Below are 288358 nucleotides of genomic sequence, written 5' to 3'. Positions count from 1 at the left end.
TAGCACGCAAAATCTTCTGCTTTGTTGATTTTCCCGCATAACGTTCTCCCGCAGCTTCTCCATGAGATTCAGTGAGGATATTGTTTCTTTAAAAGTCGAGGACATAGCGCCGAAGTATTTCGTTCGATCCCATCTTATACAAATAGTCTACAATAATTCAAAAGTTTGTCATGCTCACCACCAATGCTTTCTTCTATTGACTCATGTATTCCTCTGGAGCCGTCCCTATGGTCAGAAAGTGGATACTATCTGCAAAGGGATTGTCTGCTACGCGCACTGTGAAGAGCTACGCATCAGGCAGCCCTTCCTCCAAATTGGTAGGGTCATCCCCCATTTCCATGTGTGACAGATGGTCTGGCATTGCATTCAACCTTCCTCACTTCACAATCACATCGAAATCATGCTCCTGAAACAACAGAAACCATCTACATATTCCCCCCCCCAACACAGGCTTATTGAATAGGTATTTCAATGTAGAATGGTCTTTTTACATCTTGAAATGTTTGCCTAACAGGTAATTTCTAAAATTCTAGAGTGTGTACACCATAACCAATCAATTGCGCTATGTCATCGAGTAATTCTTTTCAGCCTTAGACAACTTCCTTCTTGCAAACACTATAGGGTGATACAATTCTCCCTCGCCAAACTGTGTCACCACTACTCCTAGTGTAATACATGAGGCATCTACATGCACATGGAACTCCTTCTTCCAATCCAGGAAGACTAGGATCGACGCGGTGACCATTTTCTCCTTCAGTACATCCAAGCTACACGTATGTTCTTCATCCCAATAGAATGTGGTGTCCTTCTTCAGTAGCTTTTCCATATGCGTAGTAATTTGAGCATAGCTTTTGATGCACTTTCGATAATCTCCAATATGGCCCAGCATAGCATGCAACTGTTTAACACTCCTTGGGGCTTCCAAATTGATTATTACTGCAATCTTAGTAGGGTCCACTAATCTGAAAATGGGGCCTAAAGGCATCTTGACAAACTTACAAGAACCTCTCCCACTTCCAAAGCTTATATATTCACAAGACCTTATGATTAACCAATTGCGGAATTAATAATGTCCTTGAACATAGGTGTATGCTTATGTTTAGCTTTGACTATTTATGTGCTTTAAAATTCTGTTATTTATGTTGAAATAACATGCATATAACAGCAAAATATTGCAGGAAATAACAAACACATAAGATAGCAAGTTTAATATGGAGTTCACCAAAAACTCTTGGGCTACATCTCCTTGATCTCTAGTCAACTCGACTAGGCTCTCTGCGATTATGGCATCAGTTCTTTTACAAGTTCCACACTCAACTCCACTATTTTACACAGAAACAATGGGCCTAGAAGACCATCTCATCCCTAGCTCTGAAGCTCTTGGCTTTTTGGCTTTGCGCTCTGGCTTTCGCTCTAGGCTCTAGCTTTGGCTATGGGCTCTAGCTCTGGCTCTCGGCTCTGGCTTTGTCTCTTTGCTCTAGCTTCTCTGAGCTCTCTCTCTCGGCCTCCGTGTGTAAAAATGGTTCACTAGACATCCCAGTGACCTTTAGCAACCTTCCAGCGACCTTTTACAGTTTTTCTGCCTGTCAATCGTGCTCTCTCGCTTTTCGCTCTTTCAGCTAACAACTCTCCTTCAGCAACCTTTAGCTCTCGCGAACCACCCTGTCAATTGGGCCTTCTAGATCCTTTTGAGGCATTTTCTCAGCTCTATGGCTTCTCTACTCCTTGTCCATTGAAATCCCCTCTCAGCGTTAAACAATCATTGTCAAAACGCCTTTGGGAACACGTTTCCCCTTTTACACCGAGAAATACACTAAAAACACGCAAAAACTCTTTCTATTGAACTTCAAAAATCATCGAATCAGCCCTATAATCCTTTCGGATCCGCCTTTGGTCGCTATCACCAGCCCATCGTTGATTTGGGTGATCTCTAATTCAACGGTCGATATTCATTTCGGGCGGCTTATGCACACGGAGGTTACCCGCACGAAAAGGCGGTTTTCTCTCTCCAGCGCCAAGCCCCGTGTCGTTCCAGTGTATGGGATCGGGCAAACCCGTCCAATACCACTTACTGCCTGATGCTCGCCCAAAATCCCGCTCATTACGAAACTCAAATAATATAAAGCTGCATGTATAAACCTTTCGGGTCCGTTTTATCGCTTTGGGCATATTTCCTTTGTATTTCATTTATTTAACGAAAATGTGAAAATACATAGAAAACCCCTTTTTACCAGAACTCAAAATATATATATTCGCATCCATAAACCCTTTCAGGTCCAGCTTAAGTCGAATATTGAATCACATAGTGCAATGGCCAAAACCCCAAATACAAAGGAATATATAGAAAATCCGAAAATAAAGATCTCAAAATTTATGCAATCAGGTCCATAATCCCTATCGGGTCCGGGTCCTGATCGCTAATCGCAATAACAATAGCCCGGGGGTCTGCCCTTTAGGTATCCCAATCCGCCAACACCGACATCGGCGATCACATGTCGCATTGGCCCGGGGGTCCTTCCCTTTTTGGTGTGCCAATCACCGATCCGCCAATTGCAATCACTCCATCGCATAGCCTGAGGTCCTGATATCGCATGCGGGCCTGTCTCTGATACAATAAGTCAGAGGTTGCAGTCAGGGATCCCTTCTGCCTCCGCTTTAAGTCCTTCCCTTTGGCTATTTGCGATGCGATTTCATTTATAAGGCCTTTTATGCCATTTTTAGGGGAAATGCCTCCTTTTTCAAAGGACAAAGGCAATCTTCTTTCTGCAATAACTTCTGCATCCGAGGTCTATTTTATCCCATTCAAATTGTAGTAGATTCAGAATGAAAAGATCTACGCAATGGGACTATTTCCAAGAGCATCCCTAGACTTTCATTTTCCTCTGTGAGTGTGATGTAGGTAATGTTCCCTCTACAGACAGAGGCAACCCCTCTAGCCCTAGAGTGGGTCTAGTCATAGCAAGACAAAACAACAGCTAATTTCTTTAAACAGTGATTATTGAAAGAGTCTACCTCAAACCGTTGTTCGATGGAGCTTTCATTGTCCTGCTTCAGCTATCGCTTCCTTTTCCTCAATGAGTGATTCACCTGAAACAACACAAGAGAACAACATAACACATAACAAAATACAACAATGAACTATTCACTTATAGAGTCAAGGAACCATAAGCTACCAAATATATTTTACACATGACATAGGAAATCACCATTGATTGTATTAAAATGAGCAAAAGCAAAGCTTACAACCAAGCCTTAACGTCGCAAGCTTCCTCGAAGGGTCCAGTTAGGATATTTTTTCAAGCATTCACTCTCAAAAGGTCTCCCAAAAGGCTGAGAACTATCTCTTTCACCCAAAAGCACTAGTATAAGGCTAAGGCAATCCACAACCAATTGCTATACTATCAGCAATTCATACTGCAAACTATCAATCTCACACCAAAACTAGCTAATTTGCTCAATACCAAAAAAATAGTTGATCTTAGCAATGGGGAATGCTTTTATAAGAGGAGGAGCCTCCATAAATGAGGGAGAGGGAGCTTATCTCCAAGGGAGGTTTCCAAAAAGGTGGAACCACCATCCCAGAGGAGGAAAGGCAAACTTCCTTAACCCAGCAACGAGTTCTAGAATCACTCAGAAGCATTATGTTTGAACTAATTCGCCATATTTGGGTTGTCGCGAGTCAAACATTAGGACTCAGAGATGACGTCAATGGGAAACAGATTATTCAGAGCTATCATCGCAAGAAGGATATTGAGGACTTGCGACGAGCCCTAAAAACCAACCGTCACAAAGAACAGATGTACCCTTGCAACAATGTCGCGACGTTCTAGTTCATTACAGGAAATCATCACAGGCAGAATGAGGTTTACTTGCGATGATCTTGAAACATGGGTAAAAAAGGGTCAATCTTCAGGATTAAAGAGCATTTTTTAATCTTCTTGAATGCTTGGGAAGATGTGGACACATTTTTTTCAGGTATGACATAGAGAAGATGTCACTCAGGGACTAACTTTATCTGAGATCAGGGGGATATGGGACCAGCGAAAAATTACCGTGTAACAGATGCCCCCTAAAGCATGAAGGCCAAGAGAGTGGGAGGGGTGAATTGCTTTACGAAACCACAACCGAACCGGAACACCATCGTTTTGAACCTGCAGGCGCAAGTACAACTGATATCTCTAATAGTGAAAGAAATACATGTAGTCTAAGCATGGGCACAGCCATCCAAAAGATAGATAGAATTGGTCTGTGGTATGGATGTAGCCATCCAGTCGATAAGACCATATAAAAATAGAGGTATGGTCACAGCCATCTAGAAAGACTCAGGTATAGTTGTAGCCATCCAATCAAAGAGTCATGTATGCAATCACAAACCAATCCATGCAACCCGAACTTATGTAATCTTAGTTCGGGGTCTTGAATCCCAGTCGGTCATAGTACAATTTCTAATATGTGAATATATGTGTTGAAGTCGAGCATACTAGAAAATTTCTTGATTACTGGCCAATGATGTAAACCATTAACAAACGCGAGAGAGAACACCAGTAATGACAATGGTTCTCAAGGTACTTTCAGTACAATCCACAAGGTTGGAAGAATGATCTAGATTCGAACACTTGTGGAATGACCTGATCGAAGACCAATAATGCAAGCCTATCATCGAGTGCGAAGAACTTGCAATTGAGGAATGCAAGCTGTAAGGGTGCAAACTGCAGAAGGATTAAACTCTTGATCATATCGGCGACATGACTCTGGAATGCGGCAGCATTTTGGTACCAAGGGATCGAAGTTTTGGCAGAGACGACAAGGATCAAATGGAATGAGACAAAATTACAAAACCGAGCCCCGTAAATCCAATGATGATGCGAGGATATCCCAAACCCGGCGAGAGGCAAAAGTGTCGATGTTCAAGAGTGACTAGCTGTCGTAGGTAACGAATGGAATATTTCCAAATTTTTCCCCCATAGTTGCTAGCGAGTACCCCAATTATTTTTGAAAAACAAGCTTGAAGGGGATAGCATAGGCTTGTGATATAAGTTCGTCCTTCGGACAAATCCAACCTAGTGAAAATTTAACAAGCCTTAGGGAGGAGAAGCTCAGGTCTCATCATGGCAATGAGTCCAATGTCGTTAGGGTTTAATGAGTCCGACATAGGTAAAACTCAGATCTTTTTCATGTTTAGAGATTTTGAAAAAGACACGGAAAAGAAAACTCCATGTGAGCCCTTTTACGTAAGTTTGTGTCTCTCAAGCCCAAAAAGGTAGAAAATGATACTGGAGAGAACTGTTCGACCATTTCGATCAAGGAGTATTTTTCGTAAATAGTGTTTCCAGTCCAAAAAAATAGAAAACTTACTGGAGACATGACATTTCGTAACCAAAAATGAGCTCGAAACGACAAGGGCTCGGCCATATTTTCGTTTTTAAATGGTCAGAAAAGCGCTGAAAGTGAACCCCCCATTTTATTTATTTTTTGAGTCAAAAAGGGAAAAATACTCGGAAATCTTTTCATTTTTTACAAGTCAGAAAAGAGCTTAAAGGAGACTCGTCCTGGAGGAACAAGTGGTATAAAGGGTAGCAACTAGTTCTGGCAATGGTGGAACTACTCAAAACATGTAATCATCAAGAGGCTGGCTAATAAAACCACTCATCATTGCAGTCCCTCAGGAAAGGACAAGCAACCATGTGAAAGAATACAATCAGCCAAAGAGATGGTGGTAATGGAATGAAACAACCAAGGCTCATCTAGCAGAAATTAGCAGATAAAAAAGGTAATCACGAGATGTAAATCGGGTATGGGTTCATTTTTACGCAAGCTTGAACCATGGAGAACTCTGCTTGGATTCGGTTTCATGTTTGTAGAAGCTTGAAATGAAAAACTATGCATGAATAAGTTTCGCACACCCCCACCATAATGATTCAATCGAGGTACATACCCCCCAAGCTTCATTGCATTCAACTAGGTGGATGTAATGAAGGTTCACTCTCGAGATCCAAGAAAGTCTCGAGTGGGGTTTTACGAGATCTCAATCAAAGACTCAATTGGGAAAAGGGAGTTGTTTCATGTTTTAATGAGGTTGACATAGTGAAAGAACTATCCTCAAGACATTTGTTTCATTTTTTAACGAGGTTGACACAAGATCAAGAACTCTCCTCAAGACGCCTTGATTCATTTTTTAATGAGCTTGACACAACACAAGGAACTATGCTCCATACTCCTTGTTTCATTTTTTGATGAGGTTGACATAGGAACAAACTATCCTCAGACCCTTGTGCCATTTTTTAACGAGGTTGACACAAGAAACGAACCGTCTTCAGGAAAATCCTTGTTCATGGGTCATACGAGAACATGACTCCCAAGATATCTTCACTGGAAGGAAGAAACGTGCTTTGGGAGGAATACATCTCATTGGGCACCAACAACAGATCGGGTTCCAATGCCCCCAGTACATGATGTATGAGACCATCTGCATGATCATCAACAGATGCGGAGACAGAATGAGTAGCCACATAATTGACCTATGGTAGGGAAGGTACTGCTTGCAGACAAGAGCTGGTAGGGGATGATGGCTGCACAGGAGGTACTTGGTGACCAAAGAATGACAATTGACCTATAGTCACAATTCTTCCATCATGCGGAAAACAAGCCACACGGAAAAGTGAAGAAACAAGAGCCCCTATGGCATAAATATAGTCATGGCCAAGGAGAAGACTGAAATCCAAAGCACCTTGGACGATCATCACGTCTATATAGATGGTTTTGCCTCCCAAAGTAACTAAGAACTTTGGAAGGATTCAAAAGGTTGACTAGTTCCTCCGTCGAAAGCCAACAGATTCTGAGTGACAGGCACAAGCAGTGGGGAGCCCAAAGCTTGCCAAGTAGTAGAAAGCATGACGCTAACAGATGCACCTTCATCCAAGAGAGTGCCAGGTACTGCCTTGTTATAGGCGTGTACTGTAATCTGGAAAGGCACATAGGATGGGAGGCAAAAAGTAGTCAAGTGACTCCAATCGAAGGAAACAACCGAACTACTTGGTGGGGGTATCGTATGATTGACCCCATGCTCTATAGGGATTGAAGAGGAACTCTCTTGATCAGCTGGCATAGGAGGGTCATTCTTTGACTCAGGAGAATCTAATGATACGAGAAGAACATGAGTAGTATGGTCAAAATGCTCTTCTGGGACAGAGTGAACAACTGGTGGTGAAACTGGGTCAACACTCTTTTCGACCAATGGTTGGTCGAAAACAGACACAACATAGCCAGGCTCGGGAAGAGCAAGATGGAAAAGAGATGAATCCAAGTCAATCTCTTTGTCAACCTGGAGAGGGTTCGAAGAGAGCCTCTGGTAACCAACTGGGAGTTGAGGTGAAGGAGTTGTAAGACTTTCCAAAATGGCGGAAGCTTTATCCATGAGTGGACAAAGGTGAAGGAGATGGTTGCCTTCACATAACCTATAGGGGAATCTAATCTTCCCTTTCTTCTTACCACTGCCAGTTGAGGGTGAAGGATCGACATGAGCATCAAAGGGAAATGAGGGATGAGCCAGATCGTGAGACCATACTTCTAAGATCCTAGGAATACCAAGACAATCATGGAGAAGATGGTCACCCTTGCTTAATTTACAAGGAAATTTAACCTTCCGCGAAGGATCAGAAGGTTTTCCGACTGGAGATGTACTAGGAGCAATAGTTGCATGGGTGGCCTCTCGCTTATCTAACTTCTTCTTCTTCGTCTTCCTCTTCTTCTTCTTAGCCTCCTGGTTACTAGATTTAGAACTTTCACCAGGCAAAGTAGGAGAGGAGGATGAAGAAACATGGGAAGAAGGCGAAGGCTCAACCCTGGGATCATCATGTCATGATTCAAATGAAGGAGATGGCAGAACAGGAGTCATGACGCTCGGGACCACTAAGCTTGAAAACAACCAAATGGGAAAACCGATGGGTAACCCAAGAAAGGACAATGTTGCCATATACGGAGCACCAACATTTCCAAAATAAGGAAAAGTACCAGGATTCCCATCTAGGGGGAGACCTTAACTGGTGGACTCTAGAAAGGTTGCCATTGGGATTGACCTTGAAAGGAACTCTAACTATAACCAGGAATATTTCGTGGGCAGTAAATTTTATGACATTGAAACGAAACTTGACCTTTTCATATTTAAAGAGACGAGAAAAAGGACAAAAGATGACTCTATTCGCCTTCGAATGTTTAATGAGCCTGAAAGGACAAGTGCTTAGATGATCCTTTTACTTTTAAGGAGTCAAAAAGGAATGAAAGTGACTGCTCTGGAGTACTAGACAAGAGGTTTACCAGACAAATCACAAAACTACATATACACCTTGGTGATCAAATGAAAGAGAAATGACCAAGGACTTTCCATACGGCAGTCAATATTCCTGAATGTTGTGTTCAGTGCATTACGATTCGTAAGGCGGCAGACTCGACTTCCTATGGATAATAGGATGATAACCTAGTGGGGTCTCCCAATATATACTCGATGGTACGAGGAGCACAAATCCGTACTAGTACCTATTGGATCACGAAAGGAGGAATCACCCAACCTTAGTGAACATAATAGTAACTAGGTTTAACGGCGTCGGAGCACGTCTCTAGCCTAGACCTTTAGATAAGTGTGTGTTAAGTTCCAATGCGTTTTTAGGTTCATTCAATAAATTTTAAGAGTTAATCTTGAATTAAGTTTCGATTTTAAGGCCCTACCGAATGTATTTCAACAATTCCTAGGATGCAACTACAATGAGTAAAACACCATTCCTTTTAATGAACAACTACCTAAATGAGGGTAAGGAGTTCATTTCCAAGCGAGCGAAAACAATAACAAGCAAGTGCAAGAACTGCAGTGCATGCAAGCAATCCAATCACTAGGAAACACAATGCATCAATGCACTTATCTCGCAACTACTAATGAAAGATTTGAACTTTGCTTTCTAATTTCTCAATCATGAAAAAATTCACTAATGCAAATGCGCTTTCACTTTTGTATGCTGTATGAATGCAATATTTTTTATTTTTGGAATTTTAATGACAAACAAGCAAGTGCAAGCCTGACTAATCCAAACAAATGTAGTCTATGTTTGATAGTGTGGAAATCAAATCAATATGAGAAACTAGTTCAATAACCAAACACTAGAGATGAATCAAAAAGAAGACAAGCAGTAGAACAACCTCAAACAAATCAATCAAAATTGTTGTGGAAAAATCTTGGACGAACTAGTAACCCAAAGAAATGACTTCTTGATGAAACCTTGAAAATTTTTAGGTCACACAGTCTGAAAACAAAAGACTCAGATAAATGAAACCAAGGAGAAAGTGTCTTAACCAATACAGTCAACACAAGTGTGATAAGAGACAAGAGACATTAGGGGGCAAGCAGTGCTGGCTAATACAGGAGGTAAGGCTATGAAAAACAACCTTACAGGAATCGTCGCAGGGGTTGAGCTAGCAACCTCAGACGAAAATCAAGTCATCGCAAGCACAAAGCTAGCAACTAAATGAGGTCATCACAAGTGTACACATGTCTTCGGTGATGGTACGATTTTAGGAATCGTCGCAGCTGTATGATAGGTTATCCATGATGTACAACTTGACCAAAGAGGACGGGCATGACTCATCGCAGCTGTTAAGCTATAAACAGTGGCGATCTCAATTAAGAGAAAAAACAAAAAAAAAAACCTGAAGGACACTAGATTTATCTCTCAGAAAGTGAGAGGGACTACTAGATTGATTCAAGTAACCCAGAACACTGATGGCTCAGCCCCAAGACCAAAAGACATTATGTAATTCAATCAAAAACAAATCAAGAGCAAAACAAGAGACAACACACAAAGGACTCCCCAACGAAGTTGCCAACTTGTGATGTAGGTTATGTTCCCTCTGCGGATAGAGGCAACCCCTCTAGCCCTGGAGTAGGTCTAGTCACAGCAAGACAAAACAATAGCTAATTTCCTTAAATAGTCATTGTTGAAAGAGCCTACCAAACCGGTGTTCAATGGAGCTTTCATTGCCCTACTTCAGCTATCATTTCCTTTTCCTCGAAGAGAAATTCACCTGAAACAACACAAGAGAACAACAGAAAACATAACAGAGTACAATAATGAACTATTCACTTACAGAGTCAAGGAACCATAAGCTATCAAATATATTTTACACATGACATAGGAAATCACCATTGATTGTATTAAAATGAGAAAAAGCAAAGCTTACAACTAAGCCTTTATGTCGCAAGCTTCCTCGAAGGGTCCAGTCAGTATATTTCTTCAAGCATTCACTCTCAAAAGGTCTCCCAAAAGGTTGACAACTCTCTCTTTCACCCAAAAGCACTAGTATAAGGCTAAGGCAATCCACAACCAATTGCTATACTATCAACAATTCACACTGCAAACTATCAATCTCACACCAAAACTAGCTAATTTTCTCAATACCAAAAAACTAGCTGATCATAGCAATGGGGAATGCTTTTATAAGAGGAGGAGCCTCCATAAATGAGGGAGAGGGAGCTTATCTCCAAGGGAGGTTTCTCAAAAGGTAGAACCACCATCCCAGAGGAGGAAAGGTGAACTTCCTTGACCCAACAACCAGTTCTAGAACCACCCAGAAGCATTTTGTTTGAACTAATTCGCCATATCTGGGTCGTCATGAGTCAAACACTAGGACTCAGAGACGACGTCACGGGGCAACAGTGTATTCAGAGCTATCATCGCAAGAAGGATATTGAGGACTTGCGACAAGCCCTAAAAACTTACTATCGCAAAGAACAGATGTACCCCTGCAACGACATCGCGACGTTCTAGTTCATTATATGAAATCGTCATAGGCATAATAAGGTTTACATGTGACAATCATGAAACATGGGTAAAAAATGGTTAATCTTCAGGATTAAAGAGAATTTGTTAATCTTCTTGAATGACTGGGAATATGTGGACACGTTTGTTTGAGGTATGACAAAGAGAAGATGTCGCTCAGGGACTGGCTTTATCCGAGATCAAAGGATATGGGGCCAGTAACAAATTACCATGTAACAGTGAGGAACACTTAGACTTAGAAGTCTATCCAAAATCCATTTTGGATCACGCCTTCCCACTAAAGAACTTTTGGTCTCCAAAAGACTGATATTCTAATCTGAACAGTAAATGAGAGTAACAGAACCCTCTTCTTTCAGCCTCCACACACTTGCCTTGCATAGTGCCTTTGAACCCAAGCCTTTGACCACTTTCCTTCCTGGATGTGCTGGTCCTCCTGGGAAGAACTGCCTTCCTGCATAACTCCTGCTGATATGGTCATAGAAGGTAGTTTGAAATTCGCTACCTTGATCATTAATCCAAGGTGGCTCAAACAAATGTGAAGTACATCTGCTTCACAAAAACTTTCATTTTTTCTTGTTTGAAAAGTTGTCAACAACAACTATTAACAACAATAGAAGAAAAGACAACAACTGGATGGACTAAACTCCTGCTTCACAAAAGAAAAATATTTCACATCTTGTGAACACCCCCATGTCTTACATCTGCATACAAATTATGGACTAGATAACAAGCCCACAAAACATGCCTTTAAAACAAATGACCCTTCAAGTCAAGCATGTAGAAAAATACCATTAGGAATCCTTTTAAAAAGATGAAACGCTTCATCATTATCTCCATCTTGGAGACCAAATAAACTTTTCTCAAGTCAATATTACATGCATGTCTAAAGCAATCATCACTCCAAGTTAATTACACATACATGTTCAAATACAAGGAAAATATCAACATCTCTGTGGTTATGCATCTCATGCTCATGCATGCATTTCATCCTTCAACTTTCACTTAAGCACAATGTACTTTCGAAGTTGAAATGAAATATAATGTTGCAGCAACAAAGTGAGCTTCCTACTCAACTTTTCCATTCACCTTCTTGGTAGAAACCTGCAACTTGCACTCCATTAACAAAGAAATGCAAATAGATGTATCAATAGACATGAAATCTTAATTGGATAAGAACTCTTGCCATTTATTGCCAATCAAACAGATGCATCAATAGACATGCAATCTTAATTGGATAAGAACTCTAGCCATTTCTTACCAATCCATTTCAAAGGTATTCCCTTTCTCTGCACATCAGCATCAACATGTGAATCATCCTGAGACACATCATTCATGGAAACTTCCTTTCCATTTCTGCCATCTTCTCTTTCCACTTTCTTCAGCTTTTGTGGAAGCATTGCTGGATTCAGAGTCCAACACTTTTCAGCAAGATGTCCTTGCTTATGGCAGTAAGTGCAACACATGTGCATCCTCTTGACAGCATGATTTTCCTTGTCCAATGGACCTTTGGCTTCTTACTTCTTTTCCTTGAAAAGATTCTTGTATGTGGCCATTCTCTTCCAACATCTAGAAACATGATGGTTATCCAAACCACAAAACGAACATGCAATTATTTTCCCATATATATGTGGAAATTTACCATGCTTTGCAAAATCAAAAGGAAGATGATTAGAACCATATTTATGCCTTTATCTTTCACCTTTATTGCCTTCATGAGGAGGTGAAGAAAATGAAGAAGTTGCTCCCTCTGGGACACCATCAATCTCTTCAAGGCTGTCAGAGTTTTCACAACTCTCTGGTTCAAGTGTGTGCTTCTAAACACCTGCATCTTGCAAATGATGTTTCAAGCCATTGCATTCCTCCTGAATGCAATCGTCACACTCTTGAGGTAGAAGACCTACAATGCAAATCCTTCTTAGAGTTGTTTCAATGGCCTTCATGCCAGATTTGGAACTTTCTCCATAAGACTCTCCATAACCAAGACCCAAATACTTAGGCCTTTCCTCAACTATTATTGGCTCAATAATACCTTGTGCATGTTTACCCAAGTCCTTTCCTTCATAGCCCATCTTGGACATTAGCTTCGAGCCTATGCCTCTAGTATGTTTTCAAAGGAACCAATATAAGAATTCTTAGAATAATTTGAAGACAAACTGCAATGGTTTACCTCTTCTTCAAGCTGATACTTGACTAAGGCTTCTTTGGCAACAAAGAGCTGTGACTCCAACTCATGCATCCTTTTCAGGTTCATATTTGCAATATGAAGTTGCCTCTCCATTTCTTGCAATTTGTCAGAAAGCATTTGCTTCTCTTCCTCCACGGAATTCAATTGCTCTCTAAGTATGTTGCTCTTCCTTCCATCCTCATACATTTCCCTCACCATATCCATCATGGTGAGCAAGTCTTACTTCATGTCTTCATCAAAGGAACTTGTGATGAAGGGGGAATTTGTGGACTCACTTGTAGAAGTTGTCATTATGAAAATGAACAAAGAACTTCAAACAAGATTAATAAAGAGCTTATTCAACAACCTTTTGCAACAAACCTCTTGTGCTTCAAGGATTGCCTTGAGGTCCTTTGGGATAGAAGAATGCCTTCAGCCCTTATTCCTTCTTGTCCTTCCTGGACTGAGCTATCAATAGCTTTCCCTTCACCTCTGCAAACTCAAACAATAGTCAGTCTGCAAACAAGCATACAATCAACCTCTGGTTGTTTAAACACCTTTCAGACAAGCAATATTTTCTCTTTCAATCAAGAATTTTGATCTGATACCACTTGCTTTGGTATAATCTGCTTTGATATTACCTTCTTGAAGGTGTGGTTAATCAATCTTAGCTCCGATAACACCTGATCTGAAAATGGGGCCTAAAGGCTTCTTTTCAAACTTACAAGAACCTCTCCCACTTCCAAAGATTATATATTCCCAAGACCTTATGATTAACCAATTCCGGAATTAATAATGTACTTGAACATAGGTGTATGCTTATGTTTAGCTTTGACTATTTATGTGCTTTAAAATTTTGTTGTTTATGCTGAAATAACATGCATATAACAGTAAAATATTGTAGCAAATAACAAACACATAAGGCAGCAAGTTTAATATGGAATTCACCCAAAACTCTTGGGCTACATCTCCGTGAGCTCTAGTCAACTCAACTAGGCTCTCTGGGATTATGGCATCAGTTTTTTTACAAGCTCCACACTCAACTCCACTGTTTTATACAGAAGAAATGGGCTTAGAACACCATCTCATCCCTGGCTCTAAAGCTCTTGGCTTTCTGGCTCTGTGCTCTCACTCTGGCTCTCGCCTTTGGCTCTAGCTCTCAGCTCTAGCTTTGGCTCTAGGCTCTGGCTCTAGCTCTGGCTCTTCGCTCTAGCTTCTTTGAGCTCTCTCTCTCGGCCTCTGCGTGCAACTATGGTTCGGTAGACCTCCTAACGACCTTTAGCAACCTTCCAGCGACCTTTTGCAGCTTTTCTGCCTGTCAATCGTGCTCTTTGGCTTTTTGCTCTTTTAGCTAACAGTTCTCCTTCATCGACCTTCAGCTCTCGCCAACCACCCTATCAATTATGCCTTATGGCTCATTTTGAGGCATTTTCCCAGCTCTGTGGCTTCTCTACTCCTTATCTGTTGAAATCCCCTCTGAGCGTTAAACAGTCATTGTCAAAACTCCTTCAGGCATGGTGGCCACCTATTTTTTAAACGGAAAGGACCACTAGTGCTGTTAAAATACCCAGGAACACGTTTCCCTATTTACACCAAGAAATACACTAAAAACAAGCAAAAACTCTTTCTATCAGACTTCAAAAATCATCGAATCCGCCTTATAATCCTTTCAGATCCGCCTTTGGTCGCTATCGCCAGCCCACCATTGATCTGGGTGATCTCTAATCCAACGGTTGATATTCATTTTGGGTAGCTTATGCGAATGGAGGTTACCTGCCCGAAAAGGCGGTTTTCTCTCTCTGGCGTCAAGCCACGTGTCAGCTAGTGTATGGCATCAGATGGAGCCCGTCCAATACCACTTACTGCCTGAGGCCCGCTCGAAATCCTACTCATTACGAAACTCAAATAATATAAAGATGCATGCATAAACCTTTCGGGTCCGTTTTATTACTCCAAACGTATTTCCTTTGTATTTCGTTTATTTAACGAAAATATGAAAATACATAGAGAAATCCTTTTTACCGAAACTCAAAATATATATATTCGCATCAATAAACCATTTCGGTTCCAGCTTAAGTTGCATATCGCATCGCATAGCGCAATGGCCAAAACCCCAAATACAAAGGAATATATAGAAAATCTGAAAATACAGATCTCAAAATTTATGCAATCGGGTCCATAATCCCTATCAGGTCTGGGTCATGATCGCTAATTGCAATCACAATGGCCCGGGGGTCTGGCCTTTGGGTATTCCGATCCGCCGACGCCAATATCGGTGATCACATGTAACATTGGCCCGAGGGTCCTTCCCTTTTGGGTGTGCCAATCGCCGATCTGCCGATCCGTCAATCACAATTGCTCCGTCGCATAACCCGGGGTGTCGATATCGCAAGCGGGCCTATCTCTGATGTGATAAGTCAGAGGTCACAGTCAGGGATCCCTTCTGCCTCCGCTTTAAGTCCTTCCCTTTGGCTATTTACGATGCAATTTCCTTTATAAGGCCTTTTATGCAATTTTTAGGGGAAATGCCTCCTTTTTCAAAGGAAAAAAGTGTTGGGTCGTTAATATGTCATTATTATTATCATTTTTGAACGCTTATTCCACCTATTTCTACCATTCTTTATCACGTCATTTATCATAATTTATCATATAATTTTATTTTATAATTATTTATGCTCTTATGGATGAACAATATTTCTTCTTTATTTTTAATAAATTGATGATTATGCATGATTTTACCAATGATTGTTTATTAATAAATTGGTTTTAACATTCCTCACCATTTTTAGCCTCCAAAGATATTTTCCAGATTGAAGATTTGATCATTAAATGTGCCAACTCATAAATTCGTTGGAATAAGAAATGATGATTTTGTATTGAACGATTCGGGCAAATGGAGAAGAATCTGGAAAATCCGAAACATGGATTTTGTTCAGAACAGATCAAATTAGTTTTGTAATAATCAGTTTTTCCAAATTCAACCCGTACTAAGATAAACAGAAGGTTCTCTGAAGATGTTTTTTCTTAGATTCGTTGTGTGGCCGTTTTCCAAATTATCTCAGCTGCAATGCCAAATTCAACCTGTTCCTATTGAATGATTGATGGAAGGATATTTCAGATATGATCTTGCTTATCAATTTTTTGAGAAAAATCCAATTTTGTAATAAAAATCATGTTGTAATCATCTCTGTTGTAATTGCTCCTTTCCCTCTCTTTATTTAAATGAAAACAGAGATCAGAGAAGGGGATTCAAGATTCAGAATTAATGATTGATTATTCATGATGGAATAGATTATGAGAGATTAAATCAGGGATTATTAGAGATAGGATAAGATAGGATAGGAGGAAAGGGGGATTGTTGCATTGCCATTGTAATTCTCGAGGCTTTTGCTGTTGTAATGATTTCACAGTTTGATGATTAATAAGTAAAATTGTTGTTATTCATTCGCTTTATCTAAAGTAGCCCAGCAACATTCGCTGGCGGCTAAGGGCCCAGCCTCTGGTGGATTAAGCTATTGCTCTATATTATATCTTTACAGTTCCAATCGTGTGATGGTTTGATTTAATTCTTATTTCTTTGAATCATATTGCTTTACAGTTTCATGTTTTTACAACATGTTGTTCTAATATTTTATGAAATTATTTTATTGCATAAGCTGTGATTGAATCGCGTGGTCATTCCTTTCCATCATAACAGAGATTATTATCCTTTTCAACTTATATTGTTATGTTGTTCATTTCAAATATAAAGTTGCACTGTTCATATTTAGACTTTGATGTTCACTACATATTGCGGTTCATTTCTATTGAAATAGCTTTGTTGTTCATTCCTACTAAATAAGCTTTGTTGTTCATTTCTTTCCTGCAAGTATTTGGTTTTGCTTTTAAGTATTATTGCAGTGAGCATGTTTATTCCATTTCTGTTAGTAGCATTATTGATTTATCATTTCCAGTTAATTGCTTTAGTGTGGATTGAAAGATCAACAACTATAAAGAACATTGGCTATAGCTATCTAAGTTCTCAGATTGGAGATCTTGCCTATGATTGATTTTCATTTGCATCAGTTTACAGGGGAGAGAGTTATCATTACTAAGTCCTTGACTGATGGTTGTTTGAGTGAATGATTTAGTTCATAACATTTCAGTTTCTTGCCATTACAATTAGATTTTATTTCAAGCATTCATTTACTTTTGCATTTTAAAGCACTATACTACAAAACATTACTATTGAGCAAGTGACTGCCTCACACTAAGTACACTCTTGAGATAAAAAATCGTCCCTGGCTTGACAATTAATGTGAAGATAATTAGGAGTTAAAAGGACACCTTTTATCGCTCAACATTTTGGCGCCATTGCTGAGGAGAGTGTAGCCATTTCTAAAGAGTAGTGTGCATCTGATGAGTTCCTGTTATGAGAGAATTGGGTATTAAAAATGGAAGGTAAGAACCTACGTACAGAGCATGTAAAAGCCCTGTTCCCCCACCCTCTTTCCAGCAAGATTGTTAAAGAGCTTAGGGTAGAAATAAATGTTTAAATTTTTGTGTGAATGCCTAAAAAAGAAATTAGAAATTTTGAAAAAAAAATCTCATGATTTCACTTAAGTGGTGATGTAAGCACCACCCATTTCACTAACCAATTGACAGGAAAATTTGAAGGAGAAGCCTCAAAGAAACACATGAAGAATATCTTCTGTTATAGTAAGAAATGGCTCACATTGAAATTTTTGAATTTCCTATCAAAGATCTAGAAGGAGTGACACAAATGTACATAATTCCCCCATCTTCTCTACCAAATTTTCATGGCTTGACAAATGAAGATCCATATACATTCTTATTTGAGTTTGAAATACTTTGTAGAGGATATGATTATTTTATTTATGATCAAAGGTTAAAAGTGTTTCCTCTTACTGTAAAAGGAGCAGCTTTTCGATGGTTCATGAGCCTAGGTGGGAACTGCATCCAAACATGGGAGGACATGAAGAACATATTCTTGAAGAAGTACCAAGACTACTGCAAATCCAATGAAGATATTTTTGATATGATACAAGGGTAAGATTAAAGATTGGAGGACTATGTGGAGCAATTTCAATATAACCTTCAAAAATCAAAGCATAAGTATTTGGAAAAAGAGATCTTAAAAACACTCTTTCTTAAAGGAATCAAAGATGAATTTTTAGAACTCTTAAATCTGATAGGAAAAGGTGATGTTTTTGAGTTGTCATATGATTATGTCTATGAATTGTGCATAAGGTATTCAAGAGGAATCTCCAAGGCTGGTAAGAATTTTAGAGACGGTTGTTCTTTCTTTTCCAAATCTGCTACAAGAACAAGAGACATAAGAGCTGAAATTAATGATTTATTTGAACATTTTAAAATTGATTTTATTAGCTCTCTAAATTCACAATTGAATGTTTTGCAGGTTCAAAAAAATCAAGAAATTGAAGAAGTGCTTTTCCCTCATTGCCAAAAGGAGCATCTCATAGATACTCACTCTTCCTTATCTAGGATGGAAGTAGCATATCAAAGAGATGAGGAAGCTACAACAAGGTCAAAACCATGGAAATCATGGCCTACAGGTATGGTTCAAAACACTTCTTCTCCATTCTCTTACTTGCATAATCCATTATGGAATACTAATGTGTTAGGGCAGCCATGTCAATCTCAATATAACCACCACCAATCTTGTCTACAAGTTTGGCATGGTTCACCTTATGATTGCATGACTACTCTCTCTCATCCTGTAGCACAAACACATTCCCTATATTCTTCACCAGCTCTTCCACAACATCTTGTTTGCCTATCAAAATCATCCACTCAACCCAATCAACTACATCATCAAAATGCTCCATTCTGTACACAATTTGCTGCTCAGCTAATTCCACACCGTCACCACAATAAACCAGTACAACATGCTTACAATGTTGAATTGCAAAATTTACCCACCGTTCCCACCCATTCTATCTCACATGCACCATTGGAGGAAAGTTATATTGAGATTCAAAATGTTTGAAATTAAAAAATTGTAGAAGTTATTGAAGAAAATGAGGTTTCTTCTAGTATGCATCAACAAGTCATTTTAAAAGCTCAAGAACTTCATGATATGATGGCTATGGAAAATAAATAAAGTAAAGGATATATTGAAGATTGGTTTCACTCCATCATTTGTTTACAACATCACTCCATACTTTAACAATTTTTGACACCATCTTTTTAAGGGAAGTTGGCTTCTCATACCCTAATATTCATTAATATGCATTTTTCAAATTTGGGTATGTGCATACATGAAGCCCTATTTCGAAAATGGTTCCATTTGAAGTACTCATATATGTAATCATATTCGTTTTTCAAATCATAATAGGTTAGTGTAGAAAATAAAATAAATAAGGGAATAAATAAATACATTTTGTTTTAATGTAAAAATAGTTGTTTTGTTGCAACACGTTGTGGAAATCAACATTGGTGATAATTTTTTTAAATCATTTGTATATGTGGATGAATTATAATGGAAATAATAATTCTACAAACACTCATTTTCATTTTTATCACAAATTTGAAAAAAATGCTTTAATATCATATTTTTTGGCTTGTGGGCCTGATGAAATTTCTGGAAACATAGTCGGTACATTCATGTTTTGAGGGACCAAAAGGGAGTATTTTTAAAACTTGTTTCTATCCTAATTATCCCTTTCTATCTAATTTCCAACCCAATTTGAATCACTCAATTTGGATTTGAAACGAAAAAGTTAGAACCAAATCATTGACAAGGTGACCAGTAGGCAGCTCAAGAACACAGATGGGACAGTCAGTTTTTGGAGGCCTAAACGATAATATTTTTTTTAAAAAAATCTATATTAAGTATCCCTTGATGTCTACTTTCCAACCCATTTTGAATAAATCAATTCGGATTTGAAACGAAAAAGTTAGAACCAAAACATTGACAAGGTGTCTAGCAGGCAGCTCAGGAACAGAGTTGGGACAGTCGGTTTTGGAGGCCTAAATAACCATATTTTTAAAACTTGTTTCTATGGTATATTCCCCTATGAATTTAGTTTACAAGGTAATTTTAATCACTCATTTTTGATACCGTATGAGGAAGTTATGATCAAAATACTGACTGTCTATCGTAAATCAGCACTCTTAAAACTCTGTCTTTCCAATTGTTCCTTAGAGTATTTTACCTATCAATTCTTCTTGTCTTTAAAAATTGTTTCTATTGGATATAAATAAATGAATATAATTTAATTTCCAATTTTAATCATTCGAATCTGACATCAAAAGAAAAATCTATGCTTAAAATATCCACTATTGTTCTAAGTGGGTTAATCGAAAATGACTCTGTTATGCAGGTTGTTCTAAGTAAAATTGACATATCATATCATTGAATGTTTAAAACATGTTTCTATTAGAGATATACCTTTGAATTAGCTCTTATCTGGCTTTGTAATCACTCAATTTGGACAAAAAACAAAGAAGTTGTGATTAAAACACTGCAGGTTAGCATGATTGGCCACTGCTCTCCCGCAAGTGACAAATAAATTTTACTTTGTTATTTTCTCCATGGATTTGTTATACAGAGTAACTAATTGTTGTTTTTTTGCATAATTCTTGAATTAGGGGAGCCCGATCACCTCTCTTTCTCCATGATTTAATGTTTTATTGCAGGTAGACACTCATTTTTTTTGCAAGTCCTAGGAGAATAAAGAAGGTCAATTTATGGACGAGTGATTGTTGAAAGAAATTTTAATGAAACAAGGGAATTTCATCCAACTCATTACCCAACGGATTCATAATAGAAGAAATGAAGAATTGATTTCCATTTGAAGATTCATGTCTTATCACTGCTGCCAAAACATTTTTCAAAGAGATCATTTTTTTAATAACATCATAGCTGTTGTAACTTAATTTATTTATTTACATACTATTTTTATATAAAATGTTGTTTCTTTTGTGATTTCTCTTATATTTTGTGTTTCAGGTGTTGCTTCCTTCAAATTATAACATATCCTTAGCATCAATGCAGTGAACAACTAATTCATTTTTTGCGTGCCTGCATTTTATGATTGTGCATTTTTGCTGTTCTTTTCCGAATGAACAACACTTATGCATTTTTGTTGTTCCTTTCCAAAGAAGCAACACTTCTGCACTTCTGCATTTTTGATGTTCCTTTCCGAAGGAACAGCACTTCTGCACTTTTGTTATTCTTTTTCGAAGGAACAACACTTCTGCATTTTTGTTGTTCCTTTCCGAAGGAACAACACTTCTGCATTTTTGTTGTTCCTTTCCGAAGGAACAGCACTTCTGCACTTTCGCATTTTTGTTGTTCCTTTCCAAAGGAACAACACTTCTGCATTTTTGTTGTTCCTTTCCGAAGGAACAACATTTTCGCATTTTTGTTGTTCCTTTCAAAGGAACAGCATTTTCGCATTTTTGTTGTTCCTTTCAAAGGAACAACACTTTCGCATTTCTATTGTTCCTTTCAAAAAAACAACATTTTCACATTTTTTGTTGTTCCTCTTAAGGAACAACACTTTTCGCATGTTTTTTTTATTGTTCCTTTTAAGGAACAACACTTTTTTTTGGTGTATTTTTTTGTTGTTCCCTACAGGGAACAACACTTTTTCACGTGCATTTTTTTGTTGTTCCCTATAGGGAACAACACCTTTTCGTGTGTATTTTTTCTTTTTGGTGTGCATTTCCTTTGCTGTTCCCTACAAGGAACAACACCTTTTTGAGTGTTTTTGTTGTTCCTTCAAAGTAACAACACTTTGAGAGTATTTTCAAGAACAACCTTTGCTTCCTCTTGTAGGATTATTCCTAGTTCATCTCAACCACATTTTAATGATTCCCTTTCATGGTATGAAGTACACTACTTTTATGAGGATAAGAATTATGGATTCTATTGAAGCGAGTTAATATCATTCACGTTATGATCCTTAATAGGACAACTTCTTGATGATAGATTATTTTCAAAAGGGATGCAATTATTTATATACTACTTTACTGCATCGTTTTCTGTTGTACATGATATTGATTGATCATCTTAATACCATGTTGGTTCCACCCTTCCTGGTTATAATCTTCTCTGTCTGTACTAAATGAGATTATGGGCATATTTTTTTCTATTGACATGTTCAACTTCTTCCACCATCCCTATCTTAAGGAGTACTGAGTCTCCCTCTTTTTATCATAAAAATGTGTAATAACAACAAAATTTTGTTTGCCAATGGAGGATAGGAGGTCTCATTATGAGCCAGCCTACCATGTTCATAAGGCTGTAAGAAAGTGACATTCCCATTATGGCCGCCACAATAGGGTTATGATTCATTAGATAGCCAAATTATCCTTGGAACAAGAGGTCTCATCACGAGTCGGCCTGATCACTTTTGCTACATCCCAGTGAATGGAAGTGTGGTTATCTAGTTACCACGCCAGCACACTGATCTGTTCTGTAGAACAGCATTAGAACTCTCCATTTCTAAATTGTCGATCCTGGCTCATACGGATTAAAAAGCAACCCTGCCGAAGCTATGGATGCCTACTGGTAGCAGAAGCTCTCCTTATGGTATTCAAGTTATATCTTATTGTCAATTATTACTATAATACCCTTTTCTTATTCTCTATTTTTATCAGAGAAGTTATTTCCTTAATTTTCCCTGTTTTGAAACTTTACGCATGAGAAATTGTTTTCCAATCAATCGCATTATTTTCAGCTAGAATACTGTCAGCAAAGCATCTTTTTGGCATATTGTTGTCCCTTTTCTTTTTCGCATATATTATCATCAATCAAAAGCATCCTATCTCTTATTCATAACTATCTTTACACACTCTGCTCTCATTATAACCATAACTCTTGTTGTCCTATCATTGATATGTGTACTCTGCCTCATTCACTATCGTATTCTTCAATCCCTTGCCTTATCATCAGCATAACACCTTTCATAGGCTTTATGGTCATGGAATCCCTTTTCCAATTGGAGGGGGAATGTATGCATTATGGGATAGCATGCGATATGATTACTGCACTCTGCCATAACTTGTTGATTTGACAAAATATTAGTATTGCATCTATACAAAAGTTTTTTCTGATTGAAACTTTTGCATGCATCTTATATGTTGCTATTCAAAACTAACACTATGGATTCAAGAACATTGTATGCAAAATAGTGATTTGTTTATAGGAGAACAACAAGTATGGGGGGGAACTCTATTCGCAGCATGACCACACTATTCCAACTAATAGAAGAGGCTCAAGCAACTCGTGAACATGCACAATTGTTCATAATGATGCGCTTGCCTGGATTCCACCTTTGCATCACTTTCAGCATCAACTCTCCCTACATCAGTTTCAACAAATGCCAGTCCATACATGTCATTCTACATTTTTTTCGGAGGTAAAATACCATAATTTTCTGATTTATTACCAATTTAGGTTTATTTCATGAAAATCCATTTTGAGCATTATTTATCATCATTCATTCCACATCTTTACCACTTCCCATTTTTCAGAGACATATCATCTTTCAGTTTTGGGGAGTGTTGCCTTCATTCCTTTCTTTCTTATCACCATGTCATTTATATTCTTTATCATCCATTGATATTCTTATTCATTCTCAACACCTCCCTTATTCCATGTTGTGTTACACCAAGCATAGAATTCAACAGATGGTAGCGACCACCTCAATTTGTTTTCTAACATTGCATGAGGGCATGCTAATTCTTCAGTTTAGAGGAGGAATTTCTATGCATGATAGATGTTTTCTACTTTCCTTCTCATTTAAGGCATACAATTTCATTTTTATACAGTGCAAAAATTGATTTCCACATATTTTTAAAACTATGAACTCAATTCTTGTGATTTTTTGACAATACAGACATATCATTAAAATACACAAACCCAGATAAATTCATGTTAAATTAGTTCATAAAATTTTGGAAATTATGCCCTGTCACCTAAAGCCATTTTGTTTATATCTCATGATCCGTGCATAGAAACGATCTGATTTTTGGATCACAGAAGCATTAATATAGTAGAAATTTACTTGCAAAATTTCAACAAAATATGGCTTGTAGTTTTTGAGAAAATAGTTAATGGAGTTTGTTGTTACCTATATCATATTTTGCTGCAACTTCATATACGTATAGTTGAATGTCAATGTACAAATTGTTACTCCTTCATCAACATTGCTAAAATTGAATATTTATTATTTGAGGAAGAATTCATTTGTTCTATCCATTTCATGAGTTGGGACGAACAATTGTTTATCGCTTGGTTAACACAGAGTCTTTGGGTTGCATGAAGACATGCAATATGTTCAGTTTTTGTTGCATGAGGACATGCAATATATTCAGTTTGGGGGTGTGTTGGGCCGTTAATATGTCATTATTATTATCACTTTTGAACGTTCATTCCACCTATTTCTACCATTCTTTATCACGTCATTTATCATAATTTATCATATAATTCTATTTTATAATTATTTATGCTCTTATGGATGAGCATTATTTCTTCTCCTTTATTTTTAATAAATTGATGACTATGAATGATTTTACCAATGATGGTTTATTAATAAATTGGTTGTCACATTACTCACCAGTTTTAGCCTCCAAAGATATTTTTCAGATTGAGGATTTGATCATTAAATGTGCCAACTCAGAAATTCGCTGGAATAAGACGTGATGATTTTGTATTGAACGATTCGGGCAAATCGAAACGAATCTGGAAAATTTGAAACATGGGTTTTGTTCAGAACGGACCAAATTAGTTTTACAATGAGTAGTTTTCCCAAATTCGACCCGTACTAAGAGAAATAGAAGGTTCTCTGAAGACGTTTTTCTCAGATTCGCTGTGTGGCCGTTTTCCAAATTATCTCAGCTGCAATGCCAAATTTGATGTGTTCTTGTTGAATGATTGATGGAAGGATATTTCAGATATGATCTTGCTTATCAGTTTGTTGAGAAAATTCTAATTTTGTAATAGAAATCATGTTGTAATTATCTCTGTTGTAATTGCTCTCAGCTCTCTCTATTTAAATGAAAACAGGAATCAGAGAAGGGGATTCAAGATTCAGAATTAATGATTGATTATTCATGATCGAATAAATTATGAAAGATTAAGTCAGGGATTATTGAGATCAGAGAAGGGGATTCAAGATTCAAAATTAATGATTGATTATTCATGATGGAATAGATTATGAGAGATTAAGTCAGGGATTATTAGAGATAGGATAGGATATGATAGGAGGAAAGGGGGATTGTTGCATTACCATTGTAATTCTCAAGGCTTTTGCTGTTGTAATGATTTCACAGTTTGATGATTAATAAGTAAAAGGGTTGTTGTTCATTCGTCTTATCTGAAGTAGCCCAGCAGCATTCGCTGGCGGCTAAGGGCCCAGCCTCTGGTGGATTAAGCTACTGCTCTGTATTATATCTTTATAGTTCCAGTCATGTGATGGTTTGATTTAATTCTTATTTCTTTAAATCGTATTGCTTTACAGTTTCATGTTTTTACAACATGTTGTTCTAATATTTTATGAAATTGTTTTATTGCATAAGCTGTGATTGAATCGTGTGGTCATTCCTTTCCTTCATAATGGAGATTATTATCCTTTTCAACTTATATTGTTATGCTGTTCATTTCAAATATAAAGCTGCGTTGTTCATATTCAGACTTTGATGTTCACTACATATTGCGGTTCATTTCTATTGAAATAGCTTTTTTTTCATTCCTAGTAAATAATCTTTGTTGTTCATTTCTTTCCTGTAAGTATTTGGTTTTGATTTTAAGTATTATTGCAGTGAGTGTATCTATTCCATTTCTATTGGCAACATTATTGATTTATCATTTCCAGTTAATTGCTTTAGTGTGGATTGAAATATCAACAACTATAAAGAACATTGGCTATAGTTGTCTAAGTTCTCAGTTTGGAGATCTTGCCTATGATTGATTTTCATTTGCATCAGTTTACAAGGGAGAGAGTTATCATTACTGAGTCCTCGATTGATGGTTGTTTGAGTGAATGATTTAGTTCAAAACTTTGAGTTTCTTGCCATTACAATTAGATTTTATTTCAAGCATTCATTTACTTTTGCATTTTAAAGCACTATACTTCAAAACATTACTCTTGATCAAGTGACTGCCTCAGACTGAGTACACTCTTGAGATAAAAAATCGTCCCTGGTTTGACAATTAATGTGAATATAATTAGGAGTTAAAAAGACAACTTTTATCGCTCAACAAAAGGCAATCTTCTTTTTGCAATAACTTCTGCATCTGAGGTCCGTTTTATCCCATTCAAATTACTGTAGATTCAGAATGAAAAGATATACGCAATGGGACTATTTCCAAGAACATCCTTAGACTTTCATTTTCCTTTGTGAGGAACACTTAGACTTAGAAGTCTATCCAAAATCCATTTTGGATCATCCACCATAAGCCCTTGCTTGCATACCACATGACCTAGCAAGATCCCAAAAGGGATGCAAAACAAGCATTTCTTTAGGTTTACCACGATTTGATACCTTTAGCATGTATCCAACATTAAGCGCAGACTATCTACATGGCGTTTAACTAGCCCAAACACTATCCGGTCATCAAAATAGACCTCTAATAATTTGTGAATGAACTCTTTGAACGTCGTGATGACCACATGTGAGAAGATCATCGACGCATTCTTAAGTCTGTAAGGGATTATTGTATACTAGAAACATCCACACTCTATCGCAAAGGTGCTCTTACTCCTATCTTCTGGCATGATATTTATCTGATGTTATCCAGAGAACCCACCTCTGAATGAATAGTCCTCCTACCCGCCAACATTATCCAGTACTTCATCTGTGAACGAAGTCGGAAAAGGATCATGAACGCAAGCATCATTGAGCTTCCTAAGATCTACGTAAATCCTTATTTCATCCTTCTTCTTCTTTTCCTAAACTACCATTGGACTCACCCAATCAAATTCCTCCACTAGTTCAATAATAACCACTGCAAGCATCTTTTCCAACTCGAAGAAGACCTTTTCCTTGTATTTGGTATTAAGGCGATATGGCTTCTACTTAACAGGTTTCACGTCTGGTTTCAACGTTATTTTCCTCACTCCAAAATTGCCTATGATACCTTTTAAGTCTGAAAATTTTGTTGGAAATAAATCTTGATATTCACGGAGAAACTCAGCTACTTTATCAACTGTAGCATCATGCCAGTAATCCCCAATCTTTGCAAACTTCAGTTCTGCTTCTATACCAATGTTTACCTACTTATTTTTCAGTGGCGCAGTGATGGTGGGGTTTGATATCTGCAGTCCCTGTACTTCGCGGTGGCCTTTTTTTCTAGGGATGTTAGTATTCCTTGGATCCTCATCCTCTCCTTTAGCAATCAGATTATAGCATTCCAGTGCATGGCACAGCTGGGTGCTCCAATCCGATTGAATCAATTCCAAGGGATCCTGCAGAATTCTGAAGATTGTTGCCTTAACCACCCGCAGCACTTCATCAAATCTCTTGAATCCGTGTTCAAAGTTGAACATCCTCACAAAACCCTCTCTTAAGATATCCCATTCAATGGTGTTGCAGTGGAGCTCTGTTTCCAAATACCAGTTCCTAGGGATGATGTCCAAAGTGTGACAAAAAATATGCACCCACTATGGCTGCAGCTCCGTTCCATAAACCTTAGTCCACTTTGCCAAATGATCGCATAGATCAGTTCTCCCATCATACTTCTCCATCAACCGTAACTTGGGGTGACCAAATTGCATCCTCATAATCTTCCTATAGTTGTTCCATTCTTTAAAACTATCTTTATGTATTCCCCACCACCATGCAGGTGTAGCGCGCAACACCAAATCTAGCGCTTGAAAGTGATGCTTCTCAGGTACTTCCCTTTCAAATGCATCCAAAAATTTATCTACATCAGTTAGACCATCATAATAAGGAAAAATTCTTGCCTCAGATGATACACAACGCAATGATTTAGTCGTCATATTACATCATAGCGTAGATACTTCGTGTAACCTATTCTGCTAGTGCTCCAATTTGACATCTAAATCTGATGTACAAGAGCTTTTGCGGTCCCACGTAATTCATCCATCAGCTATCGGATTAACCCAATCTTTGTCTCGCGTTGTTATCTTATAGATCTGGTCCAAATCATCGTCGCTTTCCTCATAGTCGTGGACCATTTCAGTATAGCGCGGTCCTTCTACAGGGTCCATTGGTACTATCACAAAAAGCATTTTCCTTTCAAACGACGTTGTCTGCTTCTTCAAATTAATGACCCCATTCATGTCGATAGCCCAATCAATTCCAAGGAGTGCGGAATATGGATTGTTGTCATCAACAATCTCTATTACTTCAAATTCAGCGAACGTGACCGCACCTTCTATATCTACAGTTATGCCATCCAATCCCTCGATAGGGATAATCTTCTGTGTATTTTCCATTCTTAATTTAATTAGAGACCACTACAGTGCAGGCCTCCCCATTTTTTCCCATGTCTCTTTAGGAAAAAAATTCGCATCCAATCCCAGATCCATAATAACTTGATCCATCTCATATTTTCCTATTTGCACGGTGAACCTCATCTTATGTCCCATTCTCGTCTTATGTCTGCCGATCTTTCTGACTGCGCAATGCCCATCATAAGCATTATCCCTACCAGTACATTTATTTATCAACTCCTGTAATCCTTTCACAACCCTGCTATCACACAACAATTTCATGCAAGTCTCCAAGAAAGTAGTAATCATGGAGGGGTCAACTTCTTCAGATATCCTATATTGACTTCCTGAGGTAGAGGCTTCAGCGAAGCTTTTCTTTTCTTCCATGAACGTTTCCTTTGTGGGCTCCAGATCAAACCTAACTTATTTTTCTGGAGCCTTGTATACCCATCCACCTTCTTCAGGTTGTTTTCCCTATCCTCACCAGTCCTCATACCACTTTGCAGCACGATATTGACATTAGGATCCTCTTCGCAAGGCTCTACCTTCATCATCTACAGGTTCTAGGTAGGTTGTTGAGGTTGCACCTTCTTGTCCTGCATTTTAGCTATCAATATAGGGCATTATTCTATCGCATGGTCAAACTGAGTACAATACCAGCATGAAGGGTGCGTCTGGCTTGTACACCCCCACGCGTAGTGTCCTGGAACTCCGAAATTATAGCAAATAACTTGCCCTCGACCTTTACCAAGTCCTCCTCCTCCTCGGCCTCGTCTACGACCCTGATATCCTCTACGCACTCCTGCAACTCCTTGATCTAGAGGCCAAGTTTCTGTTTGCACCTATTATGTGGGAATTCTATCCATCATGGATCCATAGCTACAACAGTTACACTCATCATGGCCTACCGATTTACATAATTTGCAGAATAACTGTTGCGGCGTCTATACAAATTTTTGCAATAAGTGGAAATTTTCTGTTACATGTTTTCCTATTACTTAACAAATAGCGCACCACAGCATGGTCCCTGTACTTGATCCTGTTGGGGCTTCCTACCTCAGAGGCATGGGCCCTCCTCCTACCACATAATTCTTGAAAAGAGGGCAATGATCCTTATCATACCCCTAGTTCTTACACTTGAGGCACCAAACTTCCTCGTGCACCTCTGGTCGAGCTACTTTCTCCTTTTTCAAGCTCTAAATCTCCAAGCATAGGTTCTGCAACTCAGTATGAATTTCTTGAACTCCCAACATCACATCCTAGATAGGTGTCTCATGTAATCTCATTGCGATCTCTAGCACTTCCACCTACGTTCCTATCTTTTTTTGTGATAGAGAAATCCTTAAGTGAGGCAGAAGCACGACTATAAACCAGTCGCGGTGCTGACTATCTGTGAGATTCATATTGGATTCGCAAATTCCGCACTTTAGTCTCTGAGCCAACTCCCAGGGTGTTTTACCGATCCTCATTGTGATTTCCTTGAACCCCACTACCGACTGTGTTTCACACTTAAGCCTATCGAATTCCTTGTTCAGAGAAGTCTGAGTTTCCGCTAATGGTGCCACTCAGTTATCAGTGTAGTACTTAATGTACCACGTCAACACATGATCTTGTAGAGAAGTAAACAATTGTGCTTTCTTCATATGATCATCTGTAATATTATTTATTGTCCACAGGGCCTTCGCAACAAACCAAAACTGGTCTGGGTCCTCATTTCCCAAGCCCTTGAAAACAGGAAATTTCATCGTATTCGACATATTCAATGGTGGCGGAGGTGCTGGTGATGTGGGCGAAGGTGTATGTTATGGAGGTGAAGGTGGAGGTGGTGTGGACGGATGACGTATTCGTGGAAACCTTTGCCTTATTAACTGGAGAGCGCTCTGCGGTGAAGCCTGTTCTTCTCCCTCATCATCACTCAAAGGAGGTTCGATCAATGGGCTATATTGAGGGCATGTTTCTCTATCCCTAAATAAATTTCCACTTCGCATAGCCCCAAACATCAAGGTAATGACATAACCTACTTTTCACAAAAGATAATTTTAATCCAATTATTAAAATATCTCAAATACTTACCTCGCAGCCCCTTGAAAAAGCATCGCTTTGCTTCGTTGTAACTAACCAAGGTATCGAGCGTGAATTTTTTCACGAATCCTCCTATGACTCGATCAAGCCAGTGATCGACAACGCGCATGAGCTTATTCTCAGAAGCTTCCAACCTCCGTACTAGCTCCAAGGTCCACACTATTGGACCGTCAAGCTTCCACCTTCCTTGACCTTTGCCAATTTAGTGATCCACTCGTATAGTTCAATCAATAAGGTGAAGAATAAGATCTTGTGTATCTCTATGTATAGGTATCTGTCCAACCACTATTCTTTCGTCAGGCGTGGATTTCTGTTTTCTTGCGCCACAAATTTGTGGATCTTTCTATCCATCCACTTCTCAATTTCTTTCTTTGTTGGATTCCAGTGATGCGACATCACACATCTCTTTATGGATATCCCAGTCCTTGAAACATAACCATTTGTTGGCTTAGTGGATCCTGACGCGGGTTCAAAGTTAGTTTCACCAAACAAATCCCTATGCTACTGGTCCTTTTGGCATCAATCCGCGGTCCGTGGACTGAAGTATCACCCGGAGCAGTACAGGTGGATAGTGGAACCAAGTTTTCGCACCCAAAGATGAGCGTGATGTCATTTTATGCCCTAAATATTCGTTCACACAGATCGATAATCCTTTAACACTTATCGATGTAACTACATTTAATCAGTCTCTAGACCTCCGTGAAGGTCTACGACTATCTTTCGCAGACCATGAATTGGTGGATCCACTACTTACGCACATCAAAGATTACTTATAACCCAATAATTACTCAAATCAGCTTAAGTGTTCGAACATACAACAAGATAATCTTCACGTAAACAGTAATTGTGTTCATATAACAGTATAAGTCATGTAAAGTCACACATCAATACATCATTATTTCATAAACCCATTATAACATAAGGCACATTCATATAAATAGAAGTAAAGAGATAAACACAAGTATTTCTGCAACAATCTTCTTTATTAATACTCATTTCCGCTTACAGACTAAAGACTTCCCTGCGTACTCAGTTGCAGGGGTCTACGCACTCAGCGGCGGACTCTACTCTAGGCCTCTGTGCACAAAGCTACAGAGCATTTCTTCCTACTCATCTGCGCTAACTCTTTATACTTCTCCTATAGACCAAAATTCATTACTTATTCATGACCATGCCTTAGACTCTCTAAGACACACCTATTTATACAATCCCATGGTCCGAGGACCATGGGTAGATCTTCAAAAGCCAAGTCAACTTACATAAAAGAAGGGTAAAACCTTTTATGACTCTTTATTTATCTACACTCTCCACGACCACAACTTGCGAAGACTTTACATCTTTATACAACAAAACTTGGGCTTTTTCCCCAAAATTAACCCTAGGGTACCCCATCCCAACAGTTAGCCAAGCTTCTGATAGGACTATATTAGAGAGACCTTGGATAGTATTGTAATGAGCCTTGGCTTCTCCATTGCACAGAGCTAGTACATCTCTTTAGAGGAACAGGTGGTTGTGGCTGTAACGTTTCGTTGTCAGAACTAGTGGTTGGACATCAGATGTATTGTATGACTGGAACTTACACTTCTTAATATAACAGGAGCCAACATATTTCATGCATATGTTGCATTGTATTCTATGATATCTGGTTTACTCTAAATGATATATGTATATGTTTTCTTACGCATGCATATATAGCTTTCTGTGTATGTATGGATGAACATTTTTGAAATGTGTTGTTGGTTTAACCATCACTTTTGATTGCTAGCTAACTTCCCTTCCATGTTGTGATGCATATTCTCTCATGTGTTTCCTTCTTAACTCCATGCTACCACGGTTTTCCAAAGGGCGCACTCATCTCAACCCCCATGTGTTAGAACCTCTCATGCACATTCCTTGGCTCACTGCATATGTCACACCCTTGCTACCAACAAAGTTATCTTACTTCCCTCTATGCGAAATCATGGTCAAGACATTACTATACGACCCACTGCTAGGACTCCTACACCAAACGGTCTAAGGTCTAATTGGGACTTCTTACCGGGGAGATCCCTTGACATGTTGGCTGGTCCAGCACTGTCAGCATTTCTAGTGCTAGAACGAGGGCCAGATGACAATATGTGTCCTCTCATCCTTTTTTGAACCTTTACATATCTTTCATGGATTCTTGCACTGTTCTCCCTCCGCGATCTTTTTCGAATCATGAATCTGTTACCCTCACAAGGGAGTTTTTCAATCTCTGGTCCAGTTACATGTATGATGGTGAAGAAAAAGTGGCCTGGCCTAAGTTCTTACATGACTTTATCTCCATGCTTCATGAGGAAGATGGATGTTCTGACAAACAGGCCAGTTTCCTACTTGCATACACACTTCGCGAATCTCCACATCGATGGTTGTGCAGCCTACTGGCTGATAGCGTGCACTCACTTGAGCACTTCTATGATCTCATTGAAGACACTTTCTATCATTTTGATCCAGACCATCTTGACCAAAATCTGTTACAACAACGAAAGGCTCCACATGAATCGACTATGGATTTTTGGCAACACTTCCGTGATTTCTAGTTTCAGGCTCCAAAGAGCCAGATCAAATTTTTCTATCTTTGGGACCGAAATGAGTACTATGTTAAAAATTACCTCATCCCGAGAAGAATTTTGAAATCAAGCCTCGCTCAGTATTCTTCAGTGATGGAGTTGAGCAATCACAGATGGAGGTGGTCACTGTCACAAGTGACTGCCTATCATCCCCTCATCAAACAGCTCCACTAGTGCATAGTGATGTGGGAGATCATGCTCGCACATCTGTTTAGCTGTCACATTCTCCCAACATCACTTCACTTAATTTTCGCGTAGATTTGGTTGTGAGTCTATCGAGTTGTCATATGATTTTTTTTCCAAAACCTCCATCTTTGTACTTGGCTAATCCTCCGGATGACACTCTCTTGTGTTCTTCCATTCCGGACTCTACACTTGTGAACAAGGATCAAGCCACTGACGGGGTTGGTGTTGCACAACCAACATGTAATGTCATTCATGAAGAATATAACTAGGAACTTGATCGTCAAAACTTGACTAAGGATGACTCCTTTCTGTCCGAGCCTCCTCCGTTCTTTCCTAACATATTTGGTGAACCTTCCATCCATGTTCGCATGTGTATCTTCATCCATGGATGCACCCATTATTGATCACTCGCAATACACAGCGGATGTCAATCCATCATTCGACAACGTAGAGGATAAGTTATTCATTGAAAATCCACTTGATGTTTCACTACCTTTTCCATAAACATAGAGGATGAATTTGTTTGCTTCTCATATACCCCTCTGTTTGATTCATCAAATCATGAGGATGCCTATGAAATCATTGAATTTTCCGATCGTGGCTGTCGTGATCCATTTACTCCCACATTTGATCATGATCATGATTCTATCATAATTGATTTTTCGAAGCCACCGGTTTATGATGATCTATCTGACGATGAAGTCAAAACACCAAAGGTTGTGGAGGCACTTCAACGCGAGCTGATGGTTATGTCAGGCCCTCACTCTCTTGGGATTAGTTTCATTTCTGATAAGGAAATTGTTCAATCTCCCAAGGCTCCTAATCACACATCTGTATGCATTGAAGATCAAGCTCACACACAAATCATGCTTCCTCCACTCGAACTGCATGATCCCATCGCTCATGCATTGGAGGAATCTAACATTGCAAGCACATGTGTAGGACATAAGTTGTCTTTGCTTCTTTCATTTGCTTAGATGTCATAGTCAAGAATGCGTTTTTTATTCATATCTACACACAGTGATGCACAAAATCGTGAGAAGTCCACAGACCACATGTCATGCACTTGCACTCACTTATGTCCCGTGGACACTTTTAAACATCAATTGTGTTTGTCTTCATTGTGATGTCTTTCTTTCTTGCCGATCTACACAACTGGGTTGCTTGCAGACCAAACCTTCAGCAACATGGGTCAACTAATGCGTCGCTGGCTACATTGGAAATATTGCTTCACGTGATCAGACCCATGCACTCTTAACTTAGGAGTAGGAGTAGTGTTTTCTTTCACTTGGTTTGCGTGCATGCTTGTATGCTTACTTGTTTTGTTTTGTTTGATTGTCTTCTTTGTTGTTTTCTTTTTTTTTTCCTTGAAAGAAAAATCATAATTTCATTAAGGTGAAATTACATGCTGTAGATGCCTATGGGCATATGTTGTATCGTGTCCATCAATCCACTGTCATAATTTTGAATAATTACAATAAGACCCCGAGGGGTGTACTGTGTTGGTCCGTGACCAAAAAGGAGATCAAATTGTCACCCCTGAAGGTGATGACTGTAGTATCTATAATATTTACATCAGTTCAAAATAAAAACTATATATGGACAAAAATATAAGCAAAATTTCTGAAGATTAGGGGTTGTTCCCCCTCTGTAGATCCTTGTCAATGTATGGCCTGTGGAAGTAGCGAAATGTTCCTTCTGGTGTGTGTTCTATGATCATCCACTCTCCTAGAGGACGATGCGTCGCTTCTTTCGAAAGCTTGTCTACGCTTTCATTTCGCTCCCTGTAGATGTGAGAGCAAGAAATCTGATCAAAATATGTTTTAAAAAAAAACAATTTCATCCATTATAGATCTCAGAGAGTATGCATTACAAGAAGCTGTGTTGTTAAACCAATCAATCACAATCTTTGAGTCCCCAAATATTTGTATTTTCCTACAGTGATGAAGGATGGCAAAGTAAATCAGGTGACGGAGTGATATCAGTTCAGCATGATTATTTGTACCATGGCCTAATCCCATACTAATCTGAAAAAAGTGTGTTTCTGTGAGGTGAAAGATGATGCCACCCCCACAACCATGCGGCTGAGCAACACCATCAAAATAGGCCCAAGGGGTTGATTTGTCTATCTGCTCTTGTCTAATATTCCTGGGTCTATTGTAATTTTTCTCTGATGGTAGTTCTTCAAAAGCTAAGCAGATTTTCGGAGGGACCAAGATCCAATTCACCAGCTTGTCTTAAAATATTATGAGGTTTCGCTTGAGCCAGATATGAGGTTTCACTTTGCTTTCACTTTTTTTGCTACTTCCACTTTGCTTTGTTGCTTGTTTTCTTGCTTTCTTTTTAGGTTAGTTTCACATGAAACCATGTCTGACTCTTGAGACAAGCTGGGTAAAGTACAAAAGGCCTTTTATTTCTATCACTACTTATTTATCTATCATCCTACCTCTGTATGAAAAACTTGTTATCTTTAGTCCATGATACGTCAAAGGAAAATATATAATGTTTGACGAGAACCTTACTGAAAACACAACGCCAGAACACTAACTAGTGTCACCTACCCTAGTCGGTTTTTTTTGGGTTAAGCCTTGTCATCTCAGTCAAGTACAGTAAGGTGAGGGGGAAAACCTTAACAAGTACATCAGAGGTATATAATAAATTACTTCTCTAAAGGAACAACCTCTTCTTCTCTCAATAAGTCAGGATCCCTCTTCTACCTCTTAAATGAATAAGTGTTATGCATAGTTGTGAAAATGAAAAAATGAAAAGTGAAAATGAAAGAATGAAAAATGAATAGGATGAAAGAAGAGAAAGGCTTCGTGCAGAGAGGTGATGCAAGTAACTCCGTCGGGGTACTAACCAAGCTCGCTGGCAGTGGAGTGATGCTTGTGTTCCTGTGTGACTCTACTGGGGTACTTTCCAGGCCTGTTGGCAACAGAGCAACACCAAAGATGAAACTAAGACTCTAACAACTACATTGCTTGTGCACCATTATACCCATCAACCCCAATCAAAACAACTATGTTGCCTTGGCTTGGAATATGTGTCAATCGACCAAGAGTTTGCCAGATGCTACATCTTACAATTAGGCTAGTGTGAAACCAAGATGAACTAAGAACTGAACAATACTTACAAAGGTGTTAGACTTTTTTTTCATGAACAAGGTCCATTTAGGGAGCTGGAGTTCTACCAGTGTGTCGCCAAGTGTTGTAGCAGCTACAACCACCCTCCAAATTTTTTCGTTAGCTTCGTTTTGGAGCCTCCCTACCAACCTTTCACAGCAACATCTCTTGCTTCATCAAGTACACAAGATTCAGTGTTTTTCTTGCAAAAAAGATTTTATACAGGAAAGTCAACTCCTCATCAGCTTAGAGGAGAAAGACATTATGACTGAAGGACTGACCAAGTTCACAGACCCAGTTGTCAAGCTAACTTTGTCTAAACACTAGCAACCTTCTTTATAAAGCTTCATAGCAAGGATAGGGGTGCGTTAGTGCCCAAAGTAACTCTTTCTATTACCTTGGGAAGAGCATTAGTGAACCCTAATGAGTTTCTATGGGTGAATATAATGCATTGACTGAGAAATATCACAAGATTCTCTCCTATGTCAGCTCACAAAAGTAGGGAAACATCAAAACTCGGTCTGTTTGGGGGAATTACTAATTCCTAATGGAGTATGCAAATGGGAAAGAGTACAAAGGCATGGAAACATCACTGCTTTTGCCTAATGGAACTCATGAGGGACGTGGAAACCTTATCCTCACATGCTATATATACAAGGCTAGGGCCATTGTGAAAGAGGTCGAACCATTTGAAAGGATTACCTATTTGAATATCGAGCAGAGTCTCAAACTAAGGCATCAGAAGAGGTTAAGAAGGGAGAGAGAGAGAGGAACTAGAGGAGAAAGGGAAGGTTGATACAGCTGATGGTTGTAATCATTCCTTCTACATCAGTATAGAACTGCAATTGTGTTGTCCACTCCGAGATGTTGGTAGTATAACTTGTTTATATGTTTATTCAATATCGTTAGCATGAGTGGCTTAGATATATGCAACTAGATATCCTTATATGTTCATGCATTGTTTATCAAGGTTTTATGTTGTGATATTACGCTTGTTTTTTATATGTGCAGGATTTGATATGGAGTTGGCTCAGGGGTCTTTCGCCTAGCTACATTGTGCTCTCCAACAACACCACACTAAGACTCGAGGTAATAATTCCTCCTCTCTTTGATATCCATTTGTTAAGCATAGATATGCATGCATCTTTGTGAAATTTGTAGCTAATCTAACTGTCTGCCAAGGATGTCGGGAAGATCCTTGAGGGTTTCTAAATCACCAAACACCCATGTAGAATTGGCGACTCCACTGGGGACTACACTTAGTTCCCTTTTTTCCAAGAAAGTTCCTAGATCTCTTTTTCTTCGAGGCCTTCCTGTACTTCTTCATTCCCTTTTCAACCACTCAAGACTATACAACACCCTTCTCTCAGTGCTCAGCCCTAGATATGATCCCCACAACCTATTTTTTGAGCCTTTTTCCTCACTAACATTGTCTACCAGTGTAAACAGTTATTTACAAGTCATTTCGTCCTCACAAAAAATGCATTAGTGCTGAAACTAACTCTCTATAGCCTTTAGTATAGAGCATTAGCAAACCATTTCTTGATAAACAACTTGCTCTGTGACCTCATGGGTCGGGAAATCTGCCTGTAGACTTCTCAGGGATCTGTAACTGCACTTGTTTGACTAATCTGTGTCCTAAACAATCTTTTTTTTAAGAAAATAGCTTTACTTCTTAAATTTTTTGTCTTCATTAAAGAAAAATATAAAATTTTATTGTTTTCTACTTAGCTAGTTAGATCTGCATTATTTGGTTTAAAAATTTGTTATTGAGCACTGAAGTTTTGTTAGTTATGCTAGTATTTTACTAAATAAGATGCATGGTATATATATTGATGTATGAATGACTCTCCCTTTGTAGAACCAACTTATTCATCGAAAGTGAAAATTTACAAGCATTGTTTTTGCATGATTTGAGTCAGAGCCCCGTATAACTTCATACGTCAACACCCCTATCGAAGACTCTAACGAAGTAAATTTGAAATCTACCTGTTAGCCTCCTATTGCAATAGGTTTTATATTTCACGATTGACTATTTTACAGGCCAAATATGTCATCTTGTCATCCTGCAAGGTTCCATATTTCCAAGAAGTTTCATTTTTGAAGAATCATACCATTTTTGAAGAGTTTTATAGATAAGGGAAAGCCAAACAGCTTAATCTTGGCTTCCCTAGGTTTAAATTGCTTGTTTTACAAGATAGAGGATGAATATCTGTCCAAACAGTTTAAGCTTGGCAGATCATTAGTTAGGTAGAGAAATGAAGGAGCCCAACTACTTAATCTGGGCCCTTGGAAGAGATAAGGGTTGATTTTAGATAGGAGGGTAGTTAAAAGAAAAGAAGACAATCAAGGTCTGCAAGTCTAAGTGCACCCATGCAAAAAGAAGAAAAAATGCTAGGTAAGTAGGTTGGGTAAGTAGTTTTGTGGTTGCAGAATCAAGCTATGTGATCCATTTCATGTTTTCAAGTGTTATATCTATTCAGATCACAGTTATGAGGCAGTTTTTCATTTGGAGGAGCTCAAGTGAGGCATGTCTAACTCCCCCTTCTTCTTATTCCCCAAATCATTCACTAACTTCCCTAAAGAGGTCAAGATCTGCTTGATATCTCTTAAGTTTCATCATTTGTCATATCATTGGCCTAAGTAAAGGTTTTCTTTGCTTAGGAGTACTCTTATTAACTCTATAAGTCATTTTTCCCTTTTAAGTGGCCTAATATCTCTAAACTTAGCGCTTTCTTGTCATTTTCATATTAACTTCTAACATTATTATGTAAATCCCTATCTATTTCCCCTTTCCCCTTACTAAAAAGCACTAAATAACACCCCTATGTACATACCCCCATCCCCTAGCACTATATCCCTATAACATCAGTTTGAAATGTTGAGTTCATTTGGGGCTTAGCATTAGCCTTCTGTGTCCTAACCCTGGGATCAACTTAACATTTGGTTAAGTTAATAACCTCTTTCCTCACCCCTTTACCCATAACATTTCATCATTTTTACCCTCTCGCGCTCATCGTTTAAAGTTTAGTGTTAAAATGTTTGAATAAACATTAAACACCACCAGCGCATAACCCACAAACCCAAAGTTTTTGAACCCCCCGCTCATAAATAAATCAATCTAATATTCAGTGGACCCCGCGCACAAACCTACCGTCAGCTCCGCACTTCGTCAGCCCTCCGATCCGCCCTCCCAGATCCGACAACTCTCCGTGATTTTCGGAGCCGCCCCGATGTCCAACGCTTAGCCTCCGATAGGCTAACGGTTTTCCCCACCATACAAAAGACGCCTGTCTCCACGCGATTGTATTGGAGCCCCTCTGACAGTTACCGCCCTCATACAGAAGGCGGTCCGATAAAACCACAAACCGCCTTCTGTCTCTCTGCCCCCTGACGTCAGCACCACATAAGCACTACGTGACCTCTACATCAAACCGCCACTGCTACGTGTCACTGCCACTGCATCTGCCTCCGTCCCCACTCCGCCACCGTGTCCTGTGCCACGTCACCCTGCCGTACTGCAACGTCACCCTGCCACGTCACCCTGCCGTACGGGGACCCACCGCTGACATCATGCTGACGTCATCACCGAAAAAGGCGCGAAGGGCGAAAATCGCAGCAAAGGATGCCCGAAATGAGAAACTGAGGCAGTTTTCGCATCGCTAAGAAAAAATGCTCAAAATGGAAGGCTTCTCATGGCTTAGCTACCTGCAAACCCAAAAATTCGCAGGAGGCAACAGGATTTTTTCATGTATGTTTATATTCAGTCAGCGAGCACCGATATCATTCCAGAGGCCACGAAAAACATTTGCAGAAGTTATTTTTGCCTTGAAAGGGCAAAAAGGGGGTGACTTGACAGTTTCAAGAGTATCAGAGGAAAGATAAAGCCCAGATTAAATTGAAGAGTATCAGTGAAGCGGCAAAGAGTATCAGATCGGAAATATCAAAGCAGGTGAACATTAAAGACATCCATCAAAGTCAAAGAAGCAGTAAAGGCCATTCAAAGCTCATCAGATCGGGATTAGTGCACATTAAAGCCACCTAAAAGCAGTATAACTGCCTTAGAGGTGCAGATAAAAGACAAGGTACAGTTATTGCATAAACACTGCACCAAGCCACCAGGGACACCATATTAACTCATTTTGATGTAGCTGCCTCCAGCGTAGCTCAAATAAATATCTTCTTGCATTAATTTCAGGACAATATTAGGTTAAAGAACTCATTTCCCTCAGATCTGTTTAAGATCTGCTGTAATAGATATTTTTGGATATTTTCTCTATATAAACCACCCTAATTCATTATTTAGAGGGTTGGTTGGTTGATAATCCTCTTTCGAGACTTGCGCTGTATACTTTGAGAGCTCTATAATCAAAGACTGCTGGAATGCTTTGGATGAAGAACTGATTGTTGTGTTATTTAATGGCCAAAGAGTGACTGTGGAATTCCTGTGCTACTACATGGCTCAATAAGTGTTTTCCTACCTCTGTTTACAGTTTACAAATGTTTATGCACCATTGCATTACCATCTAAATAGCAAGAAAGAAGAATAGCTTAGGTTTTGCTTAACTGCACCCTATGCTCAGTTCTTGTTATTTCTATATGTTTTCTTCAGAAATGGTTATGAATATGCATACTCAAATGATCATGTTTACCCTGTTTCTTTCACATATGATTGTTATTTAGGAATTCTTGACTGCTCCTAGACAAACTTCCATTCACCTTCCCTCTCTGTTAGCTAATGAAAGTTTCTTAGTTTCCTTTCATCCCTGACCTTCATTCCATCTTTATTCCAGCCTGATATTGTTCTATGTGTAGCTATCCTACTCTCTATTCCTCTTGTGACCAAGAAAACGCAACAGCAATCCCTAATCCATGACTCCATGCCCAATGGTTTGAACTTCTCACTCTGTGCATCCCAACTCTGCTTGAAAACATCATCCTTCCCACCAAAATCAAAACAAAACCCATGTACACCATAACTAGCCTAAAATCAATCCAAAACAAAGTTAAATCATAAAGAGAGAGCCCTCTCTAACTGCAGGTAGGCTAGGAACTACAGCCCAAAGATTGGTTTGTGGTTACCTCGGCTGTATCCCTTAAGGAGCCAAGGGAAAACCTGAGTGATAACATCATTGGCGACTCCACTGGGGACTTATTTAGAAAATTCGAAAAAACAAGTTAGAAGTTGTCTCCCAAGAAGAAAACACATAATACTAGGTCAAATCTAGACCCAAATCCACCAGTTTTTTTTGAAAATCCCAATTTAATCTCTAGAAACCTTAGCAAACAAAAACAAGAAGAGTTTGTTGATTCTAGTCCTGAAACAGTTCAGCCAAGCTGTTTTCCAACCCCTATTAAAGTTTTGTTTCGTTCAACCCCTACTTCCCCTTGTTCATCATCCACCTCTCCAAGCACCTTTTCCACACCTCCATTCACTACGCATACTACCACTACCACCACTGTTATTACAGCTCTTCCAGCTGTTCCAATCATTCCACTTATCCCTATAAATATGGCTAACAGATATTCACCTTTACAGTTACCTGCAAATCCAGGGGCTATGCCTCAGGATTATCAAACTAAAATCACATACTTTGATGCTACTGGTTCTGGCATAGCCCTGCAACATACCAAGAAAATGCAGGACTATTTTGAGAGTTATGAAATAGATGATGATAGTGTAAGAATTAAGATTTTTGTCCAAAGTTTAACAGGAGATGTAAGGCCTTGGTTTAGAGCACTTGCTGCAAATTCCATAGCCAATCCAGATGCCCTTTACCAAAAATTTATTAACAGATGGGAGAAAAAGAAGGACCCTCTGCACATATTATCCGAGTATGACACTATCAAAAGAGGCCCTCAAGAATCTGTCTTAGACTATTGTGCCAGGTTTAACAATGTTTACAATGCTATTCCACAAAACTTTAGACCTCCACCTGATCTTGCTTTATATAAATTCCCTGAGGGATTTGATTCAAACATGGCTTATCAGTTAAGGGAAAGATCCCCTCAAACCTTAGCAGACATGCAGAATGTAGCTGTTACTGTGGAGGCAAATCTGATTTCCAAGCGAAATAGAGCAAGAGCTGAGAGAGGAACCACTTTTAAAGATGAACCTTCAGCCTTTGAGCAAAAATTGGACACAATCATCAAAGGCATGGATAGCTTTTAAAATAGAATGGGAACTATTGAAAGAAAAGCCTCATGGGAAGGACAGCAAAATAATCCTATCAGAAATCCAAACTTTAGAAAAAATCAGAACCCAAACGTTGGAAGGGCAAGTCCTGACCAGGATATAAGACCTCCTTTTCATGAAAACTATGTTGAAGCATCCACATCTAATGCGCAGATAGAGGACACTCACATAAACTTGATGGGTTTGAGGAGTGAACAACAAGTATTCCTAACCCAGGAAGACCAAGATGACCAGGATACAAATCCATTTCAGACCAAGTCTGGACAGTCATTTGACTTCAAACAAGGCTATGATTCAGCTGTCTACGAAGTCCATAAACAATAGAAATTGAGAACAAGAACCATTGATGTGTCCAATCCCATCAATACAAAGGATGCCAAGCAGCCTAGGAAAGTAAAAGACAAGGCCGCTATCACAGAACTTGCTGATAAAATAGACCCAAAATTAAAAGAAGTCACCATAGAGGATGTATCTGACATGCAACCCTCTAATAACCAGCCTTTTGTATCATTTCCCTCAAAAGACAATGTAAATAGCACTCCTTAAAGCCTTCCCAAAACAGAACAATCGCAAGAAGTCACTCATAACCAAGAGAAGATCACTGAAGATACAATTGAAAAGGGAAAATCTGCCAGTCACAGTACTAAAACACAGTCAGAAAAACCTTTTGATTTAGAAGCAGAAATTGGTAAATTAAAGATATATATTCCTCTCTCTGAGCTTGCCAAACATGATGTGTACAAACAGCAAATCAAAAGATCACTACAAATGCCAGAGAACAGGGATGATGTTAATGTCTTAGATAATCAACCTGAATTACTTTTTAGTCCTGAAGTCAATGGTAAATCAGGACATGGAGCTTTTCTATCCTTTTATGTCAGTTTGCACATTCATGATAAAGTGTTGCACAATGCTATGTTTGATTCAGGTGCTTCACACAATCTAATGCCCAAAGCTATAATGAAGAAGCTAAACCTTGATGTCACTAGACCCTACAAAGACTTATTCTCATTTGATTCTAGTCAGGTCGAGTGTTTAGGCTTAATCAAAGACCTTTGTGTGTCTTTAGTCCAATTTCCCAACAAAACGATCCTAATGGACGTGGTGGTTGCTGACATTCCACTGGCATGCTCTTATCAAGATCTTGGGGAGCAAAACTCCAAGGATCTCTCCAGATAGACCTCTCCTATGCCATTATTTCAGTCTTTGGGCAACCAAAGAGACTGTATAGAGAAACACTGATGAAGTATGTGGTAAGTAGTGAGGAAAAACCCCAAAACTTTCCCATTTACTTAGTCCATTCTGATATGGATTCCTTTATATTGTTCAATGATGACAGTTGCCCTCCCACTAATGAGAAGCCTTTGCCTTTAGAACAAGAAACATGCATCAATTAAGAGTCGGTTTCCCATACTCGTGAAAATGTTAAAACAATTAGTGCAACCAGCATACTAGAAGAACCACATGAAGCACAAAATCTAGGTCTGCCTAATCCTAAAATGAATGAAACTCTTAATACTAACCACAAGCAAGAAATCACATGGTATTTAGAGTTTGATGGTTCTGTTAATAAGCTAGGAGCAGGGGCAGGAATATGGATTCACAATACACATAACAGCCATGCAGAGGGTCATGCTTACAGACTAAACTTCAAATGTACCAATAACATGGCAGAGTATGAGGCTCTCTTTTTAGGCCTTAAACTGCTCAAAGCTCTAGGAGCTGCAAAAGTGTCCATTCTAGGTGACTCTGATTTGATCATTCAACAGATGAAAGGTAATTTTGTTACTAATGACAATAGGCTAAGAGCTTATAGGTCTGCTGCCACAGAAATACTCAATTCCCTCACTGAATCCAAGCTTGCTAAGATTTCTAGAAACCATAACATGCATGCTCGTAGTCTAGCTACTTTTGCTAGCACTTGCAAGCTGTCCTTTGAGCCCAATTACCACTTTATTGTTGAGATAAAGCACAGGCCTGCTGTCCCTAACAATATCAAAGATTGGCAAGTGTTTTAGGATGATGCTCAAATCAAAAAATTTCTTACCTTACAGCAAGAATTCTCAAGCTCAAACATTGATGAAGATGCCATGGATGACCCACAACAACAAATGAGCCAAAATGAGCAAACTATAACAGCTGAAGCAGCAAATCAAATGTTGCACCCAACCATTTTTTATGAGAAAAACATGCAAGAGCTGAAGCAAATGCATTTAGATGAAATAGCTGAAGCAGAGGCCGAAGTGATTGATTTAAAAGACAACTTTCTACCTGGTGGCCTCACTCCATTAGAAGACATATTTGATTCAAACGATGTCCCCAAAAAGCCAAAGATGCAGCCCTTAAACGCTGTTGTGGAAGACTGTAATATTGGGACAGCAAAGAAGCCCAAAATGATTAAACTATCTAAATCTTTACCTCCCGATCAAAAACCAAAGTATGTTGATTTATTTAAAGAGTTTCAAGATGTATTTGCCTGGAGTTATGAGGACCTTAAGTCCTATGACACCTCCGTTATTCAACAAACCATTCCCTTAAAGCCAAACCAAAAGCCCTTCAAACAGAAACTAAGGAGAATCAATCTTGGGCTTCTCCCTTTGATTGAGAAAGAAGTGAAAAGAATGTGTGAGGCTGGTATCATAGCACCCATTAGATTTTCAGAATGGGTATCCAATCTTGTTCCCACAGGGAAGAAAACAGGGGAGATTAGACTATGGGTGGACTTAAGAAATCTGAACCAAGTCTCCCTTAAAGATCACTACCCACTGCCAAAGATGGACCACATTCTACAGAGAGTAGTGGGGTCTTCAAGAATTTCTTTGCTAGATGGTTTTTCAGGTTTTAATCAAATACTTGTTCACCTGGATGACCAAGACAAGACAACCTTTACAACACCGTGGGGAACCTTTAAATATGTGAAAATGCCTTTTGGACTAAAGAATGCAGGTGCCACCTTTCAAAGGTCCATGGACATTGCATTTGCCAAGGAAATCCATGATTTACTAGTGGTTTACCTTGATGACCTTATTCCTTTCTCAAAATATGATCAAGAGCACCTTAAACACCTAAGGCAAGTGTTCCTAACCTGTAGGAAATATGGCCTTTCCTTAAATCCTAAGAAATATCTCTTTGGCCTAGAAGAAGGAAAATTGCTAGGCCATATCATTTCAAAATATGGGATTAGAATTGATCCTGAAAGAATTCAAGCCATCCTTCAAATCCCTTATCCAAGAAACATCAAAGAGTTGCAAGCATTCCTAGGAAAGATCAATTTCCTAAGGAGATTTATCCCAAACTTGGCCGAGCTGATACAAATGCTAAATAAAATGTTAAAGAAGGATTCCAAGGTAAAATGGACTTTAGAGGCCAAGCAAGCCTTTGAGGGCATAAAATCCGCCTTAACCCAAGCCCCAGTCCTCACAAGTCCTCAATTTGATAAAGATTTCATCATTTTTTCATTTGCATCTGAACACACCATTGTTGTTGTCCTTTTGTAGAAAGATGATCAGGGAAATGAAAAGCCAATTGCATTTTTCAGCTGAGCCCTTAGAGATGCACCCTTGAAGTACCAAATCATGGAGAAGTAAGCATATGCCCTTGTTAAAGCAATCAAAGATTTCAGAATTTACACTTTATATTCACATGTGATTGCTTATGTACCAAATGCTGTTGTAAAAGACATATTAACTCAAGAGGGCATAGAAGGTAAAAGAGGCAAATGGATCGCCAATATCCTTGAGTATGACATTGAGATAAAACCCACCAAGCTGATAAAGGGACAAGGTTTATCCAAACTGATGTCCGAAACCAATTTTCAAGCCTTAGACATTAATCAACTGGACAATGAATAGGAGTTGGCGACTCCACAGATCAGTCAAGCTTTTTTGCAATCCCCATGGTATGCTGATATATGTTTTATATTGTTAAACATGTGTGCTCCTCCAGGGTTGTCCAGAACCAAAGAAATATTTTTAAAGATGAAAGCATCAAAGTTTTGTGTCTTAGATAGTGCCCTGTTTTGGAAAAATCATGAAGGAATATTGTTGAATTGTCTAACTATGAATGAAACTAACAGTGTCATGAAAGAATTCCATGTAGGGGACTGTGGAGGGAACTTTGGAAGTCCACTGCTGATAAGATACTAAGGGTTGGTTTCTATTGGCCCTCTTTGTTTGCTGATGTGAGAAAGTTTGTTATTTCATGCCACATATGCAAAATCTTTAAAGGTAGAAGAAAGCTTCTGCCCTTACCCCTTAAGCCCATTTCAACTGAGAAGCCTTTTCAACAATGGGGTCTTGACTTCATTGGAGAAAACCATCCATCCTCTTCTGGCCAGCATAAGTGGATTCTAATAGCCACAGATTACTTTACCAAGTGGATTGAAGCCATCCCATGTAGGCAAGCCAATGACTCCACCATCATCCAATTCCTTGAAACCAACATTTTGTCCAGATTTGGCTGTCCTGAGAAGATCATTACAGATAACGTTGCTGCCTTCAAATCCAAGAAAATGATCAGTTTTTGCCACAAATTCCACATTACCTTAGGTCACTCCACAACCTATTACCCTCAAGGTAATGGCTTGGCCGAATCATCCAACAAGAGTCTGATTAACATCATTAAGAAAGTCTTGGAGGAGAACAAGAAGAACTGGCACAAAAAGCTTGTAAATGCCCTATGGGCAGACAGATTTTCAACCAAGAGATCCATTGGGATGAGATCATATGAGTTAGTCTATGGCATGGAGGCCAAGTTCCCCTCTTCTTTGGGAATCCCTGTTATCAAATTGTTGCAAGAGATTCAGGCAGAGCCAAATGATATCCAAAGAAAAATAAACCAAACCATCCATTTGCAGCAAACAAGAGAGCAAGTGTACAATAGAGCTCAGATTTTACAAGAGAAACTCAAGAAAATGTTTGACAAAAGAACCAAGGCTGAAGATTTCTACATAGGCAACAAAGTCTTAAGATGGGATTCAAGAAGAGAGGACAAAGGAAAGCATGGCAAGTTTGATTTCCTGTGGAAAGGCCCTTTTGTTATTTCTTCTATTCAAGGCAACAACACATATTTTTTGAAGAGTTTGGATGGCAGCACAGCTGAAGAAGGTTTTGTCAATGGCCGAATGCTAAAGCACTATCATGATCCCTTTTGTTGAATGCAACACAGCTCTATATACTATCTGTACATTAATATTTGTATTTTCAACACTTTTTCTTATAACAGGCCAATAAGAGGGAACAACGTAGCAAATATTGAAGGAAAGATAAAAGAAATCTCTATTTCAGATCTCTGTTTTTGAAATAATTCCAAAGAAGAGCTCAAGCAGATTTCAATATGTTTACAAGCACCCAAAAGGCAAGAAGCAGAGATGTAATTTTGTCTGCAATTCATCTCAAAAGGATACTGCATATCAGCTTATAAGAATTCAGTCAAAGGCATTGAGAAGAAGGAGAATTTCAGTGTACAGCAACAATTGAAGATCAAGGCATTCTGACCTACTGTTCTTGGCTTTTCATCCTGAAAAACCATCCCCAAGTGGAGCCATTGTTAGCCTCCTATTGCAATAGGTTTCATATTTCATGATTGACTATTCTACAGACCAAATATGTCATTTTGTCATCCTGCAAGGTTCCATATTTCCAAGAAGTTTCATTTTTGAAGAATCATACCATTTTTGAAGAGTTTTACAGATAAGGGAAAGCCAAACAACTTAATCTTGGCTTCCCTAGGTTTAAATTGTTGTTTTAGAATATAGAGAATGAATATCTGTCCAAACAATTTAAGCTTGGCAGATCAGTAGTTAGGTAGAGAAATGAAGGAACCCAACTGCTTAATCTGGGCCCTTGGAAGAGATAAGGGTTGATTTTAGATAGGAGGGCAGTTAAAAGAAAAGAAGACAATCAGGGTCTACAAGTTTAAGTGCACCCATGCAAAAAGAAGAAAAAATGCTAGGTAAGTAGGTTGGGTAAGTAGTTTTGTGGTTGCAGAATCAAGCTATGTGATCCATTTCATGTTTTCAAGTGTTATATCTATTCAGATCACAGTTATGAGGCAGTTTTTCATTTGGAGGAGCTCAAGTGAGGCATGTCTAACTCCCCCTTCTACTTATTCCTCAAATCATTCACTAATTTCCCTAAAGAGGTCAAGATATGCTTGATATCTCTTAAGTTTCATCATTTGTCATATCATTGGCCTAAGTAAAGGTTTGCTTTGCTTAGGAGTACTCTTATTAACTCTATAAGTCATTTTTCCCTTTTAAGTGGCCTAAGATCTCTAAACTTAGCAATTTCTTGTAATTTTCATATTAACTTCTAATATTATTATGTAAATCCCTATCTATTTCCCCTTTCCCCTTACTAAAAAGCACTAAATAACTCCCCTATGTACATACCCCCATCCCCTGGCACTATAGCCCTATAACATCAATTTGGGGAAATGCTGAGTTCATTTGGGGCTTAGAATTAGCCTTCCGCATCCTAACCTTGGGATCAACTTAACATTTGGTTAAGTTAATAACCTCTTTCCTCACCCCTTTACCCATAACATTTCATCATTTTTACCCTCTCGCGCTCATCGTTTAGAGTTTAGTGTTAAAATGTTTGAATAAACATTAAACACCACCAGCGCATAACCCACAAACCCAAAGTTTTTGAACCCCCCGCGCATAAATAAATCAATCTAATATTCAGTGGGCCCCATGCACAAACCTGCCGTCAGCTCCACACTTCGTCAGCCCTCCGATCCGCCCTCCCAGATCCGACGGCTCTCAGCAATTTCGAAGCCTCCCCGACGTCCGACGCTTAGCCTCCGATAGGCTAGCGGTTTTCCCCACCGTACATAAGGCGGTCTGATAAAACCACAAACCACCTTCTGTCTCTCCGCCCCCTGACGTCAGCACCACATCAGCGCTATGTCACCTCTGCGTCAACCCGCCACTGCTACGTGTCACTGCCACCGCATCTGCCTCCGTCCCTACTCCGCCACCGTGTCCTATGCCACGTCACCCTGCCATACTGCCACGTCACCCTGCCATACCGGGACCCACCGCTGACATCATGCTGATGTCATCACCGAAAAAGGCGCGAAGGGCGAAAATCACAGCAAAGGATGCCCGGAATGAGAAACTGAGGCAGTTTTTGATACGCTAAGAAAAAATGCTCAAAATGGAGGGCTTCTCATGGCTCAGCTACCTGCAAACCCAAAAATTCACAGGAGGCAACAGGATTTCTTCATGTATGTTCATATTCAGTCGGCCAGTGCCGATATCATTCCAGAGGCCACGAAAAACATTTGCGGAAGTTATTTTTGCCTTGAAACGGAAAAAAGGGGGCGACTTGACAGTTTCAAGAGTATCAGAGGAAAGATAAAGCCCAGATTAAATTGAAGAGTATCAGTGAAGCGGCAAAGAGTATCAGATCAGCAATATCAAAGCAGGTGAACATTAAAGGCCTCCATCAAAGTCAAAGAAGCAGTAAAGGCCATTCAAAGCTCATCAGATCGGGATTAGTGCACATTAAAGCCACCTAAAAGCAACATAACCGCCTTAGAGGTGTAGATAAAAGACAAGGCACAGTTATTGCAGAAACACTGCACCAAGCCACGAGGGACACCATATTAACTCATTTTGATGCAGCTGCCTCTAGCGCAACTCAAATAAATATCTTCTTGCATTAATTTCAGGACAAGATTAGGTTAAAGAACTCATTTCCCTCAGATCTGTTTAAGATCTGCTGTAATAGATATTTTTGGATATTTTCTCTATATAAACCACCCTAATTCATTTTTTATAGGGTTGGTTGGTTGATAATCCGCATTCGAGACTTGCGTCGTATACTTTGAGAGCTCTATAATCAAATACTGTTGGAATGCTTTGGATGAAGAACTGACTGTTGTGTTATTTAATGGCCAAAGAGTGACTGTGGAATTCTTGTGCTACTACATGGCTCAATAAGTGTTTTCCTACCTCTGTTTATAGTTTACAAATGTTTATGCACCATTGTGTTACCATCTAAATAGCAAGAAAGAAGAATAGCTTAGGTTTTGCTTAACTGCACCCTATGCTCAGTTCTTGTTATTTCTATATGTTTTCTTCAGAAATGGTTATGAATATGCATACTTAAATGATCATGTTTACCCTGTTTCTTTCACATATGAATGTTATTTAGGAATTCTGGACTGCTCCTAGAAAAACTTTCATTCACCTTCCCTCTCTGTTAGCTAATGAAAGATTCTTAGTTTCCTTTCATCCCTGACCTTCATTCCTTCTTTATTCCAGCCTGATATTGTTCTATGTGTAGCTATCCTGCTCTCTATTCCTCTTGTGACCAAGAAAACGCAACAGCAAGCCCTAATCCATGACTCCATGCCCAATGGTTTGAACTTCTCACTCTGTGCATCCCAACTCTGCTTGAAAACATCATCCTTCCCACCAAAATCAAAACAAAACCCATGTACACCATAACTAGCCTAAAATCAACCCAAAACAAAGTTAAATCATAAAGAGAGAGCCCTCTCTGACTGCAGGTAGGCTAGGACCTACAGCCCAAAGATTGGTTTGTGGTTACCTCGGCCGTATCCCTTAAGGAGCCAAGGGACAACCTGAGTGATAACACTATAAAATCAATCAAGAACTCCTTTTAGACTAAACACACAATAGTTTAGTCTAGGATCTTGGGATAGGCAGTGTGAGTTAACTGCCCAAGATCATGCACCAAAACTAGTGTCATTAAAGAGAGAAATCCCTCTGCACTCATACTATCCAAGACCACTCCAATAAAAGCAGAGTTAAATACAAGACAACATCAAACTATAAGTGAAGGTAGCCCGCCTTAGCTTACATCTCCTTTGGGTATTCTGTGTATTGGGGATCCCTTCGGGGATATCGGAGCTAAGTCAGGGACTCAGGTATACTGTCCACACAGTGTACTATCTGCGGTTATGTCCCCCCCAGGGACGAACACAAGGTGACTGGGGCGGGCTGCCTTTAGATCCTTAGTGGCCATACTTTTAGGGATGAACACAAGGTGACTGGGGTGGGCTGCCTTGGTACCTAACATAGATGAACCTACTCTGTCTTCGGTTTTTGGGAGGTTGCTCATCTTCACAAGAGTACTTGGCCCCTTAATCTGAGGTTCGGGGCGAAGCTCAAGACTAATCATAACTATGCATTAGGCCAGCTCTCTCTGTTATTCATTGCGATACTGGGTTTCACCTCCAGTGATCGGTGCTTATCAGACAGGGTCATTTCCCTTTGCTTGTTGATTTCTTTCCTTAGTGTATTTTTTATTTTTTAAGTGCCAGATTGTTATCACAAAGACTTTAATAAACATCACTGTAAAATTTACTGATAAATTTATCAGTCACCTTGGCTACATCTGGGTCTCATCATCAATCTAGACAGTTGTTATGTCTTCCCGCACTTATTGTGGAGGATCCGCCAAGCCCCAGTGAACTGGATTCCCCGTCTTCGAGCAATCAGTCTCCGAGATCTAACATAAAATTAGTTTGGACATCCCATGATTCAAGCTTACAGGAAGATTTCTTTACTAAAGGATTCCTTCCTCCATACAATCCTCTAATCACGAATCCATTGAAACCGCTTTTGATTCCCATTGCATATGTACCTCTGTTGTCTTCCATTGGAACATTTCCACCCATCCCATCGAAGACTAATAGGTCATGGGATTTTATGGACACTTTTGGTCCACCACCACCTCCCTAATCGACAGTAAGTACCGCACCTTTGATGGTGAACCCAGCTATCCCATCTGTCCCAAGCTCAAACCCTATCGTGACACCCACCACAAGTGGAACCCAGTACATTCTGGGTTCCACCCCTTTTGTGTTAGCCACTATACCTTCAATAAGTGCTACATATAGTGCTCCTTATAACGCTCAATATAGCATGGTTAATGTTGGCTTGTATGGGCCTAACCCAGGTTCAGAGGTGATTTAGCCAAACAAATCCCGGTACTACTGGCCCTTTCGGCAACAGTCCATGGAGCGCAGACTGAGGTCTCACTCAAAGTAGTATGCGAGGGTGCTAGAACCAGGTTTCCACACCCTAGGGATGTCTGATGAGCTTCTGGCAGTCCGCGGTTTGACCGTGTGCGCACGTCACTACGCGCACCTATTTGTCCTTCGCAACCTATGAGGCAGCCTTCACGCAGCCCTACCTAGGGCATGATCCATATTATATTCAGGTTCCTTTCTATTTAATCTGTTATTACTCAATTACTTAACTAAACGATGTAATATTAATGATAATTAACAATATATCCAGTAATCAAAATAGCATAAATGTAAAGAATGCAATACCCAAGCAGATGCACAGAAACTGGAATCAAATTCTCTTTATTATTTTTTGTTCAAGATTATAGACTCGGCCCTACCCTATACAATCAGATGTAGGGGTCCGCGCACTCAGCTGTGGACTCTACTAGGCCTCTGCGCACTCAGCTGCAGAGCCTCTTCCTACTACTATGACCCAATACACTTAGACTCTTACTCTATTCTCGAACCATTCATATTCTTCTCTCCAATTCGCTATCTTTACAACTTAGAGCCTCAATCTATTTATACAATCCCATGGTCTGTAGACCATGGGTAGGCCAACATGACTTTCCATTACATTAAAATACTTTAGGGCGGACAGCCCTATGACTCAACCTATACTTCGTGCTCCGCGCCCGTAATTCGCGTAGTCTTACAATATATTTGACCAAAACTTGGGCTTTGAGCCCCAAAACATGTCGTGGGGGGATTCCATGCCTAACAGGCCGCCAACACAATCATCGTGACTCGTCCCCAAGTCACTCAGTTGGCGCAGAACTCTTCGCGTGGAGTCCCTCCAACTAGTGTTGTACTGCTAGGAGATCCGTGGTGCACTGTTCTACGATTTTCTGGACCTTCTACATGCGTTCTTCCTATGCTTCTTTATGGGGATCAAATCCACGCCTTAGCACATAAAGTCACTGCATCTGTGCGAGATTTCCCTCAATATCTATCGTAATGGTGAGAGCCTCATCAATCCATGGTTGGATGTGTGCTTTGAGGAGTGCCTCTATCTGTCTGGCGGCATCCACCTGCTCTTTCAGTGCCCTTGCTTGTTGTATCTTCATGAGCCGTTGAGTGAGGATGACTGTCTGCGCCATTCCCCTTACATTGTCGTACTGCTCCTGAAGCTCGCATGCCTTTGTTTCCAGGCATTGTATGTTGGGATCCTCCTGCAAGGATGTGAGGACTCCAAAGGCTTGGTCCAACATACCAGTACAGTCATGCACTTCTTGTCCAATTTATTCCAGTCCTGTTTGAATAGCGCTAACGCACTATACTCTAACTTCCGGAGGAGTGGAAGGTTGCATCTTTAGCCGCAACTCCGCAATATGGAGATTCAGCTCCAGCTGCACTCACATTGTTTCCTCATGCGCGGTTCGGACTCCACTTGCCAAACAGTGGATCTACATTTCTGTTGGTAAGTCTGCGGCGATGGACAACTGTGGGACCCACCGACACGCTTCATCAACTGTTTGTAGTATCTGCCATTTCTGTGACACCAGTTCGTCACGCTACAGGCTGAGCTGTTCGATGTTGATCTTTTTCTCATTCATCACCTGAATCACGCGGCCCTCCCTAGCGTGGAGCTCTGCTGTTATGCCATCCTACAGCTGGTACAGTGTGTCGCATGGAAGAGTAGCCAAATTAAGGCCAAGTCCCTTGATCCTTCCAACCATGGCTCTGTCGGTCTCATTCTCTGCTGCTAGCACCCCTTCCTGGAGCACTATGGTGCTGGCCATCTTTGCACGTAGCAGCTACTCTACTGTTGATGAGCCTGTTGCGCCGTAGGTGGCTATGGTTCCTTCCATTGGGGGCCGCACCTGTAGTTCCTGCAGCTACGCCCTTAGGGCCCCTAACATAGTCTGTTGCTCCGACATGGCTTCTTGGAGCGCTTCCTTGGTGACCTCATGAACCGTGTCACCGATGTCGTAGAGGTCGCCTTCCGTTAACGTGATCAGGTCAAAGGTCAATTTGGAGGCCTTGACCTTTTTCCATGGACCCGATCTCCTTGTGATGCGTGGCCTTTTCAGTTGGGTAGATGTTGTGCTGGGCTCCACGCCTTCTTCTGCAAGGTTTATGTCCTATGCTTCCTATCTCGTAGACAAGTCTTGGCCTTCCTCTTGCTACGTTGTTGTGGCCCCTATTGTTTGCACTATTGCTGCAACTTCGGCGGCCTTTGCCTGCTCTACAACTACCTTTGTTGCGTTGCGGACTGCCCTTACCACTGCTGCCACTTTCTCATTATGCCTCTTTTCGGCCTCATCCTTTCTCCTCTGGGTTGCTGTCCTATACAGCTCCACCAAATCCGGGACGCTGCACTCTAGAGGCCATGATTCTAACACTGAAAAAATCGCATCATCAATGGCGATGAAGGGGAGATTGGTCCACTATTGTGTCGAATCCTTTCGCGCCTTTATGTAGATGTTGTGCATGTCCACCTTGAAGTCTGCAAAGCTCTGCAGACTATTGTAAATTATGGGGGACAGGCGTCGCCTCCTATTAATACACATATAGATGCTCGCCTCCATGAGCACCCAGAAGATCTTTGTCTCATGAATCCGCTTCGTGTCCTTGGTAGTCCAGAGCAACGCAGATTTTGTGGTCTCTGGTAAGTCCCGGTCGATGCTTGGGAACTAACTGTCCTCTTGCAGTTCTCCCACTACCAGATGAATGGACAAGAGCAACCACGTGTAGTGGAAGGTCTTACCCTATTCCTAGGCTTCTTTGCAGTTGGTCAAAAATTTCTCGTAGAGGAACTCAACCTAGTTGAATTGGACCTCCTTTGTGCATTGTTCAGGCAACACAACTACCAGCGCTGGTACTTCATCGCCGCAACATTTTCTCATTACCTTCCCAACCAGGAGTTGGGTGGCTACGCGCACCCCCTTATCTTTGATGTTGTTGATTGCGTAACCCCTCTTTTTCTCGAGCTTGTATTTCTTCTTCATGGCTTCCGCGAGAGCCAAATCACCACTTTTTCCTCCTATCGTCATGGGGTCCTTTCCCTTACAGGGAAGCCGAGAAATTCGGTGGATGAGATCCACCGTGATGGGAATAGGCTCCTCCAGCCATAGGTACCCATCGTGCACCAGGCACAACAACTGCCTGATGACGAAAATAGTGATGGGCGTGCAGTGAAAGTGTGGAATCCACAGCAGATGAAGCAATCTGGCCTTCTCCACACCGCGCAGCCATTTTCATGGTTGTAATGTTGTGACTAGCCCCTTTGTGCTCTGCTTCATGAGGCTCTCCATCTCTAAGTGTGGGAAATTCTCACTGTCCGTGAGGTCCCAATCTTCAAACTTCATTATGGGCACGTGGCCCAAGTGTGAGCCCTCAAACACAATTCCATCAGGGAGGAGTGGGGTCTAGGGTGCACTCTTGGTGGCATCCAAATCCTTTGGTATCTTTGTTTTCCCTTTTCACAGAGGGACATACTTGGGAAATTTCGCTGCAGAGCACACCAGCTGGATGTCCTCTTCCATGTCCTCTACTTCCTCTAACTCATCAATGAGAGCCTGTAGGTCCTCCTCCTCGTCATCTGTCTCAATGGTGACAGCCTTGCCCTTTCCTTCCATTAAGAGCTTACTGAACTATGGATTTCGCAGGGACATGCGGACTAGTCCCGCTGCCTACTTATCTTTTTTCGACCTCAGCATCCGACGTGATTTCTGGATTTCCGACGCATCCCCAACATCTCCAGGAACATCCTGCACCATGGGGTTCTGCGTGGCTTTGTCGGTGGTTCTTTCTACAAAGCCCACACCTCTCCTAGTAGCCACCATCTTGTTTGAACGGTATGTGGTCATTCGCGAACTTCGGGGCTTGAATATCGCTCGGCGCTGGACACTCTGGGCTCTAATCAACTGCTCAAATCTCAAGTGAACAAGGGTTGTCCTGTGGCTAGCCCCTGGAGTTTTATAGCACCTTATGAATTCAAATTCGACCATTCCCCCCAATTCTGGGCCATTAATGCTTTCTTGGAGGTAGATTGTCCCAAATATTGCCCTCAATTCGTGTCTTAAATGCCCACCACCCAACTCCCTTTTACCTTAAATCAGACATCTAGTCATGAACAGCGACACCAATGGTCACTTCCCAACCTACCTGTGCGGCAGTGTAGCCGCCCGTGCGCAAGCACGAACCTTGTGAAATGTTGATTTTGCACACATCTCCCTTATCGCGTAACTCCCAAATAGAATCTTTTATAGTCCCGCGCTCTCTTTCAACTGTCTAGAGTGCTGAGACTGTGCTCCCTACGGCTAGTCAGGTGGTCGCACCACCTGTGCGAGACTTCAATTCGCGTTCCAGTATAGTTTGTGGAAACTCCTCAATTTCCCTCACGACAGTCGGCACCGTGCGTTCTACTGTATGCAGTGCTCTCCCCTGGTTACTATGTTTGGTGAGGTGCGGTCGTAGCTAGGGCAGCAGAGTCATAACTTCTCGGCGACAATCTTCTAATGCCATGGTATGATCATCTATACCTTGCCATGTCATATTTGGTTTATCAACAAGACATGCTTGTGTGATATAGTTTTCTAGCCTCTTGATCTCAGTGTCCATCAAAATGCTTTTCTTCCTCAATTGTAGCTGGTCCTTTTCGAGTTTGCAAAGTCTAAGGTTCCCTCACCAAATGGCTTCCTGAATCCTTATATGTTCGACCTCGCGTAGCTGTGTGATTTCTTCGTCCTGGTCTTTGCGCACTATCACAACTACGGGAGCCATTATGTGTGGATTCCTTTTTGTATTCTCTTCAAAAATTACGGTCTCTACTCTGTTCTGCACCTTTGGAATTGTTTCCACACTCAGGAGTTTGCACATGGTCCTATAGGTCCATCGAACCGCTGGCACGCGCAGGTCGCAATCAGTTTGTCTCGCCTAGTGAACCTTGTTCAGTACTTCGCACACCCTATCGAATGCCTCTTTGTGGATGATTGGTAACATGCGTTGCCTTTCCTACGGCTTCGGATTGTTCCAATTCTCTATTCTGGGAGTGGTGTGCACTTGTGCAATCTGTACAGCATATGTTCGTACCCATCGGAAAAGGTGGGCGCGAAAGTCGTTCCACCCTAGTTGACTGGCTCGCGTTCTGGGCTAGAGCTTCCCAAAGCGTAGGTGCATCACCCTTCTGCATTCACACCAGTCCTCAAAACTTTATTGATGCGTACCCCACCATCGTGTGGGCATTGCGCACAACACCCATTTTAGAGCATCTAATTGCTGCTGTTTTGGTACTGCGCTTTCAAATTTGCTCAGAAATTCATCCTCCGATGTTAATCCATCATATGTCAACAGCTCCCTTGCCTCTATTGTCACGCAATGCAGTGATCTAACCATCATGTTGCAATTAAGTGTTGTTACTTCGTGCAGCCGATTCTACCATCGCTCTACTTCTTCGTCTGAATTTGAAGTGCAAGAGCTTTCGCGCTCCCACGAAATTCTTCCATCTGCAGTCAAATTCACCCAATCCTATTCTCATGTAGTTATCTTGTAAATACAATCAATATTGTCATCACTATCATCGTCATGCACCAGTTCAGTGTATCGCGCTCCTTCTACTGGATCTAGTGATACTACTATGCATAGTGACTTTTTCTCAATGATCATTTTGCACTTCTTCAGATTTATGACTTCCTTCATATCGGTGGCCCAATTTATTCCTAGTAGTGCAGGATCGGAATTACTGTCATCGACAATCTCTATCACTTCAAAATCCGCCTATGCGCTCACACCTTCAATATCTACTTCTACCCCTTGCAATCTTCCCATGGGCAAAATCTTCTATTGGTTCACCATTCGTAACTAGATAGGAGGCCACTGTAGTGTGGGTCTGCCCATGTGTCCCATGTTTGTTTTGGCAGTACATTCACATCCGATCCGAGACCCAAGATTACTTGATCCATTTCATACTTGCCGATTTGTGAAGTCAACCTCATTTCCCTTCCTATGCGTAATGAATTCTTTCCAAGTTTCTGGACCACGCGTGGTTCTCCTCACCCCACACACCTAGTGATAAGTTCCTGTAGTCCTTTGACTGCCTTGCTGTCACGCAGCAGTTTCATGCATGTCTCCAAAAAGGTAGTGAGCATTGAAGGATCCATCCTTCGTTCTAGTTGATCCTTACTACCTGAAGTGGAGGCCTCCATGAAGCTCTTCTTAGCTTCCATGAATGTCTCCTTCGCACATTCTAAATCAAATTCGGGTTCCTTTTGTAGGAGTCTTGCGAAACCCATGCACTTTCTTCTGACTACTTCCCTTTATCATCACCCGTGGTCATACCTCTCCTGAGTATCATGTTTACATTTGGGTCTTCTTCACGCGGCTCGGACCTCATCATATGAAAATTCTGAGTCGGAGGGGTCTGGAGTACCCCTTTTTTCGCGGAACGTCGCTATCAGCGAAGGGCAGTCTTCTGCCTCATGATCAAACTGAGTACAATACAAACATGATGTCCTTGTCCAGTTTGTACAATCGCGGGCATAGTTCCCTCGCCCTCCACAATTTTAACAAATTAGTTGTCTGTGACCCCTTCCTGGTCCCATTCTGCCTCAACCTCGACTGCGCCCCTAAACTCCAATGTGTGCCATCCCTGCATTTGGGTCGAGGGCTAGTGTTTCGGTCAGCACCCTATAGGCAGGAGTCTGATCCATCATTAGTTCGTAGCTTCGGAAGGTGAGTTCGTCATGGCCTACCGACCTGCAGAAATTACAAAACAATTGTTGGGACATATGTGTATACTTTTGCAATAAATGACAATTATCCATAGTGTGTTTTCCTCCTATCTGACAGATCGCACACCATAATGTAGGTGCCACACTCGGTCCTACCTGTGCCTCAAGTCTTAATGGCATCGACCCTCCTCCTGCCAAGTAATTCATGAACACTGGACAATGGTCCTTGTCATGCCCTTGGTCTTTACATTTTATGCACCATACCTCCTCGCACACCTCTGGCCGAGGTGTCCTATCCTATTTCAAACTCTGCATTTCCAAACACAAATTCTGCAATTGCACATGGATTTTTTGGACTCCCAAACCAGGGTCTTATATAGGGGTCTCATGCAATCTCATCGCCATCTCCAAAGCTTTGGCCTAGGTGGAAAGTTTTCGTTGTGACAATGCCATCCTTAGGTGCGGCGTAAGTGACGCTACAAAACATGCACGGTGTTGTCCATCTATCAAATTCATATTGGCTTTGCGAATTGTACTCTTCAGCCTTTGGTCTAGATCCCAGGGGGTCTCACCCAGGAGCATCGATATCTCCTTAAACCTGATGATTGATTGTGTTTCTGACTTTGGCCTACTAAATTCCCTGTTTAGCACGGCTTGGATTTTTGTGATTCATGTGTTTGGATGGTCATTAGAATGCTTGATGTACCATGTTAATGTGCGATCCTGTAGCATGCTCACTAGCGTAGTCTTCTTAATATTGTCATCCACGATGCCTTTTGCTTCCCATACTGCTCTTACCACGAACCAGAATTGGTCTGGATCTTCATTCCCCAGTCCTTTAAATACCGGTAGTTTGATCGCACTCGCCATACTAAACTGTGGTGGTGGCGGAGGTGGGGGGGGTGGAGATGGAGGTGAGGAGGGTGAGATGGGTGGTGGTGTGGCTGGAGGTGGTATACACAGAATGTGCTACCTTATCAGACTAATTGCGCTTCTTGGAGAAACTTTCGCGAGCTCTTCCTCGCTTTCCCGCGAGGGTGAAATTAAGGGACTGGTTTCTAATTCTTCGCTACCTCCGCTTCTGTAGATCTTCCCACTTTGCGTAGCTCCAAACATTAATTTATTCGCATAACCCGCTTTTCACACAATAGCATCTTAATCCAAGTGTTCAAAGATTTAATATACTTACCTCGCGGTCCCTTGAGGAAATGTCGCTCCGCCTCACTGTAGCTAACGATCGTGTCTATTGTGAACTCAGTGATAAATCCCTATAATCCGGTCCAGCCAATGGTCCATAGCTTGCGGGATCTTATCTCCTGACGCTTCTAGTTTGTACACTAATTTCAGAGTCCACACTATTGGTTTGTCGAGCCTACACCTTCCCTGGCTATCTACTAACTTCGCAACCCACTCATATAGCTCAGAAGGAAAGGATGCAAAGTAAATTTTTGTGGATTTCCGTATACAAGTAGCGCTCCAACCACTGTTCCCTAGATACTCACAGATTTCTGTTTTCCTGTGCCGCGAACTCATGAATCTTCCTGTCTAACCACTCTTCAATTTCTTTCTTTGTTGGATTCTAGTGGCACGACATCAGACATCCCTTATGCAGATCCTGGTCCCAGCAACGGAACCATTTGTTGGCTTGTATGGGCCTGACCCAGGTTAAGAGGTGATTTAGCCAAATAAATCTCAGTACTACTAGCCCTTTCGGCAACAATCTGTGGAGCGTGGACTGAGGTCTCACCCAAAGTAGTATGGGAGGGTGCTAAAACCAAGTTTCCGCACCCTGGGGATGTTTGATGAGCTTCTGGCAGTCCGCGGTTTGGCGTTGTGCTCATGTCACTACTGGCACCTATTAGTCTTTCGCAACCTATGAGGCCGCCTTCACGTAGCCCTACCTGGGGCACAATCCGTATTATACTCAGGTTCCTTTCTATTTAATCTATTATTACTCAATTACTTAACTGATCGGTGTAAGATTAATGATAATTAATAATATATCCAGTAATCAAAACAACATAAATGTAAAGAATGCAATACCCAAGTAGATGCACAGAAACTAGAATCAACTTCTCTTTATTATTCTTTGTTCAAGATTACAGACTCAACCCCGCCCTGCGCACTCAGCTGTAGGGGTCTACGCACTCAGCTGTTGCCTCTACTAGCCCTCTGTGCACTCAGCTGCAAAGCCTCTTCCTACTACTACAACCCAATACACTTAGACTCTTACTCTATGCTCGAACCATTTGTATTCTTCTCTCTAATTCACTATCTTTACAACTTAGAGCCTTGCTCTATTTATACAATCCCATGGTCCGCAGACCATGGATAGGCCGACATGACTTTACATTACATTACAATACTTTAGAGCAGACAGCCCTATGACTCAACCTATACTTTGCGCTCCGCGCCCGCAATTCGTGGAGTCTTACAATAAATTTGACCAAAACTTGGGCTTTAAGCCCCAAACATGTTGTGGGGGGGATCCATGCCCAACAGTTAGCACAGGTCCCCTCAACCACCCATATGGTTGGCATCCATTGTTTAGTTCTAACCCCCAAGTTCAAATGTCTGGGAGCACAGTTCCCAATATGCATATACCAGCCTAGAACGTAACAGTTCCCCCTCTATTTTAGGGTCTACAGGGCCAGTCAGTGATTGAAATGAACCCTCCTTATGTCAGTCAAGGACCTATAGTTAGTTATGTGGTAAGTGGGAACCCTCAATAAGGTCCTAATCAATCTATATGAGCACCCTACTCACAACCTCAAATGAGCCAAGGGGGCACTCCTTATCCTAGGGGAACTTCCAACCCCTAGTCGAACAAACCCTATGGAAACCCACAATATAATACTGTACCCCAAGGCACTTACTATACCATGCAACCTGTGTATAATATTGGAAACAACACGATGGGAGGACCACAAGGCTCCTCAAGTCCTATGTCATCACCTTGGTCCTATTCAAGGGAATCAAACACCTTTCCTTTCTTGGAAATTATTGATATCCTTAACTTTTACAAACTCACAAATGACCCCATCTATCACAACTTACTTTGGCCAGCAAACCCGCATAAAATCCTGACAGACATCCCGAAGATCGAAGGCAAACAAGGGGAGGATCTGGGTACACACATCACCACCTATCATTTATGGTGTGTTTCTAACTCCATGGTGTATGATAGTATCCGGCTACGACTCTTTCCCCACACCCTTATTAACGATGCAACCAAGTGGTATATCGAGTTACCATGCACATCAATCAATATCTTTGGCACTTTAGCAATGGAATTCTTAAAGCACTTCCAGCTACCCATCCGCTATGAAACTGGGACAGAACTCCCCACTTCATTACATCAGTACACTGCCACCCACATCTCTAAGCATATACATGAATGGAGACATAGGCAGAGGCTAGTCAAAGCTCCCCTCCCAGACTATATATTAGTGGATTGGTTCTGCAAGTCTCTACTCCCCCAAATTGGTAAAGATGTCGCCTTAGGTGGTGCGGTCATGGAAGACCAATCCATTCGCCGTGCCCAGCAATTAGATTTGATATATTAGCAGTTTGGCACTTTATATGATGTCATTCCTAATGACCCTCGCAACTCCAATGCTCCCACTACTCAGCACCCCGGAACGCACGCCAATGGGATTATCGGCGCTACCTCCGGGGTCACTGTAACAAATCTCATCGATCACATTTCCCAGCTGTCAGTTGACCCCTGTACCAAATTGACTACTCTTCCTACCACTACGATAAACTTTGTGTAGTCTGCGAAAAAACCCGGTGGTAAAAACAAGAAGAATAAAAAAAAAGACTGCTCCTTCTGAAGAGCAGTCAACAAAGTAGTACAACCCAAATTAGAAGGTTGTTGCGCCTTCTGATGATGGAAAGGACAAACCCAGTTGTTTCCCTTGCAAAATCTATGTGGAAGACCACATGACATATCATTGCTCATACCTTCAAGAATGCACAGTTTTCATCGCTAAAAATGACACCGGCAAGACCCATGTAGTCCTAAATAATCCTTTCCATGCTCAGCAGCAGGAACACCTTGTTGCAAACCAACCCAAACCCCTGCAAGGGGGCAATGGCAGCTCACATCATGCTTCAGCTGGTGAAGGACCATCTACTGTTTGACCTTTGAAATGGTAGATCTACAAACCAGAGCCAAATCTTATGGAGCTCCAGTCGGCAATGCTAAGGAAGCCTCCTCGAGTCAAAACCCACTGTTGCCTAACGATCTTCATATCGAAAGGCCAGTTGCTGATCTTGTGATTCGACCCCCAAAAGGGGCACTTCATCACACAATGCATAATACATCTGCATGTGCTGCCCAGAACTACAATATTGTAGAATATTTGGCACAAGAAACATCAGCTATGTCGATGCTCGAAGTATTACAAACATGTCCAGCACAAAGGAAAGCTCTGTTTTCGGCAATTTGTGGTATCGACCCTCAAGATTCCATGCTTGCAATCTTTGACATGGAAAAATTTAAACCTCCCCTTTCACACCAGCCTGCATTTTAGGTGCAAATATTTTTGAAAGGGCAAGGAATACATAGAACTATCATTGATGAAGGCGCTTCAACCTACATCATGTCAGCTTCAAGTTGGCTCGCTTTGGGTTCTCCAACCCTATCCCCGTTGTCGGATTCCCTTAAAGATTTTGACGACCACACTTTAATCCCAAAGGGTTACCTAGCTAACTACCCATCACCTTGAATGGAAAAACGATAACAGTGGAAATTGAAGTTGTAGATAGAAAGCTCGACTATAATCTATTGTTGGGTCGTAGTTGGACTTACGCCATGATTTCCATTGTCTCTATTGTATTTCACATCATCCTATTTCCATTGGATGGAAAGACAGTCACAGTGGACCAGTTGTCCTTTTGTACCCGTGATTATTCCTTGTTACCTAACGACTCTGTACCCTTAGTGGGTGGTGTACCTGACTCTTACGTCAGTATCCATACCGGTCTATTGAAGGGCTCTTCCCTGATGCGTTGTTTCCCTCCTCTGCCACCCGTGGTTCCAAAGACGATCAATATGGTTTCATCCATTCCTCACGAACTGACCGATCCTTGGATCCTCTCAACCCCTTCATACATTGACACTTACAGAAAACAAATGCAGCTATCACCAGCTGAATCGGCCTACCAGGCCGTTCAATCTGCATCTGAATCTCCAGTCACTTTGGTCACAGCCAATGGTACCACCTCTCCTCCCATAAAAACTACTTCTTTCAATCTCCTCAATCAAGTCCTACCTTCAGACGAAGCTATTAGAGAGATCATGTGTTTAGAAGAGCAACCTTGGGAGGACTCTCACCATCGTGTTTTGACATCTAATTTGGACACGATGCCTCTTCAAATCCTATCATTTGACGCACCTAAAATTGTTTCCTCACCTTGTATGACTATCCAAACTTTGGACTCGGAGGGAAACATGGGAAATATTTCAAAGGCATTTCTCATCGATATTTATATCAAGACAAGCATCATAGAAAACATCCAGTTTGGAGCAGATTTCACTCCTGAAAAAATTGTAAACTTCACCTGCCTTTTTAAGGAATTCCACGATGTATTCTCTTGGTCTTATGAGGAAATGCCCGACATAGATCTATCTATTATCGAGCATGAGATCAAGATATACGACAATGCTAAACCTATTCACCAAAGGCTTTGACCAGTCTGCCCCCGCAAAATGACAGCCATCAAGACTGAGGTGGAAACATTATTACGTGTCGGTTTCATCTATCCCATTCCCTTAATGGAATGGGTTTCCAATCTAGTTCCTATCGATAAGAAACAAGGAACCATCCACATATGTGTCGACTATCAGGACTTGAACACTGCGTGTCCAAAGGATAATTATCCGACACCCTTCATCGACCAAATCATCAACGACTGTGCTGGTTGTGAATCATTCTTTTTCATGGATGGTTTCTCAGGTTATAACCAGAATTTCGTAAAACCAAAATACAAACACAAAACCGCCTTCGTTTGCCCATGGGGAATCTTTGCCTATCGAAAAATCCCATTTGGTTTAAATAATTTTAGAGCCACATTTAAAAGGGCCATGGACTATGCATTTCACGATATCAAACATATCATTCAAGCTTACTTGGATGACCTTCCAACCAATTCCAAGAAGAGAGCACAACACCTAGATCATTTAAGAGCTATCTTTCTTAGGTGTCGGTTCTATAACATACATTTGAATCCACATAAATGTGTTTTATTTTTTGAGTTTGGATGCTTACTTGGATTCATTGTCTCCAATTATGGGATTAGTGTTGATCCCAATAAAAGGCAATTACTTAATTGCCCGAACCACAATCCATTCTATAGCTCAAATATTTGCGGGGGAAAGCAAACTTCTTACGACAGTTCATTGTAAATTATGCTGAGTTGACGGAAGGCTTTATGCGCCTACTTAAGAAGGGAGTGTCATATCTATGGGATGATCAAGCTCAACGATCATTTTGATGCCTTAAAAAAGGTGCTTATATTAGACCCACTCCTTAGCACTCCCAACTATGGGCATGACTTTATTCTATACCGGGAAGCCTCTCCGTCCACTCTAGGAATGGTCTTGCTTCAAATTCATGATGACCAGAGTGAGCATGTGATATACTATCTGTCAAAAGGCCTGGCTAGGCCCGAAGTCAGATATTCACATGTTGAAAAGTTGTCCTTGGCGGTTGCCTTTGTTGTCAACTGCTTCCCACATTACATACTACTGTGATAGACTACTGTCCTCACCTTGGAGAATCCCCTAAGACACATTTTGTCTTGTCAAGTCATTGGACGGAAATATTCCAAATGGATAGTGATCCTAGAATAATTTGACTTGGTTTTCACTGCTACCAAGGCGAAAAATTCCTTAGTATTCTTCAAAATTTTGTTAGATCTTCCCATTGTCGATCCTAACGAGAAAACTGACAATCCTCTTCCAGATGAAGTTGTATATCTTATCGACTCTACTGACCCTTGGTATGGTGCCATTCTTGGCTACCTCCAAGTGCAATGTTTTCGCTCTGAACTATTGTCAAGTGTTGGCTTGTAGGGGCCTGACCCAGGTTCGGAAGAGTTATTTAGCCAAACAAATCCCGCAGCTACCGGCCCTTTCGGCAATAGCCCGCAGAGCGCAAACTGAGGTCTCACCCAAGGTAGCAGGGGAGGGTGCTGGAACCAGGTTTCCACACCCTTGGGATGTCTTGATGTGGTCTGGAAGGTTCGCACACCGTTCTGTGGCTTCGCGCCACTCTGCTCCGCGTAGATCTGGACCCAGGAAAATCCTTAATTCTTATTAATGCGTTGTTATAGATTAGATCTACTTTTTATGGTCTTTAAGCAAACATTTAACAGAAATAACCAGTTCGCGCACCCAGAAAGATATAGATTTGCATAAACTCATAACATAAGCATACGCGCATAGATCAAACAGTTATATCAACCATAAATTAGCCAGATCCACAATAATTCAGATTTAACACAGAATTTCAGAATCAACTTATCTTTATTCAATTCTTCCACCAATACATCTAGATCCACCCTGTGCACTCAGCTGCAGGGGTCCACGCACACAACTGCGGACTCTACTAGGCCTCTGTGCACATAGTTGCAGAGCCTCTATCTACCTACCAACACCCTTGACTCAAACTTACAGACGCTTCAAGACTTTGTTCCTCAAAAACCCATTACATTCCAAATCCAAAAGTACATACCAAAAAATTGACATCTATCCATAGAACCTTACTCTATTTCTACATTCCCATGGTCTGTGGACCATGGGCAAGCCAACTCACTTCCTATTATTTTACATTATTTTTGGGCAGACAACCCTTTGACTTGACTCATTTACAATTCACGCTCCACACACTTCGCGAAGTCCTTACCATACCTTTCACAAAATTGTGGGCTTTGAGCCCCAAAACTGTTACGCGAGCCCTCTGCTACCCAACATCAAGTGACCGCCGTCACATCCGCTACCAAGCATGACACTATTTAGTGCTTAACGATATGTTATATCGTCATGATGTTGATACAGTTCTTCGACGTTGCCTCACTCATGAAGAGGTAGAACATGTTTTAAATGACTACCATGATGGGGCATGTGGCAGTCATCTTTCTGGCATATCTACTGCTTAGAAAATTTTGCACGTAGGCTACTACTAGCCAACCTTGCTCAAAGATTGTATGAAGGTTATCTGGTAGTGCCATCCTTGTCAAGTATTTACAAAGAAAATGTGTGCTCCTCCAGCACTACTACACCTAGTTATCTCCGCCGACCCCTTTGCCAAAATGGGGATAGACTTCGTAACTTGCAACCCCACTTCCTCTGCTGGACACAACTATATCATCATAGATGTGGAATATTTCATGAAATGGCTCGAAGCCCTTCCCACCTTCTGAGGCGATGGAGAAACTGTGGCACTATTCTTGTTTAATTAGGTCATTCGTATTTCATTGTGCCCCACATGATCGTTACAAACCATGGGTCTCATTTTCAGAATCACATGATGTCTGAGTTAACATCGTTGCTCAGTTTTCACCAGGATCAATCATCCTCCTACTACCCCCAAGCTAATGGTCAAGTAGAGGTCGTCAATGGCATCTTAAAGACCATGATCTGCAGGTTAGTAGGGAATCATAAAACCCACTGGCATCAAATGTTATATCCTGTGTTGTGGGCATACTGAACTTCAGCAAAAACCACTACAAGCTTCACATCTTTTCAACTAGCGTATGGCCTGGAAGCAATTTCACCAATCGAGTGTCAGATTCCTTCCCTACAAATATCCATTGAAATCTTGCTCGACACCAATGCCTAAGAAGAGTGTCTGCTATAACTAAATCAACTAGATGAGACTCGTCAAGATGTTGAATTAGCACTCGAAGCCCACAAGCATCGGGTCAAAGCCCAGTGCGACAAAAAGGTCAAGCCTCGTTCTTACTGAGAAGGAGATCTTGTTTTACTCTACGATAAAAAAACATGACCTCTTGGGGGCAGGAACAATTCGAACCTTATGGCTTGGTCCATATGTCATCACAAAATCCCTCTCACAAGACGAATATGAACTTCAATACTGGGAAGGAGTCCTGCTCACTGAGCCCTGAAATGGACATTATCTAAAAAAGTATTATGACTAGTACTTCACTAGCCATGTGCTTTGTAATTTTATGTATTTATAAGTTTTTCTTATTTTTGATATGACTAGATTTTTCGGTATTTATTTAAGTATTTGTCTCATAAATACTTCTCATTATGAAAATGTCTTCATTACCCTTAGCATACGTAGGATACGCGGATGGTGCTAGTCATCACACATGGCACCTTACATCAGCTGCCTGGGTCATTTACACACCTGAGTTGGAACTGTTTTGTTCCAGGGGAGTCTTTCTTGGTACTACCACCAATAATATTTCTGTGTACATGTCTGTAATTTCACTTCTCACTGAAGCATCATCAAGGGACATCTACAATCTGGTGGTCATGTTAGACTCTCAGCTTGTTGTTATGCATTTGACAAATCATTATCATGTTCGTGATCCAATCTTGTTACGTCATTATTTAAGGGTACGACTCTTGGAACATCAATTTGAGGTTATCACATATGAATATATTCCTAGAGAATTTAATACATTTGCCGATGCATTGGAAAACTATGTGTTAGATTGGCATCTATCTCATTCATTATAGATACATGTATGAAACTAAAAATTTACACAGTAAAAATTTACAAAAACATTTACATCATAAATTACCAAAATATCTATATATATATATATATATATATATATATATATATATATATATATATATATATCGAATCCAGTCTTTTACATCAGAAAATTTCTGAAAACTTGGGTGTTTTAAGTACAAAATGGATACTAAGCCTAGTTATAAACACCTCTTGGCTATAACAATCGTCTGCTAGTAGAGCCTACTACTCATGAAAAGATAACACTGCTCTAGTTATCCTTCGAAGAGGAACCAAAAACCTCTCAATCACATCGACTATGTGTCGCTGCATATGAGCGGGGATCTCCCTCATAGGAAGGGGAGGCACACCCATGCTCAAGACCTCTAGGTTCCTCAGAACCTCTTGAAGACTCTTAGCATCACCCCCCCCCCTTTAGGTAGTTGGCCTCCTTGCCTCACTTGGCGAGGCTCACCTGTAGGTCGTACCGGTGCCACATCTGTGTCAAGCAAAAAGCTTCATGTCAGTACTTGTTCACCCATAAAATCAACAAAAACATAACATAAACATTCAAAAGCTTAAAAATACTTCAAGTAATCTCAAAATCCTTCTTACCTTGAGGCCCGCAGTTTGTACCAAGCAGCCTGTCTATCAGAGCTTGATGCATTCCCCTCACAGGTTGTTTCTCTAGATCTGGTACAACTGCAGGCTGAGCAGCTCCTTCAAGAAATTGCGCAATTCTGGAGGAAAACTAGCCTTTCCTCTAGAAATTGTGCAATTGAGTCTGACAACCTCTTGGCCTCCTGAATTGCGTAATTCTTCCAGTCATGCTTCATCCAAACAATTGTGCAATTATTCCTAGCAGGGCTACTCAGCTCAGGAATTATGTAATCCTATAGCAAAGGCAACCTATCTATCAGAGCCCCCTAGGAAAGGTAGATTGTCTATTAGACGGGAATGCATCAATCTTTGATAGACAGACTTCCTTTGCTATAAGGGGCCTCAAACTGTCTCACTACTATCGCATGCATGAAACTATTATGCACGAACAGTTGCCGATTTGGTGACCCACTTCACCCACATGCATGTTGTTCCATTTTCTGAATCTTCCATTAACTGCTTGCATGCATGGTCATTTAATTCTTCTTACATTCAATATCGATATGCATTCACTTTCACATTTGCATTTAGTTGCCTGTCGGCGGGTCTGGGCAGCCTTGGCCCGGACTCTGCCTCACCAACACAGTATTGTGTAATCCTCAGAGGGAAGCCTCTACCTTCTCCTCCAGAAATGTGCATTTCTTCCCAGTAGTTTTTCCCCAGTCTTGCTTTGCATAATTCTAAGGGACAGTGGCTGCTGGACCAGAAAATTGCTCAATGCAATCGTTGAGCCTGCAGCCATTGCCAGCTGAAATTGCGCATTGTGCAATTTTAGCAGTCAGCCTGAATTATGCATTTCACAATTCCAGCAACCAGTCATGCCTTCCAGATAGCCTAGAATGATTTTTGTGTAGTTCTTCCAGCCAGTCACTCAGCCCCCCAGAAGAAATTGTGCAATCTTTTCCTATCAATCCCCATGTATGTGTTATGTCATTCCTCCAATTCGTTTTGATTTTCGTTGACAAATTTCCTGCCAAGCATTTCACTTTGTCTCCAGATCTCACAGGTGTTCGTCCACCTCTTGAAAATTCGGGATCAATGGCCTCCAAGAGAGCAGGATCAAAGGACACTAATGGAAGTGCAACTGGAGTAGTAGTTGAGCGAGTGTCTGCAAGTCTACTAGTCTATGAAGATACCAAGCTGATTCCAGACAAGGAAATCAAGCTGAAATGGAAAGAAATCAATGATGCATTTATAGGCACAATTGGGGAATACCTTAAATACCTCCAGGTATACATGAATATTCACAAGTTTGGCTTGTACCGGATTTCATGCAGATACCCCGTGTTCCCATGCACGGACATGATACACTGGATCATCTCGCACACTGAACCCGAGACGATGACCTTGAGAAATGTTAGCGGGATGAATATTGCAACCTTCAGGGCAGAGGATTATGATGAGATGTATCAGATGTCGAAGCCCGTGACTATCATGGGGACTCCCTTCAGCTTACCCAGCAACATTGCCAACTCCAAAGACATTATGAAGAACTGGGTAAAGGAGCCAGTTAGATTTAGGATGACACCTAACTAGATCTACAAGATGAAGATATTGCAGGTGTATCAATACATGGTCATTTTCGCATGTTGACTGTATGGCCAAGAAAGCACAGAAACCTTCCCACAGAGTTGGGTGATCGCACTAGACCAACTAGCCCAAGAGGGAAAACCTTGCAACTAGTCTGGTATGTTGGCTCATCAGCTAAAGGAACAGGTAACAAGGGCTCAACAACTGCCCAAAGGTATGCAAGTAGAAATCTACATGTCCGCCTACATCTTGGATGTAGTCTGTGCCCGAAAAGAGTTCTTGGGCTTGAAGTGTGCATGGTCACCGGTGGAGACTGCTGTGAACACTTATTGTAAGTTGTTGTCCAAATGAAGCTTCAGAGGAGTTATCGCATGGCTGTCCGATCATTTTGTCACCCCAGTTTACAAGATGATATTCGAACAGGATCCACCCTGCATATCGATGGTAGCAATGGAGGCATTGATAGACATATCTGATTGGTATGCCTCAGCATTCGGAACCTTCATACAAATGTACGGTGCGGAGAAGCCTCTACATGTTCTACCAAAGTTTGCCTTGGATGTGCTCCTCATGCAGGAAGTAGCATATCACATCTCGGCAGGATTGACAGCTAGGCTACACCGAAAGAAGAAGGCAGCTTGGCCTAATCTTCCACTATGCATTGGGTTATATGAGATCCGAAGTTTCAATCATAACGATGTCGAAGTAGAGAAGATGAAGAAGTATCCATTCGACCTCCGAAGTTACAATCTGTATGACCCACATTGTCTTGTGAAAGATCACTGCACAAGAGTACAGCTCAACTGGATCCACAGGGAATTTCATTAGGCAGAGGAGGACCGATGGAGATATTTCTACAATTTCTCTAGACCCAATGAATAGGTCAGCTTCACCGTGGGGTGGCTAGGGAAGCAACACGAAGTAGCATCCCGAAGAGCACTAGAATCAGCAACAACAGTAGAGGTGAACATACCAATGCACGAAAAGGGTAAGAGAAATATTGTTGATTGCATGGAGGAAGAGAAAAGTTTCAAGTTCCGAGCAGATCCACTTGTGGAAAAAATGGATATGGCTATAGTGGTTAAGAGGAAACAGCATGATAAGAGAATTGCACAGAGGCAAAGGGAGAAATGAAGGATGAAAGAGATGGAGAAGGAGTTGCATGAGTTGAAGGAGCAACTCTGGAAGGAACAAGAGCTACGTAAACAGGAGAGGAAAGCACAACAACAACAGGTACAACAGGGGGCGCAACATGTGCAGACGGATGAAACAATGCCCGTACAAGTAGTGGACTCATTAGAACAGCTAACATCAAGCAGATAGGGTGAACTATCACAGGAGAAAGACTTCGCTCGTGAGATAGAGCAAGCACTTCAACAGTTGGATATAAATATGGAGTAACAGGAGTTGGAACAAGACATCGACCTCATGCCTTATCACCAAGAGGTCGGCTTACCTGCTTCACCGCATCCAAAAGATGAGCAAGTGTCAAGCAACCAAGGAGGCACTGAGATCCTTGGAGATCAGTCGGAAGGATAGATGCACAACATCTCATTCGACGAGTTTCAACATAGGGTCATGAAGTCTCACAGATTGTTGACTCTGGATGATCATACATCTCCTGTGCAAGTTGAGGAGAAAGTGATCATCTCTGATGTGCACAAACATCCAGCAGCCTTAGCTAATGCCACTAAAGCATATGCCGAAGCCACTAGCTCAAGTGTTCGCTTTCTGATAGTTGAGAATGAACGAATGGCTAAGGAGCTAGATATGACCAAGCAAGGAGGAGAGTCGGTGACAACATCCACCAAAGCTGAACTGAAGAAGGAAATACTAGATGAAGTATTGTCCCTTGACACAGTTATGCGAGTGTTGTATTCCAAGTTTGGTACCGTGCACAAGGAAGTCATCCATCTCAACTGATGGCATTGGTAAACGTGCATGTTGTTGTTGATTACATGCAAACATGGATGATGAGATACAAGGGAGTCCCACTTCACTTTCCTAATATGATGAAACCCAGAGCAGTCAAGCTAAAGGAATGTATCCGGAGTCAGATCTGGAACTATGAAGAGCTCCAGTAGCTCATCACTACTATACAAGATTTCCATCCATGTGTATTCAAGAGTATGGATGTTGTGGTGCGCACAAATATGATCCCATCTATTGGGACTCTCACCCAGGCGAAGACAAAAGAACAGGTTCATCTAGAGCTTGACTCTAACTTTGACGAGTTGATATGCATTGCCACCAGCCCAGACTTGCCCATTAGTGCAAACATCATGCACAAGTATGTTTCTGGCCCAACCGTATTAAAGGAAATGATGTGCATGACTTTAGATGAGTTGGATAGAGGAGCTCAAGCAGTGTGCCCAGATTTTATGGAGGTAAGAGTCAGGTTCCAGAAATATGTCACCTTGTAGCACAAGGACACAATCACGAACTACCGATATCAGCATCAGTTTGCTACTATCAATCACAATGAAGATGTCAAAGATTTGGTATAATTCCAACATTTGTGCGAGTCATAGTGATGTCTAGCAAGGCTTTCTCAATCCATTTTGTCTCACATGGGTACATGTGCATAGTAATGTAACATCTTGTCAAGTGTAAGTTCAAGTGTCGATAGTAGACGTAACAGTCATAGAGTAGATGAAGAGTCTTGAGGGTAGATGAACTGTCACAAAGGGGAATGTCAAGGGTCACCCCACCCTGTGCTATAAATAGCCCCTCATAACTCATTGTAAAGGCTTTTGGTCAGCCAAGCTTGCGATAAGACTATCTCAAAGAGAGCTTGGATAGTATTGTAATGGGCCTTGGCTTGTCCACTGCACAGAGCTAGTACATCGCTTTGGACGAGCAAGCAATTGTGGATGTAACATTCTGCTACCAGAACTAGTGGTTGGACATGGATGTATTGTATGAATGGAACTTACTCTTCTTAATATAACAAGAGCCAACACATTTCATGCATATGTTATATTATATGCTATGCTATCTGGTTTACTCTAAATGATATATGTATCTATTTTCTTATGCATGCATGTATAGAATTTTGTGTATGTATGTATGAACCTTTCCAAAATGTGTTGTTGGTTTAACCATCAGCTAACGTTCCTTCTGTGTTGTGATGCATCTTTGCTCATGTGTTGCCTTCTTAACTCCATGCTATCACAGGTTTCCAAGGGGCGCACTAATCTCAACCCCTGTTTGTTAGAACCTCTCATGCACCTTCCTTGGCTCACTTCATATGTCACACCCTTGCTACCAATATAGTTATCTTGCTTTCCTCTGTTAGAAATCATGGTCAAGGCATTACCTTACGACCCACTTCTGGGACTCCTACACCAAATGGTATGAGTTCTAATTGGGACTTCTTACCGGGGAGATCCCCTACAATGTTGGCAGGTCCAACACCTTCAATAGGTCCCCTGCGTCAAATTTTGTAAATTTTTATCAAAAATTGTAAAGTCTTTGCATTGTGAAGAGAAAAGCACGAGTAGCTCAGGTCGATAGGAGTCAAAGGGGATTTTAGAAATTCAAAACCCCTTAGTTTATTAAGAGTCAAGTTGTTTTGTGACCCGCCCATGGTTCACGGATCATGGTATTGTAATTAGATGCATTTTGTAACTAACTATTGGACCTAGGTTCAGAGTTAGCTGCGCTAACCAACAAAACCCTACACTATCAGCCCTTTCTATAACAACCCGTGTAGCGCAAGATGCAGTCTCACCCAAGCCAATATTAGGGGATGCCTAAACTAGGTTTCTGCTTTCGTAGGAATATGTGATGTGTTTCTGTCAAACTTAAGGCTTTATCTTGACCTTCATGAACCCTAACCCTTAAGACCTGGAAATTATAGTATTTAACAATTAGCAGATTTATGCCCTTCACCAATTACGCTAAACATGCATAACATCATATAAATAAACAGATCTACATTTTTTGAATCTAACAAGTATTTTCCCTAATTAATTGCATTAAATAGATCATAACTATAGTAAATTTAGAGATAAATAGCAATATGCACATACACATATAGTTCTTCAAAACAATCCTTTATTTATGCTACAGATCTTCAAGTACATCCTTTTCAACCCTACGCAAACAATTGCAGGCGCTTGCACACTCAGCTACGGACTTACCAAGGTCTCCACACACATAGATGCAAGAGCCTCCCCCTTTGCCCAAGTACAGAATAGACAAAAACATACTCAAATCATGCCCTTCTATTCTTCGTTATCTCCCTATGACCCTTCTATGACTCCCTTTTATATCCTTATTCATTACAATACCATGGTCCGCGAACCATGGGAAGGTCACAAAACAACTTGAGTCTTAAAAGTTAAAAAACTAAGGGGATTTGACTTTCTAAAATCTCGTTTGACTCCTATTGACCTATGCTACTCACGCTCTGCTCGTCAAAATGCAAAGACTTTACAATTTTTTACAAAACTTTACAAAATTGACCGAGGCGACCCCGTCCCAACGAGAAAAGGGTCAAATGGATGGAGGGCATGATAGAAGTATATTATCAATGGTTGATACAGAAAGTAGAGGATAGGTGGATCCCTTGAATAATAGAAGGCATGACACAAAGGTTTACCAGGCAACATAGACTCATGAACACCAAAGAGTGTTAGGATACAGGGATGTAGGAACATTGAAATATATAAAGTCTAAGATCATAGGATGGTAAGGTTCATCTCAAAGGCTAACAAAAATCTTTGCTGAGGGAGTGCCATGTTCAAGGGATAGACTTCTGCCAAAAAAATACTTCTGAATACATATATTGAGTCATTTTGTTGTCCAATTTTCCCCATCTGATTAATTTTAATGATTCCAAATGGGTAAATGTGGTGGCGTTTTCATATATAGAGAGTCTAAAAAGATATTAAAGAGAAAATACAAGGGGGTCCCTTCATCATGGTTGATAACTGGGTGTGATAAAGGTTTAATAGTATACATGACATAGTTCCTTTTCTGTATGTTAGTCTACTGAGTTCGGATAAAGTGATAAACCTATGCTCAATAGACCTTTGCCTCATTCTTTTACGAGTAAGACAGAAGAGAGTAAAGTCGATATTATTCGTCAAATTTTAATGAGCCACACGAAGAAAAACTCAATAGATCTTCATAAAATTTTAACGAGTTAGATGAATCAAACTTGATATGTCTTTTTCAGTTTAAAGAGCGAGGAAAAAGAGATAAAAGAGTTGCTCAGATCTTCTACGTATATTTTTTACGAGTCTGAAGAAGATAACATGGGGATTTTTTCATTTCAAGAGTGAGAAAAGGTCGCAAAAAATAAAGTGCTTGTATCATCTTCATAGGAGTTTTATGAGCCTGGAGACAGTAACTTGGGGATTTTTTGTTTAAAGAGCGAGAAAAGTTCCCAAAAAACAAAGTACTCATCTAGAATCAAACATGGTCAGTTCTGCATATCAACACTAAAATTTCATCAGAGCATAAGTAAAATTTGAGAATATATCAAAATGGGGCATGTTCAAAATGTAGGAAGGAGAAACTTCAATTTCGATGAAAAGCTAGAGGGATCCATACCTCCAGAATGGCTATAAGAAGTGTTAGAGGCCTTCATTTTCACTATTTCGAGTTCTGTGAGTGTTTTGGAGAGAAAAAGGAGTAGATATTTCCCGAGCGATTTCAAGCAATCCAGACTACCATTCGATGTGCTATCAGTTTGAAATTGATTTCCTAATCCTTATCTTGCACTTTACTACATTTTTTAGTCAAATTTGGGGAGAGCTTTAAGTTTTGGGACAAGCCCTAAGTGGCTTGGCTGCATAACATAGTCGTCCAAGCCTGGGGGAGCATTAAACACCATTCTCATGAAAGGGAGGGGCATTAACACACCCAATGGACTCTAGAGGGCCATGTTAGATGGGCAAGCGCAAGGCAAAACCATATTTCTTGCATTCCAAAGGTTTCTAGCTAGGAAAAGACTGATTTAACGGTGTTTTTGTGCATGATTTGAGCTAGAAAAATGAGTCTATGGAGGGTAAGAGCTCATGATTTCGAGGATCTACAAATGCTAAATTATCGGGCTATCTTAACAACATTTCAAAGACGTGAGTTATTAAGATATGCCAAGATAGACTTGATGAAGGGTCAGGAGGAACTCCTTATCTCGATTATTGAACAGTGGAATGAACATCAAGGTGTGTTCAGGATTGGGGATCATGAGCTCTTGATTGAAAGAGATGATATTTACTTCTTCATATGTTTATCATGCATAGGTGCATGAGTAAACGTGACAGGAGGGAGAGTGGATCCCAGAACCACCGTGGAATTGGTCTGGATACACTATAGATGGGGCAGTGGGCTAGTGAGCAACTGGGTTCCCATTCAATGGATCAAAACTATGCCGATGAGGATCATTATATGGATGATCATACACTTGGTAGGGTCCAAGAGCTAGCATGTAGCTTCAAAGGCTCAGTTTCTACTAGAAATAGACTGCTTACAGCCACAGGTATTCAACTAGTGTGAGGGAGTCCTCTGCCAGGTGAAAGCAAAGTTGACAACTTGTAAGACTCGGGCCCAAAGAGAGTTTGGGTATGGTACTTTGATCATTTCCTTTATCCTTGAGAGATTTCTCGGGATGAGTTCATGCATGAGTCTGGACATAGTTGGTCCTAAGGAGCCGAGACAAGAGCGATGGGATTCCCTAACACCACGTACTACAGGGGGACCGCTTAGAAACTTCTTCGAGGATGACCTCTTCGAGTGGCTTAGTGGCCAGATCCTCGTGATCGATGATTATGCATATGCAAGAATGGATTACACAGGGGATCTGGAACTGATATTACCACCTGGAACTCAGTAGGAGCCACAAGGTAAGAGAATTGATCAAAGTACCACAAAGTATTTTTAAAATTTTGAAGTTTATGTAATGTTTTTTATTATGGGTGAAAAAGTATTGACATTAAGCATTTTCTTGACACAAATGTGAAATTGGTATGTCCTACATGCATGCCCCGCCATGATAGGCAAGGTGATCAACTACTTGGGGTTGGAGCAGTAGTAGGTGCGGTAGCCACCGAAGAGGGAGATGACACACATCGTCTCCATGAGGTTTCTAGGAACCTTGAAGGGTTGAGCATGGGTGTGCCTTCTCTTCCACAGAGTGAGATACCAGTTCTTATCCAGCGACATACAGTGGGTGTGCCACCTCTTCCCATGAGCAAGATACCAGCACATATGCAGCGACACATAGTTCGTGTTCAAGAGAAGTTTTTGGTTCCTATTAGGATGTTTGCTAGAGCTATTATGAGTTATCATGAGTAACAGGCTTAGCAGTAGTGGGGTATAGCCAACGAGTGGCATAGTGAGGCTTAGCAGAGCTATTTTGTACTTAAAACACCCAAGTTTTGGGAATTTTTGATGTAGAAAGACTAAACATTATATATATATATATATATATATATATATATATATATATATATATATATAGATATATATATATATATATATACATACATACATATATTTTTTGGTGATTCATGGTGTAAATGTTTGTTGTGATTTTTTGTAAATTTTTAACTATGAAAAAATTTACATTCATATATGTAACTATAATGAATAAGAAAGATTCCAATCTAATACATAATTTCCAATGAGTTAGCTAATGTATTTAATTCTTTAGTAATGTGTCTATATGTAATAAACTCAAATTGACGTTCTAAGAGTTGTGCCCTTAAATAGTAACGTAACAAAATTGGATTGTGAATGTGATAGTGATTAGTCAATTGCATAACAACTAATTGAGAGTCTAACCTAACCACCAAATTGGAGATGTCCTGAGATGAGGCTTTTGCAATAAGTTCGATTACAAACATATACTCAGCAATATTGTTGGTTGCAGTACCAAGAAAAACTCAACCGGAACTAAGTAGTTCTAACTCAGGTGTGTAAAGGACACAAGCAGCTCATGAAATGTGCCATGTGTGACAACTGACACCATCTGCGTATCCTATGAATGGTAAAGGTGGTGAAGAAATATATGCAACGAGAGATGTGTATGAGAAAAATACACATAAAAAGCCAAAAATATCCAAACACACCAAAAGAAGCAAAACTTATAAATACACAAAATTACAAAGCAAATGCCCATTGTAACACTAGGCATAATCCTTATTCAAATAGAGCCCATTGTGGTGCTCTGAAGGTGGAATTCCATTAAAGTACTGAAGTTCATAGGCACCCTTTGAAAGGACCTTAGTAGCAATGTATGGACCGACCCATAATAGTTGAAGCGTACCTTCCCCCAAGAGGTCATGTTTTTTATTGTAAAGTAAAATGAGGTCACCCTCTTGGTAAGAACAAGGCTTGACATTTTTGTCATATTGGGCTTTGGCTCAACGTTTATGGGCTTTGAGAGCCAGTGCAACCTCTTGATGAGTCTCATCCATCTGATTGAGGGATAGAAAGTTCTCTTCTTCAACTGTGGTTCCGAGCAAGCGTTCAACAACTAATTTTAGGGAAGGAACCTGAAACTCAATAGGAAGAACTACTTCCAAGCCATAAGAAAGTTGAAATGGCGTGAATCCTGTGGCAGTTTTGACTAATGTTCAGTATGCCCAATGAGTAGGATATAACATGCGGTGTTAGTGGGTTTTATGATTGCCTACTAACCTGCGTATCATGGTTTTTAGGATGCCATTGACATCTTCCACTTGGCCATTAGCCTATGGATGGTAGGAGGAAGAATGTTCTTGCCTAAAACCTAGCAAGTATTTTAAGCCATACATAATATGGTTTTGAAAGTGGGAATCACGGTCTGTAGCAATCTCCCGGGGCATGCCAAAATGACAGATTACCTGATTGAATAGGAATAACACTGCAGTTTCTCCATCAGCTTGAAAAGTGGAAATGGCTTCCACCCATTTTGTAAAGTAGTCCACATAGATAAAAAAGAAGTTGTATCCATCATAGGAAGTGGGGTTGTAGGTGACGAATTCAATGCCCCATTTAGAAAAGGTTCCAATGGAGATGACCTGGTGCAGGGGGGTCGGGGGTGCGAACATTTTCTTAGGAAATATTTGGCAAGGATGACACTGCTAGACTGCAGTAATATAATATTTAAATAAGGTTGGCTAGTAGTATCCTACATGCAAAATTTTATGTGCAGTAGCCATGCCAAAAACATGACCTCCACATGCCCCAGCATGGCAGAAATTTAGAATGTGTTCCACCTCAACATGAGTGGCTGTTGTAGCAACTACAACCACCCTCCAAAAGTTTTCCTTAGCTTTGTTTTGGAGCCTGCCTACCAACCATCCTAGTAACGTATCTTGCATTATCAATTAAATAGGCTTCATTGGTTTTTCAGTAGCTTTCCAGCCTATGCATGTTAGTTTTCTTCACCCCCCTCATAGGCTACCACTCCAAACATAATCTAGTTCCTAGCTGAGAAGCTCCCTTAGAAAATTGAGCAATTCTAGAGGGGAACTAGCCTTCCCTCTAGAAATTTCACAAATCTGCTGGGCAGCCTGCTGGGCCCAAAAATTATGCAATGCAGTCAGACTAGCTTTCTTAGGAAAATTGTGTGATCTGGCCCAGCATTGTAGCTCAACCCAGAAATTGCACAATTCTGGGCAGATGTCACCTACTCTTCCAAGAAATTATGCAATCCCTCTAGGACAACCAGCCCATCTCCTCCTAGAAATTGCGCAAATCCATCTCTCAGTCAAGCAGGTTGTTGCATGTGCCTTCAGGTTGACCGGTTCCACCCGGGACCCAACAAAATTTATTTGCATGCATGGGCTTATTTTTCTCAAAATAAAAATAAGCAACATGCAAAAAGCATCCTTAGATTTTTGGGATCTATTTTTAGCAGCTGGAGCTTACATGCAAAGATCATTTTAGAAACTTTCCTCCAAGTGTCGCTTTTTCCTAGATTTGTGGCATGCACATCATGAGCCTCAAAATTATTTATTCGATGCTTCAGAGCTCATTATTCACATCGATATTGGAGCATTGACATCCCATAGCACATCCAAGAGTCTTCAGCACATCCAACTCAACTATTTCCGGGTAAGTCTACTTTACTTGTATTTTGCAACATTTCTGTCGCTTTTTTTGTTTTGAATTATGTGAGTGTTGTCTCCTTGATTTCTCTAAACACATGCTTTCATTTGCATGAATGTTAGCTTGTACAAGCATTGATTTATTTTTCGTTTGCATCTCATTGTTGTCGCATGCATGACATTATTTTGCATGGACAGTCGCTGATTCGGCGAATCGTTTCAAACACATGCATGTTTTTCCATTTTCTGAATATTGCATTCACTATTTGCAAGCATGATCATTCACTCCTTCTTACACTCATTTTCTCCATGCATTCGCATCTTCATATGATTTCAGTCGCCCGTCAGCGGGTCTGGGCAACCTTGGCCCCGACTCTGCCTTGCCCGAACAACATTGTGCCATTCTCAGAGGGAAGGCTCTGCCTTCCTCCCAGAAAATGTGAAAATCTGGCCATACAGTGTCCTCCAAACTTGCTTTCTGTAATTATGAGATTCAGTGTCTACTGGCTCAGAAAAGTGTGCAATGCAGTCCCTGGGCCTGCGTGACTTGCCAACTGGAATTGTGCTTTGTGAAATCTTAGCACCTAGCAGGCCAGTCTCTATTGCGCATTGCACAATTCCAACAATCAACCAACCTCTTGATAGTCCGGAATTATTTTTGTGCAATTTTGACAGTCAATCTCCCGGCCTACCAGTGAAAATTGTGCAATCCTTGCCAACAATCTCCTGGGTATGTTTCATGCCAGTCCTCAAGTTTTCTTTGGTTTTAATTGATAGATTTCTTTCCATTCATGTCGCCATGTCTCTAGATATATTAGGTGTTCATCTATCTCTCAACAATTTAGGATCGATGGCCTCCAAGAGAGAGGGTCAAAGGACACCGACAAAAGTGCAACTGGAGAAGTAGCTGAGCGAGTGTCTATGAGTTTTCTTATTTACGAAGACACCAAGCTCATCATAGACAAAGACATCAAGCTGAAATGGTAGGAGATCAATGAAATATTCTCAGGTACATTTGGGGAAGATATTGAAGAGTGCAAAGTCTATGAGAACATTCACAAGTTCGTCTTGTATCAGATTGCATGCAGGTTGCCCGCATTACCATGCACATACATGATAAGTTGGATCATCTTGCGCATTGATCCCGAGATGACGGTATTGAGCAATGTCAGTGGGAAAAATATTGCTACCTTTAGGGCACAGGATTATCAGCAGATGTACCACTTGCCAAAGCCAATGATCACCATGGAGACACCCTTCTGCATACCAAATAGCAATGCCAACTCTAGGGATATCTTGAAGAACTGGGTAAAGGAGCCAACCAAATTTAGAATGACACCCAACTAGATTTACAAGACTAAGATATCTTGGAAGGTGTATCAGTACTTGGTCATCTTTTCATGCCACTTGTATGGCAAAGAGAGCATAGAGACCTTCCCACAGAGTTGGGTGATTGCGTTGGGCCAACTGGCCAGTGAAGGAAAAGCATGCAACCGGTCTAACATGTTGGCTCACAGGCTGAAGGAACAGGTAACAGGAGCTCGGTAGCCGCCCAAAGGTCAGCAAGCATAAATCTACATGTCCACTTACATCTTGGCTAAAATCTATGCCTGTCAGCAGTTCCCGGTCTTGAAGTGGGCATGGACATCAGCGAAAACCTCTATGAACACTTATTGTAGACTGTTTTCTGAATGTAAATTCCGAGGAGTTATCACACAGTTGTCACACCATTTTTTCATCCCGGTGTACAAGATGATATTTGAGCAGGATCCACCTTGTATGTTGAGGGCGACAATGGAGGCACTGATTAACATAGCGGATTCGTATGCCTCCCCTTTTGGCACCTTCATACGGATGTAATGCGCGGAGAAGCCTCCGCATGTTTTGGTGAAGTTTTCCATGGAAAATCTCGTCATTCAAGAAGTGCCATACCATATATCGGAAGGACAGTCAGCTAGGCTGCACCGGAAGAGGAAGGCACCTTGGCCCACTCTTCCATTGCAGATCAGGTTGTATGAGATACAGAATCTTAAGAATGTGGATGCTGAGATACAATCCGTATGACCCACATTTCTTTGTGAAGGATCATTGTGCGAGAGTGCAATTTCCATGGATCCACGGGCTGTGTCATGGGGCTGAGGAAGACCCATAGAGATATTGTCACAGTGTCTCCAGGCCCAATGAACTGGTCAGCATTGTTGTGGAATGGTTGGTGAAAATGCAGAAAGAAACATCAAGGAGAGCAGCAGCAGCAGAGGTGAACATGCTGGCGCATGACAAAGGCAAGAGGAAGATTGTTGATAGCACATAGGCACAACAAAGTTGCAAGTTCATAGCAGATCCACTTGTGCTTAAATTAGCTTTGGAAATAGAGGCGAAGAGGCAACAACACGACAAGAGGACTGCGCAAAGGTAGAGAGAAAAACAGAGGATGGAGGAAACAATGAAGGAGTTGCAAGAGTTGAAGGAGCAACTCCAGAAGGAAAAGGAACTACGCAGATAGGAGAAGGAACTACAATCAGGACATATACAACAGAGGGCACTACTTGCACAAATAGATGAAACTACTCCCATATAGGTGGTAGATTCATCCGAGTAGCTGACATAAAGCATACAGGGTGAGCAGTCGTAGGAGCAGGACTTCGCTCAAGATATTGAACAAGTACTTGAACAGATGGATATGGAGGTGGAGCAGCCATAGTTAGAGAAAGACATCGAACTCATGCCTTACCACCATGAGGTTGACCCACCGGCTTCATCATATCCAAAAGCAGAGAAAGTCCTGAGTGACCAAGGAGACACTTAGATCCTTGGCGGCAATCCGAAAGAAGAGATGCACAACATATCATTCAATGAGTCGCAACATAGAGTTGTGCAATCTCGTAGAGTGTCTACTCTAGATGTCCACACATATCCTGCATAGTTTGAGGAACAAGTGATCGTATCTGATGTGTGGAAGCATCCACTAGCATTGGCTGATGCTACCAGAGCATATGACGAAGCTAGTAGCTCAAGTGTTCACTTCTTAAGAGCGTAGAATGAGCGAATGGCTAAGGAGTTACAGACGGCCAAGCAGGGAGGAGAATTGATTACATCATCCACCTTAGCAGAGTTGAAGAGGGTGATACTGGATGAAGTATCATCCCTTGAGACAGTCATGTGGCCGTTGTATTCCAAATTTGGTACCGTGCATAAGGCAATTGTCCATCTCAACAGTTAGCATTAGCGTTGTGCTAGGAGAGCACATATCTTGTCTAACTTTCATATTGTTGTCGACCACATGAAAACATGCACAGTGAGATATAAGGGAGCCCCATTACACTTGCCCAAGATGATGAATCCCAGAGTGGTTGAGTTGAAGGCATGCATCTGGAGTCAGAACCGCAATATGAAGAACTCTCGTAGCTCATCACTTGTTTGCAAGCTTCCCATGCACGGGTGTTCAGAATCATGGACGTTGTTGTGCACGCACATGCAATCCCATCTATTGGGACACTCACCGAGGCAAAGACAAAGGGACAAGTCCAACTTAATCTAGACTCGTACTTTGATGAGCTGATGTGCATAACCACCAGCGCAGACTTGGCAGTCAATGTGGACACCATGCATTAGTATGTCATTGGTCTGGCCACAGTCAATACAATCATGTGGATGTTATCAGACAAGTTGGACAGAGGAGCCAAAGTAGTGTACCCAGATGCAACAGAGGCAAGAGTTCGTTTCCAAAAATATGTCACCACAGAGTGTTGGGAATAATATTGATCTTCCTCATTGTCATATTCCTCTGTTGATTTCATTTGTTCTAAATTTCTACATGCTTCATCAATTACAACATCAATGCATTCAACATTTTTTGAAGTCTTCTATTATAACATTTGTATCCTTTACTTCTAGATGAATAACCAAGAAGAATTCCTTCATCTTCTCTGGGTTCAAACTTACCAATTTTTTTCATTAGTCCTTTTGATGAAACATTTGCTTCCAAAAACTCTAAAGTGTTTTACAATATGAGGCTTACCATACCAAAGTTCATATGGAGTTTGATTGCTATTCACCCGAACATTCACTTTGTTGAGAATAGTCACGGCAACAAATGCAGCTTCACCCGAGAAGGTTATAGGAGTTCCAGATTCATCAAGCATCGCTCGAGCCATTTGTTGAAATGTTATGTTCATTCTTTCCACCACGCCATTTTGTTGAGTTCTAGCGACAGAGAATTGCCTTTTTATTCCATGTTGTTCACAAAATTTAAAGAATTCATCTGATATGAATTCTCCCCCTCAATCAGATCTGAGACATTTGATTTTTTGATCTGATTCATTTTCAACTAAAGGTTTGAAGGCTTTAAACTTTTCAAATGCTTATATTTATGCTTTAGTAGACCTATCCAAGACATTCTGGAAAAATCATCAATAAATAAAATAAAGTATTCTTCTCCATGAGGTAACATTTTCCTTGTTGGTCCACATAAATCAGTATGGATGAGTTCAAGAGGCTTACTTGCTGATCCTTCTTTTTCACTGAAATGAACTTTGGTTTTCTTACCGACTTGACATGGTTTTCATATGGTATTTTCTAGGATGCTGATATCTGGAAGATCACAGACCACCTTGAGCCTGCATGCTTTTCTTATTTTAGAAAAGCTTAGATGCCCCAATCTTCTGTGCCATAGCCAGTTTTCATCTGTTTTGCTTAGATAGCATTGTTTTTGTCCTCCTTTGAGTATGTATAAATTGTTTGGAGTTCTTGTACCTTTGATTACGGTCTTTCCTATATCAAGCTCACAAACCACACATCTGTTTGATCGAAACACAACTTCATTTCCTTGATCACACATTTGACTGACACTCAACAAGTTATGCTTTAAACCATCCACTTACATGAAATTTCCAGCTTTAACCTTTTCTTTTAATAAAATAGAACCTTTACCTTTAATGACAGTTGGTGTGTCACTTCCAAATGAGACATTCTTTTCCTTTTCTAAAGCATTATATGAATAAAGTTTCTCTTTGTCACATGACATGTGTTTGGAGGATCCGATGTCGATGTACTACTGATTCTCTTCTCCTTCTGCATATAGATCTATGCCACATCTTTCTGATTTAGATTCCTTCTTTCTCCATATCTTGGAATTTGATGATGTTTTCTCCTTTTGAAGTGTTGGCCAAAATTTGCTCCTGCATTCAAATTCTTCATGACCAAAGTTGTTACAAATCAAACATTTTATTTCATCTACAAAAGCATAAAAGTTATTATAGGAACTTTGCTTGATTCCTGTTACACTCCTTTGATTTCGTGCTTCTCTAGTCATGATGGTTTTGTAAGAAACACATTGAGCAGCCTTATGCCCAAAGTTATGGCATGAAAAACATTGTCCATTAAAGAAGTTTCTATGATCATAGAATCTTTTGGCATTGTTTACCTGTTGGTTGAAGCTTCTACTGATATTCATCCTTGGAGTAAATTTAGCATGATTTACCTGAAGAGTACTTTTAGGCCTTTGCTGATGATTAACATACTATTCACTGATCTTTGTTGCATCAAGATAGCTTCTGGTGGTGGCTGGCGGCTTCTATGATTGAGATGATTCTTTAGTATATCCAAGACTTATCTTTATAAGAGGAGAATGTTGAACTTTAATGATTTCATTTAAAGTTTCTGATCCTTTAGCAAATCTAAGATTAAGAGATTTTGTCTTCTCCAGTTCTTTTCTTAAACCCACAATTTCACATTCTCGATTTTCATTGTGTTTTTCTCTATCAATGAGTTGATGTGTCAATGTATCTATGATCATATTCTTTTCTTCTAAACAGATTTTGAGTTTTGTGATTTCTTCAAGAAATTCTTCCTCTTCTAAGGCATCCAACAAATCATCATTGTCATAAGCCATGAGTAGTCTATAATCTTGTTCAGTTTCATCTTCATCACTATTAGATAAACCATCACTACCTTCATGAGTATAGTAACTCCTTTTATTGACAACATGTTTTCTATTGCCTTTTGCATATTCCTTTCCCTTTTCATATTTATCTCTATGAGGACATTTGGCAGCATAATGGTTGAATCTACCAAAAGAAAATCATTTGAATCGTAGCTTACCTCTGAATCTTTTGGAACCCCGTTGAAGCTTCTTGAAAAAATTTACCTCATCTTCTTTGTCTTAAATGTATCTTGGTTAATTGTGCTCTTCGTTTTCTTTTCCCTTTACTGAAGCTTTAAAAGCAGCTTCTCTCATATCCGATGGACCTCATTTCCTCATTTCAAAGGCAATTAGGATTCCATGGAGTTGAACCACGGTAATAGTTTGAAGATCCTATTTTTCTTTTGTGGCAGATACTTTTGACTCAAATTTAGAAGACAAAGATCTCAAAATTTTCTCAACTAAAGTAGCTTCCTTTATCTCTTCACCCAGATTCTTCATACAATTAACAATCTCATCTACACATAAAAAGTAACTAGCAATACTCTCATCACTATGCATCTTAAGAGTTTCATATTGAATTCTGAGAGTTTGGAGCTTAGCACGTTTTACCTGGGAGTCTCCTTCGTAGCTCTGAATGATTTTGTCCCATATCTCTTTGGTTGTCTTGAGCTACATGAATTTGATGAATTATGATTCTGGAAGACTTCCCAATAACGTATTTACTGCTTTGGCATTGGTTTCATATAACTTCTTACCTGCTGAATCTGTAGGTATTGCTACTAGAAATTGATATCCTCCTTCCACAATTTCCCAAACATCGGCTCCAAGCGACTGAAGATAGGCCCTGGTTCTTATTTTCCAATATACCAAGTTGTTCCCATTGAAGATTGGTGGTCTGATAGATCCCATGCCTTCATGATTGTTCATCATGAAAGATCTTCCTTCAAGTGATCAAGCTTCTTCTGAAGGACCTGCTCTGATACCAATTGTTGGAAATAATACTGGGGGGGTGGGTGGGGGGGGGAGGGGGTGAATCAGTATTTTTAGTTCAATAATTTTTCATTTCCCAAACATATTTATATACGCTACTTCTGTGAAGTGAACTTGCGTGTACATGCTACTGTGATTAGAGAAACTAACGTATACCCAAAGAACTTATGATTTAGTCAATTTATCATGTGTTGATCTTTAATCAATGCATCAGTAACTTGTTAAACAGTGCAATAAAAACATAATAAACCATCACACATAAGCAACACACATGAACACCAAGATTTAAGGTGGAAACCCAATGCAGGAGAAAAACCACCTGCTGTTGTCGTCTTTGTCTTCTTTTAATATTAAGAAAATCTATTTACAATCTTGTATTGCAGACTCATACCAGTACGTAGGCACCCACCTGTAGAAGGGTACAACCTTCTCCCTTTTTCCAGCTTCTACTGGAATGGAGCTACAACCCCCTAACTCTTGTACTAGCCAGTGTGTTTACTAGTACGTAAGGGTTGGCCTACAGAAGGCTACGACCTTCTCTCTTCCTCTAGGGACCACATTTCATAAATTTTCAGACTAGATGCTCCTGGTACACAACAATATAAATGAAGGCCTCGTTTCATCAAATATTCATACCGGACCTATCAAAACTTTCAAACTGCATCAACCAATAATCAGTTAATATGAACAGTTAGATCACTGTCACCAGAACACTGTGCTGAACCCAGAAACCTACATAATTATTCAGAACCAGCTACAACCTAAAAAATCATGCATCAGAATGTATACGCTACTTTAGTGAACCCAACATGCGTGTATATGCTACTTCCTTTAACAAAAACTGTGTATACCTTCAGAACTACTGAACCATAAAACTTCTTAATCAAGTCTGTACCAACCAAAAATATATTGAACATCTATTGTTAATTTACAGAGCTTTAGATAGGTAGTAGCATAGATAACCCTTCAAACTTAAACAATCAATCAATCAAACACAAAAATCCTTATGCATTCAGTTTTACTTTCAGATCTAAGAAGACTTCGTTGACAAACAACAGTAAGAAAATTGAACTGATCAGATAGATTAATCATTTCTGAAGAATAGGCTTTTCCTTTGTATACGCTAATTGGAAGAGTTGAACCTACATGTATACATGCCTTTACCAAGGCGAACCAACATATATATCTACAAATATTAACTCACAAATTTGCTGCTATTTCAGACTTCAGACAAACCCAGATCATGACATTTAAAGAATAAGACAGGTGTACGTAATTAGATCTATCCCAACCAATATCATATCATTCAATGATAAGTCATTTCAGGTCTCATGATCCTTATCCAACATTGAATTCAAGGTGCACAAAATATTTCAGATCAAATCACAACATATCCCCTACAACATAAAATATACTTCAGATAGAATTATTCATGAAAAGCCCTTTTCACTTGCATACCATGGCCTTTTGATCTTCTCGTCCTTATATAGTCTTTTTTGCCTTTCTCAATACCTCAGACCAAAACCACTTAGGACCTGTGGTATTCTTGGATGGGATCAAATATTCATCACTCCACTCAATATTGTGGGCTAATACCATGGTATTGACCCCTGCTATTCTTTACTCTTAAATTTCCTTGATTTTCCAACATGTACGTGCTTTTCCTCTTGTGAAAGTGCGTGTATACGTATACACTTCTTTTGTTCTGTGAACCAACATGTATATGTTGTTTTGACTAAGGGGACCTGCATATACATCTTAAACTACTTTACACGATCCTTTTCCTTCAACTTCTTCATTTTAATCAGTAGATATTAGTTCCATCTTCCTGTTCTTATGTTACACTGTGAGTTGCCTTTTATCAAAACTGAACTGACTTGTGAGTGAGTTGCCATCAAGGACAAGACTTGTATCATAATGCCAACAGAAGCTAATATGGAATCTAAGATGGATGGTTTAGAATCAAAACTGAAAGAAAACATTGAAGATTTGAAGAAAGACATGGAAGGTTTGAAAGGAGGTTTGGCAAAGTTGCTATACAAAATGCTACCTAATGGTGAAAAGGTAGTAGAGGAAACTCATGATGAGAAAAAAAGTAATGTTAATTGTTATCACAAAATCTAACCTTGATAGTCTGTTGATCAGGTAGACTCTGAGTAACTCTTTCAAACCAATATTTTGGTTGAGGCTTAGCCTCCTCAACCTGAGAGGGCTCTCTCACTAGGTTTCGGGTTTTTTATTAATGATTAGATGGCTAACTCTAGGAACAAAATGAACAGAATTATAACTTGTTGACTGGTTGAAACTATGATTAGTAAATATCTATTGGGCTATGGAGTCAAAATGGTCTTCAATAAAACAACATGATCAGCAAAACATGGAAGTCAAGGCACTTAGAGTTTAGGTTTATGAATAGAACAGTAACACAATGAATCAACATAGTTTACAAGCATGTGAAGGAAGTTAGAGCATTTTCCAATGAATTCTAAGTAACACAAGCTTATACCACTGCAAATAAGTAATTGAACAAAGCCATAAGAACATCAAACACATAAACTCTTTGTGAATCTTGAGTAGTCAAACTGATATCTGTATTAAGTATGAAAAACCATAGTTTCTTACAATAACACAATCTTTCCTCTACTAATGAAATTTCCAACCCCTAGGAATTCGATTTTCATGCTTAATATAAAACTTTACATCATTGGATACTATCATCCACCTTTGGAGGAATTCGAATTCCTAACTTAGACACCTATCTATTCAAAAACAAACTAATTTAATTACAACTTGACAGCTAGTTGTCCTTTAAGAGTCCTAATACAAATAGGAGTAAAACTCCTAAAACAAGCCTTCAACACCCTTATCTGAGTCTTTAATACATTCTTTAATCAACTTCCAACCCTGTCCTCGAGTTTGATGATGACCATGATGTTGTTGCAAAACCTGTTATATTATGCCTTAACTGCCCTAAAAATCAGGAGACAGAGTTCCTATTTTTTAGGCCCTTAACCCTTTGTGCTTATCTTCAAATATTTTTCTATTGGTGTATAGGTGTTAAGCATTAATGATTTGTTGAAACATTTTTTTCCACCTTTGCAAAAGGGAAACTTGAGCACGTTGATGAAAACATTACTGTGCTTATGAAAATACTCTGTTTTCGTAGCACAGCCTTCATTTACCTATGGAGTATTCCTCGAAGCTTTGCTACCTGCACCCCTGCCATCTGAGAGTTCACAAAAGAACCTATATCCATTAGAAACTTCAAAATTTGGAATTGATCCAGCATTTCCTCCACAATGCATCTATAAGAGCCAAATGATCATCTTCAGCAATTTCGTAGCGCGCTACGAAACTGCTGTCTGTGTTCTTTTTCAACACGGCCTGTAACAATCATTGGTTTGGGGGCTTTTTCCAAAATTTTGAGAAAACTGATGTATTAACCAAAAATCAAAATCACATCCCTTCCTAGATATTTTTCTTTGCAGTTGTTCTTCCTCTATATGCCAAAATCCTTTTATGTGCCAAAAACTGTTTCAATACATCTCCTTCACTGCCTTCCTTCAACACTTTGTTTCATCATTGTTGTAGACCCCTTTTCCAGAGTGGTTAGTTGTATTTCCAGCTCTTCAATTTTCCTCTTCAATCCCTTGTTTGTAGCGCTGAGCTGAGTATTAATCTTTCTCACAAATTTGGCTTCTTTGATTGCAAGAACAGTCCAGGTAAAGTATTGTTGTTCACTTCTAACTATTTCTAATTTGGGTGCTCTTTCAGCCTCCCAGACAGCCTTCATCCTTTTGAAGTTTGTCTTTTTAGCAGCATGTTCTCTTGCTCTCGCCCTTAGTTTGGCAATCTCATTGTTAGCAGCGTCTAACCTTCTTTCCATGACTTCATAACTGGCGTTTTGCATTTGAGTAGCAGGAACCGTACTTTTGTCTCCTTCAAGTCTTGAAGATGGTAATTCTAACTCTTCTTGAACAACAAAGGCTTCCTCTATTCTCTCCAATTCAATATTGGACTCCTGCATCTTCTTAGATTGCTAGGTTAAGGGTTTTCTGGGTTTGAAAACAAAAGCTGCAACCTCATCCTTAAATTCCAGTTTTTTGGAGGATTTCACCTTCTTCGACTTCCTTTGATCAACTTTTGTTACATTTGCCTACACCAAAGGGGATTCCGTAATGTCAATGGCCCTTAAGATATCACTTAAGTCACCCTTCAAGCTTGAACCTTCTCCTGAAATCATTGTTTTCCCCTTTTCCTTTGCAATCTGGCTCCTAGTAAGTCTCCTTTGAACTGGTTTGCTAGATGACTATTCTGGTGTTTCTCCTTTAAGCTCAGATATCTTTCCCTTGGCAGACTTAGGAGTTTCAAGAATGACTGTTGGACTTTTAGCTGCTGAGGTTTTGCTTGCTTTTTCCTTCACCTGCTTCCTTGGCTTTAATTTAGCAAACCTTTTTGCCCTGGTCATTGCAAACCTACTAGCTTCTGCTGATGAAGTTTCTTTGACCCCAGAGCTAGTACCTTCACCTTGTTTTTCTATTCCAAAGTCACATACAAACAAAAACGAAGACCAATCTTTTTTTACCCTTTTGAGTTCATGTAACACTATCAATTTAATTAGGCCATGATGAAACAGGGAAGTCTCACACCCTTGGGACTTTAGCTGAACTTTATCTGCCATCTTAGCTATACTTCGAAATAGGAAGTAAGGAAAATCTAGAGAAATCATACCAGTAAAATGTAAAAGAAGTTTAAAATGATATGAATAGACCTTCTGGTATCTGCCTTCACAGGTGAAATAACGTTGAATGTTGAAGAGCAGGTTGGTGTAGCTATCCTTGATGTAGTCTTTGGGAACTGCTTTGGTTAAGTCAGTTTCTGGCTTCAGGAACACCTTGCATGGTTCCATGTTGAATCTAAAGTTCTTGAACCAAGCCTCTTGTCCCCTAGGAATTTCAGTCACCAATGCTATAACCTCTGGAGAAACTTGCATATCAAGCATTCCGACCTTTGTCTTTAAACCATCAAAATGAAGTGCAAACTCCTTGGTTACTTGGGTATGCCCTCCTTGCAATTTTTTACAAAACTTCCAGCACCCTACTTTCTTGAAGGCCTCTACAACTGCTTTGTCTCTGCTTAGGACCTCAGTGTTTTCTGGCTCGGTTCTCAAACAATGGCCAGACCTGTGGTGTTTCTTTTCCTCCGTCATCTTTTCTTCTAAGTTCCTATAACAAAACCAGCTTGTTTTGAAATTCAATTGATCAGCCTCGCTTGCCGATGATGATCAACCTCGCCTGAATGATGGATGAAGAAATCCTTGGTGAATGATTCCCAAAGCTTTTTGTCAAACACAATTTTGTTTCAAGGGTTTGCATGCAAACTAAGACGATGAGACTGGCCAGCTTCTTTGAATTTTGAAATTATCATTCATAATGACCCCTAAATTCAAAATGATGAGTTTGGAGCGGTGGCATGCTCATGGACTGACTTGTAACTGACACCTAATCATGAAAATTCTAACGGGTTTTTACCGGATTGATGTTTGACAAGACTGTTTTTACAAATCCGCGCTTTCATAGCGCGCTACGAAAAGAGCAGTGTTTTCATAGCACAACACTGTTTGCACTACGGAATCGTAGTTTCAAAACTAATTTCAAAATTTTCAAATTTGCCTTGAGCTATGAGTTTCTAAACAAGGTTGTGGGACTCATGAAACATAAGAAAGGGATGTTAGACTTTATTTGGACACAAAAGAAAAACTAAACCTTTGAGACTCCTAACCTAACACCTACCCACTAAGCATAAGATGACTTGACACACTCATCTAAGACCATGCAAAAGAAAAAGTAAACTCCTGTTTTGGTGATAACATTAATCATGATTTCATAGAATCTAATGTTGGATTTAAGACTCACCATGTTCTAAAGATTGATATGAGGAAGTTTGATGGCAAGGATCCTGTAACATGGATACTACAGATGGAACAATATTTCGATCTCCATAATGTGAAAAGCACACAAAAGGTATGCAATGAAACTTTATATTTGGAACCCAATCAATTTGTATGGTATCGACGGCTTTTCTCTCATAAACAAATTGTCACTTGGTCAACTTTTATGGAGGAAATGATAGCCATTATGAGGATACAAAAAGTAACACCTTCTTTAGCCAATTGATAAATCTCAAACAAAAGGGTTCAATCGTCGAGCACATTGAGGAATTCCAAAAATTTAATATAAGGGTAAAAGATATTCCACAGGAGCATAGGATTGATCTGTTCATAGTGACTTTAAAGGATAACATCCAACATGAGGTCTGCCTTTGGGAACCTTGTTCATTGGAGAAAGCATTCAGATTGGCAAGAAAAATTGAAAGAAAAATTATGGAAACAAAGAAGCCTACAACTCACAACTATAAAGATGTAAGTGTTGCTGCCCCTAACCTTCGACAACCTACAAGGTTGACACCACAACAATTGGAAGAAAAAAGAGAAAAAGGGCTTTATTACAGTTGTGATAGAAAATACACTAAAGGTCATAAGTCTGCTGAGAAGAAATTATTTTACATAAATTGTGAAGAGGAGGAAGAAAAGGAACAGGCAACGTCAAAAGAAGAGGATATACACCATGAACCAAACCTAGAGAAAGAAGAAATGAATCTGACCATATCTTGTAATGCTTTGGCAAGAATTACCACTCCTCAAACCCTCAAGATAGAAGGATATATCAAGAAGAAAAATATAATACTGTTGATTGATTCGGGTAATACCCATAATTTAATTCATTGTAAGATGGCAAAGGAATTGAATTGCTTCCTATATCCAGCACAAGGGTGTCAAGTGATGGTTGCAAATGGAGGAACCATAAATTGCTCTGGAAAGTGCCATAATATAAAGTTATCCATGGGAGAATATATATTGAATAGTTTAATGCTTTCCATTCCAATGGATGGTGTTGATGTTGTACTATGAGTCCAATGTCTACAATCTTTGGGTATGATAGCTTTTAATTTTCAAGAACGTTTCCTGAAATTTTTTTGGGAAGGAAGGGAATTTGAATTAAGCGGTATCACAGGGAAACCAGGAAATATAAGAAGCTCTAATAGCATGACAAAGCTTCTAAATAAAGAACAACGGGGTGTAATTTCACAATTATGTTCACTAGAGGTTCCCACATCAAAATCATATATTTCTCCAGATCTCTAAAAAAAATTGGACAATCATTCCAAGATATTTGAGACTCCCAAAGGCCTCCCACATATTTGTGATCAAGATCATGCTATTCATTTGATTATAGGAAGTGTTCCTCCAAACATCAGGCCTTACAGATATCCATATGCCCCAAAGAGAAATTGAATGTATGGTTGCAGAAATGTTAGAGCCTGGTATATTTCAACCTAGTAAAATTTCTTTCTCTGCTTCAGTAGTATTGGTGCACAAGAAGGATGGATCATGGCACATGTGTCTGGATTATACGGAGCTCAACAAGCTCACTATTAAAGATAAATTTCCTATTCCCATCATTGATGAATTATTGGAAGAATTACATGGAGCAATTTACTTCACCAAGTTGGATCTTCATTCAGGATATCATCAAATCAGAATAAAGACTGAAGACATTTTGAAAACAACATTTAGAACTCATGAGGGTCATTATGATTTTTTGGTGATGCATTTTGGCCTTACCAATGCACCTTCTACATTTTAAGGTTTGATGAATTCCATTTTCAAACCCTTCCTTAGAAAATTTGTGCTAGTATTTTTTGATCATATACTAATCTACAGTAAGTCTTGGAAGGATCATGTTCAACATGTTGACAGGGTGCTCAAACTATTGGCGGAGAAACAATTATATGCAAAAGCCTCCAAATGTTTCTTTGGAATACAAGAGGTGGAATATCTAGGTCATATTGTATCTCATGAAGGTGTTAAGGTAGACCCCAGAAAAATTAAAGCCATTAAGGAATGGAAAATCCCCACATCCATAAATCATATGCGAGGATTTATCGGGTTGACAGGGTATTATTGCAATTTTGTTAACAATTATCGGAGAATAGCAGCACCTATAATAACATTATTGAAGAAAGATGCATTTTCTTGAACTCCAGAAGCAACGAAGGCCTTTGAATTTCTTAAAGAGGCAATGTGCGAAGCACCGGTCTTAGCTACACCAGAATTCACAAAAACCTTTATTGTGGAATGTGATGCCTCAGGAAATGGAATTGGTGTTGTTTTAATGCAAGAAGGAAGACCCATTGCTTTTGAAAGACGTCCAATCAAAGGAAAGTATTTACACAAAGCTATTTATGAGAAGGAAATGTTGGAAATACTACATGAACTTAAGAAATGGCGACCTTACCTAATGGGAAGACACTTCAAGGTAAAAACGGATCATGATAGTCTTAAATACTTTTGAACAAATATTATCTTCAGAAGAGAAGTAAAAATGGGTCACAAAGCTATTGGGTTATGACTTTGAAATCATCTACAAAAAATGGAAGAAAAATGTTGTTGTATATCCACTCTCAAGAAAGGATGAGGATGTGGAAGCATTTTTTTGTGCCATTTCTATTATCCAACAAGATTGGATAAATCAATAAAGGGATGAATGGAAGAATGAAGAAGAGGTGTCGGAACTCATTCAAAAGTTGCAGCAAGATCCCAGTACATCTGATACATTTAGCTAGAAAAATGATTTGTTATGGTACAAAGATCACTTATACCTCTATAAGAATTCCCAACTCAAACAAAATATTCTTCTAGAATTGCACACCTCTCCCTTAGGAGAACACTCGGGATTTTTAAAAACTTACCACAGGGTTAAGAAGGAATTTTTTTGAGATGGCCTTAAATCTGATATTCACAAGTTTGTGGCAGAATGTTTGGTTTGCCAACAAAATAAAGTTGAGACAATTAAGACCCCGGGTTTGTTACAATCTTTGTCCTTTCCAAGTCAATGTTGGGAGGAGATTTCAATGGATTTTATCACAGGTTTACCCAAGTCTGAAGGAAAGAGTGTCATCATTGTGGTAGTTGATAGACTTACCAAGTATGCACACTTTTGTGCATTATCTCATCCATCTAAATCCAGTAGAGTTGCTACTGCATTTATGGAAACAATTCAAAAGCTACATGGAAACCCAAAGATTATTGTAAGCAGCAGAGATCCCATTTTCACTGGAAATTTTTGGACAGAATTATTTTCTTTTTTGAGTTCTCATTTAGCTCATAGCTCATCTTATCATCCCCAATCTGATGGGAAAAATGAGATAGTGAATAAATGTTTGGAAGTATATCTTCATTGCTTTGTATCTGATAAACAGACACAATGGGTCAAGTGGTTGCCTCTGGCTAAATGGTGGTATAACACTTCCTTCCATACAACAGCAAAAATGACCACATTTGTGGCACTTTATGGATATAATCCACCGTCCATCACATCATATTTAAGAGAAAATTATAAGGTTCAAGCAATGGAAGATCATATCGAGCATCAACAACAAGTTCTCCAACTCTTAAACCATAACCTCACTTTGGTGCACAATAGAATGAAACAACAAGAAAATCAACATCGCATCGAAAGAATTTTTGATGTAGGTGACTCGGTATTACTACAACTACAACCATACAAAAAAATATCCCTCAAGCAAGCTAAGAAGGATAATAAATTATCACCAAAGTATTGTGGTCAGTACAAGGTGTTACAAAAGATTGGTACTATGGCATACAAATTGGAGCTTCCTGAATCTTCACGAGTTCACCTAGTTTTCCATGTGTCATGCTTAAAGAAGGTAATAGGTGACAAGCTCCCAGTTTAAACAATATTTCTAGAACTTGACAAGGAAGAAAAAACCATACTGAAACCTAAAGCAAACATAGAAACAAGGAATTGACAACTATGAAATCGATCAATTTCATAGTATCTCATCAAGTGGAAGAACTTACCCGCTGAAGATTATTTTGTATAGAAGAATCCAGAACTACTGAAGCGTTGAGGACAACACTTTTTTGAAGGAGAGGGGCATGTTAGGTCCCTATACTACTAGTGTAGCCCCTTATTGTTATTAGTGCAACCCCATTATTGTATTGTTGTGCCCATGTAGTCCCCATATTGTTATTATTGTTTCCCATAGAAGCCCACTATTGTTATTGTTGTGCCCTTAGAATATTATAGATATCTCGGCTTTGATTATATTGTGACCCCTTATACTCCTATATATAGAAAGGAGGTCTTATCATTTGTATCATCCAAGAATTGTTCATTTGTGTAATGTAAAGGAGGTTTCCCCCTTGAAGAGGTTGATTTTGAAGTCGTTGATCTATATTTTCTTCTATTTTGTGAGCTGGTTCCATAACACCTAACTCCTTAAACCCTGACCTCATTGGGGACATGCAAAGAAAAATATAGAAAGAGCATACGCTCTAATACCACTGATCTGAACTTATATAGGACCGCAACAAATTACAAATATAACCATAAATACAAAGATGCAGCAAAAATAACACTTCATTTCATTAATATTATAATACTAAAATATGCTTACAAACATAATGGAAATAAACTAGCTCAAGCGATGGTAACTTATCTTTGAGAAGAGATGTGGCAGCTACATGCCTCTGAACTATGTTACAATGAGGCCCAAGGGCCTATTTATTATTGAAAAACAAGGGAAAAACATAAACAACCAAAACCCTAACCTCCAGAGATGAAATGCCAAGGGTTTGTGGGACCTGTTGGGGTTAGTTGGGCAGCCAACTTCCTGGGGTCGTAACTTGGTCATATTATCTTCGTTTGGCGCATATGATACCTTGTTGGAAAGGTATCTCTGATTACTATAGATTTTACAGTAGGCCCTTTCCTATGGCTATAGGCCCACTACGGACCTAAAAAAAACGTTGTTTAGGGGGTCAAAACTGATCTGGAATTTCAAGACCTAAAAAACTGCTAAAAATAGTTAATGCTGAAATAAACAAGGAAACAAATGAAACTGAATGGAGGCATAGGTGGAATAGGTGGGTGGCCACCAGTATCCACCTAGATCACAAAGTTCAAATGCTCCCGGATTAACCAAAAGTAGAGCTTAACCGAGGTAAAACAATGAAAATTTTGATATTTTCTATGTTCAAAGTCCTAATTAAAACCTCTCTTGCAATGTTTTTATTATTTTTCACACCACAATTTCATTATTAATGTGATGGGAGAAAGCATTTAATGTAGCTACATCACCAATTACAAGGAATATCATACAGAGAATCATGTGGAGGCATGATCGCTAAACCAGATGCTAGTCGCGACCCCAAGGAAACTTAAGTTGTTCATCTACTGTGATATTAACCATCATATTGTTTTGGGTGGAGAAAGGGAGGTTAACATGTGGGCGAGTTGAGACCTGAATTGATATCTACAGTTGGATATGTTGTTCGATGACCATTTGATGGTTTCGAATCGAATTAGAGGTGTAATATTACATGCTCATTATGGCTTGAATTAATATTGTTCATCGAATTGATTTCATGTCAATCGTTAGATAGCATTAGGTGGGGAGAGAAGGTATTTGTGGGGTGGTTAGTTTAGCTTTTGATAATACATGAAATTTCCATCAGCACAACTTAATTGCCTAATTTTAAAGGAAATCAGAAAATTATAACATAGTGATTTTGCCTCAAAACAGCCGTTATGTGATTCTTTAATTAATTCATAATTTAAGCACTAAACCATGTTGGGAAAAATACTAAGAGGGGGAGGGTTGAATCAGTATTTTAAAAACTCACTCAAACTTTTCTTTTCTTATTCATATTTATGTACGCTATTATAATTAAGTAAACCTGTGTATGTACACAATTTTTATTCAGACAACTAGTGTATATCGAGTTAACTAACTTTTCAGTTAATTCATCATTTGTTTAACTTGAACCAGTGTATTAGTACTTCATTAGGAATTAATTAAATAGTATCCATGTGCAGCAAGAACATAATAAACCATCACACATAAGCAACACATCAACACACGTGAACACCTGTATTTTTAGGTGGAAACCCAATGTGGGAGAAAATCGTTGTCTTTGTCTTCATATTTTATTATAATGAAAAACTTATTACAATATTATATTGGCACAAACTCATACCGGCACGTAGACACCCACCTGCAGAATGCTACAACATTATCTCGTTCTCCAACACCCATTGGAAAGGAGCTCCAACCCCCTGATCTCATTTATTGACACCCACTGGAAGGGAGCTCCAACCCCTGATTAGATTTACTAGCTACCACTAGAAGGAAGATTCAAGTTCCTCACTGAAGGCTCCAGCCCTCAACACCTTTATGGACCACGTTTCATAATTTTCATACTAGATCCACCTGAACCAAAACATCAAATTTCTAGGCCACGCTTCATCAAATTTTCAAACTGGACCACTACCATCATTTAAGAAAAATATTAAATAACAAACTGAAACTAATCGTTTAATTAGATCACTAAACCAACTTAATCATCAAATTATTGAATAAACCAAGTACTGAATCTCAAACAACCAAAGTAGCTAGATCATATCAATTCATTGTATATTCTTCATCAGAATGTCAGACCACCTACTTTTCATCATAGAAACCAGATCTTGTCACTGCAAACCCTAGCCAACCTTATGTCATGATATATATGTTATTATTATGAGACATACCTATGTATATACACACTTTCTCTTTAGAAATCCCACGTATAAATATCAAAACATTGAACCCTGAAACTAAATCACTGCACTAACGAAATCAGTCACTGAAACACATACTAGCCTTGTAAAAGATCTTTGAACCAAATACAGATCATCTCATAGCAGCATCATTACTATTCAATATTTCATAACATAATGAGTTCTACCTTAACCAGCACTATCAAATACAGATAATCAAAAATACTTTATTGATAGACAACAGTAAACACAACAAGATTGATCATACATCATATACAACAAAACCCTAGCATATGTATGTGACCATTATAAGACACTTCTACGTATGTATGTGCCTTTCAAGCAGCACACCCACGTACATATCTGTCCATACTGCAGAATCAATATGCGACTACACAAAAGTCGATCCGCGTATGTACGCAATCTTTCTGAAGAAAATTTGTGTATATATTTGTAACTACTGAGTAATACCTTCGTTGCACAATAGATCATCAATCAAACCCAAATCACAGAACATATTGTAAAATACACACATCATAATATCATCATCACAAATATATCAACCTGTAAGCAGATTATTAAATGTGTAGTCATTTCATATGTATAAGATCTTATCCATGATCACATTCTTGGGTGCACATTAATTTCAGATCAAACAATTCATCAATAAACCAAAGCATACACCCTTAGAACATTGATCTCCTATTGGGAAAAATACTCCCGGGGGGGGGGGGGGGGGGGGGGGTTGAATCAGTATTTTAAAAACTAACAACAATAATTTTCTTTTCTGAAATGTATACTCGGCTTTGCTGAACCCAACGCGTGTATGTACGCGATTGTTGTAAAAGGAACTAGTGTATGCTTAGTAACCTTGGAAAATATCTAATTCTTTATCTGTTAAACTTGAACTAGAACGTAAGATATTTATCAACCATTTGATAAGCAGTGAAATGGTGCAGTAAGAACAAAATAAAGTATCACACATAAGAAACACACATGAACATTGGGATTTAAGGTGGAAACCCAATGTGGGAGAAAGCCACTGTTATTGTCGTCTCAGTCTTCAAACTTATTAATATCAAAAGCTTCTTACATTCTTGTATTGGTGCGGACTCATGCCAGTACACAGGCACCCACCTGTTGAAGACTGAAACCTTCACCCGTTCTCCAGCTCCTTCTAGAAGGGATCTCCAACCCCCTAATCTGATTAGCAACTACTATTGGCAAGAATCTTTGACTTCCTCACTGAAGGATCCAACCCTTAGCAACATCTGGGGACCACATTTCATAAATTTTCACACTGGATCCACCTACTTTAATACATCACAACTTGTAGATCAACTGAAGTAAACACCAACTTAATTCAAACAGAACAATGAGATCACTATAACCACAACACAGAACTGAACTCATAATACTGCATCAACACACAGAATCAACTGCAACCTAATCATTCATATTCCAACATGTGTATGCTACTTCACTTAATGAAACTCGCATGTATATGCGCTTTTTTGTAGAGCAACCTGCATATAGATCTGATTATTCATATGGCAACATGTATACGGTACTTCACTTAAGGAAACTTGTGTTTATACGTTCTTTTCTGTAAATCAACCTGCATATAGATCTGATCATTCATATTCCAATATGTATATGCTACTTCACTTAAGGCAACCCACATGTATATGTGTTTTTCTGTAGAGAAACCTGTGTATAGATCTCAATATACTAAAAACTTGTAATTATGAATCAGACACAGAGTTGACCAGAGTTATTCTGGAATATTATGTTGGCTTATAGTACCCTCATGCAGTTAGCAACATCAATAATATTTTCAACCAATCAACAAGTAACGAAATTCAACTTCATCATTCAATCAATTCTACTTCAAACAATATCAGTCACCCCAGATCAACATGAGGACATCATTCACAGAAAATAGAGATACAGTAGCACTGATCAGGTTGATCAATCATTTATGAATAGAAACCCTTCCATTATATACATGACTTTGAAGAGACAAACCCGCGTGTATACGAGACCTCACCGAGACCAACCTGCGTATAGATCTGCAAATTTTGACCTAAAATTGCACAACTCTTCAGAACTTCAGAAAGACCCAGGTCATAAAATTCAGAGATAAAAACTTGCATCACTACTTATATCTATTCAATACATGAGAAAATCATACAATGGAAAGTCATTTCAGGTGTCATGATCCTGATCCATCATGGTATTCATCGATGCATAATTATTTTAGATCTATGTGTCTACTATGGCCCTTACAATGCAAATATACTTCAGACTGAAGTATTCATCAAAAACCCTTTCACATGCACACTTAGCACATTGATCTTCACCTCCTTATATAGTTAGAGCCTTAGCTAATACCATGGGTGAAACCCTTGGTTAAGCCAATGGTATTCTTTGATGGGATCAATATCCATTGTCACGCTCATTGCTATGGGCCAATACCATGGTAAAGACCCATGGTATTTAAAATACCATGGTGTAGAAATTGTACGCGACTTTGCTTCACCAAACTTGCATGTGTATGTGCCTTGGCCTTGATGAAATCATGTATAGATCTTAAAATATTCACTCACGAATTTTATTCTTTGTACCTGGGTGTATATGTGACTTGGACTTGACGACCATGTATAGATCTTTAAATATTCACCTTTATCAAACTTATGATTTCTATCTATAAACCTTTGTCCTGTCATTCTAGTATTTTGTTCCATCGCTCTGTGACCTCTGAACTAACCTGTGGATTCATCTAGTTACCATATACTTATTCTGTTACAAGTGAGTTTCCATAAAGGACAACGCATGCATCATAATGCCAACAGTCTCCCCCTTTGGACTTGATGGAAACCATCTTGGTGTTGATCACCTCAACCTATAGAAACATGTTAGATACATCAAATAATTGTTATTCAAACACCAAGATATTCTCCCCCTTTGACATCAAGGACAAAGGATAGACCAAATCATCCCCTTTGGATCTGATTTGCACTATATTGTCCATGCTTTCCCTAAGCACATGCTGAATCTACAAAAAGAAAATGAAGAACATGACTCTATAACTCAATTGAATATGACCTTCCTATCACCAAGGACTCATACTGACATCAATCGCCCAACCAAGTGAGGATACATATTTGACTCAACCACCCAACCAAGTTAGAGTGCATTTTTGACACTACCACCCAACCAAGTGGGATTACATATTTGACATAACCTCAAAAGTCCATACATGATTGAATATGACAATTATTACATCATAGGTCTCCACATGACCTTTACATCAAATGACAGATATGACATTAATAATTTAGACAAAAAGATCTCAATAGTAGCATAATTCAACAACCATATTGCCAACAATGCATTATATCCTACAAGGATAATGCTCCTCGTGAACCTGTGCTACCTGTTCATTGTCAACAACTCATTCATAAAAGCATCTTCATCAATCAGATAAATATCAATGAGAAAAACATAACTCAATACCATATCAACAGATTGTACCCATCAACACCAGACCAAGAAAAATCAAATCATAGCTGTCAGTAGCATGTCAGAGGTTGATCTTGAGTTTGTCCCACTGTTTTTCTATCAGAGAAAAACATACGCGACTGTTTGCAAAGAAACTTGTGTATATACGCAACTATACTTCATGAAACCCGCGTATAGAAAGAAACCTTCTAAATTTTCACTTGTAGATTGCGCAGACTAGATTAACAGAAAAATGAGGTAGAGACAACTCCCAATTTCTGTCTGAGATATTCAAATGCTTCTCTGGGAAGAGGTTTAGTAAATATATCAGCAACTTGTTCTTTGGAGGGAACATACTCCAACTTAACCCTTTTCTCAAACACTTGTTCTTGTAGAAAGTGATACTTAATAGGAATATGCTTGGTCTTGGAGCATATAACAGGATTTTTAGAAATACTAATAGCACTTGTATTATCACAGAGGATGGATATCGATGGAGAACATTTGATTTATATATCTTGTAATGTTTGCATCATCCAGAGAAGTTGTGTGCAAAAATATGCAACAGCCACATATTCTGCTTCCGCTGTAGATAAGGCAACAAAACTTTGTTTCTCACTAAACCAAGGTACCAATTGGGGCCCCATGTAAATTGCACCTCCACTAGTGCTTTTCCAGTCATTAACATTTCCATCCCAATCTGAATCTATTTATGTATGAAGGGTAAGATTTACATCTTTAGGATACCATAGAACAAAGTCTTGGGTTCCTTGGAGATATTTGAATATTCTCTTTATTTCCTAAATGTTATAAACATATTTGGGCACTGCAACCCCAATCACATATGTCAATAAACCAAGGGCTCTCAAACCTCTAAAAGTGTTGTTTCATACCCTAAAGGATCAAGGTCAACTGATTACATCATTTCCTAGTAGTTCTCCCTAAAAAATTGCTCAGAACTAGTCAAAACTGGACCATACATACTGCTCCATGTTGAGGGTGCAATGCATCTCACCTGCTACACATAAAGGGTGCGATGCATACTGAAAATCCCTTCTGTAGGATGTGATGAGCAAGAGCAGACAAATGGCAGAAGCAGTTTGCTAGGTGGAAACTCAAAGAATCTTCTAAAAATTGCTCATATGACACTTGCCTCTCTGAATTCGCCCAGGGATGAGTAAGACATCATGAAATCTCCAAGTGGAACCAAGAACTATCAGTGAAATGACACTCATCAAAATCCCAGAAACTGACTCAATCTCTTACAAACATCTATATATGGATCCCTCATCCTAGAGATCCAGAGGTTGGAATTTTGTAATTTGTAAGGAAGCACTGTTGGTTTCTCTTTGAGACATTGTATTGTTGGGTGATCTTGCTTTTTATGAGGTGAAGAGGGCTTTCATGCTGGGAGGATGGCGATGGATCAGATAGCTTGGTTTTAATCCTCTCTTCTACTACTTCTATCAATAAAGCTATTTGAGTTTTCCTCCATATACTTGTATATCTCTTAATCTTGTATTTGTATATGCATTTGTATGGTTAATGTACATCTGATCCTATGTTGTTTATGGTTATAGATCTCTATGCTTTGATGGTATTTTGCTGCGTTGACTCTACAGGTGTTCTTTGAAGTGGGACAAGTGAGAAAGGAGTGGTGAAAGCTCTATCAAGGGAGAGAGTAAAGAAGGAGACTAGCGAAAGACTGAGGTTGGTACTCTCTGCTTCTCTCCCATCTATCTCCCATAAAGGAAAACACAAGTAACTTTGGTTTGTTTGTTTCTAAAATAGCTACCCATCTTAGTGGGACTAGCAGCTCTGAGTGGACACTAGTTTTCCCAATAAAAAAATGGCGACTCCACTGGGGAGAGAATAGTTTGTTTTTTTGTTACTGTTGTTTGCTTTATAAACTACAGACAGAGCCTGAAGTTAAGCCATCTAGCCTTCGAACTGCTTTTGCTATGCAACTGAAAAGTAGATCAACGCTGCTTCAGTCAATCTCTGGGTTGGTTTATGAACTGAACATCTAACTTGCAAACATCCTAAGTGCCCTGGTGGTAGCTCAAATAATCTCCTTAGATCAGCCCCTATACTTTGTATTTACTGTCTATCATTAGCTCAGCCTAAATCCTTGAACTTAGCTGCAAACTATGAGTGAAAACCAAGCTCAGTCTTGTCCCTGGACCATCGCACTGTCTCTCATTGGAAATCTGGATGCATCGCACCTCCCATTTGTTTCAGGTGAGATGCATCCCTATTTCCCTATGTTACAGGTGTGATGATTGAGTGAGATTGTTTCTGCCTCTAGATTTTGGTTTTTTCTTCATTGTTTTTAGCTCTATTCAGTAATTTTGTTGTCTATGATCAGTATATCACTATTGAAACTCTCTTCCTTTGCATTATTTAGCCTCCATTGATAAATAATTGTGAATGCCTTTTATGTATTTTTCATCATTTACAATTCTCCTTTGCAAATAGTAGCTTAATCGAACGGTCGTCTTTTGATTTGAAAGTGTTGCAACTGTCATTTTCAATCGAGAAAAAGAGTGTTGTAAACTCTTCCTCTTTTAGATAGTTGATTACACTTTTTCCATTGTATTTGATTTTAATTATCAGTATTTCAAGTGTCGAAAACAGTTTTCAGTTTGAAATCGCAAAGTGTCGTCTTAGTCTTCCTTTCATTTTGAAAAGATAAAATTGTTGGTACTGTCGCTTTGAAAGAAAAATAGTTCAAATCTATGCTTAGCATTCTTTTTGTCATTCACACATTAAGAAAGCGGAAAACAAATACATGCATGTGCATTTTCATTTAGACTGCATGAGGAAATTGATTTAGGAAAAGTGCATCTAGTGTGTGCTCTCTGCTTTATGTTGAAAGCTTTTTATTTCTCTTTCCTTAGTAGCTAGGATTTTCATTTTTAAAAGAAAGTAAACGAGTTTTTGTCATCTTAGACCGCATATTTAGGAATTGCATATCTATATCACACGGTGAACCTTAAAGGAAAACTTCTTAAGAAAGATCAATTGTAAAATAAACCTCAATGAACATAAAAATGCTTTGGAACCTAACGCACAACATTTAGAAGTCTAGGCTAGAGACATATTCCAGCGTCGTAAAGCCTGGTAACTATCGTTTTCATTGTAGGTTGGGTGATTCCTCCTCTTTGATACGACAAATGCCAGTATGGACTTGCGCTCCCACGTACCGTCGAGTATATATTGGGAGACCACAATAGGCTATATCCTTTATCCTTAGGAAGCCATTTCTGCCGCCCTATCAATCGCAATGCACTGGACACAGCATTCGGGAAGATTGACTTCCGTACCTTAAAAAGTATTCTACAGTTTTGCGGTTGGTTTGGTAATCCCTCTGTCTAGATTTCTAGAGTATTCACTTCGTTCCTTTTCATACTCCTTAAAAGAAAAGGTCCATCTGAGCACTTGTCACTTTAGCTTTTTCTCAACTCTTAAAAAATTGAAAAATCAAGTTGTGTCAAAGCGTCATAAAATTTATTTTAATCGGAATAACATCACTATTCCCTCCTTTGTCTTAGGTTGAGAAAATGGATTCCACCAATCAAGGATTTCCTCTTGGGGGCAATCCTAGTCCTTTCTCTTCTTGGGGAGATGTTGGTGCTCCGCACATGGCTACATTGTCCCTTCCACGACTCACAAATGGCCTGCCAGTATGGCTTTTCTCGACCTCTTTTGTTCAAAACACTGAAATTCCTAAACAATCAAATAAACAACCAGATGATACTGAAGTTGTTCCCCCACCTTCTACATCGTTTGTTTCTCCCTCTCCTTCTTCCTCTTCACTTGGTGAAACTAGTAACACTAAAACCCAAGTAACTGAGAAGAAGAAGAAAGGGAAGGAGAAGAAGAAGAAGAAGCCAACGGCGAAATGCGGCAACCATGCATCATCTGGAAAAATTCCACACACTACACCTTCCAAACCTAAATCTCCATGTGTCATTTGCAAGGGAGACCACTATAATCGATATTGTCCCTGCATCCCACGAATCCTGAGGGACTGGTCTCCCCGCTTGCACAATCCGGTGTCTTCGACCTCTGACGATCATGTTGAGAGCACACCATCAACTAGTGAAAAAGAAGTCAATGGACAGAAAGGAAAATATAAATTTCCTTGTAGACTGTGTGAAGGCAACCATGCCCTACTATTGTCCTTATCTAGACGAAGCTAATAGAGTCTTGGATAATCGTCCTCCTTCACCGCAATGACTTCCTCCTAGATACAAGAAACTCTTGCTAAGTCCATCACTAGTTGAAAATCTGACTGACACACCTTTTTTGCCGGTCAAAGCACCTATCATTGAAGATAAACCCTCTGAGTCCACACCGGACCAAAGTCAACAAGTTGAGACGGCAGTCGACCCAGTCTTGTCTCAGAAGGTCCACCTTCAGATGATACAATCCCCAAAGAGAATGAGAACGACACTGTTCAAATTCTTTTTGTTAACACAGAGTAAGATGAACATGGGGGCAATCTACCCATTCCTTTACCACAAGAAGGAAGTTCGTCAAAGATTCATCCAGTCGTTTATTCGATCCCTCCTCCAAGCAATCTAGTCGTTTCCTTCGATTGGAATCTACTAGGGAGACCCCGCCTACCATCTAATGTACCATTCTGAATCATAGCACAAGCTTACAGAATGATCATGGTTGGTACTATCATATATAAAGGGGCTTCTGTGAGTATCCTTTCCTCAACTGCTTGGAAAGCGCTTGGTTCACCATCGCTTCTGCCTGAGATTCGAAATCTTTCAGGCTTCAACAAAGGAACCAGTCGACTGTTAGCGATCCTTCCAAATTTGCCTATAACTTTGAGAAGGAAAACCGTTCATCTAAACGTGATGGTAGTCCAAGGGCCGCTAGATTACAATCTACTCCTTAGGCGTGACTACATTTACAGCATAGGAGCTATTGTTTCCTCACTCTTTTGAGTGATGTGTTTTCCGCATGAAGGTAGAATGCTCCAACTAGTTGACCAGCTTTCATTCCCTAGTTCAAACATAGCTACTAGTCAAATGCCATCCCTAAATGGTATTTTTGCACAAGGAATGTCTCATCAACCTCCAGTCTGTCCACTCGATGAGTGTGAGTGATTCGGTGAATGTGACTAAACCCAGGAGGCATGCGCCCTGGTCTGCTTCGGCAAGAAAACCCCAGACATAAGATAGGTTTCCATGTAGGATATATGACCAATCTGACCCCCTATCCGTTTAGGAAAATGGGGTTAGACTGGAAAAGGATTCCTCCGTCAAAGGTTATGTGATTGGAAATTCCCACCATTCACCTTTGTCTATTTCGGACAGAGCCAAGGAAGTGTTTTGTCTGCAAATGTGGACGAAACAATCTTGCTAATGCAAGAACTTCCGTATGGTAACCTGGAAACTTTACTCTTCTTTATACCTGGGGGCATGCAAACCTTTTGTACACAAGTGAAAAGAGACCTTTTATTTTCTTAGTTTGTAGGCTTATTTTCTTAGTTTGTAGGCTCTCAACCCTTTAACCTCATAGGTTGGTCATTCCTAGCTTGCATACAAAAGGCTCTAGAGCAAAGTTTCGCATGGGGCAAGCTCCCTAAAAAATGAACCTACCAATGAGAGACATCCTTATTATACGACTGGCACGAGCAGGTTAATGCAAAGTTCAAGCTCATTAAAAAATAAACCTAGCAATGAGCATATGTTCCCCCAGAGTTCAAGCTCATTAAAAAATGAACCCACCTTCAGTAAATAACCATTGCGATCACATAACTATCAACTTTTGAACCTTGGTCGTGTTCTTACCATCACCTCCACTCTTTTTTAGCTGATCATACGCCTCCATTTGATTGTTTACCCTTTGAAGGAATAGTTGTGAGGAGTGATTCCATTAGCCACCTTCCTTACACTGCCGTGATTGAAAAGTTCCAAACCTTACCTGGAACCAGTTGCTATACAAAAACATTACTCGTTCCTCAAAAAACAAGTCTCCTTTAAGCTCTTTTCATCTGACTCATAAAATATGAAAAGATTGCCGAGCAATTGGCCTCTCCAGCTCGTTAAAGTGATTGGAAGTGCCATCCCTCCTCTATATTTTAATCTTTTTGGACCTAAGGGATCATTACACAAAAAGATCGAGCATTTGTCTTGTTCGGCTCATTAAAACTATCAAAAAGTCATCCCTTTCGTATTATTTATACTTTTTCGGACTTAAGGGATTATATTACAAAAAAGGACTACTGGAGTTTCCTTTTTGTCTCTTTTCCGACTCTCTAAAATTGAAAAGGACGGAGTTATCGTTTTCGTTAAATGCATTAAAACAATAGCGACAAACTTGTCCATGTAGACAAGAGCGAGTTTCACTATCACTAGGCTCGTTAAAACATAGCGACAGGTTTTCCCGAAGGGAAAATTATAGAACAAGCATATGTTATCCTCCTCAAGCTTGACAAAAATAAAGAGGTACTGGTCAACAATGACTGGGGAAAAAGGGAAGAAAACTTGAATAACTTCATTGGTAGAAAGTCGCTCTTAAACATGACACTTTCACTCCATCACCATGATTGAGTCGAGTTGGGTTATTTTGTTCACCGGTCATATCACCATTGGTCCTCCATACCATCTATTTTTGGGGTTAACAATACCAATCCATTTCAGTGTCGCCGATATGTTCAAGAGAAGTCGCTCAGAGAATTCACCAACCCGTTAACGCCTCATCCGCTACAATACCTTCACGCTCCATTTTTTCATGACCACCACCCTAAACCTTGTATCATCAGGCCGTTTTCACCTCCACAAAATCATTTGCTCCGTTCTGTGTCATAGATGTGGGATTCATTAAGGCCCTCCTACAACGGGTCACTTCTTGTCGACATCAGCTCATTATCTAATAAGTTGACTTAGGAACAACCCTTTCAGTACTTTGAAGCTTGAATGCCTCAATGGCAAGTTTCTCACTTCCCGTGACAGGTTTACATCAATGGCCTTCGACTGAAAGATTTTGCGTGTTGTTCAACGTCAAGTCCCATATTCACACCACATGAATTGTACTGCAGTACCTTGAGGGTCATTATCATTATCGATGATTCCTCTCGCACCTGTTAACAACTTACATCATTGGCTGGTAATCAGGCAATGTCTTTCCATGTTTGACCTCAGAACATCTTTTCACATTTATCAACTTGTATTTCGGGTGTAAATTGAACGAGTTTGAAGACCCCGGATCTAGTTTCATCCATCTGGGCTGCGATATGTTTAAGAAAATAAAGACATCAAATGTACATCATAGCTGCATAGATAATCATCCAAGCTAGGGGATGATGGCTCTACCAGAATCATCAGTCTGCCACACAGACGATTGTCTGTCTTATGTACATGAAAATTAATTTATAAAGCTGAGCATGGGAATTCTTGCCTCAGATAGATCATGAAAATATTATGAAGATAATGTATTGTATTGTATCTTATTACAGGTCACCTTCCAATTCGAAAAACCTCGGATCCTCATGATAAAGCATTTCACCCGACATCAGAAGATTTAGGACCTCATGCTTTAGGGGGCAACTATTATAAACATATTTGGGCACTGCAACCCCAATCACATATGTCAATAAACCAAGGTCTCTCAAACCCCTGAAAGTGTTGTTTCATACCCTAAAGGATCAAGGTCAACTGATTACATCATTTCCCAGAAGTTCTCCCTAAAAAACTGCTCAAAACTTGTCAGAACTGGACCATACAGACTACTCCATACTGAGGTTGTCATGCATCTCACCTGCTACACACAAAGGGTGCGACGCATACTGAAAATCCCTTATTTAGGATGCGATGAGCGAGAGCAGACAAATGGCAGAAGCAGTTTGCTAGGTGTAAACTCAAAGAATCTTCTAGAAATTGCTCATATAACACTTGCCTCTCTGAATTCGCCCAGGGATGAGTAAGAGATCATGAAATATATAAGTGGAACCAAGAGCTATCAGTGAAATGACACTAATCAAAATCCCAGAAGCTGACTCATTCTCCTGCAAACATCTATATATGGATCCCTCATCCTAGAGATCCAGAGGTTGCAATTTTGTAATTTGTAAGGAAGTGTTGTTGGTTTCTCTTTGAGACATTGTATTGTTGGGTGATCTTGCTTTTTATGAGGTGAAGAGGGCTTTCATGCTGGGAGGATGGTGTTGGATCAGACAGTTTGGTTGTAATCCTCTCTTTTACTACTTCTATCAATAAAGCTATTTGAGTTTTCCTCCATATACTTGTATATCTCTGAATCTTGTATTTGTATATGCATTTGTATGGTTAATGTACATCTGATCCTATGTTGTTTATTGTTATAGATCTCTATGCTTTGATGGTATTTTGCTGCCTTGACTCTACAAGTGTTCTTTGAAGCGACAAGTGAGAAAGTGGCGAAAGCTCTATCAAGGGAGAGAGGAAACAAGTAAGGAGACTAGCGAAAGACTGAGGTTGGTACTCTCTGCTTCTCTCTCATCTATATCCCATAAAGGAAAACACAAGTAACTTTGGTTTGTTTGTTTCTAAGATAGCTACCCGTCTTAGTGGGACTAGCAGCTCTGAGTGGACACTAGTTTTCCTGATAACACTGAAGATGTGACTCCTTTGGATTGGCTTGGAAACATCCAACAATCCCAACTACATACATGATACCTGGTCTGGTACCTGTTAGATAAAGTAGACTTCCAATCATAGACCTATGCTCTGGTTGACATATTATGGGAGAATCGTCATTAGAACTGAGGCTACATCTTGTCATCATGGGAGTACATACAGGTTTGCAATCTTCCATCCCATACTTCTTAAGAATCTGCTTGAGATATTTTGTTTGTGAGAGAAAGATGTCATATTTTTCTTGTTCCACTTGTAGACCAAGAAAATAGGTTAGTTCCCCAAGTAAAGACATTTCAAATTCTTGTTTCATAACAGAACCAAAGTTTTGACTCATAGATTCTTCATTATTGCCAAATATGATATCATCAACATAAACAACAATAATTAGCATTTTATCCTCCTCAATTTTTGTGTACAAGTTGTTTTATGTGGATCCTTTTGTGAATCCTTGTTGTTGAATATATTCGTTAAGATGATAATGCCATGTCCACAGAGCTTGTTTTAGCCCATATAAATTCTTTTTGAGTTTGCATACAAGGTTTTCATCATTACCCAAAATGAATCCTTCTGTTTGTTCAATATATACTTCTTCTTCTAGATCTCCATTAAGCAAAGTTGATTTTATATCCATTTGATAAATTTTGAAATTTTGAAAACTTGAAAGTGAAAGAAACATTTCTATGGCTTCAAGTCTAGCTATTGGTGCAAATGTTTCTTCAAAGTCTATACCTTATTGTTGAGCATAACACTTACAAACAAGTCTAGCTTTGTTCCTAATGACCTATCCATTTTCATTCACCTTATTTTTGAATATCCATTTTGTCCCAATAACATTTTTATCATGAAGCCCTGGAACCAATTCCCAAGTATCATTCATTTCAATTTGATCAAGTTCTTCTTTCACGAATTTAACCCAACATTCATCTTTACTAGCTTGCTTTACATTTTTTGGTTCGGTGGTGGATAATAAAGCTAGATAACTAGAATATCCTACAAGGGTTCTTCTTGTTTGTACCTTAGATTCCTTTTCTACTAGAATTTGAGTTTCTGGATGATTCTTTTGAACATACCTGAATGAAGCCTTTTCTTTGTATGATGTGTCTTCTTCTGCTACTTCATTAGTTTCTTCTTCTATATCATTTCAATTTGATGTGGGAAAGAATTCATCACCATCATCCTCTTTTGTTGATGTTACCTTTTTGGGATCTGTGCATGCTTCATCAATCACAACATCAATGCATTTAACAATTTTCTGAAGTCTCTTATTGTAACATTTGTATCATTTGCTTCTAGATGAGTAACCAAGAAGTATTCCTTCATCTGCTCTAGCTTCAAACTTACCAAGTTTTTCATCATTATTTTTTATGAAACATTTTCTTCCAAAAACTCTAAAATTCTTTACAGTGGGAGGCTTACCATACCAAAGTTCATATGGAGTTTTATCACTATTCACACAAACATGAGCCTTGTTGAGAATATTTACTGCAGTATGTGCAGCTTCACCCCAGAAGGTGTTGGAATTCTTGGACTCATCAAGAATAGCACAAGCCATTTGTTGAACATTTCTATTCATTCTTTCTACCACGCCATTTTGGTGAGGAGTTTTAGCTACAACAAATTGTATTTTTATCCCATGTTGTTCAGAGAAATAAAAGAATTCATCTTATATGTATTCTCCTCCTCGATTAGATCTGAGAAATTTAATTTTTATGTCTAATTCATTTTATGTTGAAATGTGGCAACAAGAATATTCCAATTTAATTTGTCCTTGAATTAAATTGTGAATTAAAATCGAATTTAGTCTTAACAGCTACTTGGAAATAATTAATTAAGTTACTTTGACTTAATTAGTTCGAGAAATTCAAGTTAGAAGTCTTTCTAAAGTCATGCAAGAGTTACCCTTAAATTAAGGAGATAAGTATTAAATTAAGGAGATAAGATTGAGTTATATTTGAGTTGTAATTAGTTAACTCAATTTATTGAGTTAAGTCCAGTTAAATTAGTTCCAAACTATTTGAGGAACTAATGGTGAGTTAACAGTCAGTTGATGCATGCATGCACTCAACTAGTGTACTCCAGTTAACTGAAGATTCCCTCTTCAAAAACTCATGCATGTATATTCTGAGAAAGACCTAGTTAAGTTAAATGTCAAGGACAATGTACTGTCAGTTGCATGTGTTTACTTATAAAGAAAACTCATGCATGCAGAAGGAATTATTCCTTGAGGATTGTGCAGTTTTGACAGTGTGTGAGAGCATTGTTCCACTTGGTGAGGTGAGAATCATCCACTAGGAACAGCGCAAGGAAATAGGAGCTTGGAGGGTAGAGGAGAAGGCTTGTGAGAAGCCAAGTTTTCCTGTGAGCATATGTGAGGATTGTATTGAGAGATGGATAGTTGTGAGATCTAAGGCTTTGTATAATTCCTATGTATTTCCACCTTGTATGATAATACAGATAGTGGGGTTTTTAGCTGAGGCTTTCCCCAAAGTATTTTCATGTGTATTGTGCATAGATTCTTCTTCTCTTGGTTATATTATTCAGCTCGATCTTTAAGCTTCCGCAAATTGATAGTAGAAGTAAGTTATAGTATTCTTCTTTGATTTATATTGGATTATCGGGTTAACCTACATAGCATATTTTCTACATGGTATCGGAGCCAAGTTTATCGGAGCTGTGAACAGTATATTGAGAAGAGAATTCGAAGTTTGAAGTTCGGGGTTGCAGGTGCAAATCGAATTCATATCATACTTCAAATTGAGATGGGACATTATGTGACTAATTTCCCATCGAAGAAGTCCAAGAAGGGGTCCTCGGAAAGATCGGAAGGTGAGGCATTAGCCTCTCAGTTTAAAATGCACTTTACCCTCATCGCATGCATGGTGTCATCGAAGATGGGTTGTGTCTGGTATATTGACAATGGAGCCTCATCCACATGACCAGTGATAAAAGTTTATTCAATGCCTTGGAGGAGAAAGACCTCAAGATGCGCATAGAGATGGGTGATGACAGAAGGTATAGTGTTTCAGGAGTGGGCATGGTTGCTTTTCAGAGGGAGCATGGAGCTCCTCTCACCTTGACAGATGTGATGTATGTGCCTGGACTGAAGAAGAACTTGCTATTAGTCACGATGTTGGAGGAAAAAGACTACGATGTTGTCTTCAGTAAAGGAAAGGTGTTCCTAAGACACATAGCCACGGGTCAGACCAAGAGGATAGGGATTCGGGTGAAGAATCTCTATAAACTAGAGGTAGATGATTGTGCAGCATTGAGTACAAAAGCAGAATTGGTGCAAAGCCAAGACATTGGCGAGTTGTGGCACAGGCGGTTGGGCCATTTGCATCATGGGGCTTTGAAGATAATGCAACAGATATCTACAGGACTTCCCAAATGTAGCAAGTTGACACATGCAAAGGTTGTACCTTGGGAAAGTACACCAAGTCTTCCTTTCATGATCGATAAAGTTGAACAAAGGCTATCTTAGAGCAATTTCATACTTATGTGTGTGGACCATTCTCGATGGCATCCACTACGAAGCAAAGGTATTTTGTTATTTTCATTGATGACTATTCTCGTAAATGATGGATTTATTTCATGCAGAAGAAGGACCAAACCTTCACAAAGTTTTGTGAGTTCAAAGCTTTAGTCGAGAAAGAGTCAGGGAAGAAGATCAAGGCCTTGAGAAGTGACAATGGTGGAGAATATGTCTCTCAAGAGTTTAAGGACTTATGTGCAGTGGAAGGAATTAAACGAGAGTTGACGGCACCTCATAACCCACAGCAGAATGGGGTGGCCGAGAGGAAGAACATAACTATTGTAGGGGTAGCACAAGCAATGCTGCATGACCAAGGCCTACCACTTCACTTGTGGGCTAAGGTATGCAACACAGCGGTCTATTTTCAAAATAGAAGCTCGCATCACATACTTGGGATGAAGACACCAAAGGAAGCTTTCTCTAGTAAGAGACCAGATGTAGGTCACTTCAGGATCTTTGGCTCATCGGTATATTTCCATGTGACAAAGGATGCATGGAAGAAGCTTGAGCCGATAGCAAAGTTGGGGATACTAGTGGGGTACACTGATACACCTCACAACTATCAGGTGTACTTGCCTACCAGTCGGAGGACAATGGTTCGCAGAGATCTCAAGTTTGATGAGCAGAAGTCCATGCAAGTTTCCCTTGAGAGGGAGCTCCAACTACAGGCTGTGGAGGAACTATTGGTTCCTAAGGAGGAGGAGCCTCAGACTGATGTAGAGCAGCTGCATGCAGAGGATCCAAGAGTGGAGGCATCCATTCAAGCAGAGTCTTTCAAAGATGGACGGAAGGACACAAGAGAAGCTGATAGATTGTTGAAGGATGTAAGAGAGAATGTGGGAGCACCATCTTCTCGGCACAGACAGAGGAGGTCATCTGAGAGGTACACTGGATACATGGCCCTTGCTGGGGAATGTCTTGAGACCGATCCATCTTCCTTTGATGAAGTAGTGTAGCATCCAATTTGGGTTGATGCTATGGTGGAGGAGTATGACTCCCTAGTTCATAACAGTGTTTGGGACGTGGTTCCGAGATCGAAGAATAAGTCAGTTGTGAGTTCCCATTGGCTTTACAAGGTAAAGCAAGCTGCTGAGGATGGGAGGATCATGTTGCTGCAATATATTTCAACAGAGAAGCAAGATGCTAACATTTTTACGAAGGCATTGTCAAAGTCTAAATTTGAGTCCATAGAGATAGGATCGGGGTGGCAGATAATCCCTTTCTTGTTGAGAGGGAGTGTTGAAATGTGGTAACAAGAATATTCTAATTTAATTTGTCCTTGAATTAAATTGTGAATTAAAATCGAATTTAGTCTTAACAGCTACTTGGAAATGATTAATTAAGTTATTTTGACTTAATTAGTTTGAGAAATTCAAGTTAGAAGTCTTTCTGAAGTCATGCAAGAGTTATCTCTTAAATTAAGGAGATAAGTCTTAAATTAAGGAGATAAGATTGAGTTATATTTGAGTTGTAATTAGTTAACTCAGTTTACTGAGTTAAGTCCAGTTAAATTAGTTCCAAACTGATTTAGGAACTAATGGTGAGTTAACAGTCAGTTGATGCATGCATGCACTCAACTAGTGTACTCCAGTTAACTGAAGGTTCCCTCATCAGAAACTCATGCATGTCTATTCTGAGAAAGACCCAGTTTAGTTAAATGTCAAGGACAGTGTACTATCAGTTTCATGTGTTTTCTTATAAAGAAAACGCATGCATGCAGAAGGAATTATTCCTTGAGGATTGTGCAGTTCTGACAGTGTGTGAGAGCAGTGTTCCACTTGGTGAGGTGAGAATCATCCACTAGGAACAACGCAAGGAAATACGAGCTTGGAGGGCAGAGGAGAAGGCTTGTGAGAAGCCAAGTTTTCCTGTGAGCATCTGTGAGGATTGTACTGAGAGCTGGCTAGTTGTGAGAGCTAAGGCTTTGTATAATTCCTATGTATTTCCACCTTGTATGATAATACAGATAATGGGGTTTTTAGCTAAGGCTTTCCCCAAAGTATTTTCATTTGCATTGTGCATTGATTCTTCTTCTTCTGGTTATATTGTTCCTCTCAATCTTTAAGCTTCCACAAATTAATAGTAGAAGTAGGTTATAGTATTCTACTTTGATTTATATTGCATTATCGGGTTAACCTACATAGCAGATTTTCTACATTTTAAACTAATTCTTTTAATACTTTAAATTTATCAAATGATTCATCTTTGTGTTTCAATAAACCGATCCAACACATTCTAGAAAAGTCATCAATGAATAAGGTATAGTATTGTTCTCCACGAGATGAATTTTTCCTTACTGGTCCACACAAATCAGTATGTATAAGTTCAAGAGGCTTACTTGCTAGTCCTTCTTTGGGATTGAATTGAACTCTGGTTTGCTTACCGAATTGACATGACATACATGCGGTACTTTCTGGTATGGTGATGTTGGGTAGATCACAAACAACTTTGAGCCTACTTAATTTTCTTCTTTGAGAGAAGCTTAGATGTCCCAACCTTATGTGTCATAACCAATTTTCCTCTGCCTTAGCTAGGTAACATTTTTCTTGGCCACCTTTCAATATATACAGATTGCTCGGGGTTCTTATTCCTTTTATTATGGTATTTCCTGTTTCAAGCTAACAAACCACATATTCTTTTGATTAGAATACCACTTCATTTCCTTGCTCACACATTTGGCTAACACTCAACAAGTTATCCTTCAATCCATCAACATACATAACATTTTGTCTTTAACCTTTTCTTTTAGAAAAACGGAACCTTTACCCTTAATGGTAGCACGTGAGTCATTTCCAAAAGTGACATTCTTTTCTTTCTCTAAACCATTGTATAAAATAAGTTTATCTTTATCACCTGTCATGTGTTTTGAGCATACACTATCAATGTACCATTTATTTTCTTGTCCTTCTGCAACCAATGCTATGCCACAAATTTCATATTGTAATTCCTTCCTTTTCCATACCTTAGAATTTGTTGATATTTTCTTATTTTGAGATGTTTCCTGTAATTTTGTCTTGCATTCAGATTCTTCATGTCCAAAGTTATTGAAAAATGAGAATTCAATTTCATCATTAAGAGGTGATTATTATAAGTGTTCTTCTTGACTTCTATCTCATTCCTTTGTTTTCTTACTTCTCTAGATCATGATGGTTTTGTATGCAACACATTGAGTATCCTTATGACCAAAATTATGACATGAGAAACATTGTCCATTAAAGAATAATTTGTTGTGATCATAGAATCTTTTGGTGTTGTTTACCTTTTGACTAGTGCTTCTGTTTTTGTTCATTCTTGGATTAGAGTGAACATGATTTACCTTTGGAATGTCTTTATTCTTTTGTTGAGGATTGAATCTTTGCTAACTGGTTTTTGCTACATTTAGATAGCTTCCGTGGTGGTTGAAGACTTTTATGTTTGAGATGTTTCTCCAGTGTATCCAAGAGTTGTCTTCATAAGAGGAGAGTGTTGTACCTTGATAATTTCATCTAAGGTTTCAGATCCTTTAGCAAATCTAAGATTCAAAGTTTTTATTTTCTCAAGTTCCTTTCTTAGACTTACTACTTCACATTATAACTTCTCATTATGCTTTTCATTTTCTATGAGTTGATGCTTCAATGTATCTATGGATACTTTGTTTTCTTCGAAGAAAATTTTGAGTTGAGTAATTTCTTCAAAGAAATATTTTTCCTCTAAAGCATCCATAAATTTATCATTAGACTCATTATTATTTTTCTCAAAATCCATGATTAATTTAAGATCTTGATCAAATTCTCCTTCTTCACTATTTGGCAAGCCATCACTATCTTCATGAGTATAATAACTTATTCTATTGTCAAACTGTCTCCTATTACCTTTTGCAGTATCCTTCCCTTTGTCATGTTTGTCTTTATGAGGACATTTAGCAGCATAATGACCAACTCTACCACAAGAAAAACATTTGAAGGGAAGCTTACCTCTGAACCTTTTGGTGTCGAGTTGAAGCTTCTTTACAAAGTTCACCTCATCTTCTTCTAATATATATCCTGATTCCTTGTGTTCTTCCTTTTCTTTTCCTTTTGCAGATGCTTTAAATGCAGCTTCTCTGACTTTTGAGGGACCTCCTTTCCTCATTTCAAAAGCATTCAAGATCTCATGAAGTTGAACAACAGTAAGAGTCTGCAGATCCTACTTCTCTTCAATGGCACACACTTTTTACTCAAATTTAGGCGTTAGGGATCTTAACATTTTCTCTACTAAAGCAGTGTCCTTTATTTCTTCACCCAGATTTTTCATGCGATTTACAATATCATCTACACATAGAAAGAAACTAGCAATACTTTCATCATTATGCATTCTGAGAGTTTCATATTAAATTCTGAGAGTTTGGAGTTTAGCACTTTTTATCTTGATATCGCCTTTATAGCTTTGAATGATTTTGTCCCATATTTCATTTGTTGTGTTTAACTACATCACTTTGAAAAATTATGATTCTGTTAGACTTCCCAATAATAAATTGACAGCTTTGGCATTGGTTTCATACTTCTTCTTTTCTGTTGCATCTGTGGGAACTGCGGCTGGATATTGGTAACCTCCTTCCAAAAGTTCCCAAACATCTGCTCGAAGGGACTGAAGAGAGGATCTGGTTCTTGTCTTCCAATATATTAAATTATTTCCATTGAAGAGTGGTGTTCTGATAGATGTCGTTCCGTCTTGATTTCTCATCTTGGGAGATCTTCCTTCAAGCGATCAGGCTTCTTCTGAAGGACCAACTCTGATACCAATTGTTGGGAAAACTACTAAGGGGGGGGTTGAATCAGTATTTTAAAAACTCATAATAATAATTTTATTTTCTAAAATGTATACGCGAATTTACTAAACCCAACTCGCATATGTACGCGATTGTTGTAAAAGAAACTAGTGTATGCTTAGTAAACTTGGAAAACAAATAATTCTTTATTTGTTAAACTTGAACCAGAATGTAAGAGATTTATCATGCATCTGATAAGAACTAAATAGATGCAGTAAGAACATAATAAAGTATCACACCTAAGAAACACACATGAACACTATGATTTAACATGGAAATCCAATGCGGTAGAAAACCATTGTCGTTGTCGTCTCAGTCGTCTTCAAACTTATTAATATCAAAAACTTCTTACATTCTTGTATTGGTGTAGACTCATGCCAGTACGTAGGCACCCACCTGCTGAAAGCTACAACCTTCACTCATTCTCTAGCTCCTACTGGAAGGGAGCTCCAACCCCCTGATCTGATTACTAGCTACTACTGGCAGGAAGCTTCGACTTCCTCACTGAAATCTCCGACCCTCAGCAACATCTGTGGACCAAGTTTCATAAATTTTCACACTGGATCCACCTGCATTAATACATCACAACTTGTAGATCAATTGAAGCAAACACCAACTTTATTCAAATAGAACAGTGAGATCATTGTAACCAGAACACAAAACTGAACGCAAAATACTGCATCAACACAGAATCAACTACAACCCCTATCATTCATATGCCAACATGTATACACTACTTCACTTAAGGCAACCCACGTGCATACGCGTTGTTCTGTAGAGCAACCTGTGTACAGATATGATCATTCATATTCCAACATGTATACACTACTTCACTTAAGGCAACCTACGTGTATACATGATTTTCTGTAGAGAAACCTACGTATAGATCTGATCATTCATATCCCAACATGTATATGCTACTTCACTCAAGGAAAACCACATGTATACGTATTTTTTTGTAGAGAAACCTGCGTACATATCTCAATTTACTAAAAACTTGTAATTCTGAATCAGACACAGAGTTGACCAAAGTTATTCTAAAAAATTCTATTAGCTTATTGAACCCTCATGCAGTTAGTAGCATCAATAATCTTTTCAACAAATCAACATGTAACCAAATTCAACTTCATCATTTAATTAGTTCTACTTCAAACATTATCACTCAACCCAGATCAACATGAGGACATCATTGATAGATAACAGAGATATAAAAGCACTGATAAGGTAAATCAATCATTTATGAACAGAAACCCATCCTTTATATACGTGACTTTCAAGAGATAAACCCACATGTATACGCGACTTCACCGAGACCAACCTGTGTATAGATCAGCAAATTTTGACCTACAATTGTGCAACTATTCAGAACTCCAGAAAGACCTAGATAATAATATTCAGATATAAAAACATGTGTCACTTCTTAGATCTAGTCAATCCATGAGAAAATCATATAATGGAAAGTCATTTTAGGTGTCATGATCTTGATCCATCATTGTATTCATCGATGCATAATTATTTTATATCTATGTGTCAACTATGGCCCTTATAATGCAAATATAATTCAGATTGAATTATTCATCAAAAACCCTTTCATATGCACACTTAGCACTTTGATCTTCACCTCCTTATATAGTTATTGCCTTAACCAATACCATGGGTGAAACGCTTAGTTATGCCAATGGTATTCTTTGACGGGATCAATATCCATTATCGCCCTCATTACTATCGGCCAATACCATGGTAAAGACCCCTGGTATTTATAATACTATGGTGCAAAAATTGTACGCGACTTTGCTTCACCAAACCTGTGTGTATATGTGACTTGGCCTTGACAAACTCGCGTATAGATCTTCAAATATTCATCCACGACTTTTCTTCTTTGTACCTACATGTATACACGACTCGGCCTTAACAAACCCGCATATAGATCTTCAAATATTCACCTTTATCAAACTTCTGATTCTGATCTGTGAACCTTTGTCCCATCATTTTGTTCTGTTCCATCACTCTGTAACCTCTGAACTAACATGTGGATTCATCTAGTTACCATATACTTGTTCTATTACAAGTGAGTTTCCATCAAGGACAACAGATGCATCATAATGCCAACATCTCCATCTCCTTATATAGCATAGGCCTTAGCCAATACCTTAGGCCAATTTCGTAGTTATGTCGATGGTATTCTTTGATGGGATCAAATATATGTTGTCGCGCTCATTACTATGGGCCAATACCATGGTAAAGTCCCTTGGTATTGAGAATACTATGTTGCAGAAACTATACACAACTTTTCTTCACCATACATGCTTATGTACACAGCTTCTTTTCACATAACCTACATATACTTCTTCAAACTTCATATTTATCATTCCTCGCTCTCTGAACTGATATTCCTTTGTCCAATATTATTGTCACATCTATATTGGCCTAAATACTCATCCTGCTACCATCATGTTGGCATCTTTATTAAGTAGGTTTCCATCAAGGACAACACATTTTTCATAATGCCAACAAACCATGGAAGTTAAAATTTCATGCCATGGGAAAAATTGAATCCCTTAACTAGATCTATTTCAAAGGAACAATGCATTAAGCTTTAAGACTTCAAACAAACATAGGTGAAGCACCATTTTAGCTACAACACCCTCATTCACCATCAACTTATATGGATCTCTAAATCTCTTACATTGTTGGAAATAAGATCTTAGTTAATTGAATTCATATACATTGATAAAAATATCTCCTTCCATTGTTGATCACCTTATTGAAGAAGTCCAATAGTCTCTTGGATCCTATAATTTCTTAAAGTAGCATAGTATCCCTTAAACCCAACAATGAAGATGAGATAAATGAATAAAACATTTAAGTAAATAAGTAATGTGACAATCATTTTTATTCGAAAAAATTGATTGGGAAAAAGAGTCAATATTGTTAGGTTAATAGTGGTGGTTTGGATTATCTATTATTGATGATCCATGGTATTACATAATAAATATATTTTTAACTGGGGGTTGTGCATTGTGTACCACAAAAAATAATTGTAATGTTTTGTGAACTACAATTATTCACAAAGGGCCAAATGAAATGCATGAATGACCCTCTTGTATATGACATGGTATGTTGACATCAAATTATTGGTTCAATATGGAGAAGCAAACACCATATCCAACATAAATGAAACCAAGCCAGATAGAATATTGGTTGTGATGAAGCAATATGATGAGAGTGCATAATGTGACTAAGTGTGAGGAACTGACGGGACAACAATAAATAAATAAAATTTCTTTAGAAATGGAAATTTGTAAAGTATGTGTAAATGGGCACTCTTGTGAAAATTGGTTAGTACTAGCATGAAGTCTTGACATAGACTTAGGTGATAGAGAGAGGAGCATGTGGATTTTCAATAATCAATTTTAAAAGACAGATTGTTAAATAAACTTGACTTTGTAAAGAATCCATATTGTTAGCTCTTAATGAACGTTTCAATAAATATTAATGACCCATAATTTTAAATCTTCATTATTACATAGTTAAAGCATATATATTAATGACCCATAATTTTAAATCTTCATTATTACATAGTTAAAGCATATATATATATATATTAAAGGTGAGTGGAAAATTCATTTCAGTAAAACAAAAATATAAACCATAACGTATTATTAACTAGTTTCTCTTCCATTAAAATGGTTAAAGTAAATCAAATATATGGTTACTATGTAATATAATTACTTTTAATTATTCTCTTATCACATCACTTTAATCATTAACAATTTTAAACTTTTGCATGTTGGAGACACCTTATCCCATAACCTTTTCATAGTTGTCTTCTTTTCTTTCATTTTTTTCAATTGTTTGGCATCTTTTAATAGCCCCAATTGGAAGCCCATAGAATCAAAGAAAAGAAGACTATTAAAAGATTCGATAAGAAAATTTTGGTTGACATATTACCAAAGCAATCAATATTTAATATGAGTTTGTTAGATGAGTCATGGTATGATTTAAATACATTTTTGTTAATAGCCGCCTTTACTATAACTATGTCACTATCTCCTTGGACCTACCCATTATCCTAATGTTCTCACCCATCAATAATTATAAATGTTTTGGAAATAGTGTATCTCTCATTTGGTAGATTCTTTAAATTTCATCGGAATATTAACACAATAATGAATTTCATCATTATCAAACAAGACATTAATATGTTGACAAATTTTATATTTTTCCAAAATATTAAAGAGGAAATAATGCCAAAAGTATAAAGCATTCCCTTTTGCAGACATTATTTGCATTAGGTGTTGTTTACCAATGTGGTGCCATGAGGATGATGTTGGTTCCTCGACAAGGAGTAACCTAGTAAAAGAAATTGTAAAATGTGCCTTCTCAAGTCTCTACATTTAGTCATTAATTGTGTGTGTTTTTTGCCAGTGTGATGCCTTGCACTCATTAGTTGTGTGTTTCTTTTACTCATATGATGCCACAAGGACGAGGCTGATGCCACAACAAGGACCCTCATAAAAGCAATTTAGGTTTTTCTCATAAATAAATGAAGTGTTATAAGTTTAGCGCTAATGGAAGGACTATATGTGATAAAAATAATATTAATAATTAATTAAAAACACATTCTATTTTAATTTGATATAATGCTTCTTGTCTTTTATGCTAGTCTTATTACGTAGATTAGTTTGTATATTTTCATTACAAACTAGAAACTTATTCAAAAGTTTGTATATAGTTTTTTTTAAGAAAACAATTATGGATTTTCTATTAAATCAACCTAGTTTGAAGGCCATAATCTTTTGGCAAAAAAAAATTCACTACATTTATAAGATTTAAAAATAGACCGAGTCTTTATCCCTCTTTCTACATGCAACAATTCTAAGCTGGATTTTCTTATATAGCCTCCAAAAATCTCCTAATATTGTTATATTTTTACATAACATAATTTACACTAGGAATTGAAGTTAGCCTACAGGGTTCACCCCAGAAGAAAAATCATCCACGTTTCCATGATTTTTAGGCCCTTACTAGGGAGGAACAGAAACCGAGCCTCCATTCACCATATCAAATACCACCACCTGTGGATTTGGAGTCAAATCTTGCTGTAGCATGAGTTCTTCAACCTCTTCATTATTTATTGCATTTTCCACCTCCTCTAACGAAATGTCCAAATTTCCTACCCTAAAATTCAACATATCAATTGCCACCTGCAACCTTTTTAGCTTGGTCTCCATCAAACTAAGTTTTTTGGTTCAGCAAGAACGAAGTGAGCACAAGACTCAGTCAATATCATTTAACCTTGCCTATAAATCAAATCCATGGTAAACTCCACAAAGATTGTCAATTGGGCCAATTTATAGGAGACTTCCTCATTCTCATTGTTGGGTTGATTCTCCATTGAGAAATTCACGCTATGAGCATTCTCTCCTGAAATACGAACTAAGAACCATGCTTGCATTCCTGTATTAGTGAAACGATCCATCCACTTCTTATAAACACACAGACCTTCCTTCCCTTGATTATAAATTTTTGCATCACTTTCATTGCAACATTGATGAAAGTGTGTTTGTTGTGCCATGGATGAGGAGATGTCAATTTTGTGCGTCCTTTATAATTTAATAAAGGGGGGATTCATTTGAATATATGTGCTCACACATTTACAAATATTAATTTATATTAATGATTTTTTTCACTACAGATTTAATGGAAGCCAAGTCTCCCAAGGCAGATATTTAGGGGATATGAAGAGTACAATTGTATTTAATTTCTTTGAATTCTCCATTTAAAAACAAGTACTATACATTAAATTGATGCATAGGTTTCAATTTTATATATATGTATGTATGTATTATATTTCATTTTTATACCCAACAATTCTTAATTAAACCACATAAAAATAGTTTAATCAATGGTTTCAACCAATCAAAAAATTAGAGTTTTCCAATTTCAAATATTTTAAAAACAATTTTACTTTTTATAAAATTAACTTTAATATAATAATTCTAGATAATTTTAGAAGAAATTATAAAAAAAAAAAAAAAGGGTAGGCACGAACTGGAGGGGTAATATTTTTCCTTGACGAAAAATCGGAGATTAAATTTACATAGGGTCTATGGATTTCAACCAATAACCAAGTTGAATCCTTAGACCTATAGAAGGGATTAGAACTAGAAATAACAATGAAAATTTGACATCTAACCATGCTTGGAGATTCAATGTTAATTATTCAACAAGTGTGCAAAATCAAAAAGGATCCTTCATCAATACAGTCTCCCATGCTCCATGGAATAAATCTACAAATTCTCAATTTTGAGGCCATCGAATTTTTCCACATCAAAAGACATCTTAACTTTTTTACAAACTTACTAGCAAATTGTGGAGTCAGTGTTGAATAAGGGGTGATAAAACAGAATGGTTTGAGTTGGGTAATTCAATATATCCCATGAATAAACAAACTCTAATGTCATTCCTAGGGTATTTAAATCTAATACAGAGCATTAAAGGTTTAAAGATTTGGATGGAAACTTGATGACAAATTTTCAGACCTCAAATCGGAATACGATACTCCTAATTTTGATTTGGTAGTCTACAATCAATCTTGATTGATGGGTTCGTGTGCTTGCATTAAGGGATCACTTGTCCAACACTTGCGTTACAGACAAGTGGAAGCAGATATTCAACCCTTTTAAATATGAAGGGATGTGGATAGTTGTTAATCGTATTCTCAGAATCTTGCTACCTCATATTAAGATTTTAGATTTAATGGAGTTGGCATTTTGTTGCAGAAGAAATAATCCACGAAGGGAATGTTTGATGTGGATAATTTACAGGGATAATGGAATCCTTGAAGTTGATGTGCATTGCAAGCATTTAGCAGGGCCAGGATTGCAAGGTTATAAAAATGACTTACACATCATTGTCTCCTCAGGAAATTAGATCTAGGATTTCATACATTTTGAAATAAAACACAATCATTGTGTTGGTTTACGAATGGAACTTCCATCGTGAGCATAAAATGATGTTTACGCTCGGTCTTGGATCTTATGATGGAAACATGGAATTTATCCTTTCTCTTCTCTCTAAAAAAGGGGAAATGGGAAAGTTCAAAGACCAAGCTCATTTTCCCATGTTCCATAAAAAAATTGATCTCTTACAGACCAAGATGGAACGACTATAGGTTTCTTTCAACTATTTGATTCTTAAGATGGACAAATTGATCCCTCAAAGTGAAGCATCATTTTCTGAAGAGAGTAAAGACCTTCTTGTAGAGATTGAGGTGCCTGAGCTCAAGATTCCAAATCAACATGCAATGAGAATTGAAGAATTGTGTGTGGAATTGGCCTCCATTATACTCCTTCCAAGATAGGAAGAAACTAAAAATGTTGGCATTATATTTCTATTGTTGTTGTGACAAACACCCTACAAAATTTTGCTTACACTTGAATTTTAGGGCCTACTAAGGATCTTTCAATCTGGTGTTCAATGGTCACTTCGTGGTCATATAATTTTTGGTAAAGTATCGAATCCAGGTCACTTTCTTATGCATGCTTAGTTTTGAAGAAATTACAAGCACACATCTTTCTATGCAAGCTTAGACAGACATTGCACAACTCTTGAAGGTACAGCTTGCGCAATCACTAGCGACAATGATTGTGCAATACATAAGCACAATGTACTACAAAATATTTATATAAAGTTAGTGTGGACTCTTCATAGATAGTCTTCCTCACTTCAATTGCAATTATACTTCTGTTTCGGTGAGTTTTCTCAATTGTCACTCTGATAAACCTTTATTTTTGCAAGTGTCGCTTTCATATTCAGAACCGTCATTTTTTCTTTCATTCACTCTAATAAGTTTCATTTTCATGTTACCTTTTACTTTTCATGTGTCTCTTTCACTATATTTAAGCCTTTGCAAGTATCGTTTGCACTTATCACCTACTTTCGCAAGTGTCGTCAGTCGGCGTGGGAAGTGTTGCACGTTGTAAAATTAGAGTTACGGTTCATTTTAGGAGGAAAATTTGGTACCAATGGGTCCTAACTATCATGTAGACATGTATTAGACTCATTCCCAAATTTTTATGCACTGTCATACTAGTGTCGTCACTATCATCGCAAAGTGTATCCTAAGTGTTGCACTTGGAGGAGTATGTTATTTTGTTGTTGCAATAAAGGGATCATGTTGTTCCTAAGTGCTGAGTGTTCCATGTTGTGTCATTGATGATTTTTAGTGTTTTATCATGTTTAATTCCTACCTCGGTTTCATCTTTCCCTCACCGGTCCCACACTTAACCAAATTCTGGAAAGTTTTATGCCCAACCAACTTGAGCTCAATCTACCCTCCTTGAACTGTGAATTGCGTAGTGGAAATTCTCAAGCATGCCCCCTTGCCTCCTAGAAATGTGAAATCAACAATTCTTGCCTCCAAGGAATATGCATTATGCAGACATAGTGCTCAATCCTGGCCTCTTGACCTCCACAATATTGAAAAATGCAACAAGAAATTTCAATTTGATTTTCCCATGATTAAATTGAGAAAATTCAAATTTCCACATCAACAGACAACTTGGATGATGTTAACTTGTGTGACATGGCTTGTGTCACCCATTTTTCTCATTAAATTCAAGTTCGAGGAGTTAGATTTCAATTATGCATGTGTGATTGCTAATTTGTAGCAATCAAAGTCAATTATCTCAAGTTGTTTTCAGTTAAACTAGTTCCAACTTTTGGAGGAACTAGTGGAAGCTCAGTTAAGAAGTGGGACTTCAGTCAAACTTAGTGATCATATATTTAACTGATCAATCAACTCAAAATATAGTGTATGCATAGAATTCAAGTTACCCAGTTGAGGTGGAGATTCCAAGGCAGTGTAACACAAACTATTGTATACTAGTCTTGAGTGTACATTTGTTGCATGCAGTCAGATGATCAGCCTAAGGGAATTGCGCAATTCAATTTAGGGAATTCCTAAATAATAGGGCCTAATTTCTCAAGGAATGGTGCAAGGAAATAGGAGCTCAAGCCAAGGGAAAATTTGACTAGGTTTGTGTCAGAGGCCTTTAATAAGAAGAGAGATAGGTTGTGCACTTGCAGGGTGAGCTCAGTTGCGAAAATCAATTGTAATACATCTATATTTAATTTTATTAATGAAATAGGAATTGGGGTATTTATCATATTTATTTCCCCAGATAAAAATATTTTTTTCATGTGTGTTATTTCGTCTTGCATGTCTGACATTTTTGTTCTAAATTATGAAATAATGTCCATAGAGTAGTAGTGTAGATATGTGTCTTGTGATTTTGATTAAAATTTCATGAGAAGTTTCAAATCTACAACATAATTTCTACATGGTATTAGATATGTATTTACATTAGATAGAAGGAAACTCGAAGTTGTATCTCAGAGGTTTGAATTTGAATATCAGTGTAGAAGGATTTCTTCAAAGTTGAGAAGATGGCCTTCAATGGACTAAGGCTAGAGTATGCCTTGGAAGGCACCTCTAATTTTGTTGCATGGAAGGACCAAATGGAGGCAGTATTTGATGAAAATGGGTTGCTAGAATAAATCAAGACAGATGTTGCAAAACCACAAGCATCTAATGCTCAAAACCTTGCTCAGTGGAAGAAAGATGTAGCCAAGGCAAGGAGAATCATCTTGGAGGGAGTACAAGATCATATTGTCTCGAATCTCCATGGAAAATAAACTTTGTTCGTGATGTGGAAAGCACTAAAAAATTGTTCGAGAATAGTAGTGACCACATGAAGCTGTCGCTCAAGGATAAACTTCAAAGTATCAAGATGCATAAGAATGAGACACTTATGTAGTATCTGAGCAAGTTTACACAGTGTCGTGATGAACTTGGTCAGGTCAGTGTTAATTTCCCTGAAGAAGACTTTGTAACCTTATCCCTTCTGGGCCTTCCCAAGAGTTGGCATAGCTATCAAGATTTGGTGAATGGGAGGGACAAAATTACCAAATTGGGATCGTTTATGGCCCTATTTGGTATAGGAGGAAATAAGGTGGAATACGAGAGATGGGAGTTCATCCAAGGGTGAGGATGAAGAAAATTTTTCATTCACTGGAAAGGAAAATAAGGGAAAAGGGAAGAAACTCAATCCAAACTAGAATCCATTCAAGGGGGAAAGAAGACAGATATGTCAAAAATTAAATGCTTCCATTCCTATGAATTCGGGCACTATGCCACAAAGCATCCACACAAGAAGGCAAGCAAGAAGACCTTAGGAGGAGCAACAAGTGAAGCTTTGAATTGATAGTTCGACCTTCAATTTACCCTCATTGCATTCATAGCCAACACAGTGATGAGGAGTGTGTGGTACATGGAATCAGGTGCATTATTCCACATGACGGGAAACAAAGATTTTTTCAGTGACCTAGAAGAAAATATTTACAGATGCACATTGATATGGGGGACAACGTAAGGTATAACGTGACCGATATTGGTACAGTCACCTTTCATAGGGAGTCGAGCTCCCCCCTCAGGCTCAAGGATGTCATGTTCGTTCTAGGCCTAAAGAAAAATCTTGTCTCTGTTGAAATTTTTGAAGACAGTGGTTATGATGTGATCTTCAGCAAAGGAAAGGAATTCCTGAGACAGATAGCCATGGGACAGGTGAAGCAGATCAGGGTTCATGTGAAGAACATGTACAAGCTAGATGTGGAGGATTGTGTTGTATTGAGCAAAAAGAAGAAGAAGGTGTAGAGCCATGATGTTCGTGAACTTTGGCATAGAATACTTGGCCATTTGCATCATGGTGCTTTGAAGATCATGTAGCAGATAATCACAAGCCTCCATGAAGGAGCACTTGAGCATCATGATGTATGTAAAAGATGTACTTTGGGGAAGTACACAAAATCCAAATTCCATGATCGGGACAACAAAGCACATGCATTCCTTGAAAGGATCCACTCTGATGTCTATGTACCTTTCTCAATAGCCTCCACTTCCAGACACAAATATTTTGTAATTTTTATTGATGATTTCTCACAGAAGTGTTGGATCTTCTTCACATCGAAGAAGGATGAGACATTCTCCAAGTTCGTAGAATTCAAGGCACTAGTTGAGAAAGAAACATTAAAGAAGGTGAAGGCTCTCAGGAGCAATAATGGAGGTGAGTACATGTTGAATGAATTTAAAAATTTCTATGCAAAAGAAGGCATTCGACAAGAGTTGATAGCACCCCACAACCCACAACATAATGGGGTGGTTGAGAGGAAGAATCATAGCATAGTGGGAGAAACGAGGGTGATGTTGCATGACAAGGGCCCACCTATGCATTTATGGGTTGAAGCATGCAACACAACAGCCTAATTTCATAACCGAGGTCCTCATCATATTCTTGACATGATTACACTAGAGGAGGCTTTCTTAGGGAGAAATGTGGATGTGTCGCACTTCAATATTTTTGGAGCCTTTGTGTACTGCCATGTCTCCAAAAAGACAAGGAAGAAGCTATAGCCAACAATAGAATTGGGGGTATTTGTGGGTTACACAGAAACTCCCCACAACTACCGTGCATACTTTCCATCCCTTAGAATGACAGTTGTGCGAAGGGATGTAAAATTTGATGAAGACAAATCCATGTGATTCTCTCTTCAGAGAGAATTTTAGATCCCAGTAGAAGAGGATATTTTAGCTCCAAAGGATGAACCTCAAGAAGTTGTGGATAAATCACAAGTTGAGGAGCAAAGAGTAGAAACATCCACTCAAGTATAACCATCTAGAGAAGGTAGAAAAAGGACCAAGGAAGTTGAGAGACTTATGCAGGATGCGAGGGAAAATGTGGGTGCTCCTTCAAATCAATGTAGGCAAAGAAGGTCACCAGATCAAAACATTGGCTACATGGCTCTAATGATTGATCTTGTAGATACTAATCCATCCTCTTTCGAGGAACTAGTAGAGAAACTAGTATGGGTTGATATAATGGTGGATGAATATGAATCCATTATAAAAAAATAATGTTTTGGAAGTGGTCCCAAGACCAGCAGATAAATCAATTATGGGTTCGAGATTGATCTTCAAGGTAAAGCATGCAGCATACGGAAGCATAGAAAAGTACAATGCCATATTTATGGCCAAGGGGTACTCTCAAGTTGGGGGGATTAGCCATGAGGATAACTTTTCTCTTGTAGCAAAGTACTCATCCATCAAATCAATTCTTTCTCTGGCTACACAGATGGGGTGGAATATCCACCAGATGGATGTGAAAACAACATTCCTCAATGGATTTATTAAGGAAGAGGTGTATATCAAGCAACCATAAGGCTTTCAGACTTTTGATCGGGAGTCTGATGTGTGCAGACTCAGGTGATCATTGTACGATCTCAAGAAAGCACCTCGCCTTTGTATAACAAGATCGATAGCTACCTCACTGGTTTGGGCTTCACCAAAAGTGAAGCACATGCAAACCTTTATCATATCTTGGTAGAAAGTGAATTGTTGATTATTGTCTTATATGTTGATGACTTGATTTTAACTGGTCATGAGTTGTTGATCATATATTGTAAGGAGGGCCTTGCAAGAGAGTTTAAAATGAAGGCCATGGGTCTCATGAACTACTTCCTCAGATTTGAAGTATGGCAAGGTGATGGGGAAGTTATTGTCTCTCAAGGAAACTATGCCAACAGATACTTCAGAGATTCCACGTGGATAGTTGCAAACCCATGGAGACACCTTTAGCAACCAACTGGATGAAGGAGGATGCCACTTCAGGTGAGGAAGTGGATACTACTATTTATCAGCAGTTGGTGGGTTCACTAATGTATGTTGTGAAGACACGACCAGATATGTGCTATGTATTCAATCAACTGAGCCAAGCTATGGTTAGGCCAACCAAATTATTTTGGAGGGAAGATAAGCATGTTCTATGGCACCTCAAAGGCATTACCCAATTTGGACTGTGGTACAAACGGATAAAGGGAGTGAAGCTGCAGATGCAGATTGGGTGGGGATTCCATCAAACCGAAATAGTACATCAAGTGGAATTTTTAGTGTTGGGTCCACAATTGTTTCTTGGTACAACAAGAAGCAAAAATATATGGCACTCAGCTCGTTAAAATCATAATACATGGCTGCTAGACAAGCAACATGTGAGGCAATCTGGATGAGAAATATACATGTTGGATTGTTAGGTCAAATGATGGATCCAAATATGATCTACTGTGATAATCATAGTTGCATCAAGCTCTCTAAAAATCTTGTTTCTCATGATCGATCCAAGCATATAGATATCTGGTATGACCATTTATGGGACTGTGGTAGAGGCGGATAATGTTGTTGCCGTACATTCTAACAGAGTAACAAGATGCTAATATTTTAACAAAGGCCTTTCAAACAGGAATTTTGAGTTCCACAGATGTAGGATAGTGGTGGTTGATAATCCCTTTCTTGCTGAGAGGGAGTGTTGAAAAATGAAACAGGAAATTCTCAATTTGATTTTGCCTTGATTAAATTGAGAAAATTTATATTTCCAGATCAGCAGACAACTTGGATGATGTTAACTTATGTGACATGGCTTGTGTCACCATGTTTACTCAGTAAATTTGAGTTGGAGGAGTTAGAGTTTAGTTCTTCATGTGTGATTGCTAATTTGTAGCAGTCAAGATCAGTTATCTCAAGTTGTTTTTAGTTAAACTAGTTCCAACTTTTGGAGGAACTAGTGGAAGGTCAGTTAAGTAGTGGCACTTCAGTCAAACTCAATGATCATCTAGTTAACTGATTAATCATCCCAAAATAGCTAGTCCATGCAAATAATTTGAGTTACCCAGTTGAGGTGGAGATTCCAAGGCAGTGTAACATCAATTGTAGACTAGTCTTAAGTGTACAGGTGTTGCATGTAGTCAGATGATTAGCCTAAAGGAATTGGGAAATTCAATTGAAGGAATTTCCTAAATAATAAGGGCTAATTCCTCAAGAAATATCGCAAGGAAATAGTAGCTCAAGATGACGGAAAATTTGACTAAGTATGGTTCAAAGGCCTTCAGTGAGTAGAGAGACGGGTTGTGCACTTGTAGGGTGAGCTCAGTTGAGAAAACTAGTTGTAATACATCTCTATTTCATTTGATTAATGCAACAGGCATTATGGTTTTTAGCATATTTCTTTCCCTAAATAAAAATACTTGTTGCATGTGAGTTATTCCTTCTTTCATGTATTTTTTTTTTGTTCTAAATTGTGAAATAATGTCTTCACAGTAGTAGTGTAGATCTGTGTCTTATGATTTTGATTAAAACTTCATGAGCAATTGCAAATGTACAACTTAATTTCTACACACAACTGCATAATCAAGCCTCTCTTCCAATCCCTTGTTGTGCATTGCGTAGCCTCGGTCATCAAGTTTCCTCCCTAAGCCCTTGACCTACACAACTTTGTAATCCACTGACCAATCTCCCTCCAGAATTGTGCATTGTGCAGTCTTAAGGCTCAAGATTTCCTCGTTGAGCTCCTCAACTAAGCAGTCGTCTTTCCCATGCCTCCCAAACTACATATTCTGCAGTCTCAAGCTTCATTCCATCACTCCTGACCCCTAGAATTGTGCACTACACAATCCTTGAATCTTCCTCCCTGTCCAGTACCTAGTTCCATCTCAATCATCAGTTTTCATGTGCAATTTAGACTACAAGGTTTTCACACTGATGTCATCTTGTTGTGAGTTTATTTTACTTTCAAGTATTAAATCTTGACATGACATGATGATACTCAGGAATGATGATAAAGAGACTGTGCTAGAAGACACTTAGGACTTTGTGAAGACAAGATGATCATTGAAGAAGAAGAAGAAGGAACACCATATTGCGACAGAAGTTGGAAGATCAAGACCACATGAAATGATATGAAAATGGAGGAGAAATTATCCTCTCAAAAATTTACCATCCTCTGACGCTTTGTAAGTAAACAAACTGGGTCTTTAAATATAAACAAGTTTCACAACCTCTTCACTGATGGTGAGTTTGGTTTTCAAATGAACTTTTAAGAGTAACACATTCACATGTAACTTGTTAGGGTCCTATAATTTATAGGATCTCAAGGTGATTGATTATTTTTCAGAAATTTCATATTTGCCTTTTATCCTAAGTTTCAAGCAAATATTAAAAGGCACAAAGGGATAATGCAAATTCATCAAATTTTTATCCAAATTATTATCTTAAAGCATTATTAAAGAGGTGCATATGGACAAAAATATGTTTTCGTTTATGGTTAAAAGGGGTCGCAGTCAAACACCTCGAGATTCTCTGCTCTTTGAGATCGACGACACCCATTTGTTTTCGGCCCCTACTCTCAATCCTACCTTTATTGGTGGGGGGCTGGGGGGGGAGGGGGGGGGCTGTCCAAAAAAGTAGTATTTCCTATCGGGCTCCATCACCACGTGGCCTCCTCTCAGCATTTTGCAACCCCCCAGCCTATACCATCTACCGCTCCCTACCCCCTCCGAAACCATTTCCCCCTCACTTCTTTAGGTTTGTCCCTACCCGACACCTCCACCACTCCTATTCTTCCACCTAATCACCTTCTCACCAACCATGTACCTCCATGTCATTTCCCGCCTCCACGTCATATGTTTGTTTCATGGCCAAGTAAAGTTATGTTTTTTCCCTATACAATACAATACATTCAAGCATGGTTTACAGACAACTGAAAACGCATTTTGAGAAAATGAAAGAGGTTTTTGTTGCTAACATCCTATTGTACAAAAACCTCTCTTAGTTTTATAACATATATAATGGTTTCAGAGATTCGGATGAATCTTTATAGGTATATTTTCCTGAAATTTCATGTTTTCAGCCAGTGTTTTCAAATGCGGTTTTTGTTGGAATATAATCCTAACATCTACATTTATTTTTTATCCTAAGTATCCTTGACTTAGCCACATGCACTAAAAATCATGTTCACACTTGGTTTTTGGTAAACTAGCTAGGTGGACCAACTTTCCCTTGTTTTTTGCCTTTAAAGGCTTAAAATTATGGAAATATTGGTCCAACCACTCTCCTAAACCATTTAAACATCTAAGTGCATGTTCACACCTAACCACACCTCATCCACTTGAGTTATTTGAGGATTGGCACCCCACATGAAGATTCCCCCTTAAATCAAGGGATTTGATCCCCCGCACCATTTTAGCATGTTTTAAAGTTGCCTTCGTTGGGAAATGCACCCCTCCTCATGCTTTCCTTGTGGCTGATAGTTGGCATAGGTTGTCTTGAGTCACTGTTGCTATTTTAGGCCTCTCTTTAGCTTTTCTTAGCCTTTTCTAGTTTTTTACTAGTTTTTTCCTAGTTTTCTAGATTCGGCAATTTCTATATAACCACCTCCCTTTGGGATTAGAGGTTTGGTTGCTCATGTATTAATATTGTTAATTAATTTAATACATTGATTTTATGGAGAAAATTCTTTCTCTCCTCTCTTGAATATCATCAAATTACTTGTGTTTAATTTAACTAGAATTCTAGATCTATCGGAGTTTCTGCAGGAATTCTATAGTTTCCGAGGAGGTGAAAATGAATTTTCAAAAAATGAAAGAGGTTTTCATGGTAAAAATCATCATTTACAAAAACCTCTCTCATTTGTTTAACATATATTATGGTTTGGGATATACAAAGGTTTTACATGACCCTATTTTTCATAATTTCGGGAGGAAAAAACTCAAAGACAGTTAGTGACTTGGATGCCACCTCATCAAATAAGAGTTGCTATCAAATTCGAATTGCTCTTCTTTGTCGCCAGAAACCCAGAAAGATAGTGCCAAGTAGATTCATTAATTTTTAAAGTCCTATATTTTAGTTATATTTTTGTAATACATTTTGAGATATTTGTAAACAAATCTTGATATTTTTTCAAGATATTTTAGTTTATAATTTGTATAAATACTTCACTATTTGAAGTATTAAGCGTTGATTTCTGAATGTAATTTCCTCTGCATATTGTAATTTTTCAAAGCGCTGGAGCATCAATAATACAGGGACCTTTTCACAGGATTGTGGTGTACCAAATGGTGATGTGTTTCTTCTGTTTGTTTGTTTAAACATTGTTTTTCTCTCTCTATTATTCTAAATATCTCAATTACTTAACAGAAACTATGATGAATAGGATTTTTTATTTAGAGCACCATATTATGGATGTTAGTAATTTTCATGTTTTCTTTTGAAGTCAAATTAAGTAATTCTTCATTTCTCCTTAATTGCTACTAAACCTTACACTTTATTTCTTCCACAATCCATTTAATTTATGAAAAGATCCAAATAGTACAACTTTATTTCTTCCACAATCCATTTAATTTATGAAAAGATCCAAATAGTACAACCTATCTTGCACTGTTAAACTCCTCTAAAATTTGATGCCAAATCCAATTAAATCTTCAGACTCAATAGCCCAATGGAATATTATAAAACTTAAATCAACCAAACCTTTCAAACAAAACAATCAGTACATTCATAACTAGCCTAAAATTCACATAAAACAAAGCTAAATTTTATAGAGAGATCCCTCTCTGAAGCTAGCAAGGCTAGATCCCAGCTTCTAAAGTGGTTTTGGTGTTGTCCTATGTGTTTACTCCCTTAACCTCAAAAATACAGAACGACAACATAGTGGCGACCATACTGGGGACTCTAAACATTTCAGGTTCCTAAGAAAAGCATATCAAGTTCCAGATTTGATTACTGATGGTAGACGATGATTGGACACAAGAAGGTTGTATCATTCACCTGGTGACTCCATGTTTCAAGAATCTGGAGCTCAAAGTTTGCATGGTGACTCCCTTATCAAAGAATCCATAATTGTAAAGCACTTATGGTGACTCCATTCCATTGTTGATTGTTTTTAAAGTGAGTTCAAGAATACAATGCAAGTATGCTCCTATGGACAGATCAAGAATTCCAAGTTTTCCAAATCTCATGCCTAGCAATGATTGGTTAACTTATCTTCCATTGTTTAAAGATCAAAAAGGAGATGATGCTGCTATACATTTATTGAGGTTTCATATGCACATTCGTAAGCTTAAAGTCAAATTTCATGAAGATTGTCTTATGAAAATTTGTATGGAAACTTTGGAGGAAAAGGCTAGATCTTGGTATGAAAATTTGCCTGTTGTTAGTATATGTTCAGTAAAGCATTTTCATATTGTTTTTTGTGAGGAATATACAGAGAGGATTATCCATATTTGTTGCTAATTCAAAACTGATGTGATCATTTTGAAATTTTTATTCAATATCTGGAAGATTACTATGATCATGATCAGTTCACAAACGATGAAATACTAGAGGCTTTAGATGGAAATCCTTTTCAACATTATGAACAAAAAGTAGAAGTCTTGCTTGAATTTTCTTCCCCTTGGGAAGAAACAGATGATGTATGTTATCTATATGTTCACGAAGATTCCCCACAGGAAATAACTCTTGAAACACCACAGCAAACTGATCATCTAGAGCTTAAGGAAGAAATTCAGTAGCCTGAACCCGATCAAGAAGAGGACAGCAGTAAAAATTGGCAGGATATTTCAGATACCATTGATGAACACATCAAAACTGTGGTTGTCTCAATTTCAGAAGATAAAATTGAGGAACAAATTCCTTTTGCTAATCAACAAGTAAAGGTAATTGAGCATATTGTTGAACATTCATTTTTTGAGGTTAAGGAAGAAATTCAGTAGCCTGAACCCGATCAAGAAGAGGACAGCAGTAAAAATTGGCAGGATATTTCAGATACCATTGATGAACACATCAAAACTTTCGTTGTCTCAATTGCAGAAGATCAAATTGAGGAACAAATTCCTTTTGTTAATCAACAAGTAAAGGTAATTGAGCATATTGTTGAACATCCAATTTTTTATTTACAGTAGTCTTGTGATCTGAAAGAAGAATCGACAGATCTTAATTCTCTTGATCCACAAGAATGGTTTCAACAAGTAGTGTTTTCTTCAGTGATTAAAGAACAATCAGATTTAAATGATGAAGATCTTGTCTCCAATTCTCTTTCATGTTATATCTTGTCTCAAGTTACATCCCTTGAAGAAGATAATAAAAGTTCTCAATCATTAGTTTCTTCCTTGGATGTTAATGAAGAAAGGCAAAATATTGATGCAAGTCATATTCCTTCACTTGAAATTAATGAGTGTTTGCAACTACCTTGTAAGCTTTTGTGTGACCAAGCGAATGATAAGGATTTGCCTATTGCATATGATATTGTTGTCATATTTGAGGAGATTCAAGAGCATTCAGAACACTTGACTACAATGGATAATAACAAGGAAAAATAGTTTTCTCCCATTCTATTTGAAGAGAATCAGTTTCAACACATAAGCAAAATAACAGTTTGGAATGAGGTTTGTTTTCCTATTTTAAATCATCCTGAAGATCTTATGTTGCATGTTTTCCATGATCCTTTGGTCAGTTTATTGCAGTCATTGGTGAAGGGAGAATTTTCCAGATTCATCAATGCAACTATTAGATCCAGTGGAAAAGTTGAGTTTCCATTTTCTGAATTTATTTTTCCGCCTAAAGAAGTGGAATGCAAACTTCAGTTAAGTATCCATTTGCTTGAATGGTTGCACTCGATGTTTGTTATCACTTGATATGGAAGCCATTTTATTAGATTAGAGTAGGTAGCAGAGTGCAAATAAGCTTAGTGCCTTTAGCATTTTTGTTTTTCAAAGTATTCTTTCTAGTTTTAGTTTTAGATTGTAGTGTCGCTTTCAGTTCAGTGTATATTTTAGATTGTCTAGTCAATTTAACGTCTTAAATTTCTTGACATAAATTATCAATCTGGGTATCGTAAACTGATGAAGTGTGGTGCACCATATGTGCTTAGTTAACCTTTTTTCTTACTTCGCTGTTTTATAATTTTATCTTGTTTTGGGATTTTGTTCTTGTTGATCTCCTAAAGTGTTTAATGCAAATGGAAATCCTATTCTAAGGTCTTAAGAATACTTTGAAAGGTCAAGTATGGATGTAGATTTCAAGACAAGGTTTATGTCCCTTATGGTAACTTCCAAAACTTAACACTTCAAAAGATCTCAAAACATGTTATTGATAAAATTAACACTTGAACAGGAATGTAAATATGCAGCTACTTAAATCAAACAAAAGATGAAATACTGATCATGAAATCACTATCTCTGCTGCCCATCTAATTACAGAAATAAAATCTAAACTATTGCACTCAAACAAACCAAAAATTGCAGACTAACGAAAGTAAGATCAATTTACTTCACTTATAATTTGATAGCTCGCCAAGTAGCTTTTCCGGGTTAAGCCATGGCTCTAGAGATAATGTCAATAACATGAAGAATTGATATCTAAATTACCTACTTGCAAATGAAAGTAAAATCAAGTCACTTCACTTATAATCCGATAGCTCGCCAGGTAGCTTTTCGGGGTTAAGCCATGGCTCTAGAGATAACGTCAATATCATGAAGAACCTGATATCTAATTGCAGAGATGAAAGTAAAATCAAATCACTTCACTCATAATCCGATAGCTCGCCAAGTAGCTTTTCGGGGTTAAGTCATGGCTCTGGAGATAACGTCAAATGACATGAAGAACCTGATATCTAAATTAACTAACAACATCAAATAAATAAGACTGAAATCAAAGCATAACTAAAATTGAAAAGCTTAAGAAAAAGTTCAGCAAAGAAGCAAATCTCATGTCACTATTTGATGCAAAAACATGTAAAGAAAAACTAATCTACAATCAACCGGTTGAACACACTTACATGAATTAAAATTGCATGAATGGAAAATCTAATCTATCAAACTTGAAAGCAATCAAATGACATAATGAAATCAAAGCAAAATTACAAAATAAAATCTACTCTACCTTACATTCTAATATGCTCCATGACATCTACTTCACATATCCTTCCATGTTGAGAACATCAAAGCTTTATTCAAATTCTTCAAAATTACAAAGTACAACAAAGCTTTCCAAAGCTTTCAAAAGCCATCAAGGAAAAACTATAAACTCCAAGCTAAGCTAAGACTAACAAGCTAACAAGCTTAAGAACTAACAAATGAAGGAGAGAGATCTCCTATTTATACAAAAAGATGAGAAGTAATCTCATTAACGAGAGTCCATGAATCTCTCCCTCTACCTCTAGGGTCCTAATCAAAATAGGAACTGATAAGACACATGTCTTCTTAGAGTTTCAATACAATTAGGAGATGTGACACATATCCCCATGATCCCGTGATTCTTTCCACTCAAATTCGAATTTGGCCTTAGAGTGCCACATAAGGGTCTTCTAGAAGCCTCCTTTGACCTACACATGTCAACAATCTCAACCCACTTGTTAGGTTTAAGCATATGCACATTATTTTCTAATTTTTAACCACAAATTCACTTAAAAAGGCTTAGAATTAATAGTGTTTGGAAAAACATAAATGTGGCCCAATGATAATGAAAGTGGGATGAATGTGGTGACATAGTAGTGAAATGGAGGTGAAATGGAGGTGATATAATGGACATAATAGTGAAAGTGTAATAAAAATGAATGACATTTTCAAGACCCAACATAGATTTCAGTGTGCAGAATGGTTTTGTTATCAGTTTGAGAGTTTTTCAATAGCACATATTTTATGGCAGAACAGGTTGCAAATTTTGGGATCAGCCCAATGGATCAGACTACTATTCTACAGTGTTCTTGGCACCTCACATGGAGAGTGCCATCCCCAGCTGGAGCCACTATTAGGGTCCTACAATTTATAGGATCTCAAGGTGATTGACTATTTTTCAAAAATTCCAAAAAGGGATAATGCAAATTCATAAAAATTTTATCCAAAGTATTATCTTAAAGCATTATTAAAGAGGCACATATGGACAAAAATCTATTTTGTTGTTTATGGTTAAAAGGGGTCGTAGTCAAACACCTCTAGATTCTCCGCTCTTTCGGATCAACGACACTCATTTGTTTTCGGCCCCCCTCTCCATCCTACCTTTATTGGTGGGGAGGGGGGTCCAAAAACGTGGTATTTCCTGTTGGGCCCCATCACCACGTGGCCTCCTCTCAGCATTTCACACCCCCCTAGACTATACCACCTACTACTCCCTACCCCCTTTGAAATCGTTTCCCCCTCACTTCTTTAACACTGTCCCTACCCGACACCTCCGCCACTCCTATTATTCCACCTAATCACCTTCTCGCCAACCATGTACCTCCATGTCACCTCCCGCCTCCATGTCATATGTTTGTTTCATGGCCAAGTAAAGCTATGTTTTTTCCTATACACTACAGTACATTCAAACATGGTTTACAGACAACTGAGAACGCATTTTAAAAAACTGAAAGAGGTTTTTGTTACTAACATATAGTTGTACAAAACCTCTCTTAGTTTTATAATAGAGGTTATTCTTTCAGAGATTCAGATGAATCTTTACAGGTATGTTTTCCCAAATTTTCCTGTTTTCAGTAAGTGTTTTCAAATGCGGTTTCCAAGCATGTGGAAATGAATTTTCAAAAACTGAAATATTTTTTTGTGGCCAACACCATCATGTACAAAAACCTCTCTCGGTTTTCTAACAACTATTATGGTTTGGGATATACAAAGGTATTACAGGACCCTATTTTTCAAAATTTCGAGAGGAAAAAGCTCAAAGACAGTTAGTGACTTGGATACCACTTCATCAAATAAGAGTTGCTATCAAATTCGAATTGCTCTTCTTTGTCACCAACAATCCACAATGATAGTTCCAAGTAGATTCATTCATTTAAAGTCCTATATTTTATTTCTATTTATGTAATACAGTTTGAGATATTTGTAAACAAATCTTGATATTTTTTCAAGATATTTTAGTTTATAATTTGTATAAAGACTTCACCGTTTGAAGTATTAAGGGTTGATTTCTGAATGTAATTTCCTCTGCATATTGTAATTTTTCAAAGTCCTGGAGCATCAATAATACATGGACCTTTTCACAGGATTCATGTGGTGTAGAAAATGGTGATGTGTTTCTTCTGTTCGTTTGTTTAAACATTGTTTTTCTCTCTCAATTATTCTAAATATATCAGTTACTTAACAAAAACTATGATGAATATGATTTGTTATTTAGAGAACCCTATTTTGGTTGTTAACAAATTTCATGTTTTCTTCTAAATTCAAATAAATGAATTCTTAATTTCTCCTTAATTTCTACTAAACCTTACACTTCTGTTCTTCCACATTCCATTTAATTTATGAAAAGATCCAAATAGTACAACCTAGATTTCCTTGTGAAACTCCTCTAAAGTTGATGCCAAATCCAGCTAAATATTCAAACTCCATTTCCCAATGAAATTATAAAACTTAGATCAACCAAACGTTTCAAACAAAACAATCAGTACATTCATAACTAGCCTAAAATTCACATAAAACAAAGCTAAATTTTACAAAGAGATCCCTCTCTAAAGCTGGCAAGGCTAGATCCCAGCTTCCAAAGTGGTTTTGATGTTGTCTTATGTGTTTACTCCCTCAACCTCAAAAATACAGAATGACAACACAACTAAAAATGACAAAACATGAAGAGAAGAAACCAGCATTTGATGACGGAGCTCACCCCTCCTAGGCTACATCTCCGGGCCTACTCCAACAGCTAGACCGCTCTATTGATTTCAGTGGCAAATGAGTACATAAAAATTATTGATTGTAAAGTAGCTTGTCTCTCCTACAAAGAATTCTCACTCCAAAAATATGACTCCCTACAGTAAATCATGAAAATGTCAACATAAAAAAGGACTCACACATCAGGTCCTTGTACTACTCCTGAAATCCAAGCACAAAAACATACAACAATTCCACATTGAAGTACTAAAAATAGCTTCTCTCATGAACACATATTGAGAAAATACTAAAAATAGTTGCACTACAGAAGTAACAGTTGCTACAGATGAAATAAGAAGGTTGGAAAACCTCTTACTAGTCTCTCCCCATGCTCAAAATGCCTTCAAACTACTTCCAAAACATTGATTGTCTCTGGCACTAAAAGACTTGAACCTACAAAAATTCCTTCATTAATTGCTCAAATTAGAAAATTGAGGTTGCCAATGAGTTCTGGACACTCAAAAACCCCCATCTATGCTCTTCTCAGGCTCAAAAAGGTTAAAAATTCATCAAGTTATGCTTCTCCAAGCTAGGCTTTGCTATATGTCCTGCAGTTTCACCAAACCTACTAACTGTGTGACATTTTTTCCCTTTTCACAATTCGGCAATCGACAATTTCACCTGCAAATGCTACATTTTGTTGCCTCATGAAATTGTCCAATAAACCCTATGCGCAAAAACAAGGCCACATGGAGTGCATGGGGCCGAGGGCTAGGGCCAATGGTCTACCCCCACCGACGTTGGCTTCTTCTCCGTTGGGTTGTCATCATGTGGAGGCGACATGGCCGGGGGCCAGGGCCAACCGCCCACCCCTGTCGGGCTAGGTCCCTATCTCTTCACCATTGGTTACAAGCCAAACCATAACATCAAAGGTTGGGGTTGAATCCCTCTTCCATGTTTGTATGCCATCTCTATGAACAGGGGCTAGGGCTGGTCCATGCCCCCTCTCTACTACTACTCCTCCATCGTGGTCATATGGACAATGGACATGACCAGGGGTTGGGGCTCACTGCCCGACCCCTCTCCCCAATGTGAAAACCATGTGACTTCAAATATAACTCGGTTCCATGGTATGTTAAGAACCATGGTCATAGCCCAACGGTAAGGTGTAGAGTTTGTATGTTGACTTACTGGGGCCTGACCCAGGTTCAGAATTAATTTAGCCAAACAAATCTCAGTACTACTGGCCCTTTCGGCAACAGTCCACGGAGCGCGGACTGAGGTCTCACCCGAAGTAGTATGGGAGGGTGCTAGAACCAGGTTTCTGCACCTTGGACATGTCTGATGAGTTCAAGTTGTCCATGGTTTGACCCTGCACGCAGGTTGCTCGCGCACTTTCCCATACCTTGCAGCCTGATATGCTACCTTCGCGTAGCCCTACCCAAGGGCTGAATGTCGCGCTCTGCGTTATTGTCTGAGACCTTACTGTTATTCCAATGTTAGTTAATTATCTTAACCTACTTTCATGCTTAAGTTATACTTAACAATATAAACTGTGATGCAGGAAAGTGTTCCCTCTGCGGACAGAGGCAACCCCTCTAACCCTAGAGTGGGTCTAGTCACAAACAAGGACAAATCAACAATAGCTTTCCTTAAACAGACATAGTTGGAGGCCTAACTCAACCGGTGGTCAATGGAGTTCCGTTGTGCTGCTCCAGCTTCCGCTTCCTAATGAGTAATCAACCTGAAACAATGCAAAGGAAGTACAACAAAGCACATAACCGAAACAACAATGACCTATTTACTCACAAAGTCAAGAAGTCATGAGCTATCAAGTACATTACATACAAGACATAGGAAAACATCATTGATTGCATTAATAATGAAATAAGAGTAAGCTTACAACCAAAGTCTTGACGTCACAAGCCTTCTCAGAGGGATCCAGCCAGCATGTTCCTCAAGCATTCACTCTTTGAAGATGGATCTCCCAACATACAAGTCTCTCTCACTCACAAGTTTTACACAAGATTAAGGGCACTTCACAACCTTCCACAAGCTATCAACAATCCCACACTTGTCACACTCACACCAGCTATCTAGCAAACTCAAAACACTAACAGCACTGCTCCACTAGCCAACTATCAGCAACTATCCCCAAAAAAAACTAGCAGTGCATAGAAATGGTGAGAGTTTAAATAGGAGAAGGAGTCTCCATGAAAGGTGGAAGAGTGAGCTTATCTCAAAGGAAGGTAGCACAAATGACAGAACAGCCATGCCAGAGAAAGGAGGGCGATACAAACTATGCCAACAACCAGGTCTGGAGTCATCTGGAAGGCCGACTGTTGGAACAAATTCGCCCAATCTGGATCATCGCGGGTACATAACTGATCTATAGCACTGACATCGCTATTGAATAACGTAGCTAGTCAGGTCATCGCTAAAGATTACAAGCAACCTCACGCTGGCACATAAAATTGGACCATCATGGGAATCAGGTGTACTTCCGCGATGGCAGTGCTTCTGGACTGTTTAGGAGCGCCCTTCAGCGCGTTTATTTAGCCAACAGACGCGATGAGGCAGATAACTTAGGAAAAGTGGGTCATTTGGCAACATCAGAGAGCATTTGTCTAATATGAGCATGTTTGACTTGAACACATGACACAGTAGGAAGACTGGAGTGAAGACAGTGACAAATTACTGTGTAACATAAACCATTCATACAGTTGCGCACAATATATAAAAAATATACTTACAAATTATATCAATCATTCATTAACCGAAGAACAGATACATAGAATTATAACGAACTTCTCTTTATTAATTCCTTCCTCAGTTACAGACTCGACTTGCCCTACACACTCAGCTGCAGGGGTCTGCGCACTCAGTTGCGGACTACTAGGCCTCTGCGCACTGAGCTGCAAAGCCTTCTCCTACTCTGCGAACCAAAGATACACTTCAACTTGCGACTCAATCACTTAGACTCTTTCTTCTCTCTCTTTTTCTCTACTTAGAGCCTCACTCTATTATGCAATCCCATGGTCCGCAGACCATGGGTAGGTCTATCTAGTAGACATTACATTAAAAAATTAGGGCAGACAACCCTGTGACTTTATTATACTTTCGCACCCCGCGCCCACAATTCACGGAGCTTTACAACAAGATTCGGTCAAAACTTGGGCTTTGAGCTCCAAAACATGCCTTGGGGGGATTCCATGCCCAACACAAACATCGTGACTCGCCCTCGAGTCACTCTGTCGGCGCGGCGATCTTTGTGTGGATTCCCTCCAACTGTTCTCGAATGGCACGGAGGTCAGCAGCACACTGAGCTGCTTCTTGTTGGATCTGTTGCATACGTTGTTCCAAGACCTCTCTGTCTAGAGTGCTTCTCTGTATCAATGTGTGCATCCCCTGTATGTGCGCAAGCTTGCCTTCAATGTCTACCATGATGGTGAAGGCCTCGTCGATCCAAGGCTGGACGCGTGCTTTTAGGACTGCTTCCTTATGTCGTGCCGCATCCACCTGCTCCTTCAATGCTTTAGCCTGCTGCATCTGTGCAAGCCTCTGGGTGAGGACCACTGTCTGCGCAGTTCCTTGGACACTGTCATACTGCTGTTGGAGTTCCTGTGCCTCTGTCTCTAAGATCTAGATGTTGGGGTCCTCCTACAGAGTTGTGAGGACCTCAAGTGATTATTCCAACATGTTGGTGCAGTGTCGCACTGCACCTCCGATTTCCTCCAATCCCGTTGTGATAGTGCTAGTGCGTTGTTCTCTTATTTTTGGGGGAGTGGATGGTTGCGCCTTTAACCGCATTTCGGCAATCTGAAGATTTGACTCCAGCTGAACCTTTGTCATTTCCTCCCTGGCCTCGTGGAACCCTACCGCTAACCTGTGGATCCGCACCTTCGCTGCTATATTTGCTGGGATGGCCAGCTTCGGGATGCTTCAGTAAGCGTCATCTATCACCTACACCGTCTGTTGATTTTGTGACACCAATTCATCATGATACAAGCTTAGTTTTTCCATATTTATCTTCTACTCACTAAGGACTTGGAGCGCAGTGCTCTCCCTAGCTCACATCCTTTTAATTATCCCATCCTGCAACACACATAATGTCTCGCGCGGAAGGGCAACTAGATTAACACCGAGACCTTTCAGCGTGCTAAATGAAGGCCTGTCGGCCTCATTTGATGTCACTAGTGCCCCTTCCGACAGCACTATTGTGTTCGTCATCCGCGCACGCAACATCTGCTCTACTGCCATGGATCCGACCGCCAGGTTGGTTGAAAGGGTACCAACCTGAGGGGGGTGCACCTGTAATTCTTGCAACTACGCTTTGAGGGCCCCCAACACAATCTGGTTCTCCTGCATGAAATCTTGGAGAGCCTCATTGGTGACATCGCGCACCATCTTGCCGATGTCATGCAGATCACCCTTGGTTAGGGTGATCAGGTCAATGGACAATTTCGAGGCCTTGACCTTCTTCTGTGACCCTGCCCACTCTACTGGGTGTTGGCGCTTCAGCTGTGTTGACGCAATTCATGGTTCCATGCCTCCTTCTTCTGTTTCTGCTACCTCTGCTTCCTGCCCCTGTGAAGGCGTTGTTTGGCCCTCGCTCGCCTTCATAGCTGCTTCCCATGCTACTACTACTACTGCGGCATTTTCCTGCTCGGATTCTTTCTGTGTCGCATCCCGCGCTGCCCACACTTCTGTTGCTTCTGTTTCCTTCCTTCATTTTTCGGCCAGCTGTGTGACGCGCAGCTTGGCATCATCTTTCTTCTTTTGTGATGTCGACTTCTCGATTTCTGCAATGTCTGGGGCGTGCCATTCCAGCGGCCATGCCTCCAGGATGTTGAAAATGGTGTTGTCAGTGGCTACAAAGGGTAGCTTTGTCCACTGTTTAGTCAGGTCCTTGCACGCCCTAATATATATGTTATGCATGTCTGCCTTAAATTCTACAAAACTCTGCAAACTGTTGTAAACCGTGGGTGACAACCGCGGCTTATGGTTGATCCACATTCGGATGTTCATCTCCATGAGCACCTAGAAGATCTTGTTGTCGTGTATCCTTTTAGCATCCTTCGTGGCCCAGAGCGAAGCGTACTTCGCGGCCTCTGGTAAATCTCTATCAATTATGGGGAATTGACTGTCCTCCAACAATTTCCTAGCTACGAGCACTATGGACAACAACATCCATGCATAGTGGAATGTTTTTCCCTACTCCTGGGCTTCACAGCAATTCTCTAAAAATTTCGTGTAGAGGAATTCAGACCAGTTAAACTGGACCCCCTCCGTGCACTACTCGGCCAGTGTGACCACCGGTGCAAGTACCTCGTCTGCGCAGCACTTGCGCATAACTTTTCCTGCGAGGATTTGGGTTGCCACGCGTACTGCTTTGTCCTTGATGCTGGAGATGGCATAACCCCTCTTCTTCTTTTCCATCTTGTACTTCTTCTTCATGGCCTCTGCGATGGCCAAATCACTACCCTTTCCTTCCGATATGGCCGCGGGGTCCTCTCCTTTGTATGGAAGCCAGGAGACGTGATGAATCAAGTCCGCCGTGATGGGGATGGGCTCCTCCAGCCATAAACACCCATCATGCACCAGGCAGAGCAGCTGCCTAATGACGAAAATGGTTATTGGGGCACGGTGGAAATGCGGCACCCAGAGTAGGTTCAGCAGCCCAGCCTTTTCCACTCCACGCAACCACTTCTGCAGCTCTAATGTTGTCACCACCCCTGCAGTGTTCTGTTTCATGAGGTTTCTGGTCTCAAGGTGAGGGAACTTCTCATGGTTAGCGAGGTCCCAATCTTCGAATTTCATGCTCGGCACGCAACCCAGGTGCGTGCCTTCAAACATAATGCCATCTGGGAGGAGCGGGGTCTGGAGCAAGCTCTTGGTCTCGTCCAGGTCCTTGGGCACTTTGGCCTTCCCTTTTCACGGAGGGACGTAAGCGGGCAGTTTTTGAGTGCGTATGCTGAGTATCCACCTCCATGCCTTCATCCTCTTCTTCTATGATGGTAAGGTCCTGCAAATCTTCTTCCTCTTCGTCTTTTTCTATAGTGACATCTTTCCCCTTCTCTTCCATCGACAGTTTTTTGCGCAGCGGGTTCCGCGAGGACACACATATGGGATCCATTGCTTGTTTGTCCTTCTTTTGTCTTGGCGTGCACGGTGATTTCTGGATTTCTGCCACAATCCTGAAACCTTCTAGAACATCCCCCACAGTTAGGGCCTACGTGGCCTCCTCGACGGTCCCTTTTGTTATGTTCATAACATCCTGAGCAGTTGCCATCGTACTCATCTGAAAATATAGCACTCGCGAACTCAGGGGCTCAATCCACACTTGACTCACAACACTCAGGGCTTTTCTCAATCGCTCAATTCGCAAATGACCGAGTGTTGTTTGTTGGGCAGCGCTTTGTATTTTATAGTGCTTTTTGAATTTGAATTCGACCATTCCCCCCAAATCTGGTTCATTAATGCTTCCTTGGCGACAGATTTTTCCCATAAATCGCGTCATAAATGCCTATCACTCGCTCCATTTGGCCTCAAGTTGAGCATCCCATCGTGAACTGACCAACCCGCGTGGCAGCGCAGTCCCCCATGCACGGTCACAGACCTTGTGGCTTTTTGTTTCTGCACACAGCTCCATCCTCACACAGCGTCTGGGCATAGTAGTTTATAGTCCCGCGCTTCCTTTCAACTGCTTGTAGCGCTAAGACTATATTTCCTTCGGCTAGTCAGGTGGCCACGCCACCCATGTAGAGGTCCATCCTATCCTCCATCATGGTTCCTAGAGAATCCCCACCTTTTATCGTTACGGTCGGCATCACGCACTTCACCATTTGCAACATGCTACCCTGGTCACTATGCTTAGCCATATGCGGTCCAAGCCAAGGCATTAGACTAATCAATTCACAGTGATAGTTCTCAAACTTATTAGCATGATCATATGCACCTTGCCTTACCATCCTAGTTTTTTCGGCGAGAAAATCTTCCTTTATCTCATCCTCCAGCTTCTTGACTTTCGCGTCCACCAGAGCGCTTTTCTTTCTTAACCATACCCTTTCTTCTTCAAGTTCCTAGAGTCTAAGGTTTCCTTGTTGGATTTCGGCTTCTAAGGTTTTGTGAACCGTTGTACCTCAGTGTCGGATTAGGTTTTTCAAGTACTATAGGGTTTACAGCGTTCGTCTCATATTCCAACCTTGGTGGTGCCTACGCGATCAGGTTCTTACACGTGGTCCTATACGCCCATAGAACCGCTAGTACGCGCAGGTCCCAGTCAATCCATTTCGCATTGTGGACCCTGTTTAGTACTTCGCACACTTTTTCAAAGGCTTCCACGCAGATAAACTTTTATGCACTTGGTCTTATCACACCTCCTGGTCCCAAACGGAGGGGTTGTTCGCACCATTGTCTTGCCCACTCTTGCTTGCCGATCATGTTTCCTACCGTGCGGACGATGTGTCTTCATGCAGGTTACACACCATACGCCTGTACCCATCTAGAAAGGTGGGCGCGTGGGCCATTTCATCCGTCATACTTGGCTTTTATCTGCATCTGAGGCTTCCCAAATCGTAGGCACATCATCCTTCTGCATTCACGCCAGTCCTCAAAATTCTGCTGGTGCATACCCCACCACCTTGCGGGTGTAGTGCACAGTACCCATTTCAAAGCATTGAACTTTTGTTGTTCCGTCACTTCTTTTTCAAATTTATTCAGGAATTCCTCTACCTCACTTAACCCATCATACATAGGCAGGTCTCTTATTTCCGTTGCTATGTAGCACAGTGACCTTATCATCATGTTGCAGTTGAGCATGGTTACCTCATGTAACTGGCTTTGCCATCGTTCTATTTCCTCGTCCTAATCTGAGGTGCAGGAGCTTTCACACTCCAACGAAATCCTGCCATCCGATGTTGGATTCACCCAGTCTTGCTCCCGCGCGGTTATCTTGTAGATATAGTCTAGATCGTCGTCACTATCGTAGTTGCGCACTGGCTCTGTGTAGCGCGATCCTTCCGCAGGGTCTAAAGGTACCACTACGCGCAGTGACTTTTTCTCAAAAATCATCTTGCGCTTCTTTATATTTATCACTCCATTCATGTCAGTGGCCCAATCTATTCCCAGTAGCGCGAGATAGGGATTGTTGTCGTCAACAATCTCTATCACTTCGAAATCTGCAAGCGCGCTCACACCTTCGATATCTACCGTTATTCCCTGTAATATTCCCATAGGTAGGATCTTTTGTTGGTTCACCATTCGTAATTGAATAGGAGACCATTGCAGCGTAGGCCTGCCCATGCACTCCCATGTCTTCTTTGGCAGGACGTTCGCGTCTGATCCTAGATCCAAAATCACTTGATCCATTTCATATTCCCCAATATGCACGATCAATCTCATCTCTCTTCCTGTTCACGTTGTGTGCTTCCCGAGCTTCCGGACTACGCGCGGTTCTCCTGGCGTGGTTCTAGCACATCTAGTGATCTGAAAATGGAATGTACTTGTTTAAGGGTGCAAGGTATCCATTTCCCATAATTTCAAATGTGAGCTATACACTCCAAGTGACCTCTGAAAATGTGAAAACTTCTTATTTCTTATACAGAGATAGACTGTAGGGGCATTCACCGGGCATGTCAGCTCTAAAGAGAGGATAAGTTCTAGAGGCTACCTGGCCCTCTACAGGCTCTGCCTAAAGAAATAACGAAGTAAACACTTAGAAGTCTTTGACATACACATACTTGAAGTTTGATGTCTTGCGGAATAAGACAAATAACTTTTTGCAGTTGAATAGGTGATTATGTGTGTATGCAAGTTATGTATATTTGTTGTTTAACACTTTATATCAGTTTTGTTTAGCATATCATCTTCAGCAAATAAAGACATCAAAATGATGAAGCAGTTCACCCCTTCTGGGCTACATCTGTTGGACCAAGCCTCTCAAACTAGGCTTGTCCTCTTGTATTAAAAATGCTACAAAGGCTAATACAAGAATATGAGTGTCTCTAAAGAGATATCTGACTATAAATACAGAATCAGAAGATAGGAATTAGCTAAACATGCTCTTTCCCAAACACTAAACAGTGAAATTGTACCTTATACAGTACTTTCCCCAATTGGCCCTAGTGGCCCTTTAAACTTGAATGGAGAATTTCGAGGTGAAGATGACCTCAATTGGTTCTGAAACCTCTGCCATTAGACTCAGAAGGTCGAAAATAGTAGACATAGGCTTTTGAATCACCAAAAATGGATGAACATAGCCCCCAAATAGCTCAAGCACTGAAATGGCCCTAGTGGCCCTGAAAGCTTCCCTGAAGCTAAACAGTGAGAAGAATGCCTCAACAGGAAAAACGAGTTGTAGAAATGGATTTAGAATGCTGAAAACCTTCAGGAATGACCTTCGTTCCACATTCAATGGCTGCACAATTCCCAATGCAGCTCCCAAACTGATTTGGCCCTAGTGGCTCCTGGAACTTCCACGAAGCAAAAACACCTGCAAACGACCTCAGATGGCTGTGAAACCTATGCCAATGGCTTCAGAAGGTCGAAGAGACCCAAAATCAAAAAAAAATTCGTCCAAAAAGGACTTTCCTAGCCAAAGTTATGGCTCATTGAAGATTTCCTCCAGTTTGGCCTAGAATCACTCCAGCTAACTGTAGTGGAAGTCCAGATAGGCCCGCCAATTATGGCGGGACCGCCCAAATTTGGCGCTCCGCCAAATTTTCCGCCATCATAACTGGAACGGTTACTGTTTGTCATTGACGCATGTGACTGGGTTTAATTGAACAACAGTTTACCTCGGATTTTGTGCCGCGCTGTGGGTTAACAGGCGGTGAACTCACCGTTCAAACCACATATGTAAACACGTAATGCCATAACCGTTGTTGAGCATTGGCGGTCTCTCACGGATGGTCACATGTATGGGGGCGGGGCCCAAAGCTGGCCCCCTTTGGGCCCCGCCCAAATGAAGTTTAAACTTCATAAAAAAATTCCGCAGCTCTCTTACGAAGTCTTTCCACCGTGCTCTCAAACTTCTTGTGCTTCACGGATTGTCCTAAGGTCCTTGGGGTAAGGAAAATATCTGCTATTCCTTTTTGTCTTCTCTAAGACTTAGCTATTCAGTGGCTATCCCCAATCTTCCTTTCAAGCTATACAATCAAGCTATTGTGATCAAAACTTGCAAGACAGTCAAAATATCCTTGCACAAAAACAATCAAAAGAAAACTACACCAGAGATTGACTGAAAAGAGCGTTTATCTACTTTGCAATTGTATAACAAGAGCATTTCGAAGGCTTGAAGCAAGAATTTTTCATCATGATGAATATGGTGAGAGAAATGTATGAGGATGAAAGGGAAAGCTCTAGACTTCAAGAGCAGTTGAATTCCATGAGGGAAGAGAAGCAGTTGCTTTCTAACCAATTGCAGGAAATGGAAGGCCAACTTCATATTGCAAACATGAATCTGGAAAGGATGCATGAGTTGGAGACACAACTCCTTGTTGCCACAGAAGTCTTAGCCAAGTATCAGCATGAAGAAGAGGTAAATAATTCTAGTTTGTCTTCAAATTCTTATAAGAATGTTTATGTTGGTTCTTTTGAGAAACATACTAGAGGCATAGGGTCCAAGTTGATGTCCAAAATGGGATATGAAGGAAAAGGATTGGGTAAACATGCACAGCGTATAGTTGAGCCAATAATGGTTGAGGTAAGGCCTAATAATTTGGGTCTTGGCTATGGACAATCTTATGGAGAAAGTTCCAAAGTAGCCATGAAGGCAATTGAAACAGTTCCTAGAAGGAGTTTCATTTTAGGTTCTTTATCTCAAGGTTGTAAAGGTTGTATCCTTGAGGAATGCAAGAGTTTGAAACATGCTTTGTAGGAAGAAGGTGTGCATAAGCATGCACTTGAACAAGAAAGTGGTGAAAGCTCTAAAACCATTGAAGGGATTGATAGTGTTCCAAAGGGAGCTTCTTCTTCTTTCGATTCACCTCCTTATGAAGGTAATGAAGGTGAAAGAGAAAGGTATAAATCTGATTTCCATCACACTTCCTTTGATCATTTAAAGCATGGAAAATTTCCACATAAGCATTGGAAAATAATTGCATGTTCTTTTTGTGGTTTGGTTAACCATAGTGTTTCTAGGTGTTGGAAAAGAATGGCAACATACAAGAAAATTTTGAAGAAAAGGAGGCAAGAAGCCAAAGTTCCATTGAACAATGCAAATCATGATGTCAAGAAGATGAACATGTGTTGCACTTATTGCCATAAGCATGGACATACTGCTGAAAGGTGTTGGACTCTGAATCCAACAATGCTTCCACGAAAGTTGAAGAAATTGGAGAAAGAGTATGGCAAGAATGGGAAGGAAGTTTCCATCATTGATGTGTCAAGATGATACGCATGTTGATATCGATGTGCAGTTAAAGAAATCACCTTTGAAATGGATTGGTAAGAAATGGTTAGAATTCTTATCCAATTAAAGTTGCATGTCTTTTGATTGAATGCATTTCTTTGTTAAGGGAATGCAAGTTGCAAGATGGAAAAAGCTGAGTATGAGACTCACTCTATTTCAGCTCTTGTCACCCACATGTGTTTTTATTGGGTTGATGTACCTATTGGTCTTTGCAAAAGAAGAGTTGAAGTTACACCTGTACATAGATGTTGTAGGTGTATTTGTCGAACTGTATATAGTTCATTGTTTTTGATACATACATGTGTTTGTAAATGTATCTTGTTGACAGTCAACTAGTGTCGCTTGTGAGCACACTTTTACATTGTCGATTGTGTCACACATTGATTATCGACTTGTGTCGATTGTGGTGCACATGTTTTGTCGACTTGTGTTGGTTGTGTACACACTTGTTATGTTGATGGTTGAGTCCATTGTTCAGTATATTTCAGGACAAATTGTTGTTGATGATTTTCTTGTTGCACAAGATACCTTTGGTGTCATTTGGTGCAGGGAAAGAATTTGGTGCAAAGTTGTGCACAATTCTATGAGCTGGAAAAGCATGCAAGCAAAGAGGGCTCAAATTTCAGCATGGGTCTCTACTTCTTTTGAGAAGTTTTTGCAGCAAGTATCCCAAGAGTTTGGGATGAGCATTTGCAGTACCTTCAACATGCTACAGCCGGTAAAAGCCTTCTCATTTGGGAGGCAGCTCTTCTTCTGGAGCAGAGGTGCCATGGATGGGCATCATGATAGTTGGCAAGCCCACATGTTCAAAGGAATATTTCAACTCATATATCAGCAAGTTTCATTGCTGGTTCCTGCAATTTCAAATTTGTCTGGCGAAAGAACTTGGTCAGGATTCGACAAGTACTTGGCTTATGCAGCAAAAAGTTGCCATGATGACAATTGGCAAGGCAGGACATTTTGACATTAGTATGCTCTTTTGGCTGAACGAAAGAGGATATTTCTGTTCCTCAAGTGTTGTACAGTTCAGTTCAAAGATTCAGTAAGCTTTTGGGGACCAAAAGCCTTCTCATTTGGGAGGTGTGATCAGGAGCTCAAGACCAAGTGTCGTAAAATGCTCAAAAATGAAAGTGCTTAGAACTAGTTTGAACCTGAATGACCAGATAGAGCTTGTCTTCTTGATTCTGGTGCCGTGAACGGTTCGAAAAACGGTCTCCGTATGAGAAAGTTATGCCAAAAAGAAGAATTGCCCAATAACATTGAAATTTTGAATTTTTTCAAAAAAAAATTTAAAATAAAATATTCTTTGGAATATTTTGTTTTGGGAAACAAATGGAAAACTGCCACGTGGCAGGCCTGGAGGCAACCATGTGGCCAAAGGATGATGTCAGCATATATATGTGCATATGTTAAAATATTTTGGAGGTCCGGCGATTTGAACCCGCGACCTGCCCGGAGTTAAACCGCCAGACCTCCAAAATATTTTAACATATGCACATATATATGATAACGTCATCCCTTGGCCACGTGGTTGCCTCTGGGCCTGCCACGTGGTAGTTTTCCATTCGTTTCCCAAAATAGAATATTCCAACGAATATTTTATTTTAAATTTTTTTTGAAAAAATTCAAAATTTCAATGTTATTGGGCAATTCTTCTTTTTGGCATAACTTTCTCATACGGAGACCGTTTTTCGAACCGTTCACGGTGCCAGAATCAGGAAGACAAGCTCTATCTGGTTGTTTGGGTTCAAACCAGTTCTGAGCACTTTCATTTTTGACCATTTTACGACACTTGGTCTTGAGCTCCTGATCATCTAGTGATGAGTTCTTACAGTCCCTTCACAGCTTTGTTGTCGCATAGCAGCTTCATGCATGTCTCCAAAAATGTAGTGAGCATTGATGGGTCCATTTCCAGTTCCAGTTTGTCTTTACTTCCTGAAGTGGAGGCCTCTGCGAAGCTCTTCTTAGCTTCCATGAATGTCTCCTTAGCGTGCTCCAAATCAAATTTTGGTTCCTTTGTTGGAGCCTTGCGAACCCAGGCACTCTCTTCGGGCTGCTTTCCTTTGTCATCTCCTATCATGATACCACTTCGGAGCACGATATTTACATTTGGGTCTTCCTCGCGTGGCTCAGACCTCATCATTTGCAGGTTCTGAGTCGGGGGAGGTTGGAGTGCTCCTTTATCGCGCAACCTCGCTATTAGCATGGGACAGTCCTCTATCTCATGATCAAACTGGGTACAATATAAGCATGATGGTCTCATCGTATTTGTACAATCACGGGCATAATGCCACGGTCCTACGCAATTGTAGCATATCAGTTGTCTACGACCTCTTCCTGGGCCCATCCCACCTCGACCTCATCCATGCCCCTGAAATCTAGTGCGTGCCATCCCTGCATTTTGATCAAGGAACATGTTTCGATCTGAACTCTATAGGTAGGAGTCTGAACCATCATTAGTTCATAACTTCTACAGGTACGCTCAGCGTGGCCTACTAATATGCATAAATTATAGAACAACTAATAGGAACTCTGTGTATACTTCTGTAATAGATGGCAGTTATCTGTAGCATGCTTCCCTCCTATCTGACAAATCGCACACCATAATGCAGGCACCGCACTTGGTCCTGCTTGTGCCTCTAGTCTCAATGGCATTGGTCCTCCTCTCGCTAGGTAGTTCGCGAATACTGGACAATGGTCCTTGTCATGTCCCTAGCCTTTGCACTTTATGCACCATACCTCCTCATGCGCTTCTGGGTGAGTTGTCCTGTCTTTTTTCAAACTCTGCATCTCAAGGCACAAGCTTTTCAACTGCGCATGGATCTGTTGAACTCCCAGGTTGGGATCTTGTATCGGGGTCTCATGCAGTCTCATTGCGATCTCCAAGGCCTCAGCCTGAGTGGTTAGCTTCTGCTGTGACAACGCGTTCCTTAGATGCGGTGTTAGCGATGCTACAAACCATGCGCGGTGTTGCCCATCTGTCAAGGTCATATTGGCTTCACGAATTGTACACTTCAGTCTCTGATCCAGCTCCCAAGGGGTCTCGCCTAGAAGCATCGCGATTTCCTTAAATCCAATGATCGACTGTGTCTCTAATTTTGGCCTGCTAAATTCCTTGTTTAGTGCAGCTTGGATATCCACGATCCCTGCGTTCGGATTGTCATTGGAATGCTTAATGTACCAAGTCAGTGCGTAATCCTGCAAAGTGCTGACCAGCATTGCTTTCTTTATATTGTCATCCATGACTCCCTGCGCTTCCTATACAGCCCTTACCATGAACCAAAACTGGTATGAATCTTCATTCCCTACCCCTTTGAACACCGGCAACTTTATTGCGCTTTCCATATTGAACTATGGTGGTGGCGGAGGTGGTGTGGGCGAAGACGGAGGTGAAGATGGTGAAACTAGCAGTGGTGTAGGAGGAAGTGGTATGCGCGGAATTCGCTGCTTTATCAAACTTCTCACACTTCTTGGTGAAACTTTCGCGAGCTCTTCCTCACTTTCTCGCAGAGGTGAAATCAAGGGGCTAGTTTCTAGTTCTGCGCTACCTTTGTTTCTGTAGATCCTCCCACTCCACGTAGCCCCAAACATCAATTTATTCGCATAACTCGCTTTTCACACAGTAGCATATTAATCCAAGTGTTCAAAGATTTAACATGCTTACCTCATGGTCTTTTGAGGAAGCGTCGTTCCACCTCGCTATAGCTGACTGAAGTATCTACTGCTAACTTGGTGATAAATCCTCCTATAATCCGATTGAGCCAGTGATCCACAGTGCACGCGATCTCATCTTCCAATGCTTCCATTTTGTGCACCAACTATGGAGTCCACACAATAGGTTGGTCGAGCCTACACCTTCCCTAACTATCTGCTAGCTTCGCAATCCACTCGTACAACTCAGAGGGGAAGGATGCAAAGAAAATTTCGTGGATTTCTGTATATAAGTAGCAATCTAACCACTCTTCCTCTGATAATCTTGGATTCCTATTTTCCTGCGCCGAAAACTTATGAATCTTTTTGTCCAACCACTCTTCAATTTCTTTCTTTGTCAGATTCCAGTGATACAACATCAGACATCTCTTATGCAAATCCCGATCCCGGCAACGGAACCATTTGTTGGCTTATTGGGGCCTGACCCAGGTTCAGAGTTAATTTAGCTAAACAAATCCCGATATTACTGGCCCTTTCGGTAACATTCCGCACAGCGCGGACTGAGGTCTCACCCGAAGTAGTATGGGAGGGTGCTAGAACTAGGTTTCCGCACCCTGGACATGTCTGATGAGTTCTAGTTGTCTGCGGTTTGACCCTGTGCGTAGGTTGCTTGGCGCACTTTCCTGTACCTCGCAGTTTGATATACTGCCTTCGCGCAGCCCTACCTAGGGGCTGAATGTCGCGCTCTGTGTTATTGTCTGAGACCTTACTGGTATTCCAATGTTAGTTAATTATCTTAGCCTACTTTCATACTTAACTTATACTTAACAATATAAACCATTCATACAGGTGTGCGAAGTAAATAAACAGTATCCCTGCAAATTATGTCAATTATTCATTAACCGAAGAACAGATACACAGAATTATAACAAACTTCTCTTTATTAATTCCTTCCTCGGTTACAAACTCAACTCACCCTGCGCACTCAGCTTCAAGGGTCCGCGCAGTCAGCTGCAGACTACTAGGCCTCGACGCACTCAGTTACAGAGCCTTCTCCTACTCTATGACCCAAAGACACACTTCAACTTGCGACTCAATCACTTAGACTCTTTATTCTCTCCATTTTTCTCTACTTAGAGCCTCACTCTATTTATACAATCCAGCCGACATTACATTACAAAATTAGGGCGGACAACTCTGTGACTCTATTATACTTTCGCACCCCGCGCCTGCAATTTGCGGAGCATTACAACAAGATTCGGTCAAAACTTGGGCTTTGAGCCCCAAAAAATGTCTTGGGGGGATCCATGCCCAACATTGTACATGACAGGTCAAGGGGTCAAACCCCGCTAAGGCCTTCGAGCCTATTACCAAAATTTTTGACCAATGTGGAGGCACCACATGGTGACCTTTGATAGGGCCATGTGGCGGCCTCCTATTGGGCCACCTCAAAAACTTCAACTAATAAAATGATGCCAACACACCCTGTATGAAGCGACACATGGAAAGCTCTGATTAGACCTCCGTACGCTAAGTTGGCATGCTAACGTCATCATGACATCAACAGTACAGACTGCCCAGTCAGTAGCCCAGTCAACCCATTAGCATTTTTTTTTTTTTGGTCAAAAAATTCAGAACGTTATAACTTCTTCATATGACATTGGATTGAGGTGATTCAATCATCGTTGGAATCAAGATGATGAACACTACGACTTGACTCCAGTTTCAAGAGATTATGAGAACTTTCATTTTTTAGCCTATTTTTTATCTCCAAATCATACCTCCCCACTAGGAAGTTTTGGACCCCAAAAGTTTATCTTCACCTAGAAAATAAGTGAGGAAAAATCTCATTAACTTTCCCAATCTCAATCCTTTCTATTTTGTTTGACTTGGTGCCTTAAATCTCCAATCAAGGTACTCCACCTTGCCTCTATGTGAAGTCCTTATCTTCCTATCAAGAATTGAGCCACAATTCTTCTAAACATGTAGGAACAAAAACTTTGATGGATGGAATCTGAACATTCTCTCCAAAACCATCTTTCTTTGGCTCAAACAAACTTCACCTTGAAGTCCCTCTTTGTTGAAGATAAACTTGATCTTCCATTTGGAAATAAGAAGTAACTCAACGCTTTCCATGCATTGATTCATACTTTTCTTTAGTGTCCTTAAGATGCACTTGTAATGTGAGTTACATTGTTGCATTTATTCAATGACATACTTGGCTTTGTCCACATAATCATTGTCATCTTCTGCATAATCTTTATCAAATATTAAATTCACAAACAAGCTCCACATTGAAACACTTTTATTAGTGAATGCATGACACAACTATAGACATACTGGACGACATACAAATGCTCATCCCAAAAAGTCCTCAAATAATTGGACTCATCATCAAGCCAAAATAACAAGACATGTCAAAGAAAACACACTTGTTGCAGATAAGTGATTGTACATGACTTCACTTTATGAAGTACCCCAATGGGAATATACAATAAGTATTTACAATTTTACAAATTGTACAAAATAGTCTACCCATCCTTTTCCTATACTAGGTTTATTTGTTCTCTTTCTGCACCCGCTCTGCTTTGAAGGTTGCTTTAGGAAATACATCAGTTTCCTCTTTGCCACATGTCTCTTTCCTTGCCATGGATTGCATGACCTCTTTGTCCTTCTTGGGACGAATTTTCGGATAAAGTTTTCAACACTCTTCAATCTAGTTCCCATTCAAATTGCAATGGGTACAAAGATTCTTTCGCTTTCTCATTGTCAAGGAAGTCTTCAAACTTGAGAGAGGTTCCTCATGCTTTTTCCCAAGGATTTGATCCATCCATTTTACCATTGCCTTATGTTTCTCACAATCGGAAACACAATGGTTAGTTTCATTGAAAAATGTGCAAGGAAGCATGTCCCATAAATAATCAAAATCACCAACATTTCTAAAATCCCCATGACACTTATACTTGTCCTTTGGGTTGTGACTTTGACGATGAGGACTAGACTTTGCATGTCCTTTGAAACATTCATATATCTTTGGAGACAATTTTCCATTATCACTACCATCATGGCATGACATCACATGATGATTTCAGTGCCTCAACAAGTTTAAAGCACTCTCCAATTTTTCCATGGCCATAACCTAATCCTTCATATCATGGTTCCTTCACCTCGATAGGATTAGTGATTCCTTGGCCATTGATTCTAAGGCCTCTTCCTTCATAACCCATTCGAGTTAAAAGCTTCATACCAATACCTTTGGTATGCTTTTTAAAAGCTGCAAAAGTTGTGTTATCAACATTAGCTGAAGGAGTAGAACTAGAGATGCTAATTATCTCCTTTGATTTGTCACCCATCCTCTCTATTTCAAATGTTGATGATGAAGTAGAAGATGACTCAAGCCACCCACTTTTACCAATGAGCACATAGGGAGAATCTATCATATGTTGATAGAACTCACAAGCATCATTCTCAACATAAGGTCCCAATCCTATGTTTGGACCATGCCCACAAATTGGCTTCATCTTGGAGGGATTCTTTGCTGCTTATGGAATGGAACTCTCACCAATTTGTTCCTCTAGTACATGTTGCAATTGTAGGTGCATTTTCCTTTTCTCCTCCTCTGCAATTTCAAGCAACCTCCTCAGCTCAACATTCTCCATTCGAAGAGACAAATTAATCTCCTCCAACTCTTGGAGTCTTTCACGCTTCAACTTCTTTCCCATACTTGCAACTTGGTCAGAACCTGCTCTAATACCACCTGATCTGAAAATGGAGGAGAACTTCTCCTCTCAAAAATTGATTGTCCTCTAACACTTTGCAAGTAAACAAAATGGGTCTTTAAAGATAAACAAGTTTCACAACCTCTTCAAGATGGTGAGTTTGGTTTTCATATTAACTTTTAAGAGTAACACATTCACATGCAACTCAAAATGACAAAACATGAATAGAAGAAACCAACATTTGATGACGAGTTCACCCCTCCTGGGCTACGTCTCTGGGCCTGCTCCAACAGCTAGTCTGCTCTATTGATTTCAATGGAAAATGAGTACATAAAAATTGTTGATTGTAGAGTGGCTTGCTTCTCCTACAAAGGAACATTATCCTCCAAATAATTCTCAATCCAAAAATATGGCTCCCTACAGCAAGTCATGAAAATGTCAACATAAAAAGGAGTCACACATCAGGTCCTTGTACTCCACCTGAAATCCAAGCACAAAAACATACAACAATTCCACATTGAAGTACTTAAAATAGCTTCTCTCATGAACACATATTGAGAAAAGAATAAAAGTAGTTGCACTACAGAAATAACAGATGATGCAGATGAAATAAGAAGATTGGAAAACCTCTGACTGGGCTCTCCCCATGCTCAAAGTGCCTTCAAACTTCTTCCAAAACACTGATTGCCTCTAGCACGAAAAGACTTGAACCTGAAAAAAGTCCTTCATAAAGTGCTCAAATAAAAAAACTGAGGCTTTCAATGAGTTTAGGGCACTAAAAAAACCCCATATAGGCTCTTCTTGAGCTCAAAAAGGTTAAAAATTGAGCAAGTTATGCTTCTATGGGCTAAGCTTTGCTACTGTCCTGCAATTTGGCCAAACCTGCTAATTGTGCAACATTTTCTCCCTTTTCACAGTTTGGTGAGTGACAATTTTGCCTGCAAATGGTGCATTTTGTCACCTCATTAAATTGTCCAATAACCCTATACGCCAAAATAGGGCCACATGGAGCGCATGAGGTCGCAGGCTTGGGCCAACAGTTCGCCCTCGCTGACCTTGGCTCCTTTTCCATCACGCTATGGTCACATGGAGGTGATGTGGGCTGGGGCCAAATTCCCACCCCCATCGGGCTAGCTCTGTATCTCTTTTTCATTGGTTACATGCCGGACCATAAAACTGAGGTTTGGGGCTGAATCCCCTCCTCTCTCTGGTAGCACCTCCACCATGGTCATATGCCATCTTTGTGACCAGTGGCTGGGGTTGTTTCCCACATCCTCTCCGCTACTACTCCTCTACCATGGGCATATGGATGGTGGACATGACCATGGGTCGGGGCTCACCACCTGACCCCTCCCCCCAATGCGAAAACCATGTCACTTCAAATATAACTCGGTCCCATGGTATGTTAAGAACCGTGGTCGTAGCCCAATGGTAAGGCGCAGATTTTGTACATGGTAGGTCAAGGGGTCAAACCCCACCAAGGCCTTCGGGCCTATTACCAAAATTTTTGACCAATGTGGAGGCGCCACATGATAGCCTCCTGTTGGCCCACCTCAATAACTTCGACCAATAAAATGATGCCAACACCCCCTATACAGAGTGACACATGGCGAGCTATGATTGGCCCTCTGTAAGACAAGTTGGCATGCATCATCATTACATCAACAATATGGATTTCCCAGTCAGCAGTCTCGTCAGTCAATTTGCAAAAAAAAATATGTTGGTCAAAAACTTCAGAACGTCATAACTTCTTCATACGATGTCGAATTGAGGCGATTCAAGCATCACTGGAATCAGGACGACGAACACTATGACTTAATGCCAGTTTCAAGAGATTCTTACAACTTTCATTTTTGAGCCTATTTTTTATCTTCGGATCATGAAGACTCCATATCATTCATAGCGTTAAAGGGTGAAGATGAAGAACAAAGAAGATCTTTCATGAAGATGGAGTACTGCATAGACCTCTCATGAATATTAAATATAAAGCAGTAAGAAGAACAACTTGGAATTGCCATCTCACCATAAAGTCCATGTCATCATTGTCAAGTTATGACTTGTACCAGTACATCATAATGTCATGTATGTTCATGTGTCTTGCCACATCATTTGTGGATGTAATGATGTAGTTCTTGAAAGGAAAGAACAAAATGCAAAGTGTGGAAGTCCAAGAGACATATGTGGAATATGAAAAGTCACATAGTCATATATGGACAAAAGAGTCTTTAGGAAAAATTCAAAAGTCATATTGAAGTCCAAAGGTCACATTAGAAGTCCAAGAGACTTGAGGGTAACTCAAGAGTCATAGGGGATATGAAAGGCCATTCCTCTTGTTATAAAAGAAACCTCATAATTCAAGAAAATGGCTTTTGGAGGATTTTCCTTTGGAGAGTTAGACTTGGCTTCTCTAGTTTAGCATAGGAGAGAAGCTCATTCTTTGGAGAAATAAGAGGCGACTTAATATTCCATTATTGGAGCTAGTGGCTCACCGTTGTAACCATGTACTTGGATCTTTCACCTAATAATCAGAAACTCGATGAGCCAACACATTTTCATGCATGTACCCTGAATGTAGTTTGACTATTCTTTATATGTTTGTGGTATGTGTTTTGTTCACATGTAATAAGGAAATTGAACTATTTTGGTGGCTTTGGTACTTATCTTGTCAAATGTGTGTTGTATTTGCTTTAATTATAGTTGTGTTTATATGAACTACTTCGCTAGATAACTAACGGATCCTTTCGTGCTTTCATGTGTCTCTCTTAGGTTAGTACTATTACTTCCTTCCAGAGACTCACTCCTCTCTCTCCCCTCGTGAAAGTCTCCTTTTACACATTGCAATTGGTGTTTCACAGTGTCAACTTTCTTGTTGATTTCAAAGGTTATGTGCATACTCTCTTATGTTATTCATTGCAGTTGAGGAAAACCTTTAAGTTATGGTGGTTGGGCCGATATTCCAAATGAGACTCCTACTCCAAACGTTGTGAGGTCTAATTGAGACTTCACATCCAGGAGACCCCTTTGGTTGACGAATTTCCAACACTGTCAACAAGTTCCTCGGGCAATGGTAGAATATTAGCTTTTTTCTTAGTTTTTATCTATGTTATGTAAATATGTAGCAATATTAGGGATCTTCTGGCATATATATAAGAGTAGCTATATAAGAATAGCCAAATGTAATCAAATTGTTGGAGTTTCAAGGTTATTTTGGTTCTTTTTGAATTTATCATATGAATATTTTGTATCAGATGTAAAATATTCTGGCCTTCAAACTAGATTGATTAAATAGAAATAACCTACCCATTTCACCATAGTAGCATAGTCAAAGAAATTGCAAAACCTTTTTCCCCTCCCCAGTCAATTGCTAACGCTAATGGTTGCTACCCCACCTGTTTATTCCTTCCCTTCCTTCCTCTCCCTTACGGTCGAGCCCTCTCCTTAACAGTCGAGCGTTCGTACCTCACCCTGCCGGGGGCATCCTCATTATTTCGTATTCGTAACAGTGTTCCGTCCCGTTCATTGTTAAGTTGAAGTATTCCCATAGTTCCGTCCCGTTCATTGTTAAGTCAGCCATTTGCTAAAGCTCTTTATTTTGGAACACTATGCTCTAATTAGCGCTCTGCTCTAGCTATAGGTTTATAAGCGGATCCACCATTGTTTATTTGCCCCCGTAGGGTATCATGCTATGAATTCTCAAGGTTCAAAGTGTCTGTCCAGTTTGGGTGAATCGTAAAGAGCAGCAGTCGAAACTCCAGGGAGTTGAGTCAAGAACATAAGGGAGTTGAAAGGAATGCAGTAATGTGTAAAGTGAAACTGGTATAATGCGTATTGACCTGAATGCTCATCTCGTTTCCTATCGGGCTGTTCGAAGTGAAACCAAGTTTAGGGAAACGAAGGCGAGCGACCCCCCCCACCCGCTAATATCAAGGGGGTTTGCGTAGCCAGTAGTTTTCCCACCTGTGCTTAACTAGTATTATCTTACTTTGCTGTAGAACACATTGAGCCATATACGCACACACACACAAATGATATATATATATACGTAGATATATAAATATGACAAAATACCGTAGAAAAAGACAATAGCTACGGCGCCTGGGCGCGTTACTCTTTTGAGGTGAATGGCATAAGAAATCATAAATCATCGGGGATACTCAAATGCATCTTTATTACTAACAATCATATAGAAACGTCACGAAATGTTCAATAAGAAAAACTTCACTTAAAGTGCCCGAATGAGGATTCTGCCTCGGCCCCCTAAAAGAGGAGATTTCAATAGGCATGGCGAATGAGCGGCATCCATCCATTCAATGCCCCTCCCCGTGTGGGCCCTCCTGTTCCGGTGTGTAATGAGGATGCGCAAGCAGGCTCGACCATAAGGGAGAGGTTATTTCGGATATAGGCAACCGGTAATCGAGACCTCCTTCCTGGGACTGATGGCCTTTCGGCTATTGGCACTGACAAGCTGGCTATGATGGGTACTCGGACTAGGGACTATGCTGGACTACCGGCAATGGCAACTGGCTATCTTATCTATCGACTTCATTCAACGACTATCGACTATCAGCACCTTCGGGCATCTCAGATTGTCTATGATGACTGTCAATGAGTACTTGGCACTGACTACTTGGCACCAAGCATAGTTTTATAGCTGCACAAACCATAGCTTCTAGCTGCACTGACTGTATCCAGCCCAGTCGAGATAGCAAACCAAGCCAAGTTGAATAGTAGTGCAGCAGCCGCAGTTGATTAGCCAATCTGATTAGCAAATAGCCAAGCGTTTGAGTATCCAAGTTGAGTATCTGAGTATCCAATCCCAACCGAGTAGCCCCCAGTCTGATCAGCCCAGTCTGATAAGCCCAACCGTGCAGTCCAGCCCCCCCCCCAGGTAGGAGATTCAAATGTTCCGGTAGCGTTAAGTGAGTTAGAGGTCGAGGTAGAGTGTTGGAGGGTGGAGAACGGGTACGACAGATTATCCCTCGCTGGATGGGTAATTAGATATATTCAAGTAGAAAATCAAGCTAAGCATCGAATCAACACTGGGATAAACACCTGAATCGAGTGGGTCAAAACCTGTCAATCATAGGGAAACTATCTGAAAGGGTATAGTGCAGTTAAGATAAAATAGATTTCGTGCTCCGAAATTCTTTGTCCCCGCAAAGCGAGCAATTTGATTAGGAAAGAATGTCAAATGAGTCTGTTTTGTAGAACCGGTAACCAAGTATCCAAGCCAAGTATCCAATCCAAGTAGCCCAGTGGAGTATTATCCCATCCCAGGATCCCATGAGCTCAACCGAGTAGCCGATTCGAGCAGCTGAGTATCCCAGCCCAGCTATTTTCATTCTTTCCTATGCAGCAATGATCTCCTATTTGCAATGAATTTTTCCAGCCCAGCGCATGAGCCCAACCGAGTGTCCCATCCCCTCCCATAAGCCCAAGCCGAGCAACCCAGCCCAGCTATGACCGGCTTCCAATGAATGAATGACTATTGGTGGTAATGACTTACTACTATGACTGTTTGGCACCATCACTGGCTATTGGCGACCACTGGCTGCTGCTATTTGACCCTCTGACAAGTTCCAACCTCCTGTCAATCTGTTGCTTATGGGGCGGATGCTGTAGTAACAAAGGTTCCGTAGGTGAAAGTGAGGTCGAGGTTCGAGGTGGTTCCTTAGCGGTAAGTTTGTAGAGGCCTTCTCTCTATCGGTAGATGTGGGCTTTCTATTTGTCCGTCCGTTGGACTGCCCGCCCATATTGAATATGTGGGCTGTTGTTCTCCACCACTTATATCGAAGATGTTTTCCATCAATCAAGATCTAACTGGGAAAAAAGCGCAACCCACCTCCCTTAGTGGCACAACCTGACTAGCGTGAATGAAACCGTGTGTATAGCACATGATCGATCCTAATATGAAGCAGTTGATTCCTAATAGTAAGTTGATCCAGTCGATGAACCAGCAGCACCAGTAGCGGATCAATATGTAGCTGGAGTCATAGTGGTAATAGCAGTTTCTGACCTAGGAGCTAAGGCGGTTTATGGATATGAAAAGTGGGATGCTCATGGTGGTAATTAAGATGCTCGTGAGCGTGATCGGTATTCAGAGCCGTATGTTCCAGGAGCAGGACCAGATCGAGTAGTTGAAAAGGTTGCTAAGCGCCTAGTGGAGTTTGTAGATGTAGATAAAGCCCCAGGTGCACGCGCATTCCTGTCCGGATCGTTTGTTAGAAAGCCACTACCCTACCTTTCATCTTTGACTCTTTGGAGTGCCATAGCCCGCAGCACTTCAGTAATGAGTGTAGTGAGTGATAGAAGTTTTCCCCCTGTACTTGTTGGACTAGGGTGTGTTTTGGGGTATATAGGTGTTTTACCGGAAGCATCGCAATGTGTGGGACGTATTCAACTAATTGTATCAGGAGTGCTTGCTGTGAGTGGTGGAGTCAATGGTATACAGCGCTCCCATCTCTGTCAAGCTCTCGTCCTAGAGGCAATGGGATACAAAGTCTATGGCAACTTGAAACTCCGGAATGACCTCCCTACGTTATTGTAAGCTGTAGGCGGCGTCCAAAAACACTCTGCGTAGGTGCCATTCTATTGACGATGGATTTCTTCCCTCATCACTCCCAGCTCAGCTATTGTGTTGCTAATTTCCATGGCCAGCTGAGCTAGCTCCTCCTGTCCGATCCGGTTATGTAAGCTACGTAGGCCACATGATTCAACTAGCACCTATTCGTTCTTCTAAAGGTCGGATGTAAGTGCTTCTGCCTTTGCTTTATGAAGTGCTTATTAAAGATCATAGTCAACTGCATAATCGAAATAAAGAGAAGAATCAACGGAATCAACTGCTACTGGTGCTTCTGTAGGTTCTTATGCATCTGGCTTTGGAAAATCTGAATATGGATCTGCTGCATCTTGGTCACGATCGCTTTCAACCCTAATCAAAAGGCTCCTCTACTGGTCACATAATCTGGCCCATTCAAGTTTACCAAGTATTTGAGTTCCGCAGCATTATCTATAATGTGCCTCTCTTACCCGCCCAAAGCAAAGCGCGGTTGAATAACTTACCCCTTCAAACTCTATATTGCCTTGCCCCTAGCGGTAATGACCATAATGACATATATAATAGCAGCATTGTCGAAGATCAGGTTCTCACTTACCAAATCTTTTCTTAACCAAAGGGTGTTAACGCTCACCCCAATCCCTTGGGTGAGGGAGAGGATGCGTAAGCATGACTCGACCAACGGGAGAGGATGCGTAAGCATGACTCGACCAACGGGAGAGGATGCGTAAGCATGACTCGACCAACGGGAGAGGATGCGTAAGCATGACTCGACCAACGGGAGAGGATGCGTAAGCATGACTCGACCAACGGGAGAGGATGCGTAAGCATGACTCGACCAACGGGAGAGGATGCGTAAGCATGACTCGACTGATAAGGAGAGGAAAAACCTTTCCCGAGTGTCACGAGGGGAATGGGGGGGCGTGCAACAACCTGAAACTCCCCACACAAGCACTGCCTGCCATATCGCTTCTTCGAACCGAGCCAATATATCCGATCCTGGGAGGAGCCGTATGAGGCGGAAGCTTCACGTACGGTTCTGAAGCCGAGCCTTTCCAGCCAGCAATGGGGCTTAGGGACCGATATGATGATCGGTTTAGGTAGGGCGGCCTACTACAACCTGTAGGGATACCCGTAGTGAGACCGCGATCCACAAACGAAGCATGGGACCCACCCTTACTCGAGAACGGAGAAGGGAAACATAGCATGTCGCAAGAGCGAGGCGAGGGGGGGATGGCCCTACCTGCCCCCCGACCCGATGGTAGGAGCCTGCCCCAGGACGCCTCGCGAGCCTCCTGATGCTTTTAGAGATGAGGCCTTTCGGTCGGCGAAGCCAAGTCAATTTCGGGCCACCAAACCCTCACCATATGAATAGTGAGCGACTCCGTCCCTTCAACCGGAAAAGCGAACGTACGTTGTAACACTCCCTGCCTTCCAAAGGTGCCTAGATAGAGGACAGGCCAGACGCAACAGAGCGACCGGGAGCGGATTACCCACCTAGGGGGGAAAAGAGTCAAAGCATTTTGATCATGAAACAAAAATAATATTTTTTATTTAAAAGAAATGGCTATTGATTTGAATTTTGTATTAGAGATGTCCCTTCTTATAGATACATTATCTCAATTAGTTTTGTTGTTTTCCCAAACCTATCTATTGCAATAATTAAAAAAAAAAAAACTAATTGTCAGTCTTATGACAGTTGTTCACTGCTACTCGTCTCTATTACGATGGAAATTGCGACGGTTGCTAATGCCAACAATATAGCACATTCATCACAAAAATTCGTCATTGATTGACCTATTGATGCTAACCTTTCTATTGTTCTTCCAACACATATGCCCGTGGGTGTCGGTAGAGCAACACACAATTTCGTCTGTCTTCCAAAGACTAGTTTTGTCGAAGTAAGTATACTTTCGGCGATATAATGGCCGCAGTGATTGTCGATCGTGTGACACCATAAGGGTCCTCTTTCCATTGGTAGAGTGACGTAAAAGGTCGTTGGTTGTCCCATAGCATGTTTCATCGAAGTAACTATACTTTCGATAGTAGACTGACCACAGTGATCGTTGATCTTGCGACACCATAGGAGTCCTCTTTCCATTGGTAGAGCAACGTAAAAGGATGTTGATCATCCCATGATATGTTTCGTCGAATCAACTATACATCCATATGTAGATCGACCGTAGTGATCATCGATTGTGCAACTCCATAAGAGTCGTCTTTCCATCGGTATTCCAACAACATATTAATATTCCTTTCATCCATATTAGGGGGTGGTTAGTCCTATGAAGAATTATTATATTAGGCCAATCTGTACAAATTTTTACATATATATACATCACATATATAACAAACAAAGTTCATCACAAATGCATAACCTAAATTTCTCTACATAGAGACAAAATGCAGAGCCCAACCCAAACACTAGTAGAGTGAAAATATAGAAAGACGAGCCCAAACAACATTGAAATAAACATGGTTAGACACATTGAATTGCATGCAATAGAACAATGTTGAATTACACATACTTGCACATAATTCAAGCAATATCGAAATACAATGAAGTAGAATTTTGTGCAATATCCTACCCTAAATTAGATGAGCATAATATATTGCAAAGGCTATTACAGATATTTTATTAAGTAGTTCTCAGCAAAGCATTAATGTTATGCATGTGAATTGTAGCATTGAAATACAACATTGAGTTGGAAGTGCAAAGATGAGCCCAAATAGTAGAAAAGTAGAAGCAAAAAAAGATAAGTTGCATGATTCTCTCACATTGTCTTTCTCTTGCCACTACAATTGTCTTCAATTTCAAATGTTATTACTTATTGATACAAAGGAGATTCAGTACCATGAATCAAATGAAGGAGATCCCAACATCATTTCTTGCAAAGCAATGAACTAAATCCTCACCTGCCTCATTCATGCTCACTTATGGAATCCAAGGGCAAGATATTTGGTCATTCCCTTTGCAGGTTAAAATTTCCACATCAACAAGGTGCCATGATGGCACACACTAAGTAGTAAGCCTCCCTAACACTAGTTAAGACTAAAATTATCCTCACCATTACAGATATACTAAAACATATCCCCTTAAATGGGACATTTCCTAGTGAATATTGCTCACTTACCTTTTTAAGTTAATGAATGTCTATCATTACTATCTTTATCTACTAGTTGTTCAAACATTCTATTCTTTTTTAATTTTTTCTATCAACTATCACCAGAATTTGTTTACACTATTGTTAGTGAATGTAATTTTCCATTACTCAAAATGCATAAATAGATTAAGCACTTGGAAGATCCCTTAATTCACTTGGATTATATAATTTCAATAACTAATATTAGTTTCAATGGTTTTTCTCAATTTCCAATATTATTGAACACTAACTCTAGAAAATGTGACAAAAAGAAGTTAACAAAAATCAAATGTTTACACTATGTTCTACGGGTAGCTCTCAAACCTTCCTCTCTCACTATTTTTTGTTCTAGATGAATTGGCAATTGGGTTGAGCTCATACTCACATGCTTTTTTGTACAAGATGAATCAACAATTGGGTCGAACTCATATTCCCACCCTGCCCTCCTAGGATGACAACTCCTAGGATGACAATAGGCACTTGACAATGGGGGAATTGAATAAGTCAACATGTGGGAAGACACAGTGGTTGGCACAATAACAGAGGTTATCCCCTCCACCCCGTGTCCAATCCCACTATTAGACATCTTTAACCCCTTGTGATAAAGCTCAAGAAGATATAATAGAAAAATAAAAATGGAACCTTAGTCACTCACATAACTTTATGTATCACAAGCTTGCCAAGTTAACTATCTGACACATACATAACACACAGTGGATTTATACTCAGAGACTTAGACGAAAATAACAAAGAATGATTTCAGAGACAGACAATGGAGAAACAACAAAATTACTTAGTCAGAAACAGCGAAATAGATAAAACAATAACACTCTTGGGCCTTGGCTTGCTTTCCTTGGCCAGAGAAATTACAAATTTATAGAGACAGAAGAAGGATCTAGAATCCTACGTGAATTTGGCTTCACACTTAACAACAACAACTTCCTACCAACCTTATTTAATGCCAATGAACCTATCGATGTGCATGGTCCGGGTATATTACTCAAAACTTTTCCGGGCTACCGTTTTGGACCAATTTTGGGCAGAATCCAGCTCGAAATTTAGAAAATCGTTAAACTGCTCTTACCCATAGGATTCAAATCAGTAACCAAACAAGTACAAAATGTGACCAGTATGTATTATCCATCTCGCAGACTTATAGAAAACGCCATTCTCGCAGAGCGTTCGTAGCTCCTGCAATACCCGAAATAAGCCCTTTTCTCACCAAAAGTCCCGCCGCTGCTCTTGTCCACTTCTTAAAGTGGAGCGCAGGAATGACGTCCTCCCTCATTCCCATTGGGTGGCTGTGCGAGCGTGCGCACAGACTCGAGATTTGGAATGGGATTTCGTTCTCCTGGGCAGAGAGCCCTGCGGGCCTTTTGAGCAACTGGGTGGCTTTTACTTTCCACGAACCAGGCGAGCCTCAGTGCGAAGCACGTGTGTGGATGTCCACGAAAATCCATGTTCAAGCGGTACACAGACAAGAGGATTCGGGAATCGAGATCGACCCTACTGTGGCATCTCCATTAATGCCAGTCTACTATTTATTTTTGGCAATCCTCTGCCTGCCTGCTTTTGATCTCGCTCTGAGACATTTGATTAAAAAACTTTAGGTCTAGGGTTTTTAATTGAACAAAATCTCTGAAGCAGGATTCTATCTTGTACTAAAATTTATGAAATGATGGAACTATATAATACACACCTAAAATTTTATGTCATGGAGCAGTCTAATCCGTTTTCGCTTTTCAAAGGAATCGATTTAAAAAAAATATATTTTTAAGTCTAATCCGTTTTCGCTTTTTTCAATGGATTTAAAAAATTTTGATTTTTTTATTTGATTGTGAATTTTAATGGTTTAAAAGACATTTTAAATGTATGGAGTAAATAAATTTTAGGTGTTTCAATGGTTGTTGATTGAGTTGAATCCATTTCCATTATTAAGAAGATCATTCAAATATTTTCAATGAGAAAATAGACATCTTGTTGAAATGGTCGTTTGTTTAAAAAAGTTTCCTATAAGTAACTTAGTTTAAATAGGTATTGATTTTGCCTCAAAAATTAAGGGTTTTTTTTTTTGCACAATTTTGACTAAATCCAATGGAATTTTTTTAGAGACACAGGTTATAGTAGTCAAGTTTCAGATATTTAGGTGCTCCATGGGATTTTTGAGAGTATTGAATCCATTTCCCTCATTAAAAAACAATTCAAACACTGTCACTTTCATATTTTTTGAAAAAAAATTGTTGGATTCTATTGTTGTGGTGAAATCTTAGTTTGCTTAGACAAATCCTTTCGATTGTCTAAACATAAAACATTTCCACTGAAAAGAATACTTTTCCGGCACTATTTTGATGAAATCCAGTAGAAATTTTTGGGGATTTAGGCTAAAGTGTAAGTTCCATAATTTTAGGTGCTCCAGGGTATTGAGTCAATTTCCACCATTAAAAAAGATTCAAACACTTCTAGTATCAGTTTAAAAATAAAAAAAATACGGTTGCAACTTAGAAAAGTCATTTCAAAATAGGGTAGTTTAAACAGGGAACAATTTCCCCCATAAAAGAACAATTTTTCTAGCACGATTTTGATAAAGTTCCAATGGAAATTTTGGAAACCTAGGTTACAATTGTCAAGATTTAGAAATTTTAGGTGCTCCAAAGATTCATGCGGGTGTTGAATCCATTTCCATGATTAAAAAAATCGTCCTCCAAGCAAAATCGTTGCTAGCTTAGACAAGTCCTTTCAAACAATTTCACATGAAAAAGAATGCAAATAATAATGCCTTTCAAATTAATCACATCATTAGGATTTGGTAGACGTTTAGAACCAACTAATGTGGTTCATTCTTGGGACAAAGGGAAAATAATGGTATTTTTGGCACGATTTTGATGAAATCGCGCAGAAACTTTTGGAAATCCAGGGTACAACAGTAAGTTTCAGAACTTTAAGTGCTCCATGGGTTCTTGAGACTGTTGAACCCATTTCCGCCATTAAAAACATGATGCAAATACTCTGAATTTCAGAATTTTGAAAAAAAAGGTCTAATTCCAACAAAAAAATTGTCGTGAAGACAAAATTGTTGTTTGCTTAGACAAGTCCTTTCGAAATAGCTTAGTCTTTGGCCTAGAAAAGAATGGTTTTTCTGGCATAATTTTGATGAAATCTAGCGGAAATTTTTGGAAATCGAAATTACAACCGTTGAATTTCAGAATTTTAGATGCTCTAGGGGTTCTTGAAGGTGCTAAATCCATTTGCGCTCTTAAAAGAACTATTCAAGACACTCCCTGTTTCAAAAAAAAATTGAAAAAAAAAATTATGCTAGATTCAGACAAAAATTAAACTGTTGCAGAATTTTTAGATGCGCTAGGGGTCTTTAAAGGTGCTGAATCCATTTGCACTATTAAAAAAAACTATTCAAAACACTCCGGATTTCAAAAAAAAATTGAAAAGAAAAATTCCAGATTCCCACGAAAAAAATTGTTGTGAGGCGAAATCGTTGCTTGCTTAGACAAATGTTCTTGAGAGATTGTATCCATCGAAAAACAATTAAAGTCCTCCTGGTTTTGAATGTATCAACGCCACAGCCTCCAACGAAATAACCTCGAAATGAATACAGTCAGCCACTGTACAGCCTCCAACGAAATAACCTCGAGATGAATACAATGAGAGAGCGACAGATAATGTCCGCCATTGTTGTGAGAGGTATATATGATACCAGAGAAACGTACTCCCCTCGTATTCTTGTTCGGTCCGCGCTTCACGAGAACAGATTGCCATCATGACCGGTCGCTCTTCAGAGTTGCAGGTAGCGTTCAGGTCAATGGGTGCCTCGTGGGAGAAGGCGTTTCGTCAGGAATGACTGTGTGTTGGAAATAGTTATGCCGACAGCCTCAGGAATCGTGATAATAATTCATCGCATGCAGTGGCACCGTGACAATTTAAATATATTTGTTTCCTCCTCAAAGCGATAAATATGCGTGAACAACCCACCAATTTCCGAATCCCCACAGCCGCTCGTGTTATTCTTACTTTTCTGTTATTTGCTTTCCGGTCAAAATGACGTCATGCCACTCGTGTATGCCACCAACGTTGCGATTGCTGCAAATTCGCTGTGGTTAGTTAAATTTAATTTATTTATATGTAGCGAAACTTGATCCATGCACTGATGACATAGGGCGTGGGAACTCACCTGCATGAGTTGTGTGGGAATAAGAAGCTTGAATTTAAAATAAGACTGGTCAAAATAGATAACACCAAATTTTTTTACCAAGGAGAATGTTTCATATTTAAAAAATCTTGCTTTATTTAAAAACACTTTTATAGTATTAAAGAGTATTGAAATAATCAATCTAGTGCAATTGAGGTACATTTTGTCTAAGTTCATCTATAATTTTAATCATAAATTTTAATCTATACTTATTTATTCATATTTATTTTTATTCATATTCATATTGTTATCGTTTTGGTTTGTATTTAATTAATGTGTTTGAGTTTTCCTTTTAAAGATAATTGTGTATTTGATTTCATGATTCTTTACCTGGGTTTATTTAATTTCATGATTCTCTATCTATGGTAAGGGTTTATTTTCTAAAAATTATTATGTGATTGGTTTATTATTTTTAATAAAAATAAATAAATTACCGTGATTTGTAAGATTGTAAATTTTTCACCCAGGTCAAATATTTTTGGGTTTTAGGTCGTTTGAGTTATTTTAGAGATAAATTGTATATTTGGTTTTTAGACTCCTTATTTTTTTTGTTTTTTTTAATAAGATACTATTGGTAGATATAAGTTGGTTTACCTTTTTCCTATTTAAAAAAAACTCAATTATCATAAATAACTTAATTATTATAAATAACTTATTGGTAATTTCTAAAAGTATAAATTTTCACTCACATCAAATGCTTTAAGTCTTTGGTTGTGAATCTCTTTGCTTGCATCCAAAAAAAATATAAGTTATTAACTTATAAAAAATAACTCAAAATTTTCATAAACATAAATCATTGATATTTGTTTTATCAAAATTTAATTATTCAATATTATTTGTCTTTTCACCAAAATTTAATAATAATATATATGATGAAATTCTTAACTTTTATTATTTAAAATATATTTTTAAATAAATTAATTAATTCAATTTTTTAAATCAATTTATATAAATTTAACAATTAAATTTTAAGCATTTCAAACATTTTTAATCAAACTTTAAATAACCAAAAAAAAGCAAGTTTAAACTACGCTATTTGTTTGCACCACCTATCAATGATAATTTTCACATAACTATTATGAGAACTAGAGCAAACACGGCCAAAGAAAAAGAGTGATGGGAGTTGTTTATAATGCGATTTTTTGGAGCCGGAATTTGGTGAAAATTTTGATGTGAAATCTTGATTTGTGTTATTTAAACTAGTTTTTTAACTGTATATATGGATTCAGCACCATGAAAAACCCCTAGGGCACTTCTATTGTGCAATATTTACACATCAATTTTATGATTTCAATGAAATCCTGCTGGATTTTAAAGAAATTAGACCGAAAAAATCCACCAAAAAAACTTCCAAAAAATCACGTTAAAAACAACTCCGTTGTAAAATATTTGTATTTTTTCCTATATTAAAAAATCATAAGCAAAATAAATTTGTGTCAATGGTTCGAGACGCGTTTTATTTTCAACATTGATACAATGATGGCATTGCTTTCTTGGTATTTGTCCAGATTTAATTTGTTGTTTATTGGTGTCATGTGCATTGAACGTCGAATTGAATTGTTATTAAAGCTGTTTGTGGACGTGGAACCACGGTGGCTATGCGTAGTTTGTTTAGTACTCGTGTTTAGTGTTTTATTAGGAAGAAAATATGTTTTTAAGGAGATTGTGGACTCTTTCATGGAATATTTTTATTATGGTAGGTACGGGTTTATATTATACAAATAAGAGGGTTTTATATATTAATTTGATATTTAATATGTTTATTTGATATTTCATTAAGTTATGATTATTATGAGTATGCTGATGATTCATATGTTAGATTTATGTCGCATGATATTAATAAACATATATTAAAGGAAATTGAAGGCGAAACTATTTTTAAGATATATTTTTAGAGGACTATGGTTTGCCGTATAACATCTTAAATGACTCTTTGTGTGTATTTGTTTACATATTATTAGGTTGGTAAGTGAGGTTGTGTTGGGGCCATGTATCTGTGCATATATATGTGCTTTGGGCTTGCATGCTTATATTTACATGTTTAGAGGCCAGAGTTCCCATGTGATTAAGGTCGGAGAGGCTATATGCTAGAAGGCTAGTAAACCTAGCAATGTTATATGTAATCACATCCATGTTAATAAAATATATCATTATTGTAAATCAAATCAGATCATAAAATATATAAATCGCAACCCTTTGGAAGGTGAAGGGGGCAATGCACAAGCCAAATGGAAGGAATTTGTAAGCAAAAGTCCCCCAAGGACAAGTGAAGGTGGTTTTATCTTAATCTTCAAGATTGATTTGGATCTAATTGTACCCATTGAACCCATCCAAAAAGGAAAATATTTTTTCCCAGCAAGCACATCAAGGACTTGGTCAGTGAAGGGAAAGGGGAAAAGATCCTTCCTTGTGGCTTTGTTAAGTTCTCTGTAACCAACATAGATTATCCACTTGCCATTTTTCTTAGGAATAATAACCAAAAGAGACACCCATTCACTATCTAATATCGGACAGATGAACCCTGCATCTAATAAATTTTGCAATTGTTCCTTCACAATATCTTTTAATGCAAGAATCATTCACCTTTGAGGTTGGTGAACAAGTTTGTGAGCCTTCTTGACATATATGTGGTGAGTGCACACATAATCATATACTCCTTCCATCCCCTTGTATTCCCATGCAAATGCATGAATATGTTTTTTTAAGACAATGAGCTATTGGTCCTCCTGATCAGCTGAAAGCGAGGAGCTAATTTTCAACATTTTAGAGAGGTTAAACTCTATTATTTTATATTGTTTTGCTCAAAACTAGTAGTCAATAATTCTTCCCATAGACTATCTTGGGAACAACTAGGCTTCCCTAGGGATTGCCCTTCTTTTATCCCATTAATATTCATGGCAGCAGGATATTAGTTTTGCATAAAATTACTAATTAAATCATCTTCATCATCCTACTTGTTGCCAATGATGGTTTCTAATGTACACACAGAGTAGGATGATGAGAGGAAAGAAACCTCTTCTTCTTTTCCTTTATCCATGTAGAGAAGTCATTCTAAAGAAGAGGTTGAGCTAGGGAGTATAATACAAGCTATTTTCAAGATTACCCATTAGTGATGGTCATGTTTCCAACCCTACAATTGATATATGTATTAGCTATTGAAAATAGCAACAACAAGAAATGCTAAATATAGAAGTGCTAAAAATAGCATTTCGGGATACATTCCAATTTTAGTTAGTCCCTAGACTTAAATTGAAAATTAAAATTCGAATTTGATCTTAGCAGCTATTTGAAAAATAATTAATTAATTCATCTTGAGTTAATTAGTTGGAGAAAATCAAACTTGAAGTCTATGTGAAGACATGCAACAATTATCCCTTTGATTGAGGAAGTTATCCCTTAATTAAGGAGATCAGGATGAGTTGTAATTAGTTAGCTCAGTTAACTGAGTTAAGTCCAGTTACATTAGTTCCAACAGTTTGTGGAACTGATTGTGAGTTCGATTAGTTAATGCATGCATGCATGTAACTAGTGTACTTCAGATAACTAAATATTCTCTCATAAATAACTCATGCAAGTCAGTTTAGTCAGAGACCCAGTTGAGGTCAGAGGATGGGACAATGTACTATCAGTTGTAGGAATATTCCCTTGAGGATATCTCTTGCATGCAGAAGGAATTCATTCCTCGAGGATTGCGCAATTATTTCTGAGTTTGGTGAGTTGTGTGAGAAGTGAATTCACACAGGTGGTAGCCAGAGGACCCAGGAGAAACTACACAGGGAAATAGGAGGCTTGGAGGACTGAAGGAAGGCATATGTTGTGCCTATTCAATCTATGAGCAGCATTGAGGGATTGTACTAAGAGCTGGATAGCTTGTGAGCTAAAGCTTTGTGTAATCCAGAGATATTTTCCACTTGTATGATAATACAGATAGCGGTGTTTTTAGCTGAGGCTTTCCCCAGAGTATTCTTCTGTGTTCATGTGTGATTGATTTCTCATTCTCTGTTATATGTGTTCTATTTGATCTTGCTCAAAATCGATTACACTTCCACAAGTTTGTTTGTAGAAGTAGATCAAGTATTTTGATTTAGTATATTGCATTATCAGGTGATCTAAAGTGAGAATTTCTACATGGTATCGGAGCAAAGGTGATCAAAGCGAAGAACAATATACAAAGAAGGGAGAAGGGAGAAGTTTGAATTTCTTTATTATAGAAATTGAATTCTTATCACATCTCAAATTTCACCAATGGCATTCAACGGTTTGAGACTTGAGTAGGCCTTGGATGGCAGCTCGAATTATATAGCCTAGCAGGATCGCATGGAAGCGGTATTAGAGGACAATGGTTTGGAGGACTTCATTGATCAAGAAGTCCCCAAGCCAGTAGCAACTAATGCCCAAGAATTGGCAGAATGGAAGAAATGTGTGGCTAGAGCGAGGAGGATTCCTCTGGAGGGAGTTCGAGACCACATTGTCTCGAGTCTCCATGGGAAGGAGACACCGTTTTCAATGTGGAAAACATTGAATGATCTATATCAGAACATCAACGATCAGAGGAAGCTGGTGTTGAAAGACAAGCTTCGGAAAATCAAGTGTGAAAAGGGCGACATGATCTCTACATATCTGAACAAGCTCACCACCTGCACGGATGAGCTTGGAAGTGTAGGAATCACGATGACATGGTGAGTCTTGCTCTCCTCGGTCTTCCTAAGAGCTGGCATAGCTACCAAGACTTAGTAAATGGAAGAGAGAAACTGCCAGATTGGGAATGACTATGGTCGGATCTGATGCAAGAGGAGATCAGGAGAAGCACCAGAGATGGATCTTCATCAAAGCATGATGATGAAGAAAATCTAGCCTTAGCAAGTAAGGTGAGGAAAGGGAAGGGGAAGACTTCCCATTCCAAATCGAGTTCTTCCCATGGTGAGAAGAAGATTGACAAATCGAAAGTGCGATGCTTTCATTGTCATGAGGTGGGCCATTATGCTATGAATTGTCCACAGAAGAAATCCAAGAAGGAATCATCAAAAGGATCAGATGGTGAGGCACTGGTCTCACAGTTCGAATTGGATTTCACCCTTATCGCATGCATGGTTTCATCGATGGTGGGTTGTGTTTGGTTCCTGGACAAGGGAGCCTCATTCCACATGACCGGCGACAAGAGTTTATTCAATACCTTGGAGGAGAAGGACCTCCAGATGCACATAGAGATGGGCGATGATGGAAAGTATCGTGTTTCAGGTGAAGGTACAGTTGTGTTTCAGAGGGAGCATGGAGTTCCTCTCACCTTGACTTATGTAAATTATGTGCCTGGACTGAAGAAGAACCTGGTGTCCGTCGCAATGTTGGAAGACAAAGGCTATGATGTAGTCTTTAGTAAAGGAAAGGCATTCCTAAGACACATCGGCATTGGACAGACCAAGAGGATTGGGATTCGAGTTAAGAATCTCTACAAGCTGAACGTAGATGAATGTGCTGCATTGAGTTCCAAAGCAGAGTTGGTGCAAAGCCAAGATATTGGCGAGCTATGGCATAGAAGATTGGGCCACTTGCACCATGGGGCCTTGAAGATCATGCAACAGATTTCTACTGGACTTCCCAAGGGTAAACTAGAGCAAGTGGATACATGCAAAGGTTGTACCTTTGGTAAGTATGCAAAATATTCATTTCAGGATCGAGACAATCAAGCTGGAGCAATCCTGGAGTGAGTTCATACAGATGTGTATGGACCATTCTCGACAGCCTCCACAACTAAACAAAGGTACTACGTTATTTTCATTGATGATTTTTCTCGTAGATGTTGGATCTAATTCATGCAGAAGAAGGATCAAACCTTCTCAAGGTTTTGTGAGTTCAAAGCCTTGGTTGAGAAAGAATCTGGAAAGAAATAAGGGCCTTACGAAGTGACAATGGTGGAGAATATGTCTCTCAACAATTTAAGGACTTCTGTGCAGCAGAAGGAATTAAACGGGAGTTGACGACACCCCATAAGCCACAGCAAAATGGGGTGGCCGAAAGGAAGAACAAAACGATTGTGGGAGTAGCTCGGGCGATGCTGCATGACCAAGGCCTACCACTTCATTTGTGGGCTGAGGCATGCAATACAAAAATATACTTGCATAATAGAAGTTCGCATCGTATACTGGGAATGAAGACACCAGAGGAGGCTTTATCTGGGAAGAGACCAGATGTGAGTCACTTTAAGATCTTTAGCTCATCGGTATTTTTCCATGTGACCAAAGATGCCCGGAAGAAGCTAGAGCCAACAGCTAAGTTGGGGATACTTGTGGGGTGCACAGATACACCCCACAAATATCAGGTGTTCTTGCCTACCAGTCAGAGGACAGTGGTACGAAGAGATCTAAAGTTCAATGAGCAGAAGGGCATGCGAGTTTCCCTTGAGAGGGAGCTCAAGTTGCATGCAGAGGAGGAACTTTTGGTTCCTAAGGAGGAGGAGCCTCAGACTAATGCAGAGCAGCCGCATGCAGAGGATCCAGGAGTGGAGACATCCACTCATGCAGAGTCTTCCAGAGATTTGCGGAAACGGTTGAGGGAAGCTGACAGATTGATGATGGATGCGAGAGAGAATGTGGGACAACCATCTTCTCAGAGCAGACAGAGGAGGTCACCTGAGCGGTACACTGGTTACATGGCCCTGGTTGGGGAATGTATAGAGACCGAACCATATTCCTTCAAGGAAGCAGTGCAACAACAACTTTGGGTTGATGTTATGGTCGAGTATGACTCCATAGTTCAAAACAATGTTTGGGATGTTGTTCCAAGACAGAAGGACAAGTCAGTGGTGAGTTCTCGATGGATTTACAAGGTAAAGCAAGCAGCTGATGGGAGTGTGGAGAAACATAAGGCAAGGTTCATTGCCCGTGGTTTCTCACAGGTCGAGGGGATCGACTATGATGAGACTTTTTCTCCTGTAGCAAGGTACTCATCTATCAGATCAATGTTGGCACTATCAGCACAGATGGGTTGGAAGATCCATCAGATGGATGTGAAGACTGCATTCCTCAATGACAAGATTGAGGAAGAGGTGTACATAGAGCAGCCAGAAGGTTTTGAGACCTTTAATCATGAATCACATGTGTGTTGACTCAAGAGAGCTTTGTACAGGCGGAAGCAAGCACCTCGTGCTTGGTACACCAGGATCGACAACTATTTCACCGGGTTGGGCTTCACAAAGAGTGAAGCGGATGCGAACCTTTACCACATCATGGTAGAAGGTAAGCCATTGATCATTATTCTTTATGTTGATGATCTGATATTGACAAGTGATGATCAATTGATCAAGTCTTGCAAGGAGGACCTTGCAAGAGAGTTCGAGATGAAAGACATGGGTCTCATGCACTACTTTCTAGGCATGGAAGTGTGGCAAAAGGATGGGGAAGTGTTTGTGTCTCAAGGCAAGTATGCCAATGAGATACTCAAGAGAATCCACATGGAGAAGTGCAAGCCCATGCAAACTCCTCTAGCAGGTAACTGGAGGAAGGAGGATGCTACTTCAAGTGAGGTAGTAGTTTCTACTGTTTATCGGTAGTTTGTGGGTTCATTGATGTATTTAGTGAACACACGACCAAATTTGTGCTTTGCAGTGAACCAGTTGAGTCAAGCTATGGTTCAGCCTACCAAGTTGTTTTGGAAGGCAACGAAGCATGTGCTAAGATACCTCATAGGCACATCTCAATATGGATTATGGTATAAACAGACAGAGGGAGTGAAGCTTCAAGGTTTCACAGATGCAGATTGGGCATGGATTCCATCAGATCGGAAGAGCATTTTAGGAGGAATTTTCAACCTTGGTTCAGCTGCATTTTCTTGGTACAGTAGGAAATAGAGGTCAGTTGCACTTAGCTCAACAGAGGCTGAATACATGGTTTCCAGTTAGGCAGCATGTGAGGCCATTTGGATGCGGAAAATTCTAGTTGGATTGTTTGATCAGAGGATAGATCCAACTGTGATCTATTGCGATTATGAGAGTTGTATCAAACTCTCCGAGAATCGAGTATTTCATGACAGGTCCAAGCACATCGATATCCGGTATCATCATCTTCGAGACTATGTGGTGAAGAGGATCATGTTGTTGTAGTATGTTTCGACCGAGGAGTAGGATGTAGATATTTTGACTAAGGCATTGTCAAAATACAAATTCGAGTTCCATAGAGATAGGATCAGGGTGACAAATAATCCCTTTCTTGTTGAGAGGGAGTGTTGAAAATAGCAACAAGAAATGCTAAATATAGAAGTGCTAAAAATAGCATTGCTATAAATAGCATTTTGGGATACATTCCAATTTTAGTTAGTCCCTAAACTAAAATTGAGAATTAAAATTTGAATTTGATCTTAGCAGTTATTTGAAAAATAATTAATTAATTCATCTTGAGTTAATTAGTTGGAGAAAATCAAACATGAAATCTATGTGAAGACATGCAACAATTATCCCTTTGATTGAGGAAGTTATCCCTTAATTAAGGAGATCAGGATGAGTTGTAATTAGTTAGCTTAGTTAACTGAGTTAAGTCCAGTTAGATTAGTTCCAACAGTTTGTGGAACTGATTGTGAGTTTAGTTAGTTAATGCATGCATGCATGTAACTAGTGTACTTCAAATAACTGAATATTCTCTCATAAATAACTCATGCATGTCAGTTCATTCAGAGACCCAATTGAGATCAGAGGATGGGACAGTGTACTATCAATTGCAGGAATATTCCCTTGAGGATATCTCTTGCATGTAGAAGGAATTCATTCCTTGATGATTGTGCTGTTATTTCTGAGTTTGGTGAGTTGTGTGAGAAGTGAATTCACATAGGTGGCAACCAGAGGACCCGGGAGAAACTACGCAAGGAAATTGGAGGCTTGGAGGACTGAAGGAAAGCATATGTTGCGTCTATTCAGTCTATGAGCAGCATTGAGGGATTGTACTGAGAGCTGGATAGCTTGTGAGCTAAAGCTTTGTGTAATCCAGAGATATTTTCCACTTATATGATAATATAGATTGCGGGGTTTTTAGCTAAGGCTTTCCCTAGGGTATTCTTTTGTGTTCATGTGTGATTGATTTCTCATTCTCTGTTATATGTGTTCTATTTGATCTTTCTCAAAATCGATTAAGCGTCCACAAGTTTATTTGTAGAAGTAAATCAAGTATTTTGCTTTAGTATATTGCATTATCAGGTGATCTATAGTGAGAATTTCTACATTAGCAGTGGCTAACCATGGTCTCCTTAAGATGAGTGGATAGCCATTAAACTTGGTTTTGGGCTAGAGGAAAAGGAAGTATGTGGGATACTCCCATGAGCTAATAGATATCGTTACAACAATGATAGTTTTTTGGTGCTTTGTGGATGTATGAGCAAGTTGCGACACAATAGTGGTCTTTCTTAGAGATCCTTGGAATTTAAGTTTAAACATGATTTCCTTGGTGATGATATTGATTCCAACTCCCAAATCAATGAGATTGTTTGGAACTGCAATGTCATTTATGTGCACATCTACTACCAGGCTTCCAGGATCTAGATATTTGCGGATGATTACTCTCCCAAGCATTATATCGGCTAGTTTCCCTATGACATTGATAGTAGGGGCATCCCTTCTCTTTCTTCTGGGCCTTCTAAGAGATTCCTCTTTAATGAACATGTTATATATAGGAACATATTTGATGTCTTAGAGGAGAGGAAGTTTGACAGATTCTTCAATTCTCCCAAAAGTTTAGCTTCTTCTAGGGTGTGTGCTTTTTGTGTTGTCAACCTTTCAGGATAGGGAGGTTTATTTTGGGTGACCTGCGATACAAAATCCTCCTCTTCCTTGGGATTTTCAATTGGAAAAGGTGGATATAAATTTAGAAGGACCTTCCCTAACTTAAGGTTGATCGCCTATATTTCTATAGCATAAGTTTGGTAGGCATAGATTGGCTAATCCTACTTATTATTGGGACTTGGATTTAGTTGGGCAGGCATATAGGGCTGATTTGGAGGAATGTTATGGGGTACTTGTTGTTACTAAGGACGGGGCACCAAAGTAGGTGGTTTGGCCACCTAAGGTCTCCATCCTTATGATCGATTATCCCATTGAAAAGGCTAATTAGGCAATAGCTAGAAGGGAGGAACAACAGTTTGAGGACAATATATCCAAGGAGTGGGCATAGGTCAGGGTGAAGGATTAGGAGGGAACCATGGTTTATAGTGAGTATTATAATTAGTATTGAAAGGAGAAGGGAAGTTTGGCATTTCCTTAGAGCTCGTGGCATCATTTGCTTAACAAAGTTGAACTGTTCCATGTTTCCTTCTGCTCCTTGGTACATAGGCTTTAGAGCTAGAAAAGATTGACATTTATTAGTGGAATAGTTTTTCTCGCATAAGAAAATATAAATTTTTATTACAACTTTTTTCAAGATTTTGATTGTGCCTAGAGGAGCTTTATAGTCTAGAGAGGGATATTGTTTTGTAACATTATATTAAAAAAATAGAATGATATTTACATTAAAAATAAAAAAATGTTAATAACAAAAAACACTTTCAATATTAAACATAAATATTAATAATAAAAACCTTTCAATGTCAACCATAATTAGAATACTTCAATGCCCACCATAAATAGCATATTTTTACATTAACTTCATCTATAAAGAGAGAGAAATTAATTAATAATACAATATTTCTAATTTGCTTTCTACTTTTCCGTATGAGGTTTTTCCCATTAACTATTTATAAAATTTACACGTGACACTTAAAATAATATTGGTATTATACTCCTTCCATGCTCAACATAGAGTTTACATGTGATATTAAAAAAATATATTAATAGGAAAATATTTAGTGTTAATCATAAATAAAATATTTCAATTTCCATATAAGTAACATAATTTTATATCAACTTAATATATACATAAATAAAGAAAATGAAGAAACTTTTTTATTTTATTTTACTTTATCCAATATCAACTTTATATATATATATATATATATATATATATATATATATATATATATATATAAAATGATCATAAATAAAATATTACAATACTCACTTTATATAGTATAATTTTATATTTTGTAAAGAGAGAAAAATAATTCAAAGTAAAATTAATGTTGTCATCTAAATTAAACCCATAATAAGCATCAAAACACTTCATCATACATCTCACATTACTAAAATTTTAAAAATAATAATAAAAGTTAATTAAACAATAACTTTATTTTAAATTGTCAACCTAGTTGAGATCAAGGGATAGAGACACATATTGTGTTTTTTGCCATGGCGACTTCAAATCTTCGGAGACATGTTCTACTTGGTGAAAGTTGTGAAAAAAAATTGTATTAATATATACACCAACATAGATACATCTCAACTACTACGGATCTAACATGAGACTTCAAATCTTCGGAGACATGTTCTACTTGGTGAAAGTTGTGAAAAAAAATTGTATTAATATATACACCAACATAGATACATCTCAACTACTACGGATCTAACATGAGGCGAGAGGGATCAAATTTCTTTACGTTCAAACTTCTTTAGAGTGCAAAATACAATGTGTTATTTTTTATTATTTAAAATGTATTTTTGAATGCTAAATAGAGAATATATAGGACCAAATAAACATTTTAACCATAAAAACTTATTTTTTTCATGGTATATACATAATCTTTTTAAATGATATATAATATATACTTAATTTACTTTAAAATATTTTACATTACATGTACATCGAGACACTTTATCATACAAATGAAAATGGTTTTTTATAATTAATATATTTTTAAATATATGTTAATATTAATTCTTAATTTTTTTTTTTATATATAGATATATATATGAAGTTGATATAGACATAAATTAGTTAACATAGATCCTTACACATCTCCCTCATATTGGGTTGTAGAATGAGCCTCTGGGCTCAATTAACTATGGAGATTAACTATGAATACTACTAAGAATATTCTAGAAAATTCAGTGGAGGGTAAATATGCATGGTTCACCCAATAATTGTTTAAGCTGAAAGAGTGTCTATTTTGGAATAATCTTCTACAATTTTAATTTAACTATGAATAATTATTAAGCAGATGGTAGATATTTAACATTTGAGGAATATTTTAGAATATTCACAATAGTATACACAAATCAAAAGCTGAGATTTATCTCCAAAGTAGTTATGCCATTTTTCCCCATTCAATTAAATTGATTAATTTAAAAAAATGTCATATGAAATGAGCTATGGTTTTTTGGGCATGTGGTATTGTTAAACCATGGTATTCGCCTTGTAACAAAACTTATTTATAGATTAAGAATCTCCATGGTAATGTAGTGATAACTTATATATTAATTTTTATTTATTTATTAATAATAATAATTTAAAATTAAGTTATAATTTAGTGAGTTTTTATTGCAAAATTAAATAAAAAAATGCATCTTTCTCATAAACAATTTTAAATGTCTGGTCAATAAAAAATAACAAAAACTTAAAAGTGATATTGGGATGAGTGTAAACATCTAAATGTTGGATCGATTAATAATAAAAGGTTAAAAGTAATAAACAAAATAATAAAATTCAATTTGTTATATTTTGATTTTGTTATTAGCTCGTGAATAGGCTTGGGAAAACTTATATATATAAAGATGTGAAATTTATATAATATAAGTAGTATTATTAAGAACCAGTGTAGATTCATTTTAATAAAAGATCCAAGCTATGAGAGCAAGCAAAGTGGCTAACAATAATAGAGGAAAAATAGTACATGACTCTTTTAAGTTTTTCATTATTGTATTTCTTTGACATGATTGACTGAAAATATAGGCTTCATATTTAACAACCAATTCGGTTTTTCAACTTAGATACTTTCTTAAGCACAATACAATCAGATCAAATTTAAGAGAGAAGGGGTGGGAGAGAGAGGGTGAGAGCCTGACAGATTTGGAGGGCAGAGAGAGAGAAAGAAAGAGAAAGAGTTTGTAATGTGGGAGGGCGGGAGGGTGGGAGAGAGAGGGAGAGACAAGAATGAAGAGAGAGAGGAGGGGAGATAGAGAAGGAGAGAGAGAGATGGAGTTAGATGAGGAGAGAGAGGGAGGAAAGAACAAAGACATAAAGAGATAGAGGTGGAGATAGAGAGGGAGAGACAAGAGAGAGATGGAGACAGAGTGAGGGAGAGAGGAAAGGAGGAAAGAGAGAGGAGAGGAGAGGAGAGAGATAGGGGGAGAAGGGGAAGAGATAGATAGAGAGACATAAAGATGGAGGGGAGAGAGAGAAGGAGAGAGAAAGGGAGATAGTGATAGAGCTGGAGGGAAGAGAGATAGAGTGATTGTTAGGTCCCTATAATACTAGCGATTCACCCATTACTATTGTCATTGTAGCCCTTATTGTTATTGTTGTGCCCCTATTGTCCCCACATTGTTATTATTGTGCCCTATAGAAGTCCACTATTATTATTTTTGTTATGTCGGCTTTGATTATATTGTGAACCCTTATACTTCTATATATAGAAAGAAGGTTTTGTCATTTGTAGCATCCAAGAATTGTTCATTTGTGTAATGTAAAGGAGGTTTCCCCCTCAAAGAGGCTCATTTTGAAGTCGTTGATCTATCTTTTCTATCTTTTTGTGAGCTGGTTTCATAACAGTGATGCGGGGGAGAGATAGAGGAAGGTGGGAGATAAAGGGAGAGAGAGGACTTGAGAGAGAGAGAGATGGAGTTGGAGGGGGAGAGAGAGGTATGGAGGAAGAAAGTGATAGAGGGAGAAATATGGAGAGAGAGGGAGTGACAAGGGGGAGAGAGAGAGAGAGAGAGAGAAGGGGAAGAGAGAGAGGCAGAGGAAGAGAGATAGATAGATAGATATGTAGAGACAATGTGTATGTTTGGGAGGTGAGATACATAGAGGGAATAAGAAAGAGACACATAGATGAAAATATAGATATTAGATAGTATTATATAACTAGCCTAGATCCATCTTAACCCCAAATCTATCAAGTGCCGATAGGATCAAATCTCTCAAGGTGTAAACCTTTCCTCAAGTTTTGAAAAAAAAAGGTTGTTTGCACCTCGAGAGATTTGATCCCTCTCGGTGCTTTATAGATTCGGGGTTAATATGGATAGGTTGGTAAATCTTAATGAATATGTACACACACACTCTCTGTAGTTTGTAATTTTTCATTGTTTAAATTATATTCTTGAATTCTATATAGAGTACATAAACTTGTAAGTACAAAACAAGTTTGTTAAATTTTAGGGAAAATTGACAAAAAAAGATAATACCAATAGTGAGACTACTTCAAACATTTTAACCATAAAGTTTTTTTTTCAATTGTTTTATATGATATATACCTAATTTATTCTTAAATAATATATAATATATACATTGTTGACATTAAAAGATTTTACATAACATATGCATTGACTATATTGTCCACATTAAAATGGTTTCTTTTGTTATTAATATATTTTTAAGTATTTGTCCCCTATGGAGGGTGCACAGAGGGAGAGACTTATTTTATTTCTGATCAAAAGGATGGGGGCGCCGATGATGATATAATTCTAGGGGATCAGGATCCTACTTCTTTGTGCAAATAGGAGTTGGTAAATAAAGATGTATCTTTGGGTATGTTGAAGTGTGTGTATGAATCAACATCTTTTGACACCCACAAGGAACTCCTTTAGTTCTCAACAATACTCTGCAAATTACTTTGGTTGATTTTCCTCCTATAGGTTGGACCAAGGTTGTGAGAAAGAGAGGAAAGAAAAGTAGCTCTAAAGACCCTCCCCAAGTCTAGTGATTATATTGAGCTTGTCAAATACATGGTAGTTTCTTCTTTTTGGTCTATGAAATCCATAGTTTGTCAATGTTCTTAGATGGACAACTACTACAACAATGCAATTCTATTTTTTTGGATAATAGAAAATATTAATTTACAAAAAAATATTTTTAAGTATATGCCAATATTAATTCTGTTTTTCCAAAGAAAATAAACCTTTATTTTCATGAGAATAGAATATACATGTTATTATCCACCAAGTTAGACCCAAAAACCAACATTACATTAGAAAGACGCACAACTTAGCTTTACCACCAAAAAAAACGCACAACTTAGCGTTGTAGCACAAATATTGAGGCATCATCATCTGTGATAAACTCACTACATAACAAAAAGGGGAAGGTAACACGCAGATTACATGCTAATCTACATAGCAAAGCAACTGATGAGGCCACCCTAACATTCACAACCAAAAAGAGAGACCTTTACATGCTAATATACATAGCTAAGTAACCGATGAGACCACCCTAACATTCACAACCAAAAAGAGAGACCTTCCACAGTTTAAGAGAGCCTTGTATAGTCCCTCTAGAAATAGATTGACTTTCCTCCCAACAATGTTATATCAATATTACATAATTTTTTTGTATATTGATTATTCATACTTTAATTTTACTTCTAATTACTTTGTGGAAATCAAAATATTTTATTTATTATTGAGAATTAGTGGAATGTTTTAACTATATTAGGTTGTAATATCAACAACAAATAGAATGATCATAGTGAGGTTGAGATTATTGAGGTTTTATAATACTTTTAATCAAAACTAACTTAAAAACCCATATTCATTTTTGTTTTTTGTTATAGCTAATATTGTTTTTCTATTTAGAAAAAAATAATTTATTTTTTAAAGGTACATGTGTTAACTCTACATTGAGCACAAAGACGGAATCACACATCACCCTCATACTGAATTCTCCGTTCGCACAATCTGTGCTTTCCATGCAATAACTAAAAATGTATATATATAGAAGAAAAAGATCTTATTCCATGGATATATACTTTCTACTTCCCAACAAAAAAATATATATATATATATATATATATATATATATATATATATACTTATACTTTCTACTTCCCAAAAAAACATATATATATATATGTATGTATGACTTGAACATACACACATATGAAACTACATAGATTTAAGTCTAGATCTATTAAACAACAAAGTGGATCAAATTTTTACATATCATTAATGTTTAATTGATAATTTGCTTTGTAAAAATAATAATCTAATTATTTATTTATTTATGCACACTCTTAGTATTATTTGTCTAAACTTTCTATCCCCGAAGATGGGTGAAGTGTTCACCCAAAAAGTGTATCACTTGTCTAAGCCTTTTGTCCCTGAAGATGGGTGAAGTATACAGTGTTCCAAAAACTCTTATCATCCAGTTTTACATTGTAAACAGAATTACATTACATTTTAGATAATTTGATCACTCTCCACTCACAAATCCAAACTTAAACTTAAGATTTTTTCTACAAAGGTTACAAATTTGCTCGGAAAATTATTTTTTACCAGTTATTTTTTTTTTAATGTGATCGTATGAGTGTTTGAATTGTTTTTTAATGATGGAAATAGAAAATTTGGTTGGAAAATTATTTTTTACTCGTTAATTTTTTTTTAATGTGATCGTATGAGTGTTTGAATTGTTTTTTATGATGGAAATAGAATCAGCACCATCAAAAACTTCCTTGGCACCCAAAATCTTGAAGTTTGACAACTATAATCAAAATTTCCCAAAATTTCTACAAAATTTGACAAAAATCATGCCAATTTCTACTAATTTTTAGACAAATTTATGGTCTTACGCTAATCTTAAACTTAATATAAATCTTAAATAAATGTTTTACTCTGTAGAAAAAAACGTTTAAATTACTTCATTGTTATCTGTAAGATTCCGTGTAGCATTCCATTTACAGGCTGGAAACTTATAACATGACAAATAAATTTATTGCAAATTTATCTTCTACCGAAAAGTTTATTGTACTTCCACCACCTTTTCACGTAATCCAATCTCTAAAGACCCAGTATATATTGCAATCAATACAACACTGTTTCGCTGACCGAACTGATTTTACTTGTTTTCCCCTGCGGCACCTTGGATTGCGCCCGGGAAGAGATTACGGACTCGATTCATCGCCACTGGCCGGTTAGTTGGCCGGGGCCCTGTAACTGCGCTGGCGTAGAGAGCACGTCACTGTCACCGACACTGACACACATTCCGTTACACTTTGCAGCTTCTGCAATACCCATTACACATATATGTACTGTCCGTGTGCGCAGACACACAGGATACGCGATCGTCCTTACTGTCGCCTCTTCATTTAATACCGTTACTATTTCAGCAGAAAACCCTACCTTTTCCACTTTCTCTTACATGTATTCTGCTCTCCTTCGCCCCACGCTGTGTAAGAACAGGTGAATGGATAGCCGACCATCATGAGTCATGACTCATGACTGCTGGCTTCACCAACCTCAGGCAGCCTGCACTGCAATGGACGCAAACCTGGAAGATGGTGATTCGTATACTGATGCTAAGCTGACAGGCTTGGAAAACGTGATAATCATTACAGCCATCATCCATTGCCTGATGTCTAAACCGTGGACGGTTTTCCGGTATATTTTGAGGGTTAATTGGTCTATAATCTAGTAGAGTTTTGCTGGAATTATATTGAACTCTTAGTGCGTGGAGCGCAGAATCAATATATAGAATTAAAAGTATATTTTAAATCAGGAGGATTAAGATTTAACCCAAAAAATTAGTCAGTGAAAATTTTTAAAATTTATAATAGTTAAATAATGGGTATTTTATAGGTGGTATTTTAAACCATTAAATTTAAGATTTTGTCAAAATAGTATTGTCTAAACATATTAAGTTTTAGAATCTTTGGTGCTATCTTTTTGGGTTAAATCTTAATTTTTATTTTTTAAAATGGATTTTTGACTATATATGGTTTCAACATCATGCAAAAACCCAATAAGATACTTAGATTGTGAAAAATTTACAAGTCAAACTTGTGATTCTAAAAAATATATACACAAATTAGACAAATTAGATTGGATAATATGTAGAAAAACCCTCTAAAACATCATATATAATAAATTTATAACCTTTCCAAAAATTATACAACAATATTTTGGTAACTTAACATCTCCATCAAAGAAATAAATGACAACTTAACACCTTCATCAAAGAAATAAATAACAAATGAAGTTTTTGAAAATGTCTGATTCAAATCATATTTACCAAATTTAGCCCTATTGCCTCCCAAATATCTGGATATTAGTTAGTTCAATTTTGTTTGTATATTAAATGAGTTATTTTTATTTATTTTTAATAAAATACACATTAAAAAAATTAATTATTTCTATGTTAAAAAGTTATAGAAATCAATAATAAAATTGCAGCTGCACAAAAATTACTAGTTCAGTATTAAAAAATTGAATAGAAAGGTAAGTTTTTTATTTTAAAATTACAAAAGCTTTAAAACACATTTCATTCATTTATGTAACTCTTTTACCCAGTTGGACCCAGTTGGATGATAAAACAAGGATCATTTTTATAGAATTTAATTAGAGGGGTTCATTTTCTATAGTGCACCATATGTTTCTTGTTAAATAAATTTCCATCAAATAGAAATAATGATTCCTGTAAAGATAGTGATTGAGATATAAATTTATTGGTACTTGGAGATTAATTATAACCTATTTTTAATATCCATTACCTCATTTTTTATATTGAACTCCAACATTGAGCTTTTGTTAATCATATTATTAAATTTTAATTTTATAAATTTTTCCAATCTGTAATACTAATAAATTTGGTGCATTTTGTTTCTCATTATTTCTTGATCATATTAACTAGAAATAATGATTAGTGTAGAGATATTGATTGAGACATAAATTTCCTGGTACATGGAAATTAATTAACACTTATTTTTTATGTCTATTATTTCATTCGTTACATTAGTCTCCAACTTTGAGCTTTTGCTACTCATATTATTAAATTTTAATTTTACATATTTTTCCAATTTGTAATACTAATAAATTTGATGCATTTTGTTCTTCATTATTATTTATCATGTTGGAGATATGTAAACATGACTATTCTTACTAGGAAAAGATTTAATGAATTTTCTTTGACATTTTCAATATAATTATCATTTATATCAATTTTTTAAAATTTTGAAAAATAAATATGTAAGTACCTGTAAGATATATATTCTTAAAAAAACATAATGATTTTTTTTGAAAATTTTCAATATAATCATAGTTTATTTCAAAATTTTAAAATTTTGAATAAAACAAAACTATATGAATTTTTGTAAGATATATATTTTCGATTTTTGGGTTTAAGGTAAATTATTTTTGATTGGCTAAGAGCTTAATTGCGCAAGATCCAGAGGTATCTGGCAGGAGTGAAATCGTGCCCCCTTACAGATCACCATTGGATTATTCAAGGTTGGGTGGTTTTCCTTGAATAAGGGTGATGAGTCAACATGCATTCCCTGATAACAACTAGAGATAATTGTCGTCACTGCTGATTCTTTGAATAATGGTGATGAGTCAACATGCATTCCGTGATAACAACTAGAGATAATTGTGGTCACTACTAATTCGATAACTAAATTAAAATAAATAGAAATAAAATTCGATAATTGTAATTCAAACTGAAATTTCAGTGTTACAATTTGAACGTCAATGTTAACAGTACAATTTGAATAATGGGTTGCCAAGATTACAAATTGAAAAATTTCCTTTACCAAAAGGAGCATTTTACCACGTCAGATGATAACGACTTTGAATATGTATTTTATGTTATAGAATCAATTAAGGGCGATGACCAACCTGTACTAATCGTCAGAAAGTGCTGGAATTTGCTGAGTATTTGGCAGGTCGAGATGGCATGCGGGATCTGCTTGTTCTTATAATACAAATAGAATTTGGTATTGCAGGGGAAAAATAATTGAGGTAGAGTCTTAGAAAAGGCTATGTGCACTGTATATCGAATATAATGATTGGTCTTTTAGAGTGAAAGAAATTTAACTCCAACAATGCTCTGTTGTGTGATGGGAATGAATAAAACAAAGCGGATTAATGATGGTCTGTTAGAAATTGAAATAATGTTTGGTTTTTTCAGGAGGGGTCACGGGATGTGGGAGGGTTGTCCGAAGCAACAGTCGCCGATTCCGAAAGTCTCGGGGACGAGGCGTTACAAGTCAGCTTGTACCAAGATTTTCGCAGACTGTCACTCAGATTTTGAGAATAAGAATCGAGCGCCCGTAATAATGATCTTTTGTTATCAATTCATGAATTGAGTTAGGGTTCTCTGACCACGCCAGACCAACAGTAAGAGTAGGACCCATCTCTTCCCAAAGGGAAAAACCGTTAAATGCTCCCATATGTAAAACACCAACAAATTGATCAGAAGACTCAGATTTGTGAACGGCTCCCTCAGAGGGAGACCGTATATGCATCAGCGGAGCTGCTTAACTCAGATTCTTCAGATTCCATTCCAGGCTCCACCTGATCATGGGGTTAGCACTGCAACTTTTGAAAATTTTCTGGATATATTTTTCGATCAAATTTGTTTAGAATTTTGTGAAAATTTATTGAACTCATAAATTTTATCGATCAATTTTAAACGATTTTCATACTTTAAATTTTTTTTGAAAACTGATTTCATTTATCTATTAAAAATAAATTTTAAACCACAACCAAAAAAAATACAACTCAACAAAATTGGAGTTGTCTTTAAAAGATTTTTTGGAAGTTTTTTCCGCGGGTTTTTCCGGTCAAAATCCGGCAGCAATTTATTGAAATCGCAAGTTTGATAGCTAATTTCTGCACAATCAAAGCTTCCCAGGGGTTTTTCAGGGTGCTGAATCCAAATATGCAGTTAAAAAACCATTTTAAATAATAAAAATCAAGATTAACCTCAATTTTTTCCGCCAAATTCCTCAGCTAAATTTCCAAAAAATCCACTAAAAACAACTCCAACAAAATTTGTTTCATTTAACAACCAAAAAAAATGCAAACACAACCAAATTTGTTTCACTAATTAGACATATCGTTAACGGGATGCACCAATCAGTTTCTTTTACATTTTGAGTTACCCTACTATAACAAATTGGAAAATTATAATATATATATATATTTTTTTTTTTTTTCTTCTAATTATTAAATATTTTTATCTTATTATAATAAAATAGAAAAATATTTTATTTTATATATATATATATATTCTAATTATTAAATATTATATATATATATATATATATTATATCTATTTTAATTATTAAATGTTTTTGATAATTATTACATGTAATTTTTTTTTTTAAATTTTGTAGAGAATTTTTGGATTTTGTTTTTTAAGCTTAATATTATTTTTTGGAATTTTCTTTGTAAGTTTGGTAGGACTACATCTTCATCATGTCCAATATATTACATAAGAGTATCTTAACAAAGCACCTGATCAAAGTGTATCAAAAACCCAATGGACTAGATTTTTTAGAATTTCAATTATCAAATTTAAAAAAAAAAATAAAACATATAATTGTCATCATATATATATATATATATATGTGGGTGGTCTTTGAAACCATTTTGATAAACATAGAAAATTATTCTTTTTTTTTATTAATTTGATGAAACACTTTGAAGAGCAAATTGGAATTTTATTATACAGTATTTTTCTGTAGAATTATAGCCTCAAAGGTTAGTTTAATTGGTTGAGTTTTTGTAGTTAAAGATCTTTTCTATTAAGAAATCAGAAGTTCAATTCTCTTGACACTTAGATGAATTTGTATTTATTTTTGTTTAATAATTTATTTAAATTATTAACATTATAATTAAATAAAAATATGTTACATGATTAATATGATTAATATTATAGTTAAAATTACAATCAGAGAAAACTTAAACTACTTAATGAAAAAATAATAAACATATATATATTTTTCCAATTAAAAATTTATTTATAATATTTAAAACTTTATTAATATTTTAGATTCTAAAAAAACTCTTACCTATACTTCATTTCCCGAAAATTATAATATAAAATTAAATAATTTCAAATTGCTCTATATCAAAATTTCATTAACTAAAACATTTCATTTTTATTTTATAATAAAATTGATTTTTTTTTAAATATACATTGAGCAAAAAGATAAATAAAAATAAATAAAAAAATATTATATAATATAACATAAGTTATTCATATTACATAGTATAGTACTAACATAAGTTCTTCATATGACATAAAGAAGTGCATATGTTTAGACATATTTTCCTAAGACACATCACAATATTAGACAGCTCCAAGATAATTGAGGGCAGTTCATTTTAGGTTTGGTGTTATCGTTGGAGTTGTAAATCAAAATGCATTTTATTTTAGTTGTTAAAAAGTTCTGGGCGAATCTTAAGATATTTCGAATTTTGGTTTAAGAATTAAGTTTATGAAAAAAGAAATTTTAAATTAATCTTTTTATTATTTAGTTTTTTTAAATAGATATAATTTTTATTAAGTTTGTGATTTTTTATTATATAAATTATATTTTTAATTATATAAATTGATTTTTTTGAGATATATGAATTGTGTAAATTATATAATAATTCTAACAAATTTTTATTAAATTTTAAACAAAAATAATTATAAAACATAAATATATAAAAAATTTCATTAAATATTTAAATATGAAATTAATAAAAAACAATTTTATCAAAATAATAGGAAATAAACATCATAAATCTTTCTACAAATATCATATTATACCTGCAACAAAGTGATTAGATGTAAGCCTTTTAAAACAGACCTCACTTTGTTACTCCATGTCTTAATCCACATCAATATGTGGTAGTCTACTTGTTATATGTTTTGAAGTTATATTTTACTCCATGTCTTAATCCACATCAATATAGGGTAGTCTACTTGTTATATGTTTTTTTTTTTTTTTTTTTTTCTTAGGGCGAAAAAAGCAAAATCATATTATATAAGATATATAAAAAGACATATTAGTACATTTGCTTGTAATTCTGTATATGACCAGTAAGGTTTGGATCATTTGAAGAGCTAATAGAAGTGGGAAGCATAATCCCAAAAAGCGGCAAGACAAATTTGCCAAGAGAAACGACAACTCAAAACACTGTCATCCAGATTCAAAAATTTACATTGTTCATAGAAATGACATAGGAGAAAAGTTCCGGAGAAGGGAAGCATTACATAGTAAAATTCACATGATACATCATCATTTTTAAACAAAATCGGAGGGATCATAAGACAAAAGAGAAGTAAACCAGTGCATTCCTGAGATTCAGCTTTAATGATATTAGGAAAATTTTCCCTTCAGAAGTTACCTTGATAAATCAAAAACCTGGAGCCGATTGAAGACCTCCTTTCACAACAAGTCTACCTGTTGGTTTTGAGCCCTGTTGATGTGATGAATTGAACTTCCTTCCATCCTTTCCCAGAAAAACCTGATCCTGTCCATCCATCTTACAAGGTGAGGCTTGAAAATATTATTTTTCCCTGATACATAATCCACCATTACTTTTGAATCTCCAAAAATTGAGACAGTCTGAATGTTTAGAAAAAAGCAAAAGGCCGAGAGCCATCGCCTCAGCTTCGCTGTTGGAGCCCATTCCCCCATTCCAATGGATGAGAAATTGATTATTTTCGTTCATTATAATATGCACTCCACAGCCACAGGAACCTTTCTGTTGTGCTCCGTCAAAATATGATCTTGGCAACATTGAGTAGTCCTGTGCATGATCTTTACAGCCTTCCTTTTTTTGCTTGTGAGGCGTTTAAGAGAGTCATAGAAAGATACAATATTGGTAAAGATTTTCAAGAATAAAACTTTTATGTCATTGAAAATAACATTGTTTTTCTATTTCCAAATGCTCCCAAGAATGATAATAATTAACTACCTCCATAATCTTTTGCTCACTTCACTAGAAACGCTTCGAGAAATATGAGGGATTCCATAACAAATCTAATCAATATATAGTAGTCTACTTGTTATATGTTTTGAGGTTATTTTTTCCTTTCTAATTTATTCGGAATCTAACCAAAAAAAATGGTTGAAATCCCTAATTTGAATTGTGAAAAAATAATTGAAAGCATAAGTTTGAATTGTAAAGTATCTGCGTACAATTTGATAAAAAAATATTAGACTAAATTTCTTCCCAAAAAAAAATTGTATAATAATTATACAACGCCATCAATATTGTTAAGGCTCTGTATATTTTCAGAGCAGGGATCAGTGACTGAGTGAGTAAGGATGGGATCGCCATCTTTGATTGGCGTGGGCCCACGAAATCACCGGATGACACTCCATATCTCGACCTCTTAACTGGAAAAGCACGGCACTGTCTCCTCTACCAGTCACCTTTTCTTCCGCATTCAATCCATCGGATTTGATGTCAGGTGAAAAATTTATATATCAGCTCGTTAGGTTTCCCCACAAATTTGCCACTTTTCTGTGAATGTTTCCCCAAAAGTAGCCAAGAAAAAATGGTGGCTCTGACATATTCTATATATTGTTCATTGAACTCGACCATTCTATCAGAAGGGGGTGTTACGGGTATGAACTCCAGGGATTTAGTAGAGGGGAAAAATTTGGGCGTACGAATGTCGATCCACAGAAGGAAGATTTCATCATCTCTGTGTACTGTCTTCGTGAAAATAAATGGAGTCTTGCGGTTACAGGCAGATGTTGAAGACAGAGCAGGGGCCTGTGTGGCAAAAACAGTCATGGCCTTCCAAGGACACACACGTTCCAGGCAAGTGAATATCAATACGGACGTGGGTTTTCAGAGAGGTTGGTAGAATGGTGGCATTGATTGGAATTTGGAAAGCGGAGTTTGCGCAGGAGGTCTCTGTTGATTGCGTTGTTGTCATAAATTTTCAGATGGCAGTGCGATGGTACGATGCGACGGTAAAGTTAAGCAACAGCGTAGTCTAACGTGTTTGTTTTTTTTTTCCCTTTTTTTCTCAAGCCGCAGCTGATTCAACTGATAGGAGAAAGGGTCAAAGACTTGGTTGGGGCTTCAACCAATTAGATTACAATGTGATGGTAAAGTTAAGTAAAGGGATTTTTTTTGGTTTTTTTTTTTTTTTCCTCAGGCCTCATGTGCAACTGATTTAACTGATAAGAAAGTTGCACTTGCTCCTCATAACACAGAGTCAAAGACTTAATAAAGGCTTCAACGAACTAGAGTAACTATAATTTAATGTGTTATTCTTCGGTCTTTTTTTGATATATCTTTTTCATTATTTTTGTTTAAATATTTTATTAGAAATAGTTGGAATGGTAAATTTAAGTTATGAAATATAATAATATATATAATTTGAATGCCTTAAAAATTTTGTATGAGACTAGATTTATTTACAATTACAATTTAAATAATAAAAAATGTAATATTTCAAAAACTTTACTCACATATTTCTATGAAAAAGGTAAAAAAAATCTAATATTTTGACTCTACTTAAAAATAAGGTAAAAGCAATTTTTACTGCTATGTCTTTGACACTGCAAAGTCAACAAACTAGAAGCACAAATTCCCACAAATTTATGATACAAGTAATTTCCCACTAACTCATGGTTAAATAAAGGATGTGGTTTTTGAATTGTCATGGATATTTTATTGTAACGGTTAGAATAGGGCTTATAATGTTATGAAGATATTAGATTATGTAAATTATTTCTTTGGATCTTAGAGTAATTCTTAGTAGCTTAGAGATTAAATTTATAAAAAAATGAAATTGAAATTAAAATAAAAGAACAAAGGAAATGAGCATTCTATTCATACAATAAATATAAAAGGTCAAGAAAATGTTTTCAGTAGTAATCACATAGGAAAAAGATTTGTCGATGAGTTTTGAACCCAGTGTGGTTCATCGTCAGGACAAGATGAACCACACTGGATGGTTCGAAACACGTCGACAAATATTTTTCCTGTTTGATTACTACCAGAAACATTTTCTTAACATTCAATATGGATCACAGAAGTCTGAATTCAGAAAAATACAAAATGTATCTCGGGGAACCCAAAATGAAAGAAAACTTAGTTAGAAGACAAGGTCTACACTTTGTTCTTAGTTCTTCAATTATGATATGCTAATACAAAGAAAGGGGCACTCACTATAGATTTTCCTATGACATTTTGGCTACTACAAAATTTACTTCCTCCTCTATTTTGATCTCAAATCCCATTCCTAGATTCTTTACTAAACTATGGGACATGTACAATGCTAAAGAATGGAACCCCTTGACCTATCAACCTAGTGTTTAAGATAATTTGATATCCATCTAGGGTTAGATCATTTGCATGCCTTAACACTCAATAAATAATAAGGTTTAGACTTTCGAGAATCTTCTTAAAAGCTCTACTGATGAAAACTTTGACTAAACTGAGAGGGGGGGTGAATCAGTTTAGTACATTCATGGACTTCAATTCTATTTCATTTAAACTTAATAATTGAACCACTAAATGAACAGATTTACATATAATGACCAGCAGATTGAATATGTGAAAAAGAAGTAATAATCAAACCAAAACCGCATCAACACATAATAACAACACATATTGACACCAAATATATGTGGAAACCCATAAAGGGAGAAAACCACGATTTTATTATTGTTGTGATGCAAAGGAAAACTCCTACTCCTTATTACATCTGATTTTCTGTAGGCTCCAACCTACAAGAGGCTGCTACCTCAATTTGTCTGCATGCTACAACCTGAAAGGAAGGTCCAACTCCCATATGTTTTTTGTTGGCTACAACCCATAGGAGGCTCCTACCTCAAAAGGCTCCAACCTGATGTTTATCAAACCACTACTTGAAAGGAGACTACAATCCCTTGATGCAAACAAGAAACAACAATGTGTTGGTTTACCTGGTCATAAATTCTACATATCTCCATCTTCATTTCTGCCTTTGCTTCCCTTCAAATCTACTTCACATTAGCTTCATATGTGCTAGGCAACTAATGCATAATACCTCAATTAGCTCTCACACATTCTCCCACTCTCTAACACCTTTCTTCTAAAAATAATATCTTTTATAAAGAAAGTTTGCTGGCTGTTTGTATCCCACATAGGAATATGAAGTGAACAAGCTTGACTCTTTTCCTTCCACTCATTCGTTCCCAAACTCTTCATATCTTAAATATTATAACACAAAAATAAATAATTCATCCAATATTAATTTCAGCCACATGTAATGATTAAATGCATCAACCTAATGCCCACATCATGTAAAATTATAGGAATAACATATGAGTATGTATTCCTCCTGATCAATAACAACATTTATCATTGAGGTATCACAACAATCTTTGCAACATTTTTTCCTTTGCCTTGGACTTGCATCACAACATCTTCATGTCAATGTCTCAACAACCTTTCTATCATGGAGTCTTCCTTGCCTTTTCGGTCATGGAGTCTTACCGTGCCTTTGTTGTCATGGAGTCTTGCCTTTGCCTTTCATCACAACAATTCAGTGCAATCAACAATTTCACATCACAATAAATTCTTCAATATAGCAATCTCTGCAACATTATCAAAACATTTCAATGTATCACAACTCGTCCTCCTTCTGCTCCTTTGCATTATTGATCTTGTTCATTAGTGTATACATTGCCTTGTTGTTTCTCCTTTACCTATTGTCGCTCCTTCATTATTCCTTGTTGCTGCTCCTTCATTGTTCCTTGTTGTTTCTCCCTTTCCTATTGCTTCTCCTTCATTGTTCCTTGTTGATGCTCCTGTTGTGATGTTGTCATCAACCATAACTTACTGCTATGTCTTGATCATAAGCATACATGCTTTCTGTTGATCCTTTAACACTCCTTGCCTTGCTGCTACTTTGTTGCTCCTTTTCATGTTGCTTCTCCTTCATTGTTCCTTGTTGCTGCTCTTATTATGTTGCTGTCATCAAGCATAACTTGCTTCTTTGTCTTGATCATAACCATACATGATTGTTGTTGATCCTTTATTACTCATTGCCTTACTGCTACTTTGTTGCTCCTTTGCCATGTTGTTGCTTCTCTGCCATCAATGACAATAATGCCATCAATCTCCTCCTTTGGCATTGATGGAAAGACACTGAGCCTCCATGTGCACATCTAACCTCTGCTTACCTCCTCCTTTGACATCAATGGCAAGGGGGTTGCTTAGGAAACTTCCCAGTTTTCTTTAATGTTAGCACAACCTACACAATTAAGATGTTGAAGAGATTGATTTGGGTTTCCTTTCACATTGATTTTGTCATCCCTCAAATCATACTTATTTTGTTTCTTACGTGGTTCTAAATCACTATAAGAATTGCTAGCCCCAAATCTCTAATCAAGGTTATGCATATTTACATACCTATTCAAACAAAAATGGGTGAGATTTCGATCCAGTGTTGTATTCTAAAGATATTTACAAGCCTGAAGCTTCATAACCTTAAAATGGGAACAAGAATTAATGATAGACTTCAAATTTATCAAATATGTATAAGACATATCTAAAAGTGTCAAGTTGAACAATCTTTGTAGGGCCAACATCCCTTATGATCCAATTGAAGTGCACGACATCAAAATCAATAACTCGATGGAAAGGCATGCAACAGTTGCATCATCCAAGTAATCATCGTTAAGTAAGCTATATAAAGAGGCATCAAGTGAGTGAAAATGTGGACAATCCATGTCTGCTTGAGATAAAACACCACATCCTTTCAACTGCATTTTTGTCATTTGAAGAACTATAATTTCAAGTTTAGCCAGATGGGCACATATTCCTAAGTTGAGTGAGAAAATCCCAACAAGAGAAAATGAGGCTCTCTCTAGGTGATCACAACCATCTAAATGGAATTTTTGCGGTCTTGGACATGCTAGTTGAAGGCTAGTCAGTCCTAGGCAACCAGTAAGAGAGAGTGTGCAATGATATGTTGTTTAAGTTCACATTTGTGAGGCTCTCAAAACTATCAAGAATAAGAGTAATGAGCATCAGACAACCACCACCATCCCTAGTGACCTCACAAATTGAGTCATTCAATGATTCACACCTTGTCAAATCAACTTCAGAAAAACAAAGGCATTGTAACATTATAGTTGTCACACACTACTGCTTCTAGAGAACCGGTTTCTCAAGCGCAGTTGATGTAGTAGAAACTAAATTAAGAATTGGGCAACTTGATATTTATAGATACCATATTGAGACTACACATTAGGGGATTTTCGAGGTCTAAAATGGGCCTCCTAAGGAAATTATAAAATAATAGTTGAAATAATAAAATAAGATTAGATTACATCATCAAATTTTAGAGAGAAAAAATACAAAACTATTTTTTCAACTCGTATTTTCAACTTATCTCCATATGGGTTTACTCAAATTTCGAGAGGAAACACTTGTTGGATGCAGACTTTGATTCATCATCCAAGGAGTACCCATGTTGCATACTTTTGATGGACCTTGCTACATGAAAAATGAGAAATACATGAAAAACGTGAATGCAATCACATTTTTTTCATGTATTTCTCATTTTTTGTGTAGTAGGGTCCATCGAAAGTATGCAACATGGGTACTCCTTGGATGAGGAATTAAATTTTGCATCCAATGAGTACTCCTGCTCAAAATTTGAGTAAAAACTTAGGGAGATAAGTTGAAAATACGAGTTGAAAAAGTAGTTTATTATTTTATTATTTTTTAATATTTGTACTTTTTTACTCCAAAACTGGTGAATCATCACCCATGGTTGACTTCATAATCTTGATTCCTATTAGTTCTTAGAAAGTTTATTTTGGTTCTACATTTTTCTTAGGAGGCCCATTTTTGACCTCAAAAATCCCCTAATGTAAGTTCAATTCAACAATCTTGTGGTAATTGACAAGGATTATGTGCTGAAGCCTTGGAATATTTAGAGTGACAAAAGTTAGCAACCATCAAAAATCAAATTGAAGTGCCTAAAGAAAAACACACTCAGATAAAGAAGCAATTGATGTGGCATTGATTTCCTCACAATTATGGAGCCTTAGATAAACAAGCCTTGGCATTCTCACGACCTCTAGAAAAATATTTGAGTAGTAGGATGTATCCAAAAAATGGAGATCTGAAAAAGGTTCAAAGTATATGACATTGAATAATCTTGAGTTGACGCAGTGATTCATGACAGATGCATATGTCTCGAGTACCACCTTTGCTCGAAACAACTTCAATGATTATCAACCAGTTCAGTATAGGACACCTGAGACACATTAGAGTAACTTGTTGCACATTAATTTGGCAATTCTCAAAATTCAGACATCTCTAGAAGTCTTTATGGACACTAGCAGCATGCCACTTCCTGCATGCTAGACCAACTTTACACAATGTTTTATGGTCCAGAAAAGAGAGGATCATTTGAATTAAATCACCAGTGGGACTCAATCGACATTAATGTGAGACCAAAAACATGGTCATTTTTAGGCATAGTCACGGAGAAGTTCATCAACTATTATCACATGCACGACTATTAGCATAGTAGTTTCCTTCCTTTTTTTTCATAAAACCCTTAATAATCATGTTCCCTTGATGGAGTATTGTTTACAACATTACACTTGCTTGCTCTAGACTTGATATGACATTCTCAAATGATGAGTAATAACCAACCTTACTTTTGGCTTGTGCTAAAGAGATCGTTTATGCTGGTGGCATTGATAATGTAGAGATATTAAATAATCAAATTTTACTTTCATCATTAGAGTCATTGATCAAGAAGAACCCATGCAGTCCATCATGTATTTGACTTCTCCATATATATAATCCTCCATGCCTCGATCGTATATTCGATGTGGATATCATAGTGATCAAACAAAAAAATCTTTTCACACCATGGAACTGATGTCACCCACCGGTCGATTCTTACGAACGACAATACCATCGCACGTTCATGTTTATGTTCTTCTTCTTTCCACCAATCTTGATGCTCTCTATTCTCATTACGTATGGAGGTTTCTCAGAACCATGGGCATGCATCAATACGTAGTCCCCGACTGATAATAGTAATGTGAATCAATGACTATGCTCATATAATATTAATTCCCTGATGAATACAAAGAAATACAATTGATTTCAGCATGAAGATGGGAAACAACAACAAAATTCTGATAATTAGAGCAATATAATAAATAAGTTTCCACGTAGCCAAAACCAGTCTTGCTCATTTTATTGATGATAATTTTCCCATCCTTTGGCAGAAATGAACTGGGGCCTCTTCATAATTAACTCCAAGGCATATATAGCATTAAATCCAAATCTCCAATGCACATGAAACATTGGTATATGATGTATGTTAATAATACATGATGTGCCAATGTAATTTACCAATGCGATAGTATTGTGCCAATGTTGTATATATAAGACAATAGAAATTCATAATGCAATAATACAGAACGCATCACCCTATCTCCATAACGCAATAAAACATAAGGTATAAAACTTGTTGTCCTGTTCAACCAGAACACATATGGAAAACAACTGCTTGGCACACAATGCATTGTGGATAGGGCCGTATTGCTTAGCTAGGCTAAATAACAACATGAAGATTATCACTTTCCATTGGCATTGTTCTTCCTATTCTATCATCATCCGCCTCAGGTTCTGAATATGATGTAATACGACACCCACGATACAAAATTTCTCTAAGCATGCCTCTACCTGCATTTGTATCTAGATCATTTCTTGGGGCAGGCTCAACTGATGTTAGTGAATGCATATTTCTTATTAGACTTCTTCCACCTCTGCCCCTCCATGCTAATAACTTTCGTATCAAAGAATTGTCAGACAACTCAATAGATGTCAACTTTGGTTTCTGTATGTATTTTTCTATATCTGAAACGTACTCATAGATTCCGGGAAAGCATCTTGCAGATGGGATCCATTTCTGAAGGTGATTACAATTCACTCTGCTCTCTCATTTAATATCTAGAAGCCATGGATCGAGTCGCACCAATGCTCCTAGAAAACAAAGAGATAAGACGTGACACAATACTATGTGATGACTTTGTTTTAACAATTAATGGAATGAAATGGTTGATGGTTTTCTATATCTGGTATCCCATGCCCATTGCCTTCTTAACGGAAGGTGTTGGATCGACCAAATTGCACCAACATTAACATGTTTCATAACATGTTCCAAATTGTACTGATGAAAACTTTGACTAAACTAAGAGGGGGGTGAATCAGTTTAGTACATTCATGGACTTCAATTCTATTTCATTTAAACTTATTAATTGAACCATTAAATGAACAGATTTACATATAATAACCAACAGATTGAATATGTGAACAACAAGTAATAATCAAACCAAAACCGCATCAACACATAATAACAACACATTTTGACATCAAATATATGTGGAAACCCATAAAGGAGAAAACCACGATTTTATTATTGTTGTGATGCAAAGGAAAACTCCTACTCCTTATTACATCTAATTTTCTGTAGGTTCTAACCTACAAGAGGCTACTACCTCAATTTTTCTGCAAGCTACAACCTGAAAGGAAGGTCCAACTCCCATATGTTTTTTGCTGGCTACAACCCACAGGAGGCTCCTACCTCAAAAGGCTCCAACTTGATGTTTATCAAACCACTACTTGAAACGAGACTACAATCCCTTGATGCAAACAAGAAACAATAATGTGTTGGTTTACCTGGTCATAAATTCTACATATCTCCATCTTCATTTCTACCTCTTCTTCCCTTCAAATCTGCTTCACATTAGCTTCATATTTGCTAGGTAACTAATGCATAATACCTCAATTAGCTCTTACACATTCTCCCACTCTCTAACATCTTCTTTCTTCTAAAAATAATATCTTTTATAAAGAAATTTTGATAGCTGTTTGTATCCCACATAGGAATATGAAGTGAACAGGATTGACTATTTTCCTTCCACTCATTCGTTCCCAAACGCTTCATATCTTGAATATTATAACACAAAAATAAATAATTCATCCAATATTAATTTCAGCCACATGTAATGATTAAATGCATCAACCTAATGCCCACATCATGTAAACTTATAGGAATAACATATGAGTATTTATTCCTCCTGTTCAATAACAACATTTATCATTGAGGTATCACAACAATCTTTGCAACATTTTTGCCTTTGCCTTGGACTTGCATCACAACATCTTCATGTCAATGTCTCAACAACCTTACTATCATGGAGTCTTCCTTGCCTTTGTGGTCATGGAGTCTTCCTTGCCTTTGTGGTCATGGAGTCTTACGTTGCCTTTATTGTCATGGAGTCTTCCTTGCCTTTGTGGTCATGGAGTCTTACGTTGCCTTTATTGTCATGGAGTCTTGCCTTTGTCTTTCATCACAATAATTCAGCGCAATGAACAATTTCACATCACAATAAATTCGTCAATATAGCAATCTCTCCAACATTATCAAAACATTTCAATGTATCACAACTCGTCCTCCTTCTTTTCCTCCTTTGCATTATTGATCTTGTTCATTAGTGTATACATTGCCTTGTTGTTTCTCCTTTACCTATTGTTGCTCCTTCATTATTCCTTGTTGCTGCTCCTTCATTGTTCCTTGTTGTTTCTCCCTTTCCTATTGCTTCTCCTTCATTGTTCCTTGTTGATGCTCCTTTTGTGATGTTGTCATTAAGCATAACTTATTGCTTTGTCTTGATCATAAGCATACATGCTTTCTGTTGATCCTTTGATACTCCTTGCCTTGCTGCTACTTTGTTGCTCCTTTTCATGTTGCTTCTCCTTCATTGTTCCTTGTTGCTGCTCCTATTGTGCTGCTATCATCAACCATAACTTGCCTCTTTGTCTTGATCATAACCATACATGATTGTTGTTGATCCTTTATTACTCCTTGCCTTACTGCTACTTTGTTGCTCCTTTGCCATGTTGTTGCTGCTTTGCCATAAATGAAAATAATGCCATCAATCTCCTCCTTTGGCATTGATGGAAAGACACCGAGCCTCCTGTGCACAACTAGCCTCTGCTTACCTCCCCCTTTGACATCAATGGCAAGGGGTTTGCTTAGGAAACTTCCCAGTTTTTTTTAATGTTAGCACAACCTACACAATTAAGATGTTGAAGAGATTGATTTGGGTTTCCTTTCACATTGATTTTGTCATCCCTTAAATCATACTTATTTTGTTTCTTACGTGGTTCTAAATCACTATAAGAATTGCTAGCCCCAAATCTCTAATCAAGGTTATGCATATTTACATAACTCTTCAAACACAAATAGGTGAGATTTCAATCCAATGTTGTATTCTCAAGATATTCACAAGCCTGAAGCTTCATAACCTTAAAATGGGAACAAGAATTAATGATAGATTTCAAATTTGTCAAATATGTATAAGACATATCTAAAAGTGTCAAGTTGAACAATCTTTGTAGGGCCAACATCCCTTATGACCCAATTGAAGTGAGTGACATCAAAATCAATAACTCGATGGAAGGGCACGCAACAGTTGCATCATCCAAGTAATCATCGTTAAGTAAGCTATAGAAAGAGGCATCAAGTGAGTGCAAATGTGGACAATCCATGTCTGCTTGAGATAAAACACCACATCCTTTCAACTGTAATGTTGTCATTTGAATAACTATAATTTCAAGTTTAGCCAGATGGGCATATATTCCTAAGTTGAGTGAGAAAATCCCAATAAGAGAAAATGAGGCCCTCTCTAGGTGATCACAACCATCTAAATGGAATTTTTGCGGTCTTGGACATGGTAGTTGAAGGCTAGTCTGTCTTAGGCAACTAATAAGAGAAAGTGTGCAATGGTATGTTGTTTAAGTTCACATTTGTGAGGCTCTCAAAACTATCAAGAATAAGAGTAATGAGCATCAGACAACCACCACCATCCCTAATGACCTCACAAATTGAGTCATTCAATGATTCACACCCTGTCAAATCAACTTCAGATAAACAAAGGCATTGTAACATTATAGTTGTCAAACTCTACTGCTTCTAGAGAACCAGTTTCTCAAGCGCAATTGATGTAGTAGAAACTAAATTAAGAATTGGACAACTTGACATTTATAGATACCATATCGGGACTACACATTAGGGGATTTTTGAGGTCTAAAATGGGCCTCCTAAGGAAATTATAAAATAATAGTTGAAATAATAAAATAAGATTAGGTTACATCATCAAATTTTAGAGGGAAAAAATTCAAAACTATTTTTTCAACTCGTATTTTCAACTTATCTCCATATGGGTTTACTCAAATTTCGAGAGGAAACACTTGTTGGATGCAGAATTTGATTCATCATCCAAGGAGTACCCATGTTGCATACTTTTGATGGACCTTGCTACATGAAAAATGAGAAATACATGAAAAACGTGAACGCAATCACATTTTTTCATGTATTTCTTATTTTTTGTGTAGTAGGGTCCATCGAAAGTTTGCAACATGGGTACTCTTTGGATGAGGAATTAAATTTTTCATCCAACGAGTAATCCTGCTCGAAATTTGAGTAAAAACTTAGGGAGATAAGTTGAAAAAGTAGTTTATTATTTTTTAATATTTGTACTTTTTTTACTCCAAAAGTGGTGAATCATCCCCCATGGTTGACGTCATAATCTTGAATCCTATTGGTTCTTAGAAAGTTTATTTTGGTTCTACATTTTTCTTAGGAGGCCCATTTTTGACCTCAAAAATCCCCTAATGTAAGTTCAATTCAACAATCTTGTGGTAATTGACAAGGATTATGTGCCAAAGCCTTGGAATATTTAGAGTGACAAAACTTAGCAACCATCAAAAATCAAATTGAAGTGCCTCAAGAAAAACACATTCAGATAAAGAAGCAATTGATGTGGAATTGATTTCCTCACAATTATGGAGCCTTAGATAAACAAGCCTCGGCATTCTCATGACCTCTAGAAAAATATTTGAGTAGTAGGATGCATCCAAAAAATGGAGATCTGAAAAAGGTTCAAAGTATATGACATTGAATAATCTAGAGATGACGCAGTGATTCATGATGGATGCATATGTCTCGAGTACCACCTCTGCCCGAAACAACTTCAATGATTATCAACTGGTTCAGTATAGGACACCTGAGACGCATTAGGGTAACTTGCTGCACATTAATTTGGCAATTCTCAAAATTCAAACATCTCCAGAAGTCTTCATGGACACTAGCAGCATGCCACTTACTGCATGCTAGACCAACTTTACACAGTGTTTTATGGTCCAGAAAAGAGAAGATCGTTTGAATTAAATCATCAGTGGGACTCAATCGACATTAATGTGAGACCAAAAACATGGTCATTTTTAGGCACAGTCACGGAGAAGTTCCTCAACTATTATCACATGCACGACTGTTAGCACCGTAGTTTCCTTCCTTTTTTTTCATAAAACCCTTCCTAATCACGTTCCCTTGATGGAGTATTGTTTACAACATTACACTTGCTTGCTCTAGACTTGATATTACATTCTCAAATGACGAGTAATAACCACCCTTACTTTTGGCTTGTGCTAAAGAGATTATTTATGCTGGTGGCATTGATAATGTAGAGATATTAAATAATCAAATTTTACTTTCATCATTAGAGTTATTGATCAAGAAGAACCCATGCAGTCCATCATGTATTTGACTTCTCCATATATATAATCCTCCATGCCTCGATCCTACAGAAAAAGTTTTTCACACCATGGAACTGATGTCGCCCACTGGTTGATTCTTACGGACGATAATACCATTGCACGTTCATATTTATGTTCTTATTCTTTCCACCAATCTTGATGCTCTCTATTATCACTACGTATGGAGGTTTCTTAGAACCATGGGCATGCATCAATACGTAGTCCCCGACTGATAATAGTAATGTGAATCAATGACTATGCTCATATAATATTAATTCCCTGACGAATACAAAGAAATACAATTGATTTCAGAATGGAGATGGGAAACAACAAAAAAGTTCTGATAATTAGAGAAATAGAATAAATAATTTGCCACGTAGCCAAAACCAGCCTTGCTCATTTTATTGATGATAATTTTCCCATCCTTTGGCAGAAATGAACTGGGGCCTCTTCGTAATTAACTCCAAGGCATATATAGCATTAACTCCAAATCTCCAATGCACATGAAACATTGGTATATGATGTATGTTAATAATACATCATGTGCCGATGTAATTTACCAATGCGATAATATTGTGCCAATGTAATTTACCAATGCGATAATATTGTGCCAATGTTGTATATATAAGATGATAGAAATTCATAATGCAATAAGGATATGTGTCAACATTTTATATATGTGATAATGCTATATATATAAAGAGGCAGTAATTCATAATGCAATAATACAAAACGCATCACCCTATCTCCATAACGCAATAAAACATAAGGTATAAAACTTGTTGTCTTGTTAAACCAGAACATGTATGGAAAACAATTTCTTGGCACACAATGCATTGTGGATAGGGCTGTATTGCTTAGCTGGGCTAAATAACAACATGAAGATTATCACTTTCCATTAGCATTATTCTTCCTATTCTATCATCATCCGCCTCAGGTTCAGAATATGATGCAATACGACACCCACGATACAAAATTTCTCTAAGCATGCCTCTACCTGCATTTGTATCTAGATCATTTCTTGGGGCAGGCTCAACTGATGTTGGTGAATGCATATTTCTTATTAGACTTCTTCCACCTCCGCCCCTCCATGGTAATAAATTTTGTACCAAAGAACTGTCAAACAACTCAGTAGATGTCAACTTTGGTTTCTGTATGTATTTTTCTATATATGGAATGTACTCATAGATTCAAGGAAAGCATCTTGCAGATGGGATCCATTTATGAAGGTGATTACAATTCACTCTGCTCTCTCATTTAATATCTAGAAACCATGGATCGAGTCGCATGAATGCTCCCAGAAAACAAAGAGATAAGACGTGACACAATACGATGTGATGACTTTGTTTTAACAATTAATGGAATGAAATGGTTGATGGTTTTCTATATCCGGTATCCCATGCCCACTGCCTTCTTAATGGAAGGTGTTGGATCGACCGAATTGCACCAACATGATATCTATTAGGGGAATTTTGAGGTCTAAAATGGGCCTCCTAAGAAAAATGTACAACCAAAATAAACTTTATAAGAACCAATAGGATTCAAGATGATGATGTCAATCATGGGGGATGATTCACCATGTTTGGAGTAAAAAAGTAAAAATATTAAAAATTAATAAAATAATAAAACTACTTTTTCAACTCGTATTTTCAACTTATCTCCCTAAGGTTTTACTCAAATTTCAAGTGCGAGTACTCATTGGATGAAAAGTTTAATTCCTCATCCAAGGAGTACCCATGTTGCATACTTTCAATGGACCCTGTTACACGAAAAATGAGAAATACATGAAAAAATGTGATTGCAATCATGTTTTTCATGTATTTCTCATTTTTTGTGTAGTGGGGTCCATCAAAATTATGCAACATGGGTACTCCTTGGATGAGGAATCAAATTATGTATCCAACAAGTGTTTTTCTCAAAATTTGAGTAAACCCTTTAGGAGATAAGTTGAAAATACGAGTTGAAAAAATATTTTGTTCCTTTTTCCCTCTCAAATTTGATGATGTAATCTAATTTTATTTTATTATTTCCACTATTATTTTATAATTTCCTTTGGAGGCCCATTGTAGACCTCAAAATTCCCCTAATGTTTCCACCACCATAAAAACTATCGAAACTCCATCTCCTTGCAATCACATTCTTGTTATCATGCCACTAATATATATTATGTGGCTATCATTATCATGCGACGGTTGTTATCATTTGTTATAGCATGGTTATCATGAAATAGTATATAATAATCGTTGAGCATATATTGCAACATAAGACAAGGCATACATTAACCATAGTATATAACCTTGGAATGCATATAATGTAGGAAAATAAAATAAGGAGATAACATCCGATAATATCGAATGTCATAATTTCATACCCAATCCATAACTATGTAGCAACGATGTGGTTGTCATAATATATCAGATATTTTCAACTGCACATGCAACAATATATGTATAATGCCCTATGTGATATATAAAATTTGTACCACCAACATATAATCTCAATAATGGATATGTAACACAAGGAAAATAATGCATGATGTGTTGCGAATAACACTGCCTGTAGAAAGGCTATTGGTAATAACTTCTTTGCACTTTAATATCGTTGCCAATAATATCTTACGTTGTCACAAATATCAATATAACCAACACTGCCATGCACGAACGACTGTCACCAATGCATTAACACTGCCAATATATATCTTCGTTGTCAATATGTTCAGGCTGCCAACAAAATATATCACTCCCCATATTAATGAATGCAAAATTATCAACACTCTCCCATGAATATAACGCTGCCCACCGCTACCCCAAGTGATCAATGCCATAAAAATACTTGTAACGACAATGTAATAAAGTTTCCATCACATTGTCACACCCAATTTATTGAGAGTCATATTATGCTAAAATATGATTGAATAAAAAAAATACCACCAGTTGGGAATAATGTCAGGCATCTTTCTCAACAATAACACACTGTCTATGCAACCGTTCCTCATTTATTGAGTTCAATGGTCCGACTACCTTAGGTTTGTGTAACGTATGCTATAACATTTATTCCTGATAGTAAAAACAACAAAAGAATAATAATAATACACCCAATTATTTTAACTCATATCTGAACATATATATGCCAGGCCAATTTCTCATAATATTTCCATGAATGCTAGAAAAACCATAATTGTGCTAGGATTGTCAGAGAAAACATAGTTTGAGATTGAGATTGAGATGGTGTAGGTTCACTTTAATTCTTGATAGTCCAATACAAGCTCTATGTTCAGAGATACCAAAAAGGATGGTGAGACAATCCATAGCTAGTTCCACATTGTTTTTCTTTTCTCTCCTCCCTTTCTTCTCTTTTCTTCTTCCCCCTTTTTTGTTTGTTTGTTTCACATTGTGTTTCCTTTCACTGTGTCAATTCACCTTGTTATTAGGTGGAGCTATGGTATGGCTTGCATACATCCCCTTACCTATCGATTGTGATTTGAAAAGAAAATCTAATTCTCATATCCATTATTTACTTTAACTTCTTAGAGTCAAATTTCATCACTACCTTGATCAAAATGTTTTAAGACATGGTTATCTATGCCTAACACATTTTTTCTCGAATCAAGAAGGTTGAGTGGATGGTCCTTGCACCAACACTGGAGATTCATGTCATATTTTATTTTATTTCATTTTATGGCATGAGATTTGATGATGAGATGTATTCACTAGCAGCAGTCTCTACTATTTTTTTGTAATGTTTTTCTTTGCATTATCTAGATTCCTCCAAATTCATCATGGATTAATAGCACCATCCTAACACTTGAAAATGACCAAAGCATTCGATTATGGAAATTTTAAGCTAGGAAGCATGTTGAAGTCTTCAAGGAATATTAACAGGGATTCTCTCCCCCTTATATGCTTCACATTTTATAATTGTTTCTTTATCACTGATTAGCTTCTTCATTGCTTCCTTGAGCATCTCCCCCTGAAATCAAGCTACGTCACCCTTTGTTCTTTATTCTTCCTCTTCCATACCTTTGATGGTTTCCTTCTTGTGTCTACATTTTCTTTTGTGTCACTGTTTGGATTTCTTTCAGTGTCCATATTTTGTCTAGAGTTCTTTAGGGTATAGTGCAACTTGCAGTCTTTTGCCTTGTGGCCAAGGTTATCACACACATAACATTTTGTATCACTAAGAAATGAAGGAAATGGTGTGCTCCTTCTTGATTTTATGTTTTTCTTTGTGTATAATTTGCATTCGAACGATTTATGTCCAAATTCATTACATAGATAAAAGTAACCATAAAAATAGTTAGAGTACCTGGTCGATGAGAGTCTACTTTGTTCTCTTACATGATGGAACTTCATTGTGTTCTGCACCTTTTGTTGACTAGTATTGAGTTCATTTCTCTTACATTCTATTGCTACATGTCTAGGTTCATGGAAATGGAAGCATGTGACATATTTCCTCCTTTGAAACCTTACATGATTTCTAACCTCATCTCCGTGACCAGGCTGCATCCTTGCAAAATGGACATTCTTTGTTTCATTATTTTGGTTTTGGTTCTGCTGCTTGTTTTTGTTAGCTTCTATACATATCATGTTGTAGTTGACGTCTTCTTCTGTGGGTAGTTTTAGGGCTACTCCATTAACCTTTATGGTTGTTTTTCCGTGTTCTTTATGAATACAACCTCCTCTTCTAACAAATTACACAACATGTTCTCTCCCTAAATCTTTTCTAGTTGAAGTAATCTCATATTCTAATCTTTCACATTGTACCTCTCTCTCCCTTACCTGAGTATTCATTATTTCTTCTATTCTCCTTGCCTCTTTAAGCCGGGTCTTTAGATTTACAATTTCTTCCTTGCACTGATGAGTTCTCTCATCACATATCTGCACAATTTTCTTCAGGTCTCTATTCTCATTCATGTCTTTCTATTTCAGGAAACGCTAAGTCAATCCTAGCTTGATGTTTATCTATCTTTTCTTCATAGAAGTCAGGTACATGCACAAATGAAAATATTTCATTTAGCTGCATACTTTTTTTTTGATTCTTATTTCTCTCTCTCTTTTCCTTTTCTACATTGTTGTTACTAATCTCTACTTCATGCATGAATTCCAACCTTTCCCAAATTTATTTTGGAAATGTAAGATCTATGACTGTCTCAAGATCCTTATTATGAAGATTGTTATACATAACAAATTTTTCCTTAGCATTCCACTGTTGTTCTTGCATAGAGGGAGAGTCTTTGCAGTGACCATCACATACAAGCTTCCATACACTAGGTCCATAAGCTATCAGTTTAGATTTTACCTTATCTCTCAATTCATGAAAGTTCGTTGCGCTCAACATAGGTACACTTTGATAGTCCATGACTCAAGTAGACCTACCTTCACTTATATAGAAGGAACTTCGCTTTGATACTAATTGATGAAAACTTTTACTAAACTAAGACGGGGGGTGAATCAATTTAGTACATTCACGGACTTCAATTCTATTTCATTTAAACTTATTAACTGAACCATTAAATGATAATATTAGCATATAAATACCAACAAATTGAATTTGTGAACAACAAGTAATAAGCAAACCAAAACTCCCCGGATGCGGGTGATGATACGTCAAGGGGGGGTGTGCCACATGCCCAGCATGTGCCGCCCCGTGTTAACCTTACGACTCCATGGTAGAACGCCGTCAAGGTATAATGGCTCAGCATCGAAGCGATGGGCATTCAATGTTAGGCAGAGGTTTTCGATGGTGGAGCAGAAGGCAGTTAATGCACGCCTGCAACGAAGGAATGGAGTACAATATCAATGGACCGGAGCGACGACGCAGGTTCATTGGCATGTCGAGGTTCGAAGGGTGCGAGAGCAGAGAAATTTCGGGTCGGTGGATGTTGAAGCCTCTTGCTGCTGCAATTCAAGCTGCTGCTGTAGGAAAGGGGTGCAATTCGAGAGATTTCTGGAACAACTGGAAGCGAGAAGTGTTAACTCTCTCGCAGGAGGAAGTCGCTCAGAATTCATCGCACCAGTGTGGGGACTGGGGCGAAATCTGCACTGTGCCTATTCTCACCTATTCTCTCAGGTATTTGAGGGTGGCAGCGAAGAAGACATGGCCAAATTACGGGAGCGACAGCCTAGCAGACGGGGACCATGGAGAGGATCTTCCTCTCGACCCCCTGCAGCAGATGAACACCATCATTGTTGTTGCTGCTATTGTCATAGGCGGGCAAGAGCCACACAACTCCCAGCCGGGCAATTCTTGGAGGTTGGTAGCTCTAGCGAGGGAGGGCCAGTGCTTCCGGCATTCGGCTCCGTGGTTTTCACTCTGGGCAGCTCAGCAGACAATGCAGGAGTCAACGCCCACATTTCAGTTCTTTTCACCAAAATCCCTGAAGGAAATGAAGCTGAAAATCCTCTGGGTATGTTGGAGAAGCCTCCAGGAGGCTCTGGTGAGGATAGCCCTGCGGTGTTGCCCACGATTGAGGCAGGCATTTCGGGGAAGGAGATTATGCAAGGCACCTCAAATCCAATGGGGCCGGCACCTCAGGGCATTGCTAAGGACAAATGGAAGGCGATGTGGGAAGGAGTCCCTGAGGGGCAGGGGTGGTGCTACATTATGGAAGACAAAAGTCTCTGTGAGGACCAGGACTCTGAAGCACGACTCAACACACGCCCTCCTCTCTCAGCCCGAATCCAGGATTAAAGCTTCTGTGGGTATGTCGGTTTCGGATATCACTATGTTTGTTGGCTGGCAGTTTATACTCATGTCTGTCTGGTTTATGTTTGTCGGGTCTATTGTCAATTTTCAACACTGTTTGGTTCTTGCCGGTTCATGGCACACAGTCAGTTTCTGTTGAAAGCCCCTGCATGGGCAGTCATGGGTCTGTTAAACGCAATGAGGCCCCTTAGCACGCTGTTACTCATGTCTTTTGGGCCTCCAACAGTGATTAGATTTTGGAGGGACTCTGTTAGTCTTGTAGGTGACTTTGGAAGTTCTGTAGGTGCTGCCCCTGCGTGGGAGCTTTTTGTTTCAAAGCTAAGCTATCCAAGGTGCAACTGCTGGCCCTGGAAAGCCTGTCTCACTGTTTGTAAAGTTTACATGTAAATATAATATAATAGTCTAGATAGTCTTTTACCGATAAAAAAAAAATAAGCAAACCAAAACATCATATTGTCAAAAAATAACAACACATATTCACACCTGATATATGTGGAAACCCATAAAGGGAGAAAACCACACTTTTATTATTGTTGTGAAGCAAAGGCAAGCTCCTGCTCCTTATTACATCTGATTTTCTATAGGCTCCAACGTACAAGAGGTTGCTACCTCAATTTGTGTGCAAGCTACAACCTGCAAGGAAGCTCCAACTCCCATATGTTTTCTGTAGGCTATAACCCATAGGAGGCTCCTACATCAACAAGCTCCAACTTGATGTTTATCAAGCCACTACTTGAAAGGAAACTGCAATCCCCTAATACAAACAAGAAACAACAGTGTGTTGGCTTACCTGGTAATGTTTTTTGCATATCTCCATCTTCATTTTTGCCTCTTCTTTCCTTCAAATCTTCTTCACATTAGCTTCATATGTTCTAGGTAAGTAATGCATAATACCTCAATCAACTCTCACACATTCTCCCACTCTCTAACATATTCTTACTTCCAAAAATAACATCCTTTATAAAGAAATTTTGTTGGCTATTTGTATCCCACATAGGAATATGAAGTGAACATGATTGACTCTTTTCCTTCCACTCATTCATTCCCAAACTCTTCATATCTTGAATATTAGAACACAAAAATAAATAATTCACCCAATATTAATTTTCAGCCACAAGTAATGATTAAACGCATCAACCTAATTCCCACATCATGTAAAATTATAGGAATAACCTATGAGAATTTATTCCTCATGATCAATAACAACGTTTATCATTGATGTATCACAACAATCTTTGCAACATCTTTTCCTTTGCCTTGGACTTGCATCACAACATCTTCATGTCATTTTCTCAACAACCTTGTTATTATGGAGTCTTGCCTTGCCTTTGTTGTCATGGAGTCTTGCCTTTTCCTTTCATCATAACAATTCAAATCAATCAACAATTCAACATCACAAAAAAATCTTCAATATAGCAATCTCTGCAACATTTCAAAACATTTCAATGTATCACAAATCCTCCTTCATCGGTTCCTTTGCATTGTTGATCTTGTTCATTAGTGTATACATTGCCTTGATGTTTCTCCTTTACTTGTTGCTAGTGCTCCTTCATTATTCTTGGTTGCTACTCCTTTTTCTTTGTTGCTCCTTCATTGTTCCTTGTTGCTTCTCCTTTGCCTGTTGCTTCTCCTTCATTGTTCCTTGTTGTTGCTCATGTTGTGTTGTTGTCATCAAGCATAACTTATTTCTTTGTCTTGATCATAACCATACATTCTTGTCATTGATACTTTGCTAATCCTTGCCTTGCTGTTACTATGTTGCTCCTTTTCCATGTTGTTGCTTCTTTGCCATGAATGACAATAATGCCATCATCTACTCAGTTTTTTGGTCCAACATGGAAGGCTCATAGAGTTTCAAATTCTCCATATTCATTATTGAGTAAATGCACATATACAAGGATAAAATGAGTTTATATGCAATATCAACCACCTTCTCTAATACTTCAGAATGGCCATATCATAGAGATTTGATATTATTATTAGTACTTTTTAGTATTTCCTTGTCCAATGGTAACAAATTTTGTCTCCCACTTTGAATGATTTATCTCTTCTATGCTAGTCATGTCAAGCCTTGTAACTCTCCTATGATATCTTTAACAACTCCTATACTTGAAAATGGTTTTGCCTAATCTTTTCAATAAACTTGTTCATTTTCAACACTTCTCCTATGATGACTACCCTCACTCCTCCTTGTCATCCATAGACAACATCCAAGGGTGAAGGTGACAAGTACCCAAAGCAAGTTTTAAATGCGGACTTACCAATAGAAGTATGGATTGATCTTTTATAAGAGTGTCAAATGTAGATCATGTTTTTGTCCTAGATCTTCACAAAATTTTGATTGTAACCCCTCAAAAGTTAACTAAAGTCGGATGGAATGTTGTAGATCTTTTCAACATAGTGTCCATTTTTTCCCTAAGTATAGGCTAAAAGGCATTGGGAAATCTGGTATCCTTATCTGAGATGATGATTGTTGTTATACCAAAGTGTACCTAATGTTATACAAAGAACATGTTTGTTGCTTGTTGTCCTTCGAGGTCTTTTTAAAAGGCACCAGAATGTGCATTTCATTAAACCTGTGAACCAGCACAAACATATAGTCATATCCTTTCCTAGTTTTTGGCAAATGACCCAAAAAATCCATGGAAATGTTTTCCAACATTCGAGTGGCTATAGTGAAGGGATGGTATAAACCTCATTTTTTTATTTTTGGGCTTGCTAGTATAATAACAAATGCATATTCTAATATACCAAGATACATGTTGCATTTTGGGCTAATACTGATGCATTTGTAAGTTGGTAACTATCTCCCCAACACAAAAATGTTTTGTAACCTTCGAGGTGTTCACCTCTTTGATAAGCTAGAATTGTTCACCTCTAGGAGCATGAAGCTTGTCTATCTTGTAGAGAACCCCATTTTAGAGATGATAGTTAGTTTTACCATCACCTTCTTCGACAAAAATCCCCCCCTATAGCTATTGAAACACCTCTCTAAAGTCAACGTTCCATTTATGCCTCTTTGTATGCATCATGGGTAAATGGATCAATGTGCATAATAATTCTCAAGTTGTGATCTTGGATGTGGATGTCCTTAAAAGAATGTTTGCCAAATTATTAGCATTTCCATTCTTCTATTTGTGATCCAGGTGAATATTGGTGGCCACTTGCCTATTCCCCCTAGAAACCCCAATCAATTTCATCTGTTTCCTTAATTGTAGCAGAATTTACTATTTTTGGCAGTTTTTCGGGTCCTGAACTTTTGGAGCCGTTCTGAGGCCCCTAACGACGTTTTTTGGCAAAATAACAATATGGTGATTGTTATTGCAATCATGTCAGAAACTGTATTCCTCGGAGAGATATTTCCAATGAGGTATCATACGCATCAAACATAGATAATATGACCAAGTTATGACCCCGGGAAGTTGGCTACCCAACTAACCCCAACGGGGTCCATAACTCTTGGTGTTACATCTCCTCGGGTTAGGGTTTTGGTTTTTTAGTGTTTTTTCTTATTGTTCAAAGATAAAAATTCCCTTGAGCCTCATTGTAACTCAGTTCAAAGGCATGTAGCCACCACATCTCTTCTCAGAGATAAGCTATCATCGCCCGATCTATCTTATTTCCATTTTATTTGTAAGCATAGTTCAATATTTTTCTATTAATGAAATGAAGTGTTTTTCCTACTGCATCTCTGTGTTTATGATTATATCTATAAGTTGTTGTGTTCCTGTTTATGTTCGTATTAGTGGTATCAAAGTGGTTTTCTCTCTCTCTGTTTTTCTTTACATGTCCCCAACGAGGTCAGGGTATAAGGAGTTAGGGCTTGATTTGGTTGAACCATTGTAGGATAAGCCTTGCAAAACCTGATGAACTCCCATGGCAAAATAAAAGAAAGACAAGGGGGCAGGATATCCTTTCAAAATGTTGCTTGAGGAAGCCCTCGAGCAACAGAGGGATGCGATGATGGATAACTTTTTCCAGATACTTCAACGACTACCCACAGGCAATGCATATTCATCCAGCAGCTACTTTGGAGGCGCCACTCCTTTTAAGGTATAAGTTAACTTTGATATTCCCATATTCGAAGGCCTAATTGATGCAGCCGCCATAGATAAATGGTTAAATCTATTGGAAGGATATTTTTTCAGTTCATGACTTTTCCATTCAGGAAAAGATTACGTTTGCACTTCTCAAAGCAACCCCACACATCAAGGACTAGTGGGAAACCTACTGTGAACAAAAGGACGAGAGTGAACCCTCAATGTTTTTAGCTGCACCCACTTGGAATTCTTTCCAAGACGCCATCAAGGAACAATATTACCCCGTCGGGAGCTATAAAGATAAATACATAAAGTGGACGATGCTACAACAAGGAAGGGACCAAGATCTACTAAAGTTTAGAGATACTTTCCATACCCTTTGCACGAAGTTGGGTATCAAGGACACTAAACGGGATTGGGTGCTCAAGTACTATGGCTGTCTACACAAGTACATCCAGGATGAGATGGAGTTCCTGGACATTTCCTCACTCGACATGATGTATCTGTACACTGTAAAAATTGAGCATAATTTTAAACAGAAGAAGCTGTACTTTGGATCTGCGAATCCAAACAAAGGAAATGGGGCTTGCAAACCATAGAAAAAGGGACCAAGCCAAGGCGGGGCTACCCATGACAACCCGCCGAAGCTGCAAGCAAAGAACAACACCACAAAGACAAAGAAGGACACTGAAAAATGGTGTGAATTCCATAAGAGCTCCACTCACAATACAAGTGAGTGTCACACCAAGCAGTCATTTGTGGTTGAGCTTAAGGTTTCCAAATCAGATGTAGGTTCCGACTCTGAATCAGAACCCGATAAGGGGACTGACAAAGGGTATAAAATCATTGATGTAGAGCCTAGTGCCACCATAGCCACCACAAAGATCTAGAAAATTGAGCTTGAAGATCCAGAGGCGGGGGAACACCTCTTCTACTCACAGATGTGGGTGAAGGGTTCTCTACTGTAGTTCATTGTCGATAGTGGGAGCCAAAAGAACCTCATTTCAGCAGAAGTAGTGGAGCAGCTAGGCCTAAAGACTATAACACATCCACAACTGTACACCATCGAGTGGCTTCACTAAGGACTAGATCGTCACGTCAGTTAGCTGTGTCGCCTTACCTACAACATCAAGCCCTTCACGGATGAGGTAATCTGTGATGTTTCTCCTCTTGAAGTTTCTAATGTATTGTTAGGACAACCATACTTTGTAGAAGCGACATGCTATATATGAGTCTAGACCTTGCTATGTGATTATTACTTTGGCTAATAAGTTGTACAAGATACCGGAAGGCAATGTAGTAATATCATTTCCGAGACCAAGAATTTTTTTTTACTTATGATTTGCCCCCAAGGCAAGAAGAAGGTTGTGGCCATGGCTTCCAGGCAGGTCTCCTCTACACAACAACAATAGATAGACAAGATCATGGAGGATATTTTTGCCTCACCTACAGGGGTACCTCTAGACTCTCAGGTCAAGCACTCCATCGATCTGACCTTGGGTGCGTCGCTGCCCAATGGATCGATATATTGACGCTCTATTCTGGAGAACGATGAGATCAAGAGGCAGATTTAGGAACTACTGCAAAAAGGGAACATTAGGCCAAGCTCATCACCCTGTGGGAGCCCGATTGTATTGGTATAGAAGAAGTATGGGGCCTGGAGGCTCTGTATTGACTAACAGGCGCTGAACAAGATCACTGTCCGGAATAGGTACCCAATCCCGTAGATTGATGACCTTTTGGACCAGCTCAAGGGGGCCAAATATTTCAGCAAGATTGACTTGAATTCAGGTTATCACTAGGTGCCTATTGAACCATCTGATGTGTGGAAGACTACCTTAAAATCTAAGGAGGGCCTTTTCGAATGGTTGGTCATGTCGTTCAGATTGACGAACGACCCTTCAACCTTCATGTGACTGATGGAGGACATCTTGTGACCCTTGACCAATGCATTATTGGTGGTGTATTTAGATGACATCTTGATCTTTAGCCAGAGTTGGGAAGAGCACCTCCACCATATTCAACAGGTCCTTCAAACCCTTCGACAACACAAGTTGTGTGCTAACTTGGAGAAATGCACCTTTGGCATGACCTAGGTTCAATATCTGGGGTACATCATTGATGAGAACGGTGTACATGTGGACTCATTCAAGATACAAGTCATTCGGTATTGACCAGCCCTAACCACTCTGACAGAGCTCCGCAGCTTTTTGGGTCTTGCCAATTTCTACCGTAGGATCATGTTGGGGGTTTCTCATATCACTTGGCCTTTAAGTCAAGTCACCAAGGGCGGAGTGAAAGAAAAGTTAATTTGGTCAAAAACCCAAGAATGAGCTTTCTCCAAGTTGAAGAATCACCTCTATTATGCACCAGTGCTCACATTACCAGACCTACAACAACCATTTGAGATTGAGACAGATGCCTTCGACTATGGTCTTGGTGTGGTTCTTACTCAACATGGGCATCCAGTGGCTTATCACAGCGAGACAATTTCAGACACAGTCTAAAAGTACCCCACTTATGACAAAGAAATGTATTCCATTGTGCAAGCCTGCCGTCAATGGAAGTATTACATTCTGGGGAAGGAAACAATCATCCACACAGATCACCGGCCTCTACAGTTCATACAGACACAAGGGAAGTTGGCAGAATTATTTCCATCAGAAATGGTCCACCTATTTACAACAGTTCCATTTGAACATTAAGTATAAGAAGGGCAGCACCAATAATGTTGTTGATTGCCTCAGCCGACCATCGGTCATGGCTCCAATCACTGTGCTCAACTCTTGTGGGAATGAGACATCAGGGTGGCTGCATCTTTACAAGAGTGATCCAGAATTTGGCAACATATATCAAACACTCCTGGAAGGGAAGCAAGTTCCAAATTTTCACCTTTAAGATGCACTATTATGCCACTCGAGACACATATGTGTTCCTTCAAGTGAGCATGCCAAGATGATTTGAGAGGCACACTACAGTTTGGTCACTGGAAATTTTGGCGTAGAAAAAACAATGGAGGTGTTGTAGAAGTATTTTTATTGTCTAAAAATTTGGCAGGATGTTGGGAAGTACATTAGATCCTACACCGCCTGCGCCATTGCCAAACCAACCATCAAGAAGCAAGGCCTTTATACTCCACTACCTACTCCTAGTTGGGCTTAGGAATCTATCTCCATGGATTATATGTCAGGACTTCCTTCTAATAAGTACGACAACGATTGCATTTTCGTGGTCGTCGAAAGATTCTCTAAGATGGCCATCATGGTGGCTTGCAAAAAGAGTATGACAACAGAGGCCACTGCTAAGCTCTTCTTTGAGAAAGTGTGGGTACACTTTGGGATCCCACAATCCATTGCTTAGATGAGGACAACAAATTCCTGAGTGCATTTTTGTCAAGTCTCTGGTCGATGATGGATACAAAACTTACTAAGTCCACGACTTTCCATCCCCAAACTGATGACCAAACAAAGGTTTCAACAGGATGATCGTACACATTCTGTGCATGTACAACTCGAAGAATCCATGCACATGGGATGAAAGTATCCCATATGTCCAACATAGCTACAACAAAGCTCTTCACAACTCAACAGGCCACAATCTCTTTCAGGTAGGGCTGGGATTTCAGCCATTATGCCCCATTGATGTGGACATACCATTTGTAGCCACTCAGGTAGATTCAGCTCACGTGCAGTCTGAAGTTGAAAGGGATAACAACTTCATTGAGCACATTCAACACATCTGTCAATAGGTCCATGATATATTGGATAGAGCCAATGCTAAGTACAAGTAGCGCCATGATCAACATCGAGTGTCACAGAAGTTCCAGGTAGGCAACGAAGTTTGGTTTCATTTGCAGAAGGAGAGGTTTTCTGGACCACACCGCAAGCTTCTCCCACTATGATATGGGCCATACACCATCACCAAGGTTATCAGTGACAATGTCTTCGAGCTCAACATCCCATCGTTCCTTGGTCTGCAAGCAGTGTTCAATGTAGTTCACCTTCAGCCATACTTTCCACCATTGTTGGACACATCTGACATTACAGAACAAGTTACACCAATAGAACTCAACTCGGACTACATGGAACATGACACAACTGATCAGATCATGGACACATAGATCAAGAACACTCAGCAATAGAGGATACAACTATATCGAGTTATCAAAGCATGCCAACTTCTTCACCATGGACCAGGTTCAACAGAAATTTTCTCACCTCATGGAGGCTCTGCACGTAATGGGGACCATTGCTTCCTAAGGGGGGAGGAATGATCTAGGTGGATATTGGTGGCCACCCATCTCATCTACCTAGACTCCCCAGTCAGTTTCATCTATTTCCTTAATTGTAGTAGAGTTTACTATTTTTGGCAATTTTTTTGGGTCTTGAACTTTCGCAGCCATTTTGTGGCCCTAAATGGCATTTTTTTGGAAAAATATAAATTCGTTCATTGCTATGGAAATCACATTAGCAACTATAGTCCTCGTAGATATCTTTCCAACAAGGTATCATACACGTCAAAAGGAGATAATATGACCAAGTTACGACCCCGGGAAGTTGGCTACCCAACTAACCCTAACGAGGCCCATAAACCCCTCGTGTTACATCTCCTCAGGTTAGGATTTTGGTTGTTTAGGGTTTTCTCTTATTGTTCAATAATAAAAAGTCCCTTGAGCCTCATTGTAACTCAGTTCAGAGGCATGTAGCCGCCACATCTCTTCTAAGAGATAAGCTATCATTGCCCGAGCTACCTTATTTCCATTTTGTTTGTAAGCATAGTTCAGTATTTTTCCATTAATGAAATGAAGATTTTTTCCTGTTGCATCTCTATGTTTATGATTATATCTATAAGTTGTTGCATTCCTGTTTAAGTTCATATTAGTGGTATTAGAGCGGTCTGCTCTTTCTCTGTTTTTCTTTGCATGTCCCCAACGAGGTCAGGGTATAAGGGGTTAGGGCTCAATCTGGTTGAACCATTATAGTATCAACCTCACAAAACATGACGACCTCCCATGGCATAATTAAGGAAAGACGAGGGGGAGGAGATCCTTTCAAAATGTTACTCAAGGAAGCCCTCAAGCGATAGAGGGACGCGATGATGAATAACTTATCCGAGATCCTTCGACGACTACCCACAGATGATGCATCTTCATCCAACAACCACTCTGGAGGTGCCACTCCTTTTAAGGTACACGTTAAATTCAATATTCCAATATTCGAAGGTCTCATAGATGTAGATGTCATAGATAAATGGTTAAATCTATTGGAAGGATATTTTTCAGTTCATGACTTTTCCAATCAGGAAAATATTACGTTTGCATTTCTCAAGGCCGCCCCACATGTCAAGGACTAGTGGGAAAACTACTGTGAACAAAAGGACGAGAGTGAACCCTTGCTATTTTTAGTTGCACCCACTTGAAATTATTTCTGAGATGCCATCAAGGAACAGTATTACCCTGTCATGAGCTATGGAAGTAAATACATAAAGTGGACCATGCTACGACAGGGAAGGCACTAGGATGTGCTAGAGTTCACAAATATTGTCCATACCCTTCGCATAAAGCTGGGTATCAAGGATACTGAGTGGAATTTGGTGCTCAAGTACTACGGCTGTTTACACAAGTACATCTAGGATGAGACAGAGTTCCTGGACATTTCCTTGCCCAGGACAACGTATTGGTACACTGTAAAGATTGAGCAGAAGTTTAAAAAGAAGAAGTGATACTTTGGATATCCGAATCCAAAGCAAGGAAAAGGCACCCCCAAACCATAGAAAAAGGGACCAAGCCAAGGCAGGGCTACCTAGGATAGCCCGCCGAAGCCGCAAGTAAAGAACAACACCATGAAGATGAGGAAGGACACAGGAAAATAGTGTGAGTTCCATAAGAGCTCCACTCACAATACAAGTGAGTGTCGATCCAAGCAGTCACTTGTGGCTAAGCTGAAGGCTTCCGAATCAAACACAGGTTCTGACTTTGAATCAGAACTTGATAAGGGGACTGACAAAGGGAAGCAGATAATTGATGCAGAACCCAGTGCCACTATGGCCACCATAAAGATCTAGAAAATTGAGCCTGAAGATCCAGAGGAGGGGGAACGCCTCTTCCACTCATCAGATTATAGGAGGATTCATTATTGAGTTCATGGTAGATACTTTAGTCAGCTATAGCGAGCCGGAGCAACACTTTCTCAAAGGACCGTGAGGTGAGTACGTAAAGTCTCTGAATACTTGGATTAAAGTGCTATTGTGTGAAAAGAGGGCTATGCAATTACCTTGATGTCTGGAGCTACGCAAAGTGGAAAAACATACAGAAACGAAGGAAGTAAAGGACCATGGAATAGCCCTTTGATTTCACCTCCATGAGGGGATGAGGAAGAACTCACGAAGGTCTCACCGCGAAGTGCAATCCATTTGATAAGGCAAAGGATTCCGCACATACCACCCCACCCACACCACCACCAGTTTCACTGCCTTCACCTCCATCTTCACCTGTACCACATCCACCGCCACCGCGAGTCAATATGGCAAGCGTGATAAAGTTGCCTGTATTCAAGGGAGTAGGAAATGAAGATCCAGACCAATTTTGGTTCGTGATAAGAGCCATATGGGAAGCGCAGGGAGTTACAGATGAGAATATAAAGAAAATGACGCTGGTTAGCGCTCTGTAGGATCGCACGCTAACCTGGTATATTAAGCATTCTAATGACAATATGAATGCGGGAATCGTGGATATCCAAATTGAGCTAAACAGAGAATCTAGCAGGCCGAAGTCAGAAGCGCAATCGATCATTAGATTCAAAGAGAACACAATGCTACCAGGCGAGACTCCTTAGGAGCTGGATCAGAGACTGAAGTGTATGATTCACGAAGCTAATATGACTTTGACGGATGAACAACACCGCGAATGGTTTGTAGCATCTCTAACGCCACATTTGAGGAATGCGCTGTCGCAACAGAGGTTAACGACTCAGGCAGAGGCCTTGGAAATCGTGATGATGCTACATGAAACCCCGATGCAAGATCCTAACATGGGAGTTCAGCAGATCCACGTGTAGTTGAAAAGCTTATGCCTTGAGATGTAGACTCTGAAACAGGATAGGACAGCCCGACCAGAAGTGCGCGAAGAGGTACGGTGCGTAAAATGCAAGGGTCAGGGTCATGATAAGGACCATTGCACTGTGTTCACGAATTACCTCGCGGGGGGAGGACCAATGTCGTTAAGGCCAGAAGCACAAGCAGGACCTAGCGCGACACCTACTTTTTGGTGCGCGATTTGTCAAATAGGAGGAAAGCATGCTATGGACAATTGCCATTTGTTACAGAAGTACATGCAGAATTCACAACAGTTTTTCTGTAATTTTTGTAGATCGACTGGACATGATGAGTGCACTTGTAGAAGCTATGAGCTGATGATGGACAAAACTCGCACCTATAGAGTTCAGGCCGAAACGCGGCCCCTAGACCTGAATGAAGGAGTAGCACGAATTGGATTTCAGGAGCGCGGACGAGGCCGAGGTGGAGGAGGACCTAGACGAGGTCATGGAAAATTGATATGCTACAATTGCGGAGGGCCAGGACATTATGCCCGTGGTTGTACAAACCCAACGCATCCATCATGTCTGTATTATACCTTGTTTGATCATGAGATTGAAGATTGTGCTACATTGATAGCAAGGATACGCGATAAGGGAGCGCTACCACCTCCCCCGACTCAGAACCTGTAGATGATAAGGTCTGACCCGTGCGAGGAAGATCCAAATGTGAACATTGTGCTTCGAAGTGGAATCGTGATGGGGGATGATAAAGGTAAAAAACCCAAAGATAGTACTTGGGTTCACAAGGCTCCAAAGAAAGAAGCATAGTTTGATTTGGAGCGCGCTAAGGAAACCTTCATGGAAGCTAAGAAGAGCTTCGCTGATGCCTCCACTTCAGGAAACAAAGATAGACCAGAGCTGGAATTGGACCCATATATGCTTATGACAATCCTATAAACATGCATGAAGCTACCGCGCGACAGTAAGGCTGTAAAAGGATTGTAGGATATGATTAATAGATGCGATGGGACCATGCCAGGAGAACTGCACGTAGTCCAGAAGGTTGGAAAACACAAGAATAGAATAGGGAGAGAAATGAGGCTAACCGCGTAGATTGGAGAATATGAGATGGACCAAGTAATTCTGGACTTAGGATCAGATGCGAACATTCTGCCGAAGCAGACATGGGAGCGCATGGGGAGGCCTATGCTGCAATGGTCTCCTATTTAGCTGTGAATGGTGAACCAGCAAAAGATAATACCTATGGGGAGATTGCAGGGAATCACCGTGGATATTGAGGGAGTGAGCACGCTAGCAGAATTTGAAGTGATAGAGATTGTTGATGACAACAATCCCTACCCCGCACTCTTAGGAATTGATTGGGCCACTGACATGAACGGGGTGATTAATCTAAAGAAGTGCAAGATGATTTTTGAGAAGAAGTCTCTATGCATAGTTATACCCTTAGACCCTACTAAGGGATCGCACTACGCAGAGCCAGTGCGTGACTATGAAAGTGACGATAATTTGGACTACATCTACAAGATAACCGCGCGAGAGCAAGATTGGGTAAATCCCACAGTGGATGGACAAATGTCATGGGAGTGCGAAAGCTCCGGTACGTCGGATTCTAATGAGGAGATAGAGCAATGGCAGAACCGGTTACACGAGGTAACCATGTTGAATTGTAATATGATGACAAGATCACTGCGCTGCGTATTGACAAAAGTGAGGGATCTACCTACTTATGATCGATTAAGTGAGGTAGATACTTTCCTAGATAAGTTTGAAAGGGTGCTGCCGAAAAAGAAATGTTTCGAGGCCTTGAATTGGGTACTGTGCGCTATGCCCGTGAGGTGGTGGGGTACGCACAAAGGGAGCTTTGAGGACTGGTGCGAATGAAAAAGAATGATGCACACGCGGTTTGGGAAGCCTAGAGTGTGATTGACAAAAAAATGCAATGGGCAGGATAAACCGCGCGCACATCTAGCCAGGTGATGCCAACATATGGAAAACAACCTACACTGATGCACGTGAACTTCGCATTGGGAGATACGGTCAATAAGAATGTGTTGGGGGGCAATTGCGCAAATGGCTCCTCTAGTTGGAATGATAGAATGTGATGAGAACGATCGCGCAGAAGGTTATCCACACGGAAGAATTTAACGAGGTGTGCAAAGCATTGAACAAGGTATGTAGTGTGTAGCGAAGTGATTGGGACCTGTGCGTACCTGCAATATTATGGGCTTATAGGACAACATGCAAGAAAATGACGGGATATACACCTTTTTGGTTGGTCTATGGAGTGGAAGCCGTAATGCTGATGGAATATATCGTGCCTAGTCTGCGCATAGCAGTGCTAACAGGTATGACGGACTGCAGAACCTTGGAGGAAAGACTCACACAGTTGGAGGAACTCGAGGAAGAATGATTTCTAGTTGGCTTTCACCAACAGGTACAAAAGCAACGTGAAAAGGCATGACACGATCAACATATTAAGTTGTGCACCTTCAAGGTGAATGATTTGGTGTTACTATATGATAGTAAGTTTGATAAATTCCCAGGAAAATTCAGAATGCATTGGCTGGGACCGTATGTTATTAAGGAGGTCACAGACGAAGGCGCGGTGCAGTTGGTAAAGTTAAATGGAGAACCTTTCCCAGGAAGAGTGAATGGCAGTCGGTTGAAGCCATACACAGGTGGCCCAGCTATCTAAATAGCCCACCGAAGCACAGTCTTAGTGCTCCAGGTAGCTGAAACGAGGTGCGGGACTATAAACAGATGCAAGGAACGTAGGAGTAGATACAAGGAAGTAGTTCAGCTGTCTCTGAACAATGTGTCCAGGAGATACAGTAGAAAGTTGCTCAATGCACTGCCGACCTTGCAGCAGTTCGAGCAAAGTTGGGAGGTCTACGTGCAAAGATCTTTGCACCGACAAAGTGACTTGAGGGTGAGTCACGATGTTTGTGTTGGGGGCCTATTGGGCGCGGGATCTACCAAGACAATTTTGGGGCTTAAAGCCCAGATTTTGACCAAATCCGATATAAAGACTCCACATTTTGTGGGTGCAGAGCGTGAAGATTGTAAATGATTTATAGGGTTGTCCACCCTCACTTTTGTAATGCAATGTTGGCTTTAGAAATCTACCATGGTCCGCGGACCATGGGATTGTATAAATAGAGCGAGGCTCTAAGTTGTAAAGGAGAGAAAAAATTGAGAAAATAGGAGAATTGAGTCTTATCTAAGTGTCGAGTTGAGTCTTTGGGTCGTAGAGTAGGAGAAGGCTCTGTAGCTAAGTGCACAGAGGCCTAGTAGTCCACAGCTGAGTGCGCGAACCCCTGCAGCTGAGTGCACAGGGCGAGTCGAGTCTGTAACCTTTGGAGGAGTAATAAGGAGAAATTTTACATCATTTATGTATATCTTTTTCCTATTTTGTGCATTGAATGTATCAGATATAAATTGCATTTCTATTATTTATATGATGCACGAACTTATATGAATGTGTTGATAAAGTGAATATAAGATAAAGTTTCTTTTTACGCGAGATAACTAACTGTTATAAGAAGATAAGTAAGATAGGTGGTGTAACTTGGGGAAGTAGCACATATCGTTGCTAGGGTAGTGCGAAAGCACCTTAGCCCTTGATTAGGGCTGCGTGAAGGTGATTATAACAGCGCGCGAAGGCCTTGCAGGTCAGGATAGTGAACGAAGTGACCTGCACGAAGGCATTCACAGTTGGACTAAACCAACCCCTTAGACAGCTCAAGGGTGCGGAAACTTGGTTCCAGCATCCCCCCATACTGCTTTGGGTGAGATGTCAGTCTACGCTCTACAGGATGTTGCCGAAAGAGCCAGTAGTGTAGGGATTTGTTTGGCTAATTAACTCCGAACCTGGGCCAGGTCCCCTCAAGCCAACAATAGTCAATAGCGGGAGCCAAAATAACCTCATTTTAGCAGAAGTCGTGAAGTGCCTGGGCCTAAAGACTACAAAACATCCACAACCATACACTATTGGGTGGCTTCACCAAGGACAAGATCTTCACGTCAGATAGTAGTGTCACCTTCCCTACAACATTAAGCCCTTCACGGATGAGGTACTGTGTGATTTTTATCCTCTTGAAGTTTTTGATGTATTGTTAGGATAACCATACTTGTGGAAGCGACATGCTATATATGAGTCTCTACCTCACTCTGTGATTATTACTTTGGCTAATAAGTTGTACAGGATATCGGAAGTAGCCCCTCATACCGCCATCTCTTTGATCACTGCAAAGCAATGTAGTAAGATCATTTCCCATACTAGGAATTTTTTTTCCTTATGATTTTCCCCCAAGGTAAGAAGAAGGTTGTGGCCACGGCTTGCAGGTAGGGATCCTCTACACAGCAGCAACATATGGAAAAGATCGTGGAGGAGTATAGGGATATTTTCGCCTCACCCACAAGGTTACCTCTAGAATGTCAGGTCAAGCACTCCATCAATCTGACCCCGAGTGCATCGTTGCCCAATGGACCGATCTATCGACTCTCTGTTCTGGAAAACGATGAGATCAAGAGGTAGATTTAGGAACTACTGCAGAAAGGGCACATCAGGCCAAGCTCATCACCCTGTGGGAGCTCGATAGTATTGGTACAAAAGAAGGATGGGACCTAGAGGCTCTGTATTGACTATCGGGCGCTAGAAAAGATCACTGTTCGGAATAGGTACCCAATTCTGTGGATTGATGACCTTCTGGACTAGCTCAAGGGGGCGAAATATTTCAGCAAGATTGACTTGAAGTCAGGTTATCACCAAGTGTCTATCGAACCGTCCAATGTGTGGAATACTGTCTTCAAGTCCAAGGAGGGCCTTTTCAAATTGTTGGTCATGCTGTTCAGATTGACGAACATCCCTCAACCTTCATGAGACTGATGGAAGACATCTTGCAGCCCTTCACCAATGCATTCGTAGTAGTGTATTTAGATGACATCTTGATCTTCAACTAAATTTGGGAAGAGCACCTCCACCATATTCGACAAGTCCTTCAAACCCTTCGACAACACAAGTTATGTGCTAACTTAGAGAAATGCACCTTTGGCCTGACCCAGGTTCAATATCTTGGGTACATCACTGATGAGAAGGGTGTACATGTGGACCCATCCAAGATACAAGTCATTCAGGATTAGCTAGCCCCAACCACTATAACAGAGCTTCACAGCTTTTTGAGTCTTGCCAATTTCTACTGTAGGTTTATGTTGGGGTTCTCTCATATCACTTGGCCTTTAAGTCAAGTCACCAAGGGCAGAGCGAAAGAAAAGTTCTTTTGGTTGGAAACCCAACAACAAGCGTTCTCCAAATTGAAGAATCGCCTATGTTCTGCACTAGTTCTCACATTACCAGACATACAACAACCATTTGAGATTGAGACAAATGCCTCCAACTACACTATTAGTGTAGTTATTACTCAACATGGGCATCCAATGGCTTACCAAAGTGAGACACTTTCAGACACAATATGAAATTATCCCACTTACAACAAAGAAATGTATTCCATTGTGCAGGCTTGCTATCAATGGAAGCATTACATTATGGGGAAGGAAACAGTCATCCACATAGACCACCGACCTCTACAGTTCATATGAACACAAGGGAAGTTGAAGAACGATTTCCATCCAAAATGGTCCACCTACCTGCAATAGTTCCATTTGAACATTAAGTATAAGAAGGACAACACCAATAATGTCACTGACTACCTCAACCAACCACTAGTCATGGCGCTAATCACTGTGTTCAACTCCTGTGGGCACGAGACATCAGGGTGGCCGTATCTTTACAAGAGTGATCCAAAATTCGGCAAAATATACCAAACACTCCTGGTAGGGAAGCAAGTTCCAGATTTTCACTTTTAGGATGTAGTGTTATGCCACTTGGGACACATATGTGTTCCTTCAAGTGAGCGTGCCAAGATGATCTGGGAGGCGCACTACAATCGGGTTGTTCGACATTTCAGAGTAGAGAAAATAGTTGCAGTATTGTAGAAGTATTTTTATTGTCCGAAACTTTGTCAGGATGTTGGGAAGTACATTAAATCCTGCACTGCTTGCGCCATTGCCAAACCAACCATCAGGAAGCAAGGCCTGTATACTCCACTACCTACTCCTAGTCGGCCTTGGGAATCTGTCTCGATGGATAATATGTGGGGTATTCCTTCTACTAAGCATGAAAACGATTGCTTTTTGTGGTCGTCTATAGATTCTCTAAGATGGCCATCATGGTGGCCTGCAAGAAGAGTATCACAGTAGAGGAAAATGCTAAGCTCTTCTTCGAATGAGCATGGGTACACTTTGGGATCCCACAGTCGATTATCTTAGATTAGGAAAACAGATTCCTAAGTTCATTTTAGTCAAGTCTCTGGTCGATGCAGGATACAAAACTTACTAAGTCCACAACTTTCCATCCCCAAATTGATGGACAAACAGAGGTTGTCAATAGGATGATCGTACACATTCTGCACATGTACAACTCAAAGCATCCACACACATGGGATGAAAGTCTCCCCTATTTCCAACATAGCTACAACAGAGCTCTCCACAGCTCAACATACCACAAACCTTTTCAGGGAGGGATGGAATTTTAGCCATTAGGCCCCATTGATGTGGCCATACCATTTGGAGCCACTCAGGTAGATTCAGCTCACGTGCAGTTTGAAGCTGAAAGGGCTAACAACTTCATTGAACACATTAAACACATCTGCTAATAGGTCCATGATATATTGGACAAAGCCAATGATAAGTACAAGTAGTGCCATGATCAACATCAAGTGTCGCACAAGTTCCCCGTGGGTGAAAAAGTTTGGCTTCATTTGCAGAACGGGCACTTTTTTGGACCCTACCACAAGCTAAGCCCACTTCGATATGGGCCATACATCATCACCAAGGCCATCGGTGAAAATTCCTTCGAGCTTAACATACCACCATTCCTTGGTCTGCACCCAGTGTTCAATGTAGATCACCTTTAGCTATACTTTCCTCCACTGTTGGACACATCTGACATTGTAGAATAGCTCACACCAACAAAACTCAACCCAGACTGCATGGAATAGGACACAACTAATTAGATCATGGACACATAGATCAAGAAGAATCGAAAACAGAGGATATAGTTATATCGAGTTGTCAAATGTTGGGCATGGGATTCCCCGCAGCATGTTTTTGGGGCTCAAGGCCCAAGTTTTGGTCAAAGATGGTGTAAGACTATTGCACAAAATATTGTCACCATGAGATTCTGCAGTCAGTGTGAGTCTATCACCTCTCATACTTTCCTCCTATGCAAGTCTTAAACCTCAGCTCTTCATGTCAAGCCTTGAAAAATGAGAGAAAGTCCTTGAAAATCTTTAAAACTCTGGTTCCGCACTTTATCTTAGCATTACCTGCGGTCCCGCACCTACTGGTCATGTCCCCTATGGACCTGCCCTCTTTGTTTCTGTGTAATGGGTGCGGACCCCTGTAAAAGTCAAAAAGGTGCAAGTACATTCTTAAAAACTCACTTTGGGTTATTTCTAGAAGCTTCTAGAGGGAATCTTGAGGTGGCAAGTTCGCTCCTTTGAGGTTCATGCATCCCATAACTAAAGGAGCTAACCCCTTGATGTGAGGAGCTTATCCCTTTGAAGGAGGACTCTATCCCTTCATAGGTGGACCTGTAACTTCCTTCCTCTGCACTATAAAATGAGGCATTGCGCTGGTTACTAAGGAGGTGGAAAGCTGAATATTTTTGAGGGTAAATGCTGTTGGAATTTAGACTTCCTAATTGAGCTTGAGAGGAGAGATTACATACCTTTTGATCTCATTGGGAAGAGTGTGAAGCTTATCAAAGTAGAGGATATTCTTGCTTGGACCTTGGGAGGAGCTTGTACAACATCAAGGCACCAAAGGTTGTAAAGTTCTTCTTTGTTCAAAGTTAATACAATCAAGTTTATTTTTCTCAATAAGCTGTCTTCTATGGTTTATTTCATGGATTCCTTGATCACCATGATGAATATGATTTATTATATTGGCTATGCAGGTGTTATTTGATGTGTGCTTATTTGTGTTTGCAGGTTCTCAAAAGGAAACTCATTCGGACGGTCGAAGCGTGGCTGCCACAAACTAGCGTTGGACTTAAGGTAGGGTGTAAAGACACCTCTTGGTTTTTATTTATAAATCGCAATATATTTAAAGGAAGGTAGATTTTCTTGTTCTGCTTGTCACTAGATATCAGTTGATACTAGGGAGATCGGTCTTGTCTGCAAGAACAATTTATCCGACCGAAAAAATGGTGACCATACTGGGGACTTGAATTTTGGTTTTTTGCCTTTACTTTTACTTTGACTTGAGAAACTTTTTCTCTGTTTCTGGTTTTTGCTTGATGTGTGTGGGATTGGGTAGTTTTTTAGATTCTGAATTGTTTTTTGTTTTTCAAACTTTTGAAAGAGGACCACACGTTCTGTTTGTAACACAGCGCGGACATCTCTGCACTGTTGCTTTACTACACAGAGCGGTACCGCATCTGGTTATACTAGAAGCCTGCGGACCCTGTCAAATTTTTGAAAAACCTAAAATATTTTCATCCAGTTAAGCTTAGGATTTGTTTACGTTTTTTAGCCTCTGCCTAGATCTACATGTGTCTTGTCAGAAACTTCTTGTGAGTGAGTTCCATTAGCATTTGGTTTTAGGTGATTTTCTAGAAGTTTTGCGTGCCTGGTTTGAATTTCGCTTGGTCTTTGTAGTAAATCAGAGATTAGAAGCCTAAGAAACCTCAGATTACCCTGGTCTTTTTAGTCTTCTTTATGAGTCTGACCGATTTTTGAAATCTTCCCTTGGTGAGAAATAGATCTCGTTTTCTCTTTGCAAAGATTTGAAAGAACTTGCTTGAAAGTTTTGAATTTCATTTTTAAAAAAGAAAACATAACTGGGTGTTTTTGATTAATTTGTTATTCTGAATGAATTAGTCCTTAGTTTGCTGAATAACTAAGTAAAATGTCCTCAAAAAGAAATTTTCTAAGCTTTTGCTTCAATTAGGTTTTTAGAAGTTGTAGATCTCAAGTTTAGATTTTTCATAGTTTTGAGTGTTTTCTAGAAATTTTAGAATCTCTTTTGAAAGAATTTGTTTTTGTAGTTTTTGAGTGTGGAATAAGCAAAAGGATTTTTTCGTGAGCATAATTAGTAGTCTCGTTTTGAGTTTATTGGAAAAGACAATTTTTTTTTTCTTTCCATTTATATGTTAAGGAAAGATTCGTTTTTCAAGAAATTGCATTCTCAACTCTTTCTTTAGCTAGAAATTCATTGAAGAAAAAGAATTGTTTATCATCTTAGGTGCATTTTTAGTGTTTTGGAGTCGAGTCTTCACACCATAAAGTTTCATCTCCATACCTTTTGACTTAAGAAACAACCATAAAAATAACGCTTAAAGTAAAATTGATCTAACAATATTTTTATTTGTAGGGCTCTTTATCACCAACATAGCTTAGGCTAGTATCTTGGAGTAGGGAGTAATTAACTCTCCAATATAGTTAAAACAAACAAGTAGCTATATCTTGCGGTAGGAGATAATTTCCAATTGTTACATCTATGCTCTAGGAAGCTCCTCTTAAAGGAGTGAAGCACGAGATCATATCTGAACCAGTGGGTAATCAATCCTTCCTCATTGGGAAGGATAGAAGATATACACGTATTAAAAATGGTAAAACTCGAATTGACCATTGTCGAGGAGCTTGGGTCACTTGTTGGTAAACCTTGGATTATGTCAAGGATCCTTCAAGGGGATTGAGCTTTGTTACTCTGCCCTTGCGTGTGTATCGGATCACAGACTGTTCCCCCAGGTATATTTGTTTTTGTTGGTAACCATAGTGACCATAATCTATAGGATTCTTTCCTAAGGTGACGGTGGAGGGAAGATCCCACTGTACCTAGAGCAGACGTCGACTAGACTCACTTGGACTCTCTGGGGGGTTCTCTTCACTCGAGACGGTTTAGTGAAGAAACTTGTGCCAGTCTGTTCATTAAGCAGGTTGTCGGGGTAACTGTTCCAACCACCCTTTCTGTACTGAATTCTGCGACGTTGGATTTCATCACCAACTAGTGTTTTTGGTACGGAAAGTTACTGTTTGTGTGTGGTTTGAACTCCTAGATTTTTTAGGTGTGTGATTCAATTGTTTGGTTCTTTAGAGACTTTAGGTGCTTTTATTGAGATTTTTATTTGTTTGCGTGTGAAGTAATTAAAACATTTAATCGTGGCTGAATTACCGAGACAATCCCGTAGACTTCGGGGGCAACCTCCCGAGTATTCACCAAGCCAGCTTGAAGGGATACGAGCTCTTGTAACTCCTAGTGACAGTAGAGTTGGGTCACCGGAAGATAAAGAATCTTCTTTAGTTGTTCATCTGATTATCAAGTTCAAGCAACAGAGTATATTTTCGAACCAATTTCATTTTCCGAAGTTACTGGTAGTGTTTCTTCTACTAGTGAATTAGCTGAAGAACCTGAAATTTCTGAGCTTGAAACTGAACCTGCTACTACTCCAGCTTCAGGATTTGCTTCTCCAACTTCTAGTGGTCTTGGTTCACCCAGGGTAGGAAGGATCATTACCCAAAATCTTCCTTCGGGACTCATTTCTATTGAAGAACTTGTTAGTCCGGAAGAAGGTATAACTATCCCTGAAAATCAACCAACTTTAGAACTTAGGGAGCGTGAATCAATTTTCTACAGTCCACCTAGGAGGGACGCTTGGTATCTTTCATTGACCAACTTTTTAGAAAATCCGGGTCTTAGTTTTTCACCACCTTGAGTTCCTTTTCATCCAACACCTAGAGGTTATTATCCTCCTTTGAATATGTCGAGACAGTCATCCATGTTTTCCCAATCACCGGAAACATTTTTATATGGCGGTCCTTATGTTCCTTCTGGGTATCAGTCACTCACTGGTACTTTTTCAGGAGCATCTCCCCAACCCATTGAACATGGGTTATCAACTGGTAATAACGGAACTAAACCGTTGAGTGTAGATGAAATTCTTATGATGTCTGGTACTATTCCAAATCCGCAACCTCAAGGTCAACCTTCAAGGTTAGGGGTACATTCCTCAAGGTCAAACCTAGACTCAATATATACCTCAAGGTCAACCCCAGTTTCAGTACATGCCTCAAGGTTATCAACCTCAAGGTCAGTACCCAACCCAAGGTTACCAACCACCTTCTGGTCAATCATTTGTACAAGAAGCTGGAAATGTACCTTTGAATTATCAGCCCTACGCTCAACCCGGTTACGATCCTCAATATGTTCAACCTACTATGGGTCAATACCCTAGAATGAACATGGTGTGGGATCCATCTCAATCTCAACAGATCTTGTAACCTAATGTGCAACTGTCATCTCAATCAGGACAACCTTTGGTTTTTGGTTCAACCCAACAACCTGTCCAGCCTACTATTCAAACTTCTGCACCTGGTGTAGCTCATCAGTCTGGGCCTATTTTGCCTTGAACTCTCCCTCAAATGACTGCTGCAACTACTGCAGCTTCTGTTCAATCTACCCCACCTACTTCTGGAGTATCGACATCTCTGGTTTCTACTGTTCCTGCATCAACTCCTCAAGCATCTTTACCTCAGTCTGGACCTACAATCCAGACTTCGATTCAGATGCCTGTAGGACAACCTGGTCCAAGTACGGTTGTCACAAGTCAACCTCAATTTACTTATCAACCATACCAGGGACAGTATCAATTTGGTCTTGCTGTTCAGAGCCCAGTTTACCAGTATCAACCGTACCCTGGATATACTTATCAGCAACCTCAACAACCCCAGTACGGTCCGGTTAATCCTGGTTTTCCGGGAGGATATAATATCCCAAATGCAATTCCAATTCCAAGTTATCCTAGATATCCTCCTCCTGGGGCTGGTCTTATGACCCAGGGTTTTCGAGACCCTAACCATCAGTTACCATTCATTGCAACTTTGGACTTGCCTGATTTGTCGCACCTTACGAATGATCTGATTAATTATCTTCCGTTTTGGCCGCCAATGCCGAATAAGTTGCCCAGTGATATCCCAAAGTTTGAAGGTAAATCAGGAGAGGATCCGTCAAACCATGTGATGATTTATCACCTCTGGTGTGCATCTAACTCCATTATAGATGATTCAATTCATTTACGTCTTTTTCAACGCACTCTGATTGGTCTTGTGGCCAAGTGGTACATTGAGTTACCGGGAGCCTCTTTTTATAATTTTAGTCAGTTAGCCACTTCGTTCTTAACTCATTTTCAGTTTCCTGTCAGACATGACAATGGCACAGAATTATTAACTTCATTAAAACAATCAACGTCCACATATATTTCAAATCATATTCATGAATGGCGCAGTCGACGATGTTTAGTGAAAGTTTTTATTCCGGATCAAATATTAGTAGAATGGTTTGTTAAATCATTATTACCTAAAATCACTGAGGATGTAGCTAAGGTAGGAGTTGTTACTGAAGAGCAAGTAATTTCTCAAGCTCAGTACCTTGACCTCGTTTATACGCAGTCGGGTACTTTACACGAAAAATCCTCGACCTTCCGAAACAAAATCAAATAACTGCAGCTCCTTCAGGGTCTCATGCCGCTGACAGTATGATTGGTTCAGTTAACACCAAAAGTAAGAAGAAATCTTCAAAGAATTCTTCTCCTATCATAGCTTTACCAGATTCCCCGACAGGAGACTCTTTCGCTGAAATTCCTGCCGATATTCATGTCGTAGAATCATCTATGGCCAAATCAAAATCTGAAAGTAAAAAGAAGGGGAAGAGGAAAAATAAACAAAATTTGAAAGAGAAATCAGATAAAACTAAATCTACCAACGAGAAACTTAGACCTCGCTATCCTTGTCTCATTTGTGACGAAGATCATTTTACAAGAGACTGCCCTCATCGTCCTGAGGCTGCGAAAATCATCAAAGGTTCTCAAACGCCTGCTGTCTTGAAGGATCCTTTTCCTAGTCAAGATAGTAAGATGATCGGTTCTTCCTCAAATGCCTCAGAAGAACCCATAATGATGATGTCCCATGTTAGGATTGCGACACGATCGCAAGATTATGGAAGTAAAAGTCCTGTTGGTGGTAAGGAAGCAGAATCTTCTAACTCAAACCCATCAACTTCAACTCCTAGTTCTGATCCGCTACAGATCGAGAAACCTAACCTAGACTTAGTAATCAAACCCCCTGCTAAAGGTATACTTCGGAAGTAAGCTTTCAATACGCGTGCGAGAGCTGCTCAGAACTATAATATTGTTGAAGACTTAGCTATTTCCCCTTCAGCAATGTCGACTTTGGAGGTGCTGCAATCATGTCCAGCACAGCGTAAATTTCTATTGTCGGCTATAGGAGCTGTTGATATTCAGGACTCAAACCTTATAATCTTCGATTTATAAAATAGTACACCTTGCTTACCTCATCAAATGGCTTTCCAGATTCCAGTGTTAGTCAAAAATAGACCTTGCTTTAGGACTGTAATTGATGAGGGAGCTTCTACGTGTATTATGTCGATTCAGTGTTGGAGATCGCTTGGTTCTCCTAAACTCAATCAATCCATGATGATTCTAAAGGCTTTTTATGGCCATGGGTTCCATCCCTTTGGAATTCTACAGGATTTACCTATAGGGGTTGAAGGCAAAACTGTTAATCTAGATGTGGAAGTGGTTGATGCCCCTCTAGATTACAAACTTCTCTCGGGTCGTAGTTGGTCTTACACTATGACTGCTATTGTTTCATCGGTCTTTCAGCTTATAAAGTTTCCTCATAATGGAAAGATCGTAACTATAGACCAGCTAACTTACTTTTCATCCGACCCAGCCTCTTCTGAAAGTATCCAGCATGTCGGCAAAACAACTATCCCTTATAAAGATGTTGGGGTAGGATTAGTTAAAGATTCTGGTTTACTAGGAAATTTTTCTTTTCCTCCTCCTAACGTATTGCCTTCTACTGCAACCATTCATATGATTTCATCAAACACTATTGTTTTGGAGGATCCTTGGATCGTAGCTTCCGAATCTGAGGTGGATTCATTTGGTGATGCTATGCCTTTGAGTCCCTATGAAATTGCGTATTAGGCTGTATAGTCATTTTCCGATCCTGGTTCAACCGATATTGATCTAATGAATGTGGTCCATGGAGAATCACTTTCAATATCAACCTCAGATTCAACAACTTTTTCCGAGCTTGTTCATACTGATGAGCAGATTCGTGAAATTTTGTCTGTTGATGATTTACCATGGGAAGATCTTCATCATCGATATTCGTTCTTACTTGAGCTTGATCACTTTGAGAATCATTTTTCATCTATTTTTACTACTGATTATGTCAAAGAACCACAGAATCCATTGCAAAATCCTGATTCTGAGTTAAATTTGGGAAATATTTCTCGAACGGTTCCTATTGACATTTTAGTTAAACCTGGAATTGTTGAAAACATTCATATAGGCGTTTCCTGTACGGACAATGAACTCCAAACTTATAAATCCCTATTTCAAGAATTCCATGACGTGTTTGCCTGGTCATATGAAGAAATGCCAGGAATCGATCCAGTAATTGTTGTTCATGAAATCAAAACTTACCCGGATGCTAAACCTGTCCGGCAAAGTTTGCGTCAGATACATCCGCGAAAAGCTGCTTCTATTAAAGCAGAAGTTGAGAAATTACTTAAAGCAGGTTTCATTTATCCAATTCCCTTAACTGATTGGGTATCAAATATTGTTCATGTTAACAAAAAGAAAGGAACAATAAGAATATGTATCGATTATAGGGATACTAATCGAGCTTGTCCCAAAGACAATTACCCAACTCCCTATATCGATCAAATTATTGATGATTGTGCCGGCAGTGAAATTTTCTCCTTTATGGATGGTTTTTCCGGTTACAATCAAATTAACATACTCCTTGCTGATCAACCAAAAATAGCTTTCATTTGTCCATGGGGACATTTTCTTATTGCAAATTACCTTTTGGACTAAAGAACGTAGGAGAAAATTTTCAAAGAGCTATGTCTTACGCGTTTCATGACATCAAGCACATTGTGCAACCTTATCTTGATGATTTACCTACCCATTCATTACGCAGAGCCGATCATATCACTCATTTACGAGCAATCTTTATGAGATGTAGGCATTATCGAATTAGGTTGAATCCACACAAATGTGTTTTTTGTATAGAAACGGGTCGTTTACTGCGATTTGTTGTTTCAAAATTCGGCATTCGTGTTGATCCCTCGAAGGTTGAAGCTATTGTCAAATTGCCTCCTCCTTCGACTCTTCGCCAACTCCAAAGTTTGCAAGGGAAATAAAACTTTTTACGTCGATTCATTCCTAACTATGCCTAGATAACAAAGGGTTTTACCAGGTTGTTGAAACAAAATACTCCATTCTTTTGGGATGAGATAGCTGACAAATATTTTGATGCACTTAAACAAGCGTTGACCCATGCACCGTTATTGCATCCTCCCAACTACAACCAGGATTACTTCTTGTACCTCGCTGCTTCTCATTCCACCATCGGGATGGTTTTAGTTCAGGAAGATGAATTCAATAGTTAACATGTGATTTACTATCTTAGTCGAACTTTGAATCTGACTGAGTTAAAATATTCACATGTGGAGAAATTGGCCTTGGCAGCTGTTCAAGCTGTCCAAAAATTTCGTCATTACATCTTACTACGCAAAACTACTGTAATTTTTTACTATAACCCTATGATCTATATTTTGACCAAACAATTGCTAGGGGGCAAGTATTCCAAATGGATTGTTATCCTGCAGGAATTTGACTTGGAATTTGAAAAATCCAAGTCAAATAAATCTTTAGTTTTTACGGAGTTGATGTGTGACTTCCCGCGTGCTGATGTTGAAACTGTGGTGGAAGAGCCCATTGCGGACGAATCCTTGTTTCTTATCAACACTCTTGATCCATGGTATGGAGATATCATAGTTTATCTCCAAACCCAATCTTTTCGGCCTGAAATTTCATGATCTCAGTGACGGAAAATACGTTTCCAATCCCAACAATATAAATCATTGGAGATACACTCTATTGTCGTGGGGCAGACTCTATTTTCCGACGTTGTTTAACTCATGAAGAAGCTGAAAAAGTTGTAAATGACTGTCACTCTAGAGCATGTGGAGGTCATATGTCTGGGTATGCCACAACCCAAAAGATATTGCGCGCTGGCTATTTCTGGCTATCTTTGTTTAAAGATTGTATCTACGCGGTCTGAAAATGCCACAGTTGTCAAATTTTTGATTGAAATATGCGTGCTCCAACTGCTCCTCTCCACCCTATAATTGCCGTCGACCCTTTTGCAAATGGGGTATCAACTTTATTACATGTAACCCTCACTCGGCTGGGGGGCATGCGTATATCATCCTTGCGGTATATTTTTTTACCAAGTGGGTCGAGGCGATGCCTACATTTTTGGAAGACAGCAAAACTACTGCAATTTTCGTTTTCAATCATATAATTACTAGATTCGGTGTTCCTCAAGCGATTATTACTGATCATGGGAGTCATTTTCAAAACATCATGATGACCGAACTAACAGATCAACTTGGCCTGCGTCATGATAGTTCTACTCCATATTACCCACAGGCTAATGGTTTGGTTGAAGCCATCAACAAAGTTCTAGTCATTATGATCTGACGAATCATTGGTATTCATAGGTCGAATTGGCATAACATGTTATTTTTAGCTCTTTGGGCATATCGAACCTCAGTAAAAACATCAACTGGTTTCACTCCTTTTCAACTGGTTTACGGTTTGGAAGTTGTGTCACCCATTTAATGCGAAATTCCATCGTTGCAAATATCCATAGAGTTACTCCTAGCCACTTCCGAAGAGGAGAAACATTTGTTGTACTTAGATCAGCTAGATGAGAATCGACGTGATGCTGCACTAGCAATCGAAAATCATGCCAAACGAAATAAAGCTCAGTACGATCGAAATGTTACACCTCGTAATTTTTCAGAAGGAGATCTAGTCTTACTATATGATCAAGCAAACAATAAGCTAGGCACTGGAAAATTTGTACCTATGTGGCATGGTCCTTTTATTGTTAAGCAAAAGCTAGCGAAAGGGGCCTATGAATTGGTAGATTTTGACGGTGTCTCTTTGGGTAAACCCAAAAATGGTCTTTATCTGAAGAAATATTATGCTTAAATCTAGGTGTGGAGATTTTAGTTAGATTAGTTTTCTTTCTAGCTGGTGTGTTTTAGATTAGAAAAGTGTGCTTAGTTTAGAGAGTGTTTTTATCATTATTCCCGCTTATCTTGATTTTACTCTTGATATTGCAGATGTCGACGTCTATTCAAACATACATTGGTTTCGTTGATGGTGCTTGTCGTAATACACGAAACATTTCTTCTGTAGCTTGGGTTATCTATTCACCCTATGATGAGTTGGTATCTATGCATGGGGTAAGCCTCGGTAAAGCAACGAACAACATTGCAGAGTATAGTGCAGTGATTGAGTTATTATCTGAATCCATCTCATTTGGGATTCGGAGTTTGATTGTGAGGTTAGATTCTGAACTCGTTGTATTGCAACTTAATAGAGTTTATGCCATTAGAAATCCAGTGTTGTTAAGATTATTTTTGAGAGTTCGTCTCTTGGAATGTGAATTTGACTATATTGAATATCAACATATTCCAAGATATTTAAATATATTAGCAGATGAAATTTCTTCTCGAATGTTAAGTAGACATTTGCAATAATCAAACAGTAAATTTAAAAACATTCCATAACATGTTTTACAAGATAGCCAGTAATAGTGATATAGCATAGCATAGAAGTGTGTCAAATATACATCATCTTCGATCATAGGTTGAAAAACACCTTATGATCGGCAAAAATGATAGCACAAAAAAGCAAAAATGTCATATGAGTCTACAAAAGGCGATCATCCTATCACTGGTGATGATCACGATAAGAAACCACTGCTCAGTCCACCCTACAAAGGAACCTCCTGAAAGGTCCTGGGACCCCAATCACATAGCGTTGTAACCTAAGAGGAATTTCATCTATGCTAGTCTCTGGAATATCTGCTGTCAAACGCTCTAGATGGTTTTCCAACTCGGTCAGGGTCTCTGTAGATTCGTCCCGTGGGGCCGGTACTGCTGCAGCTGGGTGTCTCCTCTCATAGGGCCGGAGAGTGGCTGGTCGCCGTGGACCCACATCTGCATTTGAAACTTTTTACTATCAGTTTTGGACGATTTAAAAACAAAAAAAATTAAAACTTAGAAAATGTTGAGAATGATTTTACCTGAGTCATCCCACTGCTCTCCTGGTGGAAGAGTCATGTCTGGGTCACCACGATAATCCATCCCAGCATAAGGAAAATCCTGAATTGCGAAAAGTTGGTTCTCCAACCAACGAAAATACTCAAGAGGAAATCGAACAACCTCTGAACCCTCCTCAGGATGACGGGCCATAACTGCAACCCAACGCATCAGCTTAGGCTCTTGGGGAAGTCCAACTCCAATGGAAAGATGCTATGGGACCAACATCGAGACCCTTTCTAGACCAAAGCTCACAACTAAGAAACCATATCCAAAGTTTTTTAGTTGTCCCTTATTTGCTCTAGTTAGTTGGCCTTTTGCATTCTCCCACACAGCTTCGCACCAGTTGAAGATGGTGCCTCGATAACAATCTACCGCCATTCGCATTTGGGATCCGGTAGCTACATGCAGTGCTGCGCTTCTGTAGAGTCTGGTGACAGTAAATGCAATCACTTTGAGTTCAAGACGGGAAATAGTTTTGATATCAATCCCTTTGTCCTTTGTTTGGTCATTACAAAACTCTAGTCGGAGATTATCGACAGACTGGCCACCTAGCCTAGTCCCGAATAGAGATAATCGTTCACCTCTCTTGGGAAAAATAGTCAAGAAGTAAATGTCCTCTAGCTCCATTTCGAGCCGATGGCCACCAATAATGAAACACTGGTCCTGTATATTGCATCTGTCCACCAGCCACTGCAAAAAGTCTACTTGGGCCCTCATGCCAGGTATGGCCCAGAATTTAAATAGCCCGCATGCCCTCAATGCATCTATTGAGGGCTGATGATTAATTGCGGCAAGGTCCACATCTTCGTGCTCCCATTCCCGCCAAATGAGCATTGTGTATATCCTACATTGTAAAAAAAAAAGGCGGATTAGAACATTTTAATTCAAAGTTTTTGGGCGGAAATTGAAAAAATTGAAGTTGTAAAACCTATGTCGCGGGGTCCGCACTCTCTAGTTAGGGACAATGCGTAGGTCTGCACTCTTCCCAAGTAGTAGGTGCGGGCCCCTGGCTCTTTCCTTTGTAGGAAAAAGTCGGGGTCCGCAGGTTTCGCATGTTGCGCCTACGGACCCCCGCGAGCGGTCTTTTAAACTAATTTTTCTCTAAAAAATCAAAATGGAAGCCTAAAAACAAAATTCAAATGGTTGAAATGCAAGATTAAAGTGATGTGGATTACCTAGAGGTGACAATTTTCAATTCCAATGGACGAATTTTCCGCAATCTTCACAGGAAGCTTCTTACCCAAAAGCTCTCTTTTCTCACTCTGAAGTCAAACGGTAAAAATGAATTTACAAAAGCCCTTTTTATAAGATTTTTTGAAAAAATGAATTTTTAATTTGTTTATTTTTCACTTTAAAGAGGTAACTTTTTGATGCATTTTTATTTATTTTAAACAGGTACGAGTAATGTTTGAGTTTTTGTGCTGAATATTGGATTTTTCAGGAGAAATTGATCATTTTCAACAAAAAAGATTAGAGTCATCTTTAAGCTCTTTTCTGACTCGTAAAACATGAAAAGATTGCCGAGTTTTTCTTTTTAAGCTTGTTAAAACTAAATTAAAAAGATGGTCCACTTATAACTCTTTTCTGACCGTATAAACATGAAAAGATTGCCGGGCTTTTGTCGTTTCAAGTTCGATATTGGTTATAAAACGACGTGTCTTTGATCGCTTTTTTACTTTTTCAGATCAAAGACACTAATTATGAAAAGTACTCCTTGATCGTAATGGTCAAGTGGTTCTCTCAAGTATTATTTTATACTTTTTCGGGCTTGGGAGACACAAATTTACGAAAAAGGACAACCATGGAGTTTTCTTATGTTTTTCTTCTGACTCCCTAAAATTGAAAAAAGCCAAGTTTCTCCTATACTGGACTCGTTAAAATTTAATAGTAAAGGACCTGTTCAATTTCAAACAGGAACGAACCACTCCTTCTTAGGATTCGAATTTTAAACTATGTTGGACTCATCCGAAGGATGAGCTTATAACCAAGCAAATGTTATCCTCCTTAAGCTTCTCAAAAATAAAGAGGTACTTGCCAGAAATGGTGGGGGAAAAGAGAGAAAAATGAACCTGTTTGTTACACTTTGTGTCCTAGAAAAGCATTCAAACACTCTTGAACGCGACACTTTTTGTTCACCTGGGTTGGGAAATCCTTTGCCTAACAGTTAATCAAACCATATTGAAAGTCTTCAGCCGGTTTCTAGGTATTAGCTTTGGGTCAATTGTCACAAAACCATCTGCAGTGTAATTATGTGTTCAAGAGGTAAGTTCAAATAAACCATTCATCTGCAAAATATTTGTCATCCATCTTAACCATCCCTGAGTTAGTCCTTGCCAAATATATTTCTTCAAACTTGATCTATGATTTCGTGTTGTGGGCTTGCCTACGACAGATCGCTTTCTATCGACTTCAGCTCATTATCTAGAAAGATGATCTAGAAATCGTCAGTACCTTGGAATCTGCATGCCTCAATGGTAGAGTTCTCGCCTTCGACGACAGGTTACATCATTGACCTTTGATCAAATTATTCCGTGACATGTTCGACATCAACTCATCTATTCACATTTCATGGATTGTACTGAGTACTTTGAGAGCCATTGACATTATTGTTGGTTCTCTCACACTTGTTAACAGTTTACACCATTGACTGGTAATCAAGTGGTTTCTACCATGTTTGACTTCGACACATTCATTCACATGGATAGAATCATACTAGTTCGGGAAGCAGAAATCAAGACCCTGGATCTAGTTTCCACCATCCAGGCTGTGAGGAATTTCGTTATTCATTATACAGTGGACTATTCATAAACAGATGGCTGCGCCCATACTGTGTCTACATATGTCTATACTTGTGATGTATTACAAGATTACTCCTATACCAAAGTAGTTTAGTTAGTTTTCTAGTCAGTTTTGATCTGAGTACAGGAATGCCTACCTCAACGATGATATAATCACATTTATATATATTTTGCATTGAATGTTTTTACAGGTTCCAACCAGGCTCTCCATAGGATGATCCTTGAAATGATAAAGTACTTCACTCTTCTTAGATGACAAATACTATCCTCATCTATTACAGACTTTGCACTTTAGGGGACAATTTGTTACACAAAATATTGTCACCATGACATTCTGCAGTCAGTGTGAGTCTATCACCACTCATACTTTCCTCCTATGCAAGTCTTAAACCTCAGCTCTTCATGTCAAGCCTTGAAAAATGAGAGAAAGTCCTTGAAAATCTCTAAAACTCTGGTTCTGTACTTTCTCTTATCATTACCTGCGGTCCCGCACCTACTGGTCATATCCCCTGTGGACTTGCCTGCTCTGTTTCTATGTAATGGCTGCGGACCCTTGTAAAAGTCAAAAAGGCGCAAGTACATTCTTAAAAACTCACTTTGGGTTATTTCTATAAGCTTCTAGAGGGAATCTTGAGGTGGCAAGTTCACTCCTTTGAGGTTCATGCATCCCATAACTAAAGGAGCTAACCCCTTGATGTGAGGAGCTTATCCCTTTGAAGGAGGACTCTATCCCTTCATAGGTGGACCTGTAACTTCCTTCCTCTGCACTATAAAATGAGGCATTGGGCTGGTTACTAAGGAGGTGGAAAGCTGAATATTTTTGAGGGTAAATGATGTTGGAATTTAGACTTCCTAATTGAGCTTGAGAGGAGAGATTACATACCTTTTGATCTCATTGGGAAGAGTGTAAAGCTTGTCAAATTAGAGGAGATTCTTGCTTGGACCCTGGGAGGAGCTTGTACAACATCAAGGCACCAAAGGTTGTAAAGTTCTTCTTTGTTCAAAGTTAATACAATCAATTTTATTTTTCTCAATAAGCTATCTTCTATGGTTTATTTCATGGATTCCTTGATCACCATGATGAATATGATTTATTATATTGGCTATGCAGGTGTTATTTGATGTGTGCTTGTTTGTGTTTGCAGGTTCTCAAAAGGAAACTCATTCGGACGGTCAAAGCGTGGCTGCCACAAACTAGCGTTGGACTTAAGGTAGGGTCTAAAGACACCTCTTGGTTTTTATTTATAAATCGCAATATATTTAGAGGAAGGTAGATTTTCTTGTTCTTCTTGTCGCTAGATATCAGTTGATACTAGGGAGATTGGTCTTGTCTGCAAGAACGATTTATCCGGCCGACAAAGACTCTGCGAATTTCATGCACAGAGCACGAAGTCTAGGATGAGTCATAGGGCTGTCCCCCCTAAAATATTGTAATCTGATGTAAAAGTTGTGTCGGCCTACCCATGGTTCGCGAACCATGGGATTGTATAAATAGAGCGAGGCTCTAAGTTGTAAAGGAAGTCGATGATGATAGAATATCGAAGGCATGGTTTGAGGTTAGAGTTAAATCTGAAGTGTACTAGGTCATAGTAGTACGAAGAGGCTCTGTAGCTGAGTGCGCAGAGACCTAGAAGAGTCCGCAACTGAGTGCGCGGACCCTTGCATCTGAGTGCACAGGGCGGAGTTGGTTCTGTACTTGGGATTGAAAGCTAATAAAGAGAAGTTTTTTTTGTGCATCTGTTCTTGAATCCATCTTTTGATGTTATGCATTACTTTTACTATGTTTATTTACTATGCGCAATTGATGAATACTTGTATGAATGATTATATATAAAAATAATCTAAGTAATCAGATAACAGAGCCTAATTAAGGAGGACTTGGGTAAATAACATGGGTTGTGTTGTGGCTAGAACTATGCGAAGACAGTATCATAGGGCATGGAGTGCTCACTGGTGCGTGTAGCGCAGTAAGTGCGAAGGTTGGATTACATACCAATCACCTCCTATCAGACATCCTCAGGGTGCGGAAACCTGGTTCTAGCACCCTCCCATACAACTTCGGGTGAGACCTTAGTCTGTGCTTCGCGGACTGTTGCTGAAAGGGCCAGTAGTACCGGGATTTGCTTAGCTAAATCACTTCTAAACTTGGGTCAGGCCCCACTAAGCCAACAAATGGTTACGTTGCCAGGACTAAGATCTGCATAAGGGATGTCTGATGTCGTGCCATTGGAACCCAACAAAGAAGGAAATTGAAGAGTGGTTGGAGAAGAAGATTAATGAGTTCGCGACATAGGAAAAAAACCTCCGCAAGTATCTAAGGAAAAGTGGTTGGAGCACTATGTGTATACAGAAATCCACAATATTTTCTTTGCATCCTTTCCTTCTGAGCTGTATGAGTGGATCGCGAAGTTAGCTGACAGCCAGGGAAGGTGTAGGCTCGACAAACCAATAGTGTGGACTCTGGAATTAGTGCGTAGACTAGAAGCATTAGAAGATAAGATCGCGCGAGTTGTGGACCATTGGCTCAACCGGATAATAGGGGGATTTATCACTGAGTTTGCAGTAGACACGACTGTGAGCTACAATGAGGCAGAACGATGCTTTCTCAAAGGACCGCGAGGTAAGTATATTAAATCTTTGAATACTTGGATTAAGATGCTATTGTGTGAAAAAAGGGTCATGCGAATACATTAATGTTTGGGTCTACATGGAGCGAAAAGATCTAGAAGAGTAGAAAAGAATTAGAAAGCAATCCTTTAATTTCACCCTCACGAGAGAGCAAGGAAGAGCTCGCTAAGGTTTCTCCGAGAAGCGTGGTCAGTTTGATAAGGCAGTGCATTCCATGGTTACCACTCCCACCCACACCGCCACCCACTTCGCTTCCCTTACCTCCATCTCCACCCACTCTACCTCCACCACCTCCAAGTTTCAGTATGGCGAGCACAATCAAACTACCAGTATTCATAGGAGTAGGGAATGAAGATCCAGAAAAATTCAAGTTCGTGGTAAGGGTAGTATGGGAAGCACAAGGTGTTACAGATGATAATATTAAGAAGGCTACATTGGTGAGCACACTGCAGGATCATGCATTAACATGGCATATCAAGCACTCTAACGACCACCCAAACGTAGGGATAGAAGAGATCCAGAACGCGCTGAACAAAAAATTTAGTAGGCCAAAGTAAGAAACATAATCAATCATCGGGTTTAAAGAAATTGCATTACTCCCGGGTGAGACTCCTTGGGATTTGGATCAATGATTGAAGAGTACGATCTGCGAAGCCAATATGACGTTGACAGATGGACAACATCGGGCATGGTTTGTAGCATCTCTGACACCGCACTCAAGGATGGCATTGTCACAATAGAAATTTTCCACCTAGGCTGAAGCATTGGAAATGGTAATGAGATTACATGAGACCTCGATGCAAGACCCTGGGTTGGGAGTTAAACAAATCCACGCGCAACTACAGAATATGTGTTTGGAGGTGCAGGGTTTGAAGAAAGATAGGGCATCGCGGCCAGAGGCGCATGAGGAAGTATGGTGCATAAAATGCAAAGGCCAGGTCCATGACAAGGATCACTGTCTAGTGTTCGCGAACTACTTAGCAGGAGGAGGGCCAATGCCATTGAGACCAGAGGCACAGGCAGGGCCGAGTGTGGCACCCGCTTTATGGTGCACGATCTATCAGATAGGAGGGAAACACACGATGGATAATTGTCATTTATTGCAGAAATATACACTTACATCCCAACAATTGTTTTGTAATTTCTGTAGGTTGGTAGGCCACGATGAGCGCACTTGCCACAGTTACGAACTAATGATGGATCAAACCCCTACTTATAGGATGAAGATTAAAATGCGAGCCCTCAATCCTGATGCAGGGATGGCGTGTGTTGGATTTCAGGGGCGAGGTCGAGGACGAGGTGGAATGGGACCAAGAAGGGGCCTCAGACAATTAATTTGTTACAATTGCGGAGGACCAGGGCACTATGCCTGTGATTGTACCAACCGGATGAGGATATCCTATTTGTATTGCGCTTAGTTTGATCATGAAACAATAGATTGTCCTATGTTGATCACAAGGATGCACAAAAAAGGGGTATTCCAACCTCCCCTGACTCAGAATATATAAGTGATGAGGTCTGAGCTGCACGAAGAGGACCCAAATGTAAACATGATGCTCAGAAGTGGTACGACCATGGGAGAGGATACAGGGAAGCAGCCAGAGGAAAGTACGTGGGTTCGCAAGGCTCCTGCAAAGGAACCCGAGTTTGACTTAGAACATGCAAAGGAGACATTCATGGAAGCTAAGAAGATCTTCATGGAGGCCTCCACTTTAGGTAGTAAGGATCAACTAGAGCCAATAATGAATCCTTCGATGCTCACTACCTTTCTGATCGCCGGTGTGCAGGGTCAGGAGAACCGTGCCTAGGTCAGAAATTGGGGAAGCATGCATTGCACACTGGAAGGGAAATGAGGTTGACTGAATAGATTGGTGAGAATGAAATGGATCAGGTAATTCTAGATCTGGGTTTGGATGCGAATGTATTACCGAAGCAGACATGGGAATGCATGGGCAGGCCTGTGTTACAATGGTCCCCTATTCAATTATGAATGACGAACTAACAAAATATTTTGTCCATGGGAAGGTTGCAAGGGGTAACAGTTGATATTGAAGGCATGAGCACGCAGGCGGATTTTGAAGTAATAGAGATTTTCGATGACAGAAATCCCTATCTCGTGCTGCTAGGAATAGACTGGGCCACCGCTATGAACAGAGTCATCAACTTGAAGAAGCACAAAATGAATTTCGAGAAAAAGTCACTACGTGTAGTAGTCCCACTTGACCCAGCCGAAAGAGCGCGCTACACTGAACTAGTGTGCGATGATGATAGCGATGATTATCTTGATTGTATTTACAAGATAACTGCATGCGACCAGGATTGGGTGAATTTGACTATGGATGGGAGGATCTCGTGGGAGCTTGAAATCTCCTGCAATTTGGATTCATACGAAGAAGTAGAGCGATGGAAGAATCGGTTGCATGACGTGACGACGCTGAATTGCAACATGATGGTTAGCTCATTGCGTTATGTGACAACAGAGCCAAGGGATGATCTGAAAATCAACTTATGAGTGATCTCAGTTAAATATCTATTAAATTAAGGTATTACAAACCCATGTGCTGGTGTGTGTCTATGTTATTTAGGTAACGGATCGATCAGATTGCAAATAAACAGACACTTGAAATGGAAAATAGCAGAGAAATACATTAAGCAAATATAAGAACACAAGAATTTAATAAGGAGTTCACCCTATCCTCCAAGGCTACATCTCCAGTCCAGCTCTCAGTGGTGGCCTTCTTTTATTGTGTCTTAAAGCAGAGAGTTACAATGAAGGAGCTCAGTATGAATCTCCTGAAACAAAATTTGCTTGGCAGGGTGGTCTTGGATGCCCCAAGCCACTAGAGTGCACTGACTCTTTTCGTTACCAGCGCTTTGACCTCTCTGGCCTTTAATGGAAGGAGCCCAGTGTGGTGCTCAGTCTTGACAGATCCTCTTAGGGATGGCTTGGATCTCTCAAGCTCTCTGGTGCTCAATGCTGCCTTTGGTTAGCTCAGCCCTCTGTCTTCTTTCTGCTTTTTGCTTCACTGTCTTTTCTTCGTTTTCTCTGTCTTCTTTCCTTTCTTCTCTTTCTCCGTCTTCTGTCTTTTTGTGTATCTTTCTTTGTTTGTTCATGGCTTTAAAGCCATTTGAGCTCATGGGTGTTCGATTCCCCTTCCACTTTCGTCAGATCGCCTGCTGCAGCTTCGCTTGGAATTCCCTGTCTCGATGTCATCATCAGGCTCACAGGGAGTGGCCACTTGTCCTCCTACAAACTGTGACAACTTTTTCCTCGTTGGTTCAATTCTTCAGTTACATTGTGGAATGCGTCCTCTGCCACCTTGGCAGTCAAATCAGACTTAAAATTCTTATAGATCTTGGTTATTCCCCTGTCAATTCCGATTTCGCCATCAGGCGCGATCTCAGCCGTTAGATCTAGGGCCTCCAGATCCGATGCCATTCGTACATTTCGTGTGGTTGACTTGCCCGACTGTTAGTGTGCAATGAGTGGCGGTTTTCTCTTTCCTCCGCTTGCCACACGTCAGGCGCTAAGTGGAATTGCTCCATTTTCACCAAATCTGCTTACCGCCCAAGGGTGCCCCTGATAAATACTACCGGTTTTTGGAGCACAGGTCCCGCCTTAGCCTTTAGCCTTTTCCTCACAGTTTTCCTGGCTCCCATCCGACCGAGCACTCAGGGCTTCTTCTTCTCGAGGGGTTTTGCCCAGCGATGCTAATTGCGCATAAAAAATTGCCTCCTTTTCCCGATCCGGGCTCCCCAGGAGCTAGTTTCGCCTCTTGCGTAGTCTCCATGGGCCTTGGTCAGCATGCTTTGACCGAGGTCCTTGTCGTTCCACACTGGCTGCCAACTGCCATTATTCAGAGGAGTTTCTGATTGCTGCTCTTAATTCTTTGAAGTCTGTCCCGATCTGATGCAGTCACGATTCTCTGATAACTCTTCATGGATCCAATTCAGATCACGACCTTCCCATTGAAACAACTTTTGGACCGCTAAAAGTTGGTTTTCAAGCATCGACTAAGTGAGGGTACTGTTTTCTCACTTGTCCAATCTCAATCCACTTTGCATTGCTCGGCTTTGAACCTTTGAGCCCTACTCTAAGGTACTGAACATCTCCTCTGCGTGTCATCCTCACCTTCCTATCCAGCACTGTGTCTTCTTGCAATCCATTAAGATATTCAGGTAGAAGGTCATCAATAGAAGGCAACTTACTTTGCTCTTCAGGATCCTCAATTAGTGAGGGTTCAAACAGTCTCAAGCAATCTGCATTTACGACTGAGTAGATGTGCATGTGAGCTGGTAGATCAAGGAAAAAATCATTCTCACCAATCTTCTCAAGTATTTTGAAAGGTCCATACCTGATAGGATTTAGCTTCTTACCTTCACCTTGCATCCTGTCCTTGCTGATATACAACCAGAACTGGTCACCAACTTGGAAACTATGCTCCATCCGATGCTTGTCATGCCTAGCCTTTTATTTGGCATGGCTCTTTTCCTGCTGTTCCTGTACTACCTAGTGGATCTCCTGGATTTGTTTAATGAACCTATTTGCCTTGTCCACATCACTGTGTCCATCAACTGTGGTATCATTACCAAAGAAAAAATCCAAAGGAGACCTTGATGTGAAACCAAAACAGGTCTCAAAAGGAGATCTCTGTGTAGAGGAATGTTTTGCTTTGTTGTAAGCATGCTGCACATAACACAAGTGTTCATCCCAAAGCTTAGGATGTTTGCTGCAATGTCCTCTAAGTAACTGGATCACTGTCTTGTTAACTACTTCTGTCTGGCCATCAGTTTGTGGATGAAAAGCTGTGCTTTTCTTTAGTTTGGTATCCATCAGTTCCCACAGACTTGACCAAAACTTCCCCACAAATCGGGTGTCTCGATCAGATACAATGGAAGTGGGTAATCCAAAGAACCCATACATGTTCAAAGAATAGTTTGCAGTTTGTTCCGCTGTAATCTGTTTATTACAAGGTATTAAAATACACATTTTTCTGAACCTATCCACAACAACATATAGATAATCATGACCTTTTCTAGATTTAGGTAGTCCTATAACAAAATCCATGGAAACACTTTCCCAAGGGTGAGAAGGAATTGGTAGGGGAGTGTACAAGCCTAGTTTTCTGTTGTTGGGATTACTTTTAGCACACTTAGTACACCCTCTTACATATCTAGAAACTGTCTCATTCATTTTTGGCCAATAACAAAATCTTTGCAGCTGTGAAACTGGTTTACTTACCCCAAAGTGACCTGATATCAGAGAAGTGTGTGCTTCTCTAATTATCCTTACTCTCTTAGTTTGTGGAATGCAGAGTTTCCCACAATGGTATAAGAGTTGGTCCTTCACATGGTAATCCAATTCTTCTACCCGTTTTCCTTGACTCAAAGTTGCATATACATCTTTAAAGTCTATATCTTGAGCATATTGTTCAATGTAACTCTCATGTAACATAGAATTATGCTTAAGTATAGTGGATGCATTTATAATGGGTCTAGATAACATGTCTGCAACTTTATTATGTATGCCCTTTTTATATCTGATGACTAAATGAAACTGTTGTAGAAAACCCATCCATCTGTAGTGTCTTGATTGCTGCAACTTAGTTTGGGAGTGTAGATATTGAAGTGGTTGATGATCAGTATGTATTACTGTCTCTTTGCCCATTAAGTAATGTTTCCACTTTTTCACACTCTGAACTAATGCATACAATTCTTTATCATATGTAGGATAGTTAACTACTGCAGGATTAAAAGTCTCAGAATGATAACATATGGGTTTATCGTGCTGTGTCAACACTGCTCCCATGGCATAGTCACTGGCATTTGTTTGGATCTCAAATGGTCTTTGTAGATTAGGCAGTGCTAGTACAGGTTCTGTACTAACCTTTTCTTTCAAGGTGTCGAAGGCTTTTTGATGTTTGCCTCCGCACTGAAACACCTTGTTCAATCCTGTTAAAGCTTGTAAAGGAGCTGCAATTGAGGAAAAGTTAGAAATGAACTTCCTTCAATATTGTGGTGCTCCTAAGAATCTTCTCACTTCTGTAATAGACTTGGCTTTAGGCCAGTTTATAATGACTGCCACTTTAGAGGGATCTATCTTCAATTCACCACCCCCTACTATATGACCCAAATAATTTAGAGATGTTTTGCCAAATTCACATTTTGAGAGTTTAACATGAAGTTTTTCTCTTTTCAAAACATCTAGTGTTTGCTTAACATGCTTTAAGTGTTCTTCCCACGTTTTACTAAAAATTAGAATGTCATCCAAATACACAATAATGAAATCATCAAGAAAAGGTCTGAGTACATCATTCATTAATCTCATGAAAGTAGTAGGAGCATTGGTTAAGCCAAAAGGCATAACTAGCCACTCATACAATCCCTGCTTTGTTTTGAAAGCAGTCTTCCATGCATCTTGTTCTGCAACTCTGACCTGATAATATCCACTGTGCAAGTCTAGCTTGGTGAAATAAACAACTTCTTTCAATTGATCCAAAAGATCATCTATGCGAGGAAGGGGATAATGATTTTTTATTGTTATCTTATTCAGTGCTCGATAGTCAATGCACATTCTCCATGAGCCATCTTTCTTTCTCACCAAAATGATTGGTGACCCACATGGTGATGTGCTAGGCCTGATGAACCCCTTCTCGAGCAACTCCTACACCTGCTTCTTGATTTCAACATTCTTTAAAGCAGACAACTTGTACATTCCAATGTTAGGCAATGGAACATCTTGCTACAAAATAATATCATGTAATATTTCCTTTTTGGGTGGCAGACCTTTAGGTTCTTGAAACAAGATATCATACTCTGAAACAACCTTTTCTAAATCAGCTTGTTGTTTAGCATTACAACACTCAAACACATTGGTTTTATCACGTTTCTTTTCCTTTACGATCATTAGTAAGAATTGTTTACATGAATTTATCATTCTTTTCATCTTCCCTGAGTTTATGAGAGTATAATTATTCTTGAGCTTATGAGCTCTTACAAATTATTCGATTCCATATTTAACAAGTAGATACTTGTTCTTAGCTCTATAGAAAATAGCCTTTCTATCATATAAGTAAGGACTTCCTAAAACAATTCCACATATATCGAAAGGAATTATGTCTAACTCCACCTCATCTACAAATGTTGATCCAAAAGAAAACTTGAGTTTACACTGTCTAGTCACTTGTAGTTGTGCTTTATCATTCAACCATCCTAATGGGTATGGTTTCTTGTGAGGTGTAGTTGCTAATCCCAATTTCTTTACAATTTCTTTAGAAATTAAATTTACTTGTGAGCCACTATTAAACAAAGTATCAATCTTTTGATATTTGGAAACAACTCGAATATGGAAAAGCTCATGTCTTTTTCTCTCATTTTCTTCATCAATAATAGATTGAGCAGAATTACTAGTAGATGCCTTAGAATTCCTACCTTTTATACGTGTGGCTGCAATAGTTGCTTCATCTCCTGAGTCTGACTCCAAATCTTTCTGAATGGCTGCAATAGCCTTCTTGTTCTTGTCCTCGAACTTCTTAGGTCTCAGCTCTGGATGCAGAATCCAACAATGCTCATCATCATGCCCATCCTTTTTAGAGTGAGTGCATGAAGCTTTGCTCTTCTGTGCAGTGTTAGCCTTCCTTACCTTCCACTTTGGCTTTCTTTTCTCCTTGCTCTTGCTTAAAGTGGGTTGGGATGGTCCCCCAACTTCTGGATTTCCATTCTTTCCTCTAGCTTCTAGATGAGTAGCTTGTACAGATACCTCATCTATACTAGTGGGATTAAACATGAGGATGGTATGCCTCATGTAGCTGTGTAGACCACCAATGTACTTCAACAGAGTTTTTGGTGAGTCTAATGAGATTCCTAGAATCAATTCTCTCTTTCTAAATTATTGAGTATACCCTTGCACACTTTGCCCTTTCAACTGCCGAAGAGTTTGCCAACTCATCATGGCTTGTTGCATGTAGGCCAATGGATAGAACTGCTTTTTGATTGTAGAAACAAATTCACTCCAGACAGAGATAGTCTTACCATGTCTCTTCATATCAGCTTGGGTTCTGCCTTCCCACCAAACCAAGGCAGTGCCTCCTAGGCATAGGCTTGCCAGCTGAATCTTGCTATTGTATGAGTTGATGTTCTGTACTCTGCAATAAACATCAATTTGTCTAATCCAATTGTCCAACTTTTTTGCATTTAATTCTCCATCATATATAGGCAAATTAAATTTAACATCTAGCTTGATCAAAGATGCTTTCTTGTTATGCACAGGGATATTAGGAGGTGTGAGGAAGCTTTCCTCTTTCCCTTTTCCTTTGGAGTGGTCATGGAAGTGAGACTCATATTCTTCTTTATCTTGTTTAGAGCCTGATGATTCTTCATCCTTATGTTTTCTAAAGTCCCTATACAGTTCTTCTACCATGGACTTTATGGCTAGGAAAAGTTCTATGAATTGAGGATCTGGCCCCACAGAACCTTCCTCTGACATTGTCTTTCGAGGATAGACTCTCCCAATTTTAGGATTAGTTCTGACCAACTCTCCTTCTCCTAATTTGAGCTTTGATCTAGTGAGCATTCAATGGCTAAACCAACACAAGCTTGTCTAACCCTAACAACCTTAAGCTCTGATACCACTTGATCTGAAAATCACCCTATGAGTTATCTCAGTTAAATATCTATTAAATGAAGGTATTACAGACTCATGTGCTGGTGTGTGTCTAGGTTATTTAGGCAACAAATCGATTAGATTGCAAATACACAGACACTTGAAATGGAAAACAGCTGAGAAATACAGTAAGCAAATATAAGAACACAAGAATTTAATAAGGAGTTCACCCTATTCTCCAGGGCTACATCTCCGGTCCAACTCTTAGCGGTGGCCTTCTTTTATTGTATCTTAAAGCAGAGAATTACAATGAAGGAGCTCAGTATGAGTCTCCTGAAATATAATTTGCTTGGCAGGGTGGTTCTTGGATGCCCCAAGCCACTAGAGTGCACAGAATCTTTTCCTTACCAGCTCTTTGACCTATCTGGTCTTTAATGGAAGGAGCCCAGTGTGGTGCTCAGTCCTGACAAATCCTCTCAGGGATGGCTTGAATCTCTCAATCTCTTTGGTGCTCGACGTTGCCTTTGGTTAGCTCGGCCCTCTGTCTTCTTTCTGCTTTTTGCTTCACTGTCTTTTTAGTTTGTTTTCTCTGTCTTCTTTCCTTTCTTCTCTTTCTCTGTCTTCTGTCTTTCCGTGTCTTCTGATTTATCTGTTCATGGCTTTAAAGCCATTCGAGCTCGTGGCTGTTCGATTCCCTTTCCACTTTTGTCAGATCACTTGCTGTAGCTTCGCTTGGAATTCCCTGTCTCGGCGTCATCATCAGGCTCATAGGGAGTGGCCACTTGTCCTCCTGCGAACTGCACCAGCTTTTTCCTCGTTGGTTCAATTCTTCAGTTACGTCATGGAATGTGTCCTTTGCCACCTTGGTAGTCAAATTGGACCTCAAATTCTTATAGATCGTGGCTTATTCCCCTGTCAATTCTGGTTTCCCCATCGGGCGAGATCTTAGCTATTAGATCTAGGGCCTCCAAATCCGATGCCATTTGCACATTTCACGCGGTTTACTTGCTCGACTGTCAGTGTGCGATGAGCAGCGGTTTTCTATCTCCTTCACTTGCCACGTGTTGAGCGCTGAGTGGAATCGCTCTGTTTTTGCCAAATCTGCTTACCGCCCAAGGGTGCCCCCGATAAATATCGGCGGTTTTTGGAGCGTAGGTCTCGCCTTAGCCTTTAGCCTTTTCCCCATGGTTTTCCCGGCTCCCATATGACCGAGCACTAGGGGCCTCTCCTTCTCGAGGGGTTTTGCCCAGCGATGCTAATCACACATCAAAAACTAAAATATTGTAGAATGTCTGTTTTGCGCTACAAAAATGCTACTATTTTCATAGCGCTTTTCCCTGTGCGCTACGAAAGCGCGGATTCGTAGAGCAGTCTCATCAAACATCAATCCGTTAATATTTAGTTAAAATTTTCATTATTAGGTGTTAGCTAGGAGTCAGTCCTTAAGCATGCTGCCATTCAAACTCATCATTTCGAATTTAGGGCTCATTATGAAAGATAATTTCAAATTCGAAAGGGTTGGCTAGTCTCATCATCTTAGCTTGCATGCAAATCCTCAAACAGAATTGTTTTCAAACAATAAGCTTTGGTAATTTTTCACCAAGGTTTTCCTCATCCACAATTCAGGGGAGGCTGACCACCATTGGCAGGTGCGGCTGATCAACTGAATTTCAAGTGAGGCCAGTTTTGTTACAGGAATTTAGAAGGAAAGATGTCAGAGGAGAAAAAATGTCACAGATCTGGTCTTTGTTTAAGAATAGAGCCTGAAAACACTGAAGTCTTAGTCAGAGAGAAATCAGTTGTAGAAGCCTTCAAGAAAGAAGGATGCTGGAAGTTTTGTAAGAAATTACAGGGAGGGCATTGGAATTTGAGGATGATGTTATAGCAATTGTTTTCAAACCCAAAAAACCCTTAACTAGGCAATCCAAGAAGATGCAAGAGTCCAATATTGAGCTGGGGAGAACAGAAGAAGCATCTGTTGTTCAAGAAGAGTTGACAGACTTTCCGTCTCCAAGACCTGAAGGTGAAAAAAAAATAGTTCCTGCCACTCAAACTGAAAAAGCCAGTTACAAGGTTATGGAAGAAAAGTTAAAAGCTGCTAATAATAAAACTTCTAGACTCAAAGTGAGAGCAAGAGGGCATGCTGCTGAAAAGACAGATTTCAAAAGGATGAAGGCTCTCTGGGAAGCTGAAAAGGTTTCCAAACCAGAAATAGTAAACAGTGAAACTTAGTACTTTACCTGGACTGTTCTTGGAATCAAATGTAGAAATTTTGAATAATATGACACATATTCACAAAGATTATCTTGATCATACAATTATAAGTGGAACATGTATAATACATAATCTCCTCTACGTTGATCATCAATTTACAGAAGCAGAAACATTCACAGGCACACATAGAAGCATCAATCAAACTCATTAACACAGTATGTATCCCGGGGAAAGCATCTCGCTAAAAACCACACACTATCTATATATTATATTGGTTGAATCATGTAACATTACAAAGTACAATGCTTATCACAAGCAATCCAGTACCATCTCTGCCTGTTACACACAATACAGCTCAGATCTGATCTCCAAATCTATTCCACTGCTTGCCTGCCTCTCCAGCTCAATACCTGCTCAAGAACTGATGAGAATGGCTTACCAAACTCGTATTTGACCTGCAAATAATCACTCACACTCTGTTGGACGTGAGCACAAGCTACAATTCTTGATATTGGCCAATTCATTGGCATACTCAATCCCTCTGATTGTGCAAATCATCATGCACAGCTATAGTCACAACTGATAGCAATCTGATACTCTAACACTTGTCCCTGCTGAACTGAACATGCACTGACATGCAACTGAGTTAACTGATGTATTCTATAGTTGCATTATGAGTTAATAACTTGTGAATTAATTAATAACTAATTCACCCAACTCATCTCTAGTCTATTGATCAGTTAAACTAAATACAACCAGTTTAACAAAGATAAACTGAACACAACTCCAACAACTGCACCTCCAGTCCACTAAACTCAACTTACTTGAGTTCTAACTGAAGTCCTGCATGCAAATATTAGTCATCCCATAGGTAACCACGTATTTCCTTCTGGGATCTGCATGTACCACATCCGTAGCTCATCCTGAAGTGCTCCAAGAGAATAAGATCAAGTTTATAGTCCAAATATTATTATGAGACAATAATATTTGACTTTTCTATTTTTGACAGCAAGTCTAAAAATAGAATTTGATCACTCACACTGTGATCACTCACACTGTGGTCACCCACACTGTGGTCACCCACACTGTGATCACTCACATTGTGATCACTCACACTGTGGTCACCCACACTGTGATCATCCCTGCTGGGATCAAAAATAGAACCTGCGCCATAATTTGCCTGTGGGCCCACTTAGTGAAGGCGACTCTTTTCACTAAGCTCCATCATCTTGTTGCAATCTCAACAAGCATTTCTTGTTGCACACTTTTCAACACTCCCTCTCAACAAGAAAGGCTTCCTCTCAAACCCGATCCTGTAACTCTGGAATGTTCTCCATGCAACACATTTGGCTGGTCCAATTGCTCTGTCATCAAAGTCTCTGACTGCTATTGCCTCTGTCGACTGAAGACTCTGCATCTCTGTGCTCTTCAGTATCTTACTGCTCTAGCCTCTGTCACTGTGATCTCTGACTGCATCTGTGCTGCTGTTAGTTCTATCTCCCAGCATTGCTTCCGCACTGCACCTCCCAACTAACCTCCCTGTTGGGCTAGAAACATCCTCTGATGCTGAAGTTCTACCTGCTGCTGACAAGTGCTCCCTCTCTGACATCTGCGCTACTGCAACATCTCCATGCATCTCGCACCATTGCACACCTCTCTGTGCCACCTAGCACTGTGCAAAACACTTGTGCCTCTCGCATTGCTGCAGCCTGCTAGCTATGCGCTGTCCTGGGATTCACTGCACTGTCGCTCTCTCTGCTGCTCCATCCACATCTGTCTCTACCCAATCAGTCAGTTCCTGCTACTACACATCTGGGGCTCCCGTAGCAAGGTCTCATCCAAGAGGTTGGGTACCTCACGGATCTTGCCCCTCCTTCTTGGGACGATCAATCCACATCACCCCATCTCCTACCTGGAGGTATGGTTGCATGCGACCCCTCAGCCCACCTGGCTCAAAGTTTCCCGCTACTGGAGGTCTCTGGATGAGTAGATGTCTCTACTCGATCTCCTCTCACCTTCCATTGTTGTGGCTGCTCCACAACCTCCTGAAGCTGCTGCACCAATCGTGGTTCCTCCATAATCGTCTGAGACTTCTTCTGGCTCTGCATGTTGAGAGGTAATATACGCTCCCTCTCAACCACCAAGTCTCCATCAATTGCCTTGCTGCTCAAGGCTTCGCATGCATCTTGAACCTCAAGAGCATACAGGTTCCTGACCCGTGAACCAATCTCATGACAATGAAAGCATTTCACCTTCGCCTTGTCAACCTTCTTCCCATCATTGGAAGAATTGGATTCGGAAAGAGAAACCTTCCCCTTCCCCTTCTTCGCCTTACTCACTAAGGCACAGTTCTCCTCATCATGCATAGATGAAGAACTGTCTCTGGTGCTCTGTCTAATCTCCTCCTGCACAAGATCAGACCAAAGTCTCTCCCATCCTGGCAGTTTCTCCCTTCCATTCACCGAGTCCTGTAGCTGTGCCGACTCTTAGGAAGGTCAAGGAGTGCTAGACTCACCATCCTCATCCTCAAAAGTTACCCCCACACTTCCCAGCTCATCCCGGAATTGGGTGAACTTCGTGAGATACTGGGGCATACTTTCTCCATTCTCACACTGAATGTTTCTAAGTTTATCTCTTGCTTTGGAATTAAATTCGAATTCCACCAGCTCAAAAAACTCAACTGCTTCCGATCTAGAATTCGTGAGAACAAAGTATTTCTTGTACAGAGATCGACTGTATGGGCATTCACCGGATATCTCACCTTCCAAAAGAAGGATGACTCCAGAGGCTACCTGGCCCGATTACAGACTCTGCCTGAAGAAATAAAATGTAAAAACTTTCTGAATAATAGATTCGATGATCAATCCTCGCTTGATATCCTGTAAAAATCTCTTCTACAAATCAAGCAGCTCCGATACCATGTAGAAATTTTGAATAATATGACACATATTCACAGAGATTATCCTGATCATACAATTATAAGCAGAACATGTATAATACATAATCTCCTCTACGTTGATCATCAATTTACAGAAGTAGAAACATTCACAGGCACACATAGAAGCATCAATCAAACTCATTAACACAGTATGTATCCCAGGTAAAGAATCTCGCTAAAAACTCCACACTATCTGTATATTATATTGATTGAATCATGTAACATTACAAAGTACAATGCTTATCACAAGCAATCCAGTACCAACTCCACCTGTTACACACAATACAGCTTAGATCTGATCTCCAAATCTATTCCATTACTTGCCTGCCTCTCCAGTTCAATACCTGCTCAAGAACTGATGAGAATGGCTTACCAAACTCATATTTGACCTGCAAATAATCACTCACACTCTGTTGGACGTGAGCACAAGCTACAATTCTTGATATTTGCCAATTCATTGGCATACTCAATCCCTCTGCTTGTGCAAATCATCATGCACAACTATAGTCACAACTGATAGCAATATGATCCTCTAACTCTTGTCCCTGCTGAACTGAACATGCAATGACATGCAACTGAGTTAACTGATGTATTCTATAGTTTCATTATGAGTTAATAACTTGTGAATTAATTAATAACTAATTCACCCAACTCATCTCTAGTCTATTGATCAGTTAGACTAAATACAATTAGTTTAACAAAGCTAAATTGAACACAACTCCATCAACTGCACCTCCAGTCCACTAAACTCAACTCACTTGAGTTCTAACTGAAGTCCTGCATGCAAATATTAGTCATCCCATAGGTAACCACGTATTTCCTTCTGGGATCTGCATGTACCACATCTGTAGCTCATCCTGAAGTGCTCCAAGTGAATAAGATCAAGTTTATAGTCCAAATATTATTATGAGACAATAATATTTGACTTTTCTATTTTTGACAGCCAGTCTAAAAATAGACTTTGATCACTCACACTGTGATCACTCACATTGTGGTCACCCACACTGTGGTCACCCACAGTGTGATCACTCACACTTTGGTCACCCACACTGTGATCATCCCTGCTGGGATCAAAAATAGAACTTGCGCCATAATTTGCCTGCGGGCCCACTTAGTGAAGGCGACTCTTTTCACTAAGATCCATCATCTTGTTGCAATCTCAACAAGCATTTCTTGTTGCACACTTTCCAACACTCCCTCTCAACAAGAAAGACTTCCTCTCAAACCCGATCCTGTAACTCTAGAATGTTCTCCATGCAAAACATTTGGCTGGTCCACTTGCTCTGTCATCAAAGTCTCTGACTGCTATTGCCTCTGTCGACTGAAGACTCTGCATCTCTGTGCTCTTCAGTATCTGACTGCTCTAACCTCTGTCAATTTGATCTCTGACTGCATTCGTGCTGCTGCTAGTTCTATCTCCCAGCATTGCATCCGCACTGCACCTCCCAACTGACCTCCGTGTTGGGCTAGAAACATCCTCTGATGCTGAAGCTCTACCTGCTGCTGACAAGTGCTCCCTCTCTGACATCTACGCTACTGCAACATCTCCATGCATCTCGCACCATTGCACACATCTCTGTGCCACCTAGCACTGTGCAAAACACTTGTGCCTCTCGCATTGCATCAGCCTGCTAGCTATGCGCTGTCCTGGGATTCCATGCACTGTCACTCTCTCTCATGCTCCATCCACATCTGTCTCTACCCAATCTGTCAATTCCTGCTACTACACATCTGGGGCTCCCGTAACAAGGTCTCATCCAAGAGGTTGGGTACCTCTAGGATCTTGCCCCTCCTCCTTGGGACGATCAATCCACATCACCCCACCTCCTACCTGGAGGTATGGCTGCATGCGATCCCTCAGCCCACCTGGCTCGAAGTTTCCCGCTACTGGAGGTCTCTGGATGAGTATATGTCTCTACTCGATCTCCTCTCAGCTTCCATTGTTGTGGTTGCTCCACAACCTCCTGAAGCTGCTGCACCAATCGTGGTTCCTCCACAATCGTCTGAGACTTCTTTTGGCTCTGCATGTTGAGAGGTAATATACGCTCCCTCTCAACCACCAAGTCTCCATCAATTGCCTCGCTGCTCAAGGTTTCACATGCATCTTGAACCTCAAGAGCATACAGGTTCCTGACCCGTGAACCAACCTCATGACAACGAAAGCATCTCACCTTCGCCTTGTCAACCTTCCCATCATTGGAAGAATTGGATTCGGAAAGAGAAACCTTCCCCTTCCCCTTCTTCGCCTTACTCGCTAAGGCACAATTCTCCTCATCATGCATAGATGAAGAACTGTCTCTGGTGCTCCATCTAATCTCCTCCTACACAAGATCCGAACAAAGTCTCTCCTATCCTGGCAGTTTCTCCCTTCCATTCACCGAGTCCTGGTAGCTGTGCCGACTCTTAGGAAGGTCAAGGAGTGCTAGACTCACCATCCTCATCCTCAAAAGTTACCCCCACACTTCCCAGCTCATCTCGGCATTGGGTGAACTTCGTGTGATACTGGGGCATACTTTCTCCATTCTCACACTAAATGTTTCTGAGTTTATCTCTTGCTTTGGAATTAAATTCGAATTCCACCAGCTCAAAAAACTCAACTGCTTTCGATCTAGAATTCGTGAGAGCAAAGTATTTCTTGTACAGAGATCGACTGTATGGGCATTCCCCGGATATCTCACCTTCCAAAATAAGGATGAATCCAGAGGCTACCTGGCCCGATTACAGACTCTGCCTGAAGAAATAAAATGTAAAAACTTTCTAAATAATAGATCCGATGATCAATCCTCGCTTGATATCCTGTAAAAATCTCTTCTACAAATCAAGCAGCTCTGATACCATGTAGAAATTTTGAATAATATGACACATATTCATAGAGATTATCTTGATCATACAATTATAAGCGGAACATGTATAATACATAATATCCTCTACGTTGATCATCAATTTACAGAAGCAGAAACATTCACAGGCACACATAGAAGCATCAATCAAACTCATTAACACAGTATGTATCCCGGGGAAAGCATCTCGCTAAAAACCACACACTATCTGTATATTATATTGATTGAATCATGTAACATTACAAAGTACAATGCTTATCACAAGAAATCCAGTACCAGCTCCACCTGTTACACACAATACAGCTTAGATCTGATCTCCAAATCTATTCCATTACTTGCCTGCCTCTCCAGCTCAATACCTGCTCAAGAACTGATGAGAATGGCTTACCAAACTCGTATTTGACCTGCAAATAATCACTCACACTCTGTTGGACGTGAGCACAAGCTACAATTCTTGATATTGGCCAATTCATTGGCATACTCAATACCTCTGATTGTGCAAATCATCATGCACAGCTATAGTCACAACTGATAGCAATCTGATCCTCTAACACTTGTCCCTGCTAAATTGAACATGCACTGACATGCAACTGAGTTAACTGATGTATTCTGTAGTTGCATTATGAGTTAATAACTTGTGAATTAATTAATAACTAATTCACCCAACTCATCTCTAGTCTATTGATCAGTTAGACTAAATACAACCAGTTTAACAAAGCTAAACTGAACACAACTCCATCAACTGCACCTCCAGTCCACTAAACTCAACTCACTTGAGTTCTAACTGAAGTCCTGCATGCAAATATTAGTCATCCCATAGGTAACCACTTATTTCCTTCTGGGATCTGCATGTACCACATCTGTAGCTCATCCTGAAGTGCTCCAAGAGAATAAGATCAAGTTTATAGTCCAAATATTATTATGAGACAATAATATTTGACTTTTCTATTTTTGACAGCCAGTCTAAAAATAGACTTTGATAACTCACACTGTGATCACTCACACTGTGGTCACCCACACTGTGGTCACCCACACTGTGATCACTCAGACTGTGATCACTCACACTGTGGTCATCCACACTGTGATCATCCCTGCTGGGATCAAAAATAGAACTTGCGCCATAATTTGCCTGCGGGCCCACTTAGTGAAGGCGACTCTTTTCACAAAGCTCCATCATCTTGTTGCAATCTCAACAAGCATTTCTTGTTGCACACTTTTCAACACTCCCTCTCAACAAGAAAGGCTTCCTCTCAAACCCGATCCTGTAACTCTGGAATGTTCTCCATGCAACACATCTGGCTGGTCCACTTGCTCTGTCATCAAAGTCTCTGACTGCTATTGCCTCTGTCGACTGAAGACTCCGCATCTCTGTGCTCTTCAGTATCTGACTGATCTAGCCTCTGTCACTTTGATCTCTGACTGCATCCGTGCTGCTGCTAGTTCTATCTCCCAGCATTGCATCCGCATTGCACCTCCCAACTGACCTCCCTGTTGGGCTAGAAACATCCTCTGATGCTGAATCTCTACCTGCTACTGACAAGTGTTCCCTCTCTGACATCTGCGCTACTGCAACATCTCCATGCATCTCGCACCATTGCACACCACTCTGTGCCACCTAGCACTGTGCAAAACACTTGTGCCTCTCGCATTGTTGCAGCCTGCTAGCTATGCGCTGTCTTGGGATTCCCTGCACTGTCGCTCTCTCTGCTGCTCCATCCACATCTGTCTCTACCCAATCTGTCAGTTCCTGCTACTACACATCTGGGGCTCCCGTAGCAAGGTCTCATCCAAGAGGTTGGGTACCTCAAGGATCTTGCCCCTCCTCCTTGGGACGATCAATCCACATCACCCCACCTCCTACCTGGAGCTATGGATGCATGCGATCCCTCAGCTCACCTGGCTCGAAGTTTCCCGCTACTGGAGGTCTCTGGATGAGTAGATGTCTCTACTCGATCGCCTCTCAGCTTCCATTGTTGTGGCTACTCCACAACCTCCTGAAGCTGCTGCACCAATCGTGGTTCCTCCACAATCGTCTGAGACTTCTTCTGGCTCTGCATGTTGAGAGGTAATATACGCTCCCTCTCAACCACCAAGTCTCCATCAATTGCCTCGCTGCTCAAGGCTTCGCATGCATCTTGAACCTCAAGAGCATACAGGTTCCTGATCCGTGAACCAATCTCATGACAAGGAAAGCATCTCACCTTCGCCTTGTCAGCCTTCTTCCATTCATTGGAAGAATTGGATTCGGAAAGAGAAACCTTCTCCTTCCCCTTCTTCGCTTTACTCGCTAAGGGACAGTTCTCCTCTTCATGCATAGATGAAGAACTGTCTTTGGTGCTCCGTCTAATCTCCTCCTGCACAAGATCCGACCAAAGTCTCTCCCATCCTGGCAGTTTCTCCCTTCCATTCACCGAGTCCTGGTAGCTGTGCCGACTCTTAGGAAGGTCAAGGAGTGCTAGACTCACCATCCTCATCCTCAACAGTTACCCCCACACTTCCCAGCTCATCCCCGCATTGGGTGAACTTCGTGAGATACTGGGGCATACTTTCTCCATTCTCACACTGAATGATTCTGAGTTTATCTCTTGCTTTGGAATTAAATTCGAATTCCACCAGCGAAAAAAACTCAACTGCTTTCGATCTAGAATTCGTGAGAACAAAGTATTTCTTGTACAAGATCGATTATATGGGCATTCACCGAATATCTCACCTTCCAAAAGAAGGATGAATCCAGAGGCTACCTGGCCCGATTACAGACTCTTCCTGAAGAAATAAAATGTAAAAGCTTTCTGAATAATAGATCTGATGATCGATCCTCGCTTGATATCCTGTAAAAATCTCTTCTACAAATCAAGTAGCTCCGATACCATGTAGAAATTTTGAATAATATGACACATATTCACAGAGATTATCCTGATCATACAATTATAAGTGGAACATGTATAATACATAATCTCCTCTACGTTGATCATCAATTTACAGAAGCAGAAACATTCACAGGCACACATACAAGCATCAATCAAACTCATTAACACAGTATGTATCCCGGGGAAAGCATCTCGCTAAAAACCCCACACTATCTGTATATTATATTGATTGAATCATGTAACATTACAAAGTACATTGCTTATCACAAGAAATCTAGTACTAGCTCCATCTGTTACACACAATACAACTTAGATCTGATCTCCAAATCTATTCCACTACTTGCCTGCCTCTCCAGCTCAATACCTGCTCAAGAACTGATGAGAATGGCTTACCAAACTCATATTTGACCTGAAAATAATCACTCACACTCTGTTGGACGTGAGAACAAGCTACAATTCTTGATATTGGCCAATTAATTGGCATACTCAATCCCTCTGATTGTGCAAATCATCATGCACAACTATAGTCACAACGGATAGCAATCTGATCCTCTAACACTTGTCCCTGCTGAACTGAACATGCAATGACATGCAACTGAGTTAACTGATGTATTCTATAGTTGCATTATGAGTTAATAACTTGTGAATTAATTAATAACTAATTCACCCAACTCATCTCTTCTCTTTTGATCAGTTAGACTAAATACAACCAGTTTAACAAAGCTAAACTGAACACAACTCCATCAACTACACCTCCAGTCCACTAAACTCAACTCACTTGAGTTCTAACGGAAGTCCTGCATGCAAATATTAGTCATCGCATAGGTAACCACGTATTTCCTTCTGGGATCTACATGTACCACATCCGTAGCTCATCCTGAAGTGCTCCAAGAGAATAAGATCAAGTTTATAGTCCAAATATTATTATGAGACAATAATATTTGACTTTTCTATTTTTCACAGCTAGTCTAAAAATAGACTTTGATCACTCACACTGTGATCACTCACACTGTGGTCACCCACACTGTGGTCACCCACAATGTGATCACTCACACTATGATCACTCACACTGTGGTCACCCACACTGTGATCATCCCTGCTGGGATCAAAAATAGAACTTGCGCCATAATTTGCCTCCGGGCCCACTTAGTGAAGGCAACTCTTTTCACTAAGATCCATCATCTTGTTGCAATGTCAACAAGCATTTCTTGTTGCACACTTTTCAACACTCCCTCTCAACAAGAAAAACTTCCTCTCAAACCCGTTCCTGTAACTCTGGAATGTTCTCCATGCAACACATCTGGCTGGTCCACTTGCTCTGTCATCAAAGTCTCTGACTTCTATTGCCTCTGTCGACTGAAGACTCCGCATCTCTATGCTCTTCAGTATCTGACTGCTCTAGCCTCTGTCACTTTGATCTCTGACTGCATCCGTGCTGCTGCTAGTTCTATCTCCCAGCATTGCATCCGCACTGCACCTCCCAACTGACCTCCCTGTTGGGCTAGAAACATCCTCTGATGCTGAAGCTCTTCCTGCTGCTGACAAGTGCTCACTCTCTGACATCTGCGCTACTGCAACATCTCCATGCATCTCGCACCATTGCACACCTCTCTGTGCCACCTAGCACTGTGCAAAACACTTGTGCCTCTCGCATTACTGTAGCCTGCTAGCTATGCGCTGTCCTGGGATTCCCTACACTATCGCTCTCTCTGCTGCTCCATCCACATCTGTCTCTACCCAATCTGTCAGTTCCTGCTACTACACATCTGGGGCTCCCGTAGCAAGGTCTCATCCAAGAGGTTGGGTACCTCAAGGATCTTGCCCCTCCTACTTGGGACAATCAATCCACATCACCCCACCTCCTACCTGGAGGTATGGCTGCATGCGATCCCTCAGCCCACCTGGCTCGAAGTTTCCCACTACTGGAGGTCTCTGGATTAGTAGATGTCTCTACTCGATCTCCTCTCAGCTTCCCTTGTTGTGGCTGCTCCACAACCTCTTGAAGCTGCTGCACCAATCGTGGTTCCTCCACAATCGTCTGAGACTTCTTCTGGCTCTGTATGTTGAGAGGTAATATACGCTCCCTCTCAACCACCAAGTCTTCATCAATTGCCTCGCTGCTCAAGGTTTCGCATGCATCTTGAACCTCAATAGCATACAGGTTCCTGACCCATGAACCAATCTCATGACAACGAAAGCATCTCACCTTCGCCTTGTCAACCTTCTTCCCATCATTGGAAGAATTGGATTCGGAAAGAGAAACCTTCCCCTTCCCCTTCTTCGCCTTACTCACTAAGGCATAGTTCTCCTCATCATGCATAGATGAAGAACTGTCTCTGGTGCTCCGTCTAATCTCCTCCTGCACAAGATTCGACCAAAGTCTCTCCCATCCTGGCAGTTTCTCCCTTCCATTCACTGAGTCCTCGTAGCTGTGCCGACTCTTAGGAAGGTCAAGGAGTGCTAGACTCACCATCCTAATCCTCAATAGTTACCCCCACACTTCCCAGCTCATCACGGCATTGGGTGAACTTTGTGAGATACTGGGGCATACTTTCTCCATGCTCACACTGAATGTTTCTGAGTTTATCTCTTTCTTTGGAATTAAATTCGAATTCCACCAGCTCAAAAAAACTCAACTGCTCCCGATCTAGAATTCGTGAGAACAAAGTATTTCTTGTACATAGATCAACTGTATGGGAATTCACAGGATATCTCACCTTGCAAAAGAAGGATGAATCCATAGGCTACCTGGCCCGATTATAGACTCTGCCTGAAGAAATAAAATGTAAAAACTTTCTGAATAATAGATCCGATGATCAATCCTCGCTTGATATCCTGTAAAAATCTCTTCTACAAATCAAGCAGCTCTGATACCATGTAGAAATTTTGAATAATATGACACATATTCACAGAGATTATCCTGATCATAAAATTATAAGCGGAACATGTATAATACATAATCTCTTCTACGTTGATCATCAATTTAGAGAAGCATAAACATTCACAGGCACACATAGAAGCATCAATCAAACTCATTAACACAGTATGTATCCCGGGGAAAGCATCTCGCTAAAAACCCCACACTATCTGTATATTATATTGATTGAATCACGTAACATTACAAAGTACAATGCTTATCACAAGAAATCCAGTACCAGCTCCACCTGTTACACACAATACAGCTTAGATCTGATCTCCAAATCTATTCCACTACTTGCCTGCCTCTCCAGCTCAATACCTGCTCAAGAACTGATGAGAATGGCTTACCAAACTCCTATTTGATCTACAAATAATCACTCACACTCTGTTGGACATGAGCACAAGCTAAAATTCTTGATATTGGCCAATTCATTAACATACTCAATCCCTCTGATTGTGCAAATCATCATGCACAGCTATAGTCACAACTGATAGCAATCTGATCCTCTAACACTTGTCCCTGCTGAACTGAACATGCACTGACATGCAACTAAGTTAGTTGATGTATTCTATAGTTGCATTATGAGTTAATAACTTGTGAATTAATTAATAACTAATTCACCCAACTCATATGTAGTCTATTGATCAGTTAGACTAAATACAACCAGTTTAACAAAGCTAAACTGAACACAACTCCATCAACTGCACCTCCAGTCCACTAAACTCAACTCACTTGAGTTCTAATTGAAGTCCTGCATGCAAATATTAGTCATTCCATAGGTAACCACGTATTTCCTTCTGGGATCTGCATGTACCACATCCGTAGCTCATCCTGAAGTGCTCCAAGAGAATAAGATCAAGTTTATAGTCCAAATATTATTATGAGACAATAATATTTGACTTTTCTATTTTTGACAACCAGTCTAAAAATAGACTTTGATCACTCACACTGTGATCACTCACACTGTGGTCAACCACACTGTGGTCACCCACACTATGATCACTCACACTGTGATCACTCACACTGTGGTCACCCACACTGTGATCATCCCTGCTAGGATCAAAAATAGAACTTGCGCCATAATTTCCCTGCGGGCCCACTTAGTGAAGGCGACTCTTTTCACTAAGCTCCATCATCTTGTTGCAATCTCAACAAGCATTTCTTGTTGCAAACTTTTCAACATCAAAGAAGCTAGATTTGTAAGGAGGATTAATGCTTAGCTGAGAGCTACAAACAGGAGATTGAAGGGACAAATTGAATACCTAGAAATACAACTAACCAAATCTGGAAAAGGGTCTAGAGCAATAATGAATCAGGGTGATGAAAAAGGGCAGTGAAGGATATATATTAAAACAGTTTTGGCACATAAGAAGAAGAAAAGCCGTGAAGAAGAACATCTTATAAGGGTAAGTGGTTTTGATTTTTGGTTGATCATATTAGTCTTCATGGAATTTTGAAAAACTCCTAAACTACAGATTTTTGAAGGTCGTGTTGAAGAAAAGAATACACAGCAGTTTCATAGTGTGCTATGAAAATGTTGAAGATGATCATTTAGCACTTATGGATGCTTTCTGGAGGTGAGGTTTGATTAGTTGCAAATTTTGAAGTTGCTGGCAGACATGGGATCACATATGCCGTTTCAGATGGCAGTGGTGTAGAAAGCAAAGTTCAAGGAATTATTTCACAAGTGATATAAAGGTTGTGCTACGAAAATGAAGTATTTTAGTAGCACAGTCATGTTTCATCCCTTCCTCCATATATTCGAGTTTCCTTTTTGAACATGTGGAAAATGATGTTTTGATGGATTATTAATGCATGCCACATGTACACCAGCAAAGCTTCTTGAAGATAAGCATAAGAGATTAAGGGCCTTAAAAGGAGGAACTTTGTCTCCTAGTTTTCAGGACAGTTAGGTCATGATTAAATAGGTTTTGTAACAGTACTTTGGACATCATCAAGCTCGAAGACATGGTGTTTCCGGGAAAACTAGTGTCCATTTAGAGCTTCTAGTCCCACTAAGATGGGTAGCTATCTTAGAAACAAACAATACAAAGTAACTTGTGTTTTCCTTTATGAGAGATGGATGAGAGAGAAGCAGAGAGTACCAATCTTAGTTTTTCGCTTGGCTCCTTGCTTGTTTCCTCTCTCATTTGATAGAGCTTTGCCACCCCTTCCGCACTTGTCCCACTTCAAAGAACACCTGTAGAGTCAAAGCAACAAAATACCATCAAAGTATAGAGATCTATAACCATAAACAATGTAGAATCAGATGTACATTAACCATACAAATGCATACACAAATACAAGATTAAAAAATATACAAGTATATGGAGGAAAACTCAAATAGCTTTATTGATAGAAGTAGTAGAAGAGAGGATTACAGCCCAGCTGTCTGATCCAGCATCATCCTCCCAACATGAAAACCCTCTTCACCTCATGAAAAGCTAGATCACCCAACAATACAATGTCTCAAAGAGAAACCAACAACACTTCCTTACAAATTACAAAATTCCAGCCTTTGGATCTCTAGTATGAGGGATCCATACATAGATGTTTACAGGGGAGTGAGTCAGCTTCTGGGATTTTGATTAGTGTCATTTCACTGATAGTTCTTGGTTCCACTTGGAGATTTCATGATCTCTTACTCATCCCTAGGCGAATTCAGAGAGGCAAGTGTCATATGAGCTGTTTCTAAAAGATTCTCTGGGTTTCCACCTAGCAAACTGCCTTTGCCATTTGTCTACTCTCGCTCATCGCACCCTACAAAAGGGATTTTCAGTATGCATCACACTCTTTGTGTGTAGCAGGTGAGATGCATCGCACCATTAGCATGGAGCAGTTTGTATGGTCCAGTTTTGACCAATTCTGAGTAGTTTTTCAAGGAGAACTTCTGGGAAATGATGTAATCAATTGACCTTGATCCTTTAGGGTATGAAACAACACTTTTAGGGGTTTGAGATCCCTTGGTTTATGGACATATGTGATTGGGGTTGTGGTGCCCAAATATGTCTATAACAGTTGCCCCCCTAAAGCATGAGGTCGTAAATCTTCTGATGTCGAGTGAAATGCTTTACCATGAGGATCCGAGGTTTTTTGAATTGGAAGGTGACCTGTAATAAGATACAATATAATACATTATATTCATAATATTTTCATGATCTAGCTGAGGTGGGCATTCCCATGCTCAACTTTATAAATTCATTTTCATGTACATAGGACAGACAATTGTCTGTGTGGCAGACTGATGATTCTGGTAGAGCCATCATCCTTTAGCTTGGATGATTATCTGTGCAGCTATGATGTACATTTGATGTCTTTATTTTCTTGAATATATTGCAGCCCGGATGGATGAAACTAGATCCGGGGTCTTCAAACTTGTTCAATCTTCGCCCGAAGTACAAGTCGATCCATGTGAAAAGATGTTCTGGTGTTGAACATGGAAAGACATCGCCTAATTACCAGCCAATGATGTAAGATGTTAACAGGCGTGAGAGGAATCACCGATAATGATAATGACCCTCAAGGTACTGCAGTACAATTCATGTGGTGTGAATACATGAGTCGATGTCAAACACCACGCAAAATCTTTCGGTCGAAGGCCATTGATGTAAACCTATCGCCGGAAGTGAGAAACTTGCCATTGAGGCACGCAAGCTTCAAAGTACTAAAAGGGTTGTTCCTAACTCAAATTCTTGGATAATGAGCTGATGTTGAGAAGAGGTGACCCATCATAGGAGGGCCTTAATGAATCCCACATCTACGACACGGAATGGAGCAAATGATTTTGTGGAGGTGAAAATGATTCGATGATACAAGGTTCAGGGTGGCGGTCATGAAAGAATGGAGCATGAAGGTATTGCAGCGGATGAGGTGTTAGCTGGGTTGGTGAATTCTCTGAGTGACTTCTCTTGAACATATCAGTGACATTGAAATGGATTGGTAGCGTTAACCCCAAAATGGATGGTACGGAGGACCAATGGTGATATGACGGGTGAATGGAATAACCCAACCCGACTCAATCATGGTGATGGAGTGAAAGTGTCATGTTCAAGAGCAACCTGCTACCAAGGAAGTTCTTCAAGTTTTATTCCCTTTTTACTCATTACTAACCAATACCTCTTTATTTTTGTCAAGCTTGAGGAGGATAACATATGCTTGTTCTATAATTTTCCCTTCGGGCAAACCTGTTGCTATGTTTTAGCAAGCCCAACGACAGTGAAACTCGCTCTTGTCCATATGGACACGTTTGTCGCTATTGTTTTAACAAGTTTAACGACAAAGATAACTCGGTCCTTTTTAGGTTTAGAGAGTCTGAAAAGAGACGAAAAGGAAACTCCAGTAGTAATTTTTCGTAGTATAATCCCTTAAGTCCGAAAAAAGTATAAAATAATATGAAAGGGATGACTTTTCCGACCACTTTAGCGAACCGAAAAAGACAAGCGCTTGATATTTTTGTGTAATGATCCCTCAGGTCCAGAAATATTAAAATATAGAGGAGGGATGGCACTTCCAATCACTTTAACGAGCTGGAGAGGCCAATTGCTCGGCAATATTTTCATATTTTACGAGTCTAAAAAGAGCTTAAAGGAGACTCGTTTTTGAGGAATGAGTGATGTTTTCGGATAGCAACTGGTTCCAGGTAAGTTTGGAACTTTTCAATCATGGCAGTGTAAATAAGGTGGCTAATAGAATCACTCGGCGCAACTGTTCCTCAAAAGGGTAAACAATCCAGTGGAGTCGCCATTTTGTTTCCAGGAAAACTTGTGTCCATTTAGAGCTTCTAGTCCCACTAAGACAGGTAGCTATCTTAGAAACAAACAATACAAAGTAACTTATGTTTTCCTTTATGAGAGATAGATGAGAGAGAAGCAGAGAGTACCAACCTTAGTCTTTCGCTTGGCTCCTTTCTTGTTTCCTCTCTCCTTTGATAGAGCTTCGCCACTCCTTTCACACTTGTCCCGCTTCAAAGAACACCTATAGAGTCAAAGCATCAACATACCATCAAAGCATAGAGATCTATAACCATAAACAATGTAGAATCAAATGTACATTAACCATACAAATGCATACACAAATACAAGATTCAGAAATATACAAGTATATGGAGGAAAAATCAAATAGCTTTATTGATATAAGTAGTAGAAGAGAGGATTACAACCCAACTGTCTGATCCAACATCATCCTCCCAGCATGAAAGCCCTCTTCACCTCATGAAAAGCTAGATCACCGAACAATACAATGTCTCAAAGAGAAACCAACAACACTTCCTTACAAATTACAAAATTCCAACCTTTGGATCTCTAGGATGAGGGATCCATATATAGATGTTTGTAGGGGACTGAGTTAGCTTCTGGGATTTTGATTAGTGTCATTTCACTGATAGTTCTTGGTTCCACTTGGAGATTTCATGATCTCTTACTCATCTCTAGGCGAATTTAGAGAGGCAAGTGTCATATGAGCAGTTTCTAGAAGATTCTCTGGGTTTCCACCTAGCAATCCGCCTCTACCATTTGTCTGCTCTCGCTCATCACACCCTACAGAAGGGATTTTTAGTATGCATCGCACCCTTTGTGTATAGAAGGTGAGATGCATTGCACCCTTAGCATGGAGTAGTCTGTATGGTCCAGTTTTGACCAGTTCTCAGTAGTTTTTCAGGGAGAACTTCTAGGAAATGATGTAACCAGTTTACCTTGATCCTTTAGGGTATGAAACAACACTTTTAGGGGTTTGAGAGCCCTTGGTTTATGGACATATGTGATTGGGGTTGCAGTGCCCAAATATGTCTATAAAACATGGGTTGGCAGCTGATTAAAGAATCTATTGAGGTCATAGATAAGGTTGTTAAAAGCATGTTTTAGGAGTTTCACTCCTATTTGTATTAGCACTCTTAAAGATAGCTAGCTGTCAAATTGTAATTAAGTAGTTTGTTTTATGAATAGATAGGTGTCAAAGTTAGGAATTCGAATTCCTCCAAAGATGGATCATAGTATCCAAGATTGTAAAACTCTATATAAAGCTTGAGAATTGAATTCCTAAGGGTTGGTAATTTCATTAGCAAAAGAAAGTTGTGTTATTGTAAGAAACTGTGGTTTTCATACTTAATACAGAGATCAGTTTGACTACTCTAGATTCACAAGGAGTTTATGTGTTTGATGTTTTTATGGTATTGTTCAATTACTTATTTGCAGTGGTATGAGTTTGTGATACTTAGAATTCACTGGAAAATGATCTAACTTTCTTCACATGCTTGTAAACTATGTTGATTCATCGTGTTACAGTTTTATTTATAAACCTAAACTCTAAGTTCCTTGACTTCCATGTTTTGTTGATCATGTTGTTTTGTTGAAGACTATTTTGACTCCATAGCCCAATAGATATTTGCTAATCTTTGATTCAACCAGTCAACCAGTTATATATTTTTCCATTTTGTTCCTATAGTTAGCCATCTAATCGTTAATCAAAAATCTTAAACCTATTGAGAGGGCCCTCTTAGGTTGAGGAGGCTAAGCCTCAACCAAAAGATTGGTTTGAAAGAGTCACTGAGAGTTTACTTGATCAGCATCCTATCAAGGTTATATTTTGTGATAACAGAACCTATTACATTGACAGAGGGTAACCTCTACGACATCGGCGACACAGTTCGCGAGGTCACCCAGGAAGTGCTCCAGGAAGCGATGACAGAGTAGTAGAATGTGTTGGGGGCCCTTAGGGCCCAGCTGCAGGAACTTTAGGTGTGACTCCCACAGGAGGGAACAGTAGCCACCTACGGTGCCGTAGGAACATCGGCAAAAGAGCTGTTGTTGTGGGCCAAAATGGCTAACACCATCGTGCTGCTTGAAGGAGCACTAACAATGAAAAGCACGGAGGATAGAGCCGTGGTGGGCCGGATCAAGGGACTTGGCCTAAAATTGGCTGCCCTTATGTGGGATACTTTATACCGGCTAGAGGATGGAGCGACAGTAGAACTCCATGCTAGGGAAGCACGCGCAGTACAGATGCTTAGTGAACAAAGAATCAACATCGAGCAGCTTAGTCTACAATGCGATGAAATGCTGGCGCAGAATCAACAACTGGAGAAAATGGTAGAGGAAGCATATCACTGCATTCCAGAGCTAGAAATTGTGGTAGATCTACCAGCAGGAGTGCGAATTCACAAATTGGCCAGTGGATTCCGCGAGGAAAAGGAGGAAGCAACAAGGATACAGCTGGGCCTCAAGCTTCAGATTGCTGAACTGTGATTAAAGGTGCAGTCATCCATGCCCTCGGAAGTTATGGAACATCGTGTTGGCACTATCCAGAAAGGGCTGGATGAAATAGGACAGGTAGTGCAGAACTGTACTACGATGTTGGAACAATCCTTCGTGGTCCTCACTTCCTTACAAGAGGACCCCACCATATAATGCCTAGAAGGAGAGGCACGGGAGCTTCAAGTACATATGATAGCTTGCATGGAATGACACAGACAGTTGTCCTGACCCAACAGCTGGAGAAGCTACAACAGGCGAAGGCGTTGAAGGAACAGGTGGATGCCGCGTGACAGAAAGAGGAAGTACTTAAAGCATGCATCCAGCCTTGGATCAATGAGGCCTTCCTCATCACTGCCGATATCGAAGGAAAGTTCGCAAAGATGTAGGTGATGCATGCCTTAAGTCAGGGATTTTCCCCTGACAGTGAGCATTCGGCCGAAAGAGTAAAGCAGATCCAGCAGATGACAGAACAGTGCGCTGCGGACCTTCGCGCAGCACAGGAACAGTTGGAGGGGCTCCATGCCAAGATTGCCACACCAGTAGAGTGACTCAGGACGAGTCACGATGATTGTGTTGGGGGTCTGTTGGGCATGGGATCCCCCGCAGCATGTTTTTGGGGCTCAAAGCCCAAGTTTTGGTCAAAGATGGTGTAAGACTCCACAAATTGCGAGCGAGGAGTGCGAAGTCTAGGATGCGTCATAGGGCTGTCCGCCCTAAAATATTGTGATTTAATGTAAAAGTTGTGGTAGACTACCCATGGTTTGCGAACCATGGGATTGTATAAATAGAGCGAGGCTCTAAGTTGTAAAGGAAGTCAATGATAGATAGAATAGCGAAGGCATGGTTCAAGGTTAGAGTTAAATCTGAAGTGTACTAGGTCATAGTAGTAGGAAGAGGCTCTACAGTTGAGTGCGCAGAGACCTAGAAGAGTCCGTAACTGAGTGCATGGGCCCCTACAACTGAGTGTGCAGGGCGGAGTCAGGTCTGTACTTGGGATTGAAGCTAATAAAGAGAATTTTATTCTATGCATCTGTTCTTGAATTTGTCTTTTGATGTCATGCATTACTTTTACTCTTTTTATTTACTGTGCGCAATTGATGAATACTTGTATGAATGATTATATATAAAAATAACCTAAGTAATCAGATAACAGAGCCTAATTAAGGAAGACTTGGGTAAATAACACGGGTCGCACTACAGCTAGAACTACGCGAAGATAGTATCACAGGGCGTGGGGTGCCCATTGGTGCGTGTGGCATAGTAAGTGTGAAGGTTGAATTACGTACCAATCACCTCCTATCTGACATCCCCAGGGTGTGGAAACCTGGTTCTAGCACCCTCCCATGCTACTTTGGGTGAGACCTCAGTCCATGCTCCACAGACTATTGTCGAAAGGGCCGGTAGTACCAGGATTTGCTTAGTTAAATCACTTTTGAACTTGGGCCAGGCCCCACTAAGCCAACATGAAACTAGGCCAAATCCTTAACCAGGGATGAGGTTCAGCAAAAATTTCTTCACCTCATGGAGGCTCTGCACACAATGGGGACCATTGCTTCCTAAGGGGGGAGGAATGATTTGGGTGGATATTGGTGGCCACCCACCTATTCCACCTAGGCCCCCCATTCAGTTTCATCTGTTTCCTTAATTGTAGCATAATTTACTATTTTTGGCAGTTTTTTGGGTCCTGAAATTTCAGAGCTTTTTTGAGGCCCTAAACGACATTTTTTTGGCAAAATAAAATTTCAATGTCTACTATGGAAATCATGACAATAGGTATAGTCCTCGGAGAGATCTTTCCAATGATGTATCATACACTTCAAACAGAGATAATATGACCAAGTTATGACCCCGGGAAGTTGGCTGCCCAACTAACCCCAACAGGGCCCATAAACTCTTGGTGTTACATCTCCTCGTGTTAGGGTTTTGGTTGTTTAGGGTTTTCTCTTATTGTTCAATAATAAAAAGGCCCTTGAGCCTCATTGTAACTCAGTTAAGAGGAATGCAGCTACCACATCTCTTCTCAGAGATAATCTATCGTCGCCCGAGCTATCTTATTTCCATTCTATTTGTAAGCATAGTTCAATATTTTTCTATTAATGAAATGAAGTGTTTTTCCTACTGTATCTCTCTATTTATGATTATATATGTAATTTTTTGCATTCTCGTTTAAGTAAATTTGATGACTATATGAAATTGTTACAAAAAACCTTTCCACTTATATGTCTAGTTTCATGTAGTTTCCTATGGGCCTACAAATACTTTAGTGGTTGGTGATCAATGCAAATAACAATTTAATTTCCCATCAACTAATGCTTCCACTTTTTAACAACTTGAACTGTGACATAGAGTTTCTTATCGTGTGTATGGTAGTTCAAAACTCCCTTGTGAAACATTTCAAAATGATAGCATACTAGCCTACCTCCTTGCATGAAAACTACCCCTGTAGCATACCTAGTTGCATTTGTCTACACTTCAAAAGGATTTTTCAAGTTAGGAAATATGAGAATTAGTGCTTGAATAATATTTAATTTAGCTCATCAAAATCTTGATGCTAGTTCAACCCCATCAACCCCATTACTCATGGAAAAGGGGATAGTCAAGTGACCATGATGAAGAATATTGTAAAAGAGTTGAGTTCTGACTCATATTGAGGGTTGAGTGTGTCAAATTTAACCCTTGATTGACTATTGGACTATGTTATAACCATACCAATAGTAGAAAAAGGGGTAAGATTATATTCTTGCACATTTTGATGCTTAGTAGAGTAGAGTAGCTTAGATTAGATAGAGAGAGGGTAAAATAAAGATGGTTTGCATTTTGTAGTAGCCCATAAGCCACAAGTCTCACTCCTTTGTATTTGCACCATTTCCACTCAAATAAAGAGAGAGAAGAGAAATCTCACATTTCAACTGGGTTTTCTCCCAAAAGGGTTTCCCAGGTCATATCTTATGCTACTGCGGTTTTGTGGGTTATTGTTATATGTTCTCTCTATTTTTTGCATTTTATATATTGCATGCATAAGAATAATGAATCTAGGAAGTATAAGGAAAACTAACCCTCATATTATATATTTTGAAATTTTTAGTGTATTTTTATTAGATCTATCGTGATGATTTGTCTAGTGGAATATTCATAATAGTTTATGGATCATATTGGCATAAGAACATGTTTCTTTGGGTATGTTGAGGGGAATTTTAGTTGCTCTAGATCATTTTAAGAAAAAATTCATAAAACCCCAACCATATCCAATGAATATGTTAATAA

General features: G+C 39.2%; 2 pseudogenes; both read right to left on the bottom strand.

The window, feature by feature from the left end:
* Positions 1 to 92502: 92502 nt before the first annotated feature.
* On the bottom strand, positions 92503 to 211126 carry LOC149165346 (uncharacterized; annotated as a pseudogene).
* Positions 211127 to 211621: 495 nt separating this feature from the next.
* LOC149165345 (F-box/LRR-repeat protein 15-like) lies at positions 211622 to 218874 on the bottom strand (annotated as a pseudogene).
* Between the last annotated feature and the right edge of the window lie 69484 nt (positions 218875 to 288358).

This window comes from Pinus tabuliformis, chromosome 5_1 (assembly GCF_031772625.1).
Source record: "Pinus tabuliformis cultivar Carrire ecotype Pingquan chromosome 5_1, CPIR1, whole genome shotgun sequence".
Taxonomy (NCBI): Eukaryota; Viridiplantae; Streptophyta; class Pinopsida; order Pinales; family Pinaceae; genus Pinus; species Pinus tabuliformis.
This window is presented reverse-complemented; position numbering and strand designations above follow the sequence as displayed.